At 41.6% G+C, this 288358-nt stretch overlaps 2 protein-coding genes across 2 annotated transcripts; both read left to right on the top strand.

Annotated features, from left to right (window-relative positions):
- The first annotated feature begins 141380 nt into the window (after positions 1-141380).
- On the top strand, positions 141381-228114 carry PTGFRN (prostaglandin F2 receptor inhibitor). Its single transcript, XM_036768861.1, is given in 12 exon segments — positions 141381-141736; positions 169297-169665; positions 171597-172010; positions 180177-180560; positions 197855-198280; positions 202631-203050; positions 208123-208182; positions 208185-208229; positions 222229-222327; positions 222330-222450; positions 222452-222531; positions 224368-228114. Coding segments are annotated over 12 exon segments (2634 nt in total). The 5' UTR covers positions 141381-141687; the 3' UTR covers positions 224535-228114.
- Positions 226395-284702, top strand: CD101 (CD101 molecule). The gene is made up of 10 exons (XM_036768182.1): positions 226395-226481; positions 242083-242155; positions 251448-251828; positions 254190-254603; positions 255762-256151; positions 264549-264929; positions 266441-266851; positions 269282-269692; positions 271271-271666; positions 284440-284702. The coding sequence occupies exons 1-10, from the start codon at positions 226395-226397 to the stop codon at positions 284700-284702; spliced, it is 3207 nt and encodes a 1068-aa protein (XP_036624077.1).
- Positions 284703-288358: the final 3656 nt, after the last annotated feature.

Here is a 288358-nt window from a genome sequence, read left to right as displayed (position 1 = left end):
TACTAGCTGTGTGACCCTGGGCAACACACTTAACCCTGTTCATCTCAGTTTCCTCATCTTTCAAGTAGGCTGGAGAACGAAATGGCAAACCACACCAAATATCTTTGCCAACAAAATTCCAAATGGGGTCACAAAGAGTCAGACACCACTAAAAACAACTCAGCAAAAACACACAAAGATAAAAACTAGTGAAAACAGTCTCTACCTTCAAAGAGTTTATGATGTTCTACTGAGGTGATAGCCATTCTTTGTCTCTACTAGTCAGTTCTCATCATGTTAGGCTACTCAGAAGAGTTTCCCCAGGTATGACTCAAGTGACTGTCGCCCCCTCCTCTCCCTTGTAAGAGTGATAAAGCCACCAAGTCAGTGGTGGCTGGGCCTTTGGGGAATCCCTTCCGAGTGAATTTATCACCTCTGCCCCAGCAGTGAAGATTCTACCTTTGGTGGGTCTGCTATGAAGACCTGAAGCTTAAGCTCCAATTCATAAGAGTAACATATGGCCTTGCATCTGGGAGTTTTTAAACTAACCAGCAGAGGAAAACAAAACATACAACCAACTTCCTCAGTGTGAGTTAGGACCTCAAAAGCCACATATTGGCACTTCTGCAAAATAACCCCTATATGGTTATGGAAATTCTCAACCTACTCTTGGCATCACGCAAAGTTTACACTTTGACTTCATTCACCAGGTTAGTTGCTTTGTGAACTTGTGGCTAGCCTTCAATTTGTTTTTGCCAAGATGAACTCAAAGATTCTGGGAATAACAGACCAGTGCTTGTGACAGATTCACTGCTTAGATTCTAAGGGAAATGACTTTGTGAACTTCTGGGAGGAGGGGCTCGCATGGTTATTTTGACAAGTTAGAGGATCCTGAACACACTTTGAAAGATTTTCCAAAAGGAGGGCTGTCATTCTGGGAAGCAATTTGGAACTGTGCCTCAAAAGCTATTAAACTGTGCATACCCTTTAACTGCTACTAGGTCTATACCCCAAAGAGTTTGAAGAAAGAGGAAAAGGATCCATTTATACAAAAATATTTGTTACAACCCTTTTCATGGTAGCAAAGAATCGGAAACCAAGGGAGTACCCATTAACTGGGGAAGGGTTGAACAAGTTATGGTATTTGAATGTAATGGAATGTTCTTGTGCTGTAAGAAATGATGAGAAGATTGGTTTCAGAGAAACCTGGGCAGATTTTTATGAACTGATGCAAAATGAAGTGAGAGGAACTAGGAGAAAATTTATACAATAATAACAAAATTGTAAAGACAAATAACTCTGAAAGACTTAGGAACTCGATAGACACAATGACCATCCACAATTCCAGAGGACTCATGCTACTCACCTCCTGATAGGAAGCTGATGTACTCAGAGTATAGACTGAGACATTTTTTTTCTGGGGGGCAATACATATTTGGAATGGGTTTTATTTTTCCTGCTTTCTCAATGAGTGGGACAGGGCTGATGAAAGGGAAAGAATTCAGAAACAAAAATAATTGTACTGCTGTTATTATAATATTATATATATGTATATACTCTAACAATATACCGTTGTTATAATATCACCATCATAATGATATCATACTTTTCGTCATTGAAAGCCCCTACTTTTTTTTCAATATGAATTATTGTTAAGGCAGGTCACCCCATCCGGTTTTATTTTGGTTAATTATTTTCAACCTAAGGGTAGGAGTTTAACATTTATCCTTTTAAAAATTTAATCTTATTAGTTTGGGCCAACATTCTAGCCAATCAAGAGTTTTTAAAGTATTCAATAAATATTTGTCGATTTGATTAGGCACTTGACTTTCCTCTCTCACTTCACCCACACTGTACTTGAAAATTTTCAAATCCCTAAGCATTTAGCACAGACAGAAATTTGGCACGGCTGGGAGCACACTTTGCAATCAAATGTGGTTTGCAGAAAGAACTTCACCTTGGAACTCCCTTTATGAAGAGGCTGAAGACTGAATAATCAGTGCTCCTCTGGGATCTCTGAGTTCATTTAGTCCAAATGCATCACAGAAATGCAGAATTTCAGAAGAAAGGACTTTGGTATCTAGTCCAACCCATTACCCTGCTACAAAACACCCACAAATATTCTGGGCCGGGCCTAGCTTGAGCCAGTACAGTGATTCAGGCTGAGGAATAAAAAGTAAAAAAATTATCAATCACAAAATTAAATAAAAATAAATTTATTTCAATTAGAGATTCAAAAGGATAGAATTAGTAATTATTAATTCCAATGAATGCTTTCCTTCTCTACCTCTGCATTCATTATGGCAACTTTGGGTCAGAAAGAGGTACTACAAGGCAGTTGGAATTCCTCTTACTTTTTATTTTGTAGTTAATAGTATTTTAATTTTTCCAATTACATGTAAAGATAGTTTTCAACATTCATTTTTGTAAAATTTTGAGTTCCAAATTTTTCACCCTCCTTCCCTTCCTCCCCCTCCTCAAGACAGCAAGCAATTTGACAGAGGTTATACATGTACAGTCATGTTAAAAATGTTTTCACATTAGTCATATTGTGAAAAAAAGAATCAAAACAGAAGGGAAAAACCACGAGAAAGAAAAAACAAAAAACAATGAAAAAAAAGTGAAAATAGTACATTTTGATCTGCATTCAGACTCCATAGTTCTTTCTCTGGATGTGGATAGATAGCATTTTCCATCATGAGTTTTTTGGAATTGTCTTGGATCACTGTATTGCTGAGAACAGCTATGTCTATCATAGCTGATCATGGCACAGTGTTGCTGTTACTATGTACAACGTTCTCTTGGTTCTGCTCACTTCACTCAGCATCAATTCATATAAATCTCTCCAGGTTTTTCTGAAATCCATGGCAGTTGGAATTCTGTTAACATTCTAGCATGCCAGCTCCCCACAGACTAGGCTTTTTATGCTTCAGAAGACAAAGAAGTCATGTAAATAGCTTGAGCACTAGTTTCCCTAACTGATATTACTTTTTCTATATCCGGTGTCTGGTTAAAGACCTCCAGTGAAGGGATCTTAAACTCTCTAGGCACTACCTCCAAATGCCATTCCACTTTTGTATATGTTTCATTGTCAGGAAGTTTTTCCTTATATCAAGACCATATCTGTCCCTTTGCAACTTCTGCCTGGCCACTCTAGTTTCAGATGAGTTAATCATTTTAGATCTGGACCTAAGTTCCACAAAAAGACAGTCTATTTGGTAAGGACACTAGATTAATTGATCTCTCTCCTCCATCCCAACCCCAGTCCAGTTGATGAAATCAAAGAAGGGGTAGATAACAGACAAATGGGTGTGAATGTGTTCAAGGAAGTGCAAAGGCATTTCTACATCTTGCTGCTGTTCTTTTTCCAAGAGGACTGATGACATAACAGGTGATGTCTTGGCTGGTGGGTGAACTGGATTTAAGTAAGGCAGAGTTGCACAAAGTCATCAGCCTCACACTCTCTTTCAAGTCATCAAAATCCAGTGTCAAGACAAAAGTCAGGATGACTGGGAAATAGCCCAGGATGCAGGATGACCTTGGCATCTTCAATGTCTGCCCAAGTTCTAAGTGCTTCATGGCACCTACTTCAACCATCAACCACTGGAATAAATTGTTCTCATCCACCCATTCTGCTTGGGGAAATCTTCACATGCTTGGGGTAAATATCCCCTGACTTCACTGACATGTTTGAAGCCTGTCGGTTACCCTCAACCTGGTTTAGCCCATCTGCTGAGATGGTTTTCACTGGGTTGTGGCTTCTGCACATGCTATAGCTTCTTAGAGCCGCGGGTGAGAGTAGGGTGAAAGGTGGATATCAAAGGTGGATGAACAGCCTTGTAAAGGGCTCAGCAAGCCTTCACACCAGAAGTGCTAGTCCTCCCTAAACACCCTATACCAGGGGTGGGGAACCTGTGGCCTTGAGGCCACATGTGGCCCTCTAGGTCCTCAAGTGTCTCTCTTTGTCTGAATCCAAACTTCACAGAACACTGCCCAATACACCCTGCTATCTCTTTACAAAATGTGAAAATATTTTCCCTGATGGAATTGGAGGGCAGCTTACCACTGAATAATAGAAAATCAACTGTGTTCATGGCAGCCTTTTAAATGATAACTTGTCAGATATGGAGTCAGGCAATAAACCAAGACTTTGTGGAGCATGACCCCTGGCAGCATAGAAGAGAGCTACCTATGGAGAAGGAATCTAGCTCTTGAGATGGGATTGCTCTTTACCTTTTTCCTTGTACCTCTACCAGAGGGCAGTAGGAGTGGGACAGAATTCCTCTCCTTCCTTCCCCCTGCATTGACCATAAAGATTTACAGTGGGGTTATTTGCCCATTAGGAGTCTTAACAGCCAGTAGGAAGTAAAAAAGACATGAGTGCAGAAAGTTCTGAGAAGGGTGACATCTGGAGCAAAGAAGAGAGCCAGTGATGGAGGTATAGAGACAGTTACTATGCTGGCAATCAGTAATTGAGCTATATATAGGAATAGACTCAGGGGGTCCAATTGAGTGACCTTCTCAGAGTGCAACAGCATAAGGGATTCACAAGAAAAGAAAGGGTATTTGGACCTCTCAGTCCTGGGCATGTGAGTCATCCTAACCACATTCATTTCCTACATGTGTGCCTTACCACCAGGGTGCTCTATGTGTATTCTCAGTCCTCTGACTGATACCATGTCATATTTCTGAAGTTATAGGGGCAATGTTTAATAGCTACTTTTAATTTATTAATTAATTTTCTATGCCATCTAGTACATGACTTTGCTTTAAGCTAAATGTTTCTGCAGGCCAAACATTAAAGGTAAGCATGCTGGTGGAGGCTCATGAGCTATAGCTTTAGTAGTGCACTTCCACAGAGTATTCTTAAATCCTGGGGTAGTAGCTTCCATCTTGGGGACCCATGCAAGGGGTATGAATGTCAATTGGAGGACGGTGGCCTCAAGAGGGAGCACTGTAGTAGTAAGGTGTCATCTAAAAGCTTTGAATGGGTTCAAATCTCTGAATTACATTATAGATAAATGAAAGACCGTGAAGACATGATTTAAAAAATCACAAAGAATGGAAAAGGTGCCAAAAGAGGACTAATGTTTCCATTGTTTTTAAAAAAAGAAGGAAGAGAAAGTAGATCTAGAAAATGATGCCAGTAAGTTTGCAAAATTCTCTAGCTGTGTGATCCTGGGCAAGTCTCTTAAGCCTGATAGCCTCACACACGCACAAAAAAAAGTCTATGAAAAGTTATTAGATGAATTCTGAGGATTTAGAAAAGAAAAAGGTGATCACTAGAACCAAGCAAAGGGCACACTAAGAATGCCAAGCAAAACCAAACCCATTTCCTTTGAAAGGTTACTAGACTGGTAGGTAAGAAGAATGGTTAAGACATGATGTATCTTGATTTCAATTGGGCTTTAAAAAATCTCTCATGACATACATGTAGAAGAAGAGAAGAATGTGACCTAGATAATATATACAGCTATGTGGGCTGGAAAAATTAAACAAGAGAGCCAAGAGAATGCTAATTAATGGATCCTTATCATCCTGGAGCAGTTCTGCCCAACCACCCATCCATGGCAAAATGTTATGGGCCATCATGATTTTACTATCAAAGATCCTTATTTTTTTTAATCTATAAACTTGAAAAAATGTTGACTTCTCTTTCTCCTCATCTTTCTCTCTATTCTATATTCAGTTCTTCATTCTTATCAACTCTCTGCCCTCTCCCAGAGCTATGACACTGAAGCTATAGAGAGTGGAGAAAATTTTAGATGTTTTGCCAGTCTGTAGTATGGAGTGGGTTAAGAAACTCTGCCCTAGAGTGACACATGTAGTGGTGTACCATGAGATTTTGTTACTATTTAACATTTTTACCAATAATTTTGATGCAAGATGGCTGGAATAACCTCTTCAATAAGAGGAGGAAAGACATATAGATGAGAACAGTTAGAGTGATTAATGAATAGTCTTTGAGTGCAAGATGGCTGGGATAGCCTCTTCACCAAGAGGAAGAAAGATATAGAGATAAGAACAGTTAAAGTGATTAATGAGTGGTCCATGAGTACAGAGGGCAGCTAGGTGGCACAGCAGATAGAGTGCCGGGTCTGAAATCAGGAAGACTTCCTGATCTTCCTGAGTTCAAATCTAGCCTCAGATACTTACTAGCTGTGTGACTTCTAGGAAAGTCATTTAACCCTATTTGCCTCAGTTGCTCATCTGTAAAATCAGCTGGAGAAGGAAACGGCAAACCACTCAAGCATGTTTGCCAAGAAAATACCAAATGGGATCATGAAGAGTTGGACACAACTGAACAACTGCGAGTACAGGTCCCAGTTCAGAGGAATTCTATCAACTCATTTCTTTATCTTTAGGTTTTCTGACTTACAGCAAGACTGGAGTATTCAAGGTTGTCTGGGTTGTTTTGTTGCTGATTTTTATCCTAGATTAGAATATTCAGCTTCCTTTATCTACCTTAGAATAAAATCTCACTACCCCAAAATGGGAAACAAGGTGAGTGCCCCTTGATGGGAGAATGAACAAACGAGGTATATTAATACAGTGGAATATCATATCCAGAAAGCTTCGGTGGCTTCCTGTCTCTAGGGTAAAATACAAACTCCTCTATTTGCTATTTAAAACCCTTTCCAATTTAGTGTGAAGCTTTGTCTGTTTCCTAGACTGATTCTCATACAGACATAGATGACACACATCAAATGTATGAATAGCGTGCTAATACAATGACTTAAATGTCAATAACTCAGATAAAGACATAGATGGCACTCATCAAATTTGAAGGTGGTAGAAAGATAAGAATGAGCTAGGACCTTGGATAGCAGAATAAGTATTTAAAGTATTTTTTAAAAAAAGATCTTGACAACAACAACAAATTTATCAGGATAAAATTTAATAGGGATAAATGGGAAGTCTTAAACCTGGATTTTTTAAAAAAAATTACTTCACATGTACAAGATAGGGGAAACATGGCTAGACAGAAGTCTGTCTGTAAAAGATCTAGTGATTCTGGTGAACGACAAGTTCAGTGTGAGTCTACAGTATGATATGGTGTCCAAAAGAACTTGTGATCTTAGGCTGAATCAAGAGAGGCAGTGTGTCCAGTAGGGACCCCAGGAGGTGATACTTCCTCTGTCCTCTGCCTTGGTCAGACCACATCTAGAGTATTATGCTTGGTTTGAAATGTCTGCATGTCATTTTAGGAATGACATTGTTGAGTTGGAGAATGTCCAGGGGATAGTGATAGAGGGTGAAAGCCTTCTGGTTACTTCTATAGGATGGTCAGTTGAAGAAACTGGGTATTTTAAGGCAGAAAAAGAGAAGATTCCTGAGGGATGTGAGAGTTCAAGGGCTGTTGTGTGGAAGGGCATTACATTTGTTTTGCTTGGCCCCAGAAGGCAGAATTTGGAGTAATGCATGGTTGTTGTAAAGATACTGGTTTAGGATGGATGTAGAGAAAAAATGTCCTAGAGATTAGAGCTAGTTAAAAGTGAAGTGGGAGGTTGAACCTGGCAGCACACACTTGTAATCTCAGCGAGCAGAAGGCTAAGACTGGCGAATCTCTTGAGCTTGGGAGTTCAGAGCTGCTACAGTAGCCAACAGGGGTGGTCACACTAAATTCTCCTTAATTTAGGAAGCTCCCAGGGAATGGGAGGCCACCAGGCTTCCTAAGAAAGGCGAAGTGGCCCAAATCAGAAAACATAGCAGGTCGAAGCTCTCCTGCCGACCAGCCCCATCAGCAGCCCTTACATCTTCAGCCTAGGTAACATAGGAAGACATAGTCAAGAAAGGAAGAAAGAGAGAGAGAGAGAGAGAGGGAGAGAGAGAGAGAGAGAGAGAGAGAGAGAGAGAGAGAGAGAGAGAGAGAGAGAGAGAGAGAAAGGAGAGAAAGAAAGAGAGGAGGAAAGAAGAAGAAGAAGAAAGAAAGAAAGAAAGAAAGAAAGAAAGAAAGAAGAAAGAAAGGAGAAGGAAGGAGGAAAGAAAGAAAGAAAGAAAGAAAGAAAGAAAGAAAGAAGAAAAGAAAAAGAGAAAAGAGAAAAGAAAGAAAGGAAGAAGAAAGGAAGGAAGGAAGGAAAGAAGAAGGAAGGAAAGAAAGTAAGAAAGAAAAGAAGAAAGAAAGAAGAAAGAAAGAAAGGAAGAAAGAAAGGAAGGAAGGAAGGAAGGAAGAAAGGAAGGAAGAAGAAGAAGAAGAAAGGAAGAAAAGAAAAGAAGAAAGGAAGTAAGAAGGAAAGGAAGGACGGAAAGGAAGGAAGGAAGGAAAAGAAGAAAGAAGAAAGAAAGGAAGAAGAAGAAGGAAGGAAAAGGAAGACGAAGGAAGGAAGGAGAGAAGAAAGAAAGAAAAAGGAAGGAAGGAAGAAACAAAGGAAGGAAGGAAGAAACAAAGGAAAGAAGGAAGTAACAAAGGAAGGAAGGAAGGAACAAAGGAAGGAAGGAAGGAAAGAGGAAGAAAGAAAGAAAGAAGGATGAGGCTCTCTCCAGAAGTAGTGGCTTCCCACTAGAGGTATTCATGAGAAGGATGGCTGCACACTTTCTGGGTATATTATGGAGAGGATTATTGTTTTGATATTGGTTGGTCTAGTAGATGACACCCAAGGTTCCTTTCAATTTTGAGTTTTATAATTCAACACTAGAAGAAAGATTCAAAATTTAAATAAAAATCCTTCATTGGCTGGAATGATTTACCAGACTAACTCTAAAGTATAGCTGTAATGTTGTTGTTTGTTGTTGTTGTTGTTGTTGTTGTTGTTTGTTGTGCCCTGATTGACTGAGAGGCTTCTGCCTATTTTGTGGCAAGAATCATGGAGCTAGGAAGTTTAGTAAATTGCTGTACCGAAAACACAGTGCAGTGTGTAGTAGGACGAGGCCTCCATTTGAAGTCAGAAAGCCTGGTTTGAGTTTAGCTCAGTTTTTTAGATATATTCTTTGGGGAAGGCACTCCAGGTCTCAGTCTCCTCTTCTGTAAAATGAGGAAGTTGGACCAGATGAGTTCTAAGTTTCCTTCCAGCTCTGGATTCATTATCCTATAATAAAGAGGGTAGGATTGGGCTTATACCTTCCTCTCCACTCCTACCAGCCTTGGTCATTTTCTCCCCCAAGGCTACCCTTTACATTCAAATTCTTGATGTTAACCTGATTTCACCACAATCTATTTAAAAGGGAAGATCAGGCATCCACAGTTGAATTGGCCACTAGCCGTTCTCTGTAGGGATGGTCTCAAATCCCTGTAGAGATTGCCCTGCTAACAGAACCTACATTTCATTATTTTTATTGTTTTTATTGTAGTTGTCTTCATCATCATATCCAAGTTGGCTTTGTCTCTCTGTGGAACAGTGAATTAGCATTGTGTTAATAGGTACCAGTACTCCAAGTAGGTGTAGACTGAGGACTCTCAACTTGAAAAAAAAAAAGCTAGTAATTTTGTACTTGAGACAAATGGGGGAAGGGAAGCTCACTGTAGGCTGTCGTCTTGAGTGGAGACCGGAGGGAGCTCACCTGGGGATGCTTGCAGGTAGAAACACTATCCTGGGACACCATGAAGTTTCTAAACTGTTGAATATGCCCTGGGACAGGGCCGCTATATTGGCCTGTCTCAGTCAGCCTCCCCAGTCACCCTTGTTATGATTTTGCTCCCATCTCCAACACTTTTCCTAAGGAAAAGACTTAAGACCAATGTGAAGACTGTAACTTCGACTTTTCTGTTTCTCTGGTTTCAGTTCAATTGTTTTCTGTTGTGACCAGAAACCTTGAGGATCTTCCCCTCCCAGATCAATATTTTTGCATTGGTAAATTATACCATCTTTTGTCTCAATTCTTACCTAGCTGGCCCTTAGTCATTAAATGGGCATTTGCCTCAGGAACTGAGGCCTGGGAAAGACCTTAATTTAGAAAGGCCAAGGTCATCCGCTGCATCCTGGACCATCTACCACCAGACTCTGATGTGTCTGGAAGAGAGGGTGACCCTGATGACTTTGCACAGCTCTGAATCACTTAAATCCAATTCATGAGCAAGTCAAGATATCCTAATTGTAAGAAATGGGAGGATGGAAGTAGCTCGACAATAAGGGCAAGGCTAGGTAGAGATTTGGGCCTAATGATAATGTAAGGCTTATGGCCTTAGGGGAAGGCCAGATCTAGTTGGAAGATTCAAGGACAGCTCAAGGGGGTTCCCAGAGACTGTGCCCTCATCACTGTGGCCCAAGGGATGCTAAAAGTAAACTTTGTCACTAGGGCATGGCCAGATATAAATAAGAAATTGTAAAAATCATAGAGATGGAGTGAGAGACCAATAGACGAATTATCGAGAGAGGCTCAGAAAGTGTACGTAAGGCAGGAGGATGAAAGACAGAAACAGAAAGCTTGGGTCATGGCCAATACTATGAGGGAAGTTATGAGGAAGCAAGAAGGATGAGGCAATCATAAACAATCCTTAAGGGAGAATCTCAAAGGGCACAGGGCTTCAGGACATAGGAGAGATGTGGGTAAATGGTCAGGTAGGACAACCTGTCACTATTGTAATAAAGGACATTTTAAGAGAGAGTGTCCTGAGTTAAGAAAGGAAGAACAGGTAGCTCCTCTCCTCACTTTTGAGGAAGAAGACTGTTGGGGTCTGGGGTTCTTTCTCTCTAAACCCAGCTGAGAACCCCTAGTAAACCTAAAGGTTGGGGATCATAAGGAAGACATAATATTATTGGTAGACACAGGGGCAGAGAGGTCTTCCTTTTGTATGCTACCCACTGGGGTAAACATTGAGAGAAAAACCCTAAAGGTTATGGGAGTTAAGGGTGAGGATTCCGGGTACCGATCTTAGAATGGACCCCTATCTATTGGAAGGGTCAACAGGTTTTTCGCTCAATTTTTATATATGCCAGAAAGAAATAGAATCAATAATTCCTATATGTGGTAATCTGGAAATGCAATTGATGTCACCTGAAATTTATTGTTTCTGTATTTCTAAAATTCTCTTAGGTTGTAAAATTTGAGAAGACCGTTATGTGATTTTAATCTGAGTTTGATATGTGAATTGGGTGCCTTTAAAGGATGTGATGAAAATTTGATAATTTTAAACTGTCATATTTGGTTTAGAAATGTATTACCTAGACTGAAATGAGTAGTTCAAATTTTACATACATAATAATGTTAGGGCATTATTACATTTCTATAGTATAAATTTTGTAGAGTTACATTAGGTTAAGAAGTTGGATAATTGCTATAACCTAGGAAATTATAACTTCCAAGTTTTGTCGGGAAGTTCAGTTGAAATTGTTATTGCTATAGATCAAATATTTTATACAAAGGCCTTGTTGGGTCCCCTTGTAATCTCTGTCAATTCAGGATACATTGTGAACTGTTAAAAATGTGGTTTTATAAACAGTAATCTTTTCTTTACAATGCTAAGAGTATCGGGCCTTAGAAATTAAAATGTTACCACTAGCGATTAAAACAATTCCTCTCGTAATCTAGATGTTGTAGATTAAGATTGTACTTAATTAGAAATTGAGGTTGTTAACTGAACCAAGGGCTTTTGGATATTCAATCTTGTGTAAAGTTTTCGGGGTGGAGGAATTCCTATGGACAAAGCTTTAAAGTCCTGGTAAACTTTGTTATTGTGATGGGGCTAGTTTAATTTGGGTAGTAATGTATAGAACTAAGCATTCTCCCATTACAACACCTTTTTGACTAAAGAATTTTGTGATATCTAGAAACTCTGTAATAACAAAGAATTGAGTTGTTATAATACTTTGAAAGGTATAGGGGTGTGATTTTCAGGCTTGTATCATCTAAAGATACATTTGTGTATGTTGATCTGGAGGTTTATGGACTAATTTGTGATGGCACTTTGGGAATTTGTGAATGAATCCCATGTTTAAAGGTTATTTTGCTTTAAGAAGGAGACACATCTCATTTTAGAGCTGTCCAAATAATTTTTCTTCATGAAAGTTTAGTGACAATCCCTGTTTATATCAGGAACAATTTTAAACTGTTTTAAAGAAGGGAAAATACTTTTGAAAAATGTTCTGTAAAATCTTTTTGTATAATTTTTAGAAGGCCTGCTGAATTTCCACCTGTAAGCTAATTGGTTGCAGTTCAAAACTACTGTGAGTTTTGGAGTTTCTGGGTGAGAACCTTATACTTGGGGAATTAATGCTTATCTATAGAAGCCTTGGGGGAGGGGGTGTTGAAGGCCCATTCAATGTCTTATTCTAGGTTTTTGAGGTAAGGAATGTTTCAAACGGCAGTCTGCATTCCTTACTCCTCCCCGCCCTTAGCTAGATAAGAAGAAGGAGTTTTACCTTTGCTCACCAGTCAGAAGGGAAGGAAGGGGGAGGAGCAGCAGGTTACAGGGATTTGAGTTTTACTGAAAGAAAGAGAACAGTAGGGGTCAGAAGCCTCCAAACTTGGCTTCTTAAAAGTCAGCAGATAAGATTAGATTGAGATGGGGTTTGGTTTGGTAGTTTTTCATTAGTAAGCTTCCCATCTGATGTAAAAGAACCCACTCTCGGGGTGAGATGGATTGAGGATTTTTTTTTTATGGCAGATCTCTGTAATCAGAAATAAACTGGTAGTGACAAAAGGAATGTATCTGCCAGAATCTGTTACCATTGTGAAAGAAGTTGGTTTATGGGTGAAAATGGAAAATTGGATAAATGCAAATATGTGAAATCTTCTTGTTTAATCAAATGACTGGTACATTGGTACTCTTGTATAGCCAAATGAAGATATTGTGGCTTCTAAAGAATTAATGGGAATATTGGGGGAAAAGGGAAAAGAAGTCTTATGAGACAATATTGTTTACAAAATGTAAGGTTGAATCATTATCCCTTAGACTAAGGCGGGGATTTAAAGTTATATTGTATTTATGTGAGATAGAGTCCTTAGATGTTTTGAAGTGATATAAGAGCATTAGGTATTAATACAAACAGTGTAATCATTGGAACTAAAATCAGAGACATCTTCAGTTTAGGAAAAGGAAGTTCAACATAAGTCTCGTTAGGAGAGAAGTTGTAGAATATTCTGTATTGATGGAAATGTGGATTTGAATTCATTCCATCATCTAAAACAAAGTTATGGTTGAATTCTTTTCAGATCAGGCATAATTAGAGAAGAATAGAAAAATAGAGGCGAAACCTGATGCAAATGTGTTTAGAGCAGTAACTTATGATCTTAATGGGAGATTTTATGAACAAGGGAGGAAATGCATGCAAGCTATTTAGAGCTAGCTTTTAGGATTGTCCCTCAGGCAATGTGAAATTATAGTCACCAATTATTGGAACTTGCCATTCAAAGACTTAATGGGACTGTTAACTGACTGTTTTTCTGAGTCTAACTCCAGGTGTGAGTATCAAGCAAGGCTGACCCAAGATGCCAGCAGCCCTGTGGGAGGGCAGGCATGAGCTGCAGGTATGATTTCTTGGCAAAATTGCGGGGGCAACTGTTCAGCATGTGCTGAGGTAGGACCCTCTTGACTTAACTGAAACCTGGCAGACTAGGCCTGGCTCAATGCAGCTTGCAGTTTGGCACAGCCTCTGCCTGGAGGTGACAGGAAGCTGGGGAAAATATGGTCCCCTTACTCTAGTCCCTACCCTCGTTGGTGGCAAATTTCTATAAATCAGAAGGTTTTCATAAATCTATTAAATAATTGATTATGGACATCTTAGATTACATAGGACTGGGACTAGTGTTAAGTTAGGTTTTTTTCTTGGAAATGGTACAGAGACAATTAAGTCAAGGGCTTGTGAGAATTTTATTTTGTAATTTGGGTAATATCATGCTTGTCTAAAGCTTGTTACAATTAGTAATGTTAAAAGAAGAATGGCTTGTGGTTTATTTTGTAAATGCCATCAGAGAAACATGGCATGACTAAAAGTTTATGATGTTATATGTACTGTGTTAAGAATTGGTTATCTAATGTATTTATGTATGTACTGGAGTCTGCTGTTAATTCCTTAGTGAAATATCATCCTCCTGGTGAGGAAACGTTCATGTAAAGTATGTTAAGTAAAGTATGTAAAGAGTTAATGTAAAGTATGAAGAACTGGGTTCTGATGTAAATTTCTTAAACATGGCAATTGGCCAAAGTTCCAATTTTGAATTTGTAAAAATGATTGGGGTATAAGGATTAGAAAATTGTGCCAAGGTAACTTTTGTAGGAGAATGGAAAGAAAGCTGGTTCCTACAAGAAGGCAAGAAGAAGATGCTGGAGATGGTTGGAACAAATACCAAGGACCAGAAGACTTCACTGATGTTGTTCCCTGCCAGGCAGCCTTATGGGAAGAAGACTTTTGAATCTTAAAGGGACAATTGCATTATCGTTTTCTTTTGGGTCTCTGTATCTGTATTTACAAAGGGTACTTCCCCCTTTGATTTGTCAATGCGTCAATCAATCCTTCCCATATTTAAAGGGGTGATGATTAAGGAGAAAAATTCAGATGAGAGAGTAAGGGAATATTAAAAATGTGGGAAACAAAATTTGAATAAAGAAGAGGGGGAAATTGTAAGAAATGGGAGGAGGAGTTCTGTTTCCACAGAACTAAAGGTGTGCTTCCCCGCTGTCCCCCACCCCAGCTTTAGCAGAAACCAGGCCTCAAGGTGGGTCAGGTGAGAGGTCAGAGGCTTATGCTTTTTGTGAAGGCAGTCAGGGGAATTAGGGAGGCCAAACTGCTTGAACCAGTTCAAGCTTATCTTAGAGTCTGGTCTTGGTCAAGAATCCAGGCCTGCTGATTTGCATAATTTGCATGTGTTAAAGAAGGAAAGTAGGGGAAGTAAAAGAATGTAGTTTAATCCTAAACTAAGACAAGGAAAACCTAATTAACTTCACTTTTGCTTCTGTATCCTTATTATCCTACCTATATAAACTGTATAACTTGGGAAAACTATATAAAAAATAAAGATTGTAAACTAACCGTAACTCTAGCAGGAGTGGAGGGAATGGTTACCCCTGCTCCTACAGCTGTATCATTGTGAGTGTTCCAGTGAGCACTACACCTGCTCTCTCAAGGAGCATAATAAAATTCTTCCTCTGCCCACTCTGGTCCTGAGTTCTTTGGGTGAGAATGGGCAAATCACATGGATCTTCCTAAGGTCAAGTGAAGGGAAGCAATGAGCAGTGGAAGCTTGCCTCAGGCTTACTCCCAGATCTTGCTTGGGGTGTCCTGTGATCCCCACTGTGGTGTTAAGAGGGCTACCATTCTGGATTCCCTTGGGGAACCCTGTGGTCTGCACAGCCTTCTTAAGGGGACATCACTTGGGACTTCTGGCCCTGTCTCAGGAGCCTTGTGATCTTACCACGATCCTAAGGGGCCATCACTTGGGTCTTCCTTAGGGTCTGACCCCTAGGAGGCCCTATGATCCCCACAAATTGGAGGGGGGCTACCACTTGGTCTTCCTCTGGAAGTTCTGTGGTCTGTACAGCCTTCCCTAGGGATTATCACAGGGTTCTTCCTCAGGACTTTGGTCCTGCCTAGGAAGTCCAGTGATCCCCAAAACCACGTTTCTCACATCATGATGTCACTGATCTTTTCAAGGATGAAGGACAACAGCCATTTCACCAAGTCTCTCCCTTTACTGTGAACCAGGAGAATAAAAAAGATCTGTTATTCAGATCCCAAGGAGTCTATTGCCTTTCTCTTCCTCAAATCAAATAAGAAACTTCATTTCACTTGGTCAGAAATCTTCCACACTCACAACTTTCTACTGCATTTGTTATACGAAAATACCCCCCAGACTTTTCCTTTCTGTGCTCCCTTATTACAGCTCTCCCTGATCACACACAGCTTTTAGAATAGTTCTTTCCTGACTTCATTAGCTATGCAGATTTATGCATCATTTTCACTCTGTCCTTTCTCTTTTGTCAATTCTTTTTTGTAATGTTAATATTTAATGCTGCCCTTTACCCCCACTCCGCTTTTAGGATGCAGACCCTCCTCCTAATTGCCTCACACTAAACAGCTGACTCTTTCTTCTGGGATGGAGGTAGGCTGAAGATCTAAGGCCTCAAATTACCTTTCCCGGCTCTAGCTGAACCTTGTAAGGTGGAATAAGCTAAAGGAGAGTCTTAACCAACAGAGCTGTCCTTGGTGTGGAAAAATTCCCCAGCCTCAAAGTTTGCAGAGCAGAAACTCAGAGTTAGTGAACCAAGGAGGAGAAAGAAAGTATCTTCACATTCAAAATCAGAATCTTAGCACTGGAATGGAATTGAGGGATAGCTGGCACTTTAAAAAAAGACTGGAGGTTCATTTATATACTCTGTGAGCTAGTAGGATTGGGTCTATCTCCACCTTCCCACCCCTACCAAATTTATGTTGCTCTTTTATGACTTCTCCTCTCCCCCAAGGCAACCCTTTATGCTTATATCCTTGATATTAGCCTGATTTCACTGTCATACTAAAAAAAAAAAAGGAGAAGTGGGGATTCACAGTTGAATTTGCTCTTACCTGTTCCCTCCAGGAATAGCCTGATTTCACTGTCATCCTTAAAAAAAAGGAGTGGGGATTCACAGTTGAATTTGCTCTTACTGTTCCCTCTAGGAATAGCCCTAATGGAATCTATGGTTTCTTTCTTTTTCCTTTTCCCTTCTTTCTTCTTTCCTTCCTTCCTTTTCTTCTTCTTCTTCTTCTTCTCCTCCTCCTTCTTCTTCTTTTTCTTCCTCCTCCGCCTCCATTATTATTATTAGTAGTAGTAATGTTAGTATTAGTTGTTGTTGTCATCATATTGTCATCATCGACATTTTATGATCATGTAGAGCCTGAGATTTCAGGTGGCTGGGAATCAGCCAACACCACAGCCATACTCAGGATACCATTTGGTTGTTAATGATGAAGGTTGGATGTAACTTCCTTTGGAGACATAACTTGTTTGGGGGCTTGGCCCTGGGTCCATTCTTTCATTTCAAAATGTGCTCTGAGTCCATTTTCAAGAACATATATTAGCTGCATGTGACACTGTAATTCAGAGGTTTCACTGCTAGTCCCTGTACTCTGTGGACTCAGCACCTCATCAACCATGTGGCCATGTATAAACAGAGGACGTCTGAGTGCCAAAGTAAAAACACCAAACCAGGATGTTGTTGTACCATTGGGTCATCATTGGTGTGGGGCTGGGGTAAGACTGGGAAAGTCAACCTGAGACAAATCACACTTTATACCTTCTCTCCCCTCTGCTAAGGTAAAAATTAATATCATGGGCAGCCTCAAAGGAAAAAGGAGTATAAAGTATATAGAGTATTGGATGGCATCGCTCTACTGGGAGTACCTGGGAAACTTTCTTCAGGATGAATTGTAATGCCATGTAAAGGGAGTATCTGGAGAGACTGTAGAGCATGCTGGACATTCTGGTTCTGGTTGGCTGACTCCATAATTTGGGAGGATTGGTTTTTAATTGGATCCATAGCTGGAACAGTTTGTCTTCAAAAAGACTTGAGTCAGCTTCACTGTCTCCTTTTGCTCCATCTGTGTCTGAGGGAGGGTGGAGATCCTCCTTCCACCATTGAGGCCAAATAGCCTCTAAGAAATTAGTCTGGGTCATTGGCGTTTTCATTCATTTTTTACATTCCAGGTTCAAAAAGAAAGAGAGGGCCTGAGCCCATATGAGACAGAAGAAACTATCCATTAGGGAAGAAAAAGAGGCACTAATGTTCTGTCAGCCTTTGCCACTCTGAATAATTATCCAAACTGACCAAAGGCTTTCACACTCTCTCTGGTCATTGCAGGGAGACCATGTAGGAGATTCCTTTAATAGACCAGGCCTAGGGGATGAAAGCACAAACGAGGTTCATAGCCATGATAATGGAAAACGAGGAACAAATGTCACAGATATTGTGAATGAATGAAAAAGCATTTATTAAGTGTTTGCTATGTGCCAAGGCTATAGATCCCAAAAGCAGAGTAGTTCCCACCACAAGGAGCTTAGAAGAAAATATGCAAAGGAGAGTGGTGGCCTGGGAGGGGCGTTGTAGTCTGGGAAGTGACAGAGATGGTGAATAGAGTCATGGAAAAATTGACTGACATCTTTTTTTAAATTCAATTTTATTTTATTTTCAGTTCTCGATATTCCTCTCCCCCACTTTCTCACTAAGGAAGAAATTCTTTACACCAATAAAATCACAGCCGTCTCCCCCACCCCCACCCAGTAGTCTGAGGCACTGCTGGTATCTCCTTTAAATGACACAATTCCTGCCCTTGAGTAGCTTAAATTCTATTAAGTGAGATGAATTGGACAGTGGTGGTAGGATGAATTGTATTGGATAAGTATGTATTTTTAAAAAGCAGTGACAAATGACAAAGGGAAGATGTAGACAACATGCTCTTTCACAATTGAATAAAGCGGAGGAGAGGATGTTTTCGGCTGGGGGGAAGGGAAGGGAATAAGTATTTTTATAACACCTACTATGTGTCAGGCACTGTGCTAAGCATTTTACAAATATTCTGCCATGTGATGCTCACAACCCTTTAAAGCAGGCCTTATTTTACAATTGAGGAATCTGAGACAGTGTTACACTGTCAGGGTTACACTGATAGTGTTTCAGGCAGGATTTGTACTCAGGTCTCCCTGACTTCAGGACCAGCGCTCTATCCACTGTGTCACAGAGCTGCCTGTCTCCATCATGGAAGACTTTCTGAAAGAGGTGGCACCTGAACTGGGCCTTGATAGAATATTCTGAAAAGCAGAGAAGAGGAAGGAATGTAGCTGAGTCCAGGCAGTCCACTGTATGAATGCTAAAAAGTGGGAGACATGATAGATATTCCAAGTTCAGCTTTGCTGGAACATAGAGAGCATGAAGGAAGAAAAGGGAAAATCCTCAAATATACACCCAGGCACTCAGCTTAACTATGTGACATTCAACTAGCCAGCTGATCTTTCTGCACTCAGGTTGGAAAGATAGACTAGAGCCAGATTATGAAGGCCTATAAATGCCAAGCTAAGGTGTGATAGATAGGGTAGCAAAGTAAGAGTGACTGGACAGGCTCCAGCTGTGTCTCTGCTGTGAAACTGGCCAGATTGTTCATCCTCTAAGAAATATCCATTTTCTCATCCATAAGATGATAGGAGGTACAAGAGGAGGATAAGGAGATGGAGATGGAAGAGAAGAAAGAGAAGGAGAAGGAAGAGAAAAAGGAGGAGGAGAAGGAGGAAGAGGAGTTCTTAGGAGAAGGAGGAGAAGGAGGAAGAGGAGGAGAAGAAGAGGAGGAGGAGGAAGAGGAAGATGAGGAAGATAAAGGGGAAATAGTACTATAATTATTGGAACTACAGACAACAACTACAAATATCGGTTTGCTTTTGTTAAAGTAAGACTAAATATGTGTGATGCAGCATAATAATGATTGCATGAGTACATCAAAGAGTATGTGTCAGATTAACTTCAATGGTAAATTTTACTTTATTAAACTGAGGATGGGGAAAAAACTATGTGAGAAAGCACATGGTTAAGGAATAAGTAATGACCAAAGTCTTGTATGTTATGCAGAAGCCTCGTGTTTTTATATCATGAATATTTTCTTCAAGAAAAGATGTGGCAGGCACTGGACACGCGGAGCACCACATAACATCATAAAAATTAAACATTATATTGCAACAGACAGGAAAAGACTTGTTACTGATGTGGTAGTTATCCCTGAATCAGCTGTCTATGTACAGTCAGACCATTGACTCATATTATCAACTCATTGGAGCTAAGATCAGAATTACTTAAGAAGGAGAAAAAGATAGCACGCAATTGAAAAAACTTAATTCCAAGCTACTTAAACAAGTAATTGACAATGAAAAATGGGGAATAGATAGTAGAATTGGCATCAAAACTGTAATAATTTTATTTAAAATTTAACCAATGTAAACTAATTGCCACAACAAGGAACTGTCAAAAGTACAGAAAGTGCCTTAGTCAGCAAACATCTGACTTCCTTGCCAGACAGAGAGATGGCTGCCAAAGGCATCACTGGATTAGAATATAAACTTATTTGTAAAATCTTATCATGAAGGATGATGGACAATTGTGAGCAGCATTGTCTCATAAAGCAGAGAAGCGGTAGAGAGAAAAGCCATTTTTTCAAAAGCTTGGCAAACTATCCAACCGAACCAAGTCATCCTGAGGGCTGACTTGAAAGGATTAAGTGGAAGAATAACCAGGAGAAAAATGAAGATTTGTAAAAAGCATTATAACAAACTGCTTTTTTTTCCTCAAGAACAGTGGAACCACCACACTTGAATCCCAACATCACAGTCCCAGATGTACTTAGAGGAGAGGTAGAAATTGTGCCAAAGAGAATAAAGATGGGAAAAGCAGATGAACTGAATCAAATACGGTCAAAGGAGATCAGGGATGGAAGTGACACAATTGTGAGGGCATTGAGGAATTGATATACAAGGTATCTGGAGCAGGGGAAGATAACTAAAATTAAGGTGAAAATCTTAAACCTAATGAATACCAAAAAGGGAGGTCAAGAAAATATCACTCACTTTTGACCTATATATTGTTTCTCACATCTATATAAAATCTTTATTAGTCATCTATGAAGAAATCCAGGGAATCTTTGATGCATTTTTTTATTAATGAACCAGCAAAACAATATTGAACAATAGACCACAGCATTACCACTTCAGAAGAACAAACTGGATGGAATGTCTTTGGGAAATTGCAGTTTATAGACCTCCAAGATTCCCATAGAATCAAAGGCCCAACTTAAAAAAAAATGTAGGCCCATCCTTTTGATATCAACCTTGAAATGGTGTTACTATATTGTAGTAAGATATGGACTACAAACTTCTCTGAAAAATTAGAGATGTCTATCACACACAAGGTTAAGTACATGGTGGGTGCAGGCAGGCCACCATATTTAACTAATGAGGAACTCTGAAGAAGAGTAAAAAATATCAACAAGGAATTGTATGATGGGAAGAGAAGATGGACAGGTCATGTGGTGAAGATGACAGATGACAGATGGACAGGGTGCACCATTGGTACCCCAGAGACATCAGAGGAAAGCTAGGAAAGACTCCATCATGTTGGGTGAACCCCCTGTGGCAAACATATGGGAGGACAAGAGCAAGAGTTACATTGGATGGGCAGGCATGGGTGGTTATGATCTACGTCATGGGAATCACTTAGTAGTGTCTTCCACACACGGCTAATTTGTGAGGGGGAAGTGATCAGGGAAGCATGGTACAATCATGAAAGCATTGTTTGTTTGTTGTTCATCCTTCATTTTTGAAGGAGACCAATGATATCACATTTTTGACTTGATTGGAGTCAAAGGATTTGGTACAAATCCAGGCTCTGCCACTTAGCATCTGTAGGACTTCAGGCTAGCCACTTAACCCTCTTTAGACCTTATTTTCCTCAACTGTAAAATGAACCGATTGGGTTAGATGACGTTTAAGGTTCCTTCTGGAAGGCAATTAGGTGGCTCAGTGGATAGAACACTGGATCTGGAGTCAGGAAGACCTGAATTAAAATCTGGCTGCTGACACTCACTAGAAGTGTTATTCTGTATAAGTCATTTAATTACTGTTTGCCTTAATGCACTGGAGAAGGAAATGCCAAACTACTCCAGTATCTTTACCAAGAATAACCCTATGGGGTCACAAAAAGTTGGACACGGCTAAACGACTGAACAAAAAAACAAAAAGGTTTGTTCCAGCTCTAAACCTTTGCCCCAATGACTTTCCAGCCTGGGGCACCTCCAATGGAGCTGAATGTGTGCCCTGATCCCTTTCTGTTGGATGTGTGTTCTGGTCCTTTCTGTTGGCTATGCACTCCGGCTCCTTGTAGAAAAGAGTGAATTTTGGTGTGAGGCCACAGAATATTTCCAGCTCCATGAGAGGTGCCTTGGTACCCTCTGCAAACGTTTTGTTAAATTGAGCTGACTTTCCTTTAATTCCAAAGGTTTAAATGTAAAAGCAGAGTTAAAAGGGCCCCCTAGCCGCTTTGAGGGTGTCTGTGGAGGAAGTGTAAGAGGGAAGAGAGTCAGAGTAGAAAAAGAAAATAGTGACTCTGAGGGCTGCACGTGGGAAGTATTGAGAAGCAGTGTTAAGCCTGTTATTAGTCATTTTATTCTGGAAAATGTTGCTCTTCCTGTTCCTGCCCCTTCCTACAGTGTGCTCCCCACTGAGCTGAAGCCTCAGGCAGGGTCTTCCTCCTGCAGGGCTCAGTAGAATTGTGACTTCAGCTACCAGCAGGCTTCCACATCAGGCTTCTGACATCACTGAGCTTTGAAAGGGGCCAAGGAAAGTAGAGGAAATCCCAGGACAGCAGGACAGTGTTGGGTGGGGTGTGCAAGAAAATGTCTTGGAGTGGAACTGTTGGAAGAGACCTCAGACATCATCAGATCCAATTCCCTTATTTAATAAGTGGGGAAACAGAAACCCAGGAAATTAAAGTGAATAGATCAAAATTACAACCATTCAGTGGCAGTGTTGGGACCTGAACCCCAATCTGTTTACTCCAGGTGTAGCATCCTTTCCACACCACAGAGAAGGGGATGGTTTCTTTTTCAGGCTGCCACAAGTGTTCTAGCCCTGGGGATACAAAAAAAGGTAAAAGACAGTGCCTGCCCTCAAAGAGGTCACAGTCTAATGGGGGAAGAAAATATGAAAACAACTATGTAAAAAATAAGAGCGGGGGGGGGTGGGGTGAGTGAGAGGGAGAGAGAGAGAGAGAGAGAGAGAGAGAGAGAGAGAGAGAGAGAGAGAGAGAAATTGGAAATAATTAACAGAGGGAAGGATGGTAGGTTAAGCAGAAATTCTGAGCTCTGCCTTCCCTGGGAGCTCATACTTAGGAAAGATGAAGGCATGGCCCCCAGGAAAAGTAATTGTCATCTCATATAGGTAGGGGTGACCAGGAATTGTCATTGAGTGTTATGTAAGTGAGCTATGAGAGAGAGACAGAGACAGACAGAGAGAGGCAGAGACAGAGATAGAGAGAGACAGGAAGACAGAGACAGAGACAGAAAGACAGAGAGAGACAGAGAGACAGAGACAGAGGAGACAGAGAGAAACAGAGAGAGACAGAAAGACAAAGAGAGACGGAGAGAGATAGACACAGAGACAGAGACAGGGACAGATAGACTGAGACAGAGAGAGATGGATAGATGGGTGGTTGGATAAAGACAGAAACAGACAAGCAGAGCATTTATTAAGCACTTACTATGTGTGAGGCCTTGTCCTAAGTATTTCTAATATAAATACAAGTAAGACAGTCCCAATGCTCAAGGAGTTTATATTCTAAGATGGAAAGACAGCACACAAGAGGGAGCTGGAAAGGATGCATGGAGGGCTCTTTGGAGCCGGTGGCCTGGAAGTGAGGTAAAGGCCTAGTTGAGAGCAAGACAAGGCAAAAGGTAACGTGCGAGAGCCAGGGATGGGGTGGAGCCCAAGGTTCTGTGCACAATAAATGTATGTTGTTTGATTGCATGTCCAAAGCACGGAGGATTGGGGGGAGAGGGGGCCTCCGCTACACTCAGAGAACTAGAGAACCATAAGATGAAGTAAATCATAAGACTCAGCCCTAGAAGAGACTTTGGAGATGATCTAGTCTACGCCCCTTACTTTGTAGATGAGCAGGCTGAGGCCCAGACAGGTCAAGCAGCTTGCCCAAGGTCACATGGGCAGGAATAGAGCTAGGACTCAAACCCAGAGTCTCTAATACTAGATCCAGCCGTCTTTCCACTTTGCCTCACAGTCAACAACTCAGGGGGCAAGGTATGACTAACCAGGGGGAACAAAAGGAAAACAATATAGATCAGTGGTGTCAATTCACATGGAAACAGGGACCATTAAACTATACATGAGGATCCCTGCTGGCTGCAAAGGTCCTTTCCAATACCTTCCTAATTACTCAGAAAACCACAAATTAACATTATCTATATTTTATTACTTAAAATTTATTTTGTTAAATATTTCCCAATTACATTTTAATCTGTTTCCATAGAACTCAGGAGTGTTTTACATGCCACATTTGACACCTCTAACGTGGAACAATATGTAACTAAACATAAGACACTATTGGCTTGGTTCCATGGGCCCTGGGGAAGCCTAGGAAGGCTTCATAGACAAGGTAGGACTTGAGCCGGGCCAAGATTTATCTAGGCTGGTTTCCAGAGTTCTCTGCCTGAGGGCTTGGGGGAGGGGTACTTAGGGGCTCAGGGCACCAACGGTGCCCCCAGTAAGCTTCACAGATGAAGAATAATTGACAAGTAGAAGGTGCTTTACAGGTACACTGTATTTTCACAAATACCATCTCGAGTCTTGCAGCAACCTTTAAAGGTAGGGGGACAAGTAGGGAGGTAGTAATGTAGTATAATGGAGAAATGACCAGACTAGGAGTCCAGCGATTTGGCTTGAGCCCCGGCTCTGAGTTATTCTAGACATAGCATCTAATCCCTCTGGGCTTCAGCTTATTCAGCTCTAAAATGGAGATTATAATATTTGCTCAATGCCATAATGTCGTAACCACATTACACCATGATATGTCAAATGAGGTAATGAATGTGGAAGTTTTGCTAATTGGCAAGCACTGCCCAAATTCGAGGAATTGTTGTCATCATCATCCTACAGAGGAAGAAACAGAAGCCCCAGAGGTGAAGCAATAATTAACAAAGCTGGTAAATGAACCAAACTCAGGTCATCTGGTCTCCCCTATTAGACTATGAGATCCTTGAGAGCAAAGGTCTGCCTTTTACCTTTCTATGTATTCCCAGCACTTAGCACAGTGCCTGGCACATGGTAGGCACTTAATAAATGTTTATTGAATGACGAAGTTCAGTGATTCTTCTTTTCTATCCTGCTGTCTCTTGAGGTGCACCTTATCTCATCTGATGAGGTCTGCCCTCCTGACTGATATGCCATTTGGAGGTGGGATCTAGAATTATGTCAAATTGATAGAAAAAGAGGCTGAACTTTGGGGTGCGGCAGCAAAGAACTGGAAACAATGTAGGTCCCCACTGTCAGGAGAATGGCTCTGTACTTCCTATACACGTGACCTTGAGGGAGTCACTTGTCTTTCTGAGCCTCACTTTTTTCATCTGTGAAAAAAGGGACGTTAGACCAGATGGCTTCTAAGTTCCCTTCCGGCTCTAAAGTACTGCTAGCCTATGAACGGTGGTATGTGGAATGGAACAGAATATATTCCTTTACATAAGAATTCAGGAAGAAATAACGAATATGAGGGATTCAGAGAAACGCTGAAAGACTTGTATGAACGAATGTTATACCAGAAGAACAAAGTACGCAGTGACCACGATAATGTTAGTGAAAAGAAGACTAAAAGGAAGTCAGACTGCATAACCACACTCCCCACTCTTGGTCCTAGGGAATAGATAAATACTGTATGCCTTCCTCCTCTCCTCCCAAGGACAGAGGACTAGAGGGTAATAATGTGATGAGACATTGTCAGGGGTGGCTATTGTATCAGTTGTTTTTACTTAACTCTTTTTCTTTGTTACCAGGGAGGGTTCAAGTCTGGGGGTTAGTATATCTAGAAATATCTGTGATTTTTTTTTTAAAAAGTCATCAATTAAGGAAAAGAAAAAAAGAGGCTGAAAACAGTGAGTTGGGGAAGGGAAGGATGCAAAGGAATGCACATCTGCTTCGCATTTGGGGAAGCAGAGAATGAGATTATCAAGCCTTTTCTTGGTGACTGGGGCCTTCTGCTCATGATCAGATCTGAGAAAAGTCTTTGTTACTTAGAATATCCACGGGTGGGTCTTCCCTGAAAGACAGACTAATCACTTCTACCTCTGCTTTGTTGAACAGGAGAACAATTAAGCTATTACTAAAATGGCTAATTTCCGGCCCAGCATCTCAAGAGGTTCCTCTGTCATTAGGAACCTATGAACTGCTCTGAAAGCTATACAAAACACATTGCATTTGGAGTTTCAGTTTCAGCTGGGTCTGAAATTTGCTGGAAATAACATGTATGTACAGAACAGCAAAGTTCTGCACCAACAATTTTAATAACTTTATTGTTTCGGTTTAATATCAAGTAAGGCAACACATCACCTTTATAACTAAAGGCGTTGGACTGACACAGATGTAGGTGATGGTGAAAACCTTCTTGGACACACAGCATTTAATCTTGACAAAATTTTGGTGCATTTCTTAATCCTGGGGTGGAGGTGGGGTAATGGGGGAAGAGGTGTGGTATAGTTCAAGAGCCAGCCTTGACATAAGGAAGCACTAGGTTCAAGCCCTGCCTCTGGCATACTGGCTGGATGACCCTGGGCAAGTCACCCTCAGTGCTCCAAACAAGGCTTTAACATTATAAGTGGTAGAGGAGTCTCTGATTTGACTTGGTGGACAGTGCCTTGACAGCAGGAGGAATCCCTGGTTGAAATCACTTGTCCACACTAAAAGTTCAGGAAGAGGTTTAGGTTGGATAATGTTGGGAAGCAGAGGAAGTGGTAATTATTCTGGAAAGCATAGATTGTTTACTTCTAGAAATGGTGGGTTTCCAAACCTCTAATAAATACAGATGACTTCCCCAGGACCACTCTCCCTTGAGGAGAATACTGTAGAGCCCCAGCAGCAAAGTAGGGGTTCCAGATCCCAGCAACTGCCTGTGGTTTTGTCCCTCTTCTGTACCAGCTGAGCTCTGGTGAGATCTTAATCTCCTGGCTGGCTGGAAGTAGACCCAATAGTACTGAACATCCAGTGTCAGTGAAAGAAAAACTTTAGCCATGTCATGAATGAATCTGGATTCATTCAGACCTGCCCATTCCTAACCCTGGATTACTCCCATATCCTTCCTCCTTTACTACTTATTCACATGCTTCTGGGCAAAACCATCTGACTGGCCCCACTGCAAATTTATGTCATCTAATCTCCTTTCTTTTTTCTTTCTATTTTATTTATTATTTATTTAATATTTTTAGTTTTCAGCATTGATTTTCACAAGAGTTTGAATTACAAATTTTCTCCCCATTTCTACCCTCCCCCCCTCCAAGATGGCATATATTCTGATTGCCCCATTCCCCAGTCAGTCCTCCCTTCTGTCACCCCACTCCCCCCCCCATCCCCTTTTCCCTTACTTTCTCGTAGGGCAAGATAGATTTCTATGCCCCATTGCCTGCATATCTTGTTTTCTAGTTGCATGCAAAAACTTTTTTTGAACATCTGCTTTTAAAACTTTGAGTTCCAAATTCTCTCCCCTCTTCTCTCCCCACCTACCCTCCCCAAGAAGGCAAGCAATCCAACGTAGGCCACATGTGCATCATTATGTAAAACCCTTCCACAATACTCATGTTGTGAAAGACTAACTATATTTTGCTCCTTCCTATCCTATCCCCCTTTGTTCAGTTTTCTCCCTTGACCCTATGCCTTTTTGAAAGTGTTTGCTTTTGATTACCTCCTCCCCCTATCTGCCCTCCCTTCTATCATTCCCCCTTTTTTGATCTCCTTCCTCCTTCTTTCCTGTGGGGTAAGATACCCAATTGAGTGTGTATGGTATTCCCTCCTCAGGTCAAATCAGATGAGAACAAGATTCACTCATTCCCCCTCACCTGCCCCCTCTTCCCTTTCTACAGAAATGCTTTTTCTTGCTACTTTTATGTGAGATAACTTACCCCATTCTATCTCTCCCTATCTCCCTCTCTCAATATATTCCTCTCTCATCCTTTAATTTGATTTTATTTTTTTAGATATCATCCCTTCATATTCAACTCACCCTGTGCCCTCTGTGTATACATACATACATATATATATATAGTGTATGTGTGTGTATGTGTGTGTGTGTATTCCCTTCAGCTACCTTAATACTGAGGTCTCATGAATTATACACATCATCTTTCCGTGTAGGAATGTAAACATAACAATTCAACTTTAGTAAGTCCCTTATGATTTTTCATGCTTCTCTTGATTCTTGTATTTGAAAGTCAAATTTTCTATTCAGCCCTGGTCTTTTCACTGAGAAAGCTTGAAAGTCCTCTATTTTATCGAAAATCCATCCTTTGCCTTGGAGCATGATGCTCAGTTTTGCTGGGTAGGTGATTCTTGGTTTTAATCCTAGCTCCATTGACCTCCAGAATATTGTATTCCAAGCCCTTCTAGATCTTGTGTTATCCTGATTGTATTTCCACGATACTCAAATTGTTTCTTTCTGGCTGCTTGCAGTATTTTCTCCTTGATCTGGGAGCTCTGGAATTTGGTGACAATGTCCCTAGGAGTCTTCTTTTGGGGATCTTTTTTAGGAGGCGATGGGTGGATACTTTCAATTTCTATTTTACCTTCTGGTTCTAGACTATCAGGGCAGTTTTCCTTGATAATTTCTTGAAAGATGATATCTAGGCTCTTTTTCTGATCATGGCCTTCAGGTAGTCCAATAATTTTCAAATTATCTCTCCTGGATCTATTTGCTGGGTCAGTGGTTTTTCCAATGAGATATTTCACATTGTCTTCCACTTTTGCATTCCTTTGGTTCTGTTTTATATCTTGATTTCTCATAAAGTCACTAGCTCCCACTTGCTCCAATCTAATTTTTAAGGTAGTATTTTCTTCAGTGGTCTTTTGGACCTCCTTTTCCATTTGGCTAATTCTGCCTTTCAAGGCATTCTTCTCCTCATTGGCTTTTTGGAGCTCTTTTGCCATTTGGGTTAGTCTATTCTTTAAGGTGTTATTTTCTTCAGTATTTTTTTGGGTGTCCTCTGGCAAGTCATTGACTTGTTTTTCATGATTTTCTTGCATCACTCTCATTTCTCTTCCCAATTTTTCCTCTACTTCTCTAACTTGCTTTTCCAAATCCTTTTCGAGCTCTTCCGTGGCCTGAGACCAATTCATGTTTTTCTTGGAGGCTTTTGATGTAGGCTCTTTGACTTTGTTGACTTCTTCTGTCTGTATGTTTTGGTCTTCTTTGTCACCAAAGAAAGATTCCAAAGTCTGAGTCTGAGTCTGAGTCCATTTTTGCTGCCTGTTCATGTTCCCAGCCAACTACTTGACCCTTGAGCTTTTTGTCAGAATATGACTGCTTGTAGAGTAGAGAGTACTTTGTCTCAAGCTTGAGGGGCTGTGCTGTTGTTTTTAGAGCTTTTTCTACACAGCAAGCTATGCCACACCAGTGCTCCTCCTCCCCCAAGAACCACCAACCCAGACCGCAACTCAGATCTGAGCAGGCTCTGCACTCCCACTCGGATCTGCCACTTAATTCCTCCCACCAGGTGGGCCTGGGGAAGGAAGCAACTGCAGATGTAGTTCTGTAGCTGCACCACCTCCACCACCCCCAGGGCAGTGGCCAAACTGCGAACTCCTTTCACTCTGTCCCCACAGTTTTTTCCCACTAACCTTCTCTGTTGTGTTTGGTGTTTGTGGGTTGAGAAGTCTGATAACTGCCACAACTCACTGATTCTAGGGCACTAGGGCCTGTTCCACCCAGCTCCCAGTCTGGTTGGTCCGAGCACAGCCCATGCTGGGCTCTGCTCCCTTCCACTCCCGGCTCCATGGGATAGACCTTACTCAGCGACCATCCAGGCTGCCCTGGACTGGAGCCCTGCTTCCCTCTGCTATTTTGTGGGTTCTGCAGTTCTAGAATTTGTTCAGAATCATTTTTATAGGTGTTCGGAGGGTTCTGGGGGAGAGCTTTAGGCACGTCCCTGCTTTCTAGTGGCCATCTTGGCTCCACCCCCCCCCCCCCCCCATCTAATCTCCTTTCTTAAGTTTAATCTTCATTCACTAACATTTTCCCTGTAACTTTCTTAAGTCTGGACAATCAACAAAACAATAGATCAAGCATTTGCTGATTTCTGAGGTGTAAATGCCCCTCACCAAAAATTTAATAATCTGATGCTTAAAATTATATCATATAATCTTAACTGGGTCCTCACTGCAGCAAGGCAACCTTTTACTCTATCCTAATAAATCCCCTATCCCACTCACCATGGTAGCTATCTCAAATCTCTTTGCTTATCGAGTTTCCCATAGCATGTCCTCTTCCAAACCTCTCACCTGAGAATCTTGTCTCATACCTCATTGAGAAGGTCCTCTCAACTGAAGACCTTGCCTCATATTTTATCCAGAAATTTGAGGCAATTTGCTGGGAGCTCCCTCTTATCCTCATTGCCCCATCACACAGTCCTTTGACATCACACCTCACTAATTTCTCCCTTATTTCAATTTCTGATGTAGAGGTGACCCTTCTCCCAACTACAGAGAGCTCCTCCATATATTTCCTTGATCCCATGCCCTCCTTCCTGTCTTCTCCACTATCATATCCACTCTCAATCTAATCTTCAGTCTCTCCCTGTCTCCTGGTTCCTTCTCCATTGCTTCCAAAACACACCCAAGTCTCCCCTATCCTTAAAAAGAAACACTCATTAGATCCTTCCACCCTTTCAAGCAATCATCCCATACCTCTCACTTTCTCAGCCAAATTCCTGGAAAAAGTTTGCCTACTCATTGCTTCCATTTCTTCTTCTCTCTCTTCTAAGTCTTCTGCAATCTCGACTCTACCCTAATAGTTCCATAGAAACCATTCTCTCCAAACTTACCAATGATCTCTTAAAGGCCAAATCTAATGGCCTTTTCTCAATCCATCGTTCTTAATGTCTGTGTGGCATTTGACACTGTTGAATACCTTCTCCTCTTGGATGCTCTCTCCAATCTGGGTTTTCATGAGAGCTCTCCTGGTTCTCCTTCTACCTGTCTGACTGCTCCTTGGTCTCTTTTACTGGATCATTGTCTATGTCATGCTCACTAATTGTGAGCATAGCCCCAAGGCTCTATTCTGGATCCTCTTCTCTCTTCTTGTTTTATGGTAGCATTTGACAATCTCATTCCTTATGCAGATGACACAAAGGTTTGTGCACCCAACCCTAGGCTCTCTCCTGAGCTCCAGTCTAGCATTTAATCAACTGCCTATTGGACATTTCAAACTGGTTCTTCCACGAGCACCTCAAACTCAACATATCCCAAACATGCCTAGAATGGCCTTCTCCACCTCTTGGGATCCCTGGCTTCCTTCCAGACTCAACTCAAGCTCTACCTTGTCTGCATGAGACTTTTCCTGGTTCACCTCCCTTCCTTCCCCCAGGTGCTGGTGGCTCTCCCTCCAAGATTGCCTTGCATCTGTTTTGTATGTGTCGTGTATATAACTATATTTACATACTATCTTCCCCATCAGAATGTCAGCCCCTAGAATACAGAGATTTTATTCTTGTCTTTGCATTCCTGGTGCATGGTATATAGTGGGTACTTAATAAATGCTTACTTGACTGCTGAGGTACCTTCCCATTTACAATCCATGATTCTTTCATCTCATGGGCTCACTTAGGAGGATACATACAGAAATGACATACACCAGACCTCAGAGAGAGGCTCTCCACAGATATCAGCAGAGTACAGATAATCACACAACTCTCCATTGGATGGGGAGAGTTGACTGATCATAAACAGGAGCAATGGTAATTTAAAGGTTGTTTACTGCTGTACACTTCCTGTATAGCCTATAAAACTGAACTCAGAGGGAAATGTAATCCTTGTAAATCTATTTACTGGAAAATAATTTTTCTTTCTGGTCTCCTCTCCCGCTCCCAACTCTAGGGATGTTATAGTCTGGCTTGTTTTGTAGCCAGAATTGAAAGATGGTGACTTTCAATGGATAGATATGCTGGCTAGCACTTTCCAAAGTCATAACCACTCAATATCCCTTCCTAGGGGAGGCAACTAGCACAGAGGAAGCAGGCATCTAAGAATCCTTTCAACAAGAGATGCTCAACACCCACACAGATATCCCACCTTGTCACTTACAAATAACAATAATCACCTTCCATAGTCTATTTCCCAAAATGGGAATTAAGTGGATGGAAAATATACCTGTAAGATGAATTAAATCCAAGAATCAATTTGGAAGGGAGGGAGCGGAGGGCACAGATGCGTTTAGGTGAATAGATGAAGGAAACACATATACTCAACCTCAGAGGTTTTTCCTTAAACACCAGGATGTACTCTGAAACCTTATGAAGGTAAAACTCACAAAGGCCAGCAGAGGGCACTTAATCCCAACTGTTTTTTCTGTAATTTCCTTAATTGTTAAGAATCCTTTCAGTTGATTCCTTTTCAAGAAAAGGAGTGAAGCTGCACCTGGACAATATGCAACGTTTCCCTTTTTAGATTTAAGTTATAGTGAGAAGTAGTTCACAATCTACCTCTCAACGCGTTTTGTTGGCTTTGTTTTTGAAACAGTTTTGTTCTTACATTCTACAGCTGCCAACCCACCAGCCTTGAAGGTTTCTTGGTTCCTGTCTTTCCTCTACCCTTTTCAGGTCCACCCTGCTCATCTTCCTCAAATCTTTACAAAGAAAGTGTGGGGAGGTGGGAGCGGGGAGGTGGAGGGGAGAATGGTAGACATTACACTTAGTTTGCTAAAAAGTGGCATTGTTGGGGAAGTTAGGTTGTTGTCCTTCATTTTGGAAGAGGACTCAAATGGCATTACCATGTTGGAGTCAAGGTACAGTGGGCCCCAAGGGAGCTGCCCCCCTTCTTCTAACACAGAGCCCCGCTTCTATCAAGTCCTGCCTTTGGTAATCTTCAAATTAAGAGGGTTAAAGGAAGGGGGTTCAGCTGAGGTGGGGGAAGGGATGGTCCCAGATTGTCATGGGCCCCACTCTGATTTCCTATTCATAGTTACTTTAATAAATTCCTTTTTTTCTGAAAGAAAATGGTAAAATGGAACTAGAGTCCTTCTTTTATCATTTAATACTTATGTGAACTAAGTCTCTGTACGTTGCTGGATCTCAATTTCTTTATCTGTAAGATGAGGGATTGGCCTAGGAGGTAGCTTTTAAGGTCTCTTCCAGCTCTATGATTATGATTTTCTTAAGCTCCTTGAGGGTAGGGACTGTGACATCTTTTGTCTTAGCACAATGCCTGGCACATGGTGGGTGGTTAATAAATGCTTATTGATTGATCCCACTGATCCTAGATCCTATGAAAACAAGTTTATTACACATTTCCTCAGATATCCATGAATACCCTCCCCAAACTAAAAATACCAGTATCTCTACACACACATAACAAACACACCAAGAATATGCAGATTATATGGCATGCATACACATATAGAAAGCTTATAAACCTGCATATTTACTAGAAAATGGGAAATCATAGCATTATAACAATATTATAATAGTAATTAATATTAATAATTTATCTATAATTCTTTAAGGTTTGCAAAACTCTGTACATATTATCTCTGCTTCAGTTTTCTCAATTGTAAATTAGGGATATTAATAATACCTACTTCACAGGGTGTTGTGAGGACCAAGTGAGATTATATTTGTAAAATGCTTGGTATAGTGCCTAGCACATAGTAGGGCTTTAATAAATGTTCATTCTCTTGTTTCCTCATTTGATCCTCATAGTAATCCTGTGAGATAGATGCTATTATTCCCCCATTTTACAGGATGCCAGCATAAGAGAATTTAGTGCCAGAAGGGAATTCATAGGTTTTCATAGTTCAAACCCCTCATTTTATAGATAAAGAATCTGAAGCCCAGAAAAGGGAAGCAGTTTGCCCAAGGTCACACAGTTGGTAAGTAGAACAACTGGAATTTATTTCTAGAAGTAAATCCCAAATAAAAACTGCTATATTTTTCAAGTGTTCACTTAGGAACACACACAGACACAGAAATACCTCAGGGAAGCTACTTTTCCAACTTCCTTGAAGTCTTTAATTACTTGTGCTAATAAGGTGAATGACCTCTTCTAGAGTGCTGCTTCCTTATCTCTCCTCTCTTTCCCCCTTAGGTTCTTGAGGGATCGCCCTCCTCAAATTCCTTCCTCCTTTTCTTCTACTTTTTTCAACATTGTCCTCATTTCAACACTTCGTTCTACTTTCTCCTACATTCTTCATTCTTCTTTCTCTGTTTCTCTATCCTCAACCTACTTCTCAACATGTTGGCTTTGTTTTTGAAATGGACATTTATTAGAGCCCTATTATGTGCTAGACACTATACTAAGCATTTCTATCCTCCTTTTCTCCCTTCTTGCTAAATCATAGCACCCCTTGGTATTGCCTCAATTCTTGGTCCTATAGGTGCATCCACTGGAGAAGGAAATGGCAAACCACTCCAGCATCTTTGCCAAGAAAACACCATGGAAGGTATGGGTATGGTTCATGGGGTCGGTCATATGGAAATTCAAGAAGAGCGATAATTCAGAGATTTTTCGCAGGGCCCAGAGCTATAGTGAGTATGGGGTAACCAAGGCACCAGCATCCAAGGTAGCTGAGTACTTCTTCTGAGAAGAGGTTCCCTAACTCTGTGCAGAGACTGGTACCCCCATTCTTTGCTTCAAGGCCTTCTGGCAGTTCATGCCACATACTCTTGGGTCTCCAATGCCAGGTTTCCATGCCCATGGCAACCCCTATTATTGTTTGTTTTCATCTAAAAGGCTTTAAGAATAATGGCCAAACTGTCTGGGTGATGATGGGTTGCCCTCTCTCCCAACACGACTATATCTGTGATTGGACTATCCCCTGAACTGCCACTTGTGCCCCTAACCTTCACCCCTCCCCTCTCAAGCAAATTTGCCCCAGGCCCGAGAATTCCTTGTTATAGGTCTGGCAGGGAACAGGGACCAGCTGCATAGTATAATTGCCAAAGAATAGAGCATGGTGTTCTAATCAGACCCAGACTAGAGGCCAAGGCTGAGTTAGAGAGGTTAACAACAGCAGATACAGGGAAGTAGAAATCGAAGGGGAATGGGAAGAAATAGATCTATGGCTCCATAAACACTGGGGATGGGGAAACTCCAGGAATTGGAGGTATCAATCATATTAAGGCTGATCTCATCCAAGCTGCAAGGATTAAGAATTCTGCACTTGTAACAGGCTAAGCAGAAATGACTTTGAGGGAAGGAAGGGTGTTGGGGAGCATGCAGATTTATTGTACTATTTCAAGCAAAACAGACGAGGGCCTCTTGTTAGCTGCTAGCAAAATGAAACAGGGCTCAGAGAGTAGACCTGTACAATCAAGCCATTTTGTTCGTAAATGCTCTTGTCTTGGAGCAAGAAGCCTAGCAGTTAATTTCTAATATCAACACTGTGTCTTACGTACTATTTGGGCCATTAAGATTCCAGCTCACAACCACAATTCCTTTGACCTGACATATCCTAGCTCTTAATAGAGGGAGACTGGCTTATTTCTAGGGATAGAGTATGTAACTTGATTCCTGGCTCAGTACAGGGGCCTCTTTCTCCCATACTGCCAGCTGGGCCCAATTATGGGCTGGTTTGGGTAACATGAGAGTGTGGAGGATGTCCTCACAGCAGGAGGGGTGTTCTAAGTTTTAAGCTTCCCTTAGGGCCCACATCTCAACAAGGCCTAATGGATGCTTTAATATTCTGAATTACAGTGTGATTTGTGTTGGTTTTCCATGGAAGGAGGACTTTAAAATGAAGTCACTTGGGAACCTGCTCTCCACAGGCAAGAGAAAAATCAAGATTTGAGATAGCTGCCCCAGATCATCAGGCAAAGCTCCAACTTTCACTGACCTTATCAAAGTCTTCTGTTGTATTTCTGAACAGCATGGGCCTAGTGTTCCTGAAATCACATCTTAATAACAGATCAAGGTTAATCATCTCCTAAAAAGCCCCAACAAATGCCTGTATTTCTTTTGCAAACAGTTATCATCTCCTGACCTTTCAACAGAACTTAGGCTATTATGTACAGCCTGTGTTTTATGAGTTAGAATCCTAGAATATCAGAGTTGAAAGGGACTTTAGAAACCAACTAAAGTACATCTTTGAGTTTGCTAATAAGGAAATTGAAATCCAAAGTAATCCTACAGAAAATTAGTAGTAGAACTGGAACTAGAACTCAGTTTTCCTTATTCCTATAGAGAGGCCTGGATTTGGAGTAAGAAGACCTCATTTCTTTTGTTTTGCATGACTTCACATGTATAATCAATATCAAATTGCTTGCCTTCTCAAGGAGCAGGGAGGTGTTGGAGGGATGGAGAGAATTTTAAATTCAAAACTTTAAAAAATGATTGTTAAATTTTTTTTACATGTAAGTGGGAAATATTTAACAAAATAATTTTTTTTAAAAAGTTCTCATTTTTTTCATGTATTTCTTTTATTTAATATTTTAGTTTTCAACATTGATTTCCACAAGAGTTTGAATTACAAATTTTCTCCCCATTTCTACCCTCCCCCCCACTCCAAGATGGCATATATTCTGATTGCCTCATTCACCAGTCAGCCCTCCCCTCTTTCACCCTACTACCCCCCATCCCCTTTCCCCCTTACTTTCTTGTAGGGCAGGAGAGATTGCCATGCCCCATTCCCTATATATCTTGTTTACCAGCTGCATGCAAAAAACAATTTTTTTTTAAATTTTTTTTATGCATCTGCTTTTAAAACTTTGAGTTCCAAATTCTGTCCCCTCTTCCCTTCCCACCCACCCTCCCTAGGAAGGCAAGCAATTCAACACAGATCACACATGTATCATTACGTAAAACACTTCCACAATGCTCATGTTGTAAAAAGCTAACTATATTTCCTTCCATCCTATCCTGTCCCCCTTTATTCAGTTTTCTTCCTTGACCCTGTCCCTTTTCAAAGGTTTTTGCTTTTGATTACCTCCTCCCCCTATCTGCCCTCCCTTCTATCATTCCCCCCTTTTTCATTCCCTTCCCCTTACTTTCCTGTGGAATAAGATACCCAATTGAGTGTGTATGTTATTCCCTCCTCAAGTTGGATCCGAAGAGAGTATGATTCATTCATTCCCCCTCACCTGCCCCCTCTTCCCTTCCAACAGAAATGCTTTTTCTTGCCACTTTTATGTGAGATAATTTGCCCCATTCTATCTCTCCCTTTCTCCCTCTCTCAATATATTCCTCTCTCACCCCTTAAATTTATTTCATTTTTTTAGATATCATCCCTTCATATTCAACTCATCCTATGCTTTCTGTCTATATTCCCTTCAACTCCCCTATCACCGAGAAAGGTCTCATGAATTACACACATCATCTTTCCATGTAGGAATGTAAACATAGCAGTTCAACTTTAGTTAAGTCCCTTATGAATTCTCTTTCTTGTTTACCTTTTCATGCTTCTCTTGATTCTTGTATTTGAAAGTCAAATTTTCTATTCAGCTCTGTTCATTTCATTGAGAAAATTTGAAAGTCCTCTATTTTATTGAAAATCCATATTTTGCCTTGGAGCATTATACTCAGTTTTGCTGGGTAGGTAATTCTTGGTTTTAATCCTAGCTCCTTTGACCTCCACAATATCATGTGCCAAGCCCTTTGATCCCTTAGTGTAGAAGCTGCTAGATCTTGTGTTATCCTGATTGTGTTTCCGCAATATTCAAATTGTTTCTTTTTGGCTGCTTGCAGTATTTTCTTCTTGACCTGGAAACTTTTTCTTTTTGGGATCTTTTTCAAGAGGTGATAGGTGGATTCTTTCAATTTCTATTTTACCCTCTGGTTCTAGAATATCAGGGCAGTTTTCCTTAATAATTTCTTGAAAGATGATGTCTAGGCTCTTCTTTGATCATAGCTTTCAGGTAGTCCAATAGTTTTTAAATTATCACTCTTGGATTTATTCTCCAGGTCAGTGGTTTTTCCAATGAGATATTTCACATTGTCTTCCACTTTTTCATTCCTTTGGTTCTGTTTTATAATATCTTGGTTTCTCATAAAGTCACTAGCTTCTACTTGCTCCAATCTAATTTTTAAGGTAGCATTTTCTTCAGTAGTCTTTTGTTCCTCCTTTTCCCTTTGGCTAATTCTGCCTTTCAAGGCATTCTTCTCCTTATATGCTTTTTTGGAGCTCTTTTGCCATTTGGGTTAGTCTATTCTTTAAGGTGTTATTTTCTTCAGTATTTTTTGGGTGTCCTCTAGCAAGTCATTGACTTGTTTTTCATGATTTTCTTTCGTCCCTCTCATTTCTCTTCCCAATTTTTCCTCTATTTCTCTTACTTGCTTTTCCAAATCCTTTTTTGAGCTCTTCCATGGCCTGAGACCAATTTAATTTTTCTTGGAGGTTTTTGATGTAGGCTCTTTGACTTTGTTGGCTTCTTCTAGCTGTATGTTTTAATCTTCTTTGTCACCAAAAAAGGAATCTAGAGTTTGAGTCTGAGTTCATTTTTGCTGCCTGTTCATGTTCCCAGCCAACTACTTGACCCTTGAGCTTTTTGTCAGAATATGACTGCTTGTAGAGTAGAGAGTACTTTGTCCCAAGCTTTAGGGTCCAAGCACTGCTGTTTTCAGAACTACTTCTACTGCACTGTCACCCCAGGCTTTGTCCCAGCAGCTCTCCTCCTCCCCCAAGAACTGTCAACCAGGACTGCAATACAGATCCAAGCAGGGCACAGCAAAATAATCTGCCTTTGTGCCCACAAAGTGCTCCTTGCACTCCTGCTCTGATCCACTGTTAGATTCCTCCCACTGTATGAGCCAGGGACTTGGGAAGCAGCTGACACTGGAGTTCTGGAAGCAGCTTCAGGAGCCTCCTGCTGCTGCTACTGCCACCACTACACTACCTCCTCCACCCCCAGAGCTGGCCACCAGACTGCTCTGAATTTGATCCCGAAGTTTCCCCCTAACCTGCTCTTTGGCATTTGTGGGTTGAGAAGTCTGGTAACTGCCACAGCTCACTGTTTCATGGCCCCAAGGCCTGTTCTGGCTGGGTCTGGTCTGTCCCCGTGCAGCCCATGCCGAGCTGTGCTCTGCTCTCAGCACTGTGTGATAGACCCTTCCTGGTGACCATCCAGGCTCTCCTGGGCTGGAGACCTGTTTCCCTCTGCTATTTCGTGGGTTCTGCAGCTCTAGAATTTGTTCAGAGCCATTTTTTACAAGTGTTTGGAGGGATTTGGGGGACAACTTAAACAAGTCCCTGCTTTCCAGTTGCCATCTTGCCTCTGCCCGCTGTGGAATCAAAAGACCTCATTTCTAACCCTGGTCTCATTACTCTACATAGTATTACCTTAGACTAATCACCTGGTCTTTCTAGACTTCAATTTTTGTCTTCTGCAAAATGAGAGGGTTGAACTAGATGATCTCTAAGAAACCTTCTAGCTCTAAACCTATGGTCCTATTGTTGGGAGAACAAGCAAGATTTGTTTTGGTTCAAATGCAGCACAAAAGGCTCCTTCATGTACACGCAATAAAGTCAGTATGGTGAAGCAGGGGTGGGGGCCAATGTTCTTTTTCACCTAGCCTTTTGTTGTTGCCCCTAGCTTTATTTTTGTGCCAAACAGGATCATGAAATTGAAGAAAACCTTATCACCCAAGCTCCCATATAGCTGATGAGGGAGCCATTGGTGGCATTCTCAAGAGATGGGGAGGGGGGATAGGTGCTGTGGATAATAATCAAGGACTTAGTAGGAGTCAAAAGGAATGTTTCAACCCCAACTCAGGTCTCTAGGACCAAGGAGTTCAGCACAAGAAGAAAAACAGTTAAGAGATTAGATTTAATCTTAGCCTGGGACATTCTGCTGGCTTTTGTTGTCTGCCTTGCTGGGTGGGATGGTTTATAGCCCTCAGCTATGCACTAAAAGAGCTGTAGCTCTCCCCACCAGAGTGAGACTTTCTAACCACTGCAATCCAGATGGTAGCAATGCAACTGATAGTCTAGAAGAAGCTAAATGATCTTGATAAGGATAAATATGAGAAGTCCAGTAAATGGTAAGCAAAAATAGCTCAGCAAACAAGAGACCTTTGTGGCTTCCCAGCAGAAAATACATGATGGAGATTGATTTCATGGGACTCCCAAAGATGACACACCCAGCAGACAGCATTAGAGGACACTGGCAGTTTTGCAATGGTGGAGGTATGAGTTGCCTGAGCCATACATTTCCCTAGATGTATGCTCTCCATATGTGCATCCTGACCACAAAGGCACAGAACATATCCCTCTTGTTCCTCTCAAGTTCCCTGGGCACATATGGACACCTTCCATCTGTGTTCCATAGACACATTTGTTCTCTGTGTGTGCCCTCTCCCATGAGAATTAGAGTGGGAAGGTATAATCCATGTGTTCATGGGAGGATCATTTATTGTCACCTTATTCACTATGCTATTTAATATATATTTTGCTTTGAACCATGGCTTGTAAAAATAGATACATTGGGTGGGGCTTATGAAACTATGATTTTCGAGTGGATGCTGAATACCTTGAACCTAGGGTAGCTTTTTGAGGGGCATACGTGTGAAGGGGATACCAAGTGACACTATGATCCAATAGATATACCATTTTATAGTATAGAGCTGTTACCTGGAGAGAAATAGGATCATAGCTGGAAGGGACCTGCTTAGAGGTTACCTAGTCCCTTTATTTGCAGAAAAGGAAAATTAAGTGAATTAAGTAAAATGCATTCTAAATACCAGTCCATCACTATCTAAACCTCTTACATTTGAGTTTTTGCTGGGCTAGGATCTGGCATCCCCAAGGAGTCCATTCATATGGACAGCAATTCTGGGTGGGTCAGACCAGGATTTTATCTTAATTCTTTCTAAGTAGTTACCAATAACATGTTCAGTTCCAGGAACAATCTTAAAAATAAACAAAAAATTTAAACAACCCTTTTGAAAAGAAATGCTAGCTCTATTTTTTTGGCCAATTAGACACATCTAATCAATAAAGGCATAACTCTGGAGTACATTGTTACAGGGACAGCTGCCTACTGCAGCAATCTGCCTAACCGTGAAGGTTCCCAGCAATGACAGCGGTGAGTGTTCGCCACATACTCAAAGCCATTTCTAGGTTTTGTGGCAGCCTGGCAGCCTCTGGGGAAATTAAGAATCCTTTGATGACAGCTCCCTTCCCTCCCTGCCCTCTTTGATCACCCTCAGTGTACCCCACTCCCAGCTTACTTCCCCTCCAGCCACACGCTGACAGAAATAGCAGCCAAAATTGTACCTAACTCTGCCTATCATTTAGAACTAGAAAAAGGCCTGGTGGAATCTTTAAAAATGCATGCCCTGAGTTCATATTTGAGCCAAGGCAGGCTCCCAAGGGAGTAATAAACGGGCACTTTGTACTGATGTAGCACTTTCTCCCTGGCGATTTCAAAGTAGTTTTATAAACAAGCATTATTATCATCCTGTACCTGATGACATTTTGTTCATCGATAACAAAATAGTTAGATCAATCAGCTCTGCAAGTGATTAGGTAATCACTGTTGATTCAGAGAATAAACTAGAGACTACGGCAAATCAATAAGACATCAAGATTTATTTCCACACAAAAAAGAGAACCACATGGGGATACATTAAAGAGTGAAAATAGATTTGGATCTGATTACCATCTGGCATAATTAAGGAATGAGTTGCTTCACAAACATGAGTTTTTGGCAAAACTCAAGTTTACCCCCTTCAGACACCAAAACAATTATTTAAGTTATTTTTGATGGAAATGTAAAATGTATTGCAAACAGCCTTCCCTGTCTTCTTGTTGTTGTTCCTGCTTAAGCCTGGAGATGTTTCAAATATCATCAAAAGAGCTTAAAACTGGAAGTAGAAGAGAGAGGAGGGCATAGTGCATGGAGTACTGGTCCTGGAGTCAGGAAAACTCCTCTTTGTGAGTTCAAATCCAACCTCAGACTCTTACTTGCTGTGTGACCCTGGGCAAGTCGCTTAACCTTGTTTGTCTCAGTTCCTCATTTGTAAAATAAGCTGGAGAAGGAAATGGTAAACAACTCCAGCATCCTTGCCAAGAAGACCCCAAATGAGGTCATGACGAGTCAGACACAACAGAAACAACATCATCTGTCAAGCCAGACATGACAAACAGTAGCACAGAGGAGAGAACCAGTAATTCACAGGAAATGGCAGTGGAGAAGAAGGAAAGCAATGAAACTCATAGCCTCGGACCTCAGTATGCAAATATACAGATAAGGACCAATGAGGAGGTGGCAGCATGGTAAGCTTATAGAGAACTGACTTGCCCAAATTCAAGTTCCACTTCTGACAGATAGAGACACTGTGAACTTGGGCAAGTCATTGAACCTTTGAGTGCTTCAGACAAGTTGTTGATAGAGTTTCTTCACTGAGAGTGCCCTAAATTCAGACATCTGCTGGAATGCTATTTCTGCTAATAGTGCAGTTCCCAATCAATTTTTAATAGTTTTAATGATCATTTCATTTTTCAAAAGGTGGAAGAAGCGATGAGGGGGAACTGCCAATTTATATCTGATTCTGTTCAGTAGAGATGATAGATCTTAGAAGGAAGTGATCACACCATCTTAGAGTTTGTGATCAATAAGAAGGGGAAAATGTGCAGTCCAATATGTGGCTTAGACTTCAGAAGAATAGATTTCAGAGTTCAGGGGAAATATGAACAAGGTCCTCTGGCCTTATATTATGGTAGGCCCAAGAAGGATGGGAAGTTCTCTAGAAGTAAATTCTTATGATGTAAGCATGAACTTCCATTGAGGAATGAAAGAGGGAGGTGTCTAAAGGAGGTGTCTAACTCATTGGCCAACTTGGATTTCAAGATGACAATCAACTAATAGATGAATATATGAACAGTATAATATGTTCTAGGCACTAAGCCCACAAAGACAAAAATGAAACAATCTTTACCCTTGAGGAGTTTATATTCTGTAGGGGAAGACAACATGTGTATATGTGTGTGTGTGCATATATATACATATATATATATAATTTATATATATATATATTTATATATGTATATATATAATTTATATATATATATATATTTATATATATATATATAACTTATATATATATATATATAATTTACAAAATCACATAAGGTAATATTGGTGAGGGAATCAAAAAAGGCTTTATGTAAGAGGTATCATTTGAAGTGACCTTTAAAGAAAACTGAGGATTGTGAAATGCTGAGCTGAAGTGGTAGTACATTCCAGGCCTTGGGAATAGACTATACAAAGATATGGAAACAGAAAATGGAGCCAGTATACGGTGATGACCTGGAAAAGAACTGAAGGCTGCAGGGATTAGAGATTATGATGAGGATATCTCACCTGTTAAGAACACTTGTTGTAAATCAGCAGAAAAGGTGGAATGACAAAAGATTATGACGAGACAAAGGAATTTTAGCATTCATAAACATAAACGAGGAACATGTAGGTGATGTCAGGATCAAGGTTACGACCATTTCTGTGAGTAGCTGAGATGAGGTGGAAGAGTAGGTTATGAGAAGTGAATAAGTTGAGAGACTTAGAAAAGTGTTTGTAGGATTATCAACATGTATGTTGAAGTTCCCTCGTATGAGGCAAGAGTGGGGAAGGAAAGACTGTAAGCAGATACCAAACTCATTGAGGAAGGAGGAGAGTGTCTTGGATATCACAGGTAATAGCTGCTAGAATCTTGATTTGGTGATAAATATAGACTGAATGAACTCAAAGGAAGATAAGTTATTGAGTAGTGAAGAGGCCAAGTGGCAGTGGGAACAAGGAGTATTCTAGCTTCCCCACCATAACTTGTTGGGGCTTTGAATGAAATTGCAACCGGTGCTAGAAAGCATGTCCAGGGAAGTTGTGTCATCAGAAGGGAGCCAGGTTTCAGTGAGTGAAAGAAGAGAAAAAGGAAATGGTTTAAGATGAAAGCAAGTTTGTTACCCACAGAGCAAGCATTCCAAGAAGCACCATAGAGGGAGTGGGAAAGAAAGCTGGGGAATGAGAATAAGGAAGGAGGTAGTGACAGGGAGGGAATGGGTTTGGGCAATGCCAAAGAGTGTGTCAGAATGACTGGGCCTGGGAGGGTCTGATGAGGTGGGGCTATGCTAGCAATTGAGGAAAGAGTTCAGACAAGTTATTATTATTTCCAGGGGCCAGGGATCTAATGTGGAGGTAGCATTCTGAGGTTGACCACTGTATCAGGCTGTCTCTCTATATTATATATAATATATCTGTATATATTGTATATATTTTGTATATACACACAGATGTCTATGTTTATTTAATTTTATTAGGTTAAGCCTTACATTCCAGCCTCCAAAATATTTTGGGATCTTGATTATATCACTTGGTGCAACAGTGTCAAACTCCAATAGGATCCCTGTGGCTACATATTGACTTAGAAAACCACAAATTAACATTAGCTGAGTACCTGATACATTAAATATGTTGTATCATTTTATTATTTTGTTAAACATTTCCCAATTACATTTTAGTCTTGTTTGAGAGGTACTGGAGAGTTTTGAAGGCTGGTCCTGGCTAGGACACTTCTGATCCAGTGTGTTAACCATCCCTCCCAGCTTTATGTTTAGCACATTCATCTGTAAAATGAGAGGGGAGAAGGTTAGACTACAAGATTCCTTCCCAGCTCAAAAATACTGTGGTCCTACTAAGTCACTCTAGTGTGTGATTAGGAAACTAGGACATCAGGCTACCCTGAAGGTCAATGAACCTGCTTCCTTCCCCCAACCCCAACTTCATCCAAGTCGATCTTCTTTCTGGTTATGTTTTAGTATCAATCTAGGGATCGGCTACTATTTTATAGGAGAAAAGGGATATTTTTTTTGTTTGGTTCTGAGAATTTTCATCTTTGGAAGAGTTTAATGACCCTGAACTCTCCCTCTAGACCCATGTATAGCAGCTTAAAATCTCCAAGAGTGGCCTTGGTACTGGCCCAGGAATCCTCCAGAAAACGAGCCTAAAGATAGAGTCACTCCTCCCTTCCTCCTTTCCCTTCCCTTCCTACCCAGGAACTTCCAAGTCCCTTTAGATTCCTCTTTCTCCTGAATACTCTTAACTTACAATGCTTGGGATGGTCTTATGAGAGTTTAAGGTTCAGGGCAAAGGGACTCATTTTCTATAACTTTACAAAGTAACCTCTACTCTGGCCTCAACTCTGCTTCTAAAAATTGTTGACTGCTGCTGTGGAGCCAGCAATTGTCGAAGGCCAGATTCTAACCTGGTTCTCTTTGACTCCATACTCAGAACCCTACCCACATTGCCTTCTCTTGGCATGTCAAGAACAAAAGTCCTGGGACTTCTTGATCAGAGGTTGCAGAGCCCTGATATTTGGGAGAATGTCCACGTTTAGAGAACAGGAAGATGAATATGACTATATGGAGGAGACCAAATAGGTAGGAAGAGAAACAAGAATGTGTCCAGGAGCCAAAAGGTGACAGATAGCACCAAGAAAGAAAGGGCTATCAGTAGTATCAGACACCAAAGAGAGGTCAAGGAGGTATTGGCCATCAAAAGGTGATCGGTAAACCAGAAAAACATTATTTTATCAGAGTGGTGGAGACAGAAGCCCGAATATGGAGAGTTGGGAATTGAGTGGATGGTGATGAAATTGAGGCAATAAGTATAAACTGTTCTTCTAGAAGTGTAGCATTAAAGCAGACGAGACCCGGGGGATGATAATTGAGAGGGGAACAGTTACCTATTATCAAATAATAGATAACATTTTATATAGCACTTGAACGTTTACAAAGCATTCTACACATTATCTCAAGGAAAGGTGTTAACAATAGCTAGTGCGTTAAGGTTTGCAAGACATTTCTTCCTACAAATATCATTTTATGCTCACAACAACCCTGTTAGATATGTACAATTATTATGCCCATTTTACAGATGAGGAAACTGAGACAGACAGTGGTTAAACGACTAGCCCAAGGTCACACAGATAAAAAGGTCTGAGGCAGGATTATTGTTGTTGTTTTAAACATAAGAGAGACCTGAGCATTTTTCTAGGTAGAGGGAAAGAAGCCCAAGAGAGGTTGAAGCTTGGGAAGGGGGAGGAGAGGGTAAGAATGGTTGATGATGTGGGATCCATGAGGAGATAAGAAGAAAGGAGAGGGGAACTAGAGTTCAAGTGAAGGAGTTAAGCTTGCAAGGACAAAGCCCCCCTCATCCTGAGACTGGAGAGAAGAAAAATACGGTTGAAGACACAGAATGATTTCTTTTCTTTCTATTTTTTCTCTTTTTTTCTTCCTTCTTTTTTCCTCTCTTTCCTCCCTTCTTTTTTTTCTTTCTTTCCTCCTCTTTCTCTTTTCTTTTTTTCTTTCTTCCTTCCTTCTCTCTCTCTCTCTCTCTCTCTCTCTCTCTCTCTCTCTCTCTCGCTCTCTCTCTCTCCCCCCTCCCTCCCTCCCTCCGACCCTCCCTCTCTGTCTCTGTCCCCCACCTTTCTCCCTTCCCCAACCCTATCTTTCCCAGGCTGTAAATGCAATGACTATACTCACAAGCTTAATCCTGCCACTGATTGGCACAGGAGCTTTGATCTAGGGCCATTCACCCCAACCTAAGCAATGCAGTGTCACCTCTGCCCAGGGGCTTACTATACTCATGCAATACTTAGTGTGGACACTCAAATGGCATAGCCCAGCGTGGCTCAAAATATCTGAGCTCAGGAGCACAGCTTCACTGGTAGCAGGGATTACAGGTATGTGCCACCACACCCCAGTAGAGAAAGATTTCAAGGTATAGAACTAGGGAAATAAGGGAATGCATGACAGCCTACATCTCAGAAAAGTAGGGGATTTGTTATTTGTTGTAACAAGGTGGTAGAGGCAAGGTTCTGGGGTCAAGGAGAGAGAGCGTTTGGATCCTGGTTCTGTCAATTATGGACTGTGCAATCTTGAAACTGTGGCTTCAGTTTCTTTTTCTGCAGAAGGAAGACAAAATGATCTCTAAAGCCCCTTCTAGCTCTGGCATTCTGTGATCATGGAACAATCAATGGGGGCTCAGTGGAACCTATCCAGTATGAATTTGTAGTGAACCCAGTCATCACCATTTCATGACTTCTTACAGCTGTTCTTGGCAGCTCATGAGACGGAAAGGAGAAAGCAGATGGTAGAGGTGACCCAGGGTTGGAAATTAGCAAGTCATAAACAGGAGGAGGACAAGGGACCAGAGGATTCAAGAGTGTAAGAGAGTGCATTGTTGAAATGACTGTCTTTAAACATCTAGAATGTGAAGAGAGGAGAAGAAAGGGAGAGTCTAGCAGGACAAGGACAGATTTGCTCATTGTTACCTTGTAAAGCAGGGAGCAGAGCTCTGAGAAATTGGATAGAAGAGGAGGCCAAAAAGAGGGAAGGTAAAAAGTACACCTTACAGAGAGAAGGCAGGACCCACTAGTCTGAATTGGGGGCCTACAATAGGTATGTGCAGCCAGCACCGATAAGGAAAGTCATGGGTGGCCAGGTCAATGTGATAACACTCCTTAAAAAGTATAGACTATGCTTTTCTCTCAACTTAGGACCAGTCGTGACTGAAGGATACTTGAGGCTCATTCCAGGAGATGGAGTAACCTAGGCAGAGAGACTGAGTGATTTGGCAAAGATGCCACAGCAAGGACCTTACACAAAATCATTTCCTAATTATAGTAATGTGTAATTGATGAATCATACAATGACCTCAGACAGATAAATCTAATTAGATCCTGGGGGCCTCACTCAAATAATAAGTTCTATGGCTTATAACCCCACCCAGCGTCATCAAAACATCAAAATATCACTTGTGTCTCCCAAAGAACACTGTTTTGGAACCACCTGATTGCAGTTGCTTCTGGGAAACTTAGAAAATTCCACAGAAGCAGCAAATTGGCCAATGATGCTAAAAGAGATAGACTGTTATTAGGCATTTTTAAATTAACACAACGAAAAGGCATTTAATTTGAGATACCCACAAGTAGCAGGGCAAAGATACACTTGGATCACAGTCACCAGAGATCCTTCTAGAGGGACAGGATCCAACAACAACTTAGCCAGTGGGAGATGAGGAAACATAGGAAGATGTCTGGATGTGATGATTATCAAGCCACAGAAAGAAGATTAAAATCAATGACCCAGCTCTATTATAGGGGATTCTCCTCACTCAGCTTATGCCAGGCTCTAGCTACTCATCCCATTTTGGAATGGGAACACCTGGATTCCCTGTAATTGAAAAGAGGGCTGGGTTAACTTTAAAGGGAGGATGCAAATCTCTCTTAGACCTATTCGGTTGGTTTTCCACCTCTGATATCTCTGGCAGAAAGCTGCCAACGAACAGTCACATGGGGAAATGGACATTTCCAGATATCAGGCTTGTGCAGAAGAGTCAGGGAAGGTAGATGAGGGAGAAGGGATTGAGTCTGTGCAGAGAAAGGCTGTCACAAGAATGGCCAACCTCCACAAAAACAACAACACAGAAACTGAGTTTGGAACCATCACATTCTACCTCTTAGACTATGATCATTTATTTTTTGTATTTGTATCTCTGGCATTTGGCACAGTGCCTGACATATGATAGGTGCTTAATAAATGTTTGTTGCTAGGGATGATTATATACAACTAGACAGTCAGACTTTTTTTTACCAATAAGGCAAAGTTAAGAAAGATATGTATAACTGGACATATAGGCCTTTCTTGACAACAGGACAAAGTTAAGAAAGAATACATAAATGAATACAGAGACTTCCCCTTGCCCCAGGAAAAGTTGAACTTAATAAAATGGGTAACATTCAGTCAGGGAGTCTCATCTTCCAGAGTTCAAATCTGGCCTCAGATACTTACTAGCTGTGGGACCCTGGGCAAGTCACTTAACCTTGTTGGCCTCAGTTTCCTCATCTGTAAAATGAGCTGGAGGAGGAAATAGGGAACCACTTCAGTATCTTTGCCAAGAAAATCCCAAATGGGGCACAAAGAGTCAGACATGACTGAAAAACAGCTGAATGACAACAAACAACAGATTTATATATAATCTCATCTAATTCTTGCAACTGTGCTATTACTGTCCCCATTTTACAAGTGAGAAAACTAAGGCAGAGAGCAATAAATGCCTTGCCAAGGGTCACAGTAATCTGAAGTCAAGACTTTCTGACTCTAAATCCAGTATACCATCCACTATGCCAAGCTGCCTACAGTAATAACACAGACAGGAAACAAGTCCCTGCCATTCAAGCATTGCCTCTGGGGTGGAGGGCTAAGTCTACAGCCCACTTGTCTACATTGGTTTCTAGGGCACAGTGGAGGAATAGAAAATGTCTTCAATTGGAAAATTTTCAAATCCAGTTACATTTATGAGGAATGGTAGGGCTATACTTCATGTATCGATCTTTGCACTTGTATCTGTACTATTACAGGGATATACAAAAAGGGGCCACCGATTTACCCATTTTTCCTTCAGGGCAGCTAAGTGGTACAGTAGATAGAGAGCAGGTTTGGAGTCAGGAAGACCTGAGTTCAAATCCATCTTCAGACACTTACTAGCTGTGTGACCCTGGGTAAGTCACTTAACTCTGCCTCAGTTTCCTCATCTGTAAAATGAGCTGGAGAAAGGAAATGGCAGGCTGCTCCAGTATCTTTGCCAACAAAACTCCAAAAGGGGTCACAAAGAGTCAGACACTACTGGAAAACAACTAAACACCACCCCCAGGGACCTCATCCTTGGTCAATAGTGTTCTGTATTCGTGGGTCTTTTTATTCCTTCTAGACTTAGGACTGTATATTACATTTCAAATATAACTTCACTGAGTCATGCGACCTATCTCCAAACCATCCAATACAGATATTCAATAGGCAAGTGTACTGGATTGGACCAACTATTTCGTTGTGTGGGGCGGGGTAAGGAGAGAATCATCTGAACAGCACAACCATCATCACTTTCTGAAGTCTTTTACCTGGAACTGATTCAGTATTCAGAAGTGTTGCACAGAGCCCTACATTCCAATATGTCAGACTCCAATATGCTGGACAAAGGTACCCAGGAAACAGCCTGTGGACAGTTCCCTGTTGTGAAGGGGGAGTAAGGATGAGGCAGGTATGCTGATAATAATAATCCTAACACCAATTTGGTCTTCTAAACTAGAAACGCTCAGCCCAACGTATGGGCCCGAGATCAAAGCCAAATAACAAGCAAGGAATCTGCATGGATGTCACGCAGCCAGCCTTACATCAGTATTCTCTCTCCTTGACAGCTGTAGGTGATCCATCCCCTGCAAATAGATCTTCAAGCAAAGAAGGGGAAAACATAAAGTAGAAACAATAATAATATCTGACATTGGTACAACAGAGGCTTCATAGCAATTTACGTAAATATCTCAGACAATTTAGCTATTAGAACGATGGGGTAAAAACTGCCGAAGCAGCAGAGACATGCATGACCTTCTCTGTTTCTCCAACCTGGTTTTTTCCTAAGGGTGGGATTTCCCCACTGCTCAAGCAGGGATTTATTCTTTTCTGTTCTGGGTATGTTTAAAGCTATCAGCCCTAACTTCTCCTCTGTTCCAGCAGCATGTGTCAAAAACCATTCCAAAGTCAAAGGTTTGTTCTCTGTTTGCACACAAATCACACGAGCTAGGAAAAATAGCTTTGGGGGGCATAGCTTCTCAAACCAGTTCACAAACCTTTAAAGTACAACTTCAAGTCTGATTTTACATTATGTGTAACTCTCTTAAAGATAGCTCCAAAAGACATCATTCCAAAATCATCACCCCATTCTTGGTATTCATGGTATCAATGGAACTGACCTGGCAGGAGGGAAACCACACCAAAATGGGAAAGCCATTGTGATATAAAACATTTGTTTCATTTCCTCAAAGGGCTAGGTTGGCAAAGAGGGAACAACTTCCAAAACCAGAGTTTTTTAGATGATCACAACTCCCCTGAAAGCACTAGGGTTAACAAAGACAATAATCATAGAACAAGTTTACGTAAGAAAGACAAAATGGATTTGTATTCAAGCCCTTTGCAAAGCAACTAGGGAAGTCCTTCCCAGTGGGTTGTTTCCTTTCCTCAAAACCCACAATGACAATTAGTGAAGTCACTGCATTGCAAGTAGAATCACACCCCTGTTTCAAAAGTACAGGTTCAGTTCTGGTTGATCATCGTGGCTCCAATGCGGGTTAGCAATTCCTTTCTTCTGGTGTCCTCTTCTCTTGGTATGGCACTGGCAGATTGGAACTCTATCTAGTCTGTACCCAGCCTCACCCTCACACTCCCTCAACATGGGAAAGAAAGGGAAATAAACATTTATATTGCACCCATTATATGCTAAGCATTGGGCTAAGTGCTTTATAAATATTATTTCATTTGACCCTCATAAAAACTGTGCAAGGTAGGCACTATCATAACCCCCATTTTATAGTTCAGGAAACTTTGGCAAATAGAGGTTAAGTGATTTGCCCAAAGTTACACAGCTAATTAAGTATCTGAGGTCACATTTGAACTCAGGTCTTCCTGACTCCGGGCCCAGCACTCTACCCACTGTACCGATCTGCAGTTGCCTCTAATGGTGCTCAGTCTTGTACATAGGTGCCTCAACTCCCAGATGGCACCCCAAGACTTTCTGGTTAGTGGCCAGTTATTTCAGTTAGCATTTCTGGGGCAAAAAAAAAAACACCTGGAGTATGGGTGTCTAAGCAAGCAGTGGTAAAGGATATACTTCTCAAGTAGAAATATAAGGACATGTAGCCAGTAGAGCTTTCTGTGGTCTTCCTGTTCCTTTGTGAAGATATGCTCGGTAATTCCAGGTGGAGACATATCACAAGGAACTAATGGCCTGAGAAGTAGGTAAGATAGCTCTAATTTACTCCTCTGGAGGCCCTGGGCCCACCAAACCCTTAGTCCATGGGGGATGGCAGGGGTGGGAGTAGGGAGGAAAATTCCTTCTTGGCTCGTGCTAGCTGCTACCATGTATGTAATGTAGTGATTATTCTTCGGCATCACTTTCCCAGAGAGAGGCTAGCCATAGCTTTCCTTTGGTGTTCTAGGGGTAACCCCAAGAGGTGAGAATATCTTTCTCTAATTTTATCAGCCCAATCTCCCACTCTAGTACAGTCTTCTCCCTTAGCTGGTGATTAACATCCCAGTTCCATTTAGACAATTAACATGGATCAGCTTTTGCAAAAGATTATCTACTGGGAAGATAGAGCAAGAACAAAAATACCAACATTTCTTCCTACCACCTGGGGGATACATTTTCTCCCATGCTTGGTCCCTGGGGAGAGTGGGCTCAGACTTAACAGAGTGTGCACATAGCATTAGTGTCACCAATTTCATGTCCACATTAGGCATGCCACAGAGGGGTATTTGGAAGGTCATTCTTGGATGTCCAGGCCTCATTGCTTGACCAGAAGACTGTAAAACCTTGCATAAACTGTGTTCCTGAACCTCTTGGTTCCTTGCTTTCTTGACCTGTGGGAAACTGACAAGGTCATAGTCATCCCCAATTTCCTTCACTTAAAACAAGAAAAAACAAATATTGAGGCAAAGAACCCAGGCCATAATCACCAGTATTCATGGGACATGTTAGTTTCATATGGTGAGGGCCCAAAGCCTTTCCCCATATTCCATTGTAAGGAAAGAAGTCAGATCAAAAGGGACAGGCTTGAGCTGACCAGTGCCTTTTGACTAGAGGCAGTTACAGATGCCTCTGCGTGCTTCAAAGTCCATGTGGAGATTGTATCGGTCAAGCACTCTGTAAATGATTTTAAGGGCTGGATTCATTGCTCATCTTCTACCACCATTGTGTAACCAGGCCATAACTTAATTCTTCTCACCCTACAACACCAATTGCATTCCCCATGGCCTACCTCTTCTCAGCCTACCACGCCAGTTGCGTTCACCATGGTTACCCCTTTTGAAAACTTCTGACTGGTGCTGTCTGTATATTTGCCCTCCCACCTCCACTCCTATGGGTACATGACAACTACACATGGAAGAGGCATAAGTCTTAAGACTCTGTACTCACATGGCAACATTCAATGTCAACATAAGGGGAAAAAATACAGAAATTTAGCCTGGAAATCCACTGGGTAGAAATTATTTTTTTCATCTTTTCTATGTGTGCTGTACAGTGATGACATCAATTTAATTAAATAAACATTTATTTAACTCTAACTGTGTCCAAAGAACTGTGTTAGGGGCTGTTGATATGATGTTTAAAAAAAAAATGCAGAACCTTGCCCTCAGGGAGCTTATAGTCTACAAGGGAGGATGTAGATAAGCAAGTACAAAGTAAGATGGGGCAAAGGAGAGTTTCAGATGAAATGCTCCAGGAAAATCTGAGGAGAAAAAAGGTTACTTCTAGCTGAGGCTAAAGGGGAAGCTTCAATAATAAGATAGCTAATGGATTGGCCCTTAATCCTCTAATCAATCAGTAATAAGCATTTATTAAGAATTTACTGTTATCCTGGAGTCTATGTAAAGAATAACAGAAATGAACTACAGTGGGCAGAGATATGGAAGAAGGCTTTTGTAAGTAAGGATGACACCTGTAGAAATGCTGAAAGGTAGGAAAGAACAGGACGAGATTGAGAATGACTGGTCCAGTTGCCTAGAATGGAACCAGGTTGACTGGAACGAGATTGGGTAAGACCTTGAATGCCTATCTAAGGATTGGTTTTTTTTGTTTTTGTTTTTTTTTTCTTTACAATGGAGAGCCAATGTTTTGTATAATAATTAGTAATAGCCATGTCTGATGTGTTTATATAGCACATTAAGATTTGCAAAAGTACATTGAATATAATATCTCATTTGATCTTTACAACTATCCCGTGAGTTAATGCTATCTTCCACATGGAAACTGTGGACTTTTGTAGCTGTGGCTTTTTAAGAAGATGCAAACTGATCCAAGCTGCAACTGGAAATGCTCATTTGACAGATGAGGAAACTGAGCTTGAGGATGAGGGACTTGCCCAGGGTCACACAGCTAGTAAATTATGAATTTAGGTCTTCCTGATTCCCAGACCAGCACTCCATTCGCTAAGCCACCCTATAGACTATAGCTAATAATACATAATAGAAGAAAAGATTTGGAACTCAGAAGGACCTTAGAGAATTCGCAGCGAGACTTTCTACCATTACAGGGAGGGAGAACACTGAACCTCTCTAAGTGACTTGTCCAAGGTCACACAGGTAGCATTCAGCAGAGTTGATATGTCTGCCTCCAGAGGCTTTGCTTAGCACCACTCTGACTCTTCCTTATTTCAAATTTTTATATCTGCACTTTACCACTGCCCTTAATTAGATGTCTTGCATTAAGTAGCTTTTAAAATGTAAACTTATCCAGCTTTTCATTCCCTTTTTCACAGTTCCCTTCTTTTCTGCCTGTCAAACAGAGATGAAAGAAGTCAGTATCAAAGCAAGTTGGAGAGCTTCCTCTCACTCAGTAAAAATTCTCTTCGCTACCTTGAGGTACTCAAGCAAGACAGATCTGAGCCCTTGATATGCCTAGAAAACGTGACCTAGTTACAAGCCCAGCAGTCTAAATGTGATGAAATGAAAGTGAATTGTTTTGCTGAAATTTGACACTAAAAATAGGGCACTGGATCCTTCCCTTGCTGGAAAAAAAAAAGCATTAAAATGTGTGTGTCTGTATGTCTGGGAATATGTCACCATAGTAACCATTGTCCCACCCTCCTCTGTCAAGAGCATTACCACATTTAACAGAAAGAGGTCATACCAGCTCCCCCTACCACCCATCCCCTCTCTACTCCGGCCTCCGTGAAATCTAATTAAAGAGTGAAATGAATTTTAGGGATGCTTCTCGAGGCTGGGAGATGTCCAAGAATGGGTTTGGGGAGGGGTGCTACAGGGGGCGGGGTAAGGGGAGAGAGGGGAGCCCTGACCATCCACAATGCATTGCAGCTCAGTTCTCATTTCTAAGAGGGCCACAGCTCCCATATTTGAGGAGCTGCAAGGGAGTGATAAACCTGCCACGCAATGATGTTATTACTTTAATGGATACAGTACTGGGTGAACACTTTATTTCCACCAGGGTTTCTTATTTTGTGTCTTCTTGTTTTTGCATAGCATTGGTTCTCCTCAGAATCCCCCGTCCCTTGTGCCCACCCCTTTTGTTATGCCTGCTGTACTCGTTTCCTGTCCCACGCACTCGCGTGTGTGTGTGTGTGTGTGTGTGTGTGTGTGTGTGTGTGTGTGTGTGTGTGCAGGGAGGAGCAGGACTGGAGATGGGGCTGGTCCTGAAGGGGATATCTGGCCAATGACATTGTGTGTGTATATTTAAGTCCTACCCCCAAGCATTTTTTTACAAGTGAATCAGGTTAGAAAGAATAGCAAGGCAGCCTTGCCCCCCAGAGGCCAGCCTGAGGGATGTGATGTAAGGGGTGCCTAGGAAGATGAAGGGTGGATCCATCTATATATGAGCCTCAGGGCTTATTTCAACCCCACCTGGGAAGCCACCTTCTTCTCCTCACACTGGCTACCTCCAGGGAGGCATGATTTTGGCACCACCGGTGCTGAAGGATTGATGTACCCCAGGGATAGCTTTGACTTGAGAATTGAAATTCAGCAGTCTGCTCTGCACGGAAAAGGAGACTTTATTTTGAGTGGCATCTCAATTTGGCACCTCCTGCCTCTGCAGAAAAAAATGCAAAAATACTTTGGCATGGAACTTGAAATGGCCACTCAAAAGTCCATAGGGGTCACCAAGTTTTAGCAGTTTTGGGGTACCTCTCCTAAGAGAGCACACTGATTTCATCATCTATATCCAAATACATTTGGACAGAGGATAATAACCCAGCCCATCCAATCAAAGCTATCTGGATATCCTTTGACCCTCCCAACTTAGATTTTGCTCAAGGGTCAAGGGGGCAAAGACAGAGCTGGAAGGATTTCCAGAGGTGCTTTGATTCCCTAAGAAACCAGAAGCAAGAAAAAGATAAACAAAATGGCTTTGAATGAATTGCTGCAAAAATGCTAGAGAGAAGGTCTATAATGAACACATACTGACCAGGAAGAGGAGCAAGTCAGTTATTGAGGCAAGGGATCTAAGTTAAGGTCTAATGGTGGGCAGAGGTATAATTAGGGCAAAATGGTTCCCCATCCCCCCAGCCCCAGAGGGGAAGAGCAATCTAGGGGATAAGCTTCCTCACCATGGTGACTATCATCCCTAAACTTCATTTTATAATCCCTCAAAGGCTCCTGGCATGGTCCCCTCTCTCAGATTCCTATCTCCATGGGGCCCTTCTCCTGGAGCCTATCTGACTCCCCCAGTCAGCATGGGGATGAGAGCCAAGACTCTCTGAGAATGGACCACCGCACTTCACTCCCGGTTCTAATTGCATCTGTAGTTAGATTATACTGTAGGCCACTGCCATCGACTGTTCCCTAGACCCCACTTAAGGTCTTATCAGTCAGACCCCAGACAAAGAGAAGTCTACCATCAGGATACACTAACTCAGATACTTCTTACAAACAGAGAAGTTGGTTCTTATGAACTAGGCCAGGGCCTTCCGGGCCTGCCTGAGCGTGGAAATGATGCGACTTATTTTTCTTCCCCTGCCTTATGTATTGAGACCTCAGGTGGTCCAATTGCCTTAACTTGAATGACAAACTCTATTTCATCCCTCAGCCTGTCTGGGTTGATGGGATAGTATTTGATCTGAAGAGAAGAAACCTGCAGGACTCTGCCAAAACCCTGACGGCATAATTAAGGATACTGACATTGAACAAGCTCTAAACGCTGAGCCCTCTGAACCCAGGTGTCCCCAAAGTCATTGGGAGCCTCTGGGATGACTGAGACTTAGAGTTGGGGAGCAGGGCTCAACCCACACCGTAGAACAGGCAGCCACAAAACCCAGAGTAGTAGAACTGAGGGTTACTGTCTGCAGGAGAAAGAATTGACCAAAATTCTCTGACCAAAGGTGCTATCCCTCCAAAAGATGAACTAATGGAACCAAATGGCTAAAGTGATAGATTTGGGAAATAGGAAGACCTGGGTTTTAATCTCATCTCTGACACTTGCTAGCTGTGTAGTCCCTTAACCTCTCTGAGGCTCAATTTCCTCATTTATAAAGTGAGGATAATAGTAGCTGTGATACTTACCACACTGGGATGTCCTGAGGCTCAAATGTTTGTATTTTGCAAACTTTAAAGGAATATACATGGTGTCCCAAAAGTCTTAGTGCAATTTCAAGCCATATTAAAGCTTCAAACTGCACTAAGGCTTCTGGGACACATTATAGAAAAGTCAGTTATCTATTAATCCATCAACAATATTTATTTATTATGTGCCAGGTACTGAATCAAGCCCTGTAGATATAAAGAAAAAGTAAAGAACAGTCCCTGACCTCGAAAGGCTTACATTAAATAGTTGTTGTTTTGTCATGTCTGACTCTTGGCAAAGATACTAGAGTGGTTTGCCATTTCCTTCTCTGCTTGTTTTACAGATGAGGAAACTGAGATAAATAGGGTTAAGTGACTTGCCCAGGGTCATATGGCTAGTAAAGTGTCAGAGACTTGGAAGGAACTCAGGTCTTCCTGACTCTAGGCCTGGAGCTCTATCCACCGTGCCACCTAGCTGCCCACATTATATAGAAAGAGACACCATAGATATGTAAGGTATTACCCCTTTTGTATGTGAACAACTTGGTTGCTGAGAAGGGGCAAAGAAAGAATAATTGTATAAGGAACCCTGATAAAAAAGAATTCGCAAAGAAATAAAATATTTTAGGTAAAATATAGAAGAGAAATACAGACTGTTCTGCAGACCAAATGGAGAACCTCATCACCCCACCCCACCCCACCCCACCCCACCTCATGAATGTACATTGAGGATCTGTTTGAAGGGCAGGGTAATGACCAAGGTAATGATGACCATAGAGCATTATAGTCTTGTGACTAGAGAGAATTGTATGATTTTTTTTTTAGCATTTTGAAGTTTATAATCAACAAAATTATGTTCAAATAACTGTTGGGGAACAACAGGAAAATTATAGAAAAATTGTTGGGTTCGTACCCAACAGAATTATGGGTTTCTTACATTTTAACTACATAAGGTAAAGATGATTCCTCAGCCAGCAGGACTTTGATTTGAGGTATTAGAAGCTGTTAAGAAATTAGAGAAGAAGCTTTGACAAGAAAGAGAAGTAGAACAAACTAAGGAACTCAGGAATCACAAGACGCTAGGGACAAAAGATATGGAAGGCTTCCAGTTAAGAGACCTGACTCCAGCTCCTTTGCTGGGAACGTGCTGATTGGAAGAGAGATGGTTTTTTTGTTTGTTTGCTTTTTCCTGATTGGCTTGAGGAAGGCCTGAGCAACTGCCATGACATCATTGGAAGAGCTGGATGCTGCTGTTGTGAGAAGAGCTAACAGCTTGTTGCTCGTTAGTGCCATCTACAGGCCAAGGATTGCCTTCTACTATGTTGCCCTCTGCTGCCCTCTCTGGTCTGAGAAAGAGAAACAAAGGGGAAAGTCAAAGTTTTGCATCTCATTTTACTGTGAGCTATGCTTTTGTGTGTGTGAGTAAAGGCTTGACAATAACTGGGCAAAGTATAATCCCCTGCCAATTAAGGGAATTGCTTGTCACTATAATAGCATAACACTTCCTCAGAGCCATGATAAAGGTGTATATGAGCTAAAAGAGATGGTCATTGCTTCATCAGCTTTAGCAGAAAAAGGAGCAGCTTTACCCAGAAGAAGAATGGGGAACATCTCACAGAGAAGCAGCTTCGTATGGTATAGATTACTACTGAAGTAACCAAGAACAGCAAAGCCTGTAGACTTGAAGTGTGATTTGCCCTGGGCACATGGGTTTCCATATTCATTTACCTCCTTGCTAGATTTCTGTGTGATGCCCTTTGTCCTCTATTGACGCTGTGTGCTTTGGTGGGAGGGTGTGACCCAAACGTATTGTGGACTGTTTCAATTATTCCTGCTCTAGTTTTTAATTCACTGAATGTTTATTACTGCTTTTGCCTTCTATTGATCAAAGATTAAGGTTATTATTGCTTTTACTTCATCGTTTAGTAATCTTTTATGTTTAAGAGTAAATGGTGTCCTCCCCCTGCTCCTTTGCAGAGATGGGAGATCCATGGACTTGAAATATTGTATATATTTTTGGACTTTTTTATGTATTGATCAGTTTTGCTGATTTCTCCCTCCTTTTTCCTCTTTTTCTTTTGTATCTTTAAAATTATTCTATGTTATGTACAGTAGGTCCCTAGGAAGGGGAAGAGGGAAGAATACTGGGAAAAAATTAGGCAATGTAAAAACAAAAGACATCAATAAAATTTTATTTTAAAACATAAAAGAATGAATGCTGTCATGGTGTCTGATTTCAAACCATTGCAGCTCAGGAGCTACAGTGGAGAGCTTTGTGGGCAACACACAATACACGCACACACACACACACACACACACACATACACACACACACATACACTCATACTCACAAACACCCCAGGGTTAACCCTAGGACCCTGAGAGAATAAATACTGAGATATAGCAGCTTGGCATGGCACCACACCAGGAAAAAAAATAGACTTGCCAGCGTGAGTGTACGTTAGGTGAACAAGCCAGCTCAGAGAGCCAATTTGGGGGTTAAGGCCATGCCTGGGCTACCCATAAATCTGACATAATAGAGAAATACAAAGTAGATGGATGGATGGTGGCCTTAAAGGAGAAAACTCTAGTTGCTGGGGGGTGGGGGTGGGGAGACTGGAAAAGGTGATGTGCAGAAAGTGACATTTGAGCTGAGTCCCAAAGGAAGCTGGGAATTCTAAGAGGCAGACATGAGGAGGAGAAGTATTCCAGGCATGGGTGACAGCTAGCACAAAGGTGTGGAGACAAAAAATGAAGTATCCTGAGCAAGGAACAAGATCATCATGATTGTGATTGCCACAGATCAGTGATCTGTGTAAATGATCTTGGGGAATGAATGAATGAAACATATAAATGCTTACTCTAAGAGAAACCCTGTGCTGAGTACTGGAACCACTCATAGAAAAATAAGGTAATTTCTGCCCTCAAGGAGGTCACATTCTAATAAGAGAGAATGACTACAGGGTGGCTGATAATGCCTGGAGGTCTGTAGGACATAGTAGAAGGGCAGATGGCAAGACCCAGTGGTCCTCCATCTTATCAGAAAGATTATAGTTAGTGACTCTTTACTCATAAAGTGGCCAGGTTTACCCCCACATGTAGAGGGTAGGGAGGACTATGGAGGAATCATACCTGTGATCACTGGAAAGAAAGAAGAGGCTGGAGGGTTGGAGTGGAACTGGGGGCTCTGAGCTCCTTCTCGTGATGGGGGTGGAGAATGGGGATGGGAATGTCAGTGTCTAGGTAGGAGAGGAAAGAGAAGAAAGGGATACATAAGAAGGTTGGGTGGAAGGATCTCCCTACAACACCTGCTCCAATGAGTCCATACATATTTAGTGGGATCTGTACAGCCATTAGGTTGAACCTGTTTTCTATTCTGTGAAATGAGGGGGTTGAAATAAATAGCTTCTGAGGTCCCATTAAACTCTAGAATTACGATCTATAACTAGTACTCTTAAAGAGTAGCCAGGAAATTTGTCTTTACCTGTAATTGGAAAGAAATACTATTTAAAAAAAATTTTTTAAATAACTTCCCCCCCCAAAAAAAGTTTCCATGGCAGTAAAATATGGAGTGATTTGTCCAGTCACAGAGCCAGTAGGTGTCAGAGGTGGGCCTGAAACATGGCCTTCCTGACTCCAAGATTGGCTGTTTCTCCATCATGCCATCCTACTTCTTAGTTATTATTGCTATCATTATTCCCATGACTAGCCTGAAAGTTTGATTGAGCTGTTAGTAGCAGCCCTAATTGCCAGATGAAAGAGCAAGGCTATCCCCAACCAGGATTCAAAAGTGACTGGCATTTGTTTTTTCAGCCCGAGGACAGAATTAACATCCGACAGCTGTGAGTATTCACACTGCTGAATGCAAATTACCAAATATTATCAGGCATTCTCCTACACAGAGCGGCAGTATTGGCCCATCAGATGCTTCACCAAGCTCAAACACAGGCCGAGAGAGAAAGGAAACCAGGGAGACTTTCTATGATAATGAGAGAAATTGTAACATGTGCTGAAGAAGGAAGACAGACCGGATATCTTTTCAGGCTAGATCAAGAAAAGCTTTTGACAGAATAAGGCATGATTTTCTTTTATTTGAAGTGGTGCAGGTCTACAGAATCCCACTGCAATTTGTTTTGTCTATGCAAACTTCATAGAACAATCCAGTGAGTGCTTCACAGCTGGGAAAGGAGAAAAGTGTGAATAATGAGGCAGGTCAATTCATACCAGGGGAATGAATCTCTGGGGATGCTGGAAAGCTAAGACCTGTCCACTGTTAACACATTGTGGGCACAATTTGTATTTAGAATCAGAGATTCTTAGAGATAGAAGCAATTTCAAAGGCCATGCAGTAAATCTGTTACACAGAAATCCTCACCTCCAGCCAGACTCTACTACTTATCAAGTGCAAATGCTACTTACACTTTCCATTGGGTAGCAGAGTGCCTTGCACATTTTGGAGGGAGGGAAGAGGAGCTCATGCCTCTGACTTCATTATTTTAGGGGAACTCCAGTTATGAAAGTTCCCTTCACCAGTGCATATTGGCCACTCAGTTGTTTTAGAGAGTTTCCTGGGGCACTGAGAGTCAGGACTTGAACCCAGGTCTTTCTCATGCTGGGGCCAGATGGCCATCTACCATGCTACACATAGGCCATGCTTAATAACAACTGAGTTCAAGTCTATGGCTTTGATTCCCTGACCTATCTTCATTCTACCCTCTATCCACTAAAATCCTATATACCCTTCAAAGTGAGAAAATCAAGCCCCATTTCTTTCTTCCATTAAGCTTTCTTTGACTACTTTCAGTGATCTCTTCCCCCTCTGAGCTCCTTACTGTCCATACCCCTCCTTTTGTTTGGTCCAGAGCTGTCCTTTCATTGATGGAATGGAATGGAAAATCCTTTATTAAGCTCTTACTGTATGGCAAGGATATTGACGGAAGCTAAATGGCTCAGTGGATAAAGCACTGGCCCTGGAGTGAGGAAGACAAGTTCAAATCTGGCCTCAGACACTAAATAGCTGTGTGATCTTGGGCAAGTCACTTAACCTCTGTTTGTCTAGAAGAGAACTAAATGGCACAGCAGAGAGAGCACTGAGCCTGGAATCAGTAAGACCTGAGTTCAAATCTGACCTCAGACACTAAATAGCTGTGTGACCTTGGGTAAGTTCCTTAATCTGTTTGCATAGAAGGCAACAAGGTGGAGTGCTGGGCCTGGAGTGAGGAAGACAAGTTCAAATCTGGCCTCAGACACTAAATAGCTGCGTGACCTTGGGCAAGTCACTTAACCTCTGTTTGCCTTAATCTACTAGAGAAGGAAATGACAAACCTCTCCAGTATCTTTGCCAAGAAAACTTCATAGACAGTATGGTTCACAGGGTCACAAAGAGTCAGACATGAGTGAATAACAACATATGCCAGGCATTGTGCTAAACCCTGGGAATATCAATAGAGGAGAGACAATCCCTGAGCTCAAAGACCTCTTCAAATCTGAGGAGACATCCTCATGGCAGATAGAAAGATCAGGTGGCATTTAGGATATAGCAGGCAAAGCAGTAGGCAGATAGTAAGCCTCCTGCCCTGTGGACTTTGGGGAGCAAGGGCACAGCAGAGGAGAGGATGAGGGAAGTCGCCAGCATCCAATCAAAAGTTGGCATTCGGTGCTTGTGGGAACTGGGCAATGAAGAGAGAAGAGTTTGCTCTTGCTAATTGGTAGGCTTTGGTAAGGGAGAGGATGGTCTACTCCTTCCTCTGTCCTACCCTCCAGCAGGTCCATGATCTACCAGTGGCCCAGTTGGTAGACTGAGTCTGGAGCAGGGAAGATCTCCATCTGAAATTTAAACTCTTAAAAGAATCATTTGGCCCACTGAGAGGTTATGAGACTTGCCTAGAATCACACAGTCAGTATGTGTCAGAAGTGGGACCACCCATTAAGCACTTATCTTATACTCCCTTAAATTACAGAATGTCTTGACTGTACTTTTCTTTTTCCACAACTAGATCTTCCCCAGAAAGCTCATGCCTACTCCTAGCTTCCCAGTTTTTGTTAGTTGACACTATCATTTTCTTAGTCTTCCTGAATCAAAGCCTCCATCATCTCTTATTCCTCCTCCTCCTGCACTGTGAAACATCAGGGACTAGAAACACTGTGAGTCACCTATAATTGCAGTTGTAAAGTGAAAAGTGATTATAGGATTAAGTTCAAAGGTGATTCATCTAATGTAAAATTAGAGGGGGAACAATTCTTGCAGGCCTCAGGTCAGCCTCCCTCCTTGCCTTGATGCCATAGTACCATCAGAGGCTCAGAGGATTTCAGAACTGGAAGGAACATTGGAGATCATCTAATCTAACCTCTAAATGTGGCCCATAAAGGGTAAGCGACTTACTGTTGCGCACAGGGACACTGAAGGGTCAATCACATCTGCTTGTTGATCTAAGATCACTCAGATAATAACTACCTGGCAAAGCCAAGATCTTCCTGTCTTCAAGGCTGACTCTCTGTCTGCTGTACCAGCTACTATATTTATTATACTGGATACAAACACTGAGTATTTGGAATTATTTTCCTTATAGTAATTCTGTTCGCATAAACATATACTATTATCCATATGTATATACATGTACAATTATATATACTATTTCTCCTGTTACGTTATAAGCTGCTTAAGAGAAACATATTGTTTCATTCTTTGTATTTATTTCCCCAGCACATAGCCTAGTGTCTAGAACACAGTAGGCACTTAATAAATTCTTGTTAGTTTATTGAAAAAAAGAAGCCTCATAGGGGACATAATGGTTGTCTTCAAGGATATGGAGGGCTGTCATATGGAAAATGGATTAAATTTGTTGTCTTGGGTCCCATAAGATTGAACCAGGAGCAATGGGTGAAAGGTGCAAGCAGGTCAATTTGGCCTTAATATTAGAGAAAGACACTTCTTATCAATGAGAGCTTCTCCATCTCGACTCATTAAATAGCAAGCTATAATCAGAATGGCTGCTTCAGATAATACTGAGCTCCCCATCACTAAAAGTCTTCAAGAAGTAGTCTTCAAGATTGCCACTTGGTGGGGATGTGGTCTGGGGTGGGTGGGCAGATAACTGGTCACTTATGGGCTAGCCAAGATGGTGGAGCTTTCTTCCAACTTCGAGATTCTCTTTTTTTTCCATCAGCTCATAAGAAGTAAGTAGAATAGGACCAAATACTAGAATAAAAACTTTAGTGCAAATATTTCCCCCAAGTGAAATGGGCTGCTTTGAGAGGTGTGGTGGACTCCTTCTGCTTGGAGGTGTTGAAGCAGAGCCTGGGTAACCACTTGTTGGGTATGTTATAGTGGAGATCTTTTTGGTGTATAGGTTGAACTAATTCACCGCTTAGATCCTTTGCAACTTTAAAATTCTTCAGTTTAGTGAAATGTCTAAGATGGAACTTAAACTTGGTGCTCCTGACCCGACATCTACCATGTTGGTTTGTCCTCCATACTGTTAATTGTATAGTATCCTTCATCTCTCGGTCTACGTTCCAGATGAGCTGAAGGACTCATCCCACACTTTTTCTCATTCTCCTCCCTCCATCTGAAGTTTCAGGTCCCCTGCTTCCTGTGGGAACCCATGCTGGCAATTAGGGGACAAAGGTAACATCGTTGGTGGTTGAGGGGGAAAGATATGATCCAACCCATGATATGAGTGGGTGAACAAAGTGATATTGATGTCAAGACAAAGAGCTCTTTTGAGTAAAACACAGAAGATTAGAATAGCAATCCAAAGTCCAAGCGAGGTCAGCATGGATTATGTGAGAAAATTGCTACGGAGTGAGCCACATAAGCCACTGGCAAATCAGTTTGTCCCATGTACAGTCTCCACCTAAGACAGCACCTTTCAATGGCATAGTATATTAGTCATATTCCCTTCTCACTGATGTTTTTGTGGACTCAGATATGTAACACTCTCCCCCTAGGCCCCTACTCTGCATGTGTGATGAGACCACAATCTGGCAGGTGGATAGATTGCTGGACCTGGATAAGCATGAGTTCAAATCTTGCCTCAGACACTTAAGAGTCATGTGATCCTGGGCAAGTCACTTAACCTCTGTTTACCTTTATTTCCTCAACACCTCCCTCCTAGCATTGCAAAGATCAAATAAGAAAAGGTCCATGAAATGTTTGGCAAACAAGCACTGTATAATTGCTAGCCATTTTTATTATAACTATATAATTGTTAGATATTATTATGATAATGCTGTGTAATTCCTGCCTACCCTTTAGGGTGCAGCACAAATTTCACCTCTGCCATGAAACCTTCTGTGTATCTCCTTCCCACTGATAGAAATGATTACTTCTCCTTCTGAATCCCCCCGAGCACTTTATAAAACTCTTGCTCACTGCCACTCTCTACCTTACATAGCAGTTCCTTGTGTATGTGTCCAATCTTCCCTCTTACATCTTCAAGCTCCATGAGGGCAAGGATCATATCTTCTTCTTCTTGATATCTTTCTTCTGATCTCATCTTTCTTCTGATCATACCTTTCTTCTGATAACCCCCATGATGCCTTGCACATACAAAGTACTCAATAAATTTCTATTGAAAAATGAGAATGTGAACATCGGTAAACAGTGAGGGAAAATATTTGCTCTATAGCTATTATTCTAGTATTTGGTCTTATTTTACTTCTTATATCCTGAAAAAAAAAATCAGAGAATCTCAGAGTTGGAAGTGACCCCTGCCCTCTAGGCTAGCCTATAACTGACCTGTTACCTATCCATTTTACCACTTTCTACCAAGTGGCAATCTTGAAGACCACTGCTTGAAGACTTTTAGTGATGGGGAGCTCACTATTGGCTGAGGCAGCCATTCTGATTTTAGTTCACTCTATAATGACTCAGGATCCAAGAAAACCTAAATAGGCTAGAGCATTGGGCTGAATCTAATGAATGGGAAATTTAATAAGCATAAGTGTAAAATCCTAAGTTTGTATTTTAAAAAGCAATAAACCACATAAATAAAGATGAGAAACATGTGGCTAAACATATGTATGTGGAAAAAAAAAAAAGCTGGGGCTTTTCATCAGCTACAAGGTCAATATAAGTCAACAGTGTGAGCTGGAAGCCAAAAAACCTGTTTGGATCTGAGGCTGTATTAATGTAGCCGAAATATCCAGGATGATGGAGGCAATGGTCCTTTTGCCCTCTGTTCTGGTTAGACTATATCTGGAATATTGTGTTCATTTGGGGGTAGCACATTTTAAGAATGAGATTAATAAGCTACAGAGCCCTTAAGGGGTACCCTTCGAGGAATAGGTACGGTCCCATGGTCAAAAGTTCAACATGGGAAGTCAACCCAAGCTCAGAATGACTACTTCTCAGGTAGTTGTAGTGGGAGATAGATGGTCCCTAAGGTCCCTTAGGTCCCTTTCAACCCTAAAATTCTGTATGTGATTCTCTGAAACAGTATAGTAAAGGGTCTCAAGACCATGCTCATATGAGGACTGGTGGAAGGAACTGGTAATACTGTGTCTGGAGAAGTGCTGGGCCTGGAGTCAAGACATCCTGAATTCGAATCTGGTCTCAGACACTTCCTAGCTGTGTGGCGATGGGCAAGTCACTGGATCCTGTTTGCCTCAGTTTCCTCAACTGTAAAATGGAGATAATAATAGCACCTCCTACAAGATAGGGTTGTTCTGAGGATCAAATGAGATAGTATTTGCAAAATGAACAAACAAATAAAGCACTTAGCACAGTGCCTGGCACATAGTGAGTGTTGTATCAATGTTTATTCCATTCCAAATATTTGAAAGGCTATCACATGGGAAATGGTTCTCCTTAATCTTACTGCCTCATCTCTGAGACTATCCCCAACTTATCCTGTATAGGTCTCATTTGTTGGCATATTGTCTCCACATTAGACCCTGAGTTCCTTGAAATAGGGACTATCTTTTGCCTTTCTTTGTACTCCTAGCATTTAGCTCAGTGAGGCAAATAGTAGGTGGTTAATAAATGCTAGTTTACTATAAATGGCATAACATAAGAGGGAAAGGTGGAAATAGCAGAGTTACAGACAGTTAGGTGGTACACTGAATTGACTGCAGGCTGGAATCAGGAAGACCCATTGTCCTGAATTCAAATCCGGCCTCAGACACTTTTTAACTGTGTGGCTCTGGGCAAGTCACTTAACCCAGTTAATCTCAACTTCTCATCTGTAAAATGAGCTGGAGAAGGGAATGGCAAATCACTCCAACGTCTTTGCCAAGAAAACCCTGAATGGGGTCACAAAGAGTTGAACACTACTGAAAAACGACTGAGCAACAAAAAAGCAGAGTCAGATTTAGGCTTTAGGTAAGGACACGGTTCCTAACAATTAGAGCTATCAGAAAGTGGAAGGCATTGCCCAAGGAGGTAGTGCCTTCGTGCCTTCCTTCCTTCCTTCCTTCCTTTCTTCTTTCCTTCCTTCCTTTCTTCAAACCTTAAACCCAATTCACTCTGAAGCTCATAGATTGGACCACAATAGGTCCCTGCCCAAGCTCCACTTAAGGGCTGTATATTGGGCCCTCCTGCCTTAGAGTAAATGTCAATGGTAACTGTTTCCCTTTGGAACAGCAACCCTGAAGGTCTTCCCTTCCCAACTTGATTTTTTTAATCTTTTTTTCTAATTAAAGGGGCCATCCTTTGACTCATTTCTTAAAGAGGTCTATTCACTGAATAGGCCTCTAAGTGAGTACATGAAAAGGCCTTAGCCTAAAAGGGCCAGTGTCTCCCTTTGCATCCTGAGTCATCTCCAGTCATCCTGATGAAAATCTGGTCACTGGATCCAGATGGCTCTGGAGGAAAAAGTGAGGCCAGTGACCTTGCACAGCCCTCCCTCACTTAAATCAAAGTCAACTGCAAGTCATGTCATCATTTCCCTGATGTCATGGTCCTCTTCCAAAATGAAGGACAAACACAAGTGCCTTCCTCCTCACTGGAGGGTTTTGGTGTTTGGCTAGATGACCACGTAGACAGGATTCTTATTAAGTATGGTTTGGACTAGAGGGACTATGAAGTATTTTTTAATCAATGAATCAACAAGCATATATTAAGCCCCTACTATGTGCCAGGCACTGTTTTAAGGACTAGGGATACAAAGAAAAACAAAAACAGTCCCTGCCCTCAAGAAGCTCACAGTCTAATGGGGGAGACAATATATAAGCAACTATGTATATACAAAATATACATAGGAAAGGTGGAAGGTAACCTTAAAGAAAAGGCTCTGATTTCAGAGGAACCAGAAAAATCCTCTTTAAGAAGGTGACACAGGCAGTCTTGAAGGAAGCCAAAGATTTCAGCTCTGAGATTCTATGATTCTGGAATTTTGAGAAAGTTTTTCCTTATACAGAGCCAAACTATGCCTCTTACCTCTATTTCCTGCTGCCTCCTTTTCTAAATTGTTCCAATATTTTTTTTCATACAAACTATTGTCTAGCTACATCCTCATTCTCCCAAGGTGATTTTTTTAGACTCAAGTGTAGGACTTCACCAATTCACAGCGGGGGTGGGGGGCGGGTTGGGGGTGGGGGGAAGGTGTATCTAGTAAAGCACTCTGTAAACCTTAAAAATGCTACGTAAATGTGTTCTTATACTCCAGTATTGAAGAAAACACTTCAGTGGATCAAATGATTTTATGGATATAGGTGTTCAGTTCCAGGGTTGCCAGTCACATTTCATTCACTCATCCCTTCCAACTCTTGTCCATATCTTTTCATAAATCTTCCACAGGGGCTCCACTCAACATGATGGGGCCTTCCTTTGGTCTCTCTTAGCATTACATGTATATGGAGATTCATCAGAGAGCTTCCCTGGTCAATTTGATAAACCTATAGGGAGGTCAGAATTTGTATGAGACTTGAGTTATTTTCTCCAAAGAAGGTATGGACATGCCACTGGCCCTCAGAGTGCCAGTCATGTATCATTGAGCACAAGCACTTGATTCTTATCATTTTGAGATGAAATAATTGGATGGGATTGTTTCAGATCTTTGGGGGATGACTTGGTTGGTGAAAACTGTCGTGAAGAGGTCCACTGAAGAGTTAGACTTGTCTATGAGATTCTAAGAGAGTTGAAAATATGGACCAAAGAGCAGCAGAGCTAAAAGCAAAGCTAGATCCCAGGAGTAAAAAGTGTACAGACATGCATCCCTGCTTTCCCCCTGCCTTCCCCCAAGGAGCCATTAATGGTTTCTTTGGGTAGAGGCATATGGGAGTTACATGTGTTCTCACCCTCCTAGCCCAACAGGGGAATTCCTGAATCCCATTATTCTGGTCAGAGAAGGGAGAATATCCTGGGAAAAGAAAAGTGCTGGGATGTTTAAAGACCTAGCTTTCTAAATTCTCTCCACCTCCAGAGAAATAACTTATGGGGTCTGAATGAAGATTGAAGAATGCTATCTTTCACTTTCTTAATTTTTTTCTTGTTTTGTTCTTGGTCTGTCTTTTCTTCCACCACATGACTAATATGGAAATATGTTTTGCATGATTGCACATGTATAGCCTATATCAAATTGCTCACCATCTAAGAGAAGAGGGGCAGGCAGGCAGGAGAGAGGGAGAGAATTTGGAACTCAAAATTTTTTAAATGAATGTTAAAAATTATTTTTACATGCAATTGGGAAAAAATTATCAAAAACTGAAAAAAGATTTAATTTTTAAAGAGAGAAAAGATGCTTCCACTTTCTCTTCTCAGTCTTTTTCATTCTGCCTCCTGACCTAATATTCATTCAACTCAAGCTGCTTTCTCCAAAGTTACCAATGATCTCTTAATGTCCTCTTCTCAGACCTCATCTTTCTTGACCTCAATACCATTTGACATTGTTAACCACCTTCTCCTTCTGGATTTTTATTGTTCTCCCTTGGTTCACCCACTGCTACCTATCTGTCAACTCCTCAGTCTCTTTTGCTAGATCTTCATGCCTGTCATGCTCACTAATTGTGGGTGCCCCAAAGCTCTGTCCTCTGTTTTTTCTCTTTATAATCCCTTTTGCTGATCTCATCAGTTATCATGGGTTCCATTATCATCTCTATGCAGATGTATTTATCCAGCCTTAGTCTCTCTCCTGAGCTCCCAATCCAAAGTACCAACTCTGTGGGAAATTTCAACCGGATATCCCATAACCATCTCAAACTCAACATGCCCAAAATAGTGGTCATTACTATTCCTCTCAAACCCTCCCTTCTTCTAAATCTCCCCATTACTATTGAAGGGACTACCACCCTTTTGGGGCACTAGGTGGTGCCATGGTGCATAGAGCACCAGGAAGACTTGTCTTCTGGATTTCAAATCTGACCTCAACCTGAGACCTGGGAAAGACCTTAGCTTAAAAAGGCCAGGGTCTCCTACTGCTTGTAGTGCCATCGCCAGTCATTCTGACCTATGCCTTATTACTGGACTCTGATGACTCTGGAGGAGGCAATGAAGCTGATGACTTGGCACAGCCAAGATCTTGGCATCTTCAATGTCTAACCAAGATCTAAGTGCTCCACAGCACCTACTTCAGTCACTTTGGTGGCTGTTGGAACAAATTGTTCTCATCTATCCATTCTGCCAAAGGGAAGTCCACATGCTTGGAGGAGACATTCTCCAAAGTCATCAGCACTTAATAAATGCTTGTTTACTGGCTTGATTTGGTTTGACTTGAAGTCTCTCCTCATCCCAATCCATCCTCTCCTCCATCGCCAAAGTGATTTTCCTAAAGTGTAGATCTAACAATGTCACTTTTCTATTCAATAAACTTCTGTGGCTCTCTATTACTTTTAGGAACACATATTAAATCCTTTGTTTGGCATTTAAATTTCTTCACAACCTGAACTTTTCCTGTCTTTCCAATCTTCCTACATTCTTCTCCCATGAACTCTACAATCTAACCATAATGGCCTATGTGCTATTCCTTACACACAACACTACATCTCCCAACTTCATGCCTTTCTATTGGCTACCCCCTTACCTAGAATGCCTCCCTTCCTACCCGCCAGCTCTTAGAACCCCTGGCTTTCTTTAAGAGTCAGATCAAACTCTACCTCCTCCAAGAGGGCTTTCATGGTCTCTCCATGCTAATGCTACCCCTACCATGATTAGTTCCTCTATTCTGTATTTATAATTTTCTAGTTTATATATATATATATATATATATATATATATATATATATATATATATATATATATATATAGAGTCTCCTTCATTAGAATATAAGCTCTTAATGACCAATCACAATTCAAGAGAACTGATGATGAAGCATGAATCTAATGACGAAGCATCTCCTGACAAGGAGGTATTGGACTCAGAGTGCAGGATACACTCACATACACACATACACACACACACACACACACACATACACATATGTGTGTATGTATATGTATATATAAATACACATACACATATATTTTGCAATTGACTATTTTCCTTGACTGTGTATATTTGTTTCAAATGTTTTGTTCTTTTCCTCACAATGATGGGGGGAGGTGGGAGGGAAAGAAAATAGATTTTTGTTTCTTGAAAAAGTTAATTTTAAAAATGAAGTGAGTTCCTCAAGAGTGAAAACTGTTTTTGCTTTCTCTTTCTATTCCAGGGTTTAACATAGTGCCTGGTACATAGCAGGTTATTAATAAATGCCAATTATTTGATTAACTGAGTTCCTAGGCAATTATTAGAACCCAAGCTAGACATGGGGTTCTCTAATAACTCAAAGTTCAAAAGTTCTGTAATCTATCCTAGAGAGAGAAAGAGAAGTTTCTGAGCAGTGACAACCTCAGAATTACCTCTTTGGCAACCTCAAATTCAAGAGTTCTGATCCAGTCTTTTAGAGGAAAAGGGGGGAGTTCTCTGGCAGCACCAGCTTCTTGAGAGAACAAGATCATGTATTTGTTCCTCTCCCACCTCACAGCTGGAGGATCTCGAAGGGATTCAAAACACAGCATGGGAGAGCAAAAGATCTGGATGTTGCCTTCTGCTATTATGTGGAATCATTTGGATCATGTGAGTTTGATGGGAAAAGGGGTTAACCTCTTTAGCAACCTCAATTCTACTTGCCTTCTGGGAGAGTCCAAGTCTTCAGATTAGTACTTCAATTATAGATAGTTATATGGGTCCCTGGGTTCATACTGGGGCTTTATTCTCCCAAATGTCTTTACAATAGAACATTTTGTGGTGGCAAAGAACTGGAAAGAAAGTAGATTGCCCATTGACTGGGGAAAGTAATGAAATGGAATATCATTGTGTAGTAAGAAACAACAAATGTGATGAAACAGAGAAGCATGGAAAGTCATATGAATGGATGCAAAGTAAAGTAAGCACAATGAAGAAAAGAATATACACAATGGCCATAATGCTGTAAATAGGAAAGAAATAGAATGTATATAGAAAAGAACAAGAACACAACAGCTGAAACAATTTTGGAAAATTATAATGATCAAGCCTGGCCCAAAGAGATGATATATGAAAATACTGCTCCTACCTGCTCCTTCTCCTCCTCCTCCTCCTCCTCCTCGTCTTCTTCTTCTTCTTCTTCTTCTTCTTCTTCTTCTTCTTCTTCTTCTTCTTCTTCTTCTTCTTCTTCTTCTTCTTCTTCTTCTTCTTCTCCTTCTTCTTCTTCTTCTTCTTCTTCTTTAGAACTGGGAGACCATATGTACATAACTCTTCATATTGCATGAACCTTTTTTATCCATTCATTAATATTACTGAACTTTTTTTCTTCTTTATTACAAGGGATAACTCTCTGAGAGGCAATGAGATGAGGAACAGAATGGTAAATGTAGGTGATATAAAAGCAAAAGATAGCAATAAAAATAATTTTAAAATAATGAAGCATAAAAATAGATTTTTTAAAGAAAGAGAATAGGCCTCCCCAGAATGTCAGCAAGGTATTTGTCTAGCTACTCCAAGTGTGTTTCCTTTCCAGGGGAGTCCAAATTCTCAGGCTGTTTGTATGAATTTGTGGGGTGAAAGTGAGGGTCACTGGAATGTTGGGGAATGCCTATCTAGAATAATAATTCACTTTTTCTTCTTAATGTAATATAATAGTATAAAAGCGGAGGCCTATTTGCATATCTTGGGGAGTAAGGAGGTAGATGGGAGAGGAAGGGGATAAGGAAATAAGAATTTATTAAGGACCTACTATGTACTTTACAAATATTATCTCATTTGATTTCTCACAACAACGCTAGAAGGTGGGCACTGTTATTATACCCATTTTACAGTTGAGGATATTGAGGCAAACAGCATTTCAATGACTTGCCCTGGATCATGTAGCTAGGAATAGGCATGGAGGAGAGCCTCATGGGAATGTTGAAGTACTTGCTTCTCCAGCAACCCCATGCTGTTTTCCCTTCCAAGGGGAATCCAAACCACAAGGTGGCACTATGAGGCTGGAGCCCTGGATGAAAACTGGATCCAACCACAATGGGAGAAGTCCGTCCACTCCTTAAGAGCAGTTTTATGCATTTCTGTAGGGTGAAGTAAAGGCTGTCCTGGACCCCAGTATATGCATCATTACTTGAGTGATTATACAGCACTGGGGGGGACCCTTTTACTCACATCTATATTGGAGCTATAGTCAAACTATATTCTGAGATTTCCCAGAAGCAACTCTGGGTAGGACAAAACAAGCCCCAGTGATACTATTTTAGAGGAGTTGCACCCAAAATTGAGTCTAAGTCTGGAGCTTGGGGCACTGGACCACGGGTTACCCATGGGTACCAATGCAGCTTTCCAATAGCTACCGTTCACTCCTTACCATACAGCTGGCTTCCTTTTGCAGTCATACATCTCTTTGACTATATCTTTTTGCTGGTAGTTTTCTGCATGTGTACATCCTTTATCATCAATAATATGTTGCTGCCTACTTATGCCCACTAAGCATCTCGCCATTGTCCTTTGGGTGACCCATAGTTCTGATTCTTTGAAGAATGTGCTATTATAAGACTCACGGCCATATGCCAGCATCAGGAGAACATAGATGTTCAAAAGATGGGTTGTTATTATTATTTCTATTAAATTTAAGAGAAGCTTATGTGAAGGCAGAGGAACATGGTCATTCACCCATGTGGGAACATGAGAGCGAAAGAATAGCCTCACTTGACAAGTAAATGTAGGTAGCCTGGCCCTAGAGCCTGTCAGAGACTTGGCTGGAAGTCCTGATTATCGCCTGAATCTATTCTATTCTGTGCTACCAAACTATCTAATAAAACTGGTAGGTGGGGACCAGGTAGGTCACAGTAGGTTGCCTTGTTTGGATATGGTAACTGTCCATCATTACTATCTGAGCAAATAGTAGTACTTTATCCCTCCATAACCATTGAGTGCCCAAACACAATGCCTCCTGCTTCAAGAAATTGATCTAGGACAAGGGACTCAGAAATCAGGCCAAGTGCATTCTTGATATGAAGAATACCTATTCTTATCTTGCAGGGTCATTGTGAGGATCAATTGAGATAATATTTCTAAAAAGCACTCAACACAGTGACTAGTACATAATAGGCACTATATAAAGGTTTATTCCTTCCCTCCCTTCCATCTTGAAATAAGACAAAGGAATAGACACCGAATGTGAGTTCAGTCAGGCCCAGGGGAATTGTAGCCAGCTTATCAGCCCAAACAGATAGCCCAATATCCCTGATACTTTTACTCCTTCATCCCTGGGGGCTGATGGCCCCTTTCATCATAAGACCATAGAAAATAAAGAGTCTTGGTCAACTGGTACTTCCTCTATCCCATCTTTAGCAAACCTACACCTGCTTTTGTGACTGAGTCTGATGAAACAATCCCTCCTTCTTCAGCTTATTCCATACTTTCTTATCCTCTTTCATCTCTAGCTTCCTTCTTGCCAGTGACTACCCTCTCCTGAAGTCCTCTTCCATTGGGCTCTCTGGAAACACTCGTCTATCATTAGCAGTTTCCTTCATTGTATCCTTCTTCCATCTTAATCTTTCCATCTTTTTGTGGTATGGAAACCCATCCAGAAAACAATGGATCCCTAGTGACTCTCTCTAGACTGCATCCCCCTGACATGTTGGGTCAGAAGTAAACTCTTTACTGCCACTTCCAGCCCATCTCTCTGCCACGATCACTTGGCAAATGCCCCAAACCTGTGGTTCCCAAACTGTTCAGTGAGTGCCCCAAACTCACAGGGGTGCCTTGGGGTACTTTAACTTTTTGTGAGGAACACGGTAATACACATCCACGTTCAATAAGTCCTAATTCCATCTGTGACATTATATCTTTGTGAAGTATTGCCGTGATAAAAAGAAAGTATTCTACCATATGAAAATCAATGTGTAATAGGAAATGAAGGTAGCTGAATCCAAACTGATTCCAAGGTTTAAAAAATTATATTGTGCCCAACAGGCTCAACTATCCCATTGGTAAGTAATTGCAGTAATTTAAAAATGAAATGAAATATCATTTTTTCTTTAAATTTCTGTGGATTATTTTTTCAAACAGCAGGACACAAATTCTTATTAAGTTGTTGGTACCTAGTTACTTAATAACGGAACTGTTAGGTATTTCTTTTGGCTTAGGGATGCCTTGAAAAATTTACTGAGACACTAAAAAGACAGTGAACCGAGAAAGTTTGGGAACTCTGTCTCTAAACCATACCCTATGCTCTCTTTCAACACAACGAAATTTGCTTCCTACTTCACTGAGAAAATCAAAGATATCAGCTATAAACTTCCTCTTTTCCCTTACTCCACACTTCAAATCACCTCCACGTTGGTCCTCATTCTCTCCTGATTTTCTCCGGTCTTTAAGAAAGAGGTGACTTCTTGCTGAGAAGGTCAAACCTTCTAGTTGGAGGCCTTGGATTCTATCCCTGAAAGAGAGGGCCTGTCTTTTTCTCTTAGTACCTTACTCATCATCACTCTCTTCCTGTTTCCTGGTTCCTTTTCCCCTGCCAACAAACATGTCCAGACCTTCCCTATCCTTAAAATCCTTACAAATGATACATCAATATTTCTAGCTAGGACCAGAACCTGGAATCCCACCTCTCATCTCTGTTTTCTTGCACAGGCTGTCACCTAGGCCTGGTATATATATTCTCTCTCCTTTCTCATAATTCTTAATACTCTTTTGTTTCCTTCAAGGTTAAGCTCAGGTGCTGCCTCTTATGTGAAGCATTTCCAGATCCAAGCCCCCAGCTCATCCCTTCCCAGTTGTTAGCATTCTCTCCCTCCTCAAATTAACTTTTATTTATTTATCTATGTTTACACTGCATATTCTCAGCAGAAAGTAAGGTCCTTGAGAGCAGGAAATATTTTGTTCCCATCTTTGTATTCTGATCACCCAGCACAGTGCATTTTACGTAATAAATGTTGCATGCTTAATAAATGTTTGTTAAGTTGAGTTAAATTCCATCTCATTAACTTTAGCCCAGTATAATGGCCTATGATCTTTTTCCCCCTTATACTTCTATGTATTCTATATGCCATCTGGGCTTCCATCCACACCAAAAATTTAGATTGCAAATGAAAAGAGGATAGTTAGTTTATCTCGTGGTCCACTGCCGTGAGCACAGAGTCATTCCACTATGTAAGGCTGTGAGCAAGGTTTTACCAAAGACTTGTGGGTAATGGTCATCTTGGTTTTTCAAGATTTCCTGCATTCTATGTTGATGTTCTAAGAGACTTTCATGTGACTCTCCCTATGGGGCTTTGACCTCCCATTCATCTGGCCCACCTGGTAACCCCTTGCATTATTATGAGACTTCCTTTAGCTTTCTATAAATATACTGTCTCCTCCATCAGCCCGGGAATTCCCTAGGGCACAGACAATATCTGTTCCTCTCCATAGGCATGTGGCACTAAAAATGGAGTCAGAGGACCTAAGTTCAAATCCCTGTGTGACCCCGGACCAGGATCCTTTTAGCTCTCAGTCTCTGATATTAGTGTATCCTTTAGAGAAGGGAAGAGAATAAGCATTTACATAGTGCCTTATATGTGCCAGGAACCATGCTGAGTGCTTTACGAATAAAATCTCATCTGATCCCCACGACAACCCTACAAGGTAGGTATTGTTATTCCTAGTTTACAGTTGAGAAAACTGAGGCAGAGGACTGGCCCAGCTAGCAAGTGCCTGAGATCAGATTTGAACTCATGTCTTACCAACTCCAGAGGCAGCACTCTATTCATTGCACCACCTGACTGGCCCAGTATAATCCCAAAATGGCCCAGGACAGGTAGAAATGTTCCATGGTGTGGCCCATTATCAGTACACTGATTTGTAGAGAGGGCTTTGGTATTACTTTTTTTCATTTTTAATCAATAGATTGGTCCTATCTAGATTCATTTGCTTCTCGCAATGATGTTCAATCCTTTTGCTCAGATGGGTTTAGATGACAATTGGAGGAACAACATAGGCAGAATGTTCCAAAGGGATTGGACTGGATCCCTTCTCAGTGAACTGATGGTGTCTCAGCCTTACTCTGCTGAGTCAGGCCAGAGTCAGGGCCCAGCTGAGCCCAAGCTCATGATGCTGATCTATGCTTCTTAGATTTGGGGGACCTGGATGGATGACACCACCAAGTAGTTCTCGCACAAGTAGAATCAGGACTATGGTGTGAATAGGACAAAAATAAAAACTGGGCAGACGGGTTATAGCTCTAGAAAGGCAAGAGGGCAGAAGGGGCATCACGAGTGGAAGCCACATCAAAATGACTAATCACAAGGTCCAAATGGGGCTGAGAGAAAAGCTAAAGAAAGCAGAGATTTGGTATTCAGTAAGTCACAGCAGTCTAAGCCAGACAGAGTGATCTTAATTCCTTACCCTCACCAAACTTCATGAATGCAGGTGAATTTTAAGCTTGGCCATGTGTGATTGTGTCCTTTGCTTTACCCTTGCCAAAATTCCTTTCAATTAGAGTGTTTGAATCACTATTGCCTCCTTCATTAATACCTACAGTAACTAGGGTAGATAGACCCTATATTCATAATCTTCATTATCTCTGCTAGGTGGGTCACCCAGCTAGGCTTCCTAGGTATACCTTGACTCTCAGCTTTCTCGGCTATTCTTCTCTTGAATCCATAGCTAGTTCTCTCTCAAAGGTAGAGCTGGCTCTCTTCTCTGCTACCAGGGGTCATATTCTTTGAAGCTGCTTCCTGCCAAGAATCCTGATCTTTTATGTCTCCAACTCTCTGCTGGATGCCTTAAATTCTAGAAATATACAATTGTCTCCAGGGCTGTACCCAATATTTTCTGAGCCAATGGCCAGTTGCCCTTCCAGTTCAGAGAATTCTGGCCTAGAAACATCTTTGCTCTTAGTAAGTCAATGCGGCAGCTAGGTGGCGCCATGGATAGAGCACCAGTCTTGGAGTCAGGAAGATCTGAGTTCAAATGTGGCCTCAGATACATACTAGTTGTATGACCCCAGACAAGTCATTTAATCCCTATTTGCCTCAGTCCCTCATCTGTTAAAAAAAAAAGGGGGGGGCGGGGGAGGGTAGACATTGAAGAAGAAAATGGCAAACCAATCCAGAGAAAACTCCATGGACTTTTGTCATGCTAGGTTGGACATGACTGAACAAGAACATTTTACCTCTATGATCTATCTACCCCCTTACTTTTTGTGATTATATCCACTACCTGGGATTAGGGGGGAGTGGGTGTGGGGAGGAAGTTAAGAGAAACCAAATCCTTCCCTATTGCATATATTTCAGAAAAGCTACTGGTTCCAGACACTTGGTAGGATGACTTGTCCTAGTGATTAATGCACTATTCTGTGGCTATTCTTTTATTAGGAAAGTACACTTAACTCAAGGATGAGAATACAGGAAGAGCTTTCATTGTTCTTGAAATCACCAAAGGTGTGGCCCATTGAAACTTCCAAAAACAAAACTAAAAACCATCTGGGCCATTTTCATTTCCCATAGAAGAGTTTCTATCTCCTAGGATTCCATCTTGGTCAGAAAAGCCGGGACATGTCAGATTAGTGCATGTTGTAACCCTAATGCATGCTGTAACCTGTATCTCCAATAGGATGTACCTCCAAATAATGCTAATAAGTCAAAGGCTCTCCATGCAGAAAGAACCTTAAGAAGTTATATCCTGGGAGCCAAGACGGGGGCAGGAAACCAGAGACTAGCGTGAGCTCCCTGCCGAGTCCCTCCAAAAACCCATAAAAAATGGCTCTGAACCAATTCTAGAACTGCAGAACCCACAAAACAGCAGAGGGAAGCAGGGCTCCAGCCCAGGACAGCCTGGATGGTCTCTGGGTGAGGTCTATCTCACACAGAGCTGGGAGCCGGGAGCTGGGAGCGGAGTGGAGCAGAGCCCAGCATGAGCAGCGAGGACCAACCAGACCAGGAGCCGGGCGGAGCAGGTCCTAGCGCCCTGAATCAGTGAGCTGCAGCAGTTACCAGACTTCTCAACCCACAAACACCAAAGACAGCAGAGAAGGTTAGTGGGAAAAGCTGCAGTAGTGGAAGGAGTTCGCAGTTCCGCTACCGGCCCCGGGAGGCAGCGGAGGTGGGGCAGCTATAGGTGTAGTTGCTTCCGGCCCCAGGCCCACCTGGTGGGAGGAATTAAGTGGCGGATCAGAGCAAGAGTGCACAGCCTGCTGCAGATTTAAGCCCAGTCCAGGTTGGGGGTTCTTGGGGAAGGAGAAGTGCTGATGTGACAGAGCTGGCACCTCCCCCCCAAACGTGGAACATAGAACTCTCTAGTCTACAAGCAGTCATACCCCACTGAAAAACTCAAGGGTCAAGTTAGTCGGTTGGAAATATGGCCAGGCAGCGAAAACGCACCTAGATTCAATCTCAGACTTTGGATTCTTTCTTTGGTGACAAAGAAGACCAAAACATACAGACAGAAGAAGTTAACAAAGTCAAACAGCCTACAACAGAAACCTCCAAGAAAAACATGAACTGGTCCCAGGCCATGGAAGAGCTCAAAAAGGATTTGGAAAAGCAAGTTAGAGAAGTAGAGGAAAAATTGGGAAGAGAAATGAGAAGGATGCGAGAAAATCATGAAAAACAAGTCAATGGCTTGCTAAAGGAGACCCAAAAAAATACTGAAAAATACACTGAAGAAAACAACACCTTAAAAAACAGACTAACTCAAATGGCAAAAGAGCTCCAAAAAGCCAATAAGGAGAAGAATGTCTTGAAAGGCAGAATTACCCACATGGAAAAGGAGGTCCAAAAGACCACTGAAGAAAATACTACCTTAAAAATTAGATTGGAGCAAGTGGAAGCTAGTGACTTTATGAGAAATCAAGATATTATAAAACAGAACCAAAGGAATGAAAAAATGGAAGACAATGTGAAATATCTCTTTGGAAAAACCACTGACCTGGAAAATAGATCCAGGAGAGATAATTTAAAAATTATTGGACTATGTGAAAGCCATGATCAAAAAAGAGCCTAGATATCATCTTTCAGGAAATTATCAAGGAGAACTGCCCTGATATTCTAGAGCCACAGGGCAAAATAGAAATTGAAAGAATCCATCAATCGCCTCCTCAAATAGATCCCAAAAAGAAATCTCATAGGAGTATTGTCTCCAAATTCCAGAGCTTCCAGATCAAGGAGAAAATACTGCAAGCAGCCAGAAAGAAATAATTGGAGTATTGTGGAAACACAATCAGAATAACCCAGGATCTGGCAGCTTCTACATTAAGAGATCAAAGGGCTTGGAATACGATATTCCGGAGGTCAATGGAGCTAGGATTAAAGCCTAGAATCACCTACCCAGCAAAACTGAGTATCATGCTCCAAGGCAAAATATGAATTTTCAATAAAATAGAGGACTTTCAAGCTTTCTCAGTGAAAAGACCAGAACTGAATAGAAAATTTGACTTTCAAACACAAGAATCAAGAGAAGCATGAAAAGGTAAACAAGAAAAAGAACGAGAAAAAGAAATTGCAAGGGACTTACTAAAGTTGAACGGTTTTGTTTACATTCCTACATGGAAAGATGATGTGTATGATTCAAGAGACCTCAGCATTAGGGTAGCTGAAAGGAATATGCATATATGTGTGTGTGTGTGTATATATATATGTATATATATATATGTATATATATACATATATACATATATATACACATACATATATATGTGTGTGTTTATGTATATATATATGTATATATATAAGTGAATGTGTATGTATGTATATATGTATGGATATATATATATATATATATATATATATATAGAGAGAGAGAGAGAGAGAGAGAGAGAGAGAGAGAGAGGACACAGGGTGAGTTGAAGATGAAGGGAAGATACCTAAAAGAAATAAAATCAAATTAAGGGATGAGAGAGGAATATATTGAGAGAGGGAGATAGGGAGAGATAGAATGGGGTGGATTATCTCACATAAAGGTGGCAAGAGGAAGCAGTTCTGGGGGAGGAGGGGAGAGGGCAGGTGAGGGGGGAATGAGTGAATCTTGCTCTCATCAGATTTGGCCTGATGAGGGAATACCATACACACTCAATTGGGTATCTTACCACACAGGAAAGAAGAGGGAAGAAGATAAAAAAAAGGGTGGGATGATGGAGGGGAGGGCAGATGGGGGTGGAGGTAATCAAAAACAAACACTTTTGAAAGGGGACAGGGTCAAAGGAGAAAATTCAGTAAAGGGGGATGGGTTGGGAAGGAGCAAAATACAGTGAGTCTTTCACAACATAAGTATTGTGGAAGGGTTATACACGATGATACACATGTGGCCTGTGTTGAATTGCTTGACTTCTTAGGGAGGGTGGGTGGTAAGGGAGGAGGGGGGAGAATTTGGAATTCAAAGTTTTAAAAACAGATGTTCAAAAACAAAAAAAAAAAGTTTTTTGCATGCAACTAGAAAATAAGATACACAGGCAATGGGGCATAGAAATTTATCTTGCCCTACAAGAAAGGAAGGGAAAAGGGGATGGCAGGGGAGTGGGGTGACAGAAGGGAGGGTTGACTGGGGAACACGGCAACCAGAATATATGCCATCTTGGAGTGGGGGGGAGGGTACAAGTGGGGAGAAAATTTGTAATTCAAACTCTTGTGAAAATCAATGCTGAAAACTAAATATGTTAAATAAATAAATTAAAATTTAAAAAAAAAAAGACGTTATGTCCTGTAGTGGGGAGGGAAGAGGGAGCTCCCCAGTGACAGGGAAGACCTTTTTCAAGGTAAGATATAGTATCCCAATATTGCTGCTGGTAGAGTTAGTGAAGTGGAAAGATCACCAGAACTGGAACCAGAGGATAGAGGTTCACTTCTTGCTTCTGATACCTACTAGCTATGTGACCTGGAAAAAGTTAACCTCTCTGAGTATAAGTTTCTTCATCTGCAAAATGGGGGTGCTATGAAGAAGCACTGTGTGAATTATAAAGATCTACATAGATCAATCAGTCGGTCATTCAACAAGCACTTACCGTGTGTACTGTGTGCAGGCACTGTGCTAAATGTTAAGGATACAAAAAAGGGCAAAAATAAGGTCCCTGTTCTCAAGATGCTCAATCTAATCAGAGATTACAGGTGAGCAGGTAAGTAACTATGTACATACTCACATGTAGTGAAGTGAAAGGTGAATATAAGTTATATTATTGTCCAACCTTTGGCTGCCACAACCCAAAGGCCTTGAAAAGGGAGGTTATTCCCCTTCGTGCATTCAATGTTCCAGACAAACTGGTCTATTTGCTATTCCCCCTGAATCATTATCCCATCTCCCACCATCGTGCTTTTTCACAAGCTGTCCCCTGTGCCTGGAACGCACCCCTCCTCACCTTTGCCTCTTAGGGTCTCTATCTCTCTTCAAGGTTCAGCTCATTTGCCACCATCTCTGGGAAGCCTTTCCTTATCCCCTTAATGATAAGGGCTCTCTCTCTTCAGATAGTGATGCATAGTTATTTGCTTACATCTCGTATCCCCCATTAAAGTGTAAAGGCAAGGGCCCCTTGTTTTTCCTTGTATACCTCAGGACCTAGCAAAGTGGCTTGTACACAGCAGACATGTCATAAATGCTTGTTGGATTATTGGAGTTCTGGAATCAAAGATGAGACACCTAGAGCCTGGTCCTTCCCTCCTCCCTTCCCTTTCCTGCAGCCAGCACATACAGATGGTTCACATGCACAATTAAACTTTACTAAATTGCATACAATTGAAAGGAATCATAAGCATAATCTCATACTGCCCAGTTCTCATGTGTCAGGAATTTCCTTCTCATTGAACAGAGACGGGAGAAAGAAGGGGCCAGAGCCGCATGAAGTCATTGAAAGCTAGGCCAGCCGTGAAGTTATAGGCATTGAAGGGATCTATAATTATTAAGATAAAGAGAGAGGATAAGGGATGTAGGTGCAGTAGTGCCTGTGCAGGCAGCCCAGCATGTGTGATGCTCCTCCGCTTCTTACCTCTCATGAAAATAACGAACAAGGAGATATAAAAGCCAGAGGCAAGGTGGGTGATTTGTTTGATCTAAGCCATCTGCCTTATGGTAACTTGGATAAGTTCTTATGGTGTTATTGATGTGCAAGTTTGGGGTGTGAAGAGGAATCAAGAATAGGGGACTTCTTTTACTCACAGTAGCCTCAGGATTCTATTTCCTTTTATCCACCCTGAGTTTGGCTGTCCTCTCAGTGTTCTGGGTCTATACATGCCTGAAGTTCAACCCAAACTCGTCATTTCTTTCTGTTCCCAACAGAGATTTCTGTATGTTATGTGTTTAACCAACTTTCAGGTGTCTTTGTGGCCAGAGGAGCCTGGATGATTAGCCAGGACTGATCAGATCACAAATAGAGGCTATGGATGATATAAACCCAGATATAGGCTTGGCTAGCTGGGTGTATCTGAAAATGTGTCTTGGAGACTATTTCTATTGTTGAGAAGGGTAACTGGATGGAGCAGCAGAAAGAGTCCCTGGGACTGGAGTCAGGAAGACTCATCTTCCTGAGTTCAAATCCAGCCTCGGACACTTATTAGTTGTTGGACTTTGGGCAAGTCACTTAACCCTGTTTGCCTTAGTTTCTTCATCTGTAAAATGAGCTGGGGAAGGAAATGACAAACCATTCCAGTGTCTTTGCAAAGAACACCCCAAGTGAGGACACAAAGATTCTAATACAACTGAAATGATTGTACAACAACAACAAAACATTGTTGCGAATTAGTACTCTAGAACACCTGCAGCCTCTAGGTCCTTGAGTGTGGCCCATTTGACTGACCTTGAGGACCTAGAGGGCCACATGTGGCCTCAAGGCCACAAGTTCCCCAACTCTGCTCTAGAAGAAAGGACTTCACTCAAATCATGACTTTGGTTTGCTTACCTGTAAAATCAAGGGGCTGAACTAACGGCATCTGAACTTCTTTTTAAACTCCAATGACCTTGTACTGTACGTTTAACATGCTGAATAGAAGTTTCATGCTGTAAAAGCACTACTCATGGTTCAAGTAATGCATATGTCATCACACCCTGAGTGTTCCCTACCTTGCAGCTATGAGCCAATAAAACTGAACAGGAAATTGGGATTAGGGGACTCATACCCTCCCAGAAATTCTTTGTTATTTGTCTGGTGTTCTATTTTAAGTAAATGTCCTTTTGCATTGCTATGATGTCATGTGATTAAGTTGGGCTAGGTTGAAGGGATCCATTGATGTTTCTGAATGGACAATTGGATCCATTCTAGGAACTTAAATGTGTCAGCAGGGAACTAAACTTGTTTGAGTCCCATGACAACTCTCCTTCTCTCCCTTCCTCCCTCTCCTTCTCTCCCTTCCTTTCTTCCTTCTTTCTTTCTTTCTTTCTTTCTTTCCTTCCTTCCTTCCTTCCCTCCTTCTCCATCTCACCATCTTACCAAGTCTGGAAGTACAGTAGCCACTCATCCCATTGCTTTAACCTGTCCCATTTCTAACCTGAACCTTAATCCTCTTCCTCAGCTCCTGGGTGTTCACCATATTGTTGCTGGACTTAGTTTGGGCAGCTGCTGTTCAGAACTCCGGAGCCTAGGTGAACAAGCAGCCTCAGCCTGCCCTTAGTAGCAGAGAATATAAGTGAGTTCCACCACTCCTTGCTATTCCCTTCGGTTTCTAATGGACTTTCATACCAGGAGGTCTCTCCCCCTACTTCTACTGGTATTCCTACTGTTAGCCCCTGAAATTCTGTTTTCATTTTGCCTTAGTCATAGGTTTTTCAAGGTCACCTACCACACTGGTGTTAAATTATTTAACTTGAAAAGGCTACAAGCCAAGACTATACAGTAGAGAAAGAGTTGGTGCATGATTTTTTTTTTGTTTAAAGATGGCTGTGCACTCAATGCAGCCTCTGAAGCTGAGATGCAATGAAGTATGGATCCATTATCTGCCGCTTGTGCTAATTTTGGCCTAATAATTAATAACAAGGTGCCACAGATGCTTCACCAGCTAGCACCACACCATCCCTATATAGAACCATTGGTTACAGCAAGTGGAGAAGCTTTGAATACTGTGGATAAATTCATTTACCTTGACAGTATACTTTCCAAGGATGTACCCATTGATTATGAGGTTGACACATACATTGCCAGAGCTAGCTCAGTGTTTGGGAGAGCCCAAAGGAAAGTGTAGGAGAGAAGAGCTATTAGACTGACTACCAAACTGAAGGTCTACAGAGCTGTTGTGCTGACTTTCTTGTTGTATGCTTCTGAAACTGGGACAGTATACCAGTGCATTAGAGGAAACTGAATGTCTTACATCTGAATTGTCTTAGGAAGATTCTAAAGATCACCTGGCATGATAAGGTACCAGACACTGAGATCCTTTCTCCAACTGAACTGCCAAGCATTCAACCTCTACTGCACAGAGCCCAACTTGGATGGCCTACTCACGTTGTTCCAAAGCCAGTGTACATTTACCTAAAGGACAATTTTACAGAGAACTCACACAAGGCAGGTGCTCACATGAAGGTCGGAAGAAGTGATATGAGGACACTCTCAAGGTCTCTCTGAAGAACTTTGGAATTGATTGCATGACATGGGAGACACCGGCAAAAGACTGCCAGCATGGTGTGCCCACACCAGAGAAGGTGCTACTCTCTATGAGCAAAGCAGAATTGTAGTAGCTCAAAAGAAACATGAGATGCACAGATTTAGAGCCATCTCCACGCCAAATGTTCATAAGGACTATTTGTGCCTGACCTGTGGTAGAGCCTTCCAAGCTGGTATGGTCTGATCAGCCACAGTTGGACACACTGTACCTTGACTCCAACATAGTGATGTCATTTTGGTCCTCTTCCAGAATGAAGGACAACAACCGACCAAGTTTTTCTATAGTTCTAAGCCTTGTTTTATCTTCATACTTCTCTCTGTGTCCTTAGGTATTCACAATTACTGATCACCCTTCCCATTCCCTCACCCTGCATTAGCCTATCTGGCCTAATTTACATAGCATATTAAATATACATTATCATAATCAAGTCAATCCTAGACAGGCATTGGAAGTCTAGGGCTGCTAGGTGGCTTAGTGGCTAAAGTACCAGGTCTGAAGTCAAGAAGAGTCGAGTTCAAATCTGGCCTCAGATACTTTCTAGCTGTGTGACCTTAAGTAAGTGGCTTAACCAATTTAGCCTCACTTTTTGACATTTGTAAAATGAGGATAGTAAAAGCATCTACTTCACTGGCTTGTTGTGAGAATCAAATGAGATGAAATATATAAAGTGCTTTGTAAGCCTTGAAGCTCTATATAAATCTGGCTTTCATTACAACTCTAAAATATCACTTTAAATCTCACATTTAAAATTTGGCAAAGAAAAATCAGACCCTGGTCGATGGGGTGTGTCTAGTTCACAAGCACTTTGTGAAGCATGCATTGTTTTGTTATAGAGATATAGCTAAAAACAGCTTGGAACTCTATCTCCCTTCCCCCTCCCCTTACCCTATAGGAGCTAGAGTAACTGAGATGTGGGTGGTGCTATCAACAGACAAATGGCTTTTATTAGGAAGGATTTTTTTGGGGGGGGTGATTAATGATTAATTCTGTTTGGGGCACGTTGAGTCTGAGGTGTTTAGTGAAACCTCCAAGTGAAGATGTCCAGCAGGAACTGGAAATGTGGGACTAAGGATCAGGGGAGGGGTCCGGACTGTATAAATAGATTTGGAGATCACTCTCCCTGGCCATTCCTTGCCACCAAGATTAGAAAGTGTGCCTTTACGTTTTAACCTTTCTTCTGCAGAATTGTCTATCTGGGAGGTCCACTAGGGCCAACTGCTTCTGGTAGGCCCTGCCATATCTTACTCTATTTCTAGGCCATTTTCATGCTAGCTGACTTACCAGCTTATTCTCACCACCCCTTTCCACTTCTGGAACCATAATAAATCTAACACTGCCATTACTCCTCAAAAGAGTGTGTCAATCTGTTCCCTAGTACCTTTATTCACCAACTTGGTGCCTTCCTAAATCAAAAGACTTCTCATCAGCCATCATTTACCCATATATGTTGTCTCCTCCATTAAAATTTAAGCACCTTAAGGCCAGGGACATTTTTTGCTTTTTTTTTTTTTTGGTACACTTGTGCTTATTATAATGCTTGACACAGAATAAGCTCTTAATAATGCTAATTCATTAACATACAGAGAGGAACAGTGGTAACCTTGAGATGTAATAAAATTGCATTACATATGCAATTGTGTATATATATACATATACACACACAATTATCACATGTAATATCATATGGTATCATATCACATCATATATTATAGTATAGTATATCATATCATATCATATTATATCATATGGAGAATAGAATGGGCTAGGAATAGAATTTTGAGTGACATCCACACTTAGGGTGGTGGAGGGAGAAGAGGAATTAGCCAAAGAGACCAAGATGGTCAAACAGGAAGGAGAGAGCAGAGTAATAGAAGCCAAGTGTGACCGTGTACATGATTCCTGATTTCACTTAATTCTAATGTCCTCCCCATCCCAAACCCATCTTGTATATATTTTATATGGACACATGTACACACATATATACATGTACACACCCCTATACATATATATGTGTGCATTTATATATACATGTTTATATATACACATATGCATATGTGTCTGTATATATGTGTGTATATATATTAGTCTCCCCCAATAGAAATAAGCATATACACACTCATACATACATACGTGTATATGTGTATATATATGTATATATATATGTATGTATGTATGTATGTATGTACATACACATGTTGTCTCCCCAGATAGAAATAAGCTCCTTGAGGGCAGAGATTATTTCCATTCTGTTTTTGTGTCCCTGGCTCTTGTCAAGAGCCTGGCACATAATGGGCACTTAATTAATGCTTGTTGATTGATTAAAGAAGAGGATTGTGATCAATGGTGTCAAATATGGCAGAAAGGTTAAGGGAAATAAGAAATGAAAAAAAGCTATTGGTGACCTTGGAGAAAGTGGTTTCCACGGATTGGTGGGGACAGAAGCCAAAATGCAGGGAGTGGGTGATACTGAAGGGGAGGCAGTGACTAGAAAGGACTCTTTTTAGAAGTTGAGTAGTGAAGGGTGGCTTTGGGGGAGAAATGTAGGATGATGGCTGGGGGGAGTAGCAAGGTCAAGGAAAGAGTTTTTTCACTTGTTTATTTTTAGAATGAGGGAAACAAGATTGTTTTTAGACTGAGGTGAGAAGCAGTAAAAAAGAAGAGATTGGCAAGGAGCAATGAGAAGAGAGAAAGAAAGAGACAGAGAGACAGAAACAAACAGAGTGAGGGATGAAAGGAGGGGCAATGAGAAGAGAGAAAGAGACAGAGAGACAAAAACAGAATGAGGGATGGATGCAGGGGCAATGAGAGGAGAGAAAGAAAGAGACAGATAAAAAGACAGAAAGAGGGGATGGAGTGAAGATGGCGGCTGGAAAGCTGGGACTTGCCTAGGGCTCTCCCCCAGGACCCTCCAAACACATATAAAAATGGCTCTAAACAAATTCTAGAACTGCAGAACCCATCAAATAGCAGAGGGAAGCAGGGCTCCAGCCCAGGATGGTTGCTGGGTAGGGTCTATCACACAGAGCTGGCAGCAGAGCGGAGCAGAGCCCAGCGTGGGCTGCACCCAGACCAACCAGACTGGGAGCCAGGTGGAACAGGCCATAGTGCCCTGAATCAGTGAGCTGTGGCAGTTACCAGACTTCTCAACCCACAGACACCAAAGACAACAGAGAAGGTTAGTGGGAAAAACTGCGGGGGACAGAGTGAAAGGAGTTCGCGGGTTTGGCCACTGCCCTGGGGGGGCAGTGGAGGAGGTGCAGCTACAGAAATACAGCTGCAGTTGCTTCCTGCCCCAGGCCCACCTGGTGGGAGGAATTAAGTGGTGGATCAGAGCAGGAGTGCAGAGCCTGCTTAGATCTGAGTCTGGTCCCAGGTGGTGGTTCTTGGGGGAGGTGGAGCACTGGTGTGACAGAGCTTGCTGTGTAGAAATAGCTCTGAAAACAACAGCACAACCCCTCAAGCTTGGAACAAAGTACTCTCTACTCTACAAGCAGTCACACCCTGACGAAAAACTCAAGGGTCAAATAGTTGGCTGGGAGCATGGCCAGGCAGTGAAAATGGACTCAGATTCAGACTCAGACTTTGGAATCTTTCTTTGGTGACAAAGAAGAGCAAAACATACAGCCAGAAGAAGTCAACAAAGCCAAAGACCCTACATCGAAAGCCTCCAAGAAAAACATGAACTGGTCTCAGGCCATGGAAGAGCTCAAAAAGGATTTGGAAAAGCAAGTTAGAGAAGTAGAGGAAAAATTGGGAAGAGAAATGAGAGTGATGTAAGAAAACCATGAAAAACAAGTCAATGACCTGCTAAAGGAGACCCCCCCAAAATACTGAAGAAAATAACTCCTTAAAAAATGGACTAACTCAAATGGCAAAAGAGTTCCAAAAAGCCAATGAGGAGAAGAATGCCTTGAAAGACAGAATTAGCCAAATGGAAAAGGAGGTCCAAAAGACCACTGAAGAAAATACCTCCTTAAAAATTAGATTGGAGCAAGTGGGAGCTAGTGACTTTATGAGAAATCAAGATATTATAAAACAGAACCAAAGGAATGAAAAAATGGAAGACAATGTGAAATATCTCATTGGAAAACCCACTGACCTGGAAAATAGATCCAGGAGAGATAATTTAAAAATTAAATTAAAAATTATTGGACTATGTGAAAGCCATGATCAAAAAAAGAGCCTAGATATCATCTTTCAAGAAGTTATCAAGGAAAACTGCCCTGATATTCTAGAACCAGAGGGTAAAATAGAAATTGAAAAAATCGATCGATCGCCTCCTGAAAAAGATCCCAAAAAGAAAACTCCTAGGAATATTGTTGCCAAATTCCAGAGCTCCCAGATCAAGGAGAAAATACTGCAAGCAGTGGAAACACAATCAGGATAACACAAGATCTAGCAGCTTCTACATTAAGGGATTGAAGGGCTTGGAATATGATATTCTGGAGGTCAATGGAGCTAGGATTAAAACCAAGAATAACCTACCCAGCAAAACTGAGTATCATACCCCAAGGCAAAATATGGATTTTCAACAAAATAGAGGACTTTCAAGCTTTCTCAGTGAAAAGACTAGAGCTGAAAAGAAAATTTGACTTTCAAACACAAGAATCAAGAGAAGCATGAAAAGGTAAACAAGAAAGAGAAATCATAAGGGACTTACTTAAGTTGAACTGGTTTGTTTACATTCCTACATGGAAAGATGATGTATATAATTCATGAAACCTCAGTATTAGAGTAGCTGAAGAGAAGATAGATAGATAGATAGATAGATAGATAGATAGATAGATATAGATAGATGGATAGATATAGATAGATAGATATAGACAGAGGGCACAGGGTGAGTTGAATATGAAGGGATGATATCTAAAAAAATAAAATCAATTTAAGGATGAGAGAGGAATATATTGAGAGAGGGAGAAAGGGAGAGATAGAATGGGGTAAATTATCTCACATAAAAGTGGCAAGAAAAAGTTCTGTAGGAAGGGAAGAGGGGGCAGGTGAGGGGGAATGAGTGAATCTTGCTCTCATAAGATTTGAACTGAGGAGGGAATAACATGCACACTCAGTTGGGTATCTTACCCCACAGGAAAGAAGGAGGAAGGAGATCAAAAAGGGCAGACAATAGAAGGGAGGGCAGATGGGGGAGGAGGTAATCAAAAGCAAACACTTTCAAAAAGGGACAGGGTCAAGGGAGAAAATTCAGTAAAGGGGGACAGGATAGGAAGGAGCAAAATGAGTCTTTCACAACATGAATATTGTGGAAGGGTTTTACATAATGATACACATGTGGCCTATATTGAATTGCTTGCCTTCTTAGGGAGGGTGGGTGGGGAGGGAAGAGGGGAGAGAATTTGGAACTCAAAGTTTTAAAAGCAGATGTTCAAAAAAAAAGTTTTTGCATGAAATTAAGAAATAAGATATACAGGCAATGGGGCATAGAAATTTATCTTGCCCTACAAGAGACAAAGGGAAAGGGGGATGGGAGGGGAGTGGGGTGACAGATGGGAGGGCTAACTAGGGAACGGGGTAACCAGAATATAACCAGAGGGTAGAAATGGGGAGAAAATTTGAAATTCAAACTCTTGTGAAAATCAATGCTGAAAACTAAAAATATTAAATAAATAAATAAATATAAAATAATAATTAAAAAAATAAATGGGAAAAAAAAAAGATGGAGAAAATGGACAGATGGAGGAGCATGGTCCTGAAGAAGACTGAAGACAATGGAATAATGGCCACCACTGGAAGGGTTGGTTTTGGCAAAGGAAGAAGGACCACTTTATCTTCTGAGAAAGAAAGTTAGGAGGAAGAAATGAAAGAAGAAAGAGAAATTATAAAATTACACGTGCTTAATAAATGTTTATTGACTACATGGAGAATCCCTTTAAAGGGTCTCAGTTTCCTTAGTTGAATGGTAAGAGTTCATATTTATATCAGGTTTAGGTTTTGTTTTTTTTTTAAAGTAGTTTAAATGCATTAGCTCATTTGAGCCTTGAAACAACTCTGTGAGATAGATACTATTTATTATTCCCATTTCCCAAATGAGGAAACTGAGGCCCAGCAAGGCTAAGTGACTTGCCTCACACAGCTAGTAAAGTGTGGGAGGTAGAATTCAAACCCAGGCCTTCCTAACTCCAAGTCCAGCATTCTATCTGATTATGACATGTTGCCGTACTAGCATGGTATTGTAGTCAGAAGCCCTGGATTCAAATCTTGACTCTGCTACTTACTATTTGGGCAAGTCACTTAATTTCTCTGGGCCTCAGTTTTGTCATGGGCAACATATAAAATGAGGAGATTGTGCTCCATGGAAAAGTGCCTTCCAGATCTGAGTCTCATGGTTATTGTGACATAAATGCTCATATAAACACCAATATTAAAGTATGTGATGTAGGGAGAATAAGAGAGGCAAAAATTGCATGGACGGCAATGATGTTCATCTCACAGAATATTCATAGATCTCCTCACACAAATTGAGGTCATTCTCCAAGGGAAGCAGTTGAAGGTGGAATTCAGACCTTGAAAAGAGAGAAGGGTCAGACTCGTTGCTGTTGAGAATGCTAAAGCAGTCACAAAGAGATGAATAAAAGGATTATCAGGCAGCTGCTAACACCCAGTTGTGATAACATACATTTCTAAGATCCTTAGTCCACACAGTGGTCTCTAACTTCATCCAGAAGTGCTCTGTTGCTCCAGAATAGGGCTAGAGAAGACAGATGGTGAGGGTGATCCAAGATTGGAAAGGAGCAGAATGGAAAACATATGTACATGATGAGGTCCAATATACAATGCTCTCTGATAGTAGCTGAAATAAACACGGAGGTCATAGGAGTTGAGGAAGTTAAGGAACTGAAAGACTGGAACTATCAACATATTGAAGTTTCCAAGATGAAAGAAAGAACTAATGAAAGAATAGATAGATAGATAGATAGATAGATAGATAGATAGATAGATAGATAGATAGATGAATAGATAGATATTTAGATAGATAGACAAGCACAGGAACAAATAAATGAATCAATCAATCACTAAGGGGTGGGTCAGAAAGAAAAGGTACTGTTCCCTGTAGTGAGTACCTGCAATGGGCTTTGACTAAGCAGATTTCTTGGTACTCTCCTTGCTAAGGAGTTAGTAGGATCTGGGGGAGAGGGCATAGCACTGTCAATCAGTATGTAAAGTGAGGAACAGAAAGAATTTTGTATCAATAAGCCAAGATCAGTAATGGGAAAGATGAATTGCAGAACTGAAGGTTCTGTTTAAGATAAAAATTGGGTCAAAGTAAGGATCTCAACAAAATCACAGGGACCAAGTGAAAGGCAAGGTACTGTGTTGGTTGAAATTATTCGTCATGGAAGTGAGCAAGAGATGCCTGAGCTTGACAAAGAGTTTGTTCAGTTTGCCTCATTCGATTGTTCTTTGGATGCATACCCATTTGGATATGGTTCATGATAGGTCATCACCACTCTCCAGATTCTCCCCAAATCCTTTAAGCTGGCGAGCTACTGCCCTCAATATTCTCTGTAGTAAGGAACAAGTCTTATTGAAATAGATTAGAGAAGGTTCAGAGGTCAATGCGACGGGGAAAGGGTGATGTAATTGGATTGCTTGAACTTCAAAGGAAAAGAGATTGATGAGTGATGGTGGCAGAGCAGGGGTCATAGGATCGAGGGATTTAGAGCTGGGCGCGGGGGGGATTCTAGAGATCATTTAGTACAACCTCTTCACTTTATAGATGAGGAAACTGAGACCCAGAGAGATTAACCAATTTACTCATAGTTAGACAATTAGTATGTTGCAAAGACAGGATTTGAACCCTTGTTTTCTGACTCCAAATTCAGTATCTTTTATACTTGTATAAATGCTTGTATATGTATATATGGCTGTGGAGGACAAAGAGTGTGATGCCTTCTGGTGGCCCTGTGAAATGGAAGACAAGCGAGGAATACAGGTCAGCACTTAACTGGAGCCAGGGGTGGGGAACCTGTGGCTTTGAGGCCACATGTGGCTCTCTAGGTCCTAAGGATTTGTTCTTCGAAGTTTGGGTTCAGTTGAAGGGCTACACTTGAGGACCTGGAGGGCCACATGTGGCCTCTAGGTTGCAGGTTCCCCACCCCTGGCAGAGATGTGGTATCCTTAAGGGAACAATGAAGCTCACATTTATCTAGGCCAATTAAGGCAGCTAGGTGGCACAGTGGAAAGAGCATTGGGCTCCGTGTCAGGAAGACTTTTCTTCCAGAGTTCAAATCTGGCCTCAGACACTTACTAGCTGTGTGACCCTAGGCAAGTCACTTAACCCTTTTTGCCTCAGTTTCTTCATCCCTCAATGAGCTGAAGAAGGAAATGGCAAGCCACTCCAGGATCTTTGCCAAGAAAATTCTAAAAATGGAGTCATGAAGAGTCAGATGCAAACGAAAAAGCACCTAAACAACAACCTGAGGCCACTAATTACTTCTTGCAATAAACATGCAAGGAAAAGTATTACAAGGAGTATTGTTTCCATTTTGCAGATGAGGAAAGTGAGCCCCAGAGAGCTTAAGAGATCCCCCAGGGTCACAGCCCAGGGCTCAAACCCAGGCTTCCTGATTCCAAGTCTAGTGCCTTTACTACCGGGTTTTAGTTAGTTGACAGAGGTAATAATTATGGAGATGATGTTGGCATTTGAGCCAGACCTCCCAAGGGGCACAATAAGAGCAGTGGAAAGAGGGGATAGGGACTGAGAAGGTCTAGCGCCAAGATGAGGGCATGGGGTTTGAAGAGTGAGCAGGGCTGGGGCTGGGAGAAAGTAGGGGGTAGCTGGGCCCCCACAGGGCTTTCATCCTTTCCCTTATTGGCTCAGAATGAAAGGAAATAGCAATTGTTTCACTTCTGGCTACAAACCCTCCGGGTCTTCCCTTTCCAGATTGAGTTGTTGGTTTTTTGTTTTGTTTTTTTGACTAGGTAAAAGAGGCCATTCTTTGCCTCATTTCTTACTCAGCCTTAATCAGTGAAAGGGTATTGCCTCAGGCAAAATGAGGCCTGTTAAAGACCTTAGCTTAAAAAGGCCAAGTGCTCCTGTCGTATCCTGGGCCATCTCCAGTCCTCCTGATCTATATCCTGCCACTGGACCCAGATGGCTCAGGAGGATAGAGTGAGGCTGGTGACTTTGCACGGTCCTGCCTCACTTAAATCCAATTCACCTGAATGTCTTGGCATCACCTTCCAAGAAGGAACAACAAACAACAACAATCTTGTTCTAAATCTAAGATCCTATGATCCTCCATTGCTTTAGGGAACAAGGTAATCCCCAGTCTCTCCTCAAGCTGGTTCCTAAAGCCTGGACTAGCTCTCTGACAGTTGGAGATCAGCGTGGGAACTCCTGTTACTTATCTCGACCAACCTTCTCATTTTACAGATGAAGAAACTGAGGCCCAGGAAAGCAAAAATGATCTGCCCTTAAAGAAAGAGTTTAAGTGACTTGTTCAGCGTCACACATCTAGCAATGTCAACAGAGGGATTTGAACCCAGTGCCCCAGAAACTCAGTTGTGCCCTTTTAGCCCTGCAGGGATTCTGTTGCCTAGGGCCCTGGGGCTTCAAAAGAAAACTCACGAGTTCTGTCATAAAGGTCAGGGAGAGAAAATCTCAGACTACAGGTGCAGTCAAGCATGAACAATGAGTGGCATTATCCTGATTAGCAGAAACAGAATAACAAGCATCATTGCATACTTAACTGCCTAATTGCCTGTCTGGCCTGCCCAAAGGCTGGCTGTTGTTTGCTTCCTGCCTAAGGCTTCTTATCTGACTTCCAAAGCCAACCGGCCTGCCTCTGTCCCCCTGTGTCCTTGGGTAAGTGGCTCCCTTCTGTGGGCCTCAGTTTCCTCATCTGTTAAAAGAAAAAGTTGTACTAAATGACCTTTCTGGTTCTTCCCAGCTAATATTGTGGGAGTCCATAAAATCCTGCAATTTCTGACTCCAAGAGGCTGTCCAAGTTTTTTTGCCTTTTTTTTTTTCCTTTCTGTAGCATACTTTTTTTTTCTAGGAATATAGTTTGACAAAAATGTGCCACTCCCCTCCAAAGAGATATGAAAATGCCCCTCCCTCTCTTTAGAGAAAGGATGGGAGGACTGTGCATGTTGTCACACCTAGTAGACCTGTTCTTTGGTTCTTTGGTTTTGCTGAAATACTTTTATTGTTTCTCTCTCTCTCTCTCTCTCTCTCTCTCTCTCTCTCTCTCTCTCTCTCTCTCTCTCTCTCTCTCTCTCCTTCCCTTTCTCTCTTTCCCTTTCTTTCCCTCTCTCCCCTTCTCCCCCACTCCCTTTTTCTCCCTCTCCTTTGTTGCCAGGAATGATGGTTCCTGGTTAAGGGGAAGGGATATACTTGAAAGAGAAGGTGATAGAAAATAGAAGCGATAGCAACAATTTTTTTTTTTTTTTAAGAAAAAGAAAAATGGGCCACTGGCTGGCCTTGGAAATTTCTTTGCTACGTAAAACTATTTGCTTTAAGGATTATTTATTCTTTTAAACCCTTTGACTTGAGGATTTAGTAACAGCTCCATTGTCCTGAGTAGAGCCTCACCCAAACAGATAACTCCTTCCTGCTATTCTTATAGAGTCATACAACCTCGCATGATGTTGCCACTGACCGATATCATTTCACAATAATGCCTTAAGATAATGCCTCATTATGACATAGAGAGGCTTTTGACTTCTCAAGGGCACAAACTCTTACAGGTTTCCCCAAGCTGGAAAGAAAGGCTTTCAGCATGTTTTCTGGGACCCACTGTGTCTGTTGTCTGAGAAACAACACAGCCAAATAACCAAAGACTCTTCAAAGTTGGGACTTCTGACAAATTTTTTGGCCATAGTGACATATAATTACACTCAACGTAGCTTTCAAAACTCCAGAGATCAGGCCAATCGCTCCCATTTCCTCTGTTCACCTTCCATTGGGAGACTCCAGTTCCTACTTCCTATTCACTACCCAGAAGCTCTGGCTTCCTGTTCCACCCTCCCAGGCCCCAGCTGTTTCAGCTTTACTCCATCAGTTCTGCTTTTGTAGAATTAGTTCTCCCCCACCCCACCCCAATAATATCATTTTGCCTGGCATTGTGTTTTCCTGGAACCATGAATAACATGATGCAGGATATATCTGTATTAAGTTCTGCCACTCCTTGGGGGCTGAACTTAGTGGTGGATCTAGCCACAGATGAAGCTGACTGACTACTAGAGGTCACTAGTCTGAGATCCCTAATCTTGTACAGGAAATTTTATTCACACATATACAAAATCAAAGACTAGAATCTCAGGGTTTGCAAGAGACATCAGAGATCGCTTAGCCCAGGGATTTCCACCCTTTTCTAATATGAAGACTCTCTTTTCACTTCAAAAAAGTTTGTAGTCCTCCAACTGATATCCTGAAATCTGTTGCTGAAAGAAAATACATGATGACAAAAAGCCACTGTGAATGCAGTGACACTTTTAAATGAATTTGTATTTTATCATTCACAACAGCATCTACATACATTTGAAAGATTAGGAATAGCCTATATATGAGACATTATTTATTCAGTCTGTAGAAGGTATGTTTATTTAGTACTTTGAGTCATGCAGCTAAATAAAGATCAAAATGATAGTGCTCGGTATGCTTATGGATTCCCAGAGCTTCTTGCCATAGCTAGAGTTCTTAGCCTTTTTTTACATCATGGATCCCTTTGGCAGGCTGGGGGAGCCTTTGGACCTCTTCTCAGAAGAATGTTTTTAAATGCATGAGATAAAATACATAAGATCACAAAGGAAACCATTTATCTTGAAATGCAGCTATCAAATTTTTAAAAAACACACATAAGTTCACAGACTAATAGGTCAAGAAGTCCTACTAAAGGAACTCATGACTCCAGGTTGGAATCCTCTGTCAAAGCCACACTTGAATAGTAAGCTTTTCTGTGGACATGACATTTCCTCTCCTATCCTTACTCCTTTGCACACGTTTTGCCCACTGTTTGGAATGCACTCCATTTCCGACTCCAGTGTCTGAAATCCCTATGTTCCTTCAAAGAATATGGCAGATATCACTTCCTCCATGAAGCCTTTCCTTATTTCTCCAGGTGCTATTCTAACAGTGATGTTGTTTCATGTTGACCTGGCAAGCAGGTAGGCAAGCTTCAGTCACTCTTATTCCTCCTATATGTACTTTTTGTGGGCTATTTCTCTTCCTCTCTAGTCATTCCCTTGGCCCACTGGAGAGTGACTTTGTTCTCAAACCAGAAAATGAAGAATGCCTGACTCATGCCAATCCAACTAGAGCTATTCATTAGAGAAATCCTGGGAAGAGTATTTTCTTCAGTGGAAGGTTAGAGAGAATTCACCAATAACTCTGTTTTAGCTCCAAGCCCCTAGACAGAGATCGCACTCTGGTAAAAGACTACAGTTTTAAATCTTTCCCTCACCATTCCTGACTCCTCCCAATCATTCTTCTTAACACTTCATTCTAAAATATACATAGTTTAAACAATATGGCCAGCCCATTGGAGTTGCACTCTCTGCAGTAGAGTTTGAATGTTTGGCAGTTTGGTTCCAGTAAGAACCTCAGTGTCTGGTATCTTATCCTGCCAGGTGATCTTCAGAATCTTCCTAGGACAATTCAAATGGAAACGATTCAGTTTCTTGTCATGGCACTGGTGTACTGTCCAGGTTTCATAGGCATACAACAATGAAATTAGCATAACAGCTCTGTAGACCTTCAGTTTGGTACTTGGTCTAATACCTCTTCCCTCCCAAATTTTTCTTTGGACTCTCCCAAACACTGAGCTAGTTCTGGCAATGTGTGTATCAACCTCATTATCCATGTGTACATGCCTAGAAAGTATATTGCCAAGATAAGGGAACTTATCCACAGTGTTCAAAACTTCTCCACTCGCTGTAACTAATGATTCTATGTATGGGTGGTGTGGTGTTGGCTGGTGAAGCACTCGTGTTTTCTTGGTGTTGATTGTTAGGCCAAAATTAGCACAAGAAGCAGAGAATCGATCCATACTTTGTTTCATCTCAGCTTCAGAGGCTGCTCCCTACAATTGCCTAAGAAACTATTTTATGGAGGACTCACACAGGGCAAGTACTCACATGATAGTCAGAAGAAGTGATACAAGGAAACTCTCAAGGTCTCTCTTAAAGACTCATCACCACAAAGTTGAGACTTAAGAACTTTGGAATTGATTGTGTGACATGGGAGACACTGGCACAGGACCACCTGTGTATGGCATGCCCTCATCAGGAAAGGTGCCGTGTTCTATGAGCAAAGCAGAATTGAAGTAGCTCAAAAGAAACACAAGATCTGCAAATTTAGAGAATTTGCCCCAAATGTTCACATGGACTGTTTGTGCCTGACCTGTGGTAGAACATTCCGAGCTCATATTGGTCTGAGCAGCCACAGTTGAACGAATTGTAACTTGACTCTAACATAGTGATGTCACTTTGGTCCTCTTTAAGAACGAAGGACAACAACCAACACATAGTTTAGCAATGTGGATTGTTCACATCTACCAGCTGAGACAAAATAAACATTTGAACACAAAAGGATAAACAGACTTTTAAGAAACGAGGATAAATCTCTAAAGCCTTCTGATAAGACTCATGCCTTCTGTTGTAGGCAGCTTGAACCTCAGCACTTTCTTAGTTAGGGTTAAATGTTGAGATGAAATAGAGCACTAACAAGTCCCTGAGCAGTTGACAAAGTGAGGTTTCCTTTGCCCTAATACAACAAGAATATGCTTCTCGGGACTAGCCTTCTTCCCCACCTCTCCCTGTCTTCATATTAAAAATATATCTGTCATCAGTCTGGGATATGGTAAAGGACATGGTGACTCATGTCTACGGTCCCCAACTGCCCACACTTGGGATTTGCTATGTCTTGAAGTCACTAGGAAGCTGTATAGGGGAAGCTCAGGTCCTGGAGAGGTCTTCTCTTTTTTAGGGAAAGTTCATCCTTGTCAAAGGAGATAAGGAGGAAAGGGCTGGGGTGATGGAAAGAAACTCCCAAAGGGGAATGTTGGTAAATATTAGTCCTATCTCATCTTCTCAAAAGAGGAAGGAAAGGAAAGAAGGGAAATGAATCATCACCTTTGGTCTGCTCTTTGGGTGGATTAAATAAAAAAAGAAAGAAAGAAACTAAATGTATTGTAATAGTATCGATTTCTTTTGCCAAACTTTTTGCCCTCTTTTAAAAAAAAAAATCTTTGTTACATGGGGTGGCTCACTGGGTAGGGGATATGGAAGGGATATTTTCTGAAACAAGGATGGTATAAAAACAAAAGGTATCAATAAAAATAAGATAGTTAAGAAAATGTATGCTCCCTGAGACCAGGAGCTATTTCTTTTCTTTCTTTTTCTTTCTTTCTTTCTTTCCTCCTTTCTTTCCTTCTTTCTTTCTTTCAACTTTTTATCACAAGCATCTAATCCAGTACTTTGTACCTAGTTGTGGTTGTGTGGTTTGTCCTTCATTCTTGAAGAGGACCATGACATCAGGGAGAAAATGACATGACTTGCAATTGACTTTGATTTTAGTGAGGGAGGGCTGTGCAAGGTCACCAGCCTCACTTTCTCCTCCAGAGCCATCTAGGTCCAGTGGCCAGATATTGATCAGGACAACTAGAGATGACCCAGGATGCAAGGTTCTTAATAGATATCTGTGGAATGGAATGGAATGGAACTGAAGAACTACTCAAAACAATCTCCCCAACAAGTGGTCATCCAGCCTCTGCGTGAAGACCTCCTGGGACACAGATTGTGTAGGCAATTTGAGCAGCGGGTGCTTCCTCACTTCCTCCTTGCTCTAAGAAATAAGAGGTGAAGCCTTATTGACTAGGGAGTATTTGACCATCAAGCTTTTGTGTTTCTGAATCTGCCCAAACATGTAAATGAAGAGTCTGTGTGATGCAACAGGCTCTTAACAGAAAGGTGTGGCAAGGGGAACTGAAAGCTGGCCTGAAATCCAAGCCACACACATCTCTCACCCATGAGGGCCTGAGCAAACCATTTCTAGCAAGGGCTTCTGCACACCAGTGAGGTTTATGATTTCTCTGAATTATGTCACTCATAGCTATGTTTTCCAGAGTGTCAGCAGAGTTCCTGACACCAAATAGTTGTCGAATCCAAGCCTGCTAGACTATGCCAGAGTAGTCATAGTCATGCTGAATACAAAGCCTTATGATACAGGAAATACAGCTGGATTAGGAGTCAGGAAGATCTAAGTTTGAATCCTACCTCAGCCTAGCTACGTAATCCTGAGCAAGTCTTTTAATCTCTCTGTCCTTTGGTTTCCTCATTTATGAAATGAAGGGGTTGGACTCAGTGACCTCTAATATTCCTTCTAAGTTCTAAGTCTATGATTTTTAATAAACATAGCCCTCCTTAAACTTAAGGTCTTTCCTCTGAGATTATCTCCAATTTAACATCTGTCTATTTGTCTGTCTGTCTCTTTGTCTCTGTCCATCCGTCTATTTATCTATCTGTCTGTTCATCCATCTGTCCATCCACCCATCCACCCATCCATCCGTCCATCCGTCAATCCATCCATCCATCCGTTCGTCTTGTTCGTACACACCTATTTGCACAATGTCTCCTCCACTAGGCTGTGAGTTCCTTGAAGGAAGAGACTGTTTTTGGCCTTTCTTTTTATCCTTGGTGCTTAGCATAGTATCTAACATATGTTGTTGTTGTTGAGTCATTTCAGTCGTGTCTGACTCTTCATGAGAAAGGGGTTTTCTTGGCAAAGGTACTGGAGGGTTTTGCCATTTCCTTCTCCAGTTCATTTTATAGATGAGGAAACTGAGACAAATAGGGTTAAGTGATTTGCCCAGAGTCGCAGATCTAGTAAGTGCTTGAGGCCATATTTGAACTCAGGTCTTCCTGACTCCAGGTCCGGTGCCCTATATACTTTGCCACCTAGCTGCCCATCTGGCATATTTGTAGGAGCTTAATGAATGCTTATTGACTGACTGACTGATCTTGTAATCCTAAAATGTATAGATTCAGGGAATCATTATATTTAAAAGGACCTCTCTTCCAGCCCCCTAATTTCACAGATGAGGATATTGGGTCCCTGCCCTGCAGCTGGAGGCTTTATATTATTCCAAAGAATTTTTCAATGGCTCTATTTAAAAATGCTTCCAGCCCTTGAGAGTGAGGATGGGAAAGGTGTGTGCATCCCCCTCACCATCACCACCAAGAACCCAGAATGGCAGTTGATGAGGATAAGGACATAGAGGATTTGCTAATCAATTTCAGCGGTTTTGGCTTTGGAAAAGACACTGGCTAGAAGCTTAAGAGTACCTAGCTGGAATCCCATTCTTTATACATGTATTTTTTTTTCCTCTCTCTCTCCCCCACCCACCCACATAAGCTAAGTCACACTCACCTTCCTCCTACCTCCTACTCACAAATAATGAAATTTAATGAAGTTCTTCCTGCCAAAACTCCTGTCATCCTGAGGTGTCTTGGATTGGTGGGGATGGTGTGTCAGGACCCTTCTGGGGAAAGAAGTAAGCTGGTCGTGTTGGAGTTAATCTATTAGACAGATTCAGTTGGAGGAGGACACAGAGGTGAAGGAAGAGACAAGAGTAAAGGCAGCAGATATTTAAGGAAGCAGACATTCAGGTGATCTGCTATGCTTTGTGGCTAGCTCAGGCTACAGGCTTGACCAGAGTGGATCCCAGACAAAATTCTGAAGCAGATGATGTTTGGCTTCTGATGACCTCTTTCTCTGTCCTGTATCTTCCTCCCCACATCAGTCATGCCCCTTTCCCAGCCTGCCTCGGTCTTCTCCCCCCATCTCTTATCAAGCTTGCTCTCAGATCCTTCATTTATTCTGTTAGATGCGTGCATACTTATCCATTTCAATGCCAGCAATATGGTAATGTGCCACACCTCCTCACAGCCCTGCTGATTATTAAGATGTCTGGAAATGTCAGCTCTGGCCAGAACAATAGACCTGAGAAAAGGTGGGGGTGGGGGAGCATTTTACAGGCTGAGTGACTGAATTTGTTATCACAATCTAGGAGGCAGATGAGCTGTGGGAACAGAGGCAACCACTGCCTCCAGTAGAACAAGGAAGTGAATCAGTCTCTCTTTTACTCTGAGGCTGATTGTAGGTATGTTGTGAGCATAGGTAACCCAGGCTTCTGAGACTCTTATAGTCTATCTACAATCTGAGTATGTTGACTGGAGGAAGGGAAAGAAAGCCAGATGAGGTCTCATTGTGGTAGTTTGGCTGTGGAGAGTCTAGCTATATTTGGGTGACTATCCATGTGTCTTGCCGGAGAATGTCTCAGGCATTAGGCTGTTCTATAAGTTCCTGGAGGCAGTAAGGCGGCAGAGTGGATAGAGTACCAGGCCTAAAGACATGAAGACTCATTTTCCTGAATTCAAATTTGGCCTCAGATATTTACTAGCTATGTGTCCCTGAGCAAGTCACTTTAACCTGTTTACCTCAGTTTCTGCATCTGTAAAAAAAAAAAAAATTGAGCTGGAGAAGGAAATGGCAAACCACTCTAGTATCTCTGCCAAGAAAGCCCTAAATGGGGTCATAAAGAGTCCGACATGACTGAAACAACTGAAGAACAACAAAATAAGTTGCTGGAGGTCTTCAGTACAGGATACACCAAAAGGTGGAGTAACGATTCCTTTGTATTACATGGCCCACAACTGATGCGGCCTTGCCAACAGGACCCTGACCTGAGTGGGCAGACTATTACCCATTTATTCAAAGATGGAGCAGTAGCTTTCTAGATCTTGCCTAGCCTTTCTGAACCTCTACTTAGGAATCACCTTCATCTAACCAGGTGTTCTATGGTACACAGATCACAGATACGATGATACCTCTGCCCCGGAGATGGTGGGGGTAAAAGAGAAGGAGCTGGATTTAGAGACATTAGCAAGAAGGTAGGTAACTTTTGATGGGCTCTTTTAAATGTGACCTGACTAGGAAGGAAGCACTAGGTAGAAATACAGGAAACCCCCACAAGCCCTTCTCTCTTCAGGCCAGGCCAGCAGATGGAGCAGGCCACATCTCTTCTGTCTTCTGGGCATCTGGCCAAGAGGCTATAGCCAAGCACTTGCTTCATCTCAGCATTCTCAGTGGCTGAGCACATTCCTCCATTGAAGCTAGAGGTGCTTTGGGGTATCTCTTTAAAGGGCCAGGTGTATGATTCAGTTTCTCTCTCCTTTTTCCTCACCCCGGATTTTTCTCCTCCTGGCTATTCTCCTCCCTCCATAAGTATTTGTGGTTTCTTGTTCTAGGTCTGGCATCTCTTTTCTCCCCATTTATTTTCATGTAGCTCACAGCCTTCCCTTGCCCTTCTCCCCACCATTGAACCAGGACTTAAATAGATGGGGCTCAGTCCTGGAGTCCTGACCTCAAAAAGTCAGTTCCTGTCATTGACTTGTGGTTCACATCCCAGAGTTTTACTCCGTAGGAATAGCTAAATGAAGCTTAGGCATAGCTCACATCTCAGTTTCCCCCAAATGTGGGAAACAGAGTTCCTAACTCATACATAGCATTTAATGTCCACTGAGTGCACGTAACCCACAGAAGACCTAGGTTTGATTCATGAGAGCACAGAATGGGAGAAGACTTTGGGCTCCAGCTCAGCTTTCTTTCTCAACCAGTTCTATTGTTGGGATCTTCTATTTTCCATCAACTGAGCATTATGATAGACTAAACTTCAATAAAATATATACTTTTTTACAATCATTTTTACTTCTAAGTATATATGTTTATTTAGTTAAATGTGAAATGTTTGGTTAAATGTAAAATTTTTAAATTTTTTTATTTTAATTTTTTAATTCATTTTTTATGATTTTGAGTTCCGAATTCTCTCCTTCCCTCTTGCCCCTTCCCCACCCCTTGAGAAGGCAAGCAATTTGAAGACATGTAAAACATTTCATAGTAGCCAACACATGACTTTTCTTGAAAGGAACAGGAGGATTTAATGTGTCTACAATATTAGCAATGACACGGTCCTCAAGAGAAATTCCTAGTGTTGTATGAGCATGTATATCTAGCCAAAATAATTTCTGTCTGTTCATTCAGCAAGCATTTCTCAAGCACCTGCTCAGCACCAGGCACTGTAGTAGGAGTTAGGCTTATAATTTTCAACATTAACCTTAAAAAGATGACAGGAACAAAAAAAAAAAGATGGCAGGTAGGTGGTGAGGTAAGACCCTGGGTTTATATTCCACCCCAACGCTTACTAACTGTACTAACACTTACTATGACCCTGGGCAAGTCAATTGCCTATTTTCAGCCTCAGTTGCCTCATCTGTAAGATTGAGATAATAATAGCACCTAGCACACAAGGGTGTTTGGAGGATCCTGACATAACATATGTACAGTGCTTTGCAAACTTTAAAAAGTTTTATATAAATGCTAGCTATTCGTATTAAAAATGTAGACCTTCACACTCTCGCAAAGACAATGAAACTAAATTATACCTCTCCTGGTATAGGTCCAGTTAGACTTATCTGACCCATAATCTGGAGACTCTGAAGTCAAATCTAAAGATGAATTGAAAGGGAGTGATCAGGGGAGCCACAGAATGAAAATCCAGCTGAGAATATGAGATGGGGGCCATCGTTTGCCGGCAACCAAAAGACATTATCTCTCATAAAGGTTAGGGAAGAAATGAGAGGTGAAGGTTGTGACCCTGAGTAGACTGGATTATGTTTTATGACCAAAACAAAAAAGCCTGCGTGTCACCTAGAAAATAATCCTGGGAACACCAAAAGGTGAACTTTGCTACCTGCCTCTCTTCTTTCACCTTCTGATCCTCTCCAACATCATAGTCCTTTGGACTATTTTGAACAAGAAGGACAAGAAGGGTTCCTTTTGAACGGGAATAGAATTTCTTCTTGTTCTAATCTCCCCTTAACTGTCCTGGCAGCCAAAGGCATGAGGAAGAGGGGAGAGATAATTGTTCTTACTCTTTCCAGCCCTGGCACAGTTGAAGGGAAACCCTAGACTTTCTGGGAAGAAAACCCTCCTTCTGGCTACTTTTGGCACACCATTGTTCTTTGCTCAGGTGAGTGGCAGAAGAATGTTAGGATCACAGATTCAGAGCCTGAAGGGACTTCATTGGCTTCTGTAATTTTACAGATTAGGAAACTGAGGCACAGAGCAGTTAAAAGACTTACTCAAGTGATAGACTCATGAGTCAAACCCAGGTCCTCTGACTCTAAATCAAGTGCCCTGCCCACTATACTATATGACCTCCTATGGTGAAAGAGGAGTGAAGTGTCCTGTGGGGGAATGGAGGAGGGAAGTCAAATGGGCCCATTACGAGAAGTTGCCTTTAGCATGACACCCAAAAGAATGTGTATATAAGGAGTGAACCTCTATACTAAAGAAGAGAGACTCATTCACCTCTTTAATCAAAGCTGTGGATGACTCAGAAACTTGCCAAGCTAATTTATTTTAAGCAATTTTCTCCTAGGAACACAGTACAGAGGTGGTCATACCCTCCCTTTGACGTGCTAATAATTCACACTCTTACTTCAGTCTTTTCCCATGCCTGCATTTGGCACACAAGGTAGAATCATTTTCATATTTCACAATCACTAAATATATATTATATCCATATACTGTTTTTATGTAGATGTAGAAGAAACTCGTGTATGCATTAGTTTAGCTGATATGCTAGATTATGCATTAGCTGTCCTACCCATACTTCAAGACATGACCCACAAGCCTCACCTCCTTTCCGTAGCTCTAGTCCAAATTGATCTCTACCTTTTTAGAGCCAAAATAGACCTCATCCTCTGTGCCATGAAATCAACTATGGATATCTCATATTGCTTCCTAAATATCTTTGCCAAGAAAACCCCAAGTGGGGTCACAAAGAGTTGGACATAACTAATGGACCAAGCAGCGGCAACAGTCACAACAGCAACACTTGCTCCAAGTGTATAAATTCTGTCTTTCCAAAGAGGTTGCAAGGAAAGAAACTGCATCATATTTATCATGCATCTGCCAAGATCACAGCCATAACTAGCAATTTTTATATTGGGAGAGATGGTAGTGAGGAGAGGGCTAGGGATATGGAAGGGAGTAGGCTCACCTAGAGAACAGCTGCCAGGTTGAGAACGTGCTTTGGGCACACTTCAAGTTTTCTAGTTTACTAAAGGACTGGTGGATTCTGGGGATGGGTGGGGGCTGGAGGGTAAGGGAGATATATTTGGCTGTTAGAGGGGAAAAGCTGATGCTGGGATACCCTGTGGTTTCTAACCTGTCAAGGGGGAAGACGCATGAGGGGAGGGGTAAGGACTCTGGCACTGATGCCAGTTGGGTTATCAAGGGAGAATAGTGTTGTGGGTATGCAGTCCTAGTTATGGATCTGGCTAGAATCCCTAGCACTGAGTTATGGTACATACAAGTGTTAGGTGAGACTGAATTGGATCTATGACAAAATCTTCCTTTCATGTCAGCTTTCATTCATATGTGTGTGTATGTACACACACATATATTATAGATATATACACATATATGCATACATCTATATATACATATTCATACTGTGTATGTATATATTTTTATGTATAGATAAATATACATACAGAGAGAGAGAATATGTGTGTACACACACCCTACCTCCCCAATAAGTATGTTCACAAGGAAGGTGACGCCATTATAACCAAATCATAATAATTATAGGAGCTTACCAACTTGTAACCCCCTTAATGCTGGGGTCTTCCCTCTGAGATGATCTCCAATTTATACTATACTTATCTTCTTTCTATATTAGAATGTGAGCTCCTTGAGGGCAGGGACCTTATTTTTACCTTTCTCTGTATACCCCAGTGCTTAGCACAGTGTAGGTTCTTAATCAGTGCTTGTGGATTTGACTCCACTTGTAGTCCTAGACAGTTGCCTAAAGTAGTGAGAGTTTCAGTCACTTGTCCAGAGTGACATAACCAGTATGTTTCAGACAGAGAGCTTGAACCCAGATCTTTCTGACTCCAATCACTCAAGTATTTTTAAGTGCCTTTTATGTGCTGGGTGGTGGGGATGGAACTAGAATGAATGAAACAATGCCTACCAACGAGAAGCTTTCCTTATAGCAAGAGAGTCAACAAAGGCATGTATAATAAGCTTTAATAGCTTTAAACTGCACTAAGACTTTTGGGACATCATGTATATACATATGTGTATGAACACACACGTGCATTCAAAATAAGTATAGCTATAAAGAATATAAGTACAAATGAATCTCTATCCTCCATACCATGCTGCCTCTCTAAAGGTCTAGTTTTTGTTTGTTTGTTTTTTAAAAAGAAATTAGCATCTAGGCTTTAAGGTTTACAAAGGACTTTGCATCCATCCTCATTTGCTCTCACTAGCACTCCCAGGGAAGACAAGGCAATATGACCTTTTCTAGGGGTAGGGAGTTTCATTCCTGATTGCTGCTTCCAGAATACAGATCAACCTATGCTCCCAGTGGTTTGGTGCTTTGTAAAGCAGTCTCTGAAGAAAAGCAGCCCTTTGAGGGTAGGGATTTATTTTTTTGTCTCAGTACCCATCCTGTTTAGCATAGAGCCTTGCATTCAGTAGGCACTTAATAAATGTGTGCTGAATTTCTTCAAATGGCAGCTGAAAGCTAGGGACAGGTGTAGAGGAGCTGATTGCGGGGTAGAACAAGCAGCTGTCAGGATGGACGATGCTGGGGGACCTTTCCCCGCCCTGGGAAGGAGCTCAGATCTAAATCCAGTTCCGGTAAATGAAGCTGAGTGTAGGCGTGTAATCCAGAGGGATGAGGCCAAGTCAATGCACTGTTTGAAGGCACCGAAAGAGAAGCAGGGACAACAGGAAGCAAGTAAAGCCAATGCAGAGGGAAGCAGGTCAAGTCAGTGGGGGCTCAGAAATCCAAGATCAAAGCCAGAATTAGATCTGTCCTAAGGGGTGCTAAAGCCAGAGTCTGGGACAGCAGGGTCCAGAGCCAAGGTCAATAGAGCTGATTTGCCAGTCCCATCCCAGGGAATGGAATGGGCAGGTGGGTGTGGAGAATTGTTTCCACAGGGTTTAAAGTCATGTTCTTTCTCTTTAAAGCTAGAGTGGGAACTGGCTAGTCACGTCCCATAGGGATTTGAACGATTATTCACCAGGGAATAGAAGTAACTAGCTACTGCTTGGTGGTCAAAGGCCACCTGCTTTAAGGAAGATATCAGGCCTTGTGTCTGGCAATGTCGAAAAGAAGGTTTGGTCCACATGAGGTGGTGGATATATCATATACAGTGTTGGATTTGGACTTCAGAGAGAATGGGTTTAAATCTCACCTGCGCCATTGGTTAGCCATATTAGTAAAGACAAGTCCATTAGTCAACAAGCATTTACCATATATTCATTATTTTGCCAAGACTGCCCTAAGCTCTGGGGATACAGAGAGGCAAAAACACAGTTACGACCCATGAGAAGCTCACATTTTCATGTGAGATACAATATGCAAACAATTATTTACTTACAAGATAAATACAGAGTAGATAGAAGGTAATCTCAGAGGGAAAGTGCTAGCAGTGGGAGGGAGAGCTTGAAAGGTCTTCTACAGAAGGTACAATTTGAACTGAATCTTGAAGGAAGCCAAAGATGCCATGAGGCAGAGATGAGGAGGGGGAACATTCTACTCCTGGGGGACAGCCAGTGAAAAGACACAGAAGAGAGAAATGGAGTATTGTGTGTGATGAACTGTAAGAAGGCTGTGTGGCAGAGTGGGCGGAGGGGAGCAAAATGTTAAAGGAATGGAAGACAGGAAGGGGCAAGATTGTACACAAGGTCATATAACCTTTTATGAGCCTTGGTTTTCTCATCTGACAAATGGAGGTAGTAATAGCATGTACTTGATAGAGTACAAGAAGACTCATCTTCCTGAGTTCAAATCCAGCCTCAGATACTTACTAGCTGTGTGACCCTGGATGAGTCACTTGATCCTGTTTGCCTCAGTTTTCTCATCTGTAAAATGAGCTGGAGAAGGAAATGGCAAACCACTCCAGTATCTTTGCCAAGAAAACCCCAAAATGAGGTCATGAAGAGTCAGACGTGATTAAAACAACATAACAACAACCATAACAACCTACCTTACTTTGAGGACTCAGTGAAATAAAGTGCTGTTCTCTTCTATTCTATCAAGACTTAAGTCCTAGAGGTGCTGAGACAGTCCCAGAGATGGGGCCTGGCCTCATCCTGAACCAATCCAAGAATTAGGGCTTAGTGTGAGTTTGTAATTCCAAGAAGGCATCTAGAACAATTGTCAAATGCTGCCTTCCTGCCATCGTCTGCAGCCCACAGCACTCAGACTGCTGCCCTAACCAGATTAAAATGTAATTGGGAAATATTTAATAAAATAAATAAAAATACAATAAAATATAAATAACATTACATTTTTAAAACTAAGTCGATGAGCTTCAGGGATCCTTATGTAAGGATTGGTAAGCCTCCATTTCTATTTGAGTTTGACACTGGCGCTCTAGAGGATTTTGGATCTGAGCTGTCCTTTGAAGAACAGAAGGAATGCACCAGAATTTTAGAGGAGATGCAAAAAAAAAAAAACAAAAAAAAAACCCAATTCTAAGAATATAGACCAGCTTGGACAAAGACATTTTGAGAAAAGGAAAATAAAGAATGCCATCTGACATTTATACAGCACTATGTAGCGTCCAAAGTATTTTACTTAAATTATCTCATCTGATCCTCACCTGCAATACCTGCCTTAAAGGAATATCGCATCTTTGACCATGTTTTATAGATAGAGGGATTAAGTGGCTTGCCCATGATATAAGTGTCAAACAGAGGATTTGAACCTAGATGTCTCCTAATTTGAAAGCCAGTGGATTTTCTATTACATTAAGAGAGCTATGAGGGTGACTAAAGTGGAATAAAGGCATAGAATCTCAGAGTTGGAAGGGACCTTCGAGGCCAATTTGTTTAACCTGCCTCACAATGTAGGAATCTGTTTTCCCATCTCCCTAACACTGCCGAGTCCCCTTCAGGAGAATGGCAACCTCTCAACAGTGAGGAACCATTAGGCAACGCAGTTAGTTGGAGTTAGTCCCACTTTCTCAGTTTAAAAAGCCCACAGGCCCTTTCACATTAAAAAAAATGCACAAGCTTGAACCCTTGTTTAGATCTCCCCTAGTATTGGTTTTGTCAATGATGGCTCTGTACCTGGACCATTTAATATATTCCACTGCTTTATCACTGATGACCTCTTCAGCCAGAACTACATGGCACTCCAATGGTAGAGATGTCTCAGGAAGTAGGGATGGGGGTGGGGAAGGGAAAGGTGGAAATGCTGTCTTTTAACTTACTATTTTAATTAATTATTATTATTAACAAGATGCTAAGCTCATTGGTTTCAGTGCTGCTGAGATCAAGCGAAGTAAACAAACATTTTTAGGTGCCTACTATGTACATGCCAGGCCCTGTGTTAAGTGCTAGTAAGTGCAAAGTAAGGCAAAAACAACCCATGACCTCAAGGAGCTCACAATCTAACAGGTTAGACAACATGCAAACAACTATGAATAAACAAGAAATAGACTAAATAGGAAATAATCTACAGAGAAGAGATACTAGCATTAAGGAAGATGAGGAAAGGTTTCTCACAGAAGGTAGGATTTTAAGTGGGAGTTGAAGGAAATCAAAGAAGCCAGGAGACAGAGATGAGGAGGGAGAAGATTCCAGGCATGAGGGACAGTCAATGAGAACATACAGAATGAGAACATACAGTCAATGAGAACATACAGGAACAACAAAGAGACCAACGCCACCTGATCATAGAGTACATGGAGGGGAGGAAGATACAAGATGATAGGAAAGGAAAGAAGAGGTCCAGGCTATAAAAGGCCTCAAAAGTCAGAGGATTTTATATTTGACCCAAGAGTTAATAGGAAGCGACTACACACACACACACATATACACACACATACATATTCATATTAATCGACATACACAGACGCTTATACATACCCACACATATATACACACATATACATGTTCGTATTCATCGACATAAATATACACATATGCATATACATACATGTACACACATACACACACACAGAGTTGTCCTTTGTTCTCGAGGACCAAAATGACATCACTATATTAGAGTCAAGTTACAATGCATCTGACTGTGGCTGATCAGACCAATATGAGCTCGGGATGTCCTACTACAGGTTGGACACAAATAGTCTATGTGAATATTTGGGGTAGATTCTCTAAATTTGCACATCTCATGTTTCTTTTGAGCTACTTCAATTCTGCTTTGCTCATAGAGCACAGCACCTTCTCTGATGAGGGTATGCCATGCTGCAGTCCTGTGCCAGTATCTTTCATATCATGCAATCAATTCCAAAGTTCTTAAATGAGACCTTGCTCTCTGCAGGAGAATTTGAATGCCTGGCAGTTTAGTTTGAGAAAGGACCTCAGCATCTCATATCTTATCCTGCCAGGTGATCTTCAGAATCTTCCCAGGACAATTCAAATGGAAGCGATTCAGTTTCTTGGCATGGCACTGGAATACTGTCCAGGTTTCATAGGCATACAACAATGAAATTAGCAATACAGCTCTGTAAGACCTTCCGTTTGGTCCTCAGTCTAATACTTCTTCTCTCCCACCTTTTCCTTTGGAGTCTCCCAAACACAGAGCTAGCTCTGGCAAAGCACATGTCAACCTCATCAGTAAGCACATCCCTAGAAAGTACACTGCCAAGGTAAATGAGCTTATCCACAGCATTCAAAACTTCTCCACTTGCTGTAACTGATGGTTCCACATATGGGTGGTGTGGTGCTGGCTGATGGAGAACCTGTGTTTTCTTAGTGTTAATTGTTAGGCCAAAATTAGCACAAGCAGCAGAGAATTGATCCATACTTCATTGCATCCCAGCTTCAGAGGCTGCATTGAGTGCAAAATTATCTGCAAACAGAAAACCATGCACCAACACTCCCTCTACTCTGGTCTTCACTTATAGCCTTTCCAAGTTGAAGAATTTATCATCAGTGTGGTAGCTGATATTGATGCTGTGTTTGTCCTCATTGAAGATGTTTGACAACATGACTGAAAACATCATGCAAAAAAGCATGGGAGCCAGCACACAACTTTATTTCACTCCACTGGTGACTGGGAAAGCACAAGAGCATCGTCCATTTTCCAGAACCTGTGCAAGCATGTCATCATGAAGTTGACCTACGATACTGATGAACTTCTCTGGGCAGCCAAATTTTGATGTGATTTTCCATAAGCCCTCACAACTGACAGTATCAAAGGCCTTGATCAGATCTACCCCCAAAAAATTTATATTTGACCCAAGAGGTAATAGGAGGCTGCTAGAGTTTATTGAATAGAGAACTTGACATGGTTGGACCTGAACTTCAAAATAATTAATTTGACAGTTGAATAGAAGATAGACTGGAGTAGGAAGAGATTTGGTACAAGGAGAACAACCAGCAGACTATTGCAATAGTCCAAGTGTGAGATCATGAGGGCTTGAGCCAGAGTGGTAGCAGTTGGTAGCAGAGAAGAAAGGGTATATACAAGGGATGTTACAAAAGGAGAATCAGCAGGACTTGGTAACTGACTAGACATGAGCATCAAAGACTTCAGAGTCATGTGACCAACAAGAAGGAAAACTAAACATTTTCTCTGATCCAAGTGACCTGTCAAACCTCTCCAAAATAGGAATTAAAAGGAAGAATTCATTTCAGCTATCTTCATGGTGTCATATACCAAGATCTCCAATAAGTTGATGATTCAATGGTCCAGCAGCATAACCCATAAAGAGCTCACTCAGCCACTTACCCCAATTGTCTATCATGCTCCAGGAGCAGGGCTATGTAAGCAGACCCATATATAAGCAGGGCCTTCAATAAAACTCAACTCTACCCCCCTTTTCCCAGTGCCTTGGAAAACCAAAAGCAGAATCTTGCCTAGGATGGGACAGCCATCCTAGGCAATGCTGCCACAAAGCTCAATTACAGAACTGAGGAGGAGTCAGAATTGGAGCAGGACATATATATGTTTATGTGGTACTCCACTAAACTCAAGGGAAAGAATCTAGCATCCAGCTGGAGCCAGTTCTGTCCTCCCAGAAGTTATTTGGGGTGAAGACTGAGACCATGAAACTGAATTTTCCAGTGCAAGAGGAAGCTGAGATAGGTTTGAGGACTAGCCCCCAAGGAAACCACAACCAAAGGAGAAGGATTCATAAGGTAAATGATAGGAGAGTGTAAGGGAGAAAAAAACAAGATTCAATTACCAGAGATCTCAAAAGGAAGCAAACTCAATTAAAGACCTTGGGTATGAGGAGATAAACCAATAGGGAAGATATTAATCACAGAAGGAAACATAGCCTCCAGATCAGCTAAAAGGGTCCAGACATCTATGAATAAATATTGTAAGATGAAAAAAAATGAATCAATAGTTGATGATCTTGTAGATTCTCAAGAGAGTATGAAACCATAGCAGGAAATTCCTAAATAGCTTAAAAGAGAAAAAATAGAATTGTGAAAGAACAATTAAGGGGTGGGTGTGAACATTAGAAATAATTGGCAAAATAAAAACGTTTGAATCCACTGTGAAAAGTCTCGCCAAAGAGGCAAAAGAGAGAATACAAGACTGGGATGCAAATTCATAGAAATGAAAGGCAATCTGGAAGAAGAAAAGCAAAAAGAAATAGAATTAAAAGAAAAATTATTTTCATAGAGGCAAAACGTATCTATCTTGAGGACAGGATGCATAGAAATAATTTAAGGATGATAAGTTGCCCAGAAGAATGTAACAAGTCAAAAAACCTGAACACCATAAGGCAAGAAATAATATAAGAAAACTTCCCAGAATTTCTGAACACACGAAACAAAATGACATCACAAGAACCGCACAGATCTCCAGGAAAAAAAATAGGAAAAGAAAAGAAAGAGACCCAATACTGCAAACTCCAGGACACATAGTGGTTAAATTTAACAATACCACTGAAAAACAACAAATTCTTTAAGCATCCAAGATAAAGACCTACAAACATAAAGGAAAGAAAATTCAAATAACACAAGACTATTCTGCTCCCTCCAGAAATTGCAGAAAGGAATGGAATAATGTATTCTGAAGATTCAATGAGTTCAAGATGCAAATCCAAGGTGACTTAACCCTTGCAAACCCAAGCCTGACCATTAATGTAAAAAAGATACATATTCAATTTTTAGAAGACTTTTGAAAAATTCTAGAACGAAAACTAGCTCTGTACAAATTATTTGTTTTTCAAATACCTCAGACAACATGAAAGGTAAATAAATACAATAACCAGGGACAATAAAATAACAGAAATCACAAAGAGATTTCTTTCCAAATATACACAAGGAGACATGGGTGAAAGCAGAAGTCAAATCAAAGAGATGCTAGAGAAACAGGTTTAAAACATCATGGATGAAACCTCACAACACTGTGCCTATAGGTGAATCAATGTGTGTGTGTGTGTGTGTGTGTGTGTGTGTGTGTGTGTGTGTGAGAGAGAGAGAGAGAGAGAGAGAGAGAGAGACTGCATTATAGAATGGGAGGTAGCATAAAAGGAAGAAAATCGAGGAGAATATGTGATGTGCTATAATCAAATCAAAGGCTGACAATGAAAGGAATGTTACTTCTATGGTCTCTTAGGAAGATGATAGCCTACAGGTGAGGAAGCAAAGGGAGAGGCTGAAAAAGGGGGAAGTAAAGAGGAAATCAGTGATGGGAGGTAATACCAATAATTAATGTTCCCATGGGAGAAGAGAGAGATTCTATATCACTCTCATTTCTCTTCCCAATTTTTCTTTTACTTCTTTTACTTGATTTTCAAAATCCTTTTTGAACTCTTCCATGGCCTGCGACCAATTCATATTTTGCTTGAGCTTTGGATGTAGGAACTTTGACTTTGTTGTCTTCTTCTGATTGTGTGTTTTGATCTTTTTTTGTTACCAAAGTAAGATTCTATAGTCTGAGTTTTTTTTATGCTGTTTGCTCATTTTCCCAGCCACTTACTTAACTTTTTAACTCTTTGTTAAGGTAGGACTCTGCTTCCAGTGTGGGGAGTGTACAGTCCCAAGCTTCGGGTGTTTTGTGCAACTGTTTTCAGAGATACTTCCAGGGACCTGTAAATTTCAAGTTCTTCTAAGGTGGTATGATCAAAGAAGAGATGTTTACCCCTCTCCTGGCTTATGCTCTGGTCTGTGAGTGACCACAAGCACTATTTTCTGCCTTGGAACTTGGAGGAAGATTCCCTCTCTACCACCCAAGCTCTGCCACACTAGTGCTCCTCCTCACCCCAGGACTGCCACCCAGATTCAAGTGCAGACAAAGCAAGAGAATCCTGCCTCATGCCAGCAAAGAGATTCCTGTAATCCCCCTCTGATGATTCACTCGATTCTCCCACCATCAGTGGGCCAAGAGCTTAGGAAGCAGCTGCTGCTGCCGCCCCAGGGCTGGGGCCAGACCGTGCTCCTTTCTCTACCCCGGGGCTAGGGCTAGGGCTAGACTGTGCTCTTCTCTCACCCTGGTCCCACAAATCTTTCCTACTGACCTTCTAAGTTGTGTTTGGTGTTTGTGGGTTGAGAAATCTGGAATATGCCACTGCTGACAGCCACAGCTGAGGCCTGCTCCAGCCTGTCTCTGCTGGCTCAGCCCATGCTGGTCTGCACTCCCCTCTCAGACCAGTACAACAGACCTTTCCTGTCAACCTTCCAGGTTGTCTTGGGTTGGAAATTTGTTTCATGCTGTCATTTTGTGGGTTTTGCTGCTCTAGAATTTGTTTAGAGTCAGTTTTACAGGTATTTGGAAGGGTTTGGGGGAGAGCTCAAGCAAGTCCCTGCTTTTACTCTACCATCTTGGCTCCACTGAGAGATTCTATAAAGGCAGATGGAGACCGTACGATGGGTATAAACTTCAGGGATTCAGTGCTTTGAGACCACTCACCCTGCCCCGGTAGAAGGGAAATTAAAATTCCTGACACCCAGAAGAGTGGAAGGGTACAAACCCAGGAAGAAGACTTCAAGGCAAAAGAGAGGGAAAATGAAAATGATGAGAGAAAAAGTTAATAACCAAATGCACAATTAGGGACAAAGGAAAACTGATTCCATGAGGCAATAAACTTTTCATTACCTGCAGGAATTGGTATTTCTAAGAATAAGGAGGACTAGGGGCAAGATCTACAAGGCAATAACATAGAAAATGTTCAGAAGAAGGAACTCAAAATAGGTATTTTAAAAGCTTTAATTCCATGAGGAATACAGAGAATGAATGAAGACTAAGTATTAAGGGCCAGGAATCAAAGAATAATAGTCTAGAATAGACAGAAATAGAAGATAAATAATGAAAAGAATGAGAGAAAGAAATCCAATTTTAGAAAAAGGCACAGAACATGAAATTTTAAATACTAATGAATGAAACAAGTTGAAGGGAAGGACAGGAAGGGAGATGTTACTTGACAACTTAACAGAGAAAGGAAGGAAGGAAATAAGTATTTATTAAGTGCTTACTTACTGTGTGCCCAGCACTGTGTTAAGCGTTTTACAGAAATAATCTCATTTAATTTCATTTGAAAGGAGAAAAAAAAAAGAGGTGGGAAATTAAATAACCAGATAAAAGCAAGAAAGAAAAAAGAACTAACAAGTCAAGCAAAACTCCAAAGCTAAGCAAAGTATAACAATTGGAAGTGGGAGGTTGAGGGTGAGAGGAAAAGAGCCAGTGAGAATAGAGTTGCCCTAAAATAAATTAAGCTAAGACAACTGAAGAGACATTGTACTGTGTTTAGAGAGGAAGAGGGGAAAACATTCTAAGGGTGGGGAGAGGGGATCTGTATGAGAGACTAAATTGGAGATTAAGTCTCATAATTTTAAATGTGAACGGGTTAAGCAACTCAATAAAATTAATGGCAGATTAGACAAGAACAAAAACTATGCAATCTATTGCTTACAAGAAAAAACATTTAATAAACAAAGATATATGCAGAATAAAGATAAGGGGCTGTGAAAAATAGTGCTATACACCAAGTGAATTCAAAAAAGTAGGAGTTGCAATCAAGCTAACAAACAAAGCAACTATATAATTCTGAAAGGAACCATGGACAACAAACCAATATAAGCATTAAATATATATTCTCCAAATGTGTTAGCATTTTAATTAACAAAGGAAAAATTAACTGAACTGCAAGAAGACACAGACAGTAACCTAATAGCAGTAAGAAATTTCAATGTCCTTCTCTCAGTTCTAGATAAGTCAAATTTAAAGTTACACAAAAGGGAGAATAAATAACTCAACAAATTTCTGGACTAGAACTAAAAGGTTTATGGCATCTTCAAAATGGGACTACAAAAGAATATATGCATTTCTCAGCACCACGTGGAACTTTACAAAAATTGGCAAGGAATTAAGGGGCAGATATATTAAAACAATTGTAAAAAGACAATAAATACTGAATACATCATTTACAAACTATAAAAATTCCAGTTCAGAGTGCACACACATGCACACATGCACACAGCAATTCACACAAAGACCCAAATTTAAAATTAACAATGAAGTCCTAAATAATGAATGGGTCTGGAGACAGAGCCAAAGTGGCACAGTAGTAGAAAGCAGTATAGAGAACTCTCCCCTAAAACTCCTCCAAATAGATCTAGAAAACTCACCAGACAGAATCCTGATAGGGAAATCTAAGAAAAAGTTATAATGAGTCACTTTTTTAAGCCCAGGTTGGCATAGGAAGAAAGACAGAAGACACTGAGGATGGGGACTGGCCAGGAATAAGCCAGACATGGATTATTCTTGTGCCCAGGAAGAGCCTATGCATTAGGGCAAAAGGAAATCCCAGACCTATTTCAGGGCACCTCATGGAAACAAGTGCCTACTGGGAGTTTGTGCAGATACAGGTCACAGATCTAGGACATTCTAAGAAGACCTGTACCCAGGAGTGGAGTTCTGGAGTAAGGAATAGCTATAGACTCTAGGCTAAGAGGAGCAAGTTCAGAAGCAAGCACCAGTGTTAGGACTATGACCCCCAGGAGTGGAACAGGTTCTCAGTTCCAGCTTCTAGCCCAATATGAACCCTGCAGAGGAATAATCAGAGCAGGACTTCCAAAACAAAGGGAAGCTTGTAGTTCTGTTCCTCAGAAACAGCACAGGTTTCCAGTTGACTAATAGTAGTTGAGTCCCGTAGTGGTCCACAGTTGCTCAGACTCAAACCCAGATCGGGAATTTACAGAGCTCAGGTGAAGGGGGAGCAACCAGATTTTTCCCTGGATCAGATTGTCTTGGGAGTGACTGCAAGTGAAAACTTGCAGCTCCCCAAACTGAACTGCCCCCAAGATTCTGAAAAAATACAAAACTCAACACCCAAAGAAAGCATCAATGGTACTGATGGGGTTTAAACTGTGGGAGCCCCCTTGAATTTCCTTGAATCTACCCACTAGATGAGGCATTTGCCTGAGGCCATAAGTCTTTCATTATTAAGGCCCAAATCTCTAGGTTACTCTTAACCTAGCCTAGCCCTCCATTGTCCAACTATTTCCCACCCTTGATTCTATCAAAATGTCCATGCCTAAATCTGTTATCCTTAAACTAGCCTAGCCCTACATTATCTGTTATCTCCAGGTAGCCTTCAGCTACTTCCCACTCTTAATCCCATTCTCTTGGTTCCTGGAGTCTGAGCTCACCCCAGTCCCATCAAGCTCCTCCTTAGACTTCTCCTCAAGACCCTCCCTAAACCCCTCCTCCCATCACTCCAGGACCACCCTAGATCCCTCCCACAATCTTTCTGTATGTAAGTTTCATTTTGTCTCCATGAAGTGCTCAGATTCAATCTAACTCAGTAGATTGAATATGGCCCACTTGTGAAAATGAGTGTCACAAATGGTGAGATTTCTTAAGACTACCCTTTATGGTGAATCTATAATAAACTTTGTTTTTCTCTTTGACTGTGAGAAGGCTTGAATTGAATTCATTTGAGCAGGACCTGGTATGTTGGTATTTTGGGGTCTCAAGCATCCCTAAAAACATATGGTTCCCTGACCTCATCAATACCAGACAAGACTTTCCCTCCAGAACAGCACAGAGCCCAGACCTAACATTCAGGCTGAAGAGAGGAAGAAGGCAGGAAGAGTCAGCAAAGAAAGAAAGAATCCCTCCATAAAAAGCTATTATGGTGGCAGGGATGCTCAAAACACAAATTCAGAAGAAGAGAATGACCCTAGAACGTACACAAACAAAGCCTCAGAGAAAAACACAGTTTGGGCACAAATTCAACTAGAATTTCTAGAAGACATGAAGCAAGAGTTTTTAAAAAGTGTTTTAAAATATTTTTATAAATGAAATGAAGTCATTAGAGGTAAAATAGAAAAGAAATGAAAGTTACAGAGGGAAGAATTGGAAAGGGAATTAACAGCTTGGTGCAACAGGTATAAAACATTGTCCAAGCAACAAATACAAAAGACTAAAAAATAGAAGAAACTGAAAGGTATCTCACAGCAAAAGCAAAAGACTTGGAAAAAAAAGTTTAAGGAGAAAACAACTAAGAATTATTGGTTTACCTGACTTTCATGACCAAAAAACACCACCAGCCTAAACATCATATTTGAAGAAACCTTTAAAAACAAAACAAAAAAAAACAACAACAACAAACTGCTCAGATCCCTTAGAACCAGAGGGCAAAATCCAAGTAGAAAGAATCCCACCAGTCACCTCCTTGAAAGAAACTCCAAAATGAAAACTTCCAAAAACATTATAGCCCAAACCCAGAGCTTCTGGGTCAAAGAAAAAAAATTACTGTAAGCAACCAAGAGGTAAGAATTGAAGTACCACCAAGTCACAGCCAGGATTACACACAATTTAGCAATCACCAATAAAAAGGAGTAGAGAGTTTGCAATAGGATATTCCAGAAGGCAAAGGATATAGGCTTATAGCCAATAATAACTTACCTAGCAAAACTGAGAATAATCATGCAGGGGAGAAATGGATCTTTAATGCAATAGAGGATTTTTAAGAATTGATGAAAAGACCAGTTGAAAAGATGATTTTGAAATCCTAATGAAAAGATCAGAACTGTGTAGAAATTTTGAAATTCAAACAGAAGTTAAGTGAAACATAAAATGGTAAGCATAATACAATAATAACAGACTAAACAAGGATACATTGCTTATTTTCAAATATGAGGTGATGTTATATGTGTCCCTTCTGAATCCTATCATCATCACAGTCATAAAGGGAGTCTAGTTAGACAGAAAACCTGGAAGTGTTTCTGTTAGGTCTTGATGATCTTAGGAGAAGAATGGAGAGTATAAGAGTAATACACTAGGAGACAGAAAGAAAGGAAGATTAGGGAAAACTATCTTACATAATCAATATTCACAAGTAGACATCTATACAAACAAAGAGGAAGGAATGGGGTAAGGAGGAAAGGCTGTCATTTGTACCTCACTGTTATCTAAATTGATCAGAGGAGGGAACATGCGTATGCGCGCGCGCGCACACACACACACACAGAGTTGAGTACAGAAATACATTTCACTCCAATAGGAGAGAAGTGGGAGAAGGGAGAAGGGGAAATTAGAGGGAGGGAAAATTAAGGTGGGGGGGGGGAATTAGTCCTAAGCAAAACAAACTCTAAGGATGTACAAAACTATTTATAGCTCTTTTGCTGTGGCAAAGGATGGGAATCTGAGGGGGTGCCCGTTAGTTGGGAATGGCTAAGAAAGGTAAGTAATATGATGGAATACTATATGCTATTAGAAGTGATAAAGGTGATAGCCTCAGAGAAACTTGGGGAGATGTCTATGAACTGATGTAGAATAAAGGGAACAGAACTAGGAGAACAATTTATACGATGACAACAATATAGTTGAAATACTTAGGAACTCTGATCAATGTAATGACCAGCCACAATTTCAGAGGACTATTGATGAAACATGATTTCACCTCCTGATAGAGAGGTGAAGGAATCATAGTGCAGAATGATTCATATTTAGGGGAAGGAGAACATGGTAAATACAGAAATTAGTTTTGCTTGACTATATATATTTTGAGAGGGGCTTTGTTTTCCTTTAATTCCAAATGTAGGTGGAGGGGAGTTAGAGTAGGAGGGAGAGAAGTCAGATTTTTGCTGATTAAAAAAAAATGTAATTTAAAAAATAACAAATGGATCAAAGGACATATCATAGAAACAATGAATAATTATGTGAAAGAAAATGATAATGATAAAGGAACATTAAATAATTTCTGGGATGCAGCTAAAGTAGTGCTCAGGGGAAAAATTATATTCCAACGAATATACATAAACTAAATAGAAAAGAGAGAAGAGTAATGAACTAAATATGCATTTTAAAAATTAGAAAACTTCCGGGAGTCACAATCAGGATCACACAGGACTTGGCAGCTGCAGCATTAAGGGATCGGAGGTCATGGAACATGATATTCTGGAGGGCAAAGGAACTAGGACTACAACCAAGAATCACTTATCTGGCAAAATTAAGCATAATACATCAAGGGAGAAAATGGTCATTCAATGAAACAGAAGGACTTCAAGCCTTCATAAGGAGAAGACCAGAACTAAATCAAAAATTTGACCTCCAATATCAAGACCCAAGAGAAGCATAAGCAGGTAAAAAGGGAAAAGAAAACATAAGGGATTCAGTAAAGCTAAATTGTTTACATCCCTTTAGGGAAGATGATACTTGTAACTCTTAAAAATTGTATCACTAACAGTATACGTAGACAGAGGGTACAGGTATAAGGTGAATTTGAAAGAACAACATTTTAAAAAATTAAGGGATGAGAAAGAGGAGTACAATGGATATAGAAAGAAGGGAGAGGAAGAATGCAGTAAATTATCTCACATGAAGAGGCAAGAAAGATCTATTACAGTGGAAGGGAAGATGAGAGAGTGAACAATGGGCATCGCTTGAACCTTACTCTCATACATATTGGCCCAAAGGGGGAATAATATACACAATCAGTTGAATATAAAAATCTACCCTACCTGATAGGAAAGTAGGAGGGGTTGGAGATTAAGTTAAAGGGGTGTGGTAGGGGCTGACAGAGGGAGGTGGTAAACAAAGGCAAAACACTGGTGAGGTGGGAAAGAGTGAAAGGAGAGAGAACAGACAGGAGGATGGAGGGAAATACACAGGCAGTAATCATAACTGTGAATGTGAATGGGATGAAATCTCCCATATAACAAAAGCAGATAGTAGAGTGGATCGAAAACCAGAGTCCTACAATATCTTCCTTATAAGAAACACACTTGAAGCAGAGAACCACACACAAAGTAAAGGTAAGGAGCTGGAGCAGAATCTGTTATGCTTCAGCTGAATTAAAAAAACAACAACAACCAGGAGTAGCAATTCTGATTTTAGACAAAGTAAAAGCAAAAATAGACCTAATTAAAAGAGATAAGGAAGAAAACTACGTCTTGCTAAAAGGTAACACAGACAATGAAGCAATCAAATTAGAAGAGCAAGGAATAGTCTACCTGTCAGATCTACGGGGAGGGGAAGAATTTATGATCAAACAAGGGATACAGAGCATTGCAAATTATAGAATAATTTGGATCATGTTAAATTGAAAAGCTTTTGCATAAATAAAACCAATGCAACCAAGATTAGAAGGAAAACACAAAGCTAGAAAACAATCTTTATAAGCAAGTGTCTCTGATAAAGTCCTCATTTCTCAAATATATGGAGAACTGAAGATGTCCAGTGGTCAACTGGAGATGTGAGACTATGAGAATACAAGTCATTCTCCAATTGATAATGGTCAAAGAATATGAACAGGCAGTTTTCAAATAAAGAAATCAAAGATATTTATAGGCATAGGAAGAAGTGCTCTAAATCACTTTTGATTAGAGAAATGCAAATTAAAACAGCCCAGAGGTAACACCTCACACATATCAGATTGGTTAATATGACAGAAAAAGAAAATGATAAATGGAGAGGATATGGAAAAATTGGGACACTAATGCACTGTTGATAGAGTTGTGAATTGATTCAACCATTCTGGAAAGAAATTTGGAACTATGCCCAAAGGGCAACCAAACTGTGCATACCCTTTGACCCGGCAATACCACTACTAGGTCTGTATCCCAAAGAGATCATAAAAATGGGAAAAGTACTTACTCGCGCAAAAATATTTATAGCAGTCCTATTTGTGGTAGCAAAATGTTGGAAACTGAAGGGATGCCCATCAGTCTGGGAATGGCTGAACAAACTGTGGTATATGGATGTAATGGAATACTATTGTGCAATAAAAAATGATGAACAGGCAGATTTCAGAAAAACCTGGAAAGACTTGTACAGACTGATGCAAGTTGAAACTGGCAGAACCCAGGAAACATTGTACACAGTATCAGCAACATTGTGTGATGATCATCTATGAATGACTCGGCTCTTCTCAGCAACACAATGATCCAAGACAAGTACAAAGGACTCACAAAGGAGAGTACCATCCATATCCAGATGAAGAACTGATGGACTCTGAATGGAGATCAAAGCATATTTTTTTCATTTACTTTATTCCTTCTTGTGTTTTTCCCCTTTTGATCTGTTTCTTCTTCCACAAATGTGGTGAATATGGAAATATATTTTACATGATAGCACATGTATAAACTATAACAAAATGCTTACCATTTTCAGGGGAGGGGAGGGAGGAAGGGAGAAAAAATCTGGAATTCAAAATCTTGTAAAAATGAATGCTAAAATTTTTCTTGATATGTAATTGTGGAAAAAAATCTAAAATACTATTTAAAGCAAAAAAAAAATCAGAAAACCAACAAATAAACAAATTTAAAATAAGCACAAAAGAGGACACATTAAAAACTAGAGGAGAAACAGATAGATGGGAAATCAAAAAAAAGGCTAGAAAAGAACAATAAAATTAAATGCTGGTTCTTTGAAAGGACTAATAAAATTGATAAACCTTTTAGCCAATCTGATTAAAAAGAAGACAGCAGAAAATCAAATCAACAAAATAGCAAATGAACAATAGGAAATCACAACAAAACCAGAAGGATATGGCTGTGAGATAGAGTGAAGAGATGATATCTAGGTTGCAAGGTTGGGTGACTGGGAGAATGGTGGTGCCCTTGACAATAATAGGGAAGTTAGGAATAGAAAGTTTATGGGGTTTATGTGAAGATAACGAGTTCAGTTTGGGACATGTTGAGTTTAAGATGTCTATAGGACACTAGTTAGAAGATGTCCAGTGGTCAGTTGGAGATGTGAGACTAGAGATCAAGAGAGTGATTAAGGCTGAGAAATCTGAGAAGCATCAATATTGAATCTGTGGGAACTGATAAAATCACTAAGTGAAATAGTAAAGAGAGAAAAGAGAAGAGGGTCCAAAATAGAGCCTTGGGAACCATTCCGTGTTAGTGTGAGAGATCTTCATGAACTTGAGCAAAGGAGACTGAGAAGGAATAGTCAGAGGAAAAAAAAAGGAGAATCAGGAGAGAGTAAAATTGTGAAAACTGAGAAAAGAGAGTGATTGAGAGTGTCAAAGGTTTCAGAGAGGTCAAAAAAGGGTGAAGATTGAGGAAAGGACATTAGATTTGGCAATTAAGAAATCATTGGTAACTTTGGAGAGAACAGTTTTGGCCGCATAATGAGATGTGAAGCCAGACTGATGAAAATTGAAAAAAGACCGAGAGGAAAGGATATGGAGACACCAATTATAGGCAGCCTTCTCAAGGACTTTTGCCACCAATGAGAGGAGAGATATAGGAGGATAACAAGAGGGGATGGAGAGGTTAAGTGAGGATTTTTTTTAGTATGAGGGAGAAATGGGAATGTTTGTAGGTAGTAGACAGGGAGAGATTGAAGATTAGTGAGATAGTGGGGATGATAAAGTGAGAAATCTGCTGGAGAAGACAAGATGGAATGGCATCCCTTGTGCATGTAGAAGGGTTTGCCTTAGCAAGAAGATCTACCTCCTCATGTGAAACAGAGTTGAAGGAGGAAATATCAGGGGAAGGCATCTGATTGTAAGCTCCTCGAGGGCAGGGGCTGTCTTTTGCCTCTTTTTTTATCCCTAGCACCCATTACAGTGCCTAGCACATAGAAGACACCAAATAAATGTTTATTGGTTGGTTGATTGATTTATGTGATATGAGGAGGAGAGAAGACAGCATCTCTGACAGATGGAGATCGAGCCACTGTCTAACACTTCTAGTGACAGAAAGCTCACTACCTTGAGATGTAGCTAGACCTATAGTTAAATAACTTGGTTGTTAGAAAGTTATTCTTTAAATTGCACTGAATTCTCTCTTCCTATACTTCCTCCCCATTAGTTCAAGGCAAGCCTGTTGGAACCCCTCAGAAAAAGTATACTTCTCTAAGTATTTGAAAGAAGCTGTCATTTAATCTGTGAAGTGTTATTTAAATGTGAACTATCACCATTATTCATTATTCTTTTATCTTCTTTCCTGTAGTTTAGTAATATATAATATAATATAAAAGTGCTAGACTAGAAGTCAGGAGATTTGGTTCAAATCCTACTTCCGACCCTTACAGGCTACATGACCATGGACAAGTCATTTGACCTCTGAGAATTTCATCCTCGTCTGCAAAATAGGTATAATACCTGCCTTACCCACCTCACAGGGTTATTTCAAGGAAAACACTTTCTAAACTTCATGGCTCTACATAAATATGCATGAGAATTATTAAATATCTCCAGTGCCTTCAACTATTCCCTGTATGCCATAGTTCCCAGATGTCTCTCCATCTCTGTATTCATTCATTTATTCCACAAGAATTCATTAGGTGCCCACTATGTGCCAGGCACTATGCTGGGCACTTGGGATACAAAAGCAACAGTAATCTGACCTCAAGGAGCTTACATTCTGTTGAGGAAAACAGTATATACATTAAAAATGTAAAACAAAAAAGTGGGCAACTAGGTGGTACAGTGCATACGGTGTCAGGTCTGGATTCAGGAAGAATCTTCCTGAGTTCAAATCTGGCCTCAGACACTTATTAGCTGTGTGACCCTGGGCAAATCACTTCACCCTGCAGTTTCCTTATCTGTAAAATTAGCTGGAGAAGGAAATGACAAACCTCTTCACTATCTTTGCCAAGAAAACCCCAAATGAAGTCACGAAGAATCGGACATGACTGAACAATATACAAAGTAGATAAAAAGGGACTTCTAAAGGGAAGTTATTAGCAATCTTAGGCTCAGTATAGGCTTCCTGAAGGGGGGAGGACTTCCTGAACTGAGCCTGCAAGTCTTAAGTTTGTGAATGTCAGCTCTTACCATCTCTAAGAATTGAGCACAACTTTCTAGATATACTCGGGCAGGGAAAAGGAGAAGTAAAAAGGGTTGAGAATGATTTAAGCTTGCTAGCTCTCCCCACTAGACCACAGTGGTAGTAAGTTATTTTTGCTCTCAGACATCTGCCTGCCTTTCCCCCACAATCCATTTTCCTATCTCTCTTCCCTTCAGGAGATATTTTCAGCCTAGACGCCAATGTTTTTGTCAAGTACTCTATGGGATGCTTCATACTCCTCTCAATTACCTACCTTCCTCTTAACTCTCTGTTCTTTTAGCATCCATCTCCTTGTCACTTTGCAGAAATTAATGAGTGTTAGTACATTAAATTAGACCATAAGTGCCGCTGGGGCTGCGGTCCTGTCTGCTCTTCCATCTAACAACAATGCCGGGCTTTTGTTGAGCATTTAAACTTTTCCAAACACATTTTCCAATCAGGGCTTCTTTTTGCCTTTAAATTTTCTCCTCCTGGTAAACTACTATGACAGAATTCTCTGCTGTGTTATATGCCCTGTGGAGGCTCCTTAAATATTTGTTGACTGGCAAAAAAACAATCTTTGGCAGGTTCTATTTTGAGGGAGTTTTTTTTGGTTGCTAGTCTTCAGTTTCATGAAATGCTGGGGCTGGAAGGATTCTAGAGAAGTCATCCCATCCATCCTTCCCTCAGGCAGAATCACACTTGACTTCTTCCACACAGATGATGTTCTTTCCTATTTTTTAGGCTTTTCTGAAGGGGATTCCATGACTTATCTTCAGTCATCCATGCCAGTATTGAATAACCCCATTTACCAGAAAATTTTTTTCTTCTTTGCTTTTAATTCTTGTCTTTCATTCCACTCTTGAATTACGGTTGAATTTTAGTTCATAAAGTTTTATTTAACTTACGCAGCAATAATACACACCATTAAAGCTATTTAAGAGAAATTCAGAAGAATATCTCTTCTTTAATAGTATTTTATTTTTTCCAATTACATGTAAAGACAAATTTAACATTCATTTAAAAAAATTGAGTTCCAAATTTTTTCCCTCCTTTCCTCATCTCCCCCCTTCCTAAGATTGTAAGCAATTTGATATTGGTTATATATGTGCAATCATGTAAAACATATTTTCATATTAGTCATATTGTGAAAGAAGAAATTGATCAAAAGAAAAAAAATCGCACACACAAAAAAGTGAAAATAGTAAGTTTCCCTTTGCATTCAGACTCTATTAGTTCTTTCTCTGAAGGTGAATAGCATTTTTCATCATGTGTCCTTTGGAATTATCTTTGTGCATTGTATTGCCAAGTGTAGTTAAGCCATTCACAGTTGTTTGTTGTACAATATTGCTGTTACTGTATACATTGTTCTCCTGGTTCTGCTTACTTCACTTTGCATCAGTTCAAGTAAGTCAGAAGGGTATCTCTTATAATATTCAAGAAAGCATAAAGAGAATAAATACTTGGTATTAAACAGGCTTCTAACCCTCTTCTTCCCTTATCCTCAATTTCACTGGACTAGTATTGATCATGTAATGGAGCTCGGTGTCTCCTGATCAACCTCCCCTAGCAATTTTTCTGTCAATGTTTCTGTTTCTAGAAAAGGGGGTTCTAATATGGCATAGAAAGTTCTAAATTTGTAGTCAGGAAGACCTGAATTCAAACCCTACCTCTAACACTCAAAGTGTGGCCATGGACAAGTCACTTAAACTCTCTGTGCCTCAGTTTCTTTGAATGTGATAATATATGTAAAGCATTTTGCAAATCACAAATAGCTAATAGCTAACCTTTATATAGGTCTTTGTGATTTGCAAAATGCTTTACATATATTATCTACTACACCAGATAGTATATGGAAGATATGAATTCAAATCATGCCTTGGATACTGACTACCTGAATGACTTTGGGCAAGTCACTTAGCCCTTAACTGCCTCAGTTTCTCCATTTGTAAAATAGGGATAAGATGCTCACTTGCCTCCCAGATTGTAGTGAAGATCAAATGAGATAACATTTGTAAAGTGTTTTGCAAACCCTAAAGCACTATATAAATTCTAGCTACTATTTTTGTTAGCTATCATTATCTGTAAAAGAGATGATAATTATCTTTGTTTTTAAGGTGCTGGTGTAAATATTGTATTAACTAAAGTATGTTGCCAATGTCAGTTGCTGCTGCAGCAGCAACATTTTTTGATCCGCCTTGTATTTTCTTGGCACACAGCAACGTGCCCTGAATATCATGGGAAGCTGTTCTGGGTAATCTGAATAGTCCCACATAGTTGGTTCCAAAGGGATACAGGGATTGGAGGGACAATAGGAAGAATACTGGATAGTTTGTCAAGCTTCACAACCTGTGCAGAAGCGCCAAAGCAGACAGGAAACACCCTGAGCCAGCCCAGATAATGACAATCATTCAAAGATTAGAGGGGCAGGTTTGTGGGCCTGAATCCCAGGTGAACTAGTGACATCAGAGATTGGCAGGATCCACAGTACAAGAGGGGCAGCTAGGTGGTGAAGCAGATTGATTGCTGGACTGCAGGTCAGGAAGACTCATCTTCAAATCTGGCCTCAAATACTTACTAGCTGTGTGACCCTGGGCAGGTCACTTAATCCTCATTGCCTCAGTTTCCTCATTTGCAAAATGAGCTACAGAAGGAAATGGCAAACCACTCCATTATCTTTGCCAAGAAATCCAAAATGGGGTCATGAAGAGAGGGATATGCCTGATGAACAAAAACAAATAGCACAAGGGGGTTTCTGTGTGGAGATACTTTAGTTTGCGGGAAGAATTTATGTTTTGCCCCATGACAGGGAAACTTTTGAGTTACTCCTGTCTTTATTAAACAGATGGCCTGCTTAGCCACATAAGAGCTGTGTTGAGAGGAAGGCAGAGGCTTGTAGAAGGAATCAACACCAGCTGAGGGGAACTACGGAAAGGCATGACAGGGGGACAGACTGATAGATACAAAATGCATCATTGGCTCAATGCTCTGCATAGTGTTCCCTGTAAGTGAGGGAGGCTCTGCAGGTCTGGGCTTGGGCATGGGGGGAAAGTCTTGCTAATGGCCAGGTGTTGACATCTTGCCCAAGCTCTGTTATAAGTTCTCATTAACTTCAACATCAACCTTTTCATCCTAGAGCCTGAAAATGGTCTGCTTGCTAGACTGGTCGGTGACAGCACATTGGGTAGTATCATATAGTGAAATTCCCAGATTTTCTGGATATGGGGAATGAGCCAGAAAGGTGGGGTTGGAACAACCCTCCAATATGAACCCAGGGCCTTTGATCCATCTCTGCTTCAGGTTAAGAATGTTTTCATGTGTATGTTTATAACCATTCCCTCCAATATTTTAGGGCTAAGATAGCAACATCAGAAGCAAGAAAAACCCTTAGCATACTAATTAATTAAGGTCCTTTAAAAATTATCTTAAGGGGGTAGAGCCAAGAGGGTGGCTGGAAAGCAGGGACTTGCATGAGCTCCCTGCCAAGTCCCTCCAAAACCTATAAAAAATGGCTCCGAACAAATTCTAGAACTGCAGAACCCACAAAATAGCAGAGGGAAGCAGGGCTCCAGCCCAGGACAGCCTGGATGGTCTCTGGGTAAGGTCTAGCATGCATGGAGCTGGGAGTGGAAGGGGAGCGGAGCACAGCGTAGGCCAACCAGACCAGGAGCCAGGCGGAACAGGCCCTAGCACTCTGAATCAGTGAGCTGTAGCAGTTACCAGACTTCTCAACCCACAAACACCAAAGACAACAGAGAAGGTTAGTGGGAAAAGCTGCTGGGACAGAGCGAAAGGAGGTCACGGTTCAGCCACTGCCCAGGGGGCAGGGGAAGAGGTGCAGCTACAGAACTATAGCTGCAGTTGCTTCTGGACCCAGGCCCACCTGGCGGGAGGAATTAAGTGGCAGATCAGAACAAGAGTGCAGAGCCTGCTTAAATCTGAGTCTGGTCCCAGGTGGAGGTTCTTGGGGAAGGAGCAGTCCTGGTGTGGCAGAGCTGATTATATAGAAATAGCTCTGAAAACAATAGCACATCCCCTCAAGCTTGGAACAAAGTACTCTTTACTCTATAAGCAGTCATACCTGACAAAAAAACTCAAGGGCAAGTAAGTTGGCTGGGAACATGGCCAGGCAGTGAAAATGGACTCAGATTCAGTCTCAGACTTTGGATTCTTTCTTTGGTGACATAGAACACCAAAACATACAGCCAGAAGAAGTCGACAAAGTCAAAGAGCCTACATCAAAAGCCTCCAAGAAAAACGTGAACTGGTCTCAGGCCATGGAAGAGCTCAAAAAGGATTTGGAAAAGCAAGTTAGAGAAGTAGAGGAAAAATTGGGAAGAGAAATGAGAGTGATGCAAGAAAAACATGAAAAACAAGTGAATGACTTGCTAAAGGAGACCCAAAAAAATACTGAAAAACACACTGAAGAAAACAATACCTTAAAAAATAGATTAACTCAAACGGCAAAAGAGCTCCAGAAAGCCAATGAGGAGAAGAATGCCTTGAAAGGCAGAATTAGCCAAATGGAAAAGGAGGTACAAAAGACCACTGAAGAAAATACCACCTTAAAAAGTAGATTGGAGCAAGTGGAAGCTAGTGACTTTATGAGAAATCAAGATATTATAAAACAGAACCAAAGGAATGAAAAAATGGAAGACAATATGAAATATCTCATTGGAAAAACCACTGACCTGGAAAATAGATCCAGGAGAGATAATTTAAAAATTATTGGACTACCTGAAAGCCATGATCAAAAAAAGAGCCTAGATATCATCTTTCAAGAAATTATCAAGGAGAACTGCCCTGATATTCTAGAGCCACAGGGCAAAATAGAAATTAAAAGAATCCATCGATCGCCTCCTCAAATAGATCCCAAAAAGAAAACTCCTAGGAATATTGTTGCCAAATTCCAGAGCTCCCAGATCAAGGAGAAAATACTGCAAGCAGCCAGAAAGAAGCAGTTTGAGTATTGTGGAAACACAATCAGGATAATACAAGATCTAGCAGCTTCAACATTAAGGGATAGAAGGGCTTGGAATACAATATTCTGGAGGTCAATGGAGCTAGGATTAAAACCTAGAATCACCTACCCAGCAAAACTGAGTATCATGCTCCAAGGCAAAATATTAACTTTCAATAAAATAGAGGACTTTCAAGCTTTCTCAGTGAAAAGACTAGAACTGAATAGAAAATTTGACTTTCATACACAAGAATCAAGAGAAGCATGAAAAGGCAAACAAGAAAAAGAAATCACAAGGGACTTACTAAAGTTGTACTGTTTTGTTTACATTCCTACATGGAAAGATGATGTGTATGATTCATGAGACCTCAGTATTAGGGTAGCTGAAGGGAATATGCATGTGTGTGTGTGTGTGTGTGTGTGTGTGCACGCGCGCGCATGTGTGTGTATGTGTATATATATATCTGTGTGTGCGTGTGCATGTATGTATGTATATATGTATGTGTGTATATATATATATGTACATACACACACGTATATATATATATATATATACACAGAGGGCACAGGGTGAGTTGACTATGAAGGGATGATATTTAAAAAAAAAATCAAATTAAGGGATGAGAGAGGAATATACAGAGAGAGGGAGAAAGGGAGAGATAGAATGGGGTAAATTATCTTGCATCAAAGTGGCAAGAAAAAGCAGTTCTGTAGGAAGGGAAGAGGGGGCAGGTGAAGAGGAATGAGTGAATGTTGCTCTCACTGGATTTGACCTGAGGAGGGAATACCATACACACTCAATAGGGTATCTTACCCCACAGGAAAGAAGGAGGAAGAAGATAAAAAAGAGGGGATGATAGAAGGGATGGCAGACCAGGGAGGAGGTAATCAAAAACAAACACTTTCAAAAAGGGACAGGGTCAAGGGAGAAAATTCAGTAAAGGGGGTTAGGTTAGGAAGGAGCAAAATATAGTTAGTCTTTCACAACATGAGTATTGTGGAAGGGTTTTACATAATGATAAGCATGTGGCCTATGTTGAATTGCTTGCCTTCTTAGGGAGGGTGGGTGGGAAGGGAAGAGGGGAGAGAATTTGGAACTCAAAGTTTTAAAAACAGATGTTCAAAAACTAAAAAAAAAGTTTTTACATGCAACTAGGAAATAAGGTACACAGGCAATAGAGCTTCGAAATTTATCTTGCCCTACAAGAAAGGAAGGGCAAAGGGGATGGCAGGGGAGTGGGGTGACAGAAGGGAGGGCTGACTGGGGAACGGGGCAACCAGAATATATACCATCATGGAGTGGAGAGTGGGTAGAAATGGGGAGAAAATTTGAAATTCAAACTCTTGTGAAAATCAATGCTGAAAACTAAATATATTAAATAAATTAAATAAATAAATTTTTAAAAAGGTTAAAAAAATAAAATAAAAATTATCTTAAAAGCTGATCATATTTAAGGGGCGAAAAGGATTTTGTAAATTAACCTAATTGCCCTCAGTTTTACTAAGCTTTCCCACGGTTGTGATACCTCAAGACAATTTGCTTTCCTGGGTGCTAGTTGCCAGGAAGGCCTTACCAGTCAAGGAAAGAGGCAGAGTAAGTGGGGTTGAATAGATATGTTCATAGACTATATGGCAAAATTTCTTAACCTGGGATTGATACATTTAAATATATATACATATATATAATATATATACATACACATATATACATATATATACATACACATATTTGTTTAGACACACACATATAAATGTACATGTACATATGTATGTATATATGTATATGTATGTATGCATGTTTTGATAACTATATTTCAATGTAATTGATTTCCTTTATAATCCTATTTATTTTGTCTTATGCATGTAAAAACATTCTTCTGCCTGCCAAGGGGGTCCATGCCCCACCAAAGGTTAAGGAGTCCTTTTGTAGGAGGTTGTCCTTTTCTATGCCTTGGGGCAGAACAGAGGTAAAGAGAAAGCCCTCAACTTAAACCAGTTGTAAGTGAGGACTGAGGACCCCAGGGGGGCTACCTAGGTGAAGCAGTGAGCAGAAGAAAATAATAGATCTAATAATAACCTTGTAGCATGTACTAAGTGTCCCCACTTGATTCATTGTTCATCGAATTTAGAGTTGGCATGATCTCTGAGGTCATCAATTCTAACCAGCATCATTTTACATATGAGGAAACTGAGGCCCATGAAACATAAGTGACTTGCCCAAGGTTTGAATAGGTAAGTTGCCAGGGCTTAGCCCCAATGTGCCTGAAGCCAAAGTAGTGGCAGCAAGTGGCATCAAGCTTTGATTGATGGCGATGGAGAAGCCTTATTTAGTACTGTGGAAGAAAAGCGACTTCAGGTTAGAGATTGTTGCTCAGGTAGAGCTGCTTCGATTGACAGCTGTGGGGGTGGCGTTGGCAGAGAAGCAGTTTCAGGATTCAGATGTTATAAGAAGGTGGAGCTTCTGTGATTGACAGCTACTGAAACCCATCAAAGCAACTGAGATACAAGTAAGGAACTTCCTGGAAAGGGATTTCTGTCAGAAAACAAGGCAAGGGAAGTGAGGGGTGCAGGGCGAGAGAGGGCAGGAGGGGGAATTGTTTCTATCCAATTTATTAATGAGTTGAGGATGATTTTATTGCATGGATTTTCTTAATAGTTATCTGAAATCAAAAGAACTAAGTTCAAATCACAGCTCTGTCCCTTATAACTGGTTGACCTTGGGTAAATCACTCAGTCTCTCTAGGTCTCAGCTCCTCAGTTTTGGAATTCAGAGATTGAATTAGGTAGCCTCTTCCATCTCTTCCAGCTCTAAATCTAAATCCTGATTTGTCCCTTTTGTGATTTACTTGGTCTATTAGTTGATTAGTAATATTAGTCTATTTTCTAATATCTTTTCTCCCATCAAATCCAATATGTGAAGTCCCCTATTACCTTCGTATTCATTTATTCATTCCTCAAACATCTGTCTCTCTTGATGGGAGTACTATACCAGCCAGCAGAGAAGATACCAAGCCTAGTAAAACATAACAAATCACAATAATATGCATTAAGTCAACAGCAATGAATAAGAAAGATATAGACTAAGTTCTCTGGTGTCATGGGGGAACAGGAATGAAGATCATTGCCAATTGGAAGATCAAGATGATTTCATGGAGGAAGCAGCTTTTGAGCTGGGCTTTAAAGAGTGGATAGAAATAACCACAGTGTTTGAGGACTGATTTTGATAGACTTAACCCTTCTCAGCAGTTCGAGGACCTAAAACTTTTCCAAAGGACTCATGATGGAAAATGCCATCCACATCCAGAGAAAGAACTATGGAGTCAGAATGCAGAGTGAAGCAGACTCTTTTTTGTTTTGTTTTGTTTTGTTTTGTTTTGTTTCTCAGGGTTTCTCCCATTCTTTATAATTCTTTTATGCGACATGACTAATGTGAAAATGTGTTTAATAGGATATGTATGTGTAGAGCCCATGTCGGATTGCATGCTGTCTTGGGGAGGGAGGGGGAAGGAAAGGGGAGAAAATCTAAAACTTATGGAAGTGAATGTTAAAAACGGAAAATAAATAAAGTCAATATTTTTTTAAAAAGAGTGGATAGAATCTTATAAGGCAGAGGAGAACTTTTGAGGCAGAGAGACTAGTTAAACCAAGGGCAAAGAAGTGGCAAAGTGTGAGCTACATAATGAAATCAGTAAGTAGTCCAGTTTGGCTGGAGTTGAATTGAGGGGAATGGTATGAGATAGAGCTGGAAAGGTAAGAGGGACTTCAATGTCAGTTCAAGAAGTATGATATTTATTAAAATGGACAATAAGGGGCCACTGAAGGGTTTTGAATGAAGGGGTGACATAACCATACCTATGCACACAAAAAAGATTAATACGGGAAAAGTGTGAAGGAAGGATTAGAAAGGGAAGCGAGCAGAGGAACAAATAGAAGTGAAGAGCTATTGGCAACAGTCTAAGAGGATGGTAATGAGGATCTGTATTTGTACGGAGAGGAGGGAAAGGAGGTAAGACAATAATATTGAATAAGAGTTGGCAACTGACTGGATGTATGGGATGAGGACACGGGGATAACTCCAGGCATTGGAACATGGGAAACCTGATGAGGGGTGAAATAAGAATAAAGAAGGAAGAAGGAAGAGTCAATTATGAAGAAAAATGATATAGACTCAGTTTGGAACATACTGAGTTTGTTATACTGTTGGGAGATCTAGGGAGGTGTTGGCCTATTTCTTATGGACAGTTGGTGATGTGGGGCTGGAGGTGAAGAAAAAAGATCAGTGATGAAGATATGTATTGGGAATCATCTCATGAAGGAGAAAATTGAGCTGCCATGAATGAATGAAACTACCATAAGAGAAAACAAAGAGAAAATGGGAAAAGGTCAAAGATGGAAGAATGTTGTCAAACACCAACATCAAAAAGTAGGGAAGAAGAAGAGAAGTTATTGATGGAAAAAGAAAAGGAACAGTTTAAGAGTTATGAAGAGAACCAGATCAATGGAGTGCTTTGGAAATCAGGTGAGGAGGAGACAGTCCAGAAGGAGGAGACTGTCAACAGTGTCAAAAACTATAGAGAGGTCAATGAGAAGGAGGTCTGAAAAATATCATTGGAGTTGGTGGACTCTGGCAGAGCAATTTCAGTACAATGGTGGGAGTAGAAGTCAGATGACAAGGGCTTGCTCACTGAATAGTCATTTCACCTCCCTTAATCTGTTTCCTCATCTGTAAAGTAAGGGGGTTTGACTGGATGGTCTCCAAAGTCCCTTACAACTCTCAATCATCTGTGATCTTATGATTTTTTTTCAAAAGTATTTATTAAGTACCTACTGTGTGCCAGGTGCAGTGCTAAGCTATACTTTGCAAATATTATCTTATACGATCTTCACAACAACCCTACACTGCTGGGAGGTAGGTGCTATTATTATCCCCCTTTCACCGATAAGAAAACTAAATGTATGAAGCCAGTTTTGAACTCGAGTCTTCTTGACTCCAAGTCCAGGGATATAATCACTAATATCTAATTCTACGACTGAATAGATGGGAGAAAAAGAAAGAACCTGGTCATAGAATACTTTGAAAACATTTTTCTTTTTTATTATTGTGAATTTGACAATCATCCACAAATAATCACTTCCATATACAAAGAACAACAAAAGAGGATTGTATGTAGAAACTGTAAATCTCTAATATATGCAGCTTGGTTTTTTCTTAAAGATATATAATACATTTAACACAGCAGTCCCAAATGGTTCTGCTTGTCTGTGTCTTTTTCTAAACTTTCTTTTGCTCTCACCTCAGTATTTTTTTTTTAATGTTTATTGATACTCTTTCTTTTCTTCTTTTTGTGGCACCACAATTACTTCCTCTAGTCCCCAATAATTCTCCCTCCCACCCCAAAGTAAAGGTCTGACTCCTTCTACATCTCTAGTCCATCACCTCTCTGTCAGGAGGTAGGAAGTATGATTCACCATGGCCAACGATGAATTATGCTTCCATGATGGCTACTTTTTCAAGGAAATCAATGAAAGGAGAGAGCTGAGTTAGTACCTTGACGGAGTAGAAGGATTTAGGATTGTGTAGACCTGAGGATGATATTTGTAGGAAGACTGGAAAAGTTCCATGAAAAGGGAATGATTAAAAATGCGGAAGAGAAAGGCAATGACTGAAGAAGGGAGGTCTTTTTTTTTTAAACTATTGCTTTCATTGAAGGCATCTGTAAACTTCAGCAAACAACACATTTGAATTTCCACATGATTTTATTTCACAAGATTTTCAGGGACAACAGTTTCCTGAATTGACACCTATAATCTCAGTACAGCCAATCCTGATAGAGAGGCGTTTCTGAGTGTTCCTACAAATGCCTCAATGATGAGTAACAACAGCTGGCAGGGAGAGGCCTTCCATTACAGTATTGAGCAGGAAGAATCTTTTTTGGGAGGTGGTGGTTGTGGGGGGAGGGAACAATTCTGTCAGTTGGGATTGCTAAAGTAGTCTTCCTGCCCTGGGCAGGCCTTTGAATCAATGAGATGCAATAAAAAAAGACTACTGAATAGGGTCTTACTTAAGCTAGTAAAAGATTGATTATCCTGCACAAAGAAGGAATAAACAAATACCCAATTCATGAATTAGCAAGTTGCTCTTTCCTTCTGGGGACACTGGCCATAGCTCTCTCTAGTCAGTGATATATTTTATACTGCAGTCCAGCAAAAGGTGTGGCAGATGTGGCTAACAACCTTAAGGTACTTCTTGCTTATATGAAGTTATAAAAATCAGGCTGCCTTTGATATGCAAGGATCACTCTACAGGCCTACAAGAAGTGGGACTTTCAGTTCTATTCAAACCAATAAATATTTCACATGGTAGTAGGTTTAAATTTGGAAGGGATCTCAGAGATTAGGTAATACACGGTTCTTGAAGTGTGCGTGTGTGTGTGTGTGTGTGTGTGTGTGTGTGTGTGTGTGTGTGACAGTATGTGACTGATAGACTTTTTTTGGCAGGCTGAAGGAACCTATAAGCTCCTTCTCAGAAAAAAATGTTTTTAAGTGCATAAAATAAAATACATAAGATTACGACCAGTTTATATTGAAACACTTGTTCAGCTGTGTCTGACTCTTCATGACCCCATTTGGGGTTTTCTTGGCAAAGATACTCTCGCCACTTCCTTCTCCAGTTCATTTTTCTTTTTACAAATGAGGAAACTGAGGCAAAATGGGTGAAGTGACTTGCCCAGGGTCACACAGCTAGTAAGTGTCTAAGGCCAGATTTGAACTCAGCAAGATGAGTCTTCCTGACTCCAGGCTCAGCATTCTAGCCACTATGCCACCTAGCTGCCCATATTGAAACACCATTATCAGAAATAAACATGTTTTTAAATTTCATAAACCCCAGGTTAAGAACTCCTGACCAACCCCCTCATTTTACAGCTGAGGAAACTGAAGCTCACAAGGGTCAACAATTTGCTTAGAGTCACCTTGCTAATAATTGTCTGAGGCAGGTTTTGAATACAGGTCCTCCTACTTCCAAGTTCAACACTTTATCCGTTGTCCTACACAGTGTTTCTTGATCTTCCCTCCTCTGTGAACCCTACAGAGTTTTGTTTTGTTTTACCTCTCTGCTAACCTAATCATGAATTATTATAGAACTTATGTGTCTTATTCCCCTGACGGACTGCAGGCTCCATGAGGCCAGGTATGATGTCTTATCTAAAAGTTGTCAACTCTAGCTAGTGGTGTGTTCCTTATACAGTTGTTGTGTTTGTCCTTTGTTCTTGAAGAGGACCATGACATCAGGGAAATGATGACATGACTTGCAGTTGACTTTGATTTGAGTGAGGGAGGGCTGTGCAAGGTCACTGGCCTCACTTTCTCCTCCAGAGCCATCTGGGTCCAGTGGCCTGATATTCACCAGGCCCACTGGAGATGGCCCAGGATGCATTGGATCCTCATACAATAGGTGCTTAATGAATGTTGGCTGAAATCTAGTGCCTACTATGTGTCCAGAATTATGACTAGGTTGTTGCAGATCCAAAAAAAGGTTATGTCATAACCAAAAGTTGATTCAACAAACATTTAATAACAGAAACAAGATATTTCTCACCCTCAAGTAACTTACATTCTGCTTTACACAAAGATCTCTACCTAGAAGAATCTTAGAATCTGGTTGGAGTAGGGGGAGGGGAATGACAGAAATCAGTCAAGAAGAGTTTCTAGAAGGGGAGGGGAAACACCTGGGAATGTTATTGGGATTTGATGACTGGTGCAAGAGAATATATATATAATAAAATGCTAAATTGAATTAATCAAGTGACAAAATGAAAAGGGCAGAAGTGACGGAAGAAGGGAGAGAAAGGTTGCCTGAAATTACCCAGAAGACTTAGCTAAGGAGGTGGGATCTCAGATGGGCCTTGAAGGGGGTGGAGGAGGACGGTTTGAATAAGTTTTGAATTATCTTTTTCAGCAACAGTAATGAACTTGTATTAAACCACCCATGCTCATACCTGTGCCATGAGCAAGAAGAGCTTAAGGATGATGCTAGACTTGGCTCATCATGACCTTTCTTTGCCTTTTTCTTAATCAGTCAGTCAGTCAACAAGCACTTACGTGCTAGGCACTGGGCTGAGAGCTGGGATATAAAAGAAAAAAAAGGCAAAAACAGCCCTAGTCCACAAGGAACTCATTCTAATGAGGGCAAAACCATGCCAACAACTCAGTACTATTGAGACATAAGTGACACATCCACAAGATCAACTAGAGGTAATTTCAGAAGAAGGAATACTGTGATTTTTTTTTCCCTATTGTATTAATGAGACACTGGGTTGAGTGGGCTCAGGCAATTTCCTCGATTCCATATGTTTGACTCATCTATGAATTATTCAGACAATGAAGACTAAATTCCCCACCCCTTCCCCAAGTACTGGGGTTTTATTGTGTAATGGAAAAAACGCTGACCTAGAAGTCCAGAAGATATGTTCCAGTCCACTGTCCCTCTTTTCTTGACACTAACCTATTATGTTACCTTGGACAAGTTGTTTAACGTCTCTGGGCCTCAATTTCCTCATCTGTAAAATAAGTAATCTAATAGAAACCTTTCCAGATCTCTCTAAGATTTAATGTTCTACCATCGGGGGTCATCCTATAGAATGGAAGGTTCCTGGGGGCAGGGACTGTTTATCATTTCTGTCTTTGCATTCCCTCGGCCTAGTACTGGGCTTTGCACGTAGTAGGTGCTTAGTGAATAAAAGCTCGTTGGATAGAATTAGAAAATGTAGAAGAAAACCTACTCTATCCACCTCGGAAGGTTCAATGATGTAATGATTATAAAAATACCATACAAAACTACAGTATCATTACGGGAAAGAAAAAAAGCATGCTTGGTTACTTTGTTGCATCCTCGTATTGTAAATCGTATATATTTCAGTCCTAAATGTAAAACTCGAAGAGGATCAAACATAAGGCACTGTAGTGATATTAATATTTCTGTATTTTTGATTAGAGCGTTGGGAAGGGAGCTGCCTGTCAGATCAGTGTCCTTGCTCTAGCTTTCCACAGAAAAGAGGGAAAGTGGAGGACTCAGGAATGGAGTCCTGCTGGAGGATCCCATCAGGCATGGCCCGGATTGCGGGAGTTAGCGAACGGAGTGGATTTGTGGAAAGTTAAGTTGTTGTGGATTTTCTGTGGGGAGGTGACTTTGGGGGACCAGATGAGGAATTTCGCAAGAAGAGAAAGAGTTGGGCTTTGATTTGGGGAGATTCCTGGGGAGTTATTCGTTCCTAGAAGAATCCTGGGCATTTCCCAACTTTTAAAGGTCGGAGGAGGTTTGGCACGGGGGCACAAGGGTGGGGGTCTGGAAGTTCTCCTCCCCTTTAAGCGGGCAGCACCCATAGATCCCCAGAGCGCCGCGCTTCCTCCCCGTTACCTGAAGTGGGGAGGGGCTTGGGAAAGTTTGTGTTTGTTGCTGGCAAAGCGCCGGATGGGAGGCGCGGGCGGGCGGGCTGGCAGGCGCTGCGGTTCTTTCGTTTTGCTTTCGGGAAGCGGTCGGGGCTGCACACTGTAGCCGCGGCCAGCCCTAGCTGCCAAAGAAAAGGAAGGAAGGAAGGAAGAGGTGAAAGAGGGAGAGAGAGAAGGAATACACGGCCGCTCTTGCGCGCCAATTGAAGGGTCTCGGTCGGGGAAGCCCTTCGGCGGGAGCAGGCGCAGGAGTGGAGTCGGCGCGGGGCGGGCGCACCGCCCCCCTTCCCCCGGGTGCAGGAGCGCTGACTCCGGAGCTGCGGGAGCAGGAGGCAGAGGAGAGGCGAGGCGAGGCGAGGCGGAGGAGAAAGGGAAGGGGAGTTTCTCCCGCGCCGCCAGCCAGCATGGGCCACTCGGGGGAGAGGCCGCTGCTGCTGGCGCTCCTGACCCTCGGTGAGTCCGGGCTGGGGGCCCGAGCCGAATTGGGGGGAGAGGGGCGTGATGCCAGACGCGGGAGGGCTGCGAGCCGGGGGCCCCGCGACGGTGGGAGGGAGCGGAGAGGATGGGCTGACTGAGGGGGTGTCCCTCCCCCCAGCGTGCGGCCTGGGCCAGCCCAAGGCTCCGGCCCCCACCCCCACCCCCGACCCCCGCCCCTGCCCGGTTCCCGGGACAGCCTTGGGCTGGGGGCCCTCGAGAAGCCGAGCGGAGCCTGGCCGGGCTTGGGGGTGCCCGCCCACTTAACCGGCGTTTTGTCCAGCGCTTGACCGCCGGGATCCGGGGGAGCCCTTTGGTTGGGGGCGGGGAGGGCAGTGATAGCTAGCCGTTCGTGCTGCGGTAACCCCCTTGCCCCCAGCCCAGCTTCAGGCTTGGAATCCACCCGATGCCCAGCCAGAAGGCCAAGCCCTCCCGTGCCCAGATCCAGATCCAGGGCTCGACTGTGGGGGGGAGTGGCGGCTGCCTGCCTGGGCTGCTCCAGCTCTACCTGTTGGCAGGCGGGGGAGCCAGGAGGCTGCTTCCTTCACCTTGAACGCCTCAGCCGGGAGGCTGGCTGACCGCCCGTCCGCCCCAGAACCCTGGTCCCCTGCTCCAAAGCAGAAATGTTCCCCTTTGATCTGCAGACTCAGTAACCCCCAGCTCCCCGCTCCAAAACCCCACAATAACCGTGCACCACGGCACAAAGCCTGGGTTTGCTTTCAGGAAAGAGCCACCCCACAAACTTTCCCCTTTAAAGGTGACCGATCGGGGCGTGCCGGAGCAGCGGCTTTCCTATCGTGGTGCACTTTCTCCTTGCTTTGTTCAAGTGGTGGGTGACTGGATCTCCTGCCTGGGGCTTCCCTTAACTTTTACTTGTTACTGGAGCAGCTGCTGCCTCTCTAACTGAAGGGCCATTGAAAGAGCCCGAGGGCACTGGTTTCTCAACTATTTACCAACAACCCTGCCTCCCCCCACACCCCCCTTCTGCCCTCTACCGTTTCTACCCGAATCCCTTCCATTTCTACAGTCCAGTCTTCAAACTCCTGCAGTTTCTTTCTCTAATTTGCATACATCATAGGCATGGACACATGGGCATGGGTTACTGCCAAAGTCTGAGCCTATCAGATGCTTGGGGACTCCTGGACGTAAGTCACCGAGCATTTATTATGGGCTTCCCGTGTACAAGGTCACTTTGCTAAGCACTAGGGATACAAACAAAGGCAAAAACCATGGAAAACTAGTCTTGGGCAGTGATGATTGAACATCTGGCTTCTCGTTTGAGTTTGGGAAAGAATATTAGATTTGGAATCTCAAAACGTAGGTTGAAATGCTGTATTTTCTAACCCTCAGGCAAGTCAATACCCTTCTCCTCAGTTGCCTATCTGTAAAATGAAGGGGTTGGACTCTTTAAGGCCCCTTCCAGCTTTAAAACCTCTGGTCCCATGTACAGGGCTGAGCCAGAGCTGTTCAGCCAGCCCAGTGATTTCCTCTGTGGATGGGGCCTGGACCAACTTAGCCCCAGATGCATATCCTTGCTGTAGGGCTTCTGGGCGGCTTAAAAGCCAGTGACTCCCTGTGGATTCCCCTCCTGACTCACAGAGCCTGTTTTTAACTCCCACCACCAAAGCTGAGTGTGTGTCTCCCCTTTAGCTGCCCCTCCCTTCTCAGTAGCACAGGCCTGGTGCCAAAATGAGGTTAAAATGAGAGAGTGAGAGGGGTAGGATGGAAGCTGCAGCTCAGTTTCCCCCCCTTTCACATCTCCTTGAGCCTTCTAAGGCCTTCCCTGAGGAAACTCATCCAATCACATGGTTTCAGTTACCACCTATATGTAGAACACCCCCAGATTGCCCCCTCTAGCTTTCATCTCTCCTCTCTCTTCCAAACCTCTATCACAACAGAAACGTCAATCAACTCTCTTGATTCAATTGGACATTTATTGCCTCCTATGTGCTCATTGTTTCCGATACAACACTGTTGAATCCTTGCCCTCAGGAAGCTGGCATTCTCTTGGTGGTAGAGGTGTGGGGTATACACAATACATAGGAATTGTACATAGGAAATAAAGTAAAAGAAAATAAATTTCAAGAAAGATTGCTAACAATTGAGGTCATTGGGAAAGGCTTCATGTAGGAGATACCTGAGGTGTTCTTTGAAGGAAGTTAGGGAGGGCATTCCAGACATGGGAGCCACTTGAACAAAGACACAGTCAGAGGCAGGAGATGAAATGTCATTTCTAGGCAACACCAAAGGAGAGTATGTGAGGGTAGTAATATGAAATAGGAAATAAACTGGAACGGTAGGTGGGAGCCAGATTGGGAAGGGCTTTAAAAGCTAGAGTCAGTGGAGAGTTGATGGAAGATTTTTGAGTAGGGGAGTGACATAGTGACCTTAGGTAGCTGTGTGGAGGGTGGATTGAAGGGGGAGGGAGACTAGAAGCAGGAAGACTCATTAGGAGATTGTTACTGTGGAGGGCACCACCACCATCCCAGTCTGGTAGGCTCCCAGCCTAGGTGTTATCCTGATCTCTTCCCCCAATACTGTATCCAACCAGCTGCCAAGCGCTGTCAATTCTGACTTCATACTATCTCTCATTTATGCCCCCTTCTTTCCTCATACTCTCATTACCTGCGTACAGTCCTCAGCACATCATGCATGAACTATTGCTATTAGCCAACTCCTGGTTGGTGTCCCTGGATCACGTCTTTTCCCTACTCCAGTCCATTGTCCACTCAGTTATTGAAGTGATCTTCCTAAAGTACACATCTAACCATATCACTTCCCTATTCAGTAAACTTCAGTCACTTCCAGGATCAACTGTAAAATCCTCTTGTCATTCAAAGCCCTTCATAACCTGCCCCCTCCTCCTTTTCCAATCCTCTTACACCTTACTCCATTTCACATACTATGAGCCAGTAACACTGACCTCGTTTCTGTTCCTTAAACAAGATGCTCCATCTGCCAACCCTGTGCTTTCATTTGTTGTTGTTGTTCAGTTGTTTCCATTGTCTCTGACTCTTCTTGACCCCATTTGGGGTTTACTTGGCAAAGATACTTGGTGTAATTTGCTGTTTCCTTCTCCAGCTCATTTTACAGATGAGGAAACTGAGGCAAACAAGGTTAAGTGACTTGTCCGGGGTCACACAGCCAGTAAGTGTCTGAAGCTGGATTTGAACGTGGGTTCTCCTGACTCCCCCATTAGACTGTGAACTTCCTGAGGGAAGGGGCTATCTTTTACCTTTCTTTGTATCTTCAGGACTTAACACAGGGCCTGACACATAGTAGGTAGATAATAAATACTTTTTGATTTGACTGACTTGACTTGAAAAGTCCAGGCCAGTGGTGGTGAGGACCTGAACTACACTATAGGAGATATATATATATATATATATATATATATATATATATATATATATATATATATATATATATATACACACATATATATATATGTATATGGTACCAAGTTTACAAATTTCATGTGAATTGGAATCATTCTCTCTCTTAGTTCTCCTGCCTATCTGACCTTTCCCCCTCGGTATCCTTTGCTAAATCCTCTTCTTCTACCTGTTCACTAAGTATAGGCATCAGCCAAGGCTCTGTCCCAGGAGTAGCGAGAAGGCGACCGATGTCAAAGATATTGTGGAGGCCAGTCCACAAGACTTGGCTAGTGATGGAATGGAGGTGGGGGGGAAGGGGAAGGAAGAAGAATGAAGCATGAATCCAAGGCCATAAACTGGGGGCCTACAACGATGGTGGAGCCTTCAATAGAAGTTCAGAAGTTTGAGAGAGGACTTTGTCTGGGGGAACATTACCAATGCTTATTTTGGTCATTTTGAGTTGGTGATGCTACATCCAGTTGGTGATATCTTCCAAACTTGGTGATGCAGGGTCAAAGTTCAGCTGGTATATAGGTTGGGGAATTGTTTGCATAGATGCGATCCTTAAACCCCTGGAGCCTGTTGAGGTTTGCCAGAGAAAAGTATAGGAATGAGAAGGAGGTCTAAGACAGCCTTTGGGAGACACTGATACCTAACAGGTCAGAGGAAAATGTTTATTCAGCAGAAGATACTGAAAAGGACCCTTCAGACAAGTAGGAGGAAAGCCAAGAGAGCAGGGATTTGGATGCACCACCTAAAGTTTACCAATTGGCCTCCATATAGTTGGCATTGAGGTCTCACCTCCATCGGTAAAAACTGCCCAGAATGGAAGGATTTTGGAGTGTTTCTGGTAGGTCTATGCAAATAATGTCCAACAGTGGTAATGGAGAAGCCAACGGAGAGAGGCCCTTGTTTGGTATCTATAAGTCAAGGACTAGGGAAGAAGTGGTAGGGGAAACAGATTTCTGTTACCTTCACAATCCCCAGCAATGTCCTGAGAGTAATTGGACAGTTCTGCTTCATCTCCAATTGGCCTTTAGAACATTCTTACTTTTCCCTCCTGCCTCCCTCTCACAAAGGCATCTGAGAACCTAGAAGCCCAATGATGCTATCCCTGTACCTCTTCTCCCCTAACACACACACACATACACACACACACACTGTCTCTCTCTCTCTGTCTCTCTCACACTCTCTGTCTCGGTCTCTCTTACTCTCTCACTGCCTCTCTCTGATCTGTCTCTGTCTCTCTCACACACTCTCTCTCTGTCTTGTTCTCTCCCACACATACACACACTCCCACACTCCCATTCGAGTGCTAGATGTGGTGTGATAGAGACTTGCATATGAACCCCTAATCAGCAAATAGCTTTGTGACTCTGGGCAAATCATTAAAGCTTTCTGAGTCTCAGTTTCCTCATTAGTAAAATGGGAATAATGATAGCACCTAGCTGGCAGGGCTGTTACTGGGATCAAAGATAATGTACGTTAGGCAGCATTGCATAAATGTGAGTTGCCGTAATTATTGTCGTATTGCTACTTGAAATTTAATTTTTTAAAATATGTTCGTCAAAGTTAATGTAATATAAATAGAGCTTTGAACTTAGAGTGAATTTGAGTATCCGCTTCACCATTTACTGGTTGCCGTCACATTGGGTGAGGCACTCACCCAGATGGCTTGGGAGGTTCAGCGATTTCAGCTGAGGTTGTTTCCACATCTGTAAAAAGATGTTGTCTACCTCAGGGGACTGTTGTGAGCATCAATTGAGGTAATGTATGTAAAAGGCTTTGGAAACCTAAGGCTCCGTAGACAGGTAAGCTATTATTGTTTTTTCTTCTCTTCCACCACCCCCTGCCCCAATTTTCCAGTACTCCATTCTTCAATTCGACTCAATTGAAGCTTCCGTCTTCAATTCAACAGATATTTACTGAGCACTTACTGCATTCAGAATAGTTTGGAGAGGTTGCAAAGATGAATAAAATATGGTCTCTGCAACGAAGGAACATACAGTCTAGTCGAGGGGGATAAAACAGGAGTGCATTTTAACACCCATCACCGTATAAATTCCGTGAGAGCTAGAAATAAAATTCTCTGGTAGTTCAGAGGAAGTAATAATCCTAATCGTCCAATTCATAGCACACTTTCAGGTTTGCATAAGACTTCGCATTCATTCTCTTGTTTGAGCCCTAGGAGGCAGGTGCTATGAGTCTCCGTGGCAAAATGGAGGGTTCGAGAAATGAAGTGACTTACCTATGGCCACATAGTGAGGATCATTGGTGGTGTTTGAACCCAGTTTGTAAGCAGAGAGGTTAAGATGTGGAAAGGGCCTTAGAGACCAGCTAGTCCAACCTTGTCCTTTTAGTGGTGAAGAAATTAAGTCCTAAAGAGGTAAAATGATTTGTCTAAGGTCACACAGATATTAAGGAACAGAACTGGAATTTGAACCCAGATTTCTCTGCTTCCAAGTGTAGCATTCTATCTACTAGGCACATTTGGGGAGATCCTTCAATCTTGGTCTTTTTCCTCTATCTTTCACTTTGAAACCAGTTCACCATATCCTTTAAATCTCCCTCTTTCTTTCCATTTCCAGCAGCTTTTACCCAAATGGAAGTCTGAGCCCACACCAGCATGCCTGACACTACCTTCTGCTTGGTTTGACCCTAGCCTCTCTTCTAAGCTCTTTTTCTCCATCCCAACAGGTAGCGTATTCCCAAAGTATCATTTTGATAGCATCTTTGCTTTGTGGCTTTCAGGCTCTCAAATCCTGTCTAAATGCCTTGCATGTTGCTTTAGAACCAACAGTAACTTTCCCTTCTTTCTATTCACAGTCACCTCATTTTCCTCTTCACCCCACTTTAGGCTTTTCCCACCTTAGGCCAGACAAGCCCACTTGCCATTCCTCGTGTGTGTATTATTCTAACCTATAGGTCCCCCAAGTCACTTAATCTCTCTATGTCTCAGTTTCTTCATCTATAAAATAGGAGAAGGGAATAGACTTGGTGACCTCTAAGGTTACTGCCAACTCTAAATCTATGATTCTATAATCCGTTCCTTTCCCTCCCCTACTAATCCATGTTTTCATGTTTTTCCTTCAGAACTTATCCCCACATTCTAACCCTGCCAGGATAGATTGACTTGAGTTCGTAAAAGCATAGAATTAGAGCTGGAAGGATACTTAAAGTTCATTTAGTGTAGTTACTTCATTTTGCAGATGAGAAACTGAGGCCCAGAGAGGCTAAGATCAAGGTCATACAGATAGTGAATGGGAGAGCTGTGATTCCAACCCAGGTCTTATTGATACCATTGTCCCACAGTGTCTCCTTCCCCTCGTGCTCAGGTAGATAGTTCCATGTGGCATGTTTGCCCATGTTTGTGGCATTCTGTTTATTTCAGTCATCTCCCGTGATGTTACAGGCTTTTTGTGGACCCAGATCCTCCTTCTTTATCCTTCCCATGTAGCACTTAGCCCAAGGCTCTGTGTATGCTGGGCACTAACAAAATGGTGATGGCAACCATTGCCTCCATACTGCACTCTTGCTATTTGAGCATGGGTTCGGGATGGAGAAGTTGGTCAGAAAGTGATCTCGGCTTTGATATTGAGTAGAGTAAGAATGGAAAGGCCTAGGCTCAATGCACACAGTAAGTGCTTAATAAATGCTCATTAACTGACTGGGCAAGACTAGATTCAGGAGTTTATGCTCTGAGTAACACCAGAGAGACAACATGGCATTCCTCCAACCACACAGTGGGTTCACAAACACCTGCTTTGAGAAACATGGGGTCTTGAGTGTTAACAAAAATGTAACTTCCAAAAAAGCAGTAGTGGGGATGGGGGGAAAGTGGCTTGAAAGCCAGTGGTGAATCCATTCAGCTTATCTATCTTTGAAGTGCTGTGGCCTTCAGAGGTTCCCTGCTACTAATTTTAGCCTCATTATCAGAACTCCTGTATCTGCCAAACTGATTAATGCCTCGTCTAACTATAATTATTCTTATTAGAGCCTGCTGAATAGGAATTCTGGATGTCAGTGATCATTCTTTTTAGAAGGCAGCTGGATGGTCCACATTCATTTGGCCATTTAAAAAAAGTTGAACAGCTAAGCTGATTATTTATCATAGATTTCCTGTACTTTTTATATATTGTTTTTGTGCGGTATCATTAAGGGGTATGTGAGTGTCTCATACTTTAGTCCTTTAAAAGAGACTTTTATTCAAGATAGAGAGATGGAGTAGGGGGGAAAACTGCCTGAGCAACTCATGTATATGAAATTTAATTGTACTTGTTTCTTCAAGATAAAGTGGAATGTAGCAGTTTGATCCAACAAACACTTACACACTGCCTGCCATGAGCAAAGCAATGGGGATAAAAATATATAACGGAAAATAGTACCTGCCCTCAAGAAGCTTACGTTCTATTGTGGGGGATGACAACATGTATACATATACTTATACACATGATAATCCGAGGAGGGTGCAGAGAATACTCACAACTCCTTGGCTTCTTGGTTTGTTGAAATATGCTAAAATTCTTCCAAATTTACCTTAGAGTAGATGGTATGCCCTAGTTGGCCAATGGACTGTGATAGTACTTAGAATTTTACTTACTGATTGTGATCTTTTAGAGAGACTTCCAGACTAGAAGTATGTCAAGAGATAATGACTGTTTATTCATGTGTCTTCTTAGAGTTGGTTTTTCAACATTTCTCCCAAAGTGCCCCTCACTAGGTCAAGTGGTTACCAAGTGGCATGCTTCACGTTTAAGGACCTTGTTTGGGGACTTTAATCAGATCTGCCTTATAAATTTGAAAGCTGCTGCAGAGTGGGAGCACTTATTTCAGTTATGCTTGACATAGGTACACAGTTTGCTTTAGATGGCATACTGTATCTAGCCAGCCTCGGCCGGGCTTCATTTGATGCCCTGGCCATCTTGATATCCCTCCTGACTGATGTGGATGACCTTTTCTTCATTCCTGTTCCCCACCCTCATCCCTGATCCTTTCCAGGTCTAGGAGTATAATAAAATCAGTACTGCCATTCCTAGGGGAAAGGGTGTGTCAGTTTGTTCCCCTAAAGCTCCACAGACCATTCTTGGGACGTTTTAAATCCAAACACTCTTCCTGGTCACCACTCCGCTCTAACCGCTGCTTCCCCAATGGAATGTAAACCTAGACTATCTCGCTTTTATATTTGTCACCCTAGTGCTTAGCACATGGTAAGCTCTTAATAAATGTGTTTTTATTCATTCATTTGGAGGTAGATGGCCAATTAATCGTGCAAGGATGGATTCTCATTGGGGCTATTTTTATTATTAAAGCCCACCTGAAATGCTGCTTTCTCATTGAAGTCCTTCCCTGACCCCTTGTACCTCCCAGAGTATTTCATGAACGCTTTACTGCATTTATCATGTAATATCATGTATTATAGTTATCCAGGTTTGTGTCTTATCTCCTTACCAGGCTGTGAGTACCATAAAAGCAGAGAATGGGTCTTGTTGGAACTTTGACTCTGGCCGTGGTTGGCCAGTCAGTTATGCTAGGATGGACTGGCATTTGGGGTAATCTAGTGGGGAGAATAAAATAGGAATACATTTGAATGCCAGTCAGTATATAAATTGCCACAAAAGATATGGAAACAGTCTTCTGGCATAATACTTTAATAATAATAACAATTCCCAGTGCTCTGCACACTGTAGGTCACTAAGAAGTGTCTATTGAATCTCTGAATGCCCTTAGGCCTCTTTCTAGCCCTGGGGGGCGGGGCAGGGTGAGACGGTAGGCACCTTCACTTTAGGAACTCCCAGTTCTCCTTAGGATCATAGATTTAGAGCTAGAAGAAACCTAGAAACCCTAGAGGTCAACTAGTCAACCCCCAAATTTTACAAATGAGGAAACTGAGGCACAGGGAGGTTTAATGACTTTTCTAAAATATTAAGTGAGAGAAGCAGGATTACAATGCAGGTCATCTATCTCCAAAGCCATTGTTCTCACTCCACCATGCTGCCTGATTTAGGGTGATTCATGGCTAGTAAGTGATTTTATTGAGCAGTGACCATCCCGTAGGTCTAGGAACATCGTCATATTCTTAAGAGATGCCAAATGTTAGGTTGGAGGACTTTTTTCAGGAAGCTATGGTAGAACGTATATGTGCGTGTGTGTGTGTGTGTGTAACACACACACATATATGTATGTATATGTACAGTAGAGCTTAGGCTAGTGTCCTTGGGGGAGACTTTTTCCCTTGATCTTTGTAGGACCACCATTTTTTCCATCTAGAAGGTATCTTAACTTGTATTAGAAGCCATAGAAGCTAACTGTCTGGTGTGCTGGGAGGCATCTATATTTCCAAGCAAATACCTTGTAATCATCATACCTCCTGAACCAGCAAATTAGAATCTCTCTGCTGAAGAGTATTGCTGACACTTCTGTTACCAAGGCCTCTTTTGAGGGGTCACTCTGATCCACTGCTGATATCCCTTTTATTGATTCCTAGTCCAGGCAGATTTGTTGAAAGGAAATTGGTTGAGCAGATGCCAGCCCTCAATTTTTTGGAGTTGGATTATGGCTTACCAATTTCTTTGCCCCTTTTTTCTTCTGTGCCCATTTGGTTTTCCATCCCAGGATTATCAGGAGAGAGGATCATTTCTGAATAGTTCAGTTAAAGGTTTACAGTGTTGAGGTAAAACTGACCAACTAGAATGACTTTTAGGGGGTACACTCTATAGATTACATTTAACCATTATATATGTGTATACGTATATGTATTTCTATCACTGTATCTTTATATACACCTTTCCCTTCTTCACATGGATGGTTGCTAAAGAAGTTGTAAAGAAAATGTTTGTTGACTGACTGACCTGCGTTCAAATGCTGCCTCTGATACTTAGCCTTTTAATGCCCCAGACAGCAGAGTCTAGGGCAGCTAGGAGGCACAGTAAATAGCGCACCAGGCCTGGAGTGAGAAAGACCTGAGTTCAAATCCAGCCTCAGACACTAGCTCTGTGACGGTGGACAAGTTCCTTGTTTGCCTCAGTTTCCTCATCTATAAAATGAGCTGAAGAAGAAATGGCAAACCGTTTCAGTATCTTTGCCAAGGAAGCCTCACATGGGGTCAAGAAGAGTCAGGCACAACTGAAAAGGCTGAACAGCAGCAACTCTGTAACCCTGAGCAAATCTCTGAACCTCTCCCTGGGCTGTGTTTGCCTCTTCTTAAAAATGAAGAGATTGAGTTCAACGACCCCCTTGAGCTGGAACTTTTTATGGCTATGCTAACACCTGCTGTTTACAACATGGACGGCTTCTTCTTTGGCCGTGGTCCCAGCTTCCAAGGCTTGATCCCTGTCTGTAGCGGGTGCCTCTGCTCTTTCTCACCTGCCTGGCTCCTCTCCACTGCAGCTTGGTCGGTGCCACGGAGGGCCCTCCTACCTTGTTTTATTTAGCTTCCATGATCAAAGTTATTCTGGTACATTACACCCATTTCCTTTGTTGGGAAATCATAGAGTTTCTCCTAAGAGTCTTGATGTTTTCTCATCCTTACCTTACCAAGGTAGCGCTACAGAAGGGGAGGTAAAGTCAGGGCTGTGTAGGAAAGTAGCTAAAACAGTCATGAAGAATCTTCTTTCTCTGCCCGGCTCTAGGAGCAGAGGATGGGAGTCATTGAGAGGAAGCCTCAGGCTCAGTGTAGGGGAAAGATTCTTAATCCAAATTGTCCCAAAGGGGAATGGGATGTTTCAGGAAGGTAGTGAGTTGCCCCACCCTGAAAGATCATAGAATGATGGTTGCAGAGCTGGAAAGATCTTCAGGCCCAGCATGACTTACTTATTGGGAGCTAGTGCAGAAGGAATTCCTGTAATACCGAGATGGGTTGGACTGGGTGACCTCTGTTTGTCATCCCTTCTGACCCTAAAATTCTGGATTTTTTTGCAGATTGTGGTTGATGATTCAGACCTTAAACAAGCCTAGGCTTAAATAAGGATAACAAGTACTGCAAATATTTGTTAAGTATCAGCTGCAGGCCATCCACTGGAGGAGATACAAAGCTTAAATGATAATAGCTAGCATTTACACAGAGCTTTTAAGGTTTACAAAACACTTTACAAATATCTTATTTTATCCTCACTGGGACCATGGGAAGAAGGTGCTATTATTATCTCCATTTTATAGATGAGGAAACTGGGGCAGAGGTTAAATGACTTACTCAGGGTCACACAGCTAGTAAGTGTTTGAGGTAGTATTTGAACTCAGGTCTTCCTAACTCTAGATCCAACATATTATCCATTGAGCCACCTAGTTGCCTCCTAAGAAAAGAATAAGAAAAACTTCTAAGAAAAGAGCAAATAGTCTGGTAATAGTCTTGTTAGACTAACTAATACACAGCAGCACACAATAAGACATCGAAGAGATGCAAAAGAAAGGATGAGGTTGGGGAGGGGGTTGGCATTAGCAACTGGGAGGATTAAAGATAAAATCTTCCCATCCCTTTTAAAAATGCTCTTGTCACCAAATCCTGAACCTGATATCCCATGTCCCTTTGTCTTGTGTCCCCTGTAAAATGGAAGCTCATTGAGGGCAAGCACTTTTGTTTGTTTATGGTCAGCGCCTGGCACATACAATAATAAACTCTTAATTCACTCAAATTCAACCTGGGAATTGGCTGACTCCACTGTCTTTATTCTGGAAGATATTAGGGACAAAGGAAACCAGAGTTTAAAGACTCAGGCTTCCTTTGTTGTGTCAGAGCATGAGCACCATACTCTGAGAGCTGGGAGAGTCCAAACGGAGCCCTTCCTTAATGAGATGTGTGTTTGGAGGAGGGAGTCAGTAGGGAAGGTAGTTCTGTGTCCATGAAGGGAGGCATGTCAGTGTTGGGTGGAATCGCCGCCTAGAAAACCACATACATATACACAGTTTTCCCATCATACCCCAAAGCTGATGGTAGGAACCTTAACAAAGATCGTCTCTAATTCTGTACTTTGTAAGTGACCTAAATGTATCATCATATCTATCTGGCCCTCCTTGAGTATTTAATAAGGCTAGCCTCACGGCAGCCTTGTGGCAACCTGCAGGGGCTGCTATTGCTGCCACTTCTGGTGCTAACAGTAATGCCTCACCTTCCCTCGCTTGCCCTGTATCATCCTGGCACCGTGGAGGCGTACAAAGAGTCCTGCAGGAGCAGATTCCGTACAGAGCAGGGAGGATGGGTGGTGATTTGTGCAGTTATTGCATCCTGAATGTGCTAGAAGAGAATATTGCTTGATTTGGTACCTGTCCAGTAGGCTGGCTTAGCTTATGCTGCACAAGGAAAAAAAAAGTCTCTCTTGGCACAGGTGTTCATTTTCCATTTTCTGAGTGCTGGCATGTTTAAAGGTTTACTTATTTATTAGCAGATGATGCAGTCCATCATTTTGAATCGAGGAATCTATAAAGAGAGTTTAAAGTCAAAAACACAGTGTCTAGTACTGTGCCTTGCACATAGTAGGCACACAGTAAATATTTGCTGAGTTAAGTATTCACACAGCTACAGTACTCAGATGGGAGTGAATCTTTTTATTCCTATTACTGTGCTCAAGGCAAAAACATATTCTTAATCTTTTCCCCTCCTCTTCAGCCTCCTGGTTTTCGTTATTATCAGTCCTTAGGGAAAATTGTCAAGGTAGAGGACACCACATTAGGCCTTCTGGGAAATTACAAAGGAAGTAGGAAAAGAGTCCATCCTAGAAACATAGCAGTGTATAGACACATAGTCATGAGTGCTACAGGGTGGGGCCCCTGAGACCAGAACAATGGGAGCCAGCTGGAATTATGCTAGAAAGCTTTTGTGGCCCAAGTGCTTTTTGAGCTATGTTTTAAGGACCCCCCCTCCAAAAAAAAATCCAACCCACCCATGTGGTCTGTCATAGAGAAGAGAAGGCTATCTCAGTGGACAACCCTGGCTAGCCCTGGCCCACAGAAGTAGGAATAGTTGAACTGTGTCTGGACTGTGTGCTTTTTGGTGATTAGCTGATGTAAGCTGGGAAAGCCAGAGAAGTCCAAGAGAAAGAAAAATTAATTATAAGGCTCAGGTCTCATGGGGCATAAATATTAATTAATATCTGAGGATGGGTGATTGGATCAAGAGGAAAAAAGGGGAGAGAGATGCTGGAATCCATTCAAGAGGATGTTGGTGCTTTGCAGAGCAACCTGAGCCCATGTAGATGTCCTGCAAAGGCCCGTGGGGGGAAGTACAGGATGTTATACTGGGATATTAATGTAAGGAGAAAGCTGCTAATCCTATTTTTATTTGTCTTTTATTGGAGAATAGCTCATGAAACAATTGCTGATGTTCCCCTGTCAGGCAGTTTAGAGGAACATTTCTTCAAAGGGCTAGCAACTGATAATCCAGATAGGTTTTAGAGGAAGGATGGGGATTTTTGGTTGGTTTCCAGTGGAAACAAGGTTTACGTAATTATGTTGCCTGTTCATCTCCGAGTCCCACCTTAATAACTCTTTGTCCCACAAGCTAATTTCAACCAAAAGAGAAGTTTGGGTCCACAGCTTAGTAACGTGCTTTATGACTTAGTAATGTGCTGATCGTGACTGAAGGAACCAAGGTTCCCAATGATTTCTCCCACCATTTTCCCCAGTACGTTTTGTAGCATGGACCCCTGTAGACTGTGCAGTTTACCAAACTAGCTGCCTGTGGATGGAGACAGCCCCTTTGTGTCCGACAATAGCTCATTGGCTAACACTGGGGTAAGTTTAACCAACAAGACTAAAAGCAGATGGGAGACTTGTGTATTGTTTTCAGAGCATAAACCTCGGATAACACCAAAATCAAGCAAGTTCAGGGATTGATAAAAAAAAATAATTGCAAAAGTTCAGCACTTAAAATACAATCATGATAGACCATTGGGCACACAGGCTGATAATATCCACTTATTACTCCCCATCCCATCGGCTGAACTTTAGGGGTTCTGAACCTAGGGTCTGGGAACTTCTTTTTTTTTAAATGATAATTGTATTTCAATAGAATTGTTTTCCTTTGTAATCCTATGTATTCTATACATAGGATTTCAATTCATTATTTTGATAAGGTGTCCATAAGCTTCCCCAGACTGCCATAGGGGGCCATGACACAAAAAAAGATTACCGAACTCTGTGAGAACCTTACCCTCATTTAAGATGTACTCTATCTGTGTCTTGAATCTTGTTATTTACCTGTTGCGTGTCCCAGTAGAATGGAAGAACCTTGAAGGCAGGGATCGCTTCCATTTTTCTTAATGTCTCCAGTGCTTAGCTGTGCCTGGCACATAGCTAGTGCTTAATAAATGCTGTTGACTTTCTGAATGGACGGTTTTGAAGATCATGGTTCTGATTGCCTCTCAGATCAAATACAAACTTCAGCTGGATGTCCTGAATATTCCCTCCCACCTCTGTGTTCCTGCTGTTCCCTCTGACTAGCAGCTAGCCCTCTCTTTCCATTTCAGTCTCCCAAGCACAGCTCAAAACTCCTCTCCGTGAAGTCTTTCCCAATTCCTACCCCATACCCTTAGTCCTTGCACATACCCTACATATGATATTTCTGTTTGCTTATATATTGTATTGGCAGTGTTCCCAGCTGTTTTTATTTTGTCATGAGAGGCAGCAGGATATAATGAGGGGAACAGTGGGTTTGGAGTTGGCATCACAGATGGAGAGCCTTCTAGTTCAATCCTCATCATTTTATGGAGGAATAAACTGAGTCCCAGGTGAATCGAATGACTTGTCCAAGGTCACACAGGACTGTGGTGATCCATAGTTTGTATCTGGCTCATAGGATCAGATTTAGATTTGGAAGGGATGTTAGAGACCATTGGGTTCAACCCCCTCTCCATTGTACACATTGCAAAAGTTAGGTAAATGAATTTAAGGAACTTGTCCAAGGTGATGCAAATGGAAAGTGTCTGAGGCAGGATTTGAATTTGGGTCTTTTTGACCCATTGTGCTACCTCCCCACTCTCTAGGTCATTCTCCAACTCCAACTTTCTTTCCGCCACCATGCCGTCTCTCTGGGTCCATCTCAGTTTTTCAAGTCATTTCTCCTTTCTGGGCCTCAATTTACTTATCTGGAAAACGAGAGATTTGGACAGAATTAAATCAATAACATTCTATGTGTATTATGCATCCACAAGCGGATCCTACATAAGCTTTCCAAGATGAGAGATGGTATCTATTATCTTTGTGTCCAGCACATAATAAGAAAGCTACTGGTTAGTTCATTGAGAAGGAGCAGGTTGAGAGAGTGAAGAAGAGGCAGTGTGGTCCAGTGGGGCGGGGGCAAGATTAGGAGCCAAAGGATCTGGTTTTGAATTTTCTCCCTGATATTTTCTTCCTGTGTAACCTCCAGCAAATCCCTTAACCTCTCTGGGACACATTGTCTTATCTGTAAAATGAGGTGATTGGATTGAACAATCCTTCACATCCCTTCCAGCCCTCCATTTTTGATCCTAAGAAAGGGATGGAGTTAGAGCATAGAAAAAGAAGGGCTAAGAAGATTTGCCTTGTCACTTATATGGATTTTCTAATTCTGTCTCTTGGCATTCCATACGGAGGGAGAATGTAACTCATCTTTCCACCTTCTTCTCTTGCCCAGGAGTTATGGAGGCCCCAAGGCATCTTCTTATTGCTTTCCTCTCTCAGACCCAGTTTCTTCTTTTAATTTCCTCTCTTCACTGCCTCCTAAATTCTCCTTGGTCCTTTACCAGGCTTCCTAGTTCCAGCATTTGTCTTTTTGGGAGCAGGTTTAATCCATACTGTAGAATATCCACTTGTTACTCAGTGTCCTTAGACAGGTCCTTGCCCTTGTCCCAGGAATTTGTATGGACAATCAATGCCAAAGCCAGGCAGTCAGAGGGCCCTTTGTGCAGTATGAGTCTCTAATTCTCTCAACAACAAGAAGCATCTTTTGAATGGATGCTCTGTGCCAGGTGTTAGGCTAGGCCCTAGGGATACATTGACCTTCTTCCTGCTTTTAAGGAGTTTACAATCCAGCTAGGGAAGAGATAGCACATGCTACCTCCTTGTTTTGTTTTGTTTTTTGTTTGTTTTTTAATGAATGTGTCCTGAAATATTAAATGAGGGATAGAAACAATCAGTGCTCCAAGAGTACAGAGATGGGGAGTGAAATCACTGTGGGCTGGAGGAAAAAAGAGAAGGGTGCCAATGAAGGATGTATGATGATTCTCATCTCCCCATCTCTCCTCTTCTTTCTTCACCTGATTATATCTGCCTAAGTATTTTAAAAGGTAGTAGTGCCATGTCTAGAATAGAAACCATTCAGCGGCAGCCAAAGCTTATAAGTAGTTGGCTTTCTATAGATTTAAAGCAGAAGCGTTAATGAACCCGATGTTGCTATTCTGGGGCTGTGGGATAATGAGATTGTATCACTTGACAGAAGTGTTGAGAACCATCCTACCAGAATGATGTTGTGGGTCTCAGCTGAGTTAACTATCCAGAGTTCATTTTGGATAATGTTCTTGGCAAGGAGCTTTTTTTGAACATTTCCTTGAGAATTGGGGGCAGGAAGGTGTTTTCCTGAGGTAAACAAGATTGCGTAGTTCTCAGCTGGTTGCAATAGTAAGAGCTCGGATGGAGCTACCTTTCCCGCCATCGTTTACCTTCCCTGGAATCCTCTGATTTCTTCATTGAGTTGGTGCTTGGTTTTTTTCATTGACGGATTCCCTGTCTCATTAATGTTACCTGGCACTGTGCTGTGCACACAATGACACCTTACTGAATGAATGCGTGTTGAAAGAGGGAAGTTCAGGAGTCAGCACCATTCAAGTTGGGACTCTTAATTGGTAAATAAACTCAGACTCTTTTGTTTGCGGTTCACTTGCATGCAACATTGAATAACAGGGTGGCAGCCAGATAGGCTCTGCTGTGCTGCTTAGGTGGGCCCATAGATGTAGACACCAGAAAGCAGCATCCTTAGCCCTGGATGTCACCTCCGGGGCTAAGCCATGCCTGTCAGTGCCGTGTTTAAGCCTAATGTAACAGATCAGACAGACAGCTGACATTTAAATAACACTTTGAAGTTTGCAAAGTACCTTACTGTATCTGATTTCATCCTCACAACACCCCCATGAGGTAGGGTCTATTATTATCCCGATTTTACAGATGAGTACACTGAGGCTTAAAGGGAGGGGATTCAGTAAGATGACTTGCCCACGATAACTCAGCTAATAGGTATCAAAGCAAGCCTTGAACTCATCTTCCTGACTCATACTTGTAGCCCTCCAGAGAGAAAAAAAGGGATATAGTAGAATGGGAAAACAAAGAAGAAAAAAAAAACCAGGCATGAGCAGTGGAGAGTGGAAGGTGGCTGCCAACAGTTAGTTTAGCACCAGCTCTTGCCTTAGGTTGCCTCCAAAAGCACCGCTAATGATTTAGAGTCATTTTTACCAAAGCCTTCCCAAAGAGTTTGTATAGGACAAGGCTGAACTGGGGACCCAGTGCACAAGGGACTTGGTGACCATCTGGAGCATTGAATCTAAGCACGGAGAGTACTGAAAGTGACAAAGTAATGAGGACTCCTACCAAGATGGAAGTCAATGAGTCAGTCAAGTTACCCCACCCCACATAAAGTAACCAGAAGATGCTGCATGCTGATTTCAATCCGAAGTATGAACAAGACCGAGACTTCACTATTAAGTCAATTGTTCTGAGGCTTTAGGCTCAGTGAAGTCTTTGATCAATTTAGCCGTCCTTTAGTTTAGAGCTGTTGAATAAAGTGAAATGACCCCACACAGGATGTATGTTTGGATTGGGTGAGGAGACTAGTCATACCCTGTGGGTTCAGTATGAAAAAGACCAATTTCTAGTATGTAGCAGCCAAGCCCCAGAGAAGGAATCACTTGGGGGGAAGATGAGAGAAGAAACCTGGCTTTGAACTCAACCTTAGTCTTGATATCTGTCTCTCTCCACCCCCGGCCTCTAGTGGAGAAGGACCTTATGAAACTGAAAGGATAGGCTGGACCCAGTGAGGAAAGGTAGATTCAAGAAACCTAGCAGAAAACCTGGGGGGCCATACATAATGACCCCTAGGAGTTACAAGATTTCTTAGACATTTTTGTTCTACATGCCCTTTTAGCCTAAACCCACATTCCCCCGGACTGTGTGTGTAACGATGGGAGAGTGTGTTACAGACAGGATGGTGGTGGAGGGGAAGGTTTTGTACTTATTGTTCTCACTATGCTCCCAACTAAGAATTGACTGAGTGACTGATAATCAACGGATCATCAAGGGGGAAAGCACATGGGTGGAAGCTTATGAGTTATAGCATTAGGAAACTATTTCCTACCCCATCTAGGTTATTTCTAGAATCCATAGAGGAAGAAATAACAGAATACAGAACACAGTGGATGCTGCATGCAGGTACAAGTGGGGAGCTGTCAGAGTTAGCCCAGGCCAGGCCATATGTGATGTGTCCTTTGTGGATCTGTCTTTCCTCCACTCCTTTTGACTTCTGGTATGTGACCAGAGAATTGCTTTTTCAGAACTAGATGGTAGTTATTAAGCTAGCTATTCCATCTATTAATAAATATTTATTTAGTACCCACATTGTTCAAATGCCATATGAACGTTTGCCTGAAAGACTGTTTTCTGAAGAACTTGCAGAAGGCAGGTGCTCACATGGACATCAGAAGAAGAGATACTAGGACACTGTATCAACAATCCAGCTAGCAGCTTCTGTGGGGGTGTAAGATCCACCAACAACCAGCACCCAGAAAGCTGCCAACACAGGTCTTTTTGATCTGCTTTACTTAAGGAAAGCAACGTTAAGGGGTTAACCACCTTACTTTAATCCAGCATACAAATAACATCCACCTAATTCAGGGGAAAAAGCCAGCACCCTGAATTACAGACCAAATACAATTCATAATTATCAACATCTGGGTGTACAACCAGGGAGCTCATTATAACAGCTGGCCCAGAGTCACACACCACTCCTACTGTGGCTCAGAGCTCCAAGCGAGAATGCTAAACTTTGCGCTTATGTATCCTGTTCAGGGCCACTTATATATCCTGACCTCACCCAGGCTGGGTGTGGAAAAGTTTCCCACCCCCAATATCACATCAGATACAAATCAATGGCTCTCAATTGTCTCAGTGCTGAGAAATACAAAAACATCCCACTTTATCTGCCCCATTCAAACAAAGGCCTGAATCATTAAAGGTCAACAGCAAAAAGTCCCACCTTAATTACTATTACAGACACTCTCAAGGTCTCTCTGAACAACTTTGGAATCAACTGTGAGACATGGGAGACACTGGCACAAGACTACCCAGCATGCCATGCCTACATCAAAGAAGGTGCTGTGCTCTGTGAGCAAAGCAGACTTGAAGTAGCTCAAAAGAAATGTGAGATGTGCAAATTTAGAGACATCTCCATCTCAAATGTTCATATGGAATCTATGTGACCAACATATAGTAGAGCCTTCTGAGCTCCTATTGGTCTGATCAGTTACGGTTAGACGCGTTGTACATTGATGATGACGTAACGGTCATTTTGGTTCTCTTTGATTATGAAGGACAACAACTGAGTGCCCACAATTTATAAGTATTATATTAGATGTTTCGGGGGTACATGGTAGGCATGATCCTTGACTCCATGCACCTTGAAGTCTTAAATGTGAAAGGGACCTGAAAAGGTCATCTGATCCACCCTTCATTACCAAGCAGGACATAAGCATATGGCTGGTTATCCTTTTCTTAACATTTTACACAAATTTCATTGCTTGGGTGCCATCTCCTCCCACATCTTTCCTCTGACTTCTCTGTGTGATGGGTAGAGGTATTGCCAGGATTCTTGGGTGAAACAGAATCTCAGTTTATGAACCATAATCTCATTGGCCACAGAAGAGATTAAAATATAAAAGTCATCAACAACTTCAGCTCTTTCATTAATTCCCTGTTGAATTTGCCAGATGTTTTATTATCCACTCATCTGTAAAATGGATGTGTTGGCTATTATGGTGGTTTTATTAATGATCCAACTTAGATATTGCTATTTAGGTGATAAGAAGAAACAAGGTTCAAGTTCCTCTATGTTCCTAGAAGTCACCCTTCCCCATTACTTCATGCCCAAGCTCAATAGAGGGAGTGCCTCATGTAACCTGACCTCCTGGGAGAATAATAAACTTTGTCATTATCTCAGGGACACACCTTGGACCTTGTCATCACTCAGAACTGTTCTTCCGCAAAGGATCTCAAACCCTGAAATTTCCTTCTCTGACCACAATCTTTCTTACCATTCTCACCTACTCCTGTTGTACCTTCTTCTTGCCTTCGTTAAATCTTCTGGCTAATTCACCTCTCCTCCTCTGTTTCCCCAATTTGTCAATTTTCTGCCTTCTGTTCCCTTAAGAATCTTCTGTGCCACTTTCCCCTCCCCCTTGTTGTCCTATGGGCAGCCATTTCAACTCTGCCTTCCTTAGTGTCTCTTGGCTGCTTCATTTTCCCCTCGCTTATTCCCACTATGAATTGTCCTTGCTGTGCTCCTGGGCTGCTGAATGTTGATCTAAAGCATAAACAAAACCAAAAACAAAACCCTAATCTGGGCTCACAAGAGACTACCGTCAGTGGATATTTGATAACTTCAGCAAGACCCGTACTGCTCCTCATCACAATGCTACTCTAATATATGATGAACCCAAAGATCCAAGCATCTGGAACCAAAAAAAAATCATTATTTGATAAAAACTGGAAAAACAGTATGGCGGAAACTAGGTATAGACCAACATCTCATACTGTATACCAAGAAAAGGTCAAAATGAGTACACGTAAGCTCCACAAACTTTTTGTTAATGATCCATGTTGATTTCCTTATTACCCTACACTTTAAAGTCCTCACCTCTATCCTTTGTCTCTTTCATTTGACCTCACTTCCAACCTTAATTGAGGTAGAGGCTATCCAACATGAGAACTCTCAACTTCCTCTCTTCCTCAACATTTCTCTGATTCTTCATTCATCTTTCTTCTTTCCCTATTGCCTTAGGAAGAAGTTTCCCTTCTTCTCTCCAAAACTCACCTTTCTCTTGTACTTTTGATCCTCATCCCTTCCTATGTCCTTCAGAACCTTGTTCTTTCAAGTCAGCCCGTCTCTTTCTTGTATCTTCAGTCTTTTACTCTCCACTTCCTCCTTCCTAGCTGCCTACACATGTACTCAAGTCTCTCCTATAAGGAAAAACCCTTTCTCAATCCTGGTACCCCATTGAAATACTGACCCGTTGCTTTCTTTTTGCTGATGAACTTTCTGGAAAGAATCGTCTGCCTTCATTCCCGTTGCTTCTTTACCACTCACTCCTGTACCCCTTGCCTTCTTCCCAACCAGATAACTTTTTACTGAAATTGTTCTCTTGAAGGTCATTGCTGCCTAACCAGTCATCAAGGCCGGTGGGCTTTAATCAATTCTCATCCTTTCTGACTGGCCCGCTTCGTTAGACGTTGCTGACCACGTCGTCCTCCTTGAAACTCTTTCCTCCCCTGGGCAATAGCATTCTCCTGTTTCTCCTACCTCTCTGGTCTCCTGTTCTCAATCTTCTTCAGCCTTCCAAATATAAATGTTCCTCAGGGTTTTGTTCTTGGCCCTCTTCTCTCCTTATACTCTATCCCTTAACAATCTCATTTATTAATCAGCCAGTAAACATTTATTGAGTACTGTGTGCCAGGCACTGTCTTAATTGCTAGGGATTTAAAAAAAAAAAAAGCAAAACCATTTCCTATCTATCCTTAGACCAACTTCTCTTGAGTTCAGGACTCAAATTTCTCGCTGCCTGTTGGATAACTCTACCTGGATGTCCCACCAACATCTTAAACTCTGTGTCTAAAATGAATTTGATTTCCCTCTGGGCTTCTGTCCTGCCTCCCCGTCACAAAAAAAAAAAATTATCAAGAAAAATCCCAGTTCTTACCTACTTCTCTATTTTTATTTATGCTGTCACCATCCTCCTAGTCACCCACTCTGGAAATCTTGACTTCATATTTGATTCTTCCCTTTTCTTTGACCCTCACATCTGATCAGTTGCTAAAATACATTGAGACTATTTCAAAAATGCCTCTGGTGGAGTGTTCCCCTTAATTTTCTCATTTTTCCCATCTAAGTTCAAGTCCTCTCTATTTTATTTGTTACTTGAATCATTGCAGTACAATATCCCTTCCTTTTAGTCTCTCTTCTTCCTTATCACTTCTATATATTGCTGTCAGATTAATCTTCCTAAAGCCCATTTCTGATCTGGTAATTCTCATATGTCAGAATCTTCAGGGCTCTCCATTGCCTGCAGAATTACCTTCAGACTCAGTTGCCTGGCATTCAGAGTTGATGGTTGATCTCTTTCTAACTTTCTTTTTCAGTCTTATCTCCCCTTGATTTCCTATGCATTATCCTTTAGCCAAACTATATTACTTCAGGAAGATAACTCATGCTTTTCTACCTCTGTGCTTTTGCTTGTACTGTTCCCTCTGCCTGGAACTCCCTTCTCTCCCCCATCTTTACCTGTTGAAATCCTTCTGTTCTTTGTGTCCCAGCTCAAAGGTTCCTTGAAGCCTTCCTTCATTCATCTCTAGCCAGAGGCCTCTCTGCCTTGCATAAAGACATAAAGACATCAGATATGTAGATGACAGTGAGCTTGGGTGGGGGTGGGGAGGGCTAGCTAGTGCACTTAATTACTTGGGTTAGGATCCAGAAAGGGTCCTGGATCATAACAGCCTAGAATGCTAGGTTGAGTCTCATAAGATGAAAATTAGTAGGGATAAATGTATAGATTTATACTTGGATTCAGAAAATCAACTTTGAAATACAGGATAGGGGAGGCATAGTTATCAGTTTGTTGTGGGGAAAAACACCTGGTGATTTTAATGGACTATAAACTCAACATGAATCAGTAATGCAATATCACAACCAAAAAAGGCTAGTGTGATCTTGGTCTGCAGTGAGAGAGGCACGATTTCTAGCAATAAGGTGGTGACAGCCCCTCTGTGCTGTACCCTGGACAGACCACATATGAAGTCCTGTGTTCAGTTCTGGCCGTCACAGTTTAAGAAAGACATAGATAGCTGAAGTATCTGTCCAAAAGAGGGCAATCAGGATGGTGAAGTGCCTTGAGTCTGTATGAAGGTCACTTGAAGGAATTAAGAATGTTCTGTCTGGAGAAGAGGAGACTGAGGGGAGTTGTGATAGCATGTTCAAAATTTTTTTTGCAGGGTGGAGAGGCTAGAGCTTGAAAGAACTTCAGAAGCCACCTAGATTTAACCCCTCATTTTACAGATGAGGAATCTGAGGCAAACAGGGTTAAGTGACTCTCCCAGGGTCACACAGCTAGTAAGTGGCTGAGAATGGATTTGAACTCAGGAAGAGGAGTCCCCCTGACTCCAGACCTGGTGTTCTGTGCGCTATGGTGCCACCTAGCTACCCCACAACTTTTGTACCACTCTAATTGTTAGAAAGTTTTTACTAATATTGAGGTAAAATCTGCCTTTTTGCAGATTAGCAGTATTAATAGATTGATTAATAGTAATAGATCATAGAATTTTTTTCCCTAAGACTGGGAGATGGAGATGAGGAAATTGGATCTCCCTATTTCACCTAGGCTAGGATGGTGCATCAGACCATTCACAAGTCTTATCCCAGTACCAATTGGTCTGCTCCATTTCCAACCTGGTTCCAACCAACAGGTTCACCTGTCTTTAGGCAGTCTGGTGGCCCACTGCATGGTGGACCTCATCATATCAGCCCCAGTCTTAGTGTGAACACCCAATTGTCATCAACACTATTTCAGGTTGGAGCTCCTAGTTCAAGAAATCCACCAGTCTCAGCCTCTCCAGTAGCAGGGATTCCAGGCACGCACTACCACACCTAGCTGTAGCATTGGGAGAGCATTGAATGGGAATAAAAAAGGAATACATCTTTTTCTCAGGTTCATGGTACCTTTATATAACATAGAATTTTTAAAAAAAAAATCATAGAATCTTAGAGATAATTCAGTTCTACATCTTCATTTTACCAAAGAGAAAACGAAGGCCTAGAGAGATGGAATGATCTGCCCAGATCACACAGCTTAGTTAGCAGAGCTAGGTTCCTTGACTTGTGCCACAGCACTCACTTCCTTTCCAGCCCATCTTTCTAATGCCAAAGAAAGAGCTCTAGATTAAGAGTTAAAAGGATGCTTAGTTCTGGATCTGCTGCTAGCTTGCTGTGTGATCTTAGGCAAGTCTCAGTCTCTCTTTGACCACTTCCTCTCCTGAGTTCCTTAGCGTTAGAGAACTGATGCTTTTTAGTGGTTACTATGTTCCACATCTCATTCTTTTCACACATCTTATCTTGTCTACCATGGATGTTTGTGAAGCCTCTTGAGGTCTGAGGTTTTCTCTTATTCATCTCCCTGTCCTCCTGTGGTTCCTCTTGCACAAAAGAAACAAAGTCAATCTTTTGGTAAGAAACTTAGTCATAACTCTAAGTGAAGTCTAAGCTGGACTTTTTTTTTCTGGATGGGCTGTGACATAATTGCTGGCACATATCTCAAATGATTCAGAAGAGGAAGATCAGCTTGCTGCTTGTATGGAGGGACTTAATGGGATAGTAAAACTAGAACGATGATTAAAAATGATTACAAAGAACTTGTGCGAGTACTCTATACTGAATAAGAGTAACATTGATGGTAGTAGAAATAAAAGCATAATTCTTAAGAAGAGGGTTAAGGAAGGCAGATGAATGAATTAGTATTCCTTGACTTCAAATGATTTTCCTTGTTTGCCGAGGCTGAGTATTGGGATTTTTATTGCATCAGTAGTTCTGTGTCTTAGAACAAGATGCCTAATACTTTTCCCTCCCAAGGACAAGGTTTATTGTTATTGTTCATTACTTTCAGCTGTGTCTGACTCTTCATGACCCCATTTGGGCTTTTCTTGGCAAAGATAATGGAGTAGTTTGCCATTTTCTTCTCCAGCTCATTTTACAAATGAGGAAACTGAGGCATACAGGGTTAAGTGACTTGCCCAGGGTCACACAGCTAATACATATCCTGGGGCAGATTTGAACGCAAGAAGAGGAGTCTCCTGACTCTAAGTCTTGTACTCTATCCACCATAGCACCAATCTAAGGACAAGGTTGGGAGTGGTTAATTACCTGATTATGCGTTCCAGAGATAGTGGAAATGGGGACTTCAGGCCATCTACTGACCTTTCTTAATTCTCAGTACTAGTAAACACAAGATCATAGATTTTCAACTGGAAGGAATCTGTGAGGTCATTGAGCCCAACCTCCTCATTTTACAGATGAGTAAATGAAAGCACAGAGAAATTACATGACTTGCCCAGGGTCACACAGCTAGTGAGTATCTCAGGCAGGATCTGAGTTCAGATCAAGCCTAGCATTATACTCTCTATGCCACCTCAGTGCTTCACCAGTATGAACATTCCCCAAATCACTGATATTTAGTTGAAGGGGACATATCTCTGTATTTACCTTTGGAGTTTAATCTACATGGGAATTCATGACAGTTCAGATAATAAAGCCAGTATGGAACACTGGACCCAGGAAACTCTCAGTCCTGTTACCATCTCTGGTGCTAGACCAGGTACAGCCTCTAACTTATGCTGAAGGTATCTAGAAACCCCATGTGCCTAAGTTTGCTCTATCAGCTGTTCCTGAAGGTTATTGATACCAAGGGAATTTCAGATTTTTTTCCTCCCAGTGTCTGCTTGCTTCAAGCTGTGTGCAAAGCCACATATACAGAGGAGGTTGGGATATTAACAAAACAGTTAAAAGCTTTGCCTCACTTTCCCTTGCCTTGCCTCCCTGCCCAGTGCCCCACCTAACCCGTTATTGTAGAGGACTTCAAAAGATTTCCCAGTAGAAATGAATGGTTAGAATTGGGAATTTGAGGCATCCTTATGAGCTACTTGCCTTTTATCATTACTTCTAGATTAGGGAGTCAGAAGGGACAATTAAAACACAGTAGTTTCATCATATTTTTGACATTAACTATAAAACATGCCAGGAAACCACTGCTTAAACATTTTATTATTAGATATAGCTCTCAAATTAAAAAACTGTCATGAGTCAAAGAAAATCATGTCCTGATTAGCCTCAGGAAAGTGCTCTGGAAGAGAAAATAGGTGAAAGGGGTGGGGTGAAGAGGGATAAATAATTGATAACTGAATCCCTCCCTTTTGGGTAAAGTCTGAAAGAATGAGTGTGTATTGGAGAATAACTGAGAAAAAAACAAAGCTTTCCCAAAGGGTACACTTAAGATTCTTTCTTTGTCAATCTTAGCAAACTGAGCATGTGGAATTCACTGATTGGAATGGACATTACTTGGTACAATTCTTAAACTTTGATGAAATGATTCTTGAAAGCATTTCTTCCTTATGGTACCCATTGTGGTGGTTTTTATCTCGTGAATAAGTGAATGAATGTAAAAGCATTTATTAAGGGCTTAGTAGGTGGCTTAGTGGAAAGAGTGTGGAGTCTGGGAGACCTGAGTTCAATTGTGACCTCAGACACTTATCGTGTGACAAGTCACTTAACCCTGTTTGCCTCAGTTCCTCATTTGTAAAATGAGCTGGAGAAGGAAATGGCAAACCTCTCAAGGATCTTTGCCAAGAAAACCCCAAATGGGGTCACGAAGAGTTGGACACAACTGAAAATGACTGGAATGTAAAAAAAAAAATACTGGACTAAGCACTGAGGCTACAAATAGAACAGTAAGACAGCCTCTGTTCTCTAGGGGCCCCCATTTTAATGGGGAAGACAAGCCATATAGAAGGTTTCAGTTGCAAGTCAGATGGAAAGGTCTCATGGTCCTTGGGGTGCAAAGGCAAAGCAGATGGGCAGGCCTTTTCATAAATTCATTTCCACTGGTAAAAATCATATGGGTTTTTGATGTTGAATCATTGATGGCAAGAATTTCCTCTTTTGGGTCTTTAGCAGTTTTCACAGTCACACCTTCAGGAGTAGTTGCCAGGCAGTACCTCCGTGGTGTGATGGCTTTAGGCCCTGGGCAGGAAGCATCTGTGTTCCAAAGTCTCTTAGATTCAGGATCTTGGGAGGTCCTTATGTAGTGTGGAGGCATGAGAACTTCCCAGAGCCCATCTTCTCCGTCCCTGGTGTGCCTTGGTGACTGAACGTCCATCTTTCCTTCCCTCTCATTGCAGCTGTTTGCCAGGGGCGCATCGTGAAGATCCCCACTGGGGACCTTGTCCGAGTGGAGGGTACAGAGTTGGTCATCCCCTGCAACGTCAGTGACTATGACGGCCCCAGCGAGCAGAACTTTGATTGGAGCTTCTCATCTTCGGGGACCCGTTTTGTGGAGATAGTGAGCACGTGGGAGGCGGCTTTCACAGCTCAGCCATACAGGGAGCGGCTGCAGAGAGGGGAGATCCAGCTGAGACGGATCGGCAATGACGCCGTAGAACTCCACATTCAGAACCTCCAGGCTGCTGACCAAGGGCAGTACAAGTGTTCCACCCCCAGCACGGACGCCACCGTTCAGGGCAACTATGATGACACGGTGCAAGTGCGAGGTACGTCCTTCAAAGAGGGAGTCCCACTGGGAGCCTTAGGTTCTTGTTGTCTCAGTTTCCTCGCCTGTAAAATGGGGATAATAATTGCACCTACCTCTCAGGGTTATTGTGAGGATAAAAGCACTTAGCATAGTGTCCGGTACATAGTAATTGCTGTATAAAAGTTAGCTATTTATAATTATTGTTAATTATCATTATTATTATTATAGAGTGAATGTTGTTCAGTTGTGCTTGTTTATTGGCTAAGATAATGGAGTGGTTTGTCTTTTTCTTCTCCAGCTCATTTGACAGATGAGGAAACTGAGGCAAACAGAGTTAAGTGACTTGCCCAGGGTTACACAGCTAGTGAGTATCTGAGGTCAGATTTGAACTCAGAGCTTCTTGACTCTGGGCCCCGTGTTCTAGCCACTGTACCACCTAGTTGATTGTCAAATAATTATAATAATGAAAAGATAAAGGGATAGCAGCATGGCCAGTCAGTAAACATTTATTCATTGTCTACTATATGCTAGACACTGTACTAAATACTAGAGATACTAAGAAAGGCAAAAGGCAGTCCCTGCCTCACAGTCTAATGAAGGAGAAACAACAATGTACAAACAAGCTGCATACAGGATAAACTGAAGACAATGAATCGAAGGCACTAGCATTAAAGGGGGATGGGAAGGGCTCCCTGAGTAGGGAAGAAGGCTTGGAAGGTATGCATTTTAGTTCATAGGAAGAGCTGGACCAATGTCCACTGATGCCCAAGTTTCAAATTGGATGCAATTAAGTGGATTGGGTAACACGAATGGCTCAAGGCAGAGAAACCATTGCATGCTTCCACCTCTTCTGTTCCTCATGTACCCCTCCCATCTACGTGGAAAATCCCATAAGGAAGCCTTACAATAGTTTATATTCCTTGAAAAAATTATCACCAGGTGCCCAGTCGTCCAATCAGAACAGTTTTTGTGTTAGAATCGTTGCTGGAAGGGAATCTAGAAGCAATCTAGACCTCCTCCTTCCTGAACCATGGAATTCCTCCTTCCCATCCCCCCAGCCTGGAAAATGAGCTAGTACACACACACACAGAGAGAGAGAGAGAGAGAGAGAGAGAGAGAGAGAGAGAGAGAGAAAGAGAGAGAGAGAAATTGATTTTAAGACTGAAAGAATTGTAGTATTCACTATACATAAATGCATCTCAACCAATGGTCACTTAGATTAGTCAGCTAACATTTATTAAATGCCTACTGTGTGCCCTGCACTCTGCTAGGTGACAGGGGTGTAAAAAACAAAAGCCAGACAATTTCTGTCCACAGGGAGCTTCCACCCTACTGGGACAATGCCAGACTATGCAGGGGAGCAGCAAATTCTCACTGATTGACTTCAGAGCAGGTCCTCCCCACCCCCTTGGGTTTGGAGGCAGGATTAAGAGGGAGCATAATGGTAAACTCCAGATCAGGGGCTTTCCTAATCCTCTCTCCTGTTTTTATTCTACACTCTCTTTGAAAAGCCCCAAGGATGGCACTGGAGCAGAACTTAAGATTATCATCATTGCAAACTGCTAGAATTAGGGTTCCTTCTCCATCATCTGGACCACAATAGAGTAATTTTTTAAATGTGCTAATAAACTCCCACATCATAAATGGGGTATTTTTCATGGGTAGGTGGAAGGGAATGGGTACTGGGAGCATAGAGTTTGAAGCAGGGGTGGGGAACCTGTGGCCTTGAGGCCACATGTGGACTTTGGAGTATTTGATTCAGGGAAGGAGAAGAGGAAGCCATCTACACCCTGGCTGGTATTGGAGCTGTGAGCCCCATCAGTTGTGGCCCTAGGGCCAGGAGCTTCCAGCAAGGACGGAAAGGCCAAAATGCCTGGTGCTTGCAGAATTGGTCTCAAACTTTTACATAGCAGGCTGGGTGTTTCTAACAGTTTTGTTTTGTTGGAACAGTGCTTGCTGATGCCCTGCAAGTGAGCTCAAAATCCCAACCTGCGTCCTCCCTGCGCCTAAGGGACGGGGACTCATTTGAACTCCATTGCTCAGCCTCTTCTGCCTCCCTGGAACATACACACCTGTCTGTGACGTGGGAGCTTCACCGTGGCCCTGCCAGGCAGAAAATCCTCTCCTTGACACATGAGAATCGGTTCCATCCTGGCCCACAGTATGAAAGCCGTTACCAGAGTGGAGATTTGCGTCTGGATACCACCGCAGAGGATGTTTACCGATTGTTTATGTCTCGGGCACTGCCAATAGACCAGGGGACCTACAGATGTGTGGTCAGTGAGTGGATTGGAGAGAAAGGTAAATGGCAAGAAATTCAAGAGAAAAGTGTGGATGTTGCCACTGTGACAATCCAGCCAACAGGTGGGTTTCCAGCGTCTGTATATGTGTGTGTATCTTCCCTCTGGGTCAGCGATGATGTCATATCCTAGACCAGAAGACTGTCACTGCTTGTGATAAGAAGCTATTCAGGCTTTTCACTTAAAATGCAACCTCTAACAAATCCTTTAACCCCTCTGGGCTTCTTTTTGCTCAGCTGTGAAATGAGGGGATTGAAATAGGTGGCCTCTGAGGCCCCTTCTAGCTCTGCATCTGTGATCCTATGATGTTTTAAGTTGACCAGACTTGAGGAGAAGAAAGGAGGACAGAAGAGACTCAGTCTCTGAGTATGATGGAAGCTACCACCACCATACCCCTTTTTCTTTTGCCTTACTTCTTAAAGTCCCAGTAAGGCATGTGGAGCCAAGCATAGTATCATAGAATCAGGTCTGGAGCTGAAAGGGACCTCAGAGGCCATTTAGTCTAACCCCTTCATTTTTACAGATGAAGAAAGTGAGTCACAGAGAAGGGACATGATTCCCAAGGTCACACAGGTAAGTTACCATTAGAGGTGGGAACTAAGTACTCTGACCTCAGAACCAGTACTTTTTCCACTATACCATAATGTGTCCAGAATGATGGATAGTAGCCTGTTATCAAGCTCAATTTTCTTGATTAGCCCACTGGGGACCCCTGCCTTAGGGTTCCTGATTAGATCTGTCTAGCTCAGTGGTGAAAATCTTAACAGATATATGAAAGTTACGTATCTAAATGTTGCTGGACATGGTATAACTTTCTTAAGGTGCCTATGGATTATTGTATTGGTAAACACAATATTGGTTAATACAATATAATGCCTGAGTGTGATGTCAGGGAATTGTACACCAGAAGTTTCTAAATAGGTATGCTTTATTTTGTGAATGGTAAAACATGCCTCTCTGGGAAATCTCTGGTCCTATTGTCATCCTTTGTCCCATTTACTTTATGGATCAGGACCGTATAGAAGGAAGTATATATTTACAGGTGCATCAAGATGTGAATACTTATGGCTTTAGCACATGTGACTTCTTGTAAGGATTGCCTTTCAGAGCCCAGATTTTTGTCTCTCTCCTTTTGTCTGTCTCTACCTTCAAGAAGCCTTCAGTTCCCTTGAACGTGAATCTGGCACATAGCACAAACATGAGGTTCCTCCTTGTGTGAAATATACCCCAAAGGACAATAAACCTCTCAATACACGTACTCTTTCAAGAGATTTCCAGGTCTTTTAAAAATGGAATGTTATCTTAGCACATCTGGTTGAACTTCACTTGTATCTCCATGAATGTTTCTCTGATGAATTACAGAATAAAGGAATTCCAGAGATGGATAGGGCCTCACTGACGACCTATCTATTCCAAAACATACCTGAAAATAATCCTCCCTATAAAAAGCCCACAAATAGCCCTCCAGCTTCTGCTCAAAGACTTCAAGTGAGGGCAAACCCTCCATATCTCAAGGGAGTCTTTTCCACTTGAGTATCTTCCTGAATTCAAGATTACTGTCACTAGTCCAGTCCATTTTTTCTTTTCATTTTTTAATCATGTCTTTTGTTTTTACATCACTTTCATTTTTACCTATAACTTTCTCCCTTCTCATATCTAGAGAGCCACTCCCTGTAACAAAGAATAAGAAAAAATGAAAGTGGGGAAAAACCAATTTCATGCAACCAACAGTCACATCAACTGAGTCTGACAGTATGTAGGAGCTTCCACGCCCATTGGCCCCCACCTCTACAAATAGGAGAGGGAGGTACATTTTCTCATCTCTTCAACACCAGGCTTATTCTTTACAATTATCACATTGGTTCGGTCACTAATTTTTTTTTGCTATTTCTATTTCTATTGTCATTGTGCATGATTTTGTTTAATTCACTCTATATTGGTTCCTCTAAGTCTTCCCATGCTTCTCTGTGTTTCCTATATTCATCATTTCTTACAGAGCAGTGATGCTCTGTTACATTCATGTGCCACGATTTGTTTAGCTGTTTCCAAATTGATAAGGTCTTTTTCATTTAAACAGGAAATTCCTGTGATTCCTGGCTGGCTTTCCATGCCACTAACTGCATCCACTTCTATTGCTTTTACATGGTACAGTCAGTCAAAAAATTTTATTACATACCTACTATGTGTCAGGCATTGTGCTAATTGGTGGCAATGCAAATAGAAAAAGGAAAAAAAAAGATAATTCCTGTCATCAAGAAACTTACAATCTAGTGGGGGAAGACAACACACAAAAGGAATCTGAAAAGGGGGAGAGGGAAGGTACCAGGCATGGGGGCATGACGTAAAAGGCCAAAAGAGTGGACCCAAATGGGAAATGAAGTGACAGCTGGCCTAGGCATCCACCTTAAATGAAGGTTCTGGCAGGAACTCTTCACTCTGCCCTCCAATGGTAGAGACATAACTTGCTTTACTTATTTTAATGCTATTGAAGTAAATGCAGCATGATGTAGTGGATAGCATGTTGGTCTTAGAGTCACGAAGACACGAATTCAAATCCTGATTCTGACTCCAGCTGAGTTCGTAACCCCGGGCAAGTCACCTAACATTTGTCTTAAGCAACTCCTTAGAGCTTATGTACTAATTTATAGGTAGATGGATAGTGATCTGCTTTAGTGGAAGAATTTTCCACATTGGGAGTTCCCTATCTTTCACATTTGTTCTAATGCTCTATTTGTTCGAATGCTCTTTCAAGTCCTGTGTTAATTCTTTTCTCTGCCATTTGCATTTCTACTCACACGGCAGTTTGTGTCTCTTGGTCTGGTACTTAGCACAGTGTCATGCCATCAAGAAGGCTTAGCTTTACTAAAGGCTTTCAATAGTAATGATCATCATGGGCTCACTGAATTCATTCCTTTCTATGTCTGTACCCTGACTTCTACATTTCATTCTCTCCAAGGCTGTTTGGACTCCAATGAATCTGACTGTCCCAGTAACCTCTCACATTACATGGACTTGCCCAAGCCTGTCTTAGGTTCCTACAGATGAGCCTTCCTGATCCAAGTGGGAGCTCCTCAGGCCAAGAATTATTTCTTTACCTTCTTACACAGCCTATAATGATGTTTAATATGAGCCTTTACACAGAGTGGTCTCTTATTTCAAGATGGCAGATCCGCCCTGTGGCATATAGCTAGCTAGCTCAATGCTACAGACTTATGTAGTACACTTTGCCACCCATGACAACTTTAAATATTTTTTTAAAATGAGGATGGGCTGAGTCAGACTCAGTTTTCTTTTCACAAGCGTGAGGGCCATGTTGTTCGGACTCAGAGAGTAGAGGCTTGAAAATACTACCAATCAATCATTAATTGTATGCCAGGCCATGTGCTTGGTGTTGGGGATACAGATACCAAGAGTGAAATTATCCCAACTCTCAAGGAGCCTACACTCTAATGAGGAATTAGTGGGCGTGGCAGGGAATTGGACTAGATGACCTCTAAGGCCTTTCCAAATATCAAATTCCATTATTCTAAGACATTTCCTTTGGAGGCAGAATTATACTAACATGGGGCAAGGGTATGTATGCTGGAGCCAACTCATACTTGCTCATAGTACCAACTGTGAAATTTTCAGTATGAGCATTTACACCTTAGAAATCAGCAAATGCTATAAATCAGGGTTTGATTTATTGTTTTGTTGATTACGTAGAATTAAAGTGATGGAGAAAATACTAATAATAAAGATTAAATTTAAAAGTGTTCATAGATTGTAGATTTAGAACAGGAAGACACCTCAGGGACCATCTAGTTCAACCCTTCCATTTTACAGATGAAGAAACTGAAGCTCGGAGAAGTTGGTCATCCAAGCAGGAAGTGACAGTGGCTAATTTGAACCCATATCTACTCATTCCAGATCCAGCATTCCCTCTACAGTGTCTTTCCACACTATAGCCATTGGATTTAAGGAGCAGATGCAGGTGGCTTTCAAATATAACCCTCCACCTAATTCTAAGCTGAAGTCTTTTTGAAAGGGAAAAAGATGGTGATTGACATGTGCGGTCAAAGATGCTGATGTTATCTTAGATTGCATTAATGGAGGTATTGTGCCTAGAACTAAAGAGGTGATAGTTTAGTTGTACCCTGCTCTGGGCAGAACACAAATGAATTATTGAGTTCATCTCTGGGCACCACAGTTTAGGAGGAAGCTGGAGGTTTTCCATGAGGGCAAATAGGGCAATGAGGGGTCTAAATACCATTCCTCTCTGGTAGGCCAGCTGAAAGAGCTGGGAATGCTTATCCTCGAGAAGGGAAGACTCAGGGGACACATAATAGTTGTCTTTATTTGCAAGGAAGAGGGATTAGTCATCTTCTGTTTGATCCCAGAGGATAGAACTGGTAGCAACTGGTAAGATCAGCATAGACACAGACTTTGGCTGGAGGTAATCTTTTCCTAACAGAGCTATGTAAAAATGGCATGGGCTGCCTTAGGAGGTAGAAAGTTCCCCATCCCTGGAGGTCTTTGTGCAAAAGCTGGATAAGTTTTTGTCTAGGACGGTGGGAGAGAGGATTCCTACCCAGGTGACCCCTGATATCCCTTACAACTGAAATAAGTACATTGAAAAATATAAATTATAGGCCACACTTAGGTTTTGTAAGAGTTAAGGTGGTGGGTAAAGTGTGCCCCATAGTTGAACCAACATGATAGGCTAGGGAAGGTCTTTAAACTGTCAGTGACAGTACTACTTCCTTTATTCATGATCTTCTTAGTAGTTACCATGTTATCTGTGGATTGACTTTCTATATAAACCTGTGCCATCTTCTTTTTCAAATAGATCAGTCCCCTCCCATATTCTCCAGCAGATTACTCCCAACCTCCCTGCCTTCAATTCTCTCCTCCCTCCAATCCACCTTCCACTCATGGTCAAAGTCATTTTCCTAACGTGCAAATCTGACCATGTCCTCCCCTGTTCAGTAAACTCCAGTGTTTCCCACTTTTGCCTCTAGGATCAAAGTCCTCTGGCATTTAAAGCCCTTCACAACCTGACCTTTTCCTACCTTTCTAGTCTTCATCTCTACTTCCCTTCATGTACTTTTCTACTTGTTGTCGTTCATTCGTCTCAGTCATGTCCAATTCTTCATGACCCCATTTGGGATTTTTTTTTTGGCAAAGATACTGAAGTGATTTGCCATTTCCTTCTCCAGCTTATTTTATAGATGAGGAAACTGAGGCAAACAGGATTAAGTGACTTGCCCAGGATCACACAGCTAGTAAGTGTCTGGGGCCAGATTTGAACTCAGGAAGATGAGTCAGTCCCTGCGCTCTATGCACTATGGTACCACCTAACTGCCCTTCTTGTACTCTACAATCCATCAACAGTGGCCTTGCTGTTCTTCCCACAAAACAGTTCATTTCCTGACTCTATGACCTTGCACTGCAGTCTGCCGTGTTTGGAAAGCTCTCCTTCTTAACCTCCACCAACTGGCTTTCTTTGCTTTCTTCTAGAATCGACTGAAATCCCACTTTTGACAAGAGGCCTTTCTTGGCCCCCTTATTGCTCATGCTTTCCCTCCGAGACTGCCTCCACTTACACTTTATATATCTTGTGTGTATGTAGTTGTTTGCACATTGTCTCCTCCATTAGAATGTGAGCTGCTTGAGGTAGGAACCATGTTTTTGGCTTTCTTTTTATCCCCAGTGCTTAGCAGAGTGCCTGGTACATTGGAGGCACCTGATAAATGCTTGTTGACTGACTGATAATATTATCTCTACCCCATTGTTAATCTTCAGTTTTTCCCAATCTACCAATTCTTTCCATGCTGTGTACAAACACACTCAAGTCTCTTCCATGCTTTTTCTAAAAGAGGGTAGGTTCTCTCTAAGTCCTTGCCACCCTCAAATTCTCCCCTCCATCAAAGACTCTATGCCCAGAGCAAGGAATGGCCATATGTTCCCCATCTGTTGGTAGGTAGTGATCTTGCTCTGTGGCCTGTTTACAGAAGAGAAAAGTCAAAAAGAAGCAGAAGTCACTGTGTGCTTGAAGAACAACGTAAATACAGGTTTATGTCTTACAGCTAAAAGAAATCATAATTGTGATTTTAAAGCTGTAGCACCCTAAGTTTTCCTACTCACTGATATGAGCTATGGCAGAAGATTGAATTTTCTATTGAATTAATAAAAGTGTCACAAGAGTACTAGGACTTTTGCCTTCAAAATTTACTAAGTGTGATGTGCAAGGCAGTGTGGTAGGTGCTGGGGGTGCGAGGATGTGTGTGGGTTCTAGGAAGACCTCACCGTTTCATAGAGAAGGCTACAACATGTACACAAATAAGTCTGAGACACAGTAGAATGGGATGGGGTTAAAGGAGGGCCTGGCAAGGTGCCATAAGAAATGTGCACGTGCTTGTCTGAACCAAGACCCTCCCTGCCACATTCCACAAGGCCCTGCCTTCCTGTGCTCCCTGTCATAGTCTGTCTTTGGTGGCAAGAAATCATTAGATGATTAGAGGCAGCAAGGTGGTGCCATAGTGCAAAGTGCTGGGTTTGGAGTCAGGAAGACCTGAGTTCAAATCCAGCCTCAGACGCTTACCAGCTGTGTGATCCTGGGCAAGTCACTTAACCATGTTTGCCTCAGTTCTTCATCTATAAAGTGAGAGTAATAATAGCAAATACCCACCTCCCTGAGCTGATATGAGGACCAAATGAGGTAATATTCATGAAAACATTTAGTTTTGATTTCAGCCTGGCATCTAGTAAGCACTATATAAATGCCCATTCCCTTCCAGGATGGATGAGGGAGGGTATAACCATAACATGAGTTAGGAAAAACTGGAGATTTTTATCTCTTTCAACTTTTAAGGCTGCTTTAATCTTCATTTAAGCCTTTTAGATGGTGTAAGAGAGAAGGTACATACACACACATATACACATGGACACATGTATGTGCAATTATATACACCATGTGCATACACACACACACACACATATATGTATATGTGTTTTATTTCTATCCAGAAATGGGAACTAGCCCTATGGCATTCCCTTTCTCTAACACTTAAGGCTTGTTTCTCATTCTCTCTTACCTAAATAGACTTTGAAACTGGCCTGAAAATCTTGTTTGAAATGTATTTCAGGTTTTGTTTAGATTCAGATGAAAGTCGTTCACTCGGGCAGGCCTGAGCTTTTTGGGTTAGGATTCCTTCCCTCCCTCAGCTGGGCACCAACCTCACTTTGTCCTACTCATTGGGTACAGCTGTTGCTGCTGAATAACTCTTGCCAGAGAACCATAGGGATACGCTGAGCCATTAACCTCTCGGGAACAGTTAGTTATTTCTCATCTGTGTAATTGTTTCCAGATCATCATCAGTAGGCTGAGTGTTGTTGTACTGAGATTACAGATGTTCAACTTCTTTTAAAAAAAGATAGACTAAAGTATCAGTAAGTGGAAAGCTTTGGAAGCAAAGAGTGGAAACTCCATCTGTGAGGCTGCCGTTGGATAACACAAGATACCTCAAATATTATATCCAAATATAGTCAACTCTTGATGAACCACACTAATGAAGTGGGGTGGATTTAAGTTATAAAAATTATATATCTAGAACTTTATCATCTGGTTTTATATTTCATTGGTATGTGGGTATGTCTAATGTTTTTGGAACTGACCCTGTTATGAAGTCACACCGTTGAAGACTTATAAGGAAAGTCATCTGGCTTCTCACCATTTTGGCCCCTTTGCTCCGAATTCTTCCTTTCTCTGTGCTGGAGAGAGCATCACTGCTCAGACTAACGTACAGTCCCAGCTGATCCTGGGTTGTCCTTTGTCTCTAAAATTGCCAAAGTTATAGTCCACACTTTCCCTGGGTTGGAGGAGGTAATTTAATCTTTTTTTTAAAGGTTTGTTTTTTTTTTTTATACTAAGCCTCATAAAGGAGTAAAAGAGAACATAATACATTTTATCCAACAGATATTTTGGGGTACCTGTGAAGTCTCTCCTTAATTTTGTTAAGAAAAGTCTAAAAATTTTATTGTTTGTCTTCTCAAGGGGTAAGGGAGAGGAGGGAGGGAGAGAATTTGGCACTCTTGTTTTTTAAAAAATGAATGTTAAAAATCTTTTTTACATATAATTAGGAAATATTTAATGAAATAAATATATTTTAAAAAATCTAAAAATAAATTAATCTGAGGTTTGAATAATCTGATTTATCAGGATTTCTCAATATTGTTTTTAATTTTTAAGCCTTAAGAGCAACTGTCACCAAGAATAATGTGTCTGTGACTGAAGGAAAAGACCTGGACCTTACCTGCAGCATCGCAACTGATCAGAAGGATGATATCCAGGCTGAGGTCACATGGTACTTTAGCAAGGCACCTGACAGTTCTTTGCCTAATGCACACATTTTGGCAAGCATGGACCACAATTCCGTGGTGCACAGCCCATTGACAGTTACCTTAAATCGTGTGGATATGCACTCATACCGTCTGCTAGTACGAGATGCTAACAAAGAAAACTCTGGCTACTATTTCTGCCATGTGGCTCTCTGGGCACCTAGGCATAACAGGACCTGGCAGAAGGTGGCTGAGAAGATGTCTGAACCAGCTGGAGTGGAGGTCACCTTGCCGGGTAAGTGATTTGGTTATCAATAGAATTCATGAAAAGGGCTTTTCTCCTCCTCAGGCATAATCGTTCCCATGGGCATATTAAGGGGATCTGCTTTATTTTGGCTTCCCACACATCAGCAGAAATGAACTTTTGACCAGGTATGTCCTCAGCCAGGGATGAAACCAAACTGACTGAGCCTGAATCTAGAAAGCAAGGGAAGTGTTTAGATAATGTTGCCTCAGTCTCAATGAATTCATTGGAGGGAATTTAATCTCCTTTTGTTGCTCAGATTTATAGCATCAGGGTGTTCCTGAATGGCTCTTTGAAATGAATCCTCATCAGAGAAAGGATGGCGTATCATTCTTTCTTCCCTTATCCTGCAACTCCTAGGAGCTGGAGCAGGGACTCTGAGTTTATCTTGGTGCTTTTCCAAAAGCCCAAAGCAGAGAGAAAAAAACATGAGAGGATTTCCTCACTTAAGAGGGACCGGATTTTCCTTTGAGTCCCCCCAGAATCTAGAGATATTTTATTCTTCGATGTCAGGTTTGGGAGCCCAGGTACTTTGTCAGAGTATTTTAGCGACCTTGGCTGGTCCAGCTAAAACTAGACAAGGATGATCCAAGGATTGCTTCCAGAAGTGTTCATCTCTCTATGTGGTGGAGAAGGAAGAGCACTGGGGCCAGAATGCACAGACTGAGATTCACATCTTAGCCCGTGTAACCCTCAGCTCACCCTCAGCCAGTCTCCCACTTCCATTTCCTCAAATGTAAAACGAGAGATAACAAAGCTTTCTTTCCATTTTCTCATCTGCAAAATGGGGAGAACCATACTTGCGTTACTTAGATACATGGAGACTCTGAGGGAAGTGTTTTGCAAACTTTAAAGTGCTTTAGAAATTTGAATTGTCAGCTCTCATGTCACAACTTTTAAAAAAATGATTATTGATATCTTTTACATCACTTTTATTTCCCAACATACACCCTACCCAGAGTCATCCCTTATAACTAAGAATAAAAAAGGGGTAAGGGCTGAGGGAAGGGTGAGAACCAGTTTGATCTAAACAAGCCAAATCCAACATTATATGCATTATTTCACACCCATAGTCCCCTACCTCTTAACTTTTCATGTACACTGAAGAAGATTAAGCCTTATTCTCCTTTCTTCTCCCCTTAGTTTCCTTCCTTCCTCACAGCTCTACCCCCAAACTAGTCTTTAGGCTGAAATAACCCCAAATTCTTGAACACTCCCTCTTAAATTCTCTTTTCATTGTTATTCCAAGTGAAACTAGCCAGGCTGAATGAAGTGGGCATTGAAAGAGGTCGGCTTGCCCTTTTTCTTTTCCTCCTTCTCCTCCCCTCAAACTGAAGGGGAGGGTATTCCAACGAAGGGGAGACAATACAGACAATTCCCTTCATGCTTCAGATTCAGGACTTCTGCTTGGCCAATACATATTGGTCTTTTTTTTAAAAAAGCCTGATAGAGAGATATTAGACGTGCCCTTTTTGCACTATAATTTTGAAGAGAGCAGCCTACCGCAGTGCAAAGAGTACTGGACCTAATGTGAAGAAAGAACTGGATTAAAAATCCCCACTGCAACATTAACTTGGTGGTATGGCTAAGTCACTTCATTTTTTTGAGCCTCTGTTTCCTTATCTGTAAAAGTGAGGATAACAGTGCCTTTACAACCCACTTTTCAAGGTGCTTGTAAGGAAGGGCTTTATAAGCCTTAAAGCTCTATACAAATGTGGGTGGTTGTCATTAAGCAAGAAACTCACATTCCACTGCTTTAAGCCTGTGATATCACCAATACTTTGATGATCAGGATTGCCTTTCCTCTGCCTGGTATAAACCCCAGGGCCCAGGGCCCATGTGGGCACAAGCAAAGGGAATTCAGGGTCATCAGAGATAATGCCCATTGAGATCCTTTGGCTTCTCTGAAGTTGGTTTTGTCCCTTATTTATTTACTTGCTGTTTGATCTTGGACAAGTCATGTAACCTGTCAGAACCTGTTTCCTCATCTGTAAAACTCAAATAAAAGTCCTTGTATTGCGTACCTAAGTAGTATCATGAGGAAAAGGAGATAACAGAATGCAGAGCACATGGCAGACTTTGATGTGCTATGTCAATGCCAGTGATTATCATTATTACTAATTAAACCTACTTAACTTTTCCTCAGCTGCGTGATTGTTTTCTAACCAGAAGTATCAACTGTTGTCAGTTCATAGCAGTTCGGACCCCTTTGCCTATTTCTGTGCCTCCTATACTGAACATTTTTGTCCCATGGGCCTGCCTTCCCTGGCTGGGGTGGGGAATCCATTGCTTTATTTTGCAAGCTAAGGAGTGTTCATAGGATCACAGATCTAGAGCGGAAAGCAACCTCAGAGGTCAAAGAGTGCAACACCCACACTTTACAGTTGAGGAAACAGGCCTAGAGAGGTTTGGTGAACGATCGGTACATGACAAATAGATGTCTAAGGTGGGATTTCAACCTGGGTCTTTCTGCGAGTGCAGTGTCCTGTCCATTAGGTCATGCTCTTTCCGTGTTTTAACGTAACTACAGAGAGGCAGAGGAAAGAAAAGGTAGGTAAGAGAGAATTGTGCCCTGAATGCCTCTCCCTCCTCAAGTCATCTTCAGCCTATGTGGTGTGTGTTTGTTGTTCCTTTGTTTTCAGCTGTGTCTGATTCTTTGTGACTCCATTTGGGGTTTTCTTGGCAAAAATACTGGAATAGTTTGCCATCTCCTCCCCAAGCTCGTTTTTACAGATGAGGAAACTGAGGCAAACAGGGTTAAGTGACTTGCCCAGGGTCACACAGCTAGTAAGTGTATGAGCCCAGATTTGAACTAAAGAAGATGAGTCTTCTTGACTCCAGGCCTGGCACTCTATCCATCATGTGCCACATAGTCACCCTCTTTAGCAGGGCAGTCCTTCAATGTCTCATGAAACAAAGTTTATCTGGGAGCCTTTTTTCCTGCCATCCAAACCATGTGTCAACATACAGGGAGGTACTGAACTGGAACAATGCTGGCCCAACCAGAACTCTCCTTAGCAACTCTTCAAAATAAAACAGATGTTGTCAGCACCAAAGGATGATTTTTCATCTCTTGAGCTGAATTTGTTCCACAGCTCTGATCCCTGGGCATGTTGTGTGTATGATGCCGTCAAATCCCAAACACTGAGTAACCCCCACTCCCAAGTTCTGAATCACTGCCTGAGCAGCGTTTTTAAGTGGGCTGCCTGCTCTCCAGTTTGGGAGCCTTTGAAGGCCCGATGCATTGATCTCAGCACATGGGGGCTGCGGGGCTGTCAGATTACAGGAAGAGCTCTTGGGGGAGGCGTCGAGATTCTCTTTCGTGGAAGGGAGTGATTAGGATTTGTGCTTTCCAGAGAGTGAAAAGGAGGAAAAAGACAGAGGAGGAGGTAGCGTTGCTAATAGGGTGCAGCTACATGCCTGAGGCTTTTGTCTTGCATAGAGTGTGTGTGTGTGTGTGTGTGTGTGTGTGTGTGTGTGTGTGTATGTGGTCTGGAAGGGGCAAGTGGCAGAATATTACTATCTGTAAAAACATTAATAAGATGATTAATTTGATCATTTGTACATGTGTGCTGTGTGTATAGATTATGTGCAAGTATGTGTGTATATATGTATATGCATGCACGCACACTCATGTAATCCAGATATATGTAATATACACATGTGCATATATTATATGTCCATAGGTGATAATACATAAGAATCATTATCCATACACATACATATGTATATATACATATATGTATATGCACATATAAACATACATCCAGATATACAGACACATATATACACATATACATCCAGATAGATATATCCACAGATACTAATAGATTATATATGTATTATATATAATATATAATAAATATACACATGTATAGTATGTACATACACATGTATATATGTGCGCATGTATATATGCATATATGCATACTAATTTACATCCAGATATACATATATACCCAGATATATTCATAGATAATAAACATATATGCATACATATACTTGTATATACGTACACATGTGTATATCTTTGTGCACATATGCACACACTCATATATCTAGATACACATACATACGTATACATACAGATATATCCACACATGCTAATAGATAATAAACATATACATATACATTATATATAAAATGTTACATGTATATGCATATATATACACACACATACGTAATCCAGGTATACATACAAACATACACATATGTATGCATATATGTATATATGTATATGTATACACACATATACATGAAGATAGACATCCATAGATACTAATAGATAACTATATATTCATACATATATGTGGATATATACATACTTAGACATCCAAATATACGTACATACATATATATTAAAATATATATCCTTAGTTGCTAAGAGATAACAAACATTATATATATGTGTATATATATATATACACACATACATGCATATACATGTATGCATGTATATATTTATTATCTCTTAGCATCTGTGGATGTAAATCTAGGGTAGGGGAGCAGATCTATGATTTCCTTCACTGAATGAATTCCTTATATGAGTTCCCAGGTATAGGGAACTCCCAGGGAGAAAACTCACTCCCAATGCAGATTTTCCTTGCTCAACAGCTGCCATCTTACAGAGTTGCCCAGGTCATTAAAAGATGAAGTGACTTGTCCAGAATAACTCAGTCATTATATGTCAGAGACAGGTCTTCCTGACCCTAAAGACAACTCTGCTTTTCATGGGTCAGATGAGTTTTATCGTTGTTGTTGAGTCATTTCAATTGGGTCTGACTCTGTGACCCCATTTGGGGTTTTCTTGGCAAAGATAATGGAGTAGTTTTCCATTTCCTTCTCCAGCTCATTTTATAGTTGAGAAAACTGAGGCAAACAGGGTTAAGTGACTTGCCCAGGGTCATGCAGCTAGTAAGTATCTGAGGCTAGATTTGAACTCTGGTCTTCCTGACTCCAGGCCCGGTGCTCTGTCCACTGTGCCATTAATTTAATGAGTTACTATATGTAAAACACTTTATAAATCTTAAAGCTATGTATAAATGTTACTCATTATATGAATGCATACCATATATAGGCATGCATGTACACTGTCATGTACTTTCTATATATGGAAATGTCATGTTGAAGTGGTGAAAAAAACCACTGGATTTGGAGCAAAAAGGACCTGCTTTCAAATTCTTCCAGTGCTGTTTGTGGCCTGTGTGACCTTGGGCAAATCACTTCATCTCTCAGGCCTTGACTTCCTTATCAGTAAAGTGTGGGGGTTGGGTTAGATGACCTCTCAGGTCATTCTCTAAAGCCACCTCTAAAGCCTACAAATAAACACACACACACACACCCTAATATCAGAGCAATGGTTATGTTAGGAATAAAACGTGTGCATAGAGTCACCAAGCAGCGCTGATTTTCCTCTCCTAGAATATTCACAGATATTCACAATGAGCAAACCCATAGGGAGCACAAAGGATGGAAGAAGGTGCTGCTGCTGCTGTAACAGCCGTTCCCTCCTACTTTTTCTTCCAAAGGCTTCTTCTTCCCCACCCCCGCGTCCACCACACACTGCAGCTGCTTGTACGGCTGGCCGAGGTAGGAAGGCCAGAGCCCTCGGGGCTTTGCCAGTCTGCTCCCCTTCCCAGAAACCCTTGGGCCTGGTCTGCTGATATCGGGACATCTGGAATATTTTCATAACCATAATGTTATAATATAGACCCAATACCGCTTGGGATAATTGAAAGGTGACTCAGAAATACATAAAGATCATGCCCTTCAGAAGAGAAGGTAAGGAAAGTGACTAGAAAGAGATGATCCTGAAACACTTTCTGCAGCCCCTTTCCCAGTTGTGGAGACCCACTGAGTCAGAGAGCATCCAAGGCAGCCAAGTAGCCTTGCATGCCATCCCTACACTAAGACCAGCTTTCTGAACAGTTCCATCATCTTTTTAGTACCTTTGTACTTTCAGGAATCCAGGTGCCTCCCATTCCCCTGCCTATGCAGCTCACCATCCACACTGGCCCTCTCCATTTACAAAACACCAATAAACTATTTTTAAAAAAATCATTTCAGGGCCTCAGTCTTGCCTGGACTAAGTAAAATATTCTTTTGCTAGCTAACTGTAGAGCTCACTGAGAAAAAGCCAAGAGTTTTATTACCGTCTTCCTATCCTCTGGGTTATCTCTCGTGATGAGTATAGACAAGGGTGGTGTTCAGAATAAGTGATATTCTCACCAAAGAGATTTCATGAGAAAGTGGATCCATCCCGAAGACACGATAGGACAATTTCAGGATTTTGTACAAATTCCCGAATCAAGGATACCTTGAGGTAAATTTGTGACTGGCTTTCCCGTCGGCGGCTAAATGCCACAGGTACGGGTGATCATGAGGGCTTGCTTTTATAGAGCAATTTAGAAAGCGTTCTCCTTCCAGGAGTCTCATGAGGTTGGTGGTGTGATGAGGAAATTCTGCGGCTCAGGTTAGGCGATTCTTGAAGTCACACAAATAGAGTGTAGCTGAGTTGAGACTTGAGCCCCCAGGTCTGATGTTTCAGTAAACTATGGATTAAGTCCTACCCAAATTGCTCAAGCAGGAATTCTTGAGATAGTGAGGGATGAGTCTTCTTCCTTCCCACTGCATCAGCTAAGGTTTCAGGTAAAATAAAACCCAAGTTTCCAAACCAGCAAGGAAATATACTTGTAGTCACTATGTTTGTGATAAATAGATCACAGTTAGGGTTCTAAGTGATCCTGAGGAGACTGAGGGCGGTAGGGAGGGACATTGGGGTTCCCTGAGTACTCCTCTAACCCTGCCCTGCTTTTTCACCAAGTATAGACTTGTATAGATCTAGGTAACTGTGAGTCCAAGTTCCAACTAAAAGGGATTAGGGAGTGGGCTTTGATGTGCAGGCAAGCCTAGCTCAGTCTCCCTGTAGCCTCTAGGGACAAGATATAAGCTTTCCTCTCCTCTCCTGATCCTTCTCTATTCCTCCCCAAATATCCTTACATCATCTCTCCTAGAGGTCCAGCCTTGGTTGTTGGTTACTTTCATTATACAGTCACCCCTGTCCCAATCCCTGGTTAGAATTAGCTTCACCTCTGGGTCCATGCCTAGGTGCTGCTCAGCTTTATCCTTGGCAGGAGCCACAATTCTTCTAAATTATTGCCACTTTCCATTTTCTAGTCCAACCCAAATAATTAGTCATCCATTCTTTGAAGGCAGTCACATTTTCTACCAAGCAAGGGTTAGGAAGAAAATGATATAACGGCACTGCTTCCCTTAAAGCATCCCACTCCTTTTAATTCCAATGTCCTCCCTCTGTTAATTATTTCCTATTTTTCCTATATGTAACCTGCTTTGTGTATATGTTTGCGTGTTGTCTCCCCCATTAGACTGTAGGCTCCTTGAGGAAAGGGACTGTATTTTGCTTCTTTTTGTATCCTTGGTGCTTGGCACAGTGCCTGGCATACAGTAGGCACTTAATAAGTGCTTGTGGATTGACTAGGTAGATAGACTTGATGCCCTTGGAGCCAGTCCTTGCCAGGCCCCCCCATCCCTCTAGCCCTTAGCCTTCATAACAGTTAGTATTCTGAAGGGTGAAAAACCTCTTGGCAGAAAGCTGCTTTGACTTTTGATTCAACAATTCATTTTGCAGCAAAGAAGGCAGGTTACAGTGCTTTCCTGACAAGTCTACAAATAACTATACATGCTTTATTTTGAAAAAGGCAAAGAAGCAAAATGACCTCAAGGACTTTTCTCAGAAAGCAAGGTCTGGGGGCAGTGCTGGGTCGGGATTCCTCCATCCCTTTGTCTCGTACCACATCCAGCAGCATCTCCTGCCATATCATCGCCATAGCCAACAAGTACTTACTGGGCATCATCAACCAAAATTATGTTTAGCCTCTCATTGAAGAAGGCAAAGAAGGGCCTCGTACAGTTTAAAATGAAGAGCTCTACCACAGAACTTAAAAATAAAAGGCTGACTCTCAGCTATCCAGAAACTAATTCTATAATATTAATAGCTGGTAGTTACTTATCCCTTTAAAGTTTGCAAAGCACCTCTATGGTCTTTTCTGAGCCTCACAACGATGAGGTAAATAGTACAGTTATTACCAAACTCAGATCATGATCGTTATATTAGGCCCACATTTATATAGCACATGAAGGTTTGTTACCATTAACCTCACAGTAACCCTGCGAGCTAGGTGCTACTAGGTTGGTTGGTTATTGTCCTTCATTCTTGAAGAGGACCAAAATGACACCACCATGCTAGAGTTAAGTTTCAGTGTGTCCAACTGTGGCTGATCAGACAGACCAATGCAAGCTTGGAATGCTCTACCACGGATCGGGCGCAAATAGTTCTTGTGAACATTTGGGGTGGATTCTCTAAATTTGCGCATCCTGTGTATCCTTTGAGCTGTTTCAATGTCGCTTTGCTTAGCACAGCACCTTCTCTGACGTGGGCACACCGTGCTGAGTGGTCCTATGCCAGTGTCTCCTATGTCACACAATCAATTCAAAAATTCTTAAGACAGACCTTGAGAGTGTCCTTGTATTGCTTCTTCTGACCACCATGTGAATGCTTGCCCTGTGTGAGTTCTTCATAAAATAGTGCAACTGGGTGGAGCTATAGTGGATAGAGCCCTGAGCGTGGAGTCTTCTTCCTGAGTTCAAATCTGGCCTCAGACACTTACTAGCTTTGTGACCCTGGGCAAATCACGTAACCCTGTTGACCTCAGTTCCTTACCTGTAAAATGAGCTGTAAAAGGAAACCACTCCAATATCTTTGCAAAGAAAACTCCAAATGAGGTCATGAAGAGTCATACACAACTGAACAGTGACAGAGCAACTAAAGCCCTGTGAAATAAAGGTTCTTATCATCCCTACTTTATGTATGATGAAACTGAGGCTATGAGAGGTTAGTGTTTAGTACAGATAGAAAACCAGAAGGGATCTCAAGGGCCATCTAGATCTTTCCCCTCATTTTATAATTGAGTTACTTTCTCATGGTCACAGAGGTAGTAATATCTGAGAATAGATTGAAACCTCCATCTTTTTGACTTGAGGGCCAGTACCCTGAGCTATATTGTCTTCCATTCAGAAAGGATTTATCCAGCCAATATTTTATGGCTTATGTAAGAAAAATGGCGGAATTTATGCTTATTTTTCCTAATATCTAAATTGTATGACAGTGAAGTCCTGATCCGTGTTGGGAGGGAGGGGAAGGAAAATCCTGAAATTAGACCAACGGTTAATGGGGTAACCATCATGGGAGTAAGGCTAGGCATGATAAATTTAAACATTATAATAAAATTTCCCTCTTTCCCTTTTGTGTTTAAAGCACATTGGAATAAGCATTACATCTTTGATGCTATTTCTGCCACAGGTCTCCATCATATTTGGCGTCAAATACACCTTTACAGAATTTGAACAATGTATTTTGCCAATAGAAGACAGAGGAAACAGATTCAGAAATGACCACACAAACAGAAAATATGAAAATATTCAGTAATTTTACCCATGAACCATGTAAAACCTAAATTTGTTTGCAAACTACCTGCTTCAAAATAGTTTAAAAATTCCTGCAGTGAAGGCCAGAGCGCCATTCCTATCTCATGTATCCCTTAACTCATCTCTCCCATCTATTTCTTTACTCCTGCATTCTTTTCCTCGGGGGCTCCCATTTCTGCCTGCAACCAGTATCCCAGGCCACACCCATATTTGGAACAACTCTTTTTTCTCCCTTTATTCAGACAGCTTTTGAAATTAGTTTTCTGCTTTATTTTTAATTTTTTATTAGATCTGTGATTTCAACAGCATTAGGAATTTCTTTTCTTTTTTCTTTCTTTTTTTTTTTTGAGGCAGTTGGGGTTAAGTGACTTGCGCAGGGTCACACAGCTTGTAAGTGTCTGAGGCTAAATTTGAACTCAGGTCCTCCTGATTCCAGGGCCAGTGCTTTATCCACAGCACTGCCTAGCTGACCCTGGCATTGGGAATTTCTGGTGAGAAACTTCTTTGCCCATGCAGATCTTTTCTGTAACTTATAATCTTAAAGAACTGCTTGGGGCATAGAAAGATAAAGCAACATACCCAGGGTCACCCAGCCAGGATGTGTCAGAGGGAGGATTTGAGGTAGGGTCTTCCTGATTCCGAGGCCGGCTCTCGCTATCCATTGTACTACCCTTCCTCCAGCTGAGATCTTAATTGTTCCAGACTCATCTCTAATTATTCCAACTGACTTCGATCCCTTCCCTGAATACTTTCTCAATCTTTGTACTGACCAATCTATCATGTAAATAGTATCAAAAGGATCATAGATCTGAAGCTAGAAGATACATTAGAGACCATCTAGTCCAGCCCCTTCATTTTACAGGTCAGGAAACTAACTGACCAGGGTCATCATGCATATAGTAAACATCAAAGGAGCAGGATTTGAACTCTGGACCTCTGACTCCAGAACTCATCTTTTTCCCTCTGGACTTAGCTGATACCTTGTTGTATACTATCATTTTGAAATGATGGTTTCATATCTGTAATAAGCCTGTCTCATCAACTAGATTATAACCTCCTTGAGGGCAAGGACTACAATGTGATTCTTACCTATTCTCTAATACCTCAAATGCTGCTGGGCACGATCGGCACTCAGCTTCCACCTAACCATAGGGTCATTTTACAAATGAGGACCCTTGAGGGGGTGAAGTGATTTAGGGAAGGTCCTGCAGGGAGTGGTAAAGATGCAGAGCTACAGATTCCAGAATGAACTTTCTTTCCCCTGTCCTGGGCTTTTTCCATTCAGTAAACGTTTCTTGAGGACCTCCTTGTGTGCAGGGTGCCACGTTTGCCACTCTCAGACTTTTAATTTACTCTGGACCTGTGATGTCATTGGTGTAGCTATCTTTGGATGCAGAGACTGCCTCAGCCAATGCAGACCAGTGGCTGTTCTACAGTCTTCACTGCCAGGGATGCTCAGGGGTTAAGTGACTTCCCCAGGGGCACCTCGCCAGTGCCTGTTAGCCTTCTGTCTGCCAAGCCTGGCTGCTTCTCCCTTTGGAAAATAAAAATATGAATAGAACAAAGTCCCTGCCCCTGGGAGCAAAGGAGGGCCATCCTCCCCATCCCTCTCCCTCACCCTCCAAGTGCTCTGGGAACTTTAATAAAAATCAATGTTCCCATTGCTTCTGAAAGGGCGAGATTCATCATCCCTTTGAATTCCCAAATCACAACAGCCTTTTCTGGCCAGGATTGTTCAGTATGTGTTGTCTTAACGATTCCAATGGAAGGTCCTAAGATCAAGGACTAGCTCACTTTTTTATCTTCAAGCACACAGTATGCATTTGCATGCCCTCCCTCCCTCACTCCCTCCTTCCCTTCCTTCCTCCTTCCCTTCCTTCCTTCTTTCCTTCCTCCCTCCCTTCCTTCCTTCTTCCCTTCCTTCTTTCCTTCTTTCCTTCCTTCCTTCCTTCCTTCCTTCCTTCCTTCCTTCCTTCCTTCCTTCCTTCCTTCCTTCCTTCCTTTCTTCCTTCCTTCCTTTCTCCTTCTCTCCCTTCCTTCCCTTCCTCCCTTTCTTCTTTCCTCCCTCCTTCCTTTCTTTCCTTCCTCATCTATCTTCCTTCCTTCGTTCTTTTCCTCCCTCCCTCCCTCCCTTCTTTCCCATGTTAATAAAAGGAGTTCAGATCAATGCATACCTCAAGTGAATTTCATCGGTCCTCCTGCCTTCTCCAGCAATGCAAATACCATCCTTTAGATCACCTTGTAGTAGAAAGAGATCTCAGAGATCTGAATTTGAATTCTCCCTCTGACCCTTCCTAGTTATGTGACTTTGCACAGACCACTTTACCTCTTTGAAGCTGTTTCCTCATCCATAAAATGGGGATAATCGTACCTGCCTCAGTTTTTTGTGAGAATCAAATGAGAGAACAGGTATGTTAAAGCTCTTTGTAAATTGCTTTGATTTTGATTATTTGCATTTTACAAATGGGAAAACCGAGGCCCAGAGAGGTTCAGTGACTCGCTCGTGACTACAGTGATTGAGAAGAGTAATTTCTAAGACTCCAAATACTAATCCACCCCCTCCCCTTCACTGTCCTTTCGGTGAGTAGAATCCAAACTTAGGCTAGTCCTTTGACTAGGAACGAGCTGCTAAATATTTAGCAACCAGCACTGGGGGAAGGGGAGGGAGGTATACCTGATTTGTGGGGCAGCTAGGTGGTGCCATAGTGCATAGATCCCTGGGCCTGGAGTCAGGAAGACTTGAGTTCAAATCCAGCCTCAGACATTCAATAGCTGTGTGACCCTGGGCAAGTCACTTCACCCTGGTTTGCCTCAGTTCTTCATCTGTAAAATGAGCAGGAGAAGGAAATGGCAAACTACACCAGTATCCTTGCCAAGAAGACCCCATATGGGGTCATGAAGAGTCGCACATGACTGAAAGGACTGAACAACATACACGACACACTTTTGAGTTTAATTTGCATTATTAACATTTTCTCCATCTAAAATTTTTCTAAAACCTAGACAATCAATAACACAATAAATCAAGTCCTGATTTGTAGCATTTGCCAGTTTTGGGGGTGTAAATGCTCACGTTGAAAACTTAACAATGAACTCCTCTTCTTCTTCTTTTTTTTTTTGGTGGCTCGAGGTATCTCTAATACACTAGTATAGTCTAGACTATAAGCACGTAGTTCACTGCTAGTTCCACACTTAAAGACTTTCTAGCTTGGTGGGACCTTCCAGCACTTGTGCTCCCCTTGGCATTGCCTCCAGGAAGCCATGAGTCATCTCTATGCCATGATGAGGTACAGAGTGGGCCATGAGCGGAAAAACACATGGAGTAAGCTAGAATGAGCTATGTGTCCCAAGGAAGGTAGAAGCAAAGTACCATCCAAGGACAGAGGAGGGAGATTCAGGGAAGGTTTTGTGGGAAAAATCCTGAAAGATAGCTAGGATTTTGACAGATGGCAACAGGGGAGGGAAGAGTACCCCGGGGCAGAAGGAACAACATAAGCAAAGGCAGAGAGACTGGAAAGTATAGGGTATATGTTCTATGAGAGCACTAAATCCAGAGAATTTGTGACCTACCCAAGATCACACAAGTAACTAGCAACAGGTCTGAAACTAATCTGCCTCCTAACTCTTTGTCTACTGTTCTTTTTATTACATTAGAGAGGGAGAGTGGAACATTAGAGAGAACACTGAAAGACACATTAGAAACCTTAGTTCTGATCCTCACTAGTGGTGTGACCTAGAACAAGGCATTTCATCTTTGTTGGATTTATTGAAAAATGATCACAATGGGCTAGATATTCTCTCTCCTTCCCTCCCTCCCTTTCCCTTTCCCTCTCCCTCTCCCTCTCCCTCTCTCCCCCTTGGAGGCAATCAGGGTTAAGTGACTTGCCCAGGGTCGCACAATTAAGTCTCTGAGTCTGGATTTGAACTAGGGTCCTCTTGGCTTCAGGTACTCTATTCACTGTACCACCTCGCTACACCTAGATTATCTCTTAATGAGATTCAAAAAAAAAAAAAAGAATGAGATTCTGTGATATTTTTAAAATGTGTTCATATCAGTATTCATCAGTATTAGCTTTCCTGAGGAGTTAATATGGTGTCTCTCCAGAGTGGCAGATTTTGCTTCCAAATAAGGAAAAGCTTCCTAATCATCAGAACTGTTTAAGTCTTATAGGCTTCATAGGAAGAATGGATCCCCCATTACTGGAGGTCTGTAGCAGTGGCCAGGTGATTTGTGAGGGGTACTTGCCGCAGGTACAAAATGGACTAGATAGTATTACTTGTTTTTCTCATCTCCCTCTGGGAGGCAAGTGACCCTGTTATTTTATTTTGCTTTGTATTGGATGATCCTAATACTGAATACAAATAGGAAATCCTTGGGAAGATAACATTTCATAGAAAAACAGGAAGGAATAGAGACTGACGATATAACCTCTTTAGTTCAGGCCTAAGACACTGAAAGGAAGGAAGGAAAAGAGGAGAGAAGGAATGAAGGAAAGAAGGAAAGAGGGAGGGAGGGAAGAAGGAAGAAAGAAAGGAAAAAAGGATTTATTAAACATGTGCCAGGCACATTACAAATGTTGTCTCATTTGATCCTCATGACACCCCTGGGAGGTAGGTACTATCGTGATCTCCATTTTACAGTTGAAGAAACTGAGGCAGACAGAAGTTAAGTGACTTGCCCAGTGTCACACAGCTAGTAAGTATCTGAGGCCGAATTCTAACTTAGGTCTTCCCAACTCCAGGACCAGAGCTTTATCGACTGAGTTTTATCTACTAGCTGTCTCTAAAGGTTAAGTAACTTGCAGTGAGTCACATAACCGGTATACGTCTGAGACAGAGCTTGAGCTCAGGTCTTCATAACTCTGAAGCCAACTCTATCCACTAAGCAACACTGCCTCTTGGCAAAATAATTTAAGCTAGAATATGATAATCTATAATTTCACAAAAGAATTTTAAACATTTTGCACCCTTGGAAACATCTAAGAAAATTAGACACCAAAGTGGCTTTTCTTCAGGGGAGGATTTTTCCAGTAAAAGATTAGCTGGAATGGTTGAAAGAAAAATGGCAATACTGAAGGCTTCTAGTGGTCCAAATCCAGTTCAGAATGAGGAATTCTGGTGGTTCTCATCTTCATACATGGGGAAAAAATCAAAATTCTGTTCCATTTCTTGGTCCCTAAATGATTAAATCACTTGGCTTAGTCACAAAGCTGTAAATTTCATCAGACGTGTAAATCTCCAAAGATGAGCACCATGACCTCAGCAGTTTATAATCCAGATGAGTCATACGTAAAACTAAGTTGTTTAGTCAAGGTGATTTGGACAGACGAGATGGTGGGAGATTGAGCGTGAGATGGGCATTTACAGAATCATAGAAGGCCATTGCTAGAGGAGGGGACCTCGGAGATCATCCAAGATGAGGGAAACGGAGGCTCAGAGAGGTGAAAATGAGTTGCCCAGGGTCATACGGCTGGGAGGTGGCAGAGCCAGGTCTCAGACTGAGATTTTCTGGCTCCAAGTCCTGCTGTCTTTATAAGTAGTTGTTGTTCAGTCATTTCAGTCATGTTTGACTCTTCATGACCCCTATTTGGGATTTTCTTGGCAAAGATACTGGAGCAGTTTGCCATTTCCTTCTCCAGATCATTTTGCAGATGAGGAAACTGAGGCAAACAGGGTTAAATGACTTTTCCAGGGTCACACAGCTAGTAAATGTCTGAGGACGGATTTGAACTCAGGGAGATGACTCTAGCCCCGGCGCTGTGTGCAGTATGGCGCCACCTAGCTGTCCTTACAGAACACCATGAATGAATAAAGGGAAAAGTTTCCATTTCTTTAGGAAATATTAAAATACTATGGAATCTCCTTGAATATGGTGACTGTTTTATTTTATCTTTGTATCTCCAGCACTTACCCAACATTTGTATGGTGCTCTAAGTTTTGTACCTAGCTTAGTGCTTAATAAAAAGCACAGACTCTCCTGCCTGATGACCTAGATTCAAATCCCACCTTTGTACACTTAATATTTGTATGATCTTGAGCAAGTCATTTAACTTCCCTGGGCTTCTCATTTGAAAACAAGAGGGTTTGGACTAGAAGGAACTAGATGGCTTCTGAAGTTTTTCCAGCTCTAAATCGAGGATTTCTGTGAACATTTTAAAAGTTCTGAGAAGTTATTTTTCACAGGCTTCATTTCTTGCCATGTTTATCAGTGTTGTTTAGGTTTGGGAACAAAATTTTTCCTAGATCCTTCTGTTACAGTCAGAGGAGCCTTAATTGAACCTACACAGCCATGAGAAATAGTGGAAAGACCAATAGACCGGGAGGCTGGAGACCTGGGTTCAAGTCCTGAATTTGCCCCTGATGAGCTCTGTGACTTTTGTGAAACACATCTCTGGGCCTCAGCCCCTGCATCTATTAAAGAGTGGTTTGAACTGGATGATCTCACATTCTCTTCCATCTCTAGTATTTTATCATTTGTATATAGTAAGATAGATGGTTAATAGACTCTTACTGAAATCTGTCGGAGTGAAATGCCACATGGTGCGTAAATGAGTTCTGGACTGGGAGTCAGGGCCAGAGGTCAGCTCTGAAAGTTTGTGATTCTCTTTCTTTCTCTTTCTTTGTTTTTTACTTCCTTCCTTCCTTCCTCCCTTCTTCCTTTCCCTCCCTCCCTCTCTCTCTTTCTTTCTTTCTTCCTTCCTCCCTTCATTCTTTCCTTCTCTCTCTCTCTATCTCTATCTCTCATCTCTCTGTATCTCTCATTTCACTGGTGTAGGTGATACCTGATTCATAGAGATCAGAAAATTTTCTGCAACTCAATAATCTTAGTGAGTTGCCTGGATACTTAGAAGTTGCCACTTGCCCAGGGTCATACTCTCAGGCCTTCTTTATTCCAAAGACAGCCCTCTATGTACTTCTCCATGACACCTCTCCCCAATTCTGATTCTTAATACCTGTGTCACCTTGGGTAGATCACTTCCTTTCTGTCCCTCAGTTTTCTCATCAATAAGATGGGGGGGGGCAACTCGATGTTCACTAGAGGTCCCTTCTAACTCCAACATTTTAGACTTGAGGGTCAGTTTAGAGAAACTTGGCAAAATTTATATCAACTGATATATAAAGTGAACAGAACCAGGCGAACATTTTATACAGCAACAATATTATAAAAATAAGCAATTTTTGAAAGACAAGAATTCTGATCAGTGCAGTGACCAGTTGAGATGCCAAAGGATTGATAATGAAGTGTGTTGACCACCGCCTGACACAGAAGTGATACAGTCAAGATGCAGATTGTGGAAACATGGTTTTCAGGCAGCCAATGTGAGAATTTGTTTTGCCTAATTCTTCGTATTTGTTACAATGGTTTGTTTTTCTTTTCTTTTTTTATTTCCTAGTGACTGAGTGGTGGTAGGGAGAGTAGGGAACAGAGATAGGGCAGCCAAAAAAAAAAAGGATCATTGGCTTCTTTTTAAGACATGCACAGAAGAGATCAGAAGAAAGACCAGAAAGTCACAAACAGACATGGCATCTTGGAACACTACAGGTTGAATTATTACAGATTTTAAAAGAAAAGCAAACTAGACTTCCTAAGAGAGCTGCAGTTTCATGTACAATCTTCTTCATTTTCTGTTGTACTTTGTTTATTGAAATGCCCATTTTATTTGATTTTTAAGCTTAGAATTAGATGAATAAAAAGAATCCTGCAACAAATGTTTCATTCTTACCTATCTCTCTGGCAGGTTGCTCTTTCTGATCCCCCCCCTTCCTTTTTTTTTTCACAGAGCCACTGTTTGAGGTGCTGATGAATGCTTCTAGGGTCCCTGAGTACCTGGATGATCCCACAGAACTGGAGTGCCAGATAACAGATGTGAGGAACGCAGATGCCAATGTCCGCTTCACTGTTTCTTGGTACTACAGGATGGACTCGCGCAGCGATGAAGTCGTGTCTGATGAACTACTTGCTGCCATGGATGGGGATTGGACCGTGAGATTTGGGGAGAGGAGCAGGCAGAGAGCACAAAATGGGGAGATTATTTTCTCCAAGGAGGATGGGTCCAGGTTCAGTTTTCGGATTCAGAGGACTTCAGAGGGAGACAGAGGAAATTACTATTGTATTGTGTCTGCATGGACCAGACAGCATAACAAAAGCTGGATGAAAAGCAAGGAGGTCGTGTCCAAGCCTGTCAACATTTTTTGGGTTGCAGAAGGTAGGAGCGCCGATTCCTTTACTGATTCCTCTTTCTCATAGAGGATGGCGGCTGTCATAGTGCCCAGTAGCCTCCTAGGTAGCAATTCCTGGGTTAATAATATTTAAAGAACTTGTAGTAATTTGTATTTGAATGTCCAGTAGGACCCCCATGAAAATGATGGGGTTGGGTAGGGAACATCTATGTTATGGGCTTTTCCTGTTTATAACGAATTCTACTCTGTTATGTATACAAGGAATATGACTTGGCCTGGAGTGTCACTATGTCTAATAATACTAGGAGTAGGAGTAGTTGACCTGGAGTATAACTGTGTGTAGTAGTAGCAGCAGCAGCCCCAGTAGCAGTAGTAACTACCCGATAACAACAGCCCTGGGAGGTAGATGCTATTATCCTCCCCATTTTACAAATGAGGAAATCGAGGCAAACAGAGGTTATGTGACATGTCCAAGGTCACACAGGTAGTGCCTGAGGCCAGATTTGAACTCATGTCTTCTGACGCTAGGACTCTAAGTCTATTGGAAAAAGGTGTCTTAGTGCTTTAAGATGGGCGAATTGTTTTCTTCTCAACGACCCTCTGAGAGGTAGATGGTATAATAATAAGTAATAATCACAGTAATAATACCTGTCAGTTACATAGCACTTTAAGGTTTACAAAGCTCATCATCTCTTTGGAACGGCACAGCGGCCTTGTGATCCGAGACAAGGGCTTTTTACAGATGAGGAAACTGAGGTTGTGGTATTCTCGTGGTCACATGATGAGGTCTGAGTCTGACTCTGAACCCAGGTCTCTCCTGACTCCGGAGTCAGGCAAATGGAGACTCATTGTAGCTACTTCTCGGCTGGGTACAGAGCGGACCATGGCCCTGTTGTGGTATAGTAACTGTTATAATGCTTGTTTTTGTTCCAATTCCAATTGATAGATTAGGGAACAGTTTTAGCACAATGTGAATTTCGTGTTTGCTTCTGTGTGAGTCCATCCACAAGAAACACTGGGCGAATGTAGAAAGCCATAGCCAAGTGACACCCACCCCCACATGCCTTAACCATCTATGAGTCACCTCATTTCAATTCACATACGTTATCCTATAACTTGTGTTTTGTTATTCCTTAGCATTTGTGAACTATATGTATGTGTGTGTATATGTATATACATGTACTCGATACATTATACATATATTCACACGTATTCATAAATATAATTATGTATATATACAATATACATACATGTATGTACATATTTATATATACATATACGTATATATGTGTATGTGTGTGTGAACACACATAGACATACACACATATTCATTCATCATCCCCAAATGCCTAAGCATTCTGCTTCAAAAATGCCAGTCAGTGCGTGCAAAAGGAAATTTTTAAGTATTGAGAAGAAATGTGAATCAATAAAGCCTTTTGAAAGAAACTAGAACATGTAATATCTCCCAAGCAACAGATATAAAGGAATCCACACTGTGGACCATCAGAGACAATGCTACAAAAATAAAAGAAACAATCATGGCTGGAAACATCGTGCTTCTCACCCCACTTTTCCCATAAGCCTGTGTTTTTTATTGGACAATTTTGCATAATGCCATGATTTTTAGGAACAAGCATCTCATGTTACAGCAGCACTAACTGTGCTTCATTCCTAAGCTTTGGGGTATGGTATTAAAGTATATGAATTGTGCAGAATGTCTTACATTTTCATCTATTAAAGCTTTAAGTTGCTCTAAGACTTTTTGGATACTGTATATAAATCTTTTATTCTTCTACTGTATGGTAAGCTCCACAGGACAGGGACAGTCTTATTCTCTGTACTCCCCACAGTGCCTTGCACACAGAAGGCATTCAGGAAGTATTTGCTGGATGAGTTTTCAGAAGCACCTAAAGGCAGTCCCTTCCTCTCATCCTGTCTTTACCCTCTCTCTCCGCCCTCCTTGTACCACACCATACATCTACCCCATCCCTTACCCCACAGAGGATCCAGTTCAGCAAGTGGTGCTTACTGTATGTCCAATAAGACATAGCATCAGAATCTGGGACATTTCAATTCAGTTCAGCAAATATTTATTAAATGCCTACTGTGTGCAAGGCATTGTAATCATGATGACTTTTTTATTCCCCAGGATGAAAACGGTGATGATGATTTTTTTCCTATTGCTTTCACATTTCTGTAGCGTTTTACTCACATTACTTTCAGGTGAAATAAGTAGGTAGCTCAAGCATTTCCATTTTGCAAGTGAGGATTCTTAAGGCTCAGGAATTAAGTGGCATGTTAGGGAGTTGAAGAAATCAGATTGATTTAGGAACCCAGCAACCGTTATTAACCACTTACTATATTCCAGGCATTGTTAGGTACTATACACATGCAAAAGTGAGTAAGTCTTCACTCCAGGAGCTTAAATTCTTTTTTTTTTTGTTTGTTTTTGTTTTTTTTTTTTATTTTTAGTTTACAACACACAGTTCTACATAATTTTGAGTTCCAGATTTTCTACCCTTCCTCCCCCCTCCCTCCCCAACACGGCATGGAATCTCATATAGCTACCATGTATAACTTCGCATTGAATTAATTTATACACTAGTTAAGTTGTGGAGAAGAATTATGACCAATGGAATGAATCATGAGAAAGAAGAAACAGAACCAAAAAAAAAAAACAAATCCAAAAACAAAAACAAAAGAGAAGAAAAAAAGGCGAGCATGAAGTGTGCCTCAATCTGCATTCAAACTTCACAGTTCTTTCTCTGGATGTAGATAGCATTCTCCATCGTGAGTCCCTTGGAGTTTTACTTGCACCTTGTGTTGCTGAGAAGAGCGAAGTCTGTCAGGGTTGGTCCTCACAGAATCTATGTATCTGTGGTTGTGTACAATGTTCTCCTGGCTCTGCTCTGCTCACTCAGCATTATGTTGTGTAGGTTTTTCCAGGTTGTTACGAAGTCCGTATCATCTCCATTTCTTATGGCACAATAGTATTCCATTACCTTCATATACCACAGCTTGTTCAGCCATTCCCCAATTGATGGGCATCCCTTTGATTTCCAATTCTTGGCTACCACAAAAAGAGCCGCTATAAATATTTTTGTACATATCGGTCCCTTTCCCTCTTGTGTGATTTCTTTGGGATACAACCCTAGAAGTGGTATTGCTGGGTCAAAGGGTATGAACATTCCTATGGCCCTTTGGGCGTAGTTCCAAATTACTCTCCAAAATGGCTGCATCATCTCACAACTCCACCAGCAATGTAACAATGTTCCAATTTTCCCACATCCTCTCCAGCATTTATCATCCTCCTGCTTTGTTATTTTAGCCAATCTGACAGGAGAGATGTGGTATCTAAGAGTTGTTTTGATTTGCATTTCTCTAATCAGTAGTGATCCAGAGCATTTTTTCATATGCCTATAGATAGCTTTAATTTCTTCCTCTGAAAACTGCCTGTTCATATCCTTTGACCATTTCTAGGAGCTTAAATTCTAATAGGAGATACAGCACATAGAGGGGATTGATGGCCAGGCAAAGTTATGGATAAGGAAGCCAGAGGAATTATGAGTAGAGCCCTGGGGGAACAGATTGCTGTGTCCTTTCCTGTAGTAATAGTTGTATGCATGCTTTTTTCCAGAGCAAGAGTTGGAAAATGGGGATAGTGGGGTGCAGAGGAATACATAGAGGCAGGGCAGATGGTAGTGTGTCCATGCTGGGTCAGCCCTAGTGTCCTGCTGGGTAGATTGTGAAGCACGGTCTTACATGGGATAGATAGGGTGGATTTGATGAGTTTTGACTTCCTCATCCACCAATCAGGATGGATTCCAAAGGCTGAGTGGATGGGAGTGAGACATGAAGTCCTGCTCTGAACTGAATTAGACCTAGGTCCCCCTCCTGTACTCCACCATTTAGCAGTTTTTACTTGCTGAGCTGGATAGATCTGTGGAATGAAGAGATAGAGCAGGGGGAAAAGGGAGATGACAAATATGGGGTGGAAAGGAGTACTGTACCATACCAGTGATCCTGGAGCTATCCAGAGTCATCCAGATTGCCCTGTTAGGGACAGGAGGAGCCTCCCTAGACTTTCCCCAGTTCCCCCTCTCATTCATCTTCCAGTGGCCCAGAACCAGATTTCCCCCGACCTGTCTCTCTCTGCCCCTCTGTGGTTGGAGCTCATCCTACCTCATTAGTGATTTTCAGCTTGTCCTCCAATCTACATTTTTTTTTCCTCCTTGACTCTCCAGCTTTGGGGAGCAAGTGCATGTCTAGGACAGTGTTCAAATGAGCGAGCGCTTCTTTGATAGATATCTGGGAGCAAAAAGTCCAACTTTCCTAAGTCCCTTCTGTAATTAATTTCTTTTGATGCTTCATTTCAGATTCTGTGCTCCTCGTGAAGGCAAGTAAGGCAAAGCCTTTCTTTGCTGCCGGAAATACTTTTGAGATGACTTGCAAGGTTTCCTCTGAGCACATAAAGACTCCTCGGTATTCAGTCCTCGTCACAGCTGAGAAGCCTGCGGCAGACCCCTTCAGCCCCAACGAGACGAAGCACATCATCTCCTTAGACCAGGATTCGGTGGTGAAGCTGGAGAATTGGACAGATGAGGCCCGGGCTGATGGAGTGGTACTGGAAAAGGTCCAAGAAGATGAATTCCGCTATCGAATGTACCAGACTCAGGTGTCCGATGCTGGGCTGTACCGCTGTGTGGTAACAGCCTGGTCCCCTGTGGGAGGCAACCTGTGGAGAGAAGCAGGGACCAGTTTATCTAATCCAATTCAGATAGACTTCCAAACCACAGGTTGGTGTCAAATTGAGGTAGAATCATAGAAGAGTAGAATTGTAGAGCTCAGTGTCACCTTAGAGGTGATCTAAGCCAAACCCCTCATTTTACAGAGGAAGAAACTGAGGCTGAGAGAGGGGTAAGATTACATAGTGGTTGAGCTTGGGGTTGGGAGTCTGGTGCAGAAATGTACCAGAATTTTTATTAGTCTGACTTACTAAGGCAGCAGGGCATAGTAAATAAAAGATCTGACTTTGGAATCAAGAAAATCTGGGTTCAAATCCTGCCTTTGATACATAACAGCTCTATGCCCATGAGCAAAATGTTTCCCCTATCTGAGTCACAGGCAATTTTGTAAGACAGTAAGTTACAGGTGAGTGGCTGCTTGGAATCCGTGGAAGGAATCCCTGTGGTGCTGAAATGACAGGTGCAGATTCCCCCAGCCCTCTCCCCTCCCACCCCCAAAATCAAAGCAGTATTTCCATACAGGGGAAGACAGTTTCATCTTCATTCCATTGGCATTGCGTCTGGCTTGGCAAACAACTCCCTCCATGCTTGTGTGCTTGGCAGAGTACCCAGGGCAGCTGTGTGGAGGTGGAGTGTGTCTGTCTGTCTGTCTTTGCTAAGAACAGCAATGAGTAATAGGGATTTAAAAAAGAAATTTGTGGGTCTCAAAAGCCTTAGTGCAGTTTTTAACTTTAATAGCTTAATTACCCCGCACAAGGAAAAATGAGGCCAGTTCATCACAAGTTTCAAATTGCTGACTTACCGTTATAAGCTTAGGCCACTGAAAATTCCTAATCCATTTCCCCCAGTCTTGGGGTACGGGAGAGGAAAGTGATATTCTTTATGAGGTGCAGTGCACTTCTACTAATGTTTCTTGTGACTGCCCTAATTAGAAGTCATCTCCATGATTATTGTTCATTTTTTCCTTTATATTTTCTAAAGTAACTATTCAAGATTTAATTACATATAGGAAATACTCTTAAATTTCCCAAATTGAAAGAGAAAAGGTTGTGTGATGCTTGTCTTTGTTGTCTGTAGCTTCTGGACTGAAATTAACCCTCCAGGCTCTTTCCACATCTTACCAAGCCTTTGGAATTGTTTGTTCAGTCTTGAGGAAGATTCCTTTATTTCACTTAAAATAAGTTTCCATCAAAATCAAGTGCTCCATAGAAGGCCGTTGCTCCAGACAGGACTTAGTTCATTCTGATAACAAAAGCGCTATCACTTAAGTGTGCAGCAAAGCCTTAAGCCATGGTTTATAATGCATCTGTCCCTGGTGACTAATTTCCCTCTCTTCCTCTGGCCCCATCTCATTTTTCCTTGGGTATTCCCTCTGGTGCTTTTCCACTCGTTAATACTTTGCTTTATTTTTAATGACTCGGGGTATTGGTGGGGAGTGGAATATATATTAATGTGATCAAAAGTCATCTTCTTTTCTATCTCTGCTGCTCATTCAGTTCAACAGACATTTGTAAGCATCAGGTCCAAAGGCACTGCGCTTGGTCCTAAGGATTCAGAGACAATAAAGAAAACTCTTCCCCCTTTCCCCCAAGGAGGGTACATTCCATTGGGGTATATAAACAAGTACACAACAAAATAAATATGAGACATTTGAAGACAAGGAGATCACTAACTGAGATCAGAAAAGACCAGCATACCTGAGTTGAACCTTAAAAAGAAACTAGAGTTTGCTAATAGATGGAGGTGAAAAGAGAGTGTGTCTTACAGAGGGGGCAGCCTGTGTTTGTGTAGAGGCTGGGAGAAAATAGATGGAGTGGCAGGTTTGGGGAACAGTCAGTAGGCAGGCCTGTCTGGAACAGAGTATGTGAAGGGAGATAGTGTGAAATGAGTCTGGGAAAAGTAGGTGGAAAGGAGGCTGTGAAAAGCCCTACATTCCAGGCTGAGGAGCTGATATTTTATCCTAGAGGAAGAGGAAGTGACTGAAGATTTCTGAGCAGAAGTGAGATGGTTAGACTGTGAGACTAGAGGTGCTTTAGGAAGATTTATTTGGTGGCTGTTTGGGGAATGGATTGGAGAGGGGAAAGCCTAGAAATGGATGGCATTGAGAGGTTCTATTGATGACTATATTGCCAGCAGTTCAGATCAGAGGTGATGAGGTTTGAACTTGTATAGTATTTTGGAAGGCAGTGTGGTCAAATTGCACTCTCCAGTAGACTGGGAGTTGAGAGACCTCTAGGAACTTGATTCACATGTCACTTAAACTCTTAGGAGCATAATGTCAGAACTGGAAAGGCTCTGTCTCTGAGATTATCTATTCTGCCTCCTGAATTTTAGAGATTAGGAAGCTGAGGCCCACAGAGGGAACCCTTGACTAAAATTTTGGTCCCCTGATTCCTAGTCCAGGCCCCTCTTTCCCATCTAGGAAATTAGTGTAAAATAGTAGAAGGGGCACAGACTCCAAAGTCAGAGAGCCTAGGTTTGGATCCAGGCTCACTCTCTATTTAACTCAGGGCAAGACAGTTAACTTGCTAGGCCTCAGTTTTCTTATTTTTAAAACTAGATGAGCTCTAATACCCCTTCAAAGTTTTTCTTTATTATCCTCTAAGTAGATTGGTCAAATACCAATGACCTGTGGTAATAGTATTGTCTTCATTACAGGTAAATTTCTAACATGTGTAATTCATTGTAGCATACACTCCCCACCCCCCCCCCCCCCAAAAAAAAAAACCAACTTGTCCCTAGCATCAATATTGTGGTAGAAACATTATACTGAACCATGGCTAACAGGGAGAATGAGAAATACAGGCCACCCTCAAATTGAGGTTTCCTAAGGAAATCTGGAAGATCTGGCCTCAGACAATTACTAGCCATGTGACCTCAGACAAGTCATTTAACGCTCTTTGCCTCAGTTTCCTTATCTGTCAAATGAACTGGAGAAGGAAATGGCAAACCACCCCATTATCTTTGCCAAGAGAACCTCAGATGGGGTCCTAAAGAATCAGATACAACTATATGACTGGACAACAAAAAATTGTGATCACTTTCTTCCCTGTTTCTGCTAAGTTTTGATTAAGATACCTCCCCAACAGCTTGAAACACCTAGTTGAGCATTAGCGGGTGAGGCTAGTTCTCACCACACTCCTACGGGGTAGAAAAGAGGAAGACCGAGATGTAAAAAGAATCACATAACTCGGGAAGGGAGGGAGTAGGGCTGGTCCAAGGTAAACCTAGAGGTGAAATTTGTCTTTGGCACTTCCCTTCTGCGATTGTCTTACCGGCCGGGCCATCCCTCTTACCCCTGTTATGACTCAGAGCATTTATACTGTCCAAATCCAGCATCCTATCCAGAACTGCCTGCCCTATTCCTGAATTACTCTCCCCATAAAAATTCCCATTCCATTAATACTCATTGGAAACAAAGCAACATGTTTGAAATTGGGTTAAGTGGTATTATTACAAAATGCCCTCCCCATATAGACTTTTTTTGGTACTCTACTGGGTTATTTGGAGGGGAGGGGAGGACAAAGAAGAGGAGCCTTCTCTTTATCTCTGCCTTAGCTGCCAGCTTGACTATGGGCCAGCTTTGTTTCTCTCTTTGTCTAATCAGAGAAGAGAGAGTTACTTTTCATTGGTGTCTTTGATAACCTAAGAATCCCAGTCCATAGCTGTGGGCTATTTTCTTTACTTCTTGGAGGTCCGGACAGGGCCTCTTTACAGTCCTAGAAACCCTGGCTGATAAGTATGCCCATTCCCAGGTAATTTGAGCCCATAGGAGAGACAACGAGGCCCTGGGCCGGGGAGAAATGGTGTTAATCTAGACTTCACTCTTTCCTTAAATTAGCAGATTGGTCTGATGCAGGTTGAAGCTAGAGGCCACAATATATACCTCTTGTCCAGAACTACCCCTTTACCCTAGCTGACTTTATAAATGCTTAAATTTAAATCAATGTAGTAGAAGGGTGAGACAGCTAAGTGGCTCGGTAGATAGAGCTCTGAGCCTGGAGTCTGGAAGACCTGAGTTCAAATCCAGCCCCAGGGTACTTACTAGCTGTGTGACCCTGGTCAAGTCAGTTAACTTCTGTTTGCCTTAATCCACTGAAGAAGGAAATGGCAAACTACTCCAGTACCTTTACCTTACTATATTCAGAATCATGAAAAGTCAGACATAAACTGAATGACTGACAATAGAAAGGATATGGAGTTGGAGTGAAATGACCAGGTTGACTCTTGGCTTATTTCCTGTGTGAACATGGATGAGTCACTTAAACATCTTTAGGCCTCAAGTCTGTAAATGAAAGCATTGGTCTAAATGACCTCTATGGGCCTTTCCTACTCTAAATCTGCCATCCTATCGTTCATTTTCATTTATGTGAATGGTTTGCCTTGTCCACCTAATTGCTGTGTAGAACAGTAACACTTATACTTATCATTAAGTATATGTCGATTAATTTTGCCCGTTAAAATATTATTTAATTACTATGCTAAGCTTCCGCTTTGTACGGGTTGCATTGTAGCATTGTCGTCTGCTCACAACTACAAAAATTATGGCAGAACATTGTTCCCCACCTGGAGTTAGCTTGTATTTTGTATCTGTCTGTGTCTCTAGATGTACGACCCACCTCATGAGGATCCAATGAGATGGAACGTTCTCCCGTCCCCTTTCAAAGAACTACATCATTCCCCTCTGTGTTTGGTAGGGGGGGAGGGGTTCTCAGAGAGACCGATGGGACAATTCCAGTTCCTCTAAAGGCAGAATTCTAAGGGGGACATCCAGCAACTATCACTGCTGAGACAGCCAAGTTCATTACCCGGTAGTGAACCCTGCCGCTAACAATAAGCCAGGAACCTTCCGCAGGGCCTGCGATATGAGCATGCTTCATTGGCATCACAGAAAGGAAAAGGGAGAAAAAAAATTTACTCTTGATTTTCAGATGCAATCATTTGGCAGAGTTTAAGCTTTTGGTGTCTGAATGTAAAAAAGATCTTTTAGCGGATGTTCCCAGACTAGTTCTAAGTGAGAAGAAGCTGTATGTTTTTTAAACTCATGTAAGAATTCATTTAGAGTTGGAGTTAATTTTGAACAAAGGCAGTAGGAGTAATGAGATCACAATTATTTTCTTCAGGGCCCATATTTAATGTCTCAGTGCATTCTGATACGCCAACAGTATATCGAGGAGATCTGATTAACTGTTCTGCATCGTCTCTCTGGAAGGAGCAGCCCTCGACCCAGGTACTTGCCCATTTTCCCCTCTCCATTTTATTGCAGGGAGAAGAGAAGTAACCCTGTATTCCTTTTTGTGTATATATTTTATTCAATTAACTTTTATAAGCACCTATTATGTGTCAGGACACTAGACTAGATACTGGGGAGACAAAAACAGAAAAGAAACAGTCCCTGCCTTCAGGGAGGGAAACCAGTAAACCAAGAAATAAATATTAGGATGCACAAATGAAAGAAAAAAATATATAATATAAATACATATATATATATATCTATAATATATATATGTGTGTGTGTGTGTGTGTGTGTGTGTGTGTGTACGTATACACACACACACACACACACACACACATCTCGCTTACTATGTGCCAGGAACTTGTATTAGGGATGAAAATATAATAAAGCAAGATAGTCCCTGCCTTGGGAAACCAAAACACCACTATGTAAATACAAAATACCCGAGAAGTTGAATGAATGTAAAGCATTTAAGTGCTAGAAATACAAATACAAGAAAGCAAGGCAGACTCTGCCCACAAGGAATTCTAAAATGAGGAAGACAGCACAGATGAGAGAATCCATACTGGAAACGGGGGGAAGGTAGATGGAGGCTGTGTGTGAGATAGCATGGCTTAGAGACAACCAGGAAGTGGTAAGGTAAGGCTTAGGATTGGACAAAATGAGGTGAAAATTCACCAGTCAGGGCCCAGGTGTTCAGGGCTAGAGTTCCAGCTTTTGCAATATTGTGCATGTGGTTTGTCCTTCATTCTGAAAGAATACCATGATATCAGGAAGATGATGCCATGACTTGCAAGTGAATTGGATTAAATGAGGGAGGGCTGCGCAGTCACCAGCCTCACTTTCTTTCTTGAGCCCTCTGGGTCCATGGCCAGATATTCATCAGAATGATTGGAGGTGGCCCAGCTCATCTTTGGATGAAAAGAGGTGAAGGAGGTGGTGGCTGGAGTGCCTGGAGAGGATGGGAAGTACCAAAATAATAGAAATTATGCCCTCTACTAGATTATAAATTCATGAAAGGGAAGGACTGTGTCTTATGCATACTAATATTCCCCAACTATAATAGGCACTTGATAAGTGTTTAAAAGAATGAATGAACAAATGAATAATCCTAACAGAAATCACTTATCCATTAAGTGCTTTGAGAATATGTCTAAGATATAACTTCTTTCTCCATCACTTCATGACCAAACAGGTCACAGAAAGGGTCTCTATATCTTATTTTGCTTTAAAAGCCTGAGGAAAGAATAGTCCTGTTCCCCGATCCTCTTGTCACAGTTTCTCCCCAGTCTCATTTCTTCTTGTGTGCCATGATGCTATTATCTTTAGCTGTAATGTAGCTAACCCATACATACTCAAATTAAGGTCCACCATTGCAGAGAACCCAAGAAGCAGGACAGGTGGTCAAATGGAGGCAGAGGTAGTGAGCTGCCCTTTCCCCAGCCTCCATCCATCTGCTTAAACTGATAGTGTGTGCAATTCTCCCTTCTACCTACACCAGTTAAATGGTTCCTTTCATGTGGTGACCGTGTTCTTTTTAATACAGGAAGTACTCAGGCCGACTTGAGGCCCAGGCACAAACAGGCTAGTTGTAGCTTGAGTTAAACTTACTCAATGGCTTCTTTCCTTCTTTTAATCAATCGACAAGCATTTATTAAGTTCCTATTATATACCAACTAGGTGCTGGGGATACAACAGCAGAAAAGAAATGGGCCCTGATCCCAAGGACCATACTTGCTTTGGGGGAGGGGAGGGCGAGTTCAACACGTACTTATATAATTGTATACAAAATAAATAGAGGGTAATTGGAGGGCAGCATTAGCAGCTAGTAGGGGGAATCATGAAAGGCTTCATGTAGGGGGTGATGCTTTGGCTGAGTTTTGAAGGAAATTGGAAATTCCAAGAAGCAGAGATGAGTAGGGAATACATTCTGGCTATAAGAAGTAGACTAGGAAGAGGCATAAAGATGAGAGAGGGATGTCATGTATGAGGAACAGCAAAAGGTCAGTTTGGCTGGATTGTAGAGCAGGTAAAGTTGGCTGGGTCCAGGTTATGAATCTTTGCTACTTCATTATTTTTTTGAGTCTCCTTTAGCAAGTTGACTTGTTTTTCGTGGTTTTCTTGCATCACTCTCATTTCTCTTCACAATTTTTCCTCTCCTTCTCTTACCTGCTTTTCCAAATCCTTTTGAGCTCTTCCATGGCCTAAGACCAATTCATATTTTTCTTGGAGGCTTTTGTTGTGGGCTCGTTGACTTTGTTGACTTCTTCTGGCTCTATGTTTTGATCTTCTTTGTCACCAAAAAAAGATTTTAGAGTCTGAGTCTGAGTCTGCATCCTTTTTTGCTGCCTGGCCATCTTCCCAGCCAACTACTTGACCTTGAGCTTTTGTCAGGGTATGACTGCTTGTAGAGTAGAGGGTGCTTTGCCCCAAGCTTTAGGGGCTGTGCTGCTGTTTTCAGAGCTACTGCTACTCCACTGTCACTGCAAGCTCTGCCACAGCAGTGCTCCTCCTCCCCAAGAACTGCCAACCAGGATTGCAACCCAGATCCAAGCAGGGCAAAGCAAGCCCTGCACTCCGGCTCTGGTCTGCTGCTTGATTCCTCCCACTGTGTGAGTCAGGACTCTGAAGCAGTGACGCTGGAGCTCCACCACACACCACCTCCACCACCCCAGGGCTAACCCGATCTAGCAGTTTACCCACTAACCTGCTCCATGGTCTTTGGTGTTTGTGGGTTGAGAAGTCTGGTATCTGCAACAGCTCAATGATTCATGGCTCTAAGGCCTGCTCCGGGCCAACTTCTGGTCTGGTCTGTCCTGGCGTGGCCCATACTGGGCTGCCTCCACTCCGGCACCATGCATAGACCCTTCCCAGCAACCATCCAGGCCATCCTGAGCTGAAGACCTGCTTCCCTCTGCTATTTTGTAGGTTCTGCAGCTCTAGAATTTGTTCAGAGCCATGTTTTGCCAGTGTTTGGAGGGATTTGGGGGAGAGCTTAAGCAAGTCTCTGCTTTCCAGCCGCTATCTTTGAATCTTTCTGTTACTAAGATGCTTTTATAAACGTTACAAATGAGGCAGCTAGGTGGCACAGTGAGTAGAGCACTGGCCCTGGAGTCAGGAGGATCTGAGTTCAAATCTTACTTCAGATACTTGACACACTAGCTGTATAACCTTGGACAAGTCACTTAACCCAATTGCCCTACCTTCTCCCTCAAAAAAAAAAAAACATTACAAATGTAAGACTAGGTACAGTGTCAGTCTGCTTCTTTCCTATTCCAGGGTTTTCCTGCTGTTGACCTTCCCCTTGCAGATAGACTCTTGGACTTGGAAGAGATCTTAAATTCAGCTAGTCACAGAATTTGAGGGTTGGAAAGTATCTCACCACCATCTAGTCCAACCCAGATACAAAATGAGTCTCCACTCTAATGCTGACAATTGGCCATCCAGCTTCAACTTGAAGACCTCCAAGACTAGGGAACTCGTTAGCCCTCTATTCCATCTGTTCCACTTTTGGATGTTGCCAGTGGTTAGGAAGTTTTTTCCTGATATCAAGCTTAAATTGTTCTCTTTGCAAATTTTACCCATCACTCCTGGTTATACTCTCTGGGATCAAACAGAATGGATCCCATCCTTCTCTCATTAACATCCCTTCAAGCACCGTCTTGATTGCTCTTCTTTGGACACCATCCAGCTTATCGCTGTCCTTCCTAGAACTGAACACAATACTCCATATGAAGTCTAACGAGATACTATCATCTCATGTCTTATATATATATGTGTGTGTGTGTGTATATATATGTGTGTATGTGTGTGTGTGTATATATACACATATATACATATATGTTGTATATATACACATATATCATATATGTGTATATATATACACATATATACGTATGTGTATATATACACATATACGTATATGTGTTATAATACAACTATATACGTATATGTGTATATATACACATATATACGTCTATGTGTATATATACACATATAGGTGTGATATATACACATATATACATATATATACACACATATATGTGTGTGTATATATATCTATATATCTATCTACCTATATATATATGTGGGTGTGTATATAAACCCCACAGAAGCTTTGGAAGGAGAGATACCTAATAGTGGTCAGCTAGAAGGTGCATTGGATAGAGTACTAGGTTTGGAATAAGGAAGACTCATTTTCCTGAGTTCACATCTGGCCTCAGACACTTACAAGCTGTATGACCCTGGGCAAGTCACTTAACCGGTTAGCCTCAGTTTCCTCATCTATAAATTGCGCTGGAGAAGGAAATCACAAAACCACTCCATCATCTTTGCCCAGAAAACCCCAAATGGGGTCATGAAGAGTTGGAATGACAGCAACAAACCTAATGGCTAATTTCTATAGCATCCTTTTTTTTTTCCCCTTTTCCCATTCTTATCCCTTGTGGTACTGAAGTATTTCCATGCTTTCCAGCCCTGTAGATCGTATAGCTATAGCTTTCAATAGATTTGGCTTTGAGGAGAAGATGGTTGGGGAAACTGATGCTCAGACACTTGTGTGGAAGGAATTGGAAGAGTAGTATTGAAGGATTGTCTAGGAAAGGAACTGGAAGTACTTGTCTTCTGGTATTCGAGGATGATGAATGATTAAGACATGAAGCAGGCTGGAAATGAACAGTGTGGAAGGGAAACAGTGGGCATCTCTGTGTGAAAACAAGATAGATAAGGCCGAACTCTGATAAGAAGAGGTGTGGCTGGGGCCATCTCGTAGGAAAAACTTGTCAAAATCTGAGTAAAGATGTACAGGGGAGGGGATGAGTCAAATAATGGTTTACTGATATGAATACAATCAGCTCACATGATCCTACTATTTAGAATTTAAGGGAACTTTGGGGGTTATCTCGTCTAACATCTTCATTATCAAATGAAGAAATTGAGGACCTCTGAAGACATATTGGCAGTAGGAGGAAGAGCCCAAGCTTCAAACTCAGGCCTTTGAAGGACAAACAGACTCTTTCTAATACTAAAAGTTGCCATGGAGGGATGTGACTGGTGGGTAAGTTAGAGAATTGAACTTTGAGATGATGAGGAAGGGAAAAATTCATAGGAAATAAGAATGAAATGACACCTGCCATAGTCTCACTAGTTGGTAAATACTATTCACAGAAATAAGCAATGACCCTATTCCTTGGGTAAGCTATCATTACTGTCGTTGAAGGCAGCAGTAAAAGAGCACAAAGAAAAATGGTGGTTGTCATGGCATAATGGAGAAGTAGGGATGAAGGGAAAAGTAGAAAGGAAAATTTCCAGTTGCCTACTTCAATTTTAAATAACCATTAATTTTAACTGAAACCTATTTTAATCAAAATCATAGGGTTAGAAGGACCCTAGAGACTATGTGCTCCAGCCCATGTGGTCCCCACCATGACCCCCCAAATCTCTTCTCCAAACTAAGTTTCCCCAATTCTTTCAATCAGTATTTGTGTGATCTAATTACCAGTCTTCATCCTGGTCACTGTCTTCTGGGTGATCTCTAGGTTATCTGTGTTCTTCCTAAAATTGAACTGAAAAAAAAACACTCCATATGTGGTCTGACCAGGATAGAATACAGTGGGCCTGTCACCTCCCATGTTATGGTCACTATTAGTCTCTTAATGTGACGTTAAGATCTAATTTTTTTAAAAAATCTACCATATTGTCAGACACTTTACTAAAATTAGGTAACTATATAATATTCCTAATAGTCTATAGAGCCTGCCAAAAAGGCAATAAACTGAGTCTGATATGATCTATCCTTAATGAAATACTGTTGGCTTTTGGTAATGATCAGTATTTCCTTTTCTAGATCATTATATGCCATCCTTCTAATAATGCTTTCTCGAATTTTACCAAGACTTAAAATCAAACTTACTGACCGAAACTTTGAAGGCACCACTTTCTTCTCTCTTTTTTTTTTTTTAATAAATTTCTTTATTTATTTTTAGTTTACCACACACGGTTCTACATAGTCTTGAGTTCCAGTTTTTTCTCCCCTCCCTCCACCCCTCCTCCCCAAGACGGCATGAAGTCTCATTAACTGCATGTATAACTTCGCATTGGATTAATTTATGCACTAGTCAAGTCGTGGAGAAGAACCTTGACCATGGAATGAATCATGAGAAAGAAGAAGAAACAGAACCAAAAAAAAACAAAAAACCAAAAACAAAAACAAAAGAGAAGCAGAAAAGGCGAGCATGTAGTGTGCCTCAGTCTGTATTCAAACTTCGCCAGTTCTTGTCTCGATGAAGATAGTATTCTCCATCGTGAGTCCCCTGGAGTTAAAAATCAGTACATTTGTCCATCTATAATCTTTCAGTTCCCTTCCCATCCTTGCCAAAATACTAATAAGGGTTTGACAATCACATCTGCCAGTTCTATGAGGATCCTGTGATGTAGTCTGGACCTGATGTTTGGAACTCAGCAAACAGCATCTAGGCACTGTCCTACTACTTCCTTACTTTCATTGTGTTTAACATCACTGTTGACCTACTCACTCTGTCCTGTTCCAGTCTAAAGATCATTCTCCTTCACAGAGGAAAACAGAACCAAAATAAGAGGCAAACTCTCTACTCTCCATCATCCATTTTCATTATATCATCTACCCCACAGCAGCATTTCTTTCTTTGATCCTCTCTTTTTTCCCAGGATAGCTTTAAAAAAATCATTTTTGCTGTCTTAGCATTCCTCACTAGCCTTCTCATTCTGATTTTTTTTTAAGCACTCCTGACACTATTCTTCTAGGTCTAGGGCTTGCTTTTATATCACCCTCAGTTACCTGCCCTGGTTTCTTTCTTCTGTGTATGCCTTTTTAAAAATCTAAGTTAGTCGATGAGCTCTGTATCTGTCTCCATCTGTCTCCTTAGACAGCTTCTCATTTTTTCCCCCTCTTTGGAAATGTTTTTGTTTGTAATTTCAAAATTTCTTTCTTGAGAGCTTTCCATAAACCTTGGGCTAGATTCCCTTGTAGAATTTTAGGGCCAGAGAACCCGCCTACCTTTTCTCTCAGCCCTTTGAAATCTACTCTCCCCAAACCTAGATGTCCCCTGTCACTACACCCTCTTGCCTCCATGCTAAGGTCTGTGAACCAAAGAAAAGAATTAAGAGAGTATGGCAGGATGAGAGGATGAAGAAAGTATCAGTAAGAACAGGTGGCTTTGGTCTATAGGATTAATGGCGTAGAAAAGTCAAGGGAAGTTGAAGACTGAAAAAAAACGGGCCTTGGACATCGAGAGATCATTGGTGACCTTAGTTCTGTTTTAGTGGAATGGTAACATATAACTGTAAGAAATTAAAAAATCATTAAGTATGCCAGGCCTCACTTTTCTTATATGTAAAGTGGTTTGGACTAAATGAAATCTAGAGGAATCTAATCTTCTTTAGAGTACAGACTGCTGATAATTTGGTCTTTGTGTCTTCAGCATCTAGCTTAGTGCCTTTTACCTACTTGGCACTTAATGAGTGTTGGGTTAAATAACCAGGAGAGTCCTATGGCCCCTTAGAGCTCTAACTCCTATGATCTTTTTCCTGAGCTCCTTATCTGGTTCTTCCTTTTGTCTTCCTTCTATTAGGATATCTTCTTAATATACAATACTATCCTACCAAATCTTTTATCCAACAATCAGGAGTCCATCCCATGCCATCTCAGTATAAAGTTGAAGTTGTTTTCCTTTCAGTAGGATTTCCAGTTGACCTTGTCTACTATGCATGGGTACCAAGGTCACGGGTCTTCTTACTCTTCTTTGAGTTCTATCTCCTGTAAATCATCGGTCTTTCCTATTGCTAGTTTTCTTCATATGTGGTACCTACTGTTCTCTGTGTCAGCTGTCTTAAAAGATATATTCTCTCTACCCATCTCTTTTCAGTTTTCAGTCTTTTGGATTAGCTTCATAAGACTACTCCAGGGAAATTATTTTTACCATGACTTCTTAGGTGAATCTGTTGCTAGCAAGAGCCCATCATTCCCGTATTTAAGCTGTGGTCCAGGCATCTAAATCTCAGATACCATCTTTTTAAACACTTGTTCACGTCTAAGATCTGATTTATCATCCTGAAGCCCCCATATATTTTTTAAATAGAATTTTTCCCCAATTACATGTCAAGACAATTTTTAGCATTCATTTTTAGAAATTTTGAGTTCCAATGTTTCTCTTGCCCTCCCTTCCCTCCCCTTTTCCCAAAAAGTGGTAGACGATTTGTTATAGGTTATACATGTGCTATCATGTAAAACAATGTCCCATATTAGTCATGGTTGTAAAAGAATAAACAGATCAAAAGAAAAAAATACACAGGAATAAAGTGAAAAAGTATGTGAAGCCCCGTCTTCAATTGACAATGTTGGATGAAAACACCGCCGTAAGGCAAGGGTGGGGAACTTGCAGCCTCGAGGCCACATGTGGCCTTCAAGGTCCTCAAGTGCAGCCCTTTGACTGAATCCAGACTTCACAGAACAAGTCCTCCTTTTGGGGATTTGTTGTGTGAAGTTCTGAGGCCACAGGTTCCCCACCCCTGCTCGAAGGTTTTAGTTGATTTTTTTTTAAACCTAGGAGTTCATGATTTCTATCAATGTTTTCTAAGTTTCTTTTTTGTTTTTTTTTTTCCAAAAGAAATCCTTTTTCAATCAATCTTTTGCTTTTTTACATCACCAAAAGCTGTCCCAGTATTCCTTCCCTTCCCTTCCTGAGAAGCATTCTATATGACAGTAATATTTCTAAAGAAAAAGAAGAGAAAAAAATCAACAGAACTGATCAATACTCCTCAAAAGTCTGAAAATAATAGAAGTAAGGCAGAGGAAGGCTCCTCTTTTATCTGATCTTTGGAGGCATTCTTGTTCTTTGTAATGTTTCAGCATTCACTGTTGATTGTTTGTGATGGGGTCTTTCCATTTATATCATTGGAGTCATTGTGTATGTTGTTTTCCTGGCCCTGCTTGCTTCAGTCTGCATCAGATTGTGTAAACTCCATGTTTCTCTGGATTTATCGTCCCTATGAATTTCTGGAAAGCACAGGAATATTCCATTGCGTTCATGTACTACAATTTGTTTAGCCATTCTGTAATCAATGGGCATCAACCCATGTTTCCCAATTCTTTGCTATCACAAAAAGTGCCATTATAAATATTTTGTAGTCTAATGGGGACTTATTTCTTCTCCGTGGCCTCCCTGAGGCGTATCTAAGTTCCTTCGTGAACTGCAATTTCTCTTGCAGATGAATAGCCATCTTTGGCATCATTCTTCAGTTTTGACAAGACTCAGGATTTTCTCATTTAGGTCTTAGATATATGCCCTAGAAAAAATAGCGGCTTTCTCAATTATTGTATAAAGTAGGCAGATGAATGCCTTCTTAACCTATCTGCACTACTACTCATTTCTTCCATTCCAGTCCAATTAAGTGCCTACTATGTGCAATTTACTGTTGTAAGCATGGGAATATGAAGACATAATGAAAAAGCAGATCCTTCCCTCGAGGAGGAAATCTTCTGGTGGTATATAACATATAAAAAGATAAGTATATCCATGATAATTCGAAGAAGTAAGGACTAACAATAAAGGAATCAGGAAAGACTTTACTCCACAAGCATTTGTAAAATGCCTACTATGTTCCAGGTACTATTGATATAATGGCAAAATGAAAATTCCCTGTCTTGAAGTGGGCTTACTACATTCTCTCAGGATAAAGACAACACACATACATACAAAATAAATACCAGATGATGGGTTGATGAGGTGCTGGAGGAACCATTAGCAGCAGGGGTAGGGACTGCGGTGAAGGGAGTGGGGTAAGACTTCTCGTAGGAGATGGCACATGAGCTGAATTATGCAGGAAACTAGAGATTCTAGGGGGATAACTAGGTGGTGAAGTAGATAGAGCACCAGGCCTGGAGTTAGGAAAGCTCGAGTTCAAATCTAGCTCAGACATTACTAGCTTTGTACCCTGAGCAAATCACTTAATGCTGTTTGCCTCAGTTTCCTCATCCGCAAAATGAATTGGAGAAGGAAATGGGCAAACCACTCCAATTTCTCTGCCGAGAAAATCTCGAATGGGGTCGTGAAGAGTCAGATGTGACTAAAATGACTGAACAACCACAAGGGATTCTGAGTGGTAGAAGTGAGAAAGGAATAGATTCCAGGAATGGGGGATAGCATATGCAAAGACACAGAAGTAAGAGATACAACTTGGGCTCTGTGGTGGAACATAGAGCACATGGAGGAAAGTAACGACACAGACTTGGAAAGGTTTGTGGGAGCTCAGTCGCAAAGGGCTTTGAATGCCAAGGTGAGGAGTTTGTACCTTTAACCTAGAGGTAAAGGAGATTGTTGAGTCTTCTTAGGCAAAGGAGTGAACTCTGATTTGTGCTTCAGAAAGCTTCGTGGTTAGCTTTGTGGCAGATGGATTGCAGAGGGAGAAGGTGGGAATCTAGGAGTCCGTTAGGAAAGTCTTTCTTCCTAAGAGCCAAAATAATGAGGAAATGAACTAGGATAGTGGTGGCAAGAGTGGAAAGAAGGGGACAAATGGAAGAACTGGTGGGACGGTAGAATCACCAAGACTGATCATCCTGACCACCAGAAAGTACCTGACACAGTGAGTGGGTATTGAGCTCCAGAGGTCACATGGTCCCTTCCTGTGATAGTCTCTGACCCCTCCGCCTTCTGACAAAAGTCCGAATTCCCTCGTCCTCTGCATGATCTTTTCCTTCTTATTTCCCTCCTCGAAGCACCTCCAATTTCTAAGTAATTATGGCACTTTAAAGAGGAAAGAGGAAGTGATATTTTAGTAGTACGTGGGGGAAGGCATAGTAATATAGTTGGACCCCTGGATTGTTTTCTTGACTTCTTTTTTCATGTATATCCTGTGGGGCCACTCAGGTCTTTGTTCCCCTGACCCCTATAGCAGGTCCCATAGTCCAGTGCGTATTTAGCCAGTGCCTGGAACACATTTGGTGCTTAATAAATGCTTGTTGACTTGATTCAGGTTGGCATGTCTAAATACAACACTAATGTAGAAAAGTATATGGAGAGTGATATGGGTTATTGGACCCATAATCAATGGAAATTATTTTTCCCCATTTCAGAACTCCTAAAATGTGTGAGCTCTGCTTTGTAAACTTTAGAGCACTACACTTCTACCACTCAGAATCCCTTTGTGGTTGTTCAGTCATTTTAGTCACGTCTGACTCTTCATGACCCCATTCGAGTTTTCTCGGCAGAGAAATTGGAGTGGTTTGCCATTTCCTTCTCCAATTTATTTTGCAGATGAGGAAACTGAGGCAAACAGCATTAAGTGATTTGCTCATTATCTGATCTCCTTTGGGCTCCTTCTTGTCCTCCCTGCCCCTACAATATCTTTCTCCTTTTCCACCTTCTGTCTAAATTTACCCTTCGGTCTAATGGCATGTGTGTTAGACATCCAGCATAACGTTCCATGCTGGGTTCCAAGTTAGGTCCTCATCACTAGAAAGGGAAGAGAAATGTCTTAAAACAAAAAGGAAGTAGTTTTTTTGCCCACAAAGCCCCTCAATATTTTCAGTGCTCTTCCTGAGTATAATTCTGAGGTCTTTGAGCAGCACTAGGCTAGCCTCTTCTTGGGTATACTGAAGAGGAATGCAGGGGAGGATTAGAGCGGATGACCCCGAGGTCCTGCCAACCCTGAGACTCTGTGGGCCTATGATTGAATCAAACTCTCCTTGCATAAAAAGCTTCATTCTCCAGTGTGATTGCAACCAGCTCAGGCTGTCTGTTACACTGCAGGCCACAGCCTGTGGAACTTTGCCCTTTTGCTTTGTATGTGGGTGGAAGAGTCTGACTAATTAAAAACAAATTGTGATTGGGTTTCCTCCAATCATCCAATGGCTTGTAAGGGATTCTTTTTGTTATGTGGCCCTGCGGCATAGATAAGGTTTGTGCCTAAGCATCTCAGCGTTGGAAAAGGGGAAAAAAATGTACCGTCCCTCCCCAACCTCAAAGATAATATTCCTTATGTTGGTGGAGGGCACATTCTTATGTTACTTTTCAGTAATGATAATAACATTATATATGTTATCACTTGATCCTCACAGCTCTGTGAAGCAGATGGTGCTATTATCCCATTTTCAGATGGGGAAACTGAGATTGTGAGGGGTAAAGGGCTTTAGACAGGGTCACATACAGATAGTAATTACCTGAGGTAGGATTCAAACTCAGGTCATCTTGATTCTGACTCCAGCACTCTCCTCATTGTAAGTCATAAAAAGGAACATCTAGAGAGTCTCATGTTAGGAAATTGTTTTCATGTTACCCATATTTCGTTTAATATGTATCTTAAAAACATCAATATTGTTACATTGCCTTTTCTGTTGCCCTAAGTGTATTTTGCTAAATTAATAATAAATATATTAATTTTCATTGTTTAGAAAATTAGATATTTAAATTAAACAGCTTTGTGGGGCGTACTTTAAAAAAAAAAATCCATCGGCCTGGCCAGAATCCTTCTCAAAGCTGGTGGCTGAGTCCCCCCTGATGGCAGCGACACCTTTAACCTGAAGACGCCAAGGCCTCATACTACTCACTGTTGGCTGTTTTCCCAAATTGTCTAAGAATTATTACTTGTCCCAAAGCCTTTATTTCTCTTAGGCCCATGCTAAGTTGTTTGCTTCTATTAGAACTTTAATTTTGCAAAGTACTTTACAATTCAGCAACATTACTCTCTGGGGCTATTTGACCATTCCCAACTTCCTTGGTCTGACTTTTTAAAAAATTATTCTTAAATATTATAAACGTAAGCACTTTTCCAAAAGAAAAAAGGAATGCATGGCCATTGAATTCTAAACTGTTCTCTTTTCTCAGGATTCTCTTCCTATCTTTTCCCATGTTCAAGCAAACGTTTTACGTCATTGGAATCAATGTGTATGTAGCTGTGTTCTTTAACCTGACGTTTCAGAGGTACCCATGTTTTGACTTTGAAAACAATGCTACTTCCCAAACTTGAAGAAGTTTGACATTCAGAACTGTCCAGTGGGCCCTCTGGCTTTCTCTCTGTGTCTCTGTCTCTGTGTCTTTCTCTCCGTGTGTCTCTGTGTCTATCTCTGTCTGTCTCTCTCTTCGTCTCTTTCTCTCTCTGTTGTCTCTTTCTCTCCATCTCTCTCTCTCTCTCTCTCTCTCTCTCTCTCTCTCTCTCTCTTTCCCTCTCCCTTTCCCTCTCCCTCCTCTCCCTCTCCATCTCCCTCTCCCTCTCTTCCTCTCTGTTGTCTCTTTCTCACTGTCTGTCTCTGTGTCTATATCTGTCTCTCTCTCTCTCTCTCTCTCTCTCTTTGTCTCTTTCTCTCTGTATGTCTCTGTGTCTATATCTGTCTCTCTCTTCCTCTCTTTGTCTCTTTCTCTCTCTGTTATTTCTTTCTCTCCGTCTGTCTCTCTCTGTCTCTCTATTTCTCTCTCTCTTTCTCTTTGTCTCTGTCTCTTTCTTTCTCTGTTGTCTCTTTTGTCCCTACTTGTCATTTGAAAAGGACTTTGCATAGCTACCCATTAAGAGGTTTAGGAAAGCATGAGTGAGTAGTGGGCTTTTAACCCATTTAATGGCTAAGATTTGTGTAGTGCTTCTAGGTTTGTAAAGCACTTTATAGGTATCATCTCATTTGATCCTCACGAGTAGGTGCCTATTTTAGAGACAGGGAAACTGAGCAGAGCAAAATTAAGTGCCTTTCCCAGGGTGACCCAGCTAGTAAGTGTCTGAGGAAGGATTAGAACTTAGTTCTTTCTGACTGCAAATCCAGTGCTCTATCCACTGCCCTGCCATCTGGCTCCTCTGTTCTTAAAGTCCGGTTTACTGAGGTTTTTAGAAAATGATCTGCCCAGACCGATTTTATATTCTGCGCTAGCCATAGGGGCATTTCTATAACGTGGTAATTTTCTTCCAGGTTTGGGTCCAGGGACCCTGATCTGTATACTGCACTAATTACACTTTCTCATTTGATTGTCCACTCTAGATGATATGTCCTTTGATGTATCCTGGTTTGCTGTTCATTCCTTTGCCTTGGACAAGCCTGCCGTCCTTCTGTCTTCATTGGATCGGAAAGGCGTGTGAACAAGGCCCGGAGAACCTGGAAGAGTGACCTGAGCCTGGAGAAGATCAGTGTGATGGAGTTCCTCCTACAGGTTCACGGCTCTGAGGACCAAGATTTTGGCAACTACTTTTGTGCTGTGATACCGGATCAAGTCAACCACAGGGTCCTGGCAGCGGGAGACGGAGATCAAATCCAAGCCCATCTTTGTAACTGTGAAGATGGATGGTATGGATCTCACATGCTCGTTTTTCTCAGTGTTTATGAAGTATCTTCAAGCTGTTTTATTTTAACCAAAAACATGGGGAATACTTAGTATAAAAAAAATTTGTCCCAGTGAATATTGTTTTCTACCTAGGACAAAATGATTGAGCCTTTTTGGGATAATAGACCCCTTTAACACTCTGGTGAAGTCTGTGGAAGCCTTCTCAGTATACTGTTTTTTGTTTACTTTAATGTACAAAATAAAATACATAGGATTACAAAGGAAATCAATCATGCCAAAACACAGTTATTAAAATGTATTTTTAAAAATTTTGTACATGCATGGGTGTCTTTGAACCCCAGGTTAACAATTTCTGATTTTGACATAGGTCTAAATCTAACTACAGAAGAAATAAGCAGCAAAAGCCTACCTGGTGTAGACCTGTTAGAAAGATGTTGGCTATCTTCATGCCCTTTGAACTCCTATATAAATGCCCTATTTGCTTCCTCCTTGTCTTAACTTGGATTTTTTTCCCAGATGTAATGAGAAGGGGGAAGGAACTATTTAATTAAACAGATGTTTATCAGGTTCCTACTATGGTGGGGATCATAGAGCTAGGCCTTGAAGGAGGGAGACACAAAGTTCATGTGTTCCCTGCCCTGATGATCTTTCAGTCTAGTAGGAAAACAACTAAGGAAAAGATGTCCTTTTTCTAGACAAAGCCACAGTGTAGAGAGACCCACCCTGGACCCATCCCCCCCCCACGTGACTCAACATGACATTGGTACCCCTTTAACATTGATTACATCTTAGAATCAATGCTCGACTAAAGACTGACCACCTATTTCCTTTCTGCCAGCCCGCAGGACTGTAGTATAGGTGTGTAGATGGGTGAGGAGGGCAGCTTTCGGTTTTATGCAGTCATGGTTGTTTACTGATGTTTTGCCTCCATCTGTGAGTATTGGTGTAAAGTGCTTTGAGTCACTCCATGTATGGAAATGTAGCTTTGTCGAGAATATTGAGTGATGATTCACTTTGCAAAAGGATTCACCATAACATTTCTTTAAATTGGCCGCTTTGATGGTGTTTGACTTGCAGACATTTGATTTCTTCACAAATTTTGGGAACATATATAGTGATATAAAAGTAAAGTAACCTTCATTTTTTTTGGACCAGGTATATGATTTCTTCAGCACAGATGACTTCCAGTGAAGAAACCATGTCCAGTGTTATAGAATGCCATCTCTTCCATGATTTATAATCTTAGTTGCCATGGGCACAGAGTGGTTAAGCATGTCGCCCAAGGTGATACAGTCATGATGAGTCAAAGACAGAACTTGAACCCAGGTCTTCTTCACTCTGGGGCTGCCTCTTTATCCACTATACCACACTTACTACATCTCATGAGGCATCCTCATAGCACTGCACCCCCACCCTCCCTTAAAAAAAATGATACTCAAAGATGGCCAAATGAGTTGTTTTTATTTTATTTTATTTTACCTCCTACTCCTCACTTGAGAAGAAGGAATGCAAGCATTATTCAGGTGAAGGAACATAGGCCTAAATTCTGCTGTGGGCTCTTAACCTACTTTCCTTACCCTTGGGTGACAGGGAGAAACACTTACCTCTGTCCTCACCTATAAGTAAGACAGAAACAACTTTTTGAGATAGTCGATAGTAGGTCCTCAATAAATGTTTGGACTGACTGAATCAAATTGAATTTGGGAGAGGGACATTAGGCTAATTAAAAGCAAGTCATTATGAAAATATTCACCCATTTTTACCACACGAATTGTTGTCATCATGATCAGAGCTGGCCTGGTTTGCTTTATTAACCTTGTTCTTCCTCTTCCACACAGTCCTGAATGCCTTCAAGTATCCCCTGTTAATCGGCATCAGCCTCTCCACCATTATCGGCCTCATCTCCTGCCTCATAGGCTACTGCAGCTCTCACTGGTGCTGTAAGAAGGAGGTCCAGGAAACAAGACGAGAACGACGGCGCCTCATGTCAATGGAAATGGACTAGGCACGTGCCCGAGAAAGATGGACTGTCTTTGTGGGGAAGAGATGGGTGAGAGGAGGACAGTGGCATTTTAAAGTGAAGTGTTTTACACTAACAAAAGAAAAGTCCTCTCTAATCTCAGGTGGGACTTCCAGCTCTCTCTTTTCTGCGTGTTAAGAACCGAGAGCACGGGACGTGTTTACCAGTACTGACTCTTCCAAGGGCACTTTCTAAAGGGACACTCCGTTCTGGATATTATCAGTTGTTTCATAGGGTGTATGTTTTCCCAAGTGGGGCTTTTTAAACGGTGAACTTTGTCTGAATTTTTTCCCTCTTACCCGTTTTTAGACCCTCTTATAAACTCCATGTTCTATTTTTTTGTCTATTGAGAGGGGGTTGTGGAGAGAAGTGGGGTGGCAGAATTTAGAGACCTTTGTCTTGGATGCGTATTTGCTTGCTCACTCCAAAAGGTTGCTGTCGACTTCGAGGCACCGTTGCTAAGATCTCCTGAATGAGATGTTCTAGTACTGCTTGGAGACAGCGTGGCGCTGTTGCTAAAAGCCATTTTGTGGCTTTTATCATCATCCCCCTATTTTCAGGGGCTTATGCTACACTTTACATGGAAACTTAGTTTCCTATTGAATCAAAAGGCATTTTTGCTTCTTTGTTCCCTCTCTGTTCATTCAGTGTTAGAATATTGGCCACCCTAGAACCTGACACCCCACCGAACACCTTACCTTGCCACCTCAGCCTTAAAACGTAAGCTAAGTAAAAATCCAGCAACGCCCCCCCAGCTAGTGGCAATAGGTAGGCCTGTGAAGAAATGAGGATTGGGGGGGAAATGCCAATTTTTAGCATCGGCAGCTTTGAGTACTCCTTTCCCTCGAGTAAGCAATCGGATGAGCTAGGGAGGCAGACCTCTAAGGCTGACCTTGTGCAGCTCAGGGCAGGAGTGACAGACATATGATGAGGGCCTGGGTTGGCATGCAGAAGAAGCCACCACCGCCTGCAGTCTCCTGCCCGCTGGGCAGCCACGTTGGCAGCAGCTCTGGTGGGCCCCATGGGAGCACCTGCAGAAACCCAACATTCCAGTCTTGCTGCTTTGACTCCCTAATCGGGAAAGTGCATAGTTTTGCCAAGACTGTCTTACCTGAAAGGAATCAGAAATGAGGTGGAAAAGCCATCCTTTTCCATGGCCTTCTTCATCCTCCAGGTCTTTTTTAGAAAACTCAACAGGGTGTAAAGGGGAGAGGGTATGGTTAGGAAGAGGAATGAAACCCATCTATTTATTCTCACGTAAACAACCCGCTGAATGAGTATCAGTCTCTTTTCCTTGACTGTGTCAGTCAGGGCTGGGACAGTGGGTCAAAGCAGAGAGAAAGAAATGTTATTTGTCCTGAGGCTCTTTTTTTCCCCCTGCTTTTAAAAAAGATTTCCCCCAGCACTCTCCTGCTTTCCAAAGTGTCTCAGACTCGGCGTGGCCTTTCTGAAGCATCCCAGTGGGGTTTTCTGAGGCCCATTGATGACTCATGGCCTAGATTTCTGTCTGCTTTGCTTTCATTCTCACTCTGAAGGAGCAGTCACAGTGCTGTCTTCCAAGGAAAGGAAGGGCGGGAGGGGAGGGTTGGAGGAGAAAAAATTGTTTTGAGCAATAAAGTCAGGTCCCAAAGAAGAGCATTCATGTACTTCCATTTCCTCATAATTGGCAGGATGAACCCTTCCCTTTTCCCCCTCCCCCACCTTACCTATTCTCACTGATTACAGTCTCAATGATCATGTGAGCTTCCACATTGATTTCCCTCTGTTTTGCTAATAGAGAGGGTTGCTCATGCAATAATGAGCGCTGTCTCTGGGCTGTGAGAGTCTTTAGTGCCCAGCGCAAAAATGCTCCCTGAGGACAGTAGCAGAGCCCTGGCATTCCAGGTCTGCGTGTCCCTGAATGGAAAGCGCTCCCACGTTCATGGAACAAGAGTAGGGATAACCAAAGGGAGAAGCTGTAGGATTTTAGTAGCATTAAGTTTTGTCCTTCCCTTCTCTCCCCACCCACCCCTGCCCCATGCTAACACTAAAATAGACACCATTTCTTTAAGGTATTATTTCCAAGGAGAGAGGTATCAGGCTCTTCTAAAGGCAGCAATTCTAGAATAAAGAAGTTGACATTGGGACTTTAACTATTTAATAGCCAGCACACTCTGAGCACTTTGGGGTCTACCATTTGCTAAGAGAAAACTCAGGGTTTTCATGACTCAGGCCTTTCTCGTTAGTAGAGAAGGGCGCCCAGCTATTGATGGGGGTGGGGGGAGGTGGAGAGGGAGGGGAACCTTGCTGCCCTGTTAGGGTTGAACACTACATAATGGATCGGTTGGTCAATGCCACTAGCATTAGCGAAGCTTTGTGGGGAATTGTGCCCTGTGCCTTTTCCTTTACAAGCTGATGCTGCTGGTCAGAGCCAATATTGCAATGCTAGGAGCTGCCCCAAAATGTCTGCTTCCTTCCATAGCTTTTGCGAGGGAGGTAGACCCAGGACACCATGCCAAAAAAACCTTGCATCAACTTGGAAAATAAACTTTGCTGATCATTTGTCTGTCTCTCTATCCATCCATCCTCTCTCTCTCTCTCTCTCTCTCTCTCTCTCTCTCCTCTCTCCTCTCTTTCTCTCTCTCTCTGTCTTTCTCTTTCTTTCTTTAGTGTGAAATGTGTTGGTGAGGGTCCTCTTGGGATACCACATAAGGGTCCCAGTGGAGAGGTTCCTACCATCAGTAGCAGTTGGAATGACCAGGGGTCCTAGAACCCCTGATGCTGACAAGTCGCCACTTATGTTTGTTTATCTGAGCAACGTGACAGTCATAAACATAGTCCCTAGAAAAAGCCTAGGGCTTATTCACACGAGTGAATCTTAAATAACCAAAATTTATAGACATACGGAAGTTGTTACTGTTGTTTATCAAAAACACAAACTGACACCATAGAGAAAGTCTCTGGGGACAGTGAAAATGCAGAGACTCATCTATCCCATTTAAATATTTCTTAGTGTTTTCCATTCTCCCCACTCTCCCAGCATTCCGCTGAAGTCCCAGCGCAGGAAGACCCCTGGTATCAAGACCCTTCTGTCTACCTTCCCTTCTGCATTTTGTTCTACAGACTCTTGGCAGCCTTTACTTTGTCACTGAAGTCAGTGACCCAGAGACTGAGCCTTCCCAGCAGGGACGATAAGCAATATACAACTTGCTACTCGCAGAAAAATCTGAACTATTTTTTAGCTTTGCAACTGACAACAGAGGAAGAAGGGAACCAGGGCCCGGGTAAGTGCATTCTTCTTCCTCTGATCCACCAGGTTCCTAATGACACACCCAGCATGCACATTGCTTGGGGAGAAAGTCTAGACTTTTTTCCTACACAAGAAACAAGGACCGGAAACACCAGCTCACAAATCTACAAAAACTTGCTTAGACAAATGGTTTGCATATTTTTGTCCATACTCGGTGTCATTTGAACTGATTATATTGTGTTTTATACTGTGATCACAAATAATATGCAATACACAGTCTGGTTCTTTTTTTTTTCTAATTTCATTAAAGAAAGTTTAATTTAAAGTCAAAACGTATTGAGAGCTTGGTATTTATTGGGCTTTTTCTTTCCTCCTCTCCCGTGGTAAGATGAATGTTGTGTGTCCATGGTTCTCTGTATTTGGCAAACCCTGAAAACAGTTTAGATTGTTCTCAGAGACAAAAAAGCATGTAAATTTAATAGGCCTCGGTGAAACCGATGTGTCCTGATGCCACATGGAAAGGACAGGGTAGAAACAAACCTTCCATTTTAAGAGAGTCTTTGGTATGCCCCCTTGTCTCCTGGTCATGTTACCTCTTAGGTGTCTGAGTGATCTACGGGATGAAAGTGGGAATTGTTGTTCTTCCAATTTGCAGCAGAGGAAATATGAACACATGTTCTATGACCTGGTCATGGCTGGAGAACAGTTTGGGGATTCGTGAGCCCGTGGGAACCAACACGTCTATTTGGAATTTGGCCCATTTCAGTCATGGATTGCAATTGAGGGAGGTTTGTAGGATTGCCCAACAATTTCCCCCACCCCAGAGAGTTCAAGAGTGGTGTTCCTCCCTCCTGGCTTGGAAGTAGCCACTGTAAAGAGTGAGTGGCCACCGTGACCCTCTAGACTTTGCTGGACTCCTTCCAGGAGTCATCTGATTTGCCTCCCTCTTATTCTTTATCTCCTAGAAGGAAACCACACCTGTTTTATTGATGTGAGTGGAATTGGGAAATAGGATCACAAGCTTTAGGCCTAGAAGCAACCTCAGGCCATCTAATCCAGCATCTTCATTTTACAGATGAAAAAACAGATCCAGAGAGGGGAAATTAGTTAGTAAGCTAGTAAGTAGCAAGGGCAAGATTCAAACCCAGGTCCACTGACTCCAAATGTATCATTCTTTCCACGACATCACTTTGCCTTCTTAGTAGGAGTTGGTTTAAATGTTCCAAAAAAGCTGAGGTTTTGCCATTGGTGGATTTTGAAAGGAATTAAAGTCTATGACAGAAAAATGTCATCTATGAACATGCCTTTCCTTCCTCTCCCATTCCTATTCCCCTTCTCATTCCCTCTATTCTTCCTGTAAATTAATCCCTCATAAAGCAACAGTGTGGTTCAGTGGAAAGGACATTGAATTTGTAGTCAGATTTCATTCCTGGGTTTGAATTCTGTCTCTGCTACTTATTACCTGTGGGACCTCGGGGAAGTCACTCATTTCTATCAAATTTTTTTTTTTTTTGGAGTGGGGAAGGAGAGGCAATCGGGATTAAGTGACTTGCCCAAGGTCACACAGTTAGTAAGTGTCAAGTGTCTGAGGCTTGAACTCAGGTACTCCTGACTCCAGGGCTAGTGCGTTAGTCACTCTACCACCTAGCTGCCCCAAATTTTCTTAACTATAAGATCATAGGGACTGAACTAGATCTTTGAGGTTCCTTTTAGCTCTAAATCTATTATCCTATTAACTGATGATTTAGGTAACTCCCTTCTTTTTTTTTCTTTTTTTTTTTTATTTAACATTTTAGTTTTCAATATTGATTTCCACAAGATTTTGAGTTACAAATTTTCTCCCCATTTCTACCCTCCCTCCCATTCCAAGATGGCATATATTCTGATTGCCTCATTCCCCAGTCAGCTCTCCCCTCTTTCACCCCACTCCCCATCCCCACCCCCCTATCCCCTTTCCCCTTACTTTCTTGTAGGGCAGGATAGATTTCTATGCCCCATTCCATATTATATTGTTTCCCAGCTGCATGCAAAAAACAACTTTTTTTTTTAATCATCTGCTTTTAAAACTTTGAGTTCCAAATTCCCTTCCCACCCACCCTCCCTAGGAAGGCAAACAATTCAGCATAGATCACACATGTATCGTTATGTAAAACACTTCCACAATGCTCATGTTATAAAAGGCTAACTACATTTCTTTCCATCCTGTCCTGTCCCCCTTTATTCAGTTTTCTCCCTTGACCCTGTCCCTTTTCAAAAGTGTTTGCTTTTGATTATATCCTCCCCCTATCTGCCCTCCCTTCTATCTCCCTTTTTTTATCCCCTTCTCCTTACTTTCCTATGGAGTAAGATACCCAATTGAGTGTGTATGTTATTCCCTCCTCGACTTGGATCCAATGAGAGTATGATTCACTCATTCCCCCTCACCTGCCCCCTCTTCCCTTCCAACAGAACTGCTTTTTCTTGACACTTTTATGTGAGATAATTTACCCCATTCTATCTCTCCCTTTCTCCCTCTCTCAATATATTCCTCTCTCACCCCTTAAATTTATTTCATTTTTTAGATATCATCCCTTCATATTCAACTCATCCTGTGCCCTCTGTCTATATTCCCTTCAACTCCCCTAATACTGAGAAAGGTCTCATGAATTACAAACATCGTCTTTCCATGTAGGAATGTAAACATAACAGTTCAACTTTAGTAAGTCCCTTATGAATTCTCTTTCTTGTTTACCTTTTCATGCTTCTCTTGATTCTTGTATTTGAAAGTCAGATTTTCTATTCAGCTCTGGTCTTTTCATTGAGAAAGCTTGAAAGTCCTCTATTTTATTGAAAATCCATATTTTGACCTGGGGCATTATACTCAGTTTTGCTGGGTTGGTGATTCTTGGTTTTAATCCTAGCTCTTTTGACCTCTGGAATATCATATTCCAAGCCCTTTGATCCCTTAATGTAGCAGCTGCTAGATCTTGTATTATGCTGATTGTGTTTCCACAATATTCAAATTGTTTTTTCTGGCTGCTTGCAATATTTTCTCCTTGACCTAGAAACTCTGGAATTTGGCTACAGTATTCCTAGGAGTTTCCTTTTTGGGATCTTTTTCAAGAGGTGATCAGTGGATTCTTTCAATTTCTAAACAGAGCAGTTTTCCTTGATAACTTCTTGAAAGATGATATCTAGGCTCTTTTTTGATCATAGCTTTCAGGTAGTCCAATAATTTTTAAATTATCTCTCCTGGATCTATTTTCCAGGTCAGTGGTTTTTCCAATGAGATAGTTCACATTGTCTTCCATTTTTTCATTCCTTTGGTTCTGTTTTATAATATCTTGATTTCTCATAAATTCACTAGCTTCCACTTGCTCCAATCTAATTTTTAAGGTGGTATTTTCTTCAGTGGTCTTTTGGACCTCCTTTTCCATTTGGCTAATTCTGCCTTTCAAGGCATTCTTCTCTTCATTGGCTTTTTGGAACTCTTTCGCCATTTGGATTAGTCTATTCTTTAAGGTGTTATTTTCTTCAATATTTTTTTGGGTCTCCTTTAGCAAGTCATTGACTTGTTTTTCATGGTTTTCTTGCATCAGTCTCACTTCTCTTCCCAATTTTTCCTCTACTTCTCTTACTTGCTTTTCCAAATCCTTTTTGAGCTCTTCCATGGCCTCAGACCAATTCGTATTTTTCTTGGAGGCTTTTGATGTAGGCTCTTTGACTTTGTTGACTTCTTCTGGCTGTATGTTTTAGTCTATTTTGTCACCAAAAAAAGATTCCAAAGTTTGTGTCTGAATCTGAGTCCATTTTCGCTGCCTGTTCATGTTCCCAGCCAACTACTTGACCCCTGAGCTTTACGTCGGGGTATGACTGCTTGTAGAGTAGAGAGTACTTTGTCCCAAGCTTTAGAGTCCAAGCAGTGCTGTTTTCAGAGTTACTTCTATTGCACTGTTGCTCCAGGCTCTGTCCCAGCAGCACTCCTCCTCCCCAAGAACTGCCAACCAGGACCACAATCCAAATCCAAGCAGGGCACAGCAAGAGAAACTGCCTTTGTGCCCACCAAGCGCTCCTTGCATTGTCACTCTGATCTGCTGCTAGATTCCTCCCACTGTGTGAGCCAGGGACTTGAGAAGCAGCTGGCACTGGAGTTCTGGAAGCAGCCTCAGCAGCTTCCTGCTGCTGCTACCACCACAGCTGCACCACCTCTTCCACCCCCAGAGCTGGCAGCCAGACTGCTCTGAACTCGATCCCACAGTTTCCCCCTAACCTGTTCTTTGGCGTTTGTGGGTTGAGAAGTCTGGTAACTGCCACAGGTCACTGTTTCATGGCCCCAAGGCCTTTTCCACCTGGCTGATTTTGGGTCTGGTCTGTCCCAGCGCAGCCCATGCTGGGCTGCCCTCCACTCTCAGCACTGTGTGATAGACCCTTCCTGGTAACCATCCAGGCTCTCCTGGGCTAGAGACCTGTTTCCCTCTACCATTTTGTGGGTTCTGCAGCTCTAGAATTTGTTCAGAGCCATTTTTTACAGGTGTTTGGAGGGATTTGGGGGACAGCTCAAGCAAGTCCCTGCTTTCCAGCTGCCATCTTGGCTCCACCCCTCGGTAACTCCATTCTTAGCCCAAACTCATAGTAGTATTTTGAGGTGGGTACCAACAGAGCCTATTACTAATGGCTCTCCCCCATCTGCCTCCACCTTCTCCAGCTCAGTCTGCTCCAAGGTTCACTTCTGTCTTTGCCAATAAACTCAAAGCAACTCCCTGACCCATTTCCTCCATCAAAATAAGACTCAAAGAACTGGAAGCCACCTCCAAAAGGTTTACAATGCAGCCTCAATTTAGTACATTAGTCGAACTTGGAACTCTGGTGAAGCCCAAAACTACCAAGTTGAAGGGGTAAAGTGTTGGTATGAGGGCTAAGAGGCCTAATTCTGTTGCTAACTGTTTGACCCTAGGTAAGTCACTTGATCTGTTGGGGTCTTACTTCCCTCAGTCATAAAAATGGGAGAATAGGACTACAGGTTTATAATTCTATGGCATTCAGCATAAAGGAACGTAGACTTACTAGAACCCACTGAATCCAACCCACATTGTACAAATTAAGGCTGAGAGTGACTGTTCCAGGGTCACACAGCTGACAAGTGTCTTAAGCAGGATTTAAATTCAGGTTTTCCTGACTCCAAGACTTACACTCTTCCCAGCGACTGGCTATCATGGCCATTAGAGCCCACTCTGTTGGTCTCTTGGCAACAGGCAAGTCTGGGTCTAGGCCTCCTTTGACATCCAGGAGCCTGATAAGTTTGTCCCATTAGATTTTCAAGAGCCCTCAAGGACTAAAGGGGAGAAGAATCACACACAGTCTCCTTTACTCTGTCTCCCTCCAGCTCTTTTCTCCTTCCTCACCTTCAACCTCACTGTTGTCGCTAAGTCAGGTTGATTGATTGACAAACATTGATTAAGGGCTTACCATGTACTAGCTACTGAAGACCCTGAAAGAAAAGTGATCAAATAAGCTAACATATGCAAAGTGCTTTGCAAGCCTTAAGCTACTCTATACATACTAGCTATCATTGGTTACTGGGCAGCTAGGTGGTGTAGTGGATAGAGTGTGAAGCCTGGAGTAAGAAAGACTCGTCTTTTGTAAGTTCAAATCCAACCTCAGACGCTTACTAAATGTGTGACTCTGGGCCAGTCACTTAACCACGTTTGCCTCAGTTTCCTCATCTGTAAAATGAGCTGGAGAAGGAAGTGACAGACCGCTGTAGTATCTCTGCTAAGAAAACCCTAAATGGCATCACAAAGGGTTGGACACGACTGAAACAACTGAACAGCAACAAAACTATTACTTCCTATGTGTCAGATTCTACTGAGCACTATAATGCTAATAATAATAATAATAGCTAACATTTATATAGAGTTTACTATGTGCTAGATACTGTTTTATAGTCATTCTTTCATCTGATCCTCACAACAGCCTGGGGAGGTAGGTACTACTATGATCCCTATTTTACAGATGAGGAAACTGAGGCAGAGGTTTTTTTTTAAGTGACTTGCTCAGGGTTCTAGATTTGAACTCAGATCTTCCTGACTCCAGACCTGGCAATCTACTCATTGTGCCACCTAGCTGCCTTTAATTATTAATTATTATTGTTATTAAAAGTAAGATAGTTCATAGCCTCAAGGAATTTACGTTCTAGGTTTACTTTTTAGGGCAAAACTAGTCGTAGGGGGCTTAAGGTCAAGAGAGCTGACTAAACTAGAAGCCACAGCAGCATAATAGAGTGGGGAAAGTCCTGAATTGGAGTCAAAGGACCAGAATTCAAGTCTTGGCTCTGCTCCTTACTTCCCGTGTGACCCTAGACAAATCACTTCATTTTTCTGGTCTTCTGCAAAATAAGTACATGGAATTTGACTTCTGTCCATCCCAACTCTGTATCTAAGACCTTCTGATGCTGGCACTCTCAGATTCTGAGGCTTTTCCCATCTGATCAGAGGTTACTAAAGGTGGATATCTTGAAAGGTCAATTCAGATGAAGAATAGAAGGGCAACTCCAGGAGTTATTCACAGGCCCCATTACTAGGAATTGTGGATGTGAATTGTATAAATTTTACAAGCTTTGTAATGAGTCAGATATGAGGAAAAAAATTGTCTTTCACTCATTTTCCCAGAATTGTCACAGAATTGTTCTAACAGAACATTTTTCCCCATTGCTTTACCATTCATTGTTTTTGTTCTTGAAATCAGGAACTGTGTTTTAACATTCCTTTCAACTGATACATTTGCAAAGAAGTGATTCCCAGATTAATAGAATAATTGTCTCCTTTTGTTTTGTTTTTTTTAATGATACCAAGAATATTTTCTCTGTCTCTGTCTCTCTATATCTCTGTCTCTGTCTCTCTCTGTGTCTCTGTCTCTGTCTCTCTTTCTCTCCCCCCTACTCCTTTATTTTCCCACCCTCCTCCTTCTCATCAATACAAAGTCCTAGTACAAATTGGCCCCTTAAAATGTGAAAGTGAGGTTGGGGTGTGTGTCGGGTGCAGGGGACCGTGTGTATCCCCATAGCAGAGGTGTTCATCTGGCAATGATTGTCTCCTTATGTCAGACTCTTGTTTCTGTTCATTGTCCCCCAAAAGCCTTTATGAAGGGCTTAGATAGTTCCTGCTTCTCCATGGAGGGTTGTCGCCAGTTTCTGCCTTATTCCCCAGAGGAGCTACTTAATGTTACTCCCTTATTTTCTCAACAGGTACAACATTCCTAAAACAATTTTAAATGGGGACTCGAGATAGTGAAAGTCTCTTGTGTGGATAAGTTGGGCTAAAATCACATGTGGGGTGAAGTACCTCATTTCCAGTAGAATGTAAGCTCCTGAAGGGGAGGGACTATTTTTAATTTGTTTTTTTGACTCCAGCATCTAGTATGGTGCTGAACTGGAAGGGACCTAAGACATCGTCTAATTCACCCCTGTCATTTTACAGATAATGTTGGAGAGGTCAAGTAATAGGTTGCCAAAGTGATTTTCCTAAAACATAGGTCTGACCACGTTACTTCCCCTACACACACTCAATAAATTTTAGTGGCTCCCCATTACCTTTAAGATCAAAAATGTACCCAGTTTGGCATTTAAACAAACCTGAACCTTTTCTATATTTCAGTTTTCTTACATAGTATCCCCCTCCACACACACTAAAATCTAGCCAAATTGGTCTACGTATTCTTCCTCACACAGTGTTCCATCTCCTACCTACGTATGTTTGCACTGCCATTCCCCATGTCTGAAATGCTCTTCCTCCTCATCTCGACTTCAAAGAATCTCTGGCTTCCTTCAAGACTCAACCCTAACACCATGTTCTACAGGAGGTCTTTCTTGGAGTCAATCAATAAGCATTCATTAAACACAATATATGCTAAGTTCTGGGGGGTCAAAAGAAAGGTTAAAACAACCCTTGTCCTCAAGGACCTTACATTCTATTGGTCTCAGTAGCTCTTAGTAGCTCCCCCCCCAAAATTTACTATATCGACTTTATTTCATGACTATATAAGTACATGCTGTCACCTCTGTTAGAATGCAAGCTCCTTGAGGGGAAGGACTTTTTATTTGTATCTCCAATAAATGTCTATGAGTCAGGTTTCAAACCCAGGTCCTCTCACTCAAAGCCTGTATGCTCTCCATTGTGGTGTGCTGTTACAGGCAGTTGTAGGTAGTCAGTCAGTCAACAAACATTTATTAAGCACCTACTATGTGCCAGACACTACTAAGCACAGGAGATGCAAAGAAAAATAAAAGATGGTCCTTGTTCTCAAGGTGCTAATAGTCTAATGGATAAACACTTATTGAATTGAATTAAGGGTCAAAAACAGGTCTGTTCCTTTTAGTATCATTATTTAGTGGTTGGAGGGACCTTGGGGTTAATCTAATCTAGTTTTCTTATTTTTACAGATGAAGAGGCCCAGAGAGGCTCAGGTTATATGTGGCAGAGTCAGGATTTGAAACTAGGTCCTGTCTCCCAATCTCACACCCTTTCCACTGTGCATTGCTTTCTTAAGAGGATAAGGAATATTGATCCAAAGGGATCCCAAGGATAGAGAATCTGGGCATCACGGATGACCCTGAGCCCAGGACAACCCAAACTCTTAGAGGTCAAGGCCAGTTTAGAGAAAAGAAAACCCCCCCTCATCCCAAGAATTGTGTTCCCTATGACCACCTTGGGTCATAGACATTCAATTGAATCCAACAGATATTTTTTTTTTCACTTTTAAATGCAATTTATTTATTTAACATATTTGGTTTTCAGCATTGATTTTCACAACATTTTGAATTACAAATTTTCTCCCCATTTCTACCCTCCCCCCCACTCCAAGATGGCTTATATTCTGGTTGCCCTGTTCCCCAGTCAGCCCTCCCCTCTATCACCCCCCTCCCCTCTCATCCCCTTTTCCCTTGCTTTCTTGTAGGGCAAGATAAATTTCTACACCCCATTGCCTGTGTATCTTATTTTTTAGTTGCATATAAAAACTTTTTTTGTTTTTGAACATCTGATTTTAAAACTTTGAGTTCCAAATTCTCTTCCCTCTTCCCTTCCCACCCACCCTCCCTAAGAAGTTGAGCAATTCAACCTAGGCCACACATGTATTATTATGTATAACCCTTCCACAATACTCATGTTGTGAAAGGCTAACTACATTTTGCTCCTTCCCAACCCATCCCGCTTTATTGAATTTTCTCCCTTGACCCTGTCCCCTTTCCAAAGTGTTTGTTTTGATTACCTCTACCCCCATCTGCCCTCCCCTCCATCATCCCCCTGCCTTTTATTTTTTTTTTTATCTTCCTCCCTCTTCTTTCCTGTGGGGTAAGATACCCAACTGAGTATGTATGGTATTCCCCCTCGGCCAAATCTGATGAGAGCAAAGTTCATTCATTCCCCCCTCACCTGCCCTCTCCCCTCCTCCCATAGAACTGCTTCCTCTTGCCACCTTTATGCGAGATAATCCGCCCCATTCTATCTCTCCCTATCTCCCTCTCTCAGTATGTTACTCTCTCATCCCTTAATTTCATTTTATTTCTTTTAGATATCTTCCCTTCATCTTCAACTCACCCTGTGTCTGCTCTCTCTCTTTTACATATATATATATACATATACACATAAACACATATATATATATATACACATACATATACATACATATACACATAGATAGATACACACATACACATTCACTTATATATATACATAAACATATATATACACATATACACATGTATATACATATATATATACATACATATATATATATATATATATATATATATATACACACATATATGCATATTCCCTTGAACTACCCTAATACTGAGGTCTCATGAATCATACTCATCATCTTTCCATGTAGGAATGTAAACAAAACAGTTCAACTTTAGTAAGTCCCTTGCAATTTCCGTTTCTTGATTACCTTTTCATGCTTCTCTTGATTCTTGTGTTTGAAAGTCAAATTTTCTATTCAGTTCTGGTCTTTTCACTGAGAAAGCTTGAAAGTCCTCTATTTTATTGAAACTCCATATTTTGCCTTGTAACATGATACTCAGTTTTGCTGGGTAGGTGATTCTAGGTTTTAATCCTAGCTCCATTGACCTCCGGAATATCGCATTCCAAGCCCTTCGATCTCTTAATGTAGAAGCTGCCAGATCTTGGGTTATTCTGATTGGGTTTCCACAATACTCAAATTGTTTCTTTCTGGCTGCTTGCAGGATTTTCTCCTTGATCTGGGAGCTCTGGAATTTGGCAACAATATTCCTAGGAGATTTCTTTTTGGGATCTATTTGAGGAGGCGATCAATGGATTCTTTCAATTTCTATTTTGCCCTGTGGCTCTAGAATATCAGGGCAGTTCTCCTTGATAATTTCCTGAAAGATGGTATCTAGGCTCTTTTTTTGATCATGGCTTTCAGGTAGTCCAATAATTTTTAAATTATCTCTCCTGGATCTATTTTCCAGGTCAGTGGTTTTTCCAAGGAGATATTTCACATTGTCTTCCATTTTTTCATTCCTCTGGTTCTGTTTTATAATATCCTGATTTCTCATAAAGTCACTAGCTTCCACTTGCTCCAATCTAATTTTTAAAGTAGTATTTTCTTCAGTGGTCTTTTGGACCTCCTTTTCCATTTGGCTAATTCTGCCTTTCAAGGCATTCTTCTCCTCATTGGCTTTTTGGAGCTCTTTTGCCATTTGAGTTAGTCTGTTTTTTAAGGTGTTGTTTTCTTCAATGTATTTTTCAGTATTTTTTTGGGTCTCCTTTAGCAAGTCATTGACTTGTTTTTCATGGTTTTCTCGCATCCTTCTCATTTCTCTTCCCAATTTTTCCTCTACTTCTCTAACTTGCTTTTCCAAATCCTTTTTGAGTTCTTCCATGGCCTGGGGCCAGTTCATGTTTTTCTTGGAGGCTTTGGTTGTAGGCTCTATGACTTTGTTGTCTTCTTTAGGCTGTATGTTTTGGTCTTCTTTGTCACCAAAGAAAGAATCCAACGTCTGAGACTGAATCTGGGCGCGTTTTCGCTGCCTGGCCATATTCCCAACCAACTAACTTGACCCTTGAGTTTTTCAGTGGGGTATGACTGCTTGTAGACTTACGAGTTCTATGTTCTACGTTTGGGGGGGAGGTGCCAGCTCTATCAGAGCCGCACTCCTCCTTCCCCAAGGACCCCCAGTCCAGACTGGGCTTAGATCTTCAGCAGGCTGTTGCACTCCTGCTCTGATCCGCCACTTAATTCCTCCCACCAGGTGGGCCTGGAGCCGGAAGTAACAACAGCTGTAGCTGCCCCACCTCCGCTGCCCCCGGGGCTGGAAGCTGAACCGCGAACTCCTTCTACTCCCGCAGCTTTTCCCACTAACCTTCTCTGCAGTCTTTGGTGTTTGTGGGTCGAGGGGTCTGGTAACTGCCGCAGCTCACATATTCAGGGCGCTAGGGCCCCCTCCGCCCGGCTTCTGGTCTGGATCGTCCACGCCGCTCAGGCTGGGCTCTGCTCCACTCCGTTCCCAGCTCCCAGCTCCCAGCTCCGTGTGGAATAGACCTCACCCAGATACCATCCAGGCTGTCCTGGGCTGGAGCCCTGCTTCCCTCTGCTGTTCTGTGGGTTCTGCCGTTCTAGAATTGGTTCAGAGCCATTTTTATAGGTTTTTGGAGGGACTTGGGTACGGAGCTCACTCTAGTCCGTGCTTACCAGCCGCAATCTTGGCTCCGCCCCCCAACAGATATTTATTAAACACATCTACACAACGTAGTATGCTGGATTCCAGAGATACAAAACAAAGATGAGACAGTCTCTGCCCTGGAGGAGAGCAGAAACATCCACTGTCCCACCTAAATACAGGATTGCAGACCACCATGGCCCTCATATTAGCCCCTGGCTTCAGACCAGAAAATGCTCATAGCAGCAAATCATGTTCCCCCAAGGGGACTCTGCCTCTATCATGATCATGGCCATGAGTGGAGCAGCTCTTTCTGTGGAGAGTTGTAGATGCCATGTTTGCCTTCCTGATTGTGGTCTAGGAGAGCCTAACCTCACTTCTCCTTCCTTGCTTCACTTCTCACCTCTCTTCCTCTTCCTTTCATGTACTCTAATTAGTCTTGGCTAATACTAACACAACTCACAGCTTAGTCATGTAACTTACAATGTATGTGATCTTGGACAAATCTCTCAGCCTCCCTGGGCTTTTTATCTATCTATACACCAAGGGGTTTGGACCATATGATCCATCCAGCTCTAAATCTATGATCTGTGATCCTGTCCTACCCAATAAGTATTTATTGATGACATGATGTAGCTTATTGCACTCAGGGTGGGAGATCCCACAAAAGCTTTCCAATAGAATTAGAGAAACAAAATGTATAGTTAATTTTTCAGTTACAATACATATTGGTATATGAGTGTCAAATTTGTGGCTGTTGGAGTTGCTAGGAGGGAGATAGTACCCTGGCTGGGGTGGTCTGGGAAGGGATTGTAGAGGTGGGATTTGAGAAAGGCAGCTATCAGGTAGGTAGGAGAAAGGATGTTACATACAAGAAGATCAGTTTGTACAAGTCAACAACTATTTATTCAGAACTTCTTATGTTCTAGTTATCGTGCCAAGCACTGGGCATGCAAATACAAGCAGAAAGACAATCCCTGCCCTCAGGGACCTTATATTCTAAAAGGGGAAGACAACATATAAACAAGAGATGAAAAACAATTGGAGGATGGGGGGAGAAGGTACCTGTACTGCGCCGTGGTGGAGAAAGTCCAGAGTCAGGAACGGAGCTCAGAGAGGAATGAAGACACAGCTGGCCTGGGCACTTTCCTTAAAATGGAAGTTCTAGGAGATCAGCTAGATGGAGCAGTGAATAGAGCACTGGCCCTGGAGTCAGGAGGATCTGAGTTCAAATCCAGCCTCAGACACTTACTAGCTGTGTGACCCTGGGCAACTCACTTAATCCTGAATGTCTCCAAAAATAAAAAAGACATTTTAATGGGGATTCTAGGAGAAAATGACCGATCAGAAGAAGGGACCAAAGGGACAGTCTATTTCTAGTGTGAGGACAGAATTGGAGTGGACCTCCAGAGTTAGACAGCTACAGGGGAAGAGTGACCTTCCAGAGTAGATGTGGAGAAAGTCTGGAGAGTCAAGAGTAGAACCTGGGGAGGAATGGAGGTTGGCCTGGGTGTAGAAAACCAAAAGACAATGAATTTTGCATGTTTGGGTGCAAAGTTTCATAGTCTTATTTGGTCAGAGTACAGGGACTGTGAAGCAAATTTGTAGGAGAAAACATTGGAGGTCAGAGTACAGAGGGCCTTGAATACTGGAAAATAGAATTTAGGCTTTATATTACAGACAATGACTAACCTTGTTATCCCTTGTGAGTTTTTTAACCTGACAGTAGGATTTGAAGCCTGATGGTTAGTATCTCCTTTACTTTGGAAGTAGGGATGGCTTATCTCTAGGAATGACATACCTTTTAGGCTGGCCCAGCTGTAGAAAACCAAAGAAAAGTGAGTTATGCATGTTTGGGTGCAAAGTTTCATAGGCTTATCACTAGGAACTACAGTCCTTTTAGGCAAGTATTGAATGGTAAGGCGTAAAGAGCTACGAATGTGGGACCAGAAGTCTTGGGTTTGAATGATACCTCTGTCTGTTGCCACCTACATCACCTTGGGAAGTCACTTTACTTCTCTAGGACTCACAGAGTCCTAGTAAATGACTTCTAAGGTCCCTTCTAGCGTGAAAGCTGTTCACTTGAGATCTTTTGTTCGTGTCCCTGTTCTGATGAGGAGATCAGGGAGGGCAGTCAGAGAGGAGAGTGATTATGGTCTCTATCATCTCAATTCAGTTCTCTGATGATCATATGTTGTCCACCCTCCTAGAACATAAGCTCCTTAAAAGCAGGATCTGTTTTACTTTTTTCTTTGGGTCCCTAATGCCTAGCACAGTATAGGCATTTGACAAATGTTTGTTGATTGATCATATGTATTTTTCACATATTTAAGGAAATCATAGAGAATTATAGGAGAAGGCTTTTAGCTTCTACTCATCACATGGAAAAGGGCCTGTCTTTTAGGAATTTTTTTGTTATTGTTGGTTGGTTATTTTAAAAAGAATATATAATATTTGAACTGATTTTTTTCTCACACACAAATGGAAGTGACTAGGTCAGGGTAGCATTTAGCAACATGCTTTATGTTTGCACGCACCTCTGTGTCTCTGTAGGCTAAAAACCACACCCTCGTTTCCTCTTTATGGCTGTGAAGAAAGCTCTCTGCTTGTCACTGTCTGCTTTTCAAGTAACTTCACTCCACCAGGAAAAGGCCACATCTCTCCCTCTCCCCATGGGTTCTGTCCCACTTGTGACAACTTATGTTCTCCTCTTTCTGAGTAAGTTTCATGGTTCACATGTTTCTCTGCATGTTGCTGGGTCTAGTAAGTAGGATGGAGGGAAGGATGGGAGGGAAGAGAGCAAGCATTTATTAAGCACTTTATAAATTGGGATGGTGGATAGGAAGATGCAGTGTTTTGTGTTGGGAGGGGGCTGCTGTACCAGGCAAAACATAGTCGTCCTGCTCAGCATCATCATTAACTTTGTATACAGGCTGCCTCCCAAGATTGGGATGTAAGTGTCCTCCCTTCCTATCGCCACCTTTTAGCATCTCTGGGTTTCTTCAAAGCTCAGCTCCAGTGGTACCTCCTCTGGGAACCTTCCTGTTCCTTCATCTTCTATTACCCTCCTCACCATTACCTTTTTCTTTTTTTCTTTTCGCATATGTATGTACATGTTGCATGTGTTATCTTTCCATATAGAATGTAAGTGCTTTGAGGATAGAGAATATTTGAGGTTAGAGAAATATTTCACATTTGTCTCTATATCTCTAACGGCTCGGTCAGCACCTGGTACATGGTAGGTGTTTGATAAATGCTTGTACGATGATTATATCAGCACTTTGAGGTACGCAAAACAACTTTAAACACATGAGCTCATTTGGGTGCTAGGGAAGGTAGGTCTGGCCCTGGAGGGTGGAAAGATGTCTTGGCTATAGCCTCTCCTGCTCATTACCCCATGGATCTTCCCAGGACTTCCATTTCGGAGCCCTCCTTTCTTGGATTAAGTCTTCCTGGACTAAATGAGGACTCCTTTGGGAAGATAATGGTTGAACCTGTGCTGGAGTAGAAAGACAGATCTTAAAGGGACTCACTAGGGTGGATGAGGGAGAGAGGAGAAAATGGGGGTGGGAGAGAGAGAATAAACATTTATGTCATAACCTGCTACATGTCAGGTACTGTACTAAGCACTTTAGATGTCATCTGATCCTTACAACAACACTGCAAGGTAGGGACTTGCTATTACCCTCATTTTCCAGTTAAGAAAACTGAGGCAAACTGAGTTAAGTGACTTGCCCAGGGTTGCACAGCTAGTAAATATCAGAGGCCAGATTTCAACTCAGGTCTTCCAAGACCAGTGCTCTGTGCATTATGGTACCATGTAACTGCCTCAAGAGAAGACTTCTCAGTAGCTGTCTGGGTGAGGCTGGTGGGTCTAGGAAGATGTAACCAGACCAGAAGACAGCATCATGATGGAGCTTAATGTGATGTTGCTGGTTTGGGGTTTGAGTCTAGGGTTGTCTGGACTATCTTGGAGAGAGGAAGGGAAGTTTTACCAGGAGTGAATTGAGGCTGAGTGGATACTGCTTTGGATAGAGTGGGAGCCTGCTAAGGCATCTTGGTCGGGCTGGTGGGTATTTATGATTTGGGACTGGAAGACTTTCATCCAATTGGGGCTGCTAAGTGCCTAAAGAGCTATACTAGGCTGAGGGAGGGCCATGAGAGGATGGGCATAGGGAGTTCAGCTGTCCTAATTCCAATATGAGCCAGACTGAGTACAGAGAATTACAGAATGTAGTCAGCCTATAGTGTGTGTTCGGTAAATGTTGACTGACTTAATTGAGCTGGGCTTGTGAAAGTCCTGAGGATGATGGCTAAGGTCAGGGTTGGATTCTGGGACCAGGAAGTCCACGGAGGTCACTGGAATGTCACTAGGCCTGGATGTTAGAGGCTAAATGATCATCCCTGTGCTGAGATGGGATGGAGATCCCAGGTGAGCTAAAAGTCTCACGCATTTATTTCTGTCCATTGTATTTAATGTGTTTGTGGCAGACAGTTTCCAGATGGTTTTGCTTATTGTAAGATCATAATAACTCATAAGCCCTGTGAGTTAGTTTGGGTTGGGGGAGTTGACAATTCTGAGTGGTCTTGGAGCCAAGAAAGATCTGGGTTTATAAATCTGCACATCTCCAACACATACTAGCTCGTACTAGCTAGTAACTACTACTTACTAGCCTCATACACTTACTAGCTGTGTGACCTTGGGCAAGTCACTTTATCTTTAGAATCTCAGTTTTGTTGTTGTTGTTCAGTCGTTTCAGTTGTGTCAGACTCTTCCTGACCCCTTTTGGGGTTTTCTTGGCAGAGATACTGGAGTAGTTTGCCATTTCCTTCTTCAGTGCATTTTACAGATGAGGAAACTGAGGCAAACAGGGTTAAGTGACTTGCTCAGGGTCACACAGCTAGTAAGTGTATGAGGCCAGATTTGAACTCAGGGAGACGAGTCTTCTTGGCTCTTGTACCACCTACTTGCCCCAGAGCCCCAGTTTATTCATCTAAAAATGGGAGTGCTCCTCCCATTAATTTATTAATATATTAATTAACTAATATATATTCATTAACAACAATTTAATTAAATAATAATTAATTAATATATAATAAATAATAATATACTCGTTGGACAAGCATTTACCAAACACCTACCACGTACCAGGTGCTGACCTAGCCATTAGAGATATAAAGACAATTATGAAGGGATAATTGTGAAGATCAAATGAAATAATTAATGTAAAGGATGTTGTAAGCCTTAAAATAGCTTGTAAATGTCAGTGATGATTATTGGTATTTCAGGTATTATTATCCTCACCTTATAGATGAAGAGACAGAAGCTCAGAGAAAGTGACTGGCCCAAGTCACAACGCTAGGGCCAGGCTTCAAACTCAGGTTCCTTTGACTCCGACTCTGGTACACTTTTTTTCTATACTGAACTGCCAAGTTTCATTATATGAGAAAACCAAACTGGGAATGAAATCGTGCAGTGTTTTAGAGAAACTTAAGTTCCTTTTTTTTTTCTTCCTTAACTTTTTTATTGGCAGAAGAAAGGGCCCGGGGAAAAAAAAGCCCCAGAGTCAACAGAACAGGAAGGGGAATGTGGAAGTGATATTTTTTTCTTAACCCACTTAAATTTATCTAAACAGGATGATATATTTCTTCTAAATTCTGGTGGGCACGGCTCACTCTGCAATGCATTCTGGGTACCTGACTTCAATACTGAAACATGTTTCCCCTGGGAAGATGAGGAGAAGGAAAAGGATGGCCCAGTGTTGTGGAAAGGACCATGGATTTTGAGTCTGAACACCTTGACTCCATTCCTGTCTTTGTTAGTCATCATCTGTTAATAAACCTCTCAGGTTCTCACCTTCCTTGAATACTAGCTGATCTCCAAGACCCCTTTGAGCTTCTGATCCTACATGCTGTACTCCTCTGGACCTTCTCCTGCTCATCTTTATCCTTCCTAACATGGGGCACTCAAAACCATTTCCAGTATGTAGTTATGGGTTGAGGACAGAAGGACTTTCAGTATCTAGCCAAAACACCATAGCTGTTCACCCACCCTCACCCCACAAAAGCAGTTCTCTGTTCCTTCATGTGCACACATCAGACCTCAAGAAGTCAGGTGATTCATTAACCAAAAATGTAATGATAAAATACTGAGACCTCCTGCAGTGTTTATTCCCCCCAAGACTTCTCCTAGCACCTCTGTCAGACTGAAGGTTGGTTAGGGACAAACAAGGATGCCAGTCATCAAGGTGCCAAGAAAGGAAAAGTAATAATGTGCTCATTTTACGTATGAGGAGTCCAAGCCCTAAAGAAGCAAAATGATTTGCCCAAGATCACATAGGCCATAAATAACGAAGCTGGGTTTTTGTTTCTTTGGAGGCAGTGGGGTTTAAGTGACTTGCCCAGGGTCACACAGCTAGCAAGTGTCTAAGGTCAAATTTGAACTCAGATCCACCTGACTCCAGGGCCAGTTCTCTATCCACTGTGATACCTAGCTGCCCCTCAGAGCTGAGTTTTAAATGCAAACTTCCTTGATTCTAAATCCAGTGCTTTTACCTCCACACCATGGTGAAGAAAGCAACATGAAAAAATTAGAAAAAACTTATAATTCACCCAAACACTACCTTGCAGAAATTCATTTTAAAATCATCAACTGGCAAACGTGTGTGTTTATTAACATGGACTTTGAAATAGTTACTTTTGTCAATGAAAAGCCTATTAAGCTCAGCTGGTTAGAGAAAAGAGCTAATGGATCCAAGTTACAAGTTCAGACTTTGGTTTGAGCCACATCAGGTTTTGCCCTATTTGCAGATGAGGCATTGGCCTCATCTGAGGCAGCCAGGCTGCATGATGGGTAAGAGTGTTGGATGTGGAGTCAGGAAGAGCAGAGTTCAAATCTAACTTCAGATTCTTACTAGCTGTGTGACCCTGATTAAGTCTCTTAACTTCTGTCTCAGTTTCTTCAGATAATAATTGCACCTTCCTCCTAAGGTTTTTGTGAGAATAAAATGAGACAATATTTATAAAGTGCTTCCTTAAAGTGTAAGCTACTATTATTATAAGCATTGGCTCACTTTTATGCATTTGTCACAAAAGGGGTCTTAGAAATGGGGTGCTGGATGGGTTAAAAAGAAAAACTCCTTCTCACTGCCCACTTGGAAGGCTATGTCTAATTAATAGCCTTGAATTCATATATAAAGACAACATTTATTGGGGCTTACCATATCCTTTAGATTTATAGGGCCTATTTTTGAGTTTAGAAAAAAAGAAGATAAGCTGCTTCTTAGTGTGCTATTTCCAGAAAAGGTTTTCGAATTGTTGCTTGATTTCATCCTAAAAAAGTTCACAAACACAAATGCACACGTGTGCACATGCGCGTGTGCACATACACACACACACACGCATCCTAGTCCAGTGATCAGGTTTGAAACTATCTTTTTGAGAAATGCTCATATCCAAAATAGTTGTTATTTAAAAGTTTTTTCAAAGGTGCCACCATGCTTGGCAGATCTGTATCAGGAGATAGAGACATAGATATACACATTTGCATAATATATAATATATGTGGATAGAGAGATTAGATAGGTCTAGGCCTGTGATGTAATTGGTAAGAAGAATTACTTTGGTATAGACATTCCCTCCATTGATGTGTATCAGTAACCCATCTGTAATTTATCATCTTAAGGGAATCATTTGGGATGCTGGGAGGTGGTGACTTGGCCATCGCTGCACGGGTGGTATGTGTCAGTGACAGGATTTGAACCCAATACATAACTCCAAGTACTGCCTCTCTGACACCGTGCTCTCTCTCATCAAGATTCATAACGATCAAAAATGAGCATTTTTTTTATCACCTAAGCCCTGTGCTACATAGGTATGATGTGTTCAGAAATTCATATATATATACATATATATACATATATATACGTAATATATGTGTATGTATAAACAAGAACTTTTCCCAATTACCAAATTTTTCCCCCACATATTCTTTCATGTGTTAAAGAAATATATATTATATATGAAACATGCCTATTTCATATACATACATATATGTACATATTCCACAGGGAGTACAAAGATTATGTCCATTTTACAGATGAGGAAATTTTGACTGTAAGGGGTAAAGTGATTTGTACAGCTTTACCCCAGCCGTAAATAACAGAGCTAACACTCAAATCCATGTCTGATGTGTCCAAGCCCAGGGTTTTTTCCGCTAAAAGTGTGTGACCAAGTATTGGCTCATTAGAAAAGGGGCTAGATTTTGAATCAAAGTAATAGTATTAGCTAGAATTTTTATGGTGCTTTAAGGTTTACAAAGCACTTTACTTGTGTTTTCTCATTTGATCCTCATAACAACCCTTGGACGTGGGGGTTATTGTTAACTTCAATCGACAGATAAGAAAATTGAGGCTGAGAGAGCTAGTACATAGCTAATAAGTATCTGAGGCTGAATTCGAATGCAGTCTTCTTAGTCCAATGCCTGAACCACTGAGTTGCCAAAACATTTTGTGGTTTAGTCATTTTCAGTCGTGTCCAACTTTTCATGATCCCCATTTTCGGGGTATTTTTGGGCAAAGATACAAGGGCAACTGGGTATACAATGAATGGAACTCTGGGTGTCAGGAAGACCTGAGTTCAAATCTAGTCTGGTACTTACTGAGCAAGTCACTTAACCCTGTTTGAGTCAGTTTCCGCATCTATAAAATGAGCTGTAGAAAGAAATGGCAAACCACTCTTTAAAAAAACCTCAAATGGAGGTCATAGTCAGACACTACTGAAACATAACAACAAATGGCAAAGATATTGGAGCGGTTTGCCATTTCTTTCTCCAGCTCATTTTACAGATGAAGAAACTGAGCCAAACAGGGTCACACAGCTAGGAAGTACCTGGGGCTAGATTTGAATTCAGGTTTTCCTGACTCCAGGCCTGGCAATCTATGCGCTCTGCCACCTAGTTGCCCTAAAAATACCTGGGCTTTAATCCTGAATCTACCATTTAACTGCCTGTGTGGCCTTGGGCAAGTCTCCTAACCCATCTTGGTCTCAGACTCCTAAGATGTAGAATAAAAGGTCTGTATTGAATGGCACCTTCTCTGATCCTGTAACATAGTCCCTGCCTACAAAAGACATACCATCTGACTGGGGAGGGGAGCCTTGAACACATGATCCACATGAGTGAATAAGCAGTATATAATAAAGTAGTAATTGGGCAGTAGGAATGGCAAATGAGACAGGATAAAAGAAAGTGCTGACTGGACTCAGCTGAGTCTATTCAGACAAAATCTCACCAACCGGATGCTCTGTCTCCATGAAGGGGAGTAATTTTAGATAAAAGCCCAAGAAAGGCCCAGCAGATGCTGCCCATCCTCAAATTTGTTATTTTTTAAACTTCCAGAACATATCCCTCCTCTGGGCTAATGATACCTTACACGGATCATGTTTACACATCATCGCCCTACTGGTGTAGAAACAATTTGGTCAAAGCAATTCAGCAGTTTCTGAGGTATTCATCCTGTCCCCGGATCTAAACAGGTAATGCCACCGGGAGCTGGGAATGCAACCTCTAGACCTGAGTCTTTGTGAATCACCTATCCGGGCTTAGTAGACCTAGCACATAGTAGGGCCTTGATAAATTTTTTTTTAACTATCAGTATGGGTGATTGATGCTTTTCCTCTTCATTATCTTTGAAATGTCCTTTGTGGTCTGGCCTTTCTCTTCCTCTAGGGTTTGAAAATACTTGCCCGTAATGTTTATCTCAGTGTTCACCAAGTGTCAGTCGTGGAGAGCGTGCTGTACATAGAGTCCACAGGACTTGAGTTCTAACTTAGGTTGGATACTTACCAGCTGTGAGACCCTGGACAAGCCACTTCTGGGCCTGGGCTTCTTCATCTACAAAAAAATAAAGGGAGTGACTTTGATGACTCCAAAGACCTCTTTCAGCTCTGAATCTAGAATCCCATGCTCTCTGTCTCTGATTTCCAGCAGTACTTTGTACTTCTTCGATTTAATTTTTTTTAAATAATTACTCAGTGCCTGCAGTACTGTTCCATCCATAAAACTTAAGATTCCACTTGAGGATAACAAAAATTTGTACGGTGATGACTTTCAGGAAACTTAGATGTGGACATGAATTCTTTTTTTTTTTTAATGAAAAATTGACCAAATAAAGGGACGTGCACTAGCAAAGTAATTGGGTACACAGTGCCACTTTTTCTGGAATACTGGTTGTATTTAGATATTTAATTAAATGGTTGTTTCTTTGTGCCAAAAAAAACCCAAGCAAACAGAGGGGCAGCTTGGTGGCACAGTGAATAGAGCACCAGACCTAGAGTCAGAAGGATGTGAATTCAAATCCATCCTCAGATACTCACTATATGATCATTGGGAAGAAGAAGAAGAGGAGGAGAAGGAGGAGGAGAGGAGGAAGAGGAGGAGGACAAGGAGGAGGAGGAGTTTAAAGGATAAATAGAAGTTCAACAGGTAGGGAAGCCGATTGGGGAGAGCATTTGGGTGTCAAAACTATAAGCTCCTTGAAGTCAGGAACAGTTTTCGTTTTTATATTTGCATCCTCAGTCCCTAGAATACTGCCTTGCACATGCTTAATAAGTGTTTTTGTTGTTTATTTTGAGAGGGGACGGCCTGACAGAGAGCTGGGCTCATTCAGAAAGTCCTGGGCGGGAGTCCCTCTGGCTTCCAAAATGGGTCCTATGTACCGGATAGACATTTGAGTTTTGAGCAGAGACATGAAATGACCAAATCTATACATGAGGAACATTAGTCTGGTAACAGCAGGAAGAAAGGATAGGGGGGAGATGACTCATCTGGCAGGTGGCTTTTACAGCAGCCTGGGTGCATGATAATGAGGGTGATGGCTATGGGAATAGAAAGGAGGGGACAGATTTGGGGATCCTACAGAGCTAGATTCAATGAAATTGTATAACTTCTCAGCTATAAAGGGAAGAATCCAAGAGATAAACAAGTTTTCTGATCCAGAATATAGGGCAAAATGATGGTATCACTGATAGAAGTATTGAAGACAGATGGAAGAGCAGGTTTAGAGTTCATTCTTGAACACAGAGTTTGAGGTACTGTTGGGAGATATCCAGGGGGTAATGCCATTTGGCCGTTGAATATTCTATTATGTAATCTTGGAAGAGGATCTGGATCTAGGATTTTCCTGGTTTGGGGACGTCCCTAGTGAGGAAACTCCCTCTCTTACTACAGGAGTACACTTTCCTTACAACTTACAGTCTGGGAGAGTTGCCTAGAGCATTGAGAGGTTAAATGACTTGTCCTGAGTCACATGGCAAGTAATGTCCAGTTTTATAGCCTCATCTTTCTTAGTAGATGGTGATCTCTATCATCGGGGATTAGATCTTTCTTTATTTTTGTGCCCCTCAGGTTCCTAGCACAGTGTCTTGCTTAGAGTTGGTATTTATTAAATGTTTAGTAAATCACATTCTTTTGAATTGGGTTTGCTTCTTTTGGTGAATCCTTGTCTTTCCTGCCTTTTTCTCTTTTAGCATTCTCTTTCTCTGCCCCTTGGAATTATTCTTTTTTTTTAAAAGTACTAATGTGATCTTTATGACATTTTTCTTCTCCATTCCTTTCACCCTCCCTTTTCTCTAAAATACTTTCTTTTCTTCATTCTCTGTCCTTGTGGATTCATAAAGTTCACCAAATTCTATACTCCCTCAGGCTTGCTTTTATGACCTTTTTTTTAATTGTCTTAACTCCATCTCCTCATCCCATGCCTTCTGCCAGACTCTCTTGATATCTTTCCACCATATCCTTGGCTCCCGCTGTACCCCTAAAGTCCAATTAGCTCATCAAGCCATTCCACTAATGTTCAGCCTGAGAAGACATTGAGTGTTTGGGCTGCTACTGTAGTCAATAACCTGTGATCTCATTTACTGGAATTGTAACATAGGGAGCTGCGCTGTGTCGTACATAGGGAACTACAGTATTAATCTATTTTTATTTCTCTTCCTTTCTCTAATGGGAAAGCTGAGCTCAGCACTGGCCAGAGAAGAGTAACAGTTCAGAAAGGACCGCTGTACCGGGCCGAAGGTTATCCAGTCAGCATTGCGTGTAATGTAACTGGCCACCAGGGACTGGCTGAGCAGACTTTCCAATGGTCCATTTACAAACCAGATAAGCCAGACAGAGAGGTACAGATAATCAGTACTAAGGACCCTGACTTCACTTATGCCTTCTATACCCTTCGAGTTCAGCGTAGGGATATCTACGTGGAGAGGATCCAAGGAAACTCAGTCTTGCTACATATTTCAAAGCTCCAAACCCAGGATGCTGGCGAGTATGAGTGTCATACACTGAACACTGATGGAAAATACTTTGGGAGCTACAGTGACAAGGTGATCCTAACAGGTAAAGTATTTCCCATTTCTATGTGGCCCTTCACAACCTGGCCCCAGCCTACCTTTGCAGCCTTATAAAGTGCTCCCTTTCCCACACTCTCCAGTCTGGCCAAGCTGCCTTTTTCTCCCTCTTTATGCCTGACCATTTCTCATCTCTGCTCCATCACATTAGCTATCCTTCTGATGCCTGGAATTCATTCTCTCCTCACTTGTGCTTCTTAGAATATCGTTTCCTTCAATGCCACCTTCTACACGAAGCCTTTGCTGATCCCTCCAAGCTCCTTATGTCCTCCCTCCCAAAGTTCCTTTGGTTTACTTTGTATATATTCTCTGCATACTGATTTACGCTCACGCTATCTCCCTGGTTTCAATGCAAGCTACTTGAAGGTAGTGATTATTTCACTTTTGCCTTCGTATCCCCAGTGTCCAACCCAGAGCTTGGTACAAAGTAGGAACTTGATAAAGTCTTGTTGGTTACTTCAGTTGCAAAACTCTATGATATAATGGGATTTCATAGTATATCACATATTTCATTCTTTTTATAACTGAAATCTATGACACAATGTAGCAAACCAACATCTGAGATCAGTGAAGAAATGTGTGGCCAAAAAAATGAAGGTCACAAGAGTGATGGTTTACCAATGGATTACCGGCCCAAATCCTCCACCAGCATCTATGCAAGGTCAAGAAAATGAAAGGAAAGCCTCTGTGGAAAATTGAATGCCAGTTGCACCGGATGGGCATGCATGAATGGGTCACCATCTGCATTATTGTAGGGAATACCCATACTGATGAAACCACAGATTTATTGTCATTTTATAGTATATATTTCATAGCAAAAGCACATTTCATCTTTGTCCAAATGGTTTAGAGCCCAGAAACAAAGATGCGTCTTCTCTCTAAATATAGTATGTCTTCTTTATCTGACTTCCCTGCCATGCAGGGTTAGGTGGTTATGCTTTTTTTGAGTATAAAATTATTTTAAAATATTAAAAATTATTTTCCTTTTTCCCCCTTGGGGACTTGACTTGAAATCAGGAATGCTATTAAATATCCAGGCTTTAGTGAACTTGTGGTTAGCTTAGAGGTTGTTATCGCTGATTAGAGATTCCCTAATTGTCTTGGTTATTCCATGGAAAGCCTTGGTCTTTGGGTTTGCCCTTTTGTCTCAACCCAAGTGAAGAATTAATATAAGCTGGCGTGATATTTTTTTTTCCTTCTTTGTGCCAAAACTCTATCCATGCATTTTATGTTGGCTAAGAATCATAGGTCATAGATTATAAGGCTAGAAGGAGGCTTTAGAGAGTTTCTCATCCAACTCCTTCTTTGGACAAATGAAGAAACTGAAGCCCTTCAAGGGCTGTGCTTTGCCAAGTTGCGCAATAAGCTAATGAGAGGGTTTGGCCTTGAATCCGGGTTTCCTGGCTCCTACTTCAGTATTCTTTCCACTGCACCATTTAAGTATTACCTGAGGCTGATGAGCCAACTTGCTTTGAGCAACATGCTAATGAAGCCTGAGTTCAGTTTTTTATGCACCAGTTGGCTTTGATCCGTATCATGGCACTAGATCACTGGCCCAGTCCATTCTTTTGCAAATATATGCCATTGGTCACAGTGGAAATGAAGAAGTCGAACATGGGTAGTTGAGTAGGCAGCTGTCATGATGGTGGGCAAATAGCATTACTTTCTTATGATAACACATTTATATAATACCTCCCTGACAACAACCCTTTGAGGTAGTCCTTGATATTCTTAAACGGGGTGCTTACCAATACTTGCCAGTACATTCAGAGTCACAGAAAGAGTGCTCGATTTGGAATAAGGGTACCTGCGGTCAAATTATGGCTCTGCCACCTGCAACATGTGCAGGAGTGTACTGGCAAATGTTTAGCAATTGGCTCTCCAAAAAAGTGCAGCCCGCTTTTGAGTTTAATTGGCATTACTTAAATTTTTTCCTTCAGTTTCTTAAGTCTAGAGAATCAACAAAACAACAAATTAAGCCTTAATTTATAGCACTTGCCAAATTCCTAGATATAAATGTTCACACAGAAAATTTAACAAATGGCTCTCATGAGCACATCCCTAGACCTGTGTGATCTTGAAGAAGTCTGTTTTCTCATCCATAAGATGAGCTAGGTTTGAATTGATGATCTCTAAATTCTAAATCCTATGAGTATGTGATACTAGGAACATAATTTCAAATTTGCACATGAGGAATTGAGATGTTTAGAAGTTAATTAACTTTGCCAGATCCTAAGTGTCAGAGCTGGGATTTGAACCCAGGGCCCTTAAATCCAAGTCTTGTGTTCTTTTCATTCAATCATGTTATATAATACTGCACTATGGACATCATTATTTCTCTTGTGTTCAGTGATTCCAGATACCCTCTCTGTGACCATGAGTCCTCAGACTCTCAACAGAGAGGAAGGAGAGTCATTAACCCTTACCTGTGAGGTCTCCAAGGCCACAACTCAACACACGCACCTCTCTGTCTCCTGGTACCAGCTTCAGGAAAGAGGAAACCAAGCCACCGAGATCATTTCCCTGTCCAAAGATTTTATCTTGATCCCCGGATCCTCCTACACAGAGAGGTTTTCAGCAGGTGATGTGAGGCTAGACAAAATCGGGAATACAGCCTTCAGGTTGTCCATAGGGAGGCTGCAGCCTGTGGACCAAGGCCAGCTATTCTGTGAAGCCATTGAATGGATCCAGGACCCTGATGAGACCTGGACATTTATCACTCGGAAACAGACAGACAAAGCTACATTGATAGTCCAACCTGAAGGTAAGACTCTTCTAAGGTGATTAATTATTCCCATGCTTGTGTATGTTTAGAGGTGTCTTTATTTTAATGGGAAGAAAAGGAAATCCATTTGAGGACTCCGTTCTGCCTCAGTTCCAAAATAGATTTTCTAGGTTTGAATAAACTAGGATTTGGCCATGTGGGAATTATAGGTAATAAGTGTGCAGTGTTCCATTTTAATTCTATTCACATGAGATTGTGTATGGGCTGTCGCCTAGCACCTCATCTAGCACATACCAGGGGCTTAATACTCATCAATTGATTGATTGATAAAGTAATGAATGACAGTCTACAGGTCATTTGTAAGAATGAGTCCCCTTCCTTGATAGCTATATCTAAAACAACTGAAATTTATTATATGAAGTTTCATTTTTGTTTGTGCTGTTTTCACCTTCTTCAACACAGTTTTGTGTCGCTCTTAGATGGACCCTCACTTCTATGAGGTCAGCCATGTGATCAGGGCAAGAAGTCACTTGACTCTGAGCCCAGTCGGGCAAAAGATTATCTAGACATTTTGTCTAGAAAAAAAATCTTGGGCTTGATGAAAAAAGTTTTCCTAAGAATAAAAGTGGATTTCTATGCTCTCTTTTGGTAACTTCCTGTTCCACTGCAGGATACAGAACAGTAACTAGCAACTCCAAGGGTCCAGAGCAAGCAGCAAGAAAAACCTCAAATCAACTTTTTAAGACAAATTCCATTTCAGGGGAAGATCTCAAGGAAGGAATTCAGATCCTAGGACCCAAGGCCTCACGTAGGGAGAGAATATGAGGCTGCTATAGCCAGGGGAAAGAACAGGGAGGGTTCAGGTAGAGACTAAATCATTGGGGGAAATGGGAGGTGACAGTGCATATTTGTAATAGTTTCTTATTTTACCTCATTGTTCTTGCTAACAAGGTACTAAAGGAGCTTAATTGTTTTTAACTATCAGAGTATAAATGCTTTCAGCACCTGCTAAATTTCATCACCCTTGGGAAAAGCCCTGGTCAGACTACCTTAGTTATAGGTCTGGCAAGAAAAAAGCTATTACTGGTCTCAAGAGGTTAAAGACTACTGTAATATGGTGAACTTTCTGTTACTGAAAGAAAGCAAGGAGAAATGAAGTGAATCTTGCAACTAAATGTCTCACTTTTGTTCTCCCAGTTAAAGATTTTCAAGTTGATATTTCTGTGGAAAGTTCCTTCGCCGTAGGACAACCTTTGAGGCTGATTTGCTCAGTGGCATCAAAGAGTAGCCAGAACCAAAGATTGCAGGTTGTCTGGTTCCTGAATGCCACTGACATTGGCAATATTGATGCTAGTGGTGTTCTGGGCTTAAAGAAAGACTATGAAGAAAGAGCCAACCTTGGGCAGCTCCAAGTGTCAAAGATCAGCCCCAAGGCCTTCACTTTCACCATCTCCTCCATGGGTCCTCGGGATGAAGGCACATACAGGTGTGAGGTGGCGGAGGTGGTGAGCGCTCATGAGGACTTTCCAGGGCTACCTCAGAGAAAGCAGTTTGCAGACATCACTGTTCGTCTCAGAAAGCCAAGAGGTAGGTAAGGATAGGGCTGTCCTTGAAAAACATGCCTGAACAAGGATCTTACTCTTTTAATGTTTCTTCCATAGTGAGTCCAGGTGTGTCTGCATTTGCACAAGGGATGCGTCCTGAGAAACTGGGTATAAATCATGCTTATTTGAAATACACCAAGGAAAGTTCTTATTGGAAGGAATGCTGTGGTGAATCCTCTTATAAAGTGACTATGTCAATGTGTGATTTCACTGGTGTAAGAATTCCTCCCACTGATGCAGTGTCAATCCATATATGGTTTAGTAGATGAGTCTTAGGAGAGTGGCCTGGAATTTGGAGAAAGAAATGACTTGTCAGGAGGTAAACAACTAAACATCAGGGGCTGAATTTGAACTGTCTTTCTGAACTCCAAATTGTTTACTCTGACTTTGCCTTTTATTTATTATTATTTAGGCATATAATTCTCCCCAAAATAGCTTGATAGGAAAAGTGTAGGAAGCTATGTCACTCAGTGATTAGAGCACTGGGCTTGGAATCAGGAAAACTCATCTCCCTGAATTCGAATCCAGCCTCAGATACTCACTAGCTGTGTGACCCTGGGCAAGTCACTTAACCCTGTTTGCCTCAGTTTCCTCATCTATAAAATGAGCTGAAGAAGGAAATGGCAAACCACTCCAGTATCTTTGCCAAGAAAACTTCCAAATGGGATCATGACAAGTTGGACAGGACTGAAACAGTTCCACAAAGAGAAAATGTGGTAGATTGGGAATCAGAGTGACTCAAGGTCTAGTTTCATTTCTGTAACTAACTAGCGTTAGGTCTTTGAATAAGCTACCTGGGCCTCAGTTTCTTCACCTGGGATATGAGGGCTTTTGATCTCTAAGGTCCCTTAGAGCTCTAGATTTATGTAATCTTCTTCTAACTCTTTTTTATTAAGTTCTGGTTTTTCATACTTAAAGACGGGAACACAGAGAAAACATTTCAACCCTCTTGCCTGGACAGTGGGGTCAAGGAAGAGTTGACCAGAAAGTGAGGGAGATAAAATTGTCTTGCAAGTGGGTAAATAGGAAGATCTCAGGATCACAGATGAAGAGCAGGAGGGGACCCCTGAGGCTATGCAGTCCAACACCCCCATTTTACAGATGAGGGAAGTCAAGTGACTTTCTCAAAGGTGGCACATTTAATAAATGGCAGGGTCAGGATTTGAACTCAGAACTGGAGCTCTTTTTTGCCTTCAGCATTTTGTTCTTCCTTTTGGAAAATAATGTGGCAAGATTTAAAATCCCTAATGAATTTTGCCTCTTCCAGATGCTTTCAGTTAGTGTCTTCCCTTCCCTTCCCTCACTGGTATGGGGGAGAATAGTCATGTTCCTACATTCCAAACATGACTCAACTGTATAAAATAAAGAGGCAAATGATATGTTTAAATTCCATTTATTACAGTGTGTGCTTACAGGGTAGTTATTCCAACATGGTCTGTACTTCTCTGTCCTTGTAATGATAGCTGAAATTTATGTAGCATTTTCAGGTTTATAAGGCATTTTATACTAAACGCCTGCTCAAGGGGCAGAGGGAGGAATTAGATACAGAACTAGCCTGAGAGTTAAGAACTCTGGGTTCAAACCCAATCTCTGAAATATGTGGGCTTCTAAGTGGCACGGAGGAGAGAGCCCTGGACCTGGGGTCGGGAAGTTGTTGTTCAGTTGTGTCAGACTCTTCATGATGTCAGGGACCATAGCATGCCAGTACTGTCCATGGGGTTTTCTTGGGGAAGACACTGGAGTGGTTTGCCATTTCCTTCTCCAGTAGATTAAGGCAAACAGAGGTTAAGTGACTTGCCCAGGGTTGCACAGCTAGTAAATATCTGAGGTCGGATTTGAACTCAGGCAGGTCTTCCTGACTCCAGGCCCAGCACACTATCCACTGAGTCACCTAACTGCCTTAAGAAGACCTGAGTTCAAATCTAGCCTCCCACACATACCAGCTGTTTGACCCTGAGCAAGTCACTTAATCTCTCTCAGCCTCATTTTCCTCACCAGTAAAATGGGGATAATAATAGCACCTACCTCCCAGGGTTGTTATAAGGATCAAATAAGATAATATTTGTAACGTGTTTGGTAAAGTATGTAACGCTTATTTTTGTTGTTCAGTCAGTTCAGTCACATCCAACTTTTTGTGGCTTCATTTGGGGTTTTCTTGGCAGAGATACTGGAGGGGTTTGCCATTTCCTTCTGCAGCTCATTTTACAGAGGAGGAAGTTGAGGCAAACAGGGTGAAGTGACTTGCCCAGGGTCACAAGCTGGTAAATGTCTAAGACCGCATTTGAACTCAGGTCTTCCTGACTCTAGGACAGGGGCGGGGAACCTGCAGCCTCGAGGCCACATGTAGCCCTCTAGATCCTCAAGTGCAGCCCTTTGATGGAATCCTTTGACTGCTGTGAAATTTGGCAGTTAAAGGGCTGCACTTGAGGACCTAGCAGGCTATATGTGGCCTGGAGGCCAAAGGTTCGTTCCCTACCCCTGCTCTAGGGCTTGCACTCTATCTACTGTGCCACCTAGCTGCCCATGTGGCACACAGTGGGTGCTTAATAAATGCCCATCTCTTTTCCTTCCCTCCTTGCAGCTGTGGACAAGTTATTTACCTCTGGTGATTCTCTAATAATATAAGTTGAACAATACCATGGCTGTAGATCTGCCTCAGTAAAGGGAGTTTTCCTATTCTGATGATGCCGTCATCCAAAGAACTTCCCTCTGGCTCCACCCAAATGTGTCTATATATAAGCATATTATAAAATCTCCGCCTCTACAGGAATTCATGTTTCATTTTACCTGTTTACAAACATTAGGCCAAGTTTAATCTTTAGAAAATAGAAATATATACACATGTGGATCCCTTAGCTTGTTTGGGAAAATGGTGATTAAGATCTCTGTGTAAGGGAATGGCTGAGAAGACTCTGAAGGTCAACTTATCCTAACAAATAAGAAGGAGGTTGACATTCGCAGGAGCTCTGTTTTCAGGCGTTCATTAATCAGACTGCTCTGAGCTCCTCTGAGGGGCAATGGGCTTGGAGTCAGCGGATTGAAACTTGTGTGGATGCCAGCCCTCTCTCTCTCCCTTTATACTGTGGAATCTCGGGCCAGTCTCTTCTCTCTCTGAGCCTCAGTTACTGGGCTTGTAAAATGGTGATTGAAAACTGCATCGCGCTGAGAGGTGGAAAGGGCCAGATGAGAGAATGGATGGGCAGTGACCTGCCGACATTCAGGCGCTGAGGAAATACCGACACTGTCCAGGCTCAGGGGAGCACAAACCGCTCTCTAAGCCCTTGGTATAGTAAACAGAATTAAATGGATTATTTGCTTCTTTATTTCATACAGTCGAGGCACGTTTGGGGTGAAGGAACATAGCTAATTTTCCCCTTTGCGGCAGAAAGATCGAGAGGGAGACACTGACTAACTAAAAAGGGATTTGGAAGAGACAAACTCAATCTGGGATTATAAATGTTGGTACATCATTCTGCAAAGGAGGGAACAGAATGTTAGAGAAATCATGGCATAGGGAAAAGAACCTTGGTCCTGGAGTCCCAGGACCTGTGTTCAAATCTTACCACTCAAATCTCTGCCATCTATTGTATGACCTTGGTAAAGTCACTTGATTTCCTTGGTCCTCATTTTCCTCATCTGTAAAATGTGGGAATTGGGCTAGATTACCCCTAAGCTCTCTTCCCTTCTATCTCTAAACCCATGATTCTATGACCTGTTATCTCGTTTGAGTCTCATAACAAAACTGTGGTGTAGTTACTACAGGTATTTCTTCTTATCCCCATTTTACAGTTGGGGAAGTTGAAGCTTAGAAAGGTTAATGGGGCTTTCCCCTGGTCAGCTCAGTTGTGTTCTGACTCTTTGTGACCCCATTTGGGGTTTTCTTGGCAAAGATACTGGAGGGGTTTGTCACTTCCTTCTCCAGCTTATTTTACAGGTGAAGAAACTGAGGCAAGCAAGGTTAAGTGACACACAGCTAGTAAGTGTCTGAAGACAGATTTGAACTCAGGGAAGATAAGTCTTAGTGACTTCAGGCCTTGTGCTATATGCACTATGGTGCCACCTAGTGGCCCCATGATCACAATGACAGAAGTGAGATTTGAAGTTGACTGCCTCCCATAAAAAGGCAAGCCATAAAAACAGAATGAGTTTTGACAGTGACATTTATATCTGAGCCTCACAACAACGCCATGAGATGAGTACTGGTGGGGCTATTATTCCCACATTAACGATTGAGGAATGGGCAGCTAGGTGGCGCCATAGTGTACAGAGAGCACTAGGTCTGGAGTCGGGAAGACTCATCTTACTGAAGTCTCAGACACTAGCTATGAGACTCTAGGCAAGTCGCTTGACCCTGTTTGCCTCAGTTTCCTCATCTGTAAAATGAGCTGGAGAAGGAAATGGCAAAACCACTCCAGCATCTTTGCCAAGAAAACCCCAACTGGGGTCACAGACTGTTGGACATAACTGAAACAACCGAACAAAAAAATGATGAGGAAAATTTTGTTGAGTGACTTAGTCAGGATCTCACATCTACCAAGTGTCAGAGACTAAACTGAAACCCAGTCTCAAAGTTCTATATTTTATCCCCAAGGCCATGCTGCCTTTGCAAATAAAGGGAATAAAATATTTATCTCAACTGCGGATGGAGGTTACATTTGTGTTTATTGAACAAACAAAAGAAATGAGGAGGAACATGGTAGACAGATTAGATTACATAAAAGCAAACATTCTGTACAAATAAGAACCTGCCTTTGCAGAGCACTTTTCAATGCTTTCCTCACAACAACCTTGTGAGGCGCATAGTATCAGAATACCCATGGTACGTGAAACTGAGGCTTAGTGAGATTAAATAATTTGCCCAGGACCAAGAAACCAGTAAGAGTTGGAGTCTAGGACTGAGTTAACAAGCACCTATTAAGTGCTTACTATTTACCAGGCACGAAGCTGGTGCCTAGTAATATAAACGTAAAAGTGAGACAGTGCCTGTCCTCAAGGATCTTACATTCTAATGAAGAACATGACGTAGAGAGGGGAACAGAGACCAGGGAAGAGAGTTTTAATATGAACTGTCCTAGGGATTGTCAGGGTTGCTGCAGAGCCGTAGCTATGGCCTTTTCGGTAGCAATGATAGTAATGGATTCTTTACAGAATAAGGTCATTTCATCATAGGGGTCACAGAGTGAGAGGTAGATTATGTATGTATGTGGAGGTGGGGGCTCCTGTATAGAGGCAGGTCAGATGGCAAGACGCCTATGCTGAGTGGGCTCTATTGTCTTGATGGATGGCTAGATGGGATGGATGGAACCCGGGTGCACTGACTCCATGTTCTCTGCTCTTGACACCTTACCATACTCTGCCTCTGCACGTACCATACTGTTTATAAAAATACTACTGTCTATAAACATTCATAAATAAAAATCTACTGTCAGTGCAGATGTATATTATATGTGAACATATGGATAGAGAATCTCTGATTCACGAGTATAGGTGAAAAATACAATTCTTCATTCCCAGGTAAAGAAAGATGCTCCCTCTCCCTAGGTAGGTGGCCACCTTCCCTGTGACTCATAGTCATAGAGAGTTGACTAGATCACTGAGAATTTAAGAGATTTGCCTACATCGCACAGCCAGAATAAGTAAAAGGCAAGACTGGAATTGAGGTCTTCCTAGCTTCAAAGCCAATTCTTTTTTCCACTATGACATGCTGCTTCTTTTCTGTGTGTAGTAATGGCAGGTAGGTGGATAGAGTACTGCTCCTGAAGTCAAGAAAAGCTGGGTTCAGGTCCTGCCTTAGGTACCTACTTGCTGTATGGCCCTTGCCAAGTCCACTTGACATCTTTCAGCCTCAGTTTCCTTATGTGTAAGATGGGGATAAAAATAGCACCTAGCTCTTCGCATTGTTATGAGGATCAAATGTGATGCTATATGTAAAGTGCTTTGTAAACCTTAGGTCACTATAAAAATGTTAGTTACTATATTACTAGTGACTAGTTACTAGTATTACTAGTGACTAATTACTAGTATTTGACTAGTTACTAGCATTACTAGTGACCTGTTACTCGTATTACTAGTTACTAGTGTTATAATTACACAAAGTAATAGAATAGATTGGGATAAATATTTGTAGCAAATGTAATAGATTAAAATGACATCAAAAACATAAAAGGGACGTATATAATATAAATGTTCGAGGGAAATTCCCGTTCCCTAATAAATAAATGGTCAGTAGATATGAATAAACAGTTATAAAAGATGACTTGCAAATTAGAAATAGTCACTTGGAAAATTGTTCAGCCTCCTTAATAATCAATTTTATGTAAATGAATGTCAGCCTGGATTATGAAGGCCTAAATAGGTGTAACATGATCTGGATGATAACTCTGAAAAGCCCACAACCTCATGTCTACAAAACTGCCACAGGGGATGTGGGGGGAGGGGAGGGAGAAGAATGGGAAAGGCTGCCTGCAGAAGAGGGGTTTGGAGCTGGATGCTAAAGGTAGCCAAGAAAGCTAGGAGGTAGAATCAATGAGGAAGGGCATTCCATATTTGGGGAGCAGGCCGTGCAAATGCATGGAATGGAATGTGCGAGGAGCAGCCGGAAGGAAAGTATAGCTGGATTGTAGAGTATGTGAAGGGGAGTAAGAACTGGAGGGGCAGAGAGGATCCAGGTTATGAAGGGCTTTAAATGCCAAATGAAAGAGTAATACTTCTCCTCTGGGACTGTAGCACAAAGAGCTAACAAAATCATGGATCCTTGAAATCTGAAGTCTATTTACTAAACATATTTTCCCATTTTATTTCTTTCCTTTTTATTTTGGTTACATTAATTTTTCCTGTGCAAATATGCTTGATTTTTGCATAACCAAATCCATCTATTTTTTCTGGTAATTTCTCCCACTTTTTTAATAGCATTTCCCTTCCTTTCCACACATAGCATATATTAGGAATTTTTTTTTTCTGTTGAGCTGAAATTTGGGCCCCTGTTATTTCCACTCCCATTGTTCCTATAAATGCAATCCTTCTTCCATGGGATACTATTTCCTATACTCAAGGCAACTGTCATACACCATCTTAAATCCTCTATTCTCCAGACTGAATGTCCATGATTCCCTTAACTGATGCTCATATGGCAAGGTTCCAAGCCCCGCTCACCATAGTGGTTGTCCTTCTGCCACTGTGCTCCAGCTTGTCATTGTCAACATCTCTTCTAAAAGCTGGCTTCCAGAAATAGAAATCAAGATGTGGTTTGATGAGGTCAAAATACAAAAAGATCATTATATCTTTCGCTCTAGAGGCTATGTTTTCTTTCATGCAGCCTAAGATGATCACACCATCTCTTTTGGTTGCCACATTACCTGGTTGATTCATACTGAGCTTGTGATCTACTAAACCCTGCCCCCTAGGTCTTTTTCACCTAAATTTCTCTGCAACCCCATTTCCTCCATCTTATACTTGAACAGTTGATCTCTTTGAACCCAAATCCTAGAGTTTACATTTATTCCTATTAATTTTAATTTAGTTTTCCTCTGTCCATTATTCCAGCCTATTGATACTGTTTTGTGACCCCAATTCTGTCATTTGGTATATTTGCTATTCCTCTCAGTCTTGCACCATCTGCATATTTGGTAAGCCTATCATCTGTGCCTTTATCCGTGTCATTAATCTAAGTGACTATGAGGAGCCATCATATCAGGACGTACACATTTACTCTGTTGTTGTTCAGTTATCTCTGCCGTCTCTGACTCTTTGTGACCCCATTTGGGGTTTTCCTGACAAAAGATACTGGAGTGCTTTGCCATTTCCTTCTCCAGCTCATTTGACATATGAGGAAACTGAGTCAAACAGGATGAAGTGATTTGTCCAGGGACTCACAGCTAGTAGGTGCCTGAAGCCAGATTTGAACTCAGGAATTTGAGTCTTGCTGACTCCAAGCCCAGTACTCCATGCACTAAGGCACCACCTAGCTGCCCTCATTTACTCTATACAAAAACAATATATATACAAATATGGGCATGAAGGGGCACAAGAAGGAAGGGAGGGAGAGAAAGCTATAATTAATTCAAATTGATTATCTCAGTTGCTAATTAGATAATTGGTGGTAATCTGAACTCATACTTTAGATCCTAGGATTTGAACTCCCTCCATTCTAGGTCTACTTACTATCTTATTGATAGCAATTCTTCCTATGGGAATAACTGCCCCCAATAATATTTATTTCTCTTACCATCATGTTTTTGTGAAATCAATTAATGACAGGACAGGACAACAAGTTCAAAATATTGGAATCTAAGTTAATGAGGATTTCACCGGGTATAGAACGATGGAAATTTTTGTTTGTCTAATGAAACAGCGAATTGATTCTCACAAATCAAATCCACAGCAAAAACACTGGAACTATCTGCAGAGAATGGAAAGAGATCAATATGGGAGGGAGAGGCCCTAATTTTCTGCTGTAAGTTGAATGGAGCAGAACATCCTCTGTCTGTCATCTGGTGGCATACTCCAGTCAACCTGCAGCAGCCAGAGTTCCTAGGTAGCCTGGAAAAAGATGGTACTGTGCACCTGGGCCCTTCCTATAAAGACCGTAGCAATGATGGCTCTATAGGGTTGAAGAAAGAGAATGTGGCCACATTCCGACTGGAGATATTCAACACCTTAATGACAGATGGAGGGACTTATGAATGCAAAGTGACAGAGTTTCAGAACAAGGATGGAGGTTCGAGCTGGACTCAGAAGACTCCAGTCACAGTAAACTCTCTAAGTAAGTCAATCAGATCTTTTTCTTTTCTTCCATTTCGAAGAATTGTAGAATATTAATGCTGGAAAAGACCTTAGCGGTCATCTAGTCCAAGCCACATTGGAAAAAGAATCCTTGTAATACATTCTGTATCTATATTATATTATATTATATTATATTATATTATATTATATTATATTATATTATATTATATTATATTATATTATATTACATTGTATTGTATTGTTTTGTATCATATTGTATTATATTGTATCGTATCATATTATATTATATTATATTATATTATATTATATTATATTATATTATATTATATTATATTATATTATATTATATTATATTATATTATATTATATTATATTCCGTTGTGTTGCGGTGTGTTATGTTGTATTATATTGTTACATTATATTATATATTATGCTATATCATAATAGATTATCATATCATAGATTGTTATATTATTACAATATATTCTCTGTTATTGTATATAACATAATACAATAACTATAATAGCAATATATTATGTAGTATTTACATTTCTCATATATTTATATAAACATTTATAATATAACTATACCATATAATAATTATAGTATATTATTATAATACATTCTGGACAAATGGTCATCTGGTCAATTTTTGAAGAACTCCCCTAAAGGAGAACCCACTGCCTCCTTCCATAGCCCATTTCATCTTTGTATATCTCTAATTCTTAGGAAGTCTTTTCCTCACGTCAAGCTTAAATCTGCCCATTTATACCTTTCACCCATTTCCCAGTTATACCCTTTAGGACCGAGCAACCAGACTAATTTCTTTTCCATGGGATAGTTCCTCAATAAGAAACTAGCACTTGAGTGATATTTCCCCAAGGGAATATGGTTTAATGGAATGGTCAAATCGTTTACAGCCAAAAGGTCTGAGGTGTGGGTGGAAGTGTGCTCCATGTCACCGAGTGTAATCTTAGGCCACCACATCTGTAAAATTTAGTGATCCTTGAAACACATATGAAATAATGACACTTGAGTTGAGCTTTTAAGGGTCAAAGGTGGTTCCTTTCTCCTGGAATGACTGCATGACAAGTATGTTGGGAATTCATGACAGCTGAGAGGTCCCCACCCCAACAGCTAGAGCTAAGGGTTAGTAGTAGCAGAGTCAATCCCATCCCCCCTCGTCCCTTGAAAGGAACAGTTATTAAGCTATTGAGCAGCATGGAGTTGTGACTTTAGAGGGACAGATTGGGGGAGTGGGGTGTTTTACCCTTGAGTAAATGCTTAAGAAGCAGTCTAGAGGAAACTCTCCATTGGCTGTCAACTGTCAGCAGCTTTAGGAGAGAGAGGGTCAGCCGGTATAGAAAGTATGAATTTAGATTGATTTCAGCCCGACAATATACAGCAACTCCCTGTCTGGTATGAACACTTGGGTTTGAATATGCAACAGCAGCAGCTAGGAAGCTATGGACCTGCTGTGTTTCCATCTTGTAACTGTCCTGGGAATGTGTTTCTTGTTTTGAACTGCAGATTCAGGTTTACATGTGACTCTGCAGAGCCGCCAACCCAAGGTCACAATAAGTGATACCTTTGCCTTGTCCTGCATCATCCGTTTTGACTACTCAGGCCTGAAGGTGCCAATAACAGTAACCTGGCAATTTCAGCCCCGGGGAGCGTTAGATTATCAACAACTAGTCACAATCACTCAGAATGGCACCATTGAATGGGGCCACTTCCAAGAGCAGATGCAAAAGAAAATCAAGGTTTCACAGTCTTCTTCCGGTTCTCAACTCCTAATCTATGATGCCACAGAAGAAGACACGGGAATATACCAGTGTAAAGTGGAAGCCTACCAGAGAGAGACACAATATACCTATGGCCCAACCAGGAGAGCAGCAATGGTCATCTCTCACCCAGTGGGGATAGACATTACTTTGCCAGGTAAACTTCAGTTGACACAAATTTTTTCTCTTAATAGCAGTTGTCTTGTTATGTTAAGTTGGGAAAATGAAATCATCATGCACTATTTTTCCCCCCTGAATGTACCATGTAGTTTGCATGCATGTTCTTTATTTTGGAAGCAGAGGAATTGTGTGGATAAGCCAAAAAGTATGTGTATTTGGCTTTAAGATACATTTTTGTGCTTATATTTAAAATTGGCTGCATTCAACGTTCTGGGAATTCACACAACTTTAACCAAATAATAAAGTAATGATGTCAAGAACTGAATTAGGAAGAAATGGAAAATTGTTCCTCCTCCTTAACCCTGTTCCCCACCTGCATTCTTAATTGTTCTCTACCCTATTCTGGAGAAAGATAGATTACCTCTCTCAGTCTAAGGCACAGCACGGTCTGAGCAGAGATATATACACATTCTCTCTCTCTCTCTCTCTCTCTCTCTCTCTCTCTCTCTCTCTCTCTCTCTCTCTCTCTCTCTCTCTCTCTCTCTCCCCCTCCTTCCCTCCCTCCCTCTCTTTCTCTCCCTCCCTCCTTCCTTCTCTCTCTCAACATGAGCTTTGCTGGTTTTCTAAATCTTACTTGGCCTGAGGACAGGTAGTGGTTTACAAGGTCGGCCTGACTAGTAACAAGTGTCAGCAAGAAGTTAGAAACAAAATTTACCATGGTTTATTTATGGCAAAGCTGAAAAGCTGCCTGGAAATAATTGAGAGCTGACTCTAATATGTATATAGAATTCCTTCTAAGTGGCCCATGTGCAAATGCACACAGTCGAAATCTCTCTCTACACAACTTCCATCTTTCTGTGCACAGTTAAAGATAGCAGAGCTGATGTTAGACAAATTTATAAAGAACTCACAAGTAACCTGGACAGAATGAGATGTCCTTGCTATGAGCAGAGGTTGCTCTTCCAGTAAACAAGAGGCAATATGGGAAAAGTGGGAAGGATATTGTGCTTGAGATCAGGAAAGACCTGAATTCAAACCTCATTTCTAACACCTTCTAGTTATGTGGCCATGGGCAAGTGACTCAACTATTCTGAACCTAGGTTTGAGCTTATCTAGTATCTATTAGACTATAAGTTCCTTGAGGACAAGGACTGTGTTTTACCTCTTTGTGTATTCCCAATGCTTAGCATAGTGCCTGGCATGTTTTATTGTTGTTTAGTTGTGTCCCACTCCTTGTGACCCTATTTAGGGTTTTCTTGGCAAAGATACTGGAGTGGTTTTGCCATTTCCTTCTCCAGCTCATCTTACAGATGAAGAAACAGACAAACAGGGTGAAGTGACTTACCCAGGATCACACAGCTAGTAAGTGTCTGAGGCCAGATTTAAACTCAGGTCTTACTGATTCCACGCCTGATGCTCTATTCCTTGAGCCACCTGGTTGCCCTGCCTGGCACATAGGTACTTAATAAATATTTATTGATGGTTTGATTGGTATGTAAAATGAGAATTATAGTTATATCTATCATACTCATTGAATGAAGAATGGTTATATATCTGGTGGATATGTGAATATAATAAGATAATACTATGCCACAAAGAATGACAAAAATGAAGAATTCAGAGAAGTATGAGAAGATTTATGTAAACTGAGAATATCAGGTCAAATACATTTTTATGTAGAGTATAAAGCATACTAAGTATAAAATAGAGTATATTTTGTGCAGATTATATTTATATAGTATTTATATGCAGAGTAAAGTGATCAGAAACAGGAAAATAATATGAATAATAACTACAATAAGGTAAATGGAAAGGACAAAACAAGGCTGACTGCTGTTTAATTATAACGGCCAAATTTGGCCCCAGAGAGATGAGAAAATATACTTCCCTCCCTTTTTTTTGGCTGAGTCTGAATACTCTAGATATGGTACAATGTCAGACTCAGTTTATATTATCATCAGTTTAGAGCCGAAAGAGACCTACTCTAATTCCTTTATTTTACAAGTGAGGAAACTGAGGCCAGAAAAATGAAATCACTTTCCCAAGGTCATAGAGGTAGTAAATAACAGAGCTGGTGATGTATGTGGATTAGTTTTTACTGAACTGCTTTTTTTGGTTTGTTTTTGTTACAAGGGATAATTTGATAGGGAGAGGAAAGGAAAGGGTCATATTCAGAAATGAAAGCGATTAAAAATACCAATAAAAATTAAAACCACAGAAATAAGATGATCATTTTTTCTCCCCTTCTAGGGTTGTTGTGAAGATAATAACAGCTAGCCTTGATATAGCACTTAAAAGCTTGAAAAGCACTTTGCATATATGGTCTCAGTTGATCCAAAAGACAATGTGCATAATGGTCTTTTTGACCCTTAAAGCCATCATGTGACTGTGAACGATGAACCTAATGTATGTGATGAAGTGCCATTGTGATAGAAAAATAACGGAAGGCACTCTTCCTTTCATTTAGAGAGTCAACTGATGGTGAAATCAGACAGTCAAGTCCAAGAGATCTCCATCAACACGGAAGCTGATATCGAATGTAGCATCTTATCGCAAACTAAGGGAAAGACTCAAATTAGTGTCACTTGGTATTACCTTCCCCCTTCTCGTGAAGCATCGTGGCTAAAGATCCTGGAAACTGATCAAGATGACGTTGTCAAATATGGTGATGATTTTCACAGTCCAAAAAAGAAACAGAAACTTCACAGTGAGAAGGTTTCGAAAGACCTGTTTCAGCTCCACATTCAGAATGTAGATAACAGTGACCAGGGAACGTATCACTGCACTGTGGAGGAGTGGTTATGGTCCACAAGTGGCTCTTGGCATAAGCTTGGGGAAAAGGAATCAGGAAAGACAGAATTAAAACTCAAGCCTATAGGTAAATTCTCTCAGGTTTCCTTAAGTCTTGTGGCTAAAATGACATTAATATTCCACAAAATTCATTAACTGCCTATAATATCTAATACTCCATCTATATTGACATTTCTTTCCCCACCAGTGGGTTTGCTTGTTTAACTGGTGGGTGCTGTCATGTGGTAGCAGCATGGGTTGAAATCAATCAAGTAGTCAATTCCTTTATTCTCTAGGTGAGTCATTTATTAGGTGTTCAAAAGACAAAACTCCACCAGAGAGTGGAGGTGGGTTCTCAAGGACTCTGCCAGTGGCTAGGAGGTCCTTCCAAACTAAAGAGCCATTAAATATAGGAAAGGTCTATGTAGAGACACATACCCAGAAGATTGGCTCCTGGATGATACAACTTTTTTTCAGCCACTGCAACTCATGAAGATGAATATGTGGTGTACTTTAGTAAAGGTGTTGTGCATCATGAACATTACATGGCTTATTTGTGCAGGGAGCCCTCATACCACTGTAGTCTAGGGTGCTAAAAGTATTGACGTTTAAGCAAAAATCAAAAACGCTTCTAAATAAATAGCTCCAAATACACATAGAAATCAAGGTAATAGGTCAGATGAGTAATTCTACCTAGAATTAATTCTATCATGGATTTTTCAACCATGTGCTCATTTATAAACTCAGAAAGAGAAGAGTTTTCCTACATATGAGTTCAGTTCGCTTAGACTGTGTTATTAATATTAATTAATGTTAATTAATTAATATTAATATTGTCTGAGGCATAAGATCAAAGGCAAGAGGAAAATATGGAATGGAGGTAGGTAGAGGAATTCAGCTCTTTACTCCTTACCTTTTTTGAGTCCTACTTATCCTAACACCTTCTACCAAAAAGACACTTCCCATCTTTTTGCCCCATTTCCACATGATCAGTTACATGGGACCTTAAATACACTCAGGTGCTATTTGACTATTTGCTCCTGTGTTTTAGAGCAGATCACAGATTTTGAGCTAGAGAAGACTCTAGCAATCATGTAGTCTGACCTCGCTCATTTTCCAAATGAAGGAAACTAAGCTAGAGAGATTATGGGACTCACTCTAAGTTATACAGGTAACCAAGGGCCAAGCTGGGATTCTAACCCAGGGTCTCTGACTCCAAATCCAGAGCCCCTTTTATCGTTCCATAGCAGTATCCTAACACATGCAGAGCAATCCTTGAGAACTTCATGGTTGGAAGAGACTCTAGGAAGAGACTGTGGATGAGCACAGGTATACAGATTCAGGAGTTATCTGCTCGGAGTCCATCGTCAAGGCCATGAGAAGAGATGAGATTAAAGGTTAAAGAGGGCAGAGAGGTGAGAACACATCGTTTCTGAGCTGGAAAGAGACATTAGTGATCCACTAGCCCAAGTTCCTCATTTACAGATAAGGAAACTGAGACCCAGGGGTGTTAGGATGATGTGAATAATTCCCAAAGAGATATTTCAGTCCTTGAAGAATGATTTTAAAATCTTAAGACTTTAAGATTTAAGGCTTAAGATCTTAAGAGTTGATCTTAAAAAACATGCACTTCCTTCATTTTGGTCTCATCCTTTTTGTCTCCCAGGAAGTAAGCTAAAGGTCATGAAGACAAATCACACCGAGAACACTCTTGAACACAGAGATGTAACCATCAACTGCAGTTTGGAGAGCCCCAGCCCCTCAGCATCCATTTTCTCTGTAGTTTGGTTCAGAATGCAAGAGCACTCTACAGTTACGGTTCTAGTGGAAATGCAACATGATGGCGTCCTGAAGTATGGCAAGGAGGAACACAGGGGAAAGCTGCATTGCTACCGCTCATCCGCTGGAGATTTTGTCCTGAAGCTTCGAAGCGTGGAGATGGTGGATAATGGGATATACTGGTGTAAGGTGGAGGAATGGCAGCTCCATGGAAGTCCCAGCAAGTGGGTCAGCCAGGCATCCGATGAGTCAGGACATATGCTGCTCAGGGTGCTTCATTCAGGTAACAAAGGGTTAACCATCCTGCCTGGTTGTCTGAGGGTGCCTCTGTGAACTTGGGTGGGGGTGTTTTTGAAGGGATAAGAAGTCTATTTTTATTATTCTTGGTAATAAAGATTAGGGGAAACTCATAAGATCACAGGTACCTAATGTTTGTATGAAAGGAAGGAAGGAAATCAGCATTTATTTAGCACTTACTGTATGCCAGGCACTGTGCTAAGTGCTTTATAAACATTATCTCATTTGACCCTCACAACAACTCTAGAAGGTAGATGCTATTATTATCCCTATTTTAGAGTTGAATAAACTGAGATAGAGTTTAAATGACTTTCCCAGGGACACACAGCCAGTGAGTGAGTGGTATCTGAGGCCAGATGTGGACTCAGGACTTCCTTACTCCACGCCTAGCGCCCTCTATCCCTGTGACATCTAGCTGGCTGCCTAGGGGATTATGCAGCTGTAGACCAAGTCTCAGCAATGCATCAGATGGTAAATTACTGGTTGCTTAGGATTTGGCAGGGTGTGTGTGTGTGTGTGTGTGTGTGTGTGTGTGTGTGTGTACTCAAATTCCAGATGAAGAAAAGACAAAAGACAGGCACAATGAAGGATGGCACTTTTGGGAGGGCCCATGGAGAAGAGCATGTGGTTGGAGTTTCACAGCCTACTTCATAAAAATGGTCAAGATGCTAGTCGTCTGAGCCAACACAAAATCCTAAAAGATCAGGTTTAGTAGATAGTCTATGAAGGTTGTTTGTCCTCTTCCTTTAGCACTCAAGATATTTTGGCCTCTTATGTTTTATATCTATCTATACATATATATATATATATATGTACACACACACATATATATACATACATATATGTGTATGTGTGTATATATATATATATACACACACCCATTATATATACATATATGTCTATATACATTTTTTGGAGGCAATTGGGGTTAAGTGACTTGTCTAGGGTCACACAGGTAGTGTCTGAGGCTGGATTTAAACTTAGGTCTTCCTGACTCCAGGGCTGGTGCTGTATCCACTGGGCCACCTACCTGTACCAATCCCCTTATTTTATTATAGGTTCCTATGTAGATATTTGAATCCTGTTTCTGTTACTACTTGTGGGTCCTTAGGAATAAATAAATTGATTGATTGACTGAACAACCATTTAAGTGCTTTCTATATGCCAGGCAATGTGCGAAGCATTTGGGGACAAAAACAAGCAAGCAAGAAAGTCCCTATGCTCAGGGAACTGATGCCCTAATAAGGAAGGATACATACAAAGGGAAGATAGACTGGGGGGAGAGGGGAGGCAGAATAAGGGTAACTGTAAGGCAGCATAGGGTGGAGATGGCTGGAAAGGGGTTTGTTGACCTGCTACTGGGTAAAACAAGGTCAAAGTTCACGGGTCAGATTCCAAAGTCCTGGGGCAGAGACTATCATCCAGTGGAGTGAAAAGGAAGAGGGCCAGAGTCCAGGAGGGTTGGTGTCCTGGTTCTACCAAGGCAAGGTGAAAGCTCACCCATCAGAGCTGGCTCTCCGAGGGGCAGAGTCCGAGTTTTAGTGGGCCTCTCTTGGACTCAGTTTCCTCATCCATAGTTAAGAAGCATAAACAAATATAGTCATCTGGGTTCAGTAAACAGTCAGGACCCAGGGGGTCCATTACTATCAGTCATCTGAACTCCACCCCATTCTGATAGCTTCTGGGAGTCATTTATAGGAGTGTGAGTGATTGGTTCTGGCTCTGACCCCTATCCACGGTGTTTTGGGGTCCCCTTCCTTTCTCTTTCCTTCCTTTTGCTTAATTTATCTACCTCAACTTAAGGTCATGATTTAATTACATAGTCTAATTGGATTGGTAAATACATAGTAGAAGCAGAAACAGTAATTACATGTACTATAAACTACATATTCCATTCAATTCCGATGAACAAAACCTTCTCGTGAACAAAACCTCTTTTAGGATGCAGACCATTCCTCCTCTTTTCAGCCTTGTATCAGCTCAACAAATTACTATCTTTAGCAGAAATCTGTCCCCTCCTTTCTCTGCACAGAACTCCCATTGAGATCCTTTTCCATGTCAATGGTCCAGTATACAGGACTGTGAATGAAGACCGGAAAGTAGTAAAACTTGCCCAAATACCAACACAGGTGAATTGTATCAAAATTAGCTCCTGAAACAGGCCTTGGCTGACCCTAGAAGCCTTTGTATTTGATGTAGACTGGTGAGTTCTCTCTCGCCCCTTTCAAAACCAGTCCTACCAGAAATAATGAGTCTGCATTTGTTGTTGTTGAGTTGTTTTTCATTCGCGTCCAACTATTTGTGACCCCATTTGGAGTTTTCTTGGCAAAGATCCTGGAGTGGTTTGCCATTTCCTTTTCTGGCTCTTTTTACAGATGAGGAAACTGAGGCAAACAGGTGATTATTCCAGCTTATCCACATAGCTAATAAGTCACTTAAATCCAATTCACTTTGCATGTCATGGCATCACCTCCCTGAGATCATAAGAATGAAAGACAAACAAGAACAAGAAGAAGTATCTGAGACTGGATTTGAACTCAGATCCTCCTGACTCCAAGCCCAGCACTCTATCCGATGCACTATGTAGCTGCCCAGAGAGATAAATGTTAAGTATAAAAGTATCAAAGCATAATTAGTAGAAGGACTAAAAACAGCTTTGAATAACCTAACTTATAACCATGGTTACAATTAGGTGAGAGGCTAATATCTTAAGCCTCATCAGAATCTAAAGCAGTTGCACAATATTGCTAATTAGTCATTTCACCTGGGCACTAGGCCTTGGCCGAGCAATCAGCCAAACTTGTTCTTTCTGGTGGCCTCTTTCTCTCTGCTGAAGTCGCTTTCATTGCTTTCAGACACAGGTCTGTCTTTCCCCATCAGTCACTGGAGTCACAGTTTTCTGCCTAGAGCTGCCACCAAGAGACCTCATCCAGAAGCTGTTTTCTCTTTGAGAAGGTCTGCTAACTCTGGCTTGGTAGCCCATCAGGGGACTCGTCATCACATGGTTTAAGATCCTGAGTCACATAGAGTCAGAAGTATCCCCTCTACCTAAGTTCCCACATGGTTGACTAGAATCAGGCAGATAATGTCTAAGGAACAGTCCTCATTTATGGGCCATCTCATTTTTGTCACATATGAAAATGAGAGGCTTGGTCTAGAAACTATCTCAGAGGTCTCCTCCTGCTCCAAACTGATGATCTATGATCCTTTGGCTTCGTGTTGCTGAGTGAGGTGGAAAAGTCACCTCCTCCAGGAAATCTTTAAAAATAAATTATAGTCTCCTAATAAAGTAACTAAAGGTATCAACATATCCTTTGACCCTGCTGTTCCCATCTCATCCACCTCTTCAGAATATATTTACACACAAATCATCCTAGACTGAGGAGAATATAACTTATTTTTTTAATTTGCTCTTTGTATCTTTTGTTTTTGTATCATTTGTATTTTCAGATGCCTTTCTTCTACCCCCTTCCAGAAAGTTCCTCATAACAAATATTTCACTGATAACTAGCAAAGTTAATTATCAGAGGGACTATATTGTGCAATGCCTCAGAAGAGGTAAACCTTTTAAGCACAGAAAATTGTGTTTGTAGCTATTATCCTTTTCCTCCACTGTAAGAACCTCTGTAGGGTCCAAGTCCAATGTTATATATAATATTCACACTCATAGTCCCTCACCTCTGCCAGGAAAGGAGGAAGGTATTTCTTCTTACTTCTTGGATACCGAGCTTGGTCTTTCTAATTTTACAGCATTCTGTTTCAATTATCCTACTGGTGGTGTTCTTTCACACTTACATCATTGTAGTATTTATTATTTTCCTGGTTCTGTTTATTTTGCTTTGTCTCAGTTCATATAAATCTTTCCTGTGTTTATCCTTTCTTAGAGTGTGCAATACTCCATGATATTCATGAACCACAACTTGTTTTTCACCATTCTCCGGGAGATAGGCGTCTATGTTATTTCTAATTCCTTGCTACTACAGAAAATGCTACTATAAATATATAAGACTATTCACCCCCTTGAGGTCTATCCTTAGCAGTGGGATCTGCTGGGTCAAAGGGTATATTGATTTGAGTTACTTTATTAGGAGACTACAACTTATTTTTAAAGATTTCCTGGAGAAGGTAAGTTTTCCACCTTCCTCAGCAAGTCATTCCAGTAGACAATGACTACTCCTCACCAATAGTAGCACATAAACACTACTCAGTATAGGAAACCATTTTTATTTGATTCTAGACACAGGGTAAGATGGATTCAGGGTAGGACGAACAACTTGCTGCAGTGCAGAGTGGAGAGTAAAAAGAAAATGTAATGAATGGGAGTCCCAACTGGACTGCAAAACTGCCATTGTAGTAAGGAAATAGCCCCAGAGAGGTGGTAGTTGTGTACTATGAGGGAGAATCAAAGTGGTTAACTGTGGGTGAGGAGGAAAGAGATGGAGAGGTAGGAGGAGCTTGGGAGGCCACCAACTAGCTTTGGTGAGTGTCCCAAAGGGGCAAAGATTATTGTTGGAACCTGCTGTTTTCATCTGGTTGGACCAGGTGAGCTTCAAACACCCAGATAGAAGAGAAGCTGGTTTTGATTTTATTCTTCCCCTGTTTTTTCTCTAGCCCCACCCAGGTTGCTAGACAGTTTTTTTTTTCCACTAACCTCTCTTCCATCCAATAATTACTCGATGTTCCACACATTCCTTCCGTATTTCCACATTTAATGTTCTGGGGCCAAGATCCTACAGAGGTTTTTACAATGGAGGAAAAGGATAATAACTGAAAATATAATTCTCTGTTCTTAAAAGGTCTTCCTTGTCTGAGTCACTGCACAATATGCCCCTGCTGTTAGCCTCCCCGGGATAACTGTAAAACCAACAGGTATTCCATTTCAAAAGGCAAATATTGGAGAGAAAAGTATCTAAAATTATGTGGTTCTTGCCTTCTTCAAAGTAGGTGAGGCAGAGAGGTCTTAGGTCTTTACATCATGATCTTGATAAACTGTGACTTTTTCATTACATCTAAAGAAGAAAATTATTCTGAATGCCCTCTGGAAGCTCTTATGACACAAGACGTTTTTTTTTTTGGTTCTTCCAACTCCAACCTGGGCCCAACACCTTCAGACAGACCCTGTGCCTCTCTGCCTGCCCCCTCCCCCTCTTCTTTTCTTCTCCCCTTCCTTTTGCCTCTTCCTTCCCTTTTCATTCTCTTTCCTTCTTCTCCCTGCCCTCCCCAAGCCAGCACATGGTCCAAGTGAGTACCAGCTTATTCCAGCCCAATCTAGGCCAAATATAGCATTTGATGTTCCTGCCAATTCCTCAAACAATTCTCTGCTTCTACTCGAGCATGAGAGATTTCTTAAGCTGGGTCAGTTTGGGAGTTACTTCTCAGAGCCTTTTAGTGGCCCAAATGAGGGGAGGGAAGGGAAGGGCTGGGTCTGTTTTGTGAGAGTTTGAGCTGGGAAGCCTTTCACCTCCACTCCCCCCATCCCCCCCATCAGTGGTTCAGTAAAAACAGAGAAATGGCATCAGGGAATCTCAGGCTGCAGCTGCCCGAGTGCTTCCCTCCCCTCCTCTCTCTAGCCTTGGGAATTAACCTGCAGGATTCTTTCAGGAAGTCAGAGGAATAAAAAGGGCGCTATGGACCTCTTTCAATCGATGATGACAATAATAGCCTTTTACTATTACAATTTCCCAGCTCTCGCTTAGATATGTTCCTTGTATGGAACATCCTGTCCACTACTCCCTGTGCAGAGGCCATCCCTCATTCCTGGAATGCACCCTGCTCACTGATACCTATTGGCATCCCTTCAGGCTTTCTTCATAATTCAGCTCAAGGATGCTGCCTCTTCCAGGACGTTCGTCTTGCTCTTCCTAGTTAAGGCGTTAGTACTCCCTTCCCATCCCCTGCATACCTAGGAGTACATGCTACCGCTGAATTGCCTTGGAATCGCTTTCTCTATGTTTTGCAGTGATTTAGCTGTCCTGGCGTGTAAAGTCCTTGAGAACAGGGAAGGTTTGTTATTGTCTTTGTTATCACCAAGGCAAGGTTTGTGGCATAAAAGTGGCTGTCACATCCTAGCGTATGCTTCCCTGTGTACATTCCATGGCCACATATGTTTCCTGTGTTATTTGCCTTCCATGTGAGTTTCCTGGTCACCATGGATCTTTGTGCTTTCCATACTAATGTTGTAGCCTGTGGAAGATTGTGATAAGCTGGAAAAGTCACTTAACCTCATATCTCTAAGACGATAAGTTGCAGAGAAGGTGCTGACCTGCATTGATAGAAGGAGTTTGCTCATCTAGGGGTTCCCTAAACCAATGAAATCATGGATCCAGTCCCTAGCCTTATCACCAGGGCTTTGTACAGAGCTTGGCACATAGGCACTTAATAAATGCTTATGGAATATTGAAGGAACATTAAAATAAGCATTTATTAAACCCCTATCATGGGCCTAGGTACCAGCAATAAAAAAAACCCAAAATGAAACAATCCATACTCTCAAGCAACTTATATTCTATTAGAACCCCTTGTCCAGAGAAAATACTTGGAAATGAAGGTATGTTAACAAAGCATATTGTGTATTTGGGGTAGGAAGGCAGTTCCACTATTGTCAGTATTATCTGCCTTTACTCTTGCTTTTTCCATGAAATTGGGGTTCAGGGAGATGACCCATCGACATGGCCCCCCCGCTACCCGAACTTGATGAATTGGCCTCAATTTCAGTAGCCCCTCTTTGGCCCAGACTCTTGCAGCTCCCCTCTGCCCATCACCAGAGCTGCTGAGGTCATATCAAGAGTGGGCCTCATGATGTTTTTGGCCAGGACTGGGAATGCTCCAAAATAAATCTCTTGATGAAGTGTTCTCATTACATATTTGGCTCTGTTTCCACAGGCCCTGTACTCTGAGTATTGGGCACTTACCCCGATTGAATCAAAATGCCAACCCTTTTAAGACTTTTGAATGTCACTAATTCTAATCCTAAGAGGCAGATGGTGAATGGGGGAGCCGGAGCAAACCCCATTCTCTCAAGAGAGGTAATTTAGAAGCAGCAGAGCTGATGGTTTCTCAAACACCCGCCAAATGACTGCAGTGATCAGAGACTTTGCCATCCTTTTAGGACGGCCTTTCACATTCAGGTAATCAGCTCTGGCAGAAATTTGGGATCCTAGTGGTCTCTCATACTTCACCTCAGGGCTTCAGTGGCAAAGAGGGGCTGGCACAACACAGGACTGCAGGGCAGAGAAAAGATACCAGAGAACACACTCTCACTCTCTCTCTCTCTCTCTCTCTCTCTCTCTCTCTCTCTCTTCCTCTCTCTCGCTCTCACTCTCTCTCTCTCTTTCTTACACACACACACATATACTCTCTCAATCTCTCTCATACACACACATACTCTAAGTCTCTCTCACACACACACACTCTCTCTCGTGCACACACACACGCACATACTCTCTCTCTCTCTCATACACACACATACTTTCTCTAAGTCTCTCATACACACTCTTTCTCTTTTTCTCTCACACACACATTCTCTCTCTCAATCTCTCTCTCACACACATACTCTCTTTCAGTCTCTCTGTCTTAGTCTCTCACACACACACACACACACACATACTCTCTCTCAATGTCTTTCTTTCTCACACACACACTCTCTCTCCTTCTCTCTCACTCTATTTCTCTTACACACACACACATACTCTCTCAATCTCTCTCTCTCACATACACACACATACTCTGTCTCACACACACATACACATTCTCTCAATCTCTCTCACACATATTCTCTCTCAGTCTCTCTCACACACATATACTCTCTCTCTTTCTCTCTCACTCCCTGTATCTCTGTCTTTCACACATACACATACTCTCAATCTCTCTCTCTCACACACACATACACATTCTCTCTCACACTTTCTCTCATACACACTTTCTCTTTCTCTAACTCTCTCTCGTTATCTCTCTCTCTCACACACACACTCTCTCACTCTCTGTATCTCTTTCACACACACACACACATTCTCTCTCTCAGACACACACATATTCTCTCTCACTATTTCTTTCTCTTTCTCTCTCTGTATCTCTCTCTTTCACACACACATACTCTCTCTCAATCTCTCTCTCATACACACATACACATTCTCTCTCTCACACATAAACACACATTCTTTCTCTTTCTCGCTCTCTCTCTGTATCTTTCTCACACGCGCGCGCGCGCGCACACACACACACACACACACACACACACACATCAGCTCCACCCCACCAAATACAAAATGGCCCCACATCTAAGATCCTACACAGTTTTAACTCATCATAACTCATCAGTCCTTTAAAACCCCATTTACCACCTATGGTTGCTCCTGCTTCTGCTGAAGTCATTATAGAGAGGTGGGGGTGGGGGGGCAGGACACTCTTTGCCAGTCTTTTGCCCCTCCCTAAGAAAACTACAGAAATGGAATCTAGCTGTTATCCGAAGCTCTCAGGTCACGTAGTAAAAGTGCATTGTCTGGGGAACGAGGGGCCCACTGGCTCTGCTAGTCTGGCTCTTCAATTGGCCTTGTGTAAATTTGTTTTAAAATGGGAAAATCTTGCTCTTGGTTTTCCAGAGTCCCCGATAGCCCTCTCTTCTCAGCACTCCTTCCTGCTTCCTTCTAAATGTGTTCCCAATCAGTAGGCAAAGCTAAATAGTGACTTTTTTTAAAAAGAGGGGGAAAATTCAGAAACCAGTTTCTAGATAGCTTTATTATTACTCACCCTGTCAAAACCAGAAACAAAAGATCTTAAGGTGGAGTAGAGATGGGAGGCCAGAGAAAATGAGTGTACTGGTAAATGTCTAACAACTGGCTCTCTGGTATGGGGTGGGAGGAGTGGGGGGGGGAGGGGAGAAAAGTTTGCAGAATACATTTTTAAGTTTGATATGTATTATTAACATTTTCTCCATCACTTTTTAAAATCTAGACAATGAATAAAACAATAATTCAAGTCCTGATTTGTAGCATTTGCTGATTTCTTAAGTGTAAATATTAACATTGAAAATTTAACAGCTGACTCTTCAGTCATCTGGCTCCAGTACCCTCCTGAGGGAAAAAAAATCTCACTCCTAAACTCATGTCACTAATGCCCAGTAACCTTCAGAAGTTATAAACCAGTTGCTTGTGTGTATGTATGTATGTATGTGTGTGTATCTATATACATATGTGTATGTGTATATATACATATGTGTATATGTATATATTGTATATGTGTGTATATATATATTTGTGTAATACAATAACATCTGTCTCCAGTTGATATTGAATTTATTTGTCCCCTCATTCAATCTGTTCAGTTCAGATACCCATCGTCTACAAAGCCTTCCCTAATCTTAACTTTCGCCCTAGTTATTAATGCCCTTTCCTTCTGAAAATTATTCTATATTTATCTATTTTTGTATATGTCCTATATTGCCTGTTAAAATGCAAGTTCTTTGAGGACCAGAGCTATTTGTGTTGGTTTTTGTTTTCCTTTTTCTTTTTTTTGTCTTTTTTTAGAAAGGGGAACTAGGATATAGCCCCAAAGCCAGAATTGTTGATTTGGACCAGGAAAGTGAACAAAGATTTTGCTTTCTTTTTTTAAGAAAGTTTTTTCTTGTTTGATTTCATTTTCATGCCAATTTCAAATGATTCTTGGGAGTGCCATAGGCTTTGTAACCACAGCTTCCACATAGCTCCTATGAGGTCCTAGAGAGTTTGTCAAAGCTCTGTGAAATGGACTCTTGGTACACAGTATCCCATAAGGGATCAAATGAGAATTCCAAGGAATTTCTAACCTCAAATTAAAGAGTTGTCTGAGCTTTGATTCAGTATCAGACATAGGCTAGGAAAGAACAGGCTTAGTTTCAGCCTGGGGGCACTCTGCCTGACTTTTGTTTGGTTTTTAAGGTAGATGACAACAAGCTTGTCAACCTGTCCTTACTAGAACCTTTTGAGTCACTGTGCTTTAGACAGTAGGAACTGAAATAGCCAGTAGATGCCACCAAAGAAATGAAGCCCAGAAGCTACTAGTAAAGAAATAATGAGATTGGTAGGGATCTGTGGCAAGTCCAACATCCTTTGTTTGTCTTTTTGTTTGTCCTTTTTGAAGAGGACTATGGGGTGATGTCTTGATTTGTGCCTGAATTGGAGTTAAGCAAGGCAGCGTTGCAGTCTTCAGCTTCACTGTCTTCCTGAGTCGTCAAGTCTGGTGGCAGGACAAAAGTCAAGTTGACTGGCCATAGCCTGGGTTGCAGTGGGTGACTTCCGGGTCTTCAATGTCTGACCAAGCTCTCAGCACTCCACAGCACTTGCTTCAGCCGCCTTCGTGACTGTCGTCAGAACAAATTGTTCTCATCTGCCCATTTCTCAGGGGCAGGGGTTGGGTGGGGGAGTCTTCACATGCTTGGGGTAGATACCCCCCTAACTCACTGATGGGTTTGAGGCCTGTTGGCTACCCTCAACCTGTCAGGCACAATATAAAATAAAAAATGGAGATCAGAGATAAAACATTCAGCAGTGAGCCATGGGAAGATATCACTAGTGGTCCTGAAGTATGAGGAGTATAAGTTGCCTTGTCCACATGTTCTGGCCCCTCCCTGTATGCCTTGGCCCGCATAGATTAGTGGCATGTGCCTCTTCATGGATGCTTCACAGCCACATTGGTTCCTTGTGTATATATGTGCTTTCTCCACTAATGGTGGAACATGTGGGAGACTGTACCCTATGAATGCATCAAGTCAATCGTCTCCTGTCACTTAACTTACTATATTACTGGATTAATGTCTTCTTTCATTTGTCCTCTGGTTGAAAAAAGTCAACACATTGGTGAGAACTAATGAGCCATGGTTTTAAGTGGGTGCCAACCCACAGAATGCCTCAAAGCTAGGGTAAGCTCTGCTATCTATGGGCCCATATTGGGGCTATCCCTATAAATTTTATCCCTGTCAGCTAGCACAGAGTCTTGCGTAAGGAATATTTATCATACATTTATATGTAATATTATATATTTTATTTTTATATATTTCTGTAGAAATATGTATCATACATAATCTATAAAATTGTCATATGTCGTATTATATAATTATATATAAATAGTATATTGTCCTATATTATATCATATATGAATATCACATTGTTAAGTAATATATACTCATATAATCGTACTATATTATATGAGTGTATTAGATAACACATAACATTATATTACATAATTATATGATCTAATTATGTTATGTTATATAATCTATAACATATTATATGATATTTGTATAATATTTTATGTGTCATATTTATGTATTATAATGACTACTATGATAGACCCTATTGGGCACAATTGCTGTCCTCATGGAGCTTACAGTCTAATAGTCAAAACAATAACTAAACCTTTAAATGAAAAGAATTCAGAGATTAATGTCTATGTGGTAGATTAAGGGTTCTTCATCTTTTTTGTGTAATGAATGCCTTGGCAGTCTGGGGAAGCCTATGGACCCCTTCTCAGAAGAGTATTTTAAAATAATTAAGGGACATGTTAAGTTTCAATTGAAAATCAAGATGTCTGTTTTTCTCATCCAAGTTCGTAGCCCACTTCCCCCTGAAGCCTATCTATGGACTCCTTGAAGGTCTGAAGACCCCAGGTTAAGGATGTTTGTTACAGAGGGTATTCCTGAAATGGGTGAGAAGTTGAGCTGGCTGCCCTTCCTGCTCCCAAATTCTAGAATTCCCTAACTTCAACACCTTCATCTTCAAATAAGAAACTGCATTTGGTGTTAGAATATGTGTTTTTTCCTGATTAACCCACATAAACTCTGGCCATTGATTAATGATGTGCACACTGTTTCTGGGGACCCCTTATTGTTTGTAGTTTTGCCCCATCTGGGGACTCCCCTGCCTGCTAGGTTGGCCTCTGGGTTTGCCTACTGTTTCATCTCAGTAATTCTCAACTGTGCCAGAGGCTTAACTCATTAGGCTTCTGAATATCTTTATGTCATTTTCTCAGCCCATCTTCTTTGCCATCACCAACTAAGCTCTCTGCTTTGGGCAGCTGAACCCACAGTACAAGTTTGTTATCTTGAATGGTAGCCCTGGGAATGATAGCTGGACAATCAGAGCCTTCCTTGCAGGGGTAGAGGGACTGTGAGCACGGGCCATTTATATCATGTCAAACTTTCTCAGTATGTTTTGCTGAACTGTTTCTTTTTTTCTTCTTTTTATTTGTGTTGAGACAGCTTTGTGGGAAGGGGGAAGGAGAGGAATATAGTGGAGTTGTAGAGAAGAGGAAGAAATCCATTGGAATGGGAGATACAGAAAAACAAAAGATATCACAAAAATTTTAACTTAAAAAACAAACTAGAACCTTTGTCAGGATTTAAGACCAAATGATCAATATCTTTTCCCAGGAGTTAGTAGTGGTTGCTGTTTGTGTCATTCACCCAATTCCAGAATCTCGTAGCCATCCGTGATATGCTCTGTACTTCCCTAGACTTTTGGAGTCATGATAAATAGCTCGACAGGAGGAGAAGGATGTTTTTTTTTTTGAAAGAGCACTATAACTTGGACGAACGGCTTCAATTTCTACACATTATTCCCTCTATATTCCATCTCCTATGATTTAAGAGACTTATTACTGTTATTTGATCCCAGCTTATAGATAACTATTTGTAACATATCGGGAATTGCTTCTAACTGATCGATAGAAATGAACTAGGAAAGAATTAGCTGCCATCTCCAATGATTGTTTTTCTCTCTTTTGTTGCAGAGCCTACATTTTCATCCAGGATCTGCTCATCATCATTTTTATTATACTTCCTGGTTATCTATCCCTTTGTCATTTTCATCCCCCTCCTCATTTTCACATGCTGCTTACACAGGAAGGCCAAGAAGATGTCTCTGCAGAGTTCTAAAGAAAGGCAAGGAGAGGCCCTCTGGGTGGGCTTGAAAAGGGCGGAAGGAAACTTCCTGAATTACAATGACTGTAAGAGTGATGAGAAGCTGGAGGAGGAAGAAGATGAAATCAATTGAATGCTGAAAGGAATCCCTGTCTGGAAATGCTCATATGGACTGAATTGCTCTAACCGCCGTTTCCTCTACCTTGTTTCATGGCCTCCACTGTCCATTTCTTGTGGTGGTTAAGAAGGCACCCAACTAGCACAGCAGAAGAAAATAAAAATGTGTTCTTTGCTCATCTCATATATATGAGTTCTGATTCTCCTATTAAACTGTAACCTTCCTAAGGGCAAGAATTCCATTTTATATCCTCTTTTTTGTTGTTGTTTGGTAATTTCGGTTGTGTCTGACCCCATTTGACATTTTCTTGGAGTGGTTTGCCATTTCCTTTTTCCAGATCATTTTACAGATGAGGAAACTGAGGCGAACAGAATTAAGCGACTTGCCCAGGGTCATACAGCTAGTAAGTGTCTGAGGCTAGATTTGAACTCAGAAAGATGAGTCTTCCTGACTTCAAGCCCTGCAGTCGATCCATGGCACCACCTAGCTGCCTTATATTCTGCTTATCTCCCCCAAATTAGACTGACCTTTATACACAGAAGGTATTTAATATTGATTAATGAATGACTATTCAGGAGTAGGGATACAGTAGGGGAAAAGGGTAGTGTTTAAAGTTAGTCACAGGATTTAGAGCTAGAAGGGACATTTAGATAACAAATGGTCCAAACGCCCTCCTTATAGTGTAAAGGAAATGTAAGCTAAATGACTCCTCCAAAGTTACCCAGATAATAACTAGTAGCATCATTATATGAACCTAGGTCCTCCAACTACAAATCCAGTACTCTTAATGAACCAGATTCTCTCATAGCTTAAGGCCAGTCACAGTGGTCTCTGATTTTGTTTTGTTTTGTTTTGGTTTTGGGGTTGTTGTTAGTATGTGTGTGTGTGTGTGTGTGTGTGTTCGTGTGCGTCTGTGTGCGTGTGTGTGTGTGTGTGTATGTGTGTGTGTGTGTTCGTGTGCGTCTGTGTGCGTGTGTGTGTGTGTGTGTGTGTGTGTGTGTGTGTGTGTGTGTGTAATCCTTTTGTTGCTCAGTAAGCTTACAAAAGTTATCTTAATGGTAAGAAAAATTATTCTAATTAGTAAGACCTGGGATCGGGGCAAGAGGGAAGGTCAACGGTACCACCCGCCCACCTTTTCTTCCTCCAAATAAGCCATGAGCTTAAGGGAATACATAAATTGGTAGATCAAATATTATTCCTTCAAGTTCTTTGTTCTCAACCAATCAGTACTTGCTAGATGGAAAGTACTGGGCCAGATGCTGGAAAGGGTCATGATTTGGGGCTCCTACTGACTCCTCAGAGTAAAAAGGATTCCCAAAACATCTGTGACTGAAGTCCATGCTCCCTGATTATTCCCAAATAAAACCAACTATAACTAAAGATTTACAAAAATATTTATAGAAACTCTTTTTTTTTGCAGTGACAAAGAATTAGAAACAGGCTGAAGAAGTTATAGCATCTGAATGGAATGCTGTAATAAATGATGAAAGGGATGATTTCAGAGAAACCTGGGAAAAATTGTATGAACTGATACGAAGTGAAGTGAGCAGAACCAAGACAACTATTTAAATAATGACAATAATATTGTAAAGGCAAACAGCCTTGAAAGATTTAAGTATTCTGATCAATGCAACTGCCAAATATGATTCAAGAGGACTCATGATGAAACATGCTTCTTCCATCTCTTGATAGAGAGGTAACAGACTCAGTGCAGATTGGGACATATGGGATTTTTTTGACATGGCTAATGTAGGAATTTGTTTTGTTTGACTATACATGTTTGTTACTGGGGCTTCGTTTTTCTTTCTTTCTCATTGTGGGGTTTGGAGGAGGTAGTAAAGAGAGAAGACAGATTTTCATTGATTGGAAAAAATAAAATTTAATTTAAAAAAGCTATCTGTCCCTCAGATGAGCTTCAGAAACTGTTGAGAGACTGTTGCAGCAGGCTGAATAGGTAGCTTTAAGTCCCATGTAACAAACAGACTTGAGAGAATCAGTCTATTTACTGCCTCTGTAGACAGCATGGTTGCTTTAATGCAGGGCAATTTGCATTTCCAAGGAGAGCTATTTATTTTTAATTATTTTATCAGGCAAAAGTCCTTTCTAAATGTAATTAACTCATTTGCAAGGGAGTCATTGGCAGCAATAAGAATTCCCCAACAGAACCACTGGTTCCTTAAATTCATCCCTTTATAGCCTCGTTTAAAGTCATATCAGTGGCAACAAATATATTATTCCTGTCTCACAGGTAGGGGGAGCACATTCCACAGATCAAGCTACAGAGACAACAAGTAGAAGGCAGGGTAGACCTATTTCTAGAAAGTCATGGCTTTGTTTTGCTTTGTTTTGACGGGGAGAGGAAGATTGTCGGGGTACATGGACAGAGTATCCAATGTGAAGTTGGAAAGACTCATCTTCCTGAGTTCAAATCTGGCCTCAGACAGGGCTGTGTGACACACTAGCTGTGTGACCCTGGGCAAGTCACTTAACCCTGTTTGCCTCAGTTTTCTCATCTGTAAAATGAGCTGGAGAAGGCAATGGCAAAATATTCCAGTATGTTTGCTAAGAAAACCCCAAATGGGGTGAGGCACTGCTGAAAAATGACTCAACAACAACAAAAGTTTCACTCCAACGATGTAGACGTGGAAAGGATCTTAGAGGTCATGTGACCCAACACCCTTATTTTTATAGGTGAGGAACCACAGCCCGAAGAGGTAAAGGACTTGTCCAATGACATGAGAATAATAAGTAGCAAAGTGGGATTGGGCTCAAGTCCTCTGTTTTCACATCCTCAATCTGCCTCTCTACCTCCTGCAGTCCAACTCATGCTATATGTTGAGGGGGTAACTTTTTCCATATTGCAGAGAACACTTTTTAAGATTACTGTTGGAGGACAGGATGAACCCCTTCCATTTTCAGCTACCTCCTATCAGTGTTTGTTTTATGTAGTTGTTATGTCTGAGGACGCACGATCTGACCTGGAGTATGTTAAGCTCATCACTGTTATTGGGTTCTACTATATCTAATAAATAGATAGCTTGTACTGTTAGCACAGAATTTGGGAATACCTAAAAGGAGCAAGGCTTGTCAATAGACATGGTGCATTTTTTTATCCATAAAATAGAATAAAAATTTTTACTTCAAAGGAAAATTATAATAAGACTTTTGTGTCAATTAACACTCCAGTGCAGGGGGAGGGGGCAGGGCTGGGCAGGAGGAGAATTAGACTAAGTCACCATTAAAACTGGCCTTCTGTTTAAAATTTGATTTATCTTTTTGAAGTTTGCCTTTTCTTTTTATATTTGATTTGCTTATTAGATATTTGGCTCAGGGCTTTGAAACTGCTGCTTTTTGCATTTCAAAATTATGCTATGCCTTTGGGACTGTCATTTTCCCTGATTTTACAATCCTCCTCTCCCTGTGTTTTAAGTTACCCCACCCTGGATGTTGGCTTAGGAACCATGTTCAGCTCATTCATGCTTTTTCAATAAAGGCTTGGTAATGAACTCTGGGAAGTCATTCCTCTGGTTTCGCATTCTTCTTTCTCATTCCCATTCTTTCTGAGACCCTTTGTTCTCTCAATTGACTGTAGTGTCATGCAGTCTTTCAGGGGTGGTGAACACCACTTCTAATGTTAGCTCTGTGGATCATGCATCTGTACTCGACAGGAC

The sequence above is a fragment of the Trichosurus vulpecula genome, chromosome 7 (assembly GCF_011100635.1).
Source record: "Trichosurus vulpecula isolate mTriVul1 chromosome 7, mTriVul1.pri, whole genome shotgun sequence".
NCBI lineage: Eukaryota > Metazoa > Chordata > Mammalia > Diprotodontia > Phalangeridae > Trichosurus > Trichosurus vulpecula.
This window is presented reverse-complemented; position numbering and strand designations above follow the sequence as displayed.

Bases quoted from the DNA above. Each gene is read 5' to 3' on its own strand.
- CD101 (XM_036768182.1), top strand. From the start codon at position 226,395: ATGCTCCCTGAGGACAGTAGCAGAGCCCTGGCATTCCAGGTCTGCGTG. The intron at 256,152-264,548 runs GTAGGTAAGGAT...TCAAATCCACAG, and splicing joins TCGTCTCAGAAAGCCAAGAG to CAAAAACACTGGAACTATCT. The intron at 266,852-269,281 runs GTAAACTTCAGT...CCTTTCATTTAG, and splicing joins GATAGACATTACTTTGCCAG to AGAGTCAACTGATGGTGAAA.